The sequence below is a fragment of the Eschrichtius robustus genome, chromosome 12 (genome assembly GCF_028021215.1).
Source record: "Eschrichtius robustus isolate mEscRob2 chromosome 12, mEscRob2.pri, whole genome shotgun sequence".
NCBI classification, from domain to species: domain Eukaryota; kingdom Metazoa; phylum Chordata; class Mammalia; order Artiodactyla; family Eschrichtiidae; genus Eschrichtius; species Eschrichtius robustus.
The window spans coordinates 54,347,185-54,635,542 of NC_090835.1; the positions used below are offsets into that span (position 1 = coordinate 54,347,185).

At 41.0% G+C, this 288,358-nt stretch overlaps 2 protein-coding genes, 1 non-coding gene and 1 pseudogene across 3 annotated transcripts in view; 2 read left to right on the plus strand and 2 right to left on the minus strand.

Moving 5' to 3' along the window:
- Window positions 1-2,478: 2,478 nt before the first annotated feature.
- On the minus strand, window positions 2,479-4,177 carry LOC137773934 (ribonucleoside-diphosphate reductase subunit M2 pseudogene; annotated as a pseudogene).
- Window positions 4,178-29,282: 25,105 nt separating this feature from the next.
- Window positions 29,283-174,768, plus strand: GADL1 (glutamate decarboxylase like 1). Its single transcript, XM_068557871.1, has 14 exons — window positions 29,283-29,450; window positions 34,038-34,164; window positions 36,407-36,497; window positions 39,902-40,008; window positions 40,698-40,813; window positions 46,616-46,695; window positions 46,817-46,871; window positions 51,737-51,853; window positions 57,544-57,608; window positions 57,883-57,964; window positions 80,577-80,776; window positions 89,946-89,997; window positions 104,176-104,265; window positions 173,894-174,768. The coding sequence occupies exons 1-14, from the start codon at window positions 29,298-29,300 to the stop codon at window positions 174,065-174,067; spliced, it is 1,509 nt and encodes a 502-aa protein (XP_068413972.1). The 5' UTR covers window positions 29,283-29,297; the 3' UTR covers window positions 174,068-174,768.
- Window positions 96,072-96,178, plus strand: LOC137774285 (U6 spliceosomal RNA). The gene has a single exon (XR_011075814.1). It is a non-coding gene; the product is annotated as a U6 spliceosomal RNA (small nuclear RNA).
- An 18,763-nt stretch (window positions 174,769-193,531) lies between the features above and the next one.
- TGFBR2 (transforming growth factor beta receptor 2) overlaps window positions 193,532-288,358 on the minus strand; it is a 95,562-nt gene continuing 735 nt past the window's right edge. Inside the window, exons 2-7 of the mRNA XM_068559412.1 lie at window positions 253,704-253,872; window positions 249,746-249,936; window positions 218,226-219,025; window positions 216,448-216,589; window positions 198,828-198,955; window positions 193,532-196,158 (exon numbers count right to left, since the gene is read on the minus strand). Of these exons, the coding sequence (XP_068415513.1) occupies window positions 195,979-196,158; window positions 198,828-198,955; window positions 216,448-216,589; window positions 218,226-219,025; window positions 249,746-249,936; window positions 253,704-253,872 (1,610 nt within the window). The 3' untranslated portion in view covers window positions 193,532-195,978. The remainder of the gene's footprint in view (window positions 196,159-198,827; window positions 198,956-216,447; window positions 216,590-218,225; window positions 219,026-249,745; window positions 249,937-253,703; window positions 253,873-288,358) is intronic.

Sequence of the window (288,358 nt, forward strand, 5' to 3'; positions counted from 1 at the left end):
ACACTCTTATAACCTTGCTGAGTATGGGGGACCTCATCCCTTCCCTGTTATCCAGCTCTGCTACACCCCTTCTCTAGAGGTCCTGACCTCTTCATTTGAAGATGGTACCCCTATTCCACCCCATTGTGGTAGAAGGGATATGGAAAGGGAAAAATACCTGGAAGGAAATAATGTCTCAGACACAGAATCCCTCCCATTAAATTTGCTCCAACACTCATGGATCCATCTCAGTCCTTCTGGCCCCTCCCACTTTCTTTTCACCTTGAGCTTCTGATGGTCCCTGAGAGACTGGAACTCCACGATGATTGTTCTCCAGACTGTGTTCATTAGACTTCCTTTTGGATTATGAGGGACTGATTATATAGAACACCTAGCTGTCATTTTGTACACTTGGAACCACCACCCAGATGAAGAAGTATAATTTTACCAGTGTCCTGAGGTCACACGTACTAAGACATAGCCCTTTCCCTCCCCTGTAAGGAACCATTACCCTGATTTTTACATTTTTCATAGTGTAACCAACCAAATATGCATTTCTAGACCTAACAATTTAGTCCTACCCATTTAAAAAATTGTGATAGATCTTTTAATTTATAGATGTACTGTCCTTTTCTATTCAAATAATTTATCTGTTGAAGAACGTGGGCCATTTGGTCTATAGAATCCCCCACAATCTGAATTTTGCTGCTTTTGTGCTTATGGTTTAACATTTTCCTTGAAGATTGCCTTCTTTTGAAGTCTGGTTTATACCACCCTAGCCCTTCCTCTTTCTCAGTCCTTTTGGCTAAATTACATTTATTAGTCTGATCCTTAAATTCTAGAAACAACCATGAAATCATTTTATCTCTTAGGCTTTTTATTATTAGGCAATAAAACATTTTATTAAGTTTCTCCTATTCAACTCCTCCATTCTTGCGTTAACTTCATTAGGCATTATAATGAATTGGTTGAAAGTTGGTGCTGTCATTTACTAATTATTTCAAGTATTAGTAATTTGGGAGCATTATGGGGCAGTTTTTTATAAACTCTTTTTTTTTTTTTGACATGAGAACGGTTTTATTTAAATCATTGACACTTGTGCAGTGCTCGATATTAGGACTTTGAAATGCTTTAGACAAAATCTGCTTCCCTTGAAACAGATTAAAAAACCGAATCCTAGTTGGCAGAAGTTAGTGCTTGTATCACACAGCTAATGGGAGGTAGAATCCTAAAATCTGCTTCCAAGTGCCACCTGCACCTGACAACGCCAGGCAAAGTGTTTATTTTTGTGTCGCACAAGTGTAAGGACCATAAAATCTAGATTAACTTTATAACAATAATTTAAAAGGTAGAAAAGGGTCCCATACTACAGGAATTTTTAAATTGACTATTTTACCATTTATATTAATACAATAAATGAAGAAAACTGACAGTAGAACAGGCCAGTGGTCAGCCAACACACAACACAATGTGTTAACAAACATGGCCAAAGGATCGGTGTGTGTCATGCACTACCTTCCACGTAACATCTTTTTTGGAGGGGTCAGGGAACATAAAGGCAGATTGATTCAAACTAGCCTTATTAAATATATCTATTAAGTTTATACTTTCTTCTGAAATTAATATTTGAGTGGAACATGTGTTAATTATTCACATAACACTAGCTTTCTACTGAAGTTTAAGAATCCAGTAGCTGATGTTCACATTTAGGCAAATTCTAGGAGCAATTGCACTAAACAATATCCACTCAATCAATTATGAACTGCAAAATAATACTGGGTAATTATTTCAAAGTATGAACTACAGATATGATATAAAAAAAATATAGTAGAACAACTTTCTAACTTAAAAGTAAAGTACAAATGGTTAAGTCAACAGTACCTACTTACACACTAATTAAACAAAACCAGAATAAACACTCAACTTTTAGGAGAAGCAGTTTCAGTCCTGATTTTACCACTTAATAGGAGAAAGATCTTACGTGGGTCCTTTCATTCAAGGATGATTTGAAAACCAATTTACAAAGTTAATATCTTGGATCCCAGCTAGGAAGACTCTTCAAGGATCTTTCATACTAACTTGAAGTTGGGGGACATACAATTTGAGAAATTAAATGATACCGCCCCTCATGCACTCCCAGGTTACCCACAGTGAGTCCGGATCACACTTCAGTTCCTAATGACCTAAGTTAAGAGTCTCCTTTCTCCACATCTCTTATCCCGCAATACTCAACATGGGCTACAGAACCCAAAACCAACCTGTGTTCTATGTGGCACCACCTGGCTGATACTGATACCTAAGTGTGCACAGGATTGAGTTAAAAAGCTCTTCAATTCATCAAAGAAAAGAAAGAATAAAAATAACACCCTTAGTTTACACAGGCTTAACCTACTTTGATCACCTAGTAAATCTTGAATTGGCTCCCGTTAGTGGTAAACAGAATACTTTTTGTATTTGGTGTAGAAACCAACAAATTTAGGTTAAATCAAGCCTTCACCCTGACAGTACAAACTATGTTTATTTGTGTGTAAAGTGCCAGTTTTATATACAAATCATAAGTAAACTTTAAAATCTGCTTTAAAATCTGAAGCAGTGAGTCTGATGTCTTCCTACTGCCTTGTGGTAGTAACTGTTTAATCCTGCTGGATCAAACTTGCTTGACTCCCCACACTTTGAGGCCAAGGAAGGTGCTGTTAAGAGCCAGGGTGAAGTCATGCACAGCCAGGCTGCTTGCAAACGCCAAACATGGACAAGATCTTTCGTAAGAATCCCAGTAGCTTCTGTCTACGCTTTCAATCTAGGTGACCCCACTAGCATTAACAGGATTGATTTTGAGGTAGCTACACAGTTTTAAACATACCATTAATGAACATTATGGGCGATTTATGGTGTAGCTGGTTAATACAGTTCAAGTAGCTGATTTTTTTCTCTTTTGATGAGAAGGAAAAAAAGAAAAATCAGCAAAATAAGAGCACATCTTCAGTTCACTTAGAAGTCAGCATCCAAGGTAAAGGAATTCTCTGTCGGACTGGACATCACTCCCATCCTCTGATACTCGCCTACTCTCTTCTCAAAGAAGTTAGTCTTCCCTTCCAGTGAAATATTCTCCATAAAGTCAAATGGATTTTCTACTCTGAAAACCTTGCTAAAACCCAGCTCCAGCATAAGTCTGTCTGCCACGAATTCGATGTACTGCTTCATCAAAGTGCAATTCATCCCAATGAGCTTCACTGGCAGGGCCTCCGTGAGGAACTCCTGTTCTATCCTAACTGCACTGACGATTATTTCTTTGACTCTCTGCTCCGAAGGTTTGTGTAGCAGGTGTTTGAACATCAGGCAGGCAAAGTCACAGTGTAAACCCTCGTCTCTGCTAATAAGTTCATTGGAAAATGTGAGGCCGGGCATCAGACCTCGTTTTTTGAGCCAGAATATCGATGCAAAAGAACCAGAAAAGAAGATTCCTTCCACTGCGGCAAAGGCTACGACACGTTCTCCATACGTCGCCTCTTTGTCCCCGATCCAGCACAAGGCCCAATCTGCCTTCTTCTTTACACAAGGCATTGTCTCAATAGCGTTGAAGAGAAATTCCCTTTCTTTGGAATCTTTAATGTAAGTGTCAATGAGGAGACTATACATTTCAGAATGGATGTTTTCCATGGCAATTTGGAAGCCCTAGAAACAACGGGCTTCCGTAATCCGAACTTCTTGGCTAAACCGCTCCACCAAGTTTTCATTTACTATGCCATCACTTGCTGCAAAGAAAGCCAGAACATGCGAAATGAAATCTCTCTCCTCGGGCTTCAGGGCCTCCCAGTGCTGAATGTCCTTGGAAAGGTCCACCTCCTCAGCTGTCCAAAAGGAAGCCTCAGCTTTCTTATACATCTGCCAAATATCATGGTATTCGATAGGAAAGATGACAAAGCGGCGGGGGTTTTCTTTCAGAAGTGGTTCCTCCTCCACACTGGGGGCAGATAGCCTAGGGTTCGGCTCGGCGGGCTCCTGGAAGATCCTCCTCGCGGTCTTGCTGGCCAGTACGCGGGTCCCGCTGAGGGACGGGGGAGTGTTCTCCTCGTCCGCCAGGCTGAGCCCCTTCACAGGCGAGAGCTGGAGGGGATGCTGCTGCTGCGGGTCAGCGATGGTGGCGAGCGGGACGCGGACGGAGAGCATGGCTGCGCACGGCTCGGCGAGGTGCGGTTGCGCGCAGGTCCTGGAACAAACTCTTGTACACTGTTGGTTGGATTGTAAAATGGTGTAACTGCTGTGCAAAACAGTAGGGAGGTTTCTCAAAAGATGAAAAATGAAACTACCAGTAATTCCACTTCTGGATAAATATCCCAAATAATTGAAAACAAGGTCTTAAAGAGATGCCCATGTTTATAGCAGCACTATTCACAATAGCCAACAGGTGGAAGCAACCCAAATATCCATCAGTGGATGAATGGATATACAAAATATGCTATATACATTCAAGAGAATATTATTTAGCCTTAAAAATGATAGAAATCGTGTCACATGCTCCAACATGTATGAACCTTAAGGACATTATGCTAAGTGAAAGAAGCCGGGCACGAACAGACAAATACTGTATAATTCCACTTATATCAAATGGAAAGTAGAATGGTGGTTACCAATGGCTGGGGGAATAGAGGGAATGGGAAGTATTTAATGGGCATAGAGTTTCAGTTTTTCAAGATGAAAAATTCTGGAGGTCTGTTTCACAAGAATGTAAATATACTTAACATAGTGAGCTGTATAATTAAAAATGATTAGGATGGTAAATTTTATGCTATGTGTTTTGTTACCGCAACAAAAAAGGAATACCCAATTTAAAAACAAACAAACAAAAATACTTTTAAGGATAGAAAAATTTATAAAATAATTTAAGAATTTAACCTTCTTTGTGTATTTTGGCATTGCCATTGTGAGCACTGAATAATATTATAACATTCTCAGGAGCTGAGATGTGTCCACCTGTTTCTTTGTCCCTTCATTGAACGATGTCAGATTGCTGTTCTTGAATTCTAGCATCTTCTTTTATCCTGCTGCTGTCTTCCTCATCACGGTTTCCCATGAGTGTCTGCTATATTTTCTTTCTCCTAATAAATCTTAGTAGCATTTTTAATCACCATTTGCTGCACTTACTCCAGTTTATTGTTTTTAATAAGTTTGGTAATTATTTCATCTTGGTTTTTTTAGCTTACAAAAGGTTGGAATTGTCCATGATAGAAAGCAGATTGCCTCTGAATGAGGTGTGAAGAGGTCTATGAGAAGAGTTTATAAGTACCTGTCACGTTGACATTGTTCTATTTATTTATCTTGCATTTCTTGTATTCTTGTGTAGTTCTGGATGTTCGATGTTGCCAGATAAGAAGCTTCCATATAGAGTGTTTGTAGATGAAAACATATTTTTATGTAAACATATGCATGAATAATTACAGTTCATGCTTACAATTTGAAGAAACGGATAACATTTTATTGCTCAAGAGATACACATGTAAACATAGTTGGTAAGTCCCAGTTTAAGGGAAAATTATAGCTTTCTACTCACTGAACTGCACTGGGAGTATGACTGGTCTCTAACCCTTATGAAAAGGTCAATTCCTGCATGTTCTTGCCTTACTTGCTTTATTTACACTACTCCCATCAGCTGCCCTACTGATGCTGAAAACTTGGCCTCTGTGCACTGGTGCTGAATTGAATCTCAGAGACAGAGTTTGGGGTGAAGTAGTAGAAAAGAATAACTTTATTGCTTTGCCAGGCAAAAGGGGACACAGTGGGCAAAGTTTTACCCTTGAAAACTGTGTGTCCCAACCTGGGAGGATTTGGTGAGGAGTTTTATAGCAGTAGTTCAAGGGTATGGGGTTGCTGATAAGATTAGGGTGTGTGCAGTGCCTGCACTCCTTTAATCTGGCCTCAGGTGGTCTCTTGATGAGGTTCTCTGGTTCCTTTAATCTGGCCTTAGGTGGTCTTCTCTGGAATGAAGAATGCTACCATCTTCCATTTGTTGGGGGTTTTTGTTCTAAAAAGAGCTCAAAGATACTGTTCTGTGTATCCCTTGAGGTGGAACCAGGACCCTACCCCAAGGCTGCACTACTGTTTCTTGGCTGTTCCTCTCTTATCTCTCCATCCCCTTCCTTCCCTGATTGACAACTTTTCGAATCTGCCCTTTGGAACTCAGGGAAGGTCAAGGAGGCTGGAGTCTCTTCCCTATAAACAAGGAACGTGGGGCACAGAAAGGCTTCCATGCCCAGGAGCACCACAGGGTCCTGCTTGGTTTCACTACTAAGAGGTCTGTAGTACAGCTTACAGGAGGCTGGGCAACTGTTCTTCACTCCTCTTTACAATGCACATGATTTTTTAAGAGCTTTATTGAGGTATGATTTACATAGGTCTTTAGGTCTTTACATATATAATTCACCTGTTTGTGCAATTCAATTTTTAGTAAATGTACAGAGTTGTGCAGCCTTCACCAAAATCCAATTTTAGGGCATTTCCATGTGTATGATATTTCAAAAATATATTACTGTGCTTTTCTTCTGCTGTTTCTGAGTACCTGCTATTCTCTGCAAGTTGATGTCTGCCTGAGAGAGATTGTGACCTTTGCGGGTAGAATGCAAAGAGAAAGACAATTACTGTTTAGATTACTATGGTCAAAATAAGAGTTTCAAAGCAAAACAACAGTTTTGCAGGACAGACTATTGCCTTCAGATAGGACTTTCTATATTCTTTTAATTTTTTCTGGCCACGCTACACAGCATGCGGATCTTAGTTCCCCAACCAGGGATGGAAATTGTGCCCCCTGCAGTGGAAGCACGGAGTCTTAACCCCTGGACCATCAGGGAAGTCCCCTTTAAATTCTTTTATTTCCCCTTGAACATGATCTACTAAACCTAGGAGGCAAAAATCATGGAGTTTTGTCCATAGTACAGAGAAGATCCCCTTGTGCACCTTTAAAGGTTATCCATAAAGCTAGGGTCAAAAAAGAGAATTTTTAATGTAAAAATCTTCAATGAAAAAATCTCCACTTAAGACCTGAAGAGATAATGGGTACAGAAAAAGAGACTGAAGCAAGATAGGTCAGTGCTGAAAGACTTGTCTCTATTTCATGTTACTTGAGATCAAAGCCAAGGGACAGTGAGGGGCAGTAGATCATTTACATGGTAATTTAATGGAAACATTGAACAACAGAGATCTTTACCAACTTCTCTTGGAGGAGACCACCTTGCAACCTCTTCAGAGCAAAAAGTGATGGCTCACTGAGGTGGATAGAGAGAGAGAGGCTGGACTTAGCTCTTCAGGAGCTGGAGGTGACTCAGAAAGACTCTCTTTTCCTCAGAGGAAGGTAGCTGGCTAGAGTACCGTTGATCCTCCCAAGGGTCTCTCTCTGATGAGGATGAAGGTAGGAACAGTAGGATAAACCTGCTCTATTAGGGAGCTGATGAAGAATGTGGCATAAGCCCAGAGGGGTCTGTATCATTACCAACAGCCAAGGTGAGTCCGTCTTAGCCAGGGAGCACCCCCAGTATCTGACCACGATGAGAGAGAAGAGACCACAAGTATGCCTCAGCCATGACTGCCAGGTGGGAGAGAAGTAGAGATGTAGATAAGTGAGATTGCCAGAGACAAAGGTGCCTGGGAGCCTACACGGAGCCAAGGACCCCACCACTCTTACACCATCCTGAAGTTGAGTAACATAATGCTTTCCTCCCCATGTACCTAGAAGCCACCAGAAAGAATATATGGAGACAGGGGAGTGAAAATCTGAGAGATCAAGCATTTTTATTGAGCATTGTAAAACTGAGCATTGCCTAAAGGGACTGTTTAATTTATCATAGCTGACCACATTTTAACCAGATTGGATTAAATAGAGGAAGTTTTGTCAACTCCTTCCATCAGTGGAGACTCATGGGGAAGGTAAGATCAATTAGAGAACAAAATAAAGATACAAGAAGACCTTGTTTTATTATACTTTGCTTTATTGCACTTCCCAGATACTGTGTTTTTTTACAAATTGAAGGTTTGTGGCAACCCTGTGTTGAGCAAGTCTACTGGCGCCATTTTTCCAACAGTATTTTCTCATGTCATGTCTCTATATCACATTTTGGTAACTCTCACAATATTTTTAAATTTTCTATTATTATTATTATATATTTTATGGTGATCTGTGATTAATGGGCCTTGAAGTTACTACTGTAATTGTTTTTCAGCACCAGGAACCATGCCCATATAAAATGGTGAATTTAATTGATGAATGTGTGAGTTCTGGCTGCTCCACTGACTGCTCTTCCCCATCTCTCTCCCTCTCCTTGGGCCTCCCTATTCCCTGAGACACAGCAATGCTGAACTTCTGCCATTAATAACCCTGCAATGGCCTCCAAGTGTTCAAGTGAAAAGAAGAGTCCCAAGTCTTTCACTTTATTTTATTTTTTTTAACATCTTTATTGGAGTATAATTGCTTTACAATGGTGTGTCAGTTTCTGCTTTATAACAAAGCAAATCAGCTATACATATACATATATCCCCATATCCCCTCCCTCTTGCATCTCCCTCCCACCCTCCCTATGGCACCCCTCTAGGTGGTCACAAAGCACTGAGCTGATCTCCCTGTGCTATGCGGCTGCTTCCCACTAGCTATCTATTTTACATTTGGTAGTATATATTAATCCATGCCATTCTCTCACTTCGTCCCAGCTTACCCTTCCCCCGCCCCATGTCCTCAAGTCCATTCTCTCTGTCTGTGTCTTTATTCCTGTCCTGCCAGGAATAGGTTCTTCATAGGTTCTTCATAGGTTCCTAGGTTCTTCATAACCTTTTTTTTTTTTAGATTCCATATATATGTGTTAGCATACGGTATTTGATTTTCTCTTTCTGACTTACTTCACTCTGTATGACAGACTCTAGGTCCATCTACCTCACTACAAATAACTAAATTTTGTTTCTTTTTATGGCTGAGTAATATTCCATTGTATATATGTGCCACATCTTCTTTATCCATTCATCTGTCGATGGACACTTAGGTTGCTTCCATGTCCTGGCTATTGTAAATAGAGGTGCAGTGAACATTGTGGTACATGACTCTTTTTGAATTATGGTTTTCTCAGGGTATATGCCCAGTAGTGGGATTGCTGGGTCATATGGTAGTTCTAATTTTAGTTTTTTAAGGAAACTCCATACTGTTCTCCATGGTGGCTGTATCAATTTACATTCCCACCAACAGTGCAAGAGGGTTCCCTTTTCTCCACACCCGCTCCAGCATTTATTGTTTGTAGATTTGTTGTAGAGCTGGTTTGGTGGCGCTGAATTCTCTTAGCTTTTGCTTGTCTGTAAAGCTTTTGATTTCTCTGTCGAATCTGAATGAGATCTTTGCTGGATAGAGTAATCTTGGTTGTAGGTTCTTCCCTTTCATCACTTTAAGTATATCCTGCTACTGCCTTCTGGCTTGTAGAGCTTCTGCTGAGAAATCAGCTGTTAACCTTATGGGAGTTCCTTTTTATGTTATTTGTTGTTTTTCCCTTGCTGCTTTCAATAATTTTTCTTTGTCTTTAATTTTTGCCAATTTGATTACTATGTGTCTCAGCATGTTTCTCTTTGGGTTTATCCTGTATGGGACTCTCTGCACTTCCTGGACTTGGTTGGCTATTTCCTTTCCCATGTCAGGGAAATTTTCTACTATAATCTCTTCAAATATTTTCTCAGTCCCTTTCTTTTTCTCTTCTCCTTCTGGGACCCCTATAATTCGGATGTTGGTGTGTTTAACGTTGTCCCAGAGGTCTCTTGAGACTGTGCTCAAATCTTTTCATTCTTTTTTCTTTATTCTGCTCTGCAGTAGTTATTTCCGCTATTTTATCTTCCAGGTCACTTATCTGTTCTTCTGCCTCAGTTATTCTGCTATTGATTCCTTCTAGAGTATATTTTAATTTCATTTATTGTGTTGTTCATCATTGTTTGCTTGCTCTTTAGTTCTTCTAGGTCTTTGTTAAACATTTCTTTTATTTTCTCCATTCTATTTCCAAGATGTTGGATCATCTTTACTATCATTACTCTGAATTCTTTTTCAGGTGCACTGCCTATTTCCTCTTCATTTGTTTGGTCTGGTGTGTTTTTACTTTGCTCCTTCATCTGCTGTATGTTTGTCTGTCTTCTCATTTTGCTTAACTTACTGTGTTTGGGTCTCCTTTTTGCAGGCTGCAGGTTCGTAGTTCCCTTTGTTTTTGATGTCTGCCCCCAGTGGCTAAGGTTGGTTTAGTGGGTTGTGTAGGCTTCCTGGTGGAGGGGACTGGTCCCTGTGTTCTGGTGGATGAGGCTGCATCTTGTCATTCTGGTGTGCAGGACCGCATCCGGTGGTGTGTTTGGAGTGTCTGTGACCTTATTAAGATTTTAGGCAGCCTCTCTGCTAATGGGTGGGGTTGTGTTCCTGTCTTGGTAGTTGTTTTGCATAGGGTGTCCTGCAGTGTAGCTTGCTGGTCGTTCAGTGGAGCTGGGTCTTAGCGTTGAGATGGAGATCTTTGGGAGAGCTTTTGCCGTTTGATATTACGTGGAGCCAGGAGATCTCTGGTGGACCAATGTCCTGAACTCGGCTCTCCCACCTCGGAGGCACAGGCCTGACACCTGCCCGGAGCACCAAGCATGGCTCAGAAGAAAAGGGAGAAAAAAAGAAAGAAAAAAATAAAATAAAATAAAGTTCTTAAAATAAAAAATAAATAATTTTTAAAAATAAAAAAATTTAAAAGTAATTTAAAAAGATAGAAAAAAGAGAGCAACCAAACCAAAAAGCAAATCCACCAATGATAACAAGCACTAAAGCTGTACTAAAAACAAAAAACAAAAGAAACAAGAAAAAAACAAAAAGAAAAAAACAGACAAAAAAATGGACAGACAGAACCCTAGGACAAATGGTAAAAGCAAAGCTATACAGACAAAATCACACAAAGAATCATACACATACACACTCACAAAAAGAGAAAAAGGAAAAATATACATATTGTTGCTCCCAAAGTCTACCATCTCAATTTTGGGATGATTCGTTGTCTACTCAGGTATTCCACAGATGCAGGGTACATCAAGTTGATTGTGGAGATTTAATCTGCTGCTCCTGAGGCTGCTGGGAGAGATTTCCCTTTCTCTTCTTTGTTCGCACAGCTCCTGGGGTTCAGCTTTGGATTTGGCCCCGCCGCTGTGTGTAGGTCGCCTGAGGGCGTCTGTTCTTTGCTCAGACATGACGGGGTTAAAGTAGCAGCTGATAAGGGGGCTCTGGCTCGCTCAGGCCAGGGGGAGGGAGAGGTACGGAATACGGGGCGAGCCTGTGGTGGCAGAGGCCGGCATGATATTGCAACAGCCTGAGGCGCACCATGTGTTCTCCCGGGGAAGTTGTCCCTGGATCACAGGACCCTGGCAGTGGCGGGCTGCACAGGCTACCAGGAGGGGAGGTGTGGATAGTGACCTGTGCTCGCACACAGGCTTCTTGGTGGCTGCAGCAGCAGCCTTAGTGTCTCATGCCCGTCTCTGGTGTCCGCGCTGATAGCCACGGCTCGCACCCATCTCTGGAGCTTGTTTAGGTGGTGCTCTGAATCCCCTCTCCTCACGCACTCCGAAACAATGGTCTCTTGCCTCTTAGGCAGGTCCAGGCTTTTTCCCGGACCCCCTCCTGGCTAGCTGTGGTGCACGGCCCCCTTCAGGCTGTGTTCATGCAGCCAACCCCAGTCCTCTCCCTGGGGTCTGACTTCTGAAGCCCGAGCCTCAGCTCCCAGGCCCCACCCGCCCCGGCAGGTGAGCAGACAAGCCTCTCATTCTGGTGAGTGCTGGTAGGCACCGATCCTCTGTGAGGGAATCTCTCTGCTTTGCCCTCTGCAGCCCTATTGCTGCGCTCTCCTCTGTGGCTCTGAAGCTTCCCCCCTGCCCACCCCCCGTCTCCGCCAGTGCAGGGGCTTCCTAGTGTGTGGAAACTTTTCCTCCTTCACAGCTCCCTCCCAGAGGTGCAGGTCATGTCCCTATTCTTTTGTCTGTTTTTTCTCTTTTCTTTTGCCCTACCCAGGTACGTGAGGAGTTTCTTGCCTTTTGGGAAGTCTGAGGTCTTCTGCCAGCATTCAGTAGGTGTTCTGTAGGAGTTGTTCCACATGTATATGTATTTCTGATGTATTTGTGGGGAGGAAGTTGATCTCCAGGACAGGCTGACTCTCTTGTTTGGGGCTAATGCAGCTGGTGACTTTACATTGAAACCAAAATCATTTACCATTTTGAAATTTACCATTTTGAAAAATGGCCCTTAGGAATTATGCTAAATCTACCCTGCCTGTGCTCTATGAATGGAACAGAAAAGCCTGGATGCAGCACATCTGTTGGCAACATGGTTTACTGAATGTTTTAAGCCCATGATTGAGACCTATTGCTCAGAAAAAAAGATTCCTTTCAAAATATTACTGCTCGTTGACAAGGCACCTAGTTACCCAAGAGCTTTGATGGAGATGTACAAAGAGATTAATGATGTTTTCATGCCTGCTAACACGACATCCATTCTGCAGCCCATGGATCAAGGAGTCATTTCAACTTTCAAGTCTTATTATTTAAGAAATACATTTAGTAAGGCTATAGATAGGAATTCCTCTGATGGATCTGGGCAAAGTCAATTAAAAACCTTCTGGAAAGGATTCACCGTTCTAGATTCCATGAAGAACATTCATGATTCATGGGAAGAGGTCAAAATATCAACATTAACAGGAGTTTGAAAGAAGTTGATTCTGACCCTCATGGGTGACTTTGAGGGGTTCAAGACTTCAGTGGAGGAAGTCACTGCAGATGTGGTGGAAACAGCAAGAAAGCTAGACTTAGAAGTGGAGCCTGAAGATGGAACTGAATTATTGCATCTCATGATAAAACTTGAACAGATGAGGAGTTGCTTCTTATGGCTGAGCAAAGAAAGTGGTTTCTTGAGATGGAATCTACTCCTGGTGAAGATGCTTTGAAGCTTGCTGAAATGGCAACAAAGGATTTAGAATAACTTTAGTTGAGGGTTTGAGAGGTTTGACTCCAATTTTGAAAGAAGTTCTGCTGTGGGTCAAATGCTATCAAACAGCACTGCATGCTATAGAGAAATCATTCACGAAAGGAAGAGTCAATTGATGTGGCAAACTTCACTGCTGTCTTGTTTTAAGAAACTGCCGCAGCCTCCCCAACCTTCAGCAGCCACCGCCCTGATCGGCCAGCAGCATCAACATCCAGGCAAGACCCTCCACCAGCAAAAAGATTAGGACTCACTGAAGGCTCAGGTGATGGTTAACATTTTTTAGCAATAAAGTATTTTTAGTTAAGTGGGTTTTTGTTTGTTTGTTTTAGAGATAATGCTATTGCACACTTAACTGTAGCTGTAGCACTGACAGATCTTAAATTTTCACACTTCATTTGTTGCCTCAAATATATTGCTAAATCCTCCCTTTGTTTAGAGTGTAGGGTAAACATGACTTTTATACACACTGGGAAACCAAAAAATTCACATGACTCGCTTTATTTGATATTCGCTTCATTGTGGTTGTCTGGAACTGAACCAGCAATATCTCCAAGGTATGTCAGTACTATATTTTCTCAGTATACCTGAGGGTCATACATGTAATTGTGCTACAAATAGCCTTGAAACAAATGAAATTGGCTGCTTTAGTGACTGCCCTTGACACTGGCACTGTCTTGGGGGAGTGCAGTTGCCAAAGACAAATGTGTGTAAAGCTGGGTCTCAGGTCTGCTGATGAAGTGTCCCATGGCAAGAGGCTTAGTAGATAAGTTCTCCACTTTTTAAAGAAGGGAAAGTAATGGCTGCCAAAAGTCAATCAGTCATATTGTAATTTGAAGCCAAAGTGTTCCTTCATTCATTCATGCCTAGGAGCTCTGTTTAAGCAAAACAGTATAGAGACGCTTTTGAGATAAAACAGGCTCACCTGCTTATCATCTCCATCAGTTCCTCCCCTGAGCCACTACCATGGAGGTCCTGAAACATTATAGGAATTGACAGTTCTGCAGAGCATTGATGAGGATTGCTTTTAGAAATGCTGGAATGTGATTTATGTTAATTACATGAATAGGAATTTAATTGAAAAAAGGGCTTCAGCCATAGAATCACTGACTAGGGTGGCAAGTCATCTTGTAGAGCACCATTTAACTGAGAGCATCATTTAACCAGAGAGGTTAAAGTACTACTTGGCAGCCACAGAACTATATAGAGCCAGACTTGGGGCAAGAACTCTTACCCCATTCCAAATTCCAGAGTGTTCTTTCTGTGCATATTGTCAGAGCAGATAATTAAATGTAAGAAATCAACTCTGCAAAATACTGATTAAATTAGAGTTGGATTTATATTTGTTTCCACCAGCATCTGCCAAGCCTTCGTGCAGTGCTAAGAATTTCAGCATCCAAGAGCTTCTTAGTGGGAAATATTGCAGAGCAACTATCTAAATTACTTGAGGTCAGCAAGCCGTTGTTAAATATTAAAATCTGTTTTGGTGATTTAGCTGTAGCATTGACAAATCTTAAATTCCCACACTCAATTTTTTGCCTCTTAAATGTATTGCTAAATCTTCCCTTTGTTTAAGTTTCCTAGCTGATGAGCCTATTCCGAATTCAGCACTCTGGATGCTGTGTTGTTTGATCTTCTAATACTTTGTATCGACTTACAAAATCAATAGAGACTTAGTTGGTATTTTATGACATATCTGTTCTTTCAGATGCTATGTGGGCCAAAAAATACATCCAGGGAACATATTTTCCTCATATGCATTTTCCTTATGGTATATTCTGCTATGCTATCCGCTCAGTTTTATTTCAGTACCTAATTTGTATGAAGCAGTGATAGAGGAGAAAGAAAATCTATGAAAAATTGAATTTCCTAATATTTGTCCATGGCCTTATTTTTCAAGTTGATGGCACAACAAAAGAGAATTTTAGGAAGTAATTGTGGAACATACATATGATGACACTTTTGCCCAGAAGTGTTCAATACAATATGTCAGCTTAGCAGTTAATTGTTCTTTTATTGTTTCACCTGTGTTAGTCCAACCTCCTTGGCGAGAGTGGCTGCATGGTTTAGTGGAAAGAAAAGAGACATTGCAATCAATCATAGTTTAAATATCAGCTCTGCTATTTGCCCTGCCAGCTATGTGACCTGCATAAAGTTAATTAAACTCTTGGATCCATATTTCCATATTTTTAGAATTGGGTGTTATACTTGCCTCATAAGGTGCTATGAAGATTCATATAAAGACATGTAACGTAAGTACCTAGTACAGTGTTTGTCTGGTCCACAGACGTTCAAAAAACAGTAGTCATTTGTTTTGATTTGGATTTTCCAGAAGCAGGCAAGGATTGGAGCATAAGTAGTACCTTTGGAAGGTGGTCCCAGGGAGGCCAACAGAGAATACCTTATAAAGCAAGTTATCACTGAGGGTAACTACAGCTTACTTCCACTGGGTAGCTAGGAGTGTTAGTGAAGAATACACCTCTCAGAGTTATCCCATATGAAGGACAAGAGAGCTGGATGTTTACACATTAATTTTTATCACTTGTTGATTGAGGGATGCTGATATGGGTATTAATTTTTCAGAGCTTCTGATTTGCTATGTGAGTGGGCAGAATAGAAAGGCCACAGGCAAAGAGATGAAAGTGCTAGCACTTGGAAATCAGGTAGCATGCACATGGATGAGACACCCGAAGAACCACCTTACCCAACTTTTGTTAACTATGATTACATTTCCTTATTGAAGACCTTTTTTGTTTTCCTAGATCCCTATACCATGGTGGGCAGAAGCTACTTCATACCAGCTCATGAGAGTGTCAGCTTTTCAGAAATGTTGTAAGCCAACTTGTAAACTATTGGTACCTTGAAATTAGCTTGATGGGAATACCATACCATTGAAATAGGTCTATCAGGATCCATTTTTCTTCAGAAACAATTTTAGCAGCACACCACTGTTCCCATCCCTTTTCTCCCAGTAGATGGAGAATAGGAATTACATGCATAGGCTTGGGAATCAGATAAATCTGAGGTCAAATCTGAGCTCTGACATATTTTAGCTGTGAAGTCATGGGAAAGTGTCCTAACTTCTCTGAGCCTCAGTGTCCTTGTCTGTAAAATGGGGATGTCTATAACTTGTACAGCTGTGATGAAGATTAAATGCAGTAACAGGTTGTATGTAAGATGCATTGTGGAATAAGGACTTTATTATTGGAATTAAACCTTACACAAATGTAGGAGGAGCTGTGAAAGGAAAATTCTACAAGGGGAAGTTGGAAGTCACAGAAAAGTCACTAACCAGCCTTCCTGAAGCACCATCAAGAATGGACAGGTCAGAGTTTGTGTGGGAATCCATGAATGCTGGCATACACAGTTGCCAAAGAGTGACTGTCAAAGGAGCTGGAGAAAGAAAGTTGTTTCTCTGTGTAGTTGCCATCTCGGGGGAACAAGAACCAAGCGTCCAGATGAGAGAAGAAGAGAGTGAGGCCAAGCTCACTGCTGCATGTCTGCAACTACCCATCATTGTACGCGACCTCGAAGAATATCAGAGAGGCTGGGGTGTTTCTTCGCTTCTGCCAGAGTGCAGAGCCAAGAGCCACAAAGAATAACGGGTTAGGAAACCATCCCGGAGAGCAGAATCAGATCACATTCAATATATGCAATATACGCCTTGCTAGATTTCAGAACTGCTATGGGTCAGTGCCTGGCCCTGGGCCTTTCATTCTTTCCTGGGTGTGTCTGTGGCAGTTATCCTGTTCTTCTCACTATTTGTGCGTGGTGTCTGATAACTTATGTTTTAGTTTATGGGTCCCTGGATCAAGAGCAGCTGCAGTTTAACAGCCTTGTCTGTCTGTAGACTTGATACAACTCATGAGATCCCAGAATTGAAGTCTGTTTCTATAATGAGATAAGATTTGGGTTGGTCCTGGGATGGAAATGAGCGTATTTTGTAGATGGGAGGAATATGAATAATTTGTGGTCAGGGGGTAGACTCTGATGGATTTCAAAGATGGCTTCAAATTCCTTTCTTCCTAGAATGCATACACTTGGCAATGTGATGTTGCCTTCTGTCACCAAGAGGTGAGCTTTTTCCTGTATCTTTGAGTACAATTTTCCTCGTGACTTGCTTTCACCAACAGAGTGTGTCAAAAGTAACAAAAGAAAAAGAAAAGTTGTGTGACATCCAATCTGAGATCTCAAGAAGCTTGTCAGCTTTTTCCTTCACTGTTTTCAGACCTGCCATCACCTTCTGAGGAAGACCCAACAAATCTCTTGGATAATGAAAGCCCACAAGGAGAGAGAGGTCCAGCTAGCTCAGTCTTCCCAGCTCTGAACTCGGCTCCAAGCCAACATACAAGTTGCTGCAGGTGTGTGAGTTAGCACAGGGAAGACCAGAAAAACTACCCAGACCCAGCCAAGCCACAGGATCACAGGAAATAATACATCCTTGTTGACTTAATCCACTAAGTTTTTGGGTCATTTGTTACACAACTATAGATAACTTACACACCCTCCCAATAAATTATTTTTCTGCTTAACTTAACCAGAGTGGGTTTTAGTTGTTCGTATCTTCACAGGGTTGTTGTGTAGGATAAATGTGCTGCTGTTTGTAAAGGACTTATCAAAACCTGGCACATAGAAGGGCTGAATAAATAGTAGCTATTATTATGTGAAATAAGGTCTAAATACTTATGAGAGGTGTAGTGTGGACAGCCCTTAGAGGATCCAATAGACTTATAGAAGGGGATACGTAAACATCAAACAGTCTGTGTGCCACTGAATCACAGTTCTCTCAAATTCAAAATGAGGACATTTCCCAAATTATCTGTAAGTGCTTTTCAAGCTCTAAGATCCCATGATCCTACACAAAATTGGCCAAAAACCCACCTTGGCACATATTCTAGATGGCTCTAAACTCATGCCTCATTGGGTCTCAGCTGTAGACTAGCCCAGGCCAATGCCTTTATGGTCTTTTATGCAGTGTTCTGTGAGTGCCTCACTTATCAACATAAGAGTAGCAGTGAGATGTGTGGGCATCCCCCAGAGCTGCCACGTTTGCCATTTCAGGGGCACCATCTATAATGTAGTTTATGTGACTGTGTTGGCTCCCAGGTAGGTTAAAATTTTGGAATATTTGCTCTGATTTTATATGGAGGTGAGGCTGATTCTGTGTGGCATAAAGGATGAGGAGAAAGATGCTGGTGGTTGCCTCACCCTCTTCTCTACTGAGCAATTAATCTCTGAACCCAAATTTGCATACCCCATTTAGCAATGCATTTGCCCTGCAAGTAAGAGTCCTCCCTCCTTAGAAGGCAGTTTAGACTATCTATTTTCACTTAAAGATGCTTCTTGGAGAGGTCTTATTGCCATCCCAAGCAGCTTCTCAGTATATTCTTTCCAGTCTCATGTAATACACTCCATAAAGAGGTTTTGGTAAGTGATGTTCTCTGCATTTGAGGGTGGCCACGTGTGAATGTCATAGCACGTGTGTTGAAATACTGAGCTGAGAGTAATTGCCCACTACTGACCTAGAAGATGACCTTCCAAAAGCCTAGGCTAGGAGGCAGTACCCTGGGCACAAATGAGCATCACATCAGAGTTAATCAGTGGATCATGCAAATGAGGTACCCATTTATAGCATGTATATAAATTTTCACTTAAATTGCAGATTAAGTGGAATCATTTAAAATCCTGCAGTCAACACTTGAGCAAATTGGTTTTAAAACTATATATTACATTGCAGCACATTGCAATTTAATACATAGTTCCCAGATAATTGCTTATTGCTTTAGGAGTATAAAATATGTGTCCAAATAGTTTAGAGTGGTTGATAAGACATGAGAAACAATATCTCTTTATTCACCTTTTTTTGGAAAAAGGTAGAATATAGTCATTACAAACATGATGTCCGAACTCAGGCTGCCTGGCTTTGAATTCTGGCTCTGTCACTTATAATTCTCTTCATCTCTCTGGCCTCAGTTTTCCTATCTGTAAAATTGAGTTAATGAAGATAATTATTATCAGAATTAAATGAAGTAACACATATAAGGTACCTAGCTCAGTACCTGATCCATTGCAAGTATCCAATAAATGTTAGCTATTGTTATTTTCTAAATGCAATTATATTTTTGTTCCGTTTCTGCCATACTACTACTAGAAAAGCTACTAGAAAAGGTAAAATCACACAGGTGGCTGGAATTGTATTTCTTTTTGGCAGGGCTGTTCTAGACTCTTTTTTGCTAAGACAGTGCTCTACCCACTGGCCACAAACATCCTGACTTGTACATAAGTGGAATATTTTTAAAAAGAGAAAAAATGCAATATTTATTTTTTGACAGTAACTGGATGACCTCTAAGTTTTGGAGAACAATAAAAATAAGTGGGAAACTCTGAAGGTACAGAGAATATACTTATTAAGCTGTGTGTAGTTGGCTTTAACTTTCCTTAGTTGGGAATTTCTACAGAAGTCAAGTTGTTCAGAATATTAGTTACGGTTCTCTGTTTTCACAGAACACAGAATGACTCTTGCTCACTAGAAGGGGGAGGTGACTGGAAGGATTTGGGAGAACTCACAGAATTGGAGAGAGAGCTAAATAATGAGGGCTTGGAAAAGACAGGAGCCAAGGCAACTCTGGAGATCTGGAATACTTGAGACTTGGAGATACCATGAAAGGGGAACACGTTAAATGACAGTGCTTCCAAGACTGTGTCCTGGGGGGAAGACTGGTTCCAGTTGGGATGCCGATTAGGCCAAAAATTCCCCAAGCAAACAAGCAAACTCAAAATGGACATTCTCCCTACTCAGCCTCAAATCTCAGAAAACACAGGAGTCACTGATAAAGCAACAAGTCAAATGTAATGTTTCACAACTATATGTAGGCAAGAAACTAGATGAAGAGTCAGAGAGGGTACAGAGCCAAGATGGCAGAGGGGGAAGTGCCAGCAGAAATGGTGACCCTGGGGGGCAGTGGCCAGTGAAGGAGGGGGCAGACGTGGTGAGAGCAGCTCCTGGGGAGCACGGTGCTGATAAGCCAGATGAAAGGACATCATCCATAGCCACGTTCTCCAGCCCAGGCTGAAATTTACTATATGCGTATGCCAGTCCAGTTTTCTCATAGAGCCTGGCTGCATTCAAGTCCCTGTAAGCTGAAGTAGTACCCATCAGTTCATAAGGTGTAGAGGGGGGATGATGGCTGGGGGTGATTTCACGGGCTGGCCATCAATATGACAAGCTAAGACTTACAATACCAGCATGTAGATCTTGTCAAGTAATGTTTACTCAAGCCATAGGAGTAGATGTCTCGGGGAATCCTACTCTCCTGAAAACATCAGAAGGTTACCCAATTTCTGGCCTGGTGCCCAGTGAAAGGAAAACATTTTTGAAATTAAAAATAAATAAATAGGGTATATGGTGACCATGCACTTATTGGCCATTGGCAGGGCACTGACAACTATATTAAGGAGCTGTTTCAGAGACTCCCTTCTAAGAAGCTTGTCCTCTCAGAGAATGGATGGTGTTGATGGACCCAGCTCTTTTGTTAAAGGGCATGCCTTGGCGTTTCCACAGAATCGGAGTCCTTTGACTGACATCCCAGATGCTAACACAACAGGGTCTCATAAAATAAAACCCAGGGTAATGAGAACATGTCACCAAAATGTTCTGTGTTCATCCATGCTTTGCAAGAGAGGAGCTGACGTATGGATACACAAAATTACCTTTTCCTATCTTATTCTTTCACCTTTCATCCAAAGATCATTTTAGAACATAGACTTACTGGAAGATAGAAAACTATACTATCCATGTACAGTTGCTGGGCTCATTAGAAAGACATGGGATTCCTGACAAGTTTGCAGTAATAATATTGTAGGTGAGACGTCAAAATAAATATAACCCCCCATCATGTCTATTATCTAGTCCATGTCCTCCCTCTCCCTGGCCTGGATTATTGCCATCATGTCTCCCCAACTTGAACTCTTGATTTCCCACCTAAACTCAACACTGGTACCCACTTCATCTTTCTAAAGCACTCTTCTTTTTTATTTATTTATTTATTTATTTATTTATTTACTTATGGCTGTGTTGGGTCTTCGTTTCTGTGCGTGGGCTTTCTCTAGCTGCGGCGAGTGGGGGCCACTCTTCATCGCGGTGCGCGGGCCTCTCACTATCGCGGCCTCTCTTGTTGCGGAGCACAGGCTCCAGACGCGCAGGCTCAGTAGTTGTGGCTCACGGGCCTAGTTGCTCCGCGGCATGTGGGATCTTCCCAGACCAGGGCTCGAACCCGTGTCCCCTGCATTGGCAGGCAGATTCTCAACCACTTCGCCACCAGGGAAGCCCCCTAAAGCACTCTTCTTATCAGAAGTTCTCAATGGCTCCCTATTGCCTAGCAAGTAACATACACATTCCTCAGTCTCCAGTGAGGTTCCTGCAAGATCAGTGCCTATGTCACCTCTCAGCAGTCAGTCACTTCTCCCATTTACAGACCCTGCCCATTGGACAAACAGAAGTACTTAAGGTTTCCTGGACACACACACACGCATTTTTTTGCCTAGTTCAGTTTCCTTTTTGGTTATGAATGTCCTTGCCATAATCTTTGTTTCTACCCCATCATAACCAATTTCTACAAATCAGTCAAAAATCTTGATTCTCCATCCCCACCTTACCACACATTGACCCAACTGCCCTTTTCCAGTGGTCCCTGTATCAGCATAAGGCCCTGTCATCTAAGAGTCTTTTGTTTTCTTGACCCCCTGCACCCACTTCATCAGCAAGTCCTCTAGGCTTTACCACCAAAATTTCCCAGATTGCAATGCTTTTCCTACATCTTCTGGATCAAAGCCACCATTCTCTGTTGCCCGGACTTCTATAGCAGCCTCCTAAGTAATCTCCCTGTTTCCACATCTGCCCGCAGACAGTCTATCCTCTACAAGGTACCAGAGAAATCTGTTAGAAATGTAAACCAGATCATGTTACTCCTTTGTGTAAAACCTTTAAGTGGCTTCCTGTTGCTTTTAGAATAAAACACCTTACCTAACCTGCTCCCCTTCTGTCTTTCCAAAGCTCACTCTATTCCTCCTTCCCCTTGTCCTCACACTGGACTACACTGATGTCTTTCTATTCCTTTAAAAGGACAATTTATAGATTATTTGCATTTTTTGTTCCTTTCTGTACTATTCTCTTTTCATGTCTTTTTACATCTGGAACCTTCTCCTCATTTGCATCTCAATTCAAATGTTTCTTCTTCAGAAATACTTTCCCCTGATCAGATCTGAAATACCTCCTTATCTTCATCCTATCAAGTCATTCAGGTAATTTCCTTTAGAGCATTTATTAGAGTCTGCAGTTATTTTAATTATTTATCTGTTTGCCTTTTTATTAACTATCTCTCCCATCCATCCCAAGTCAATGTAAATTTGTGTCTTCTCGTTCATGGCTCGGCTTCCAATGCCTCACACAGTGTTCTGAACATAACAGGCGCTAAGTAAATATTTGCTGAATGGTTGAATGAAGGACCATCTTAAATATCATCTAAGAGGACTTTCTGCTTCTCACAGTCAGAAGCCCTCCTCTGGAATTTCAGTGTGTGCTTTGTCTGACCTCAAGTATCATGCTTTATACCTTCTGGATGGGATTCTAGGTATTCATAAACGTGTCTAATTTTCCTTATTGGACTTTGAGGTCACTGTCTGTGTGTCTGATCCATCTTTGAGTCTCCCACAGTGCCTACCCCAGTGTCTTATGCATAGCAGGTATTCAGTAAATATTTTGGGAAGTATAAATGAAAGAAGTATTAACTCACTGTGTATTTCAACTAAAGAGAGTTTAACCCCAAAAATGAGACTGAGTGATTTAAATTTTCTTTTTTCTTTTTTTTTTTTTTTGCCTTTGGGTGCCCTTCTCTAGCTGACTAAAGTTGTGAGCATAGTTTTGCCATTTTCTTCTGTGACTTCATATTTGGGGGCTGTACTGTGGACATCGTTTGGTCTCTAAGTCAGGTCTATGATTCTACCAATCACAGAGCTAGATTCAGACACTCAGTCCCTGTACTTGTTGCTACTACCCACACCTTCAGAGCTTCTGTGGCCACTGCTTTGTATTATTGTTATTTCTTAATATTTGTTTATTTCCTATAGTCTTCTTCCTTGGAGACTGTTCGTAGTTACCCTGGCATTGGCGTGTTGTTTCTAAGACAACAAAAATGACTTAAAATGGATGTGAAATTCAAAAGGGATGCAAACAATATATAAGTCTTACAGGACCAGGTACATTGACTAAATTAGGTGTCCACTTTTTTGAGCTTAGAAGAGACACCTGACTTGGAAAACTCCAGAACAGAGGAATGTCTCTTCAACTTTTGTTCAGCTCTATTTTTCTTCTCCCTTGCCCCCTGGATATTGTCTTTCAAGACTTTTAGCAACTTGACAGCAGAGATTCTGTGTTTTTTAATTTCTGTATTCCCAGACACCAGGCTGGTGCTTGGTACACAGTAGGCCCTTATTAATTTATTAATTAATACTATCCTCTTTTCCCAGGTTTTGCTTCTCATTCCTATCTTGGACTGGCCTACTGGGCTCTCCAGGTCCTGACCCTCAGCTCTCCCTGGGGCCCCAATATCTTTGGCACAAGTTTTCTGAAGAGTTCCTTGGCCTCCCCACCAGATGCCTGGATTCACTTTTGATCCATTGTTCCTCTTTCCATCCTTTGGAAGCAAGAGTTATTTTCCTAGTGCTGTTTTGCTCTTAACAATTAAAGAATCTCATATGGGAAGCTTGGCTCTTATTGGCAGACCTTCTGACAAAGACCTAAGGCTATTGATTCTAAACTTTACCTGGGCCAGCAGTGTAACGTGGGTGCTAGAAGAGAGTTCATGTAGACTTAGCCACAGTAAAGGTCCCCATTCACCGTGTCCTGTACTCTACTCCTGGCAGTTGGCTCTGCAGCTTGCACGTATGGCCACATTCAACCCTCCCAATGACTCAGTGCAATAGGCATGGCTATTTTCTCTGTTGGCCAGATAAGAAATCTGGATCACATGGAAGTTAAGTGACATGGGTAAGATCACAGCAACACGGTTAGAATTGGGGCCAGGATCTGCCTGGTTTCAAAGCTTAAGCTTTGGAATCAACTAGGATGCTAATAGAAGCCTTACTAATGGAATCATGATGACCAAAGAAGGGGAAATACCAATTAACTGTATTTTGAGTTGGTGAGACCACACCTGGGATATGCCTCATTTTGTAAGATAGAAATAAACTGACCCAGACTAACAACCATGGTCTCTCAGATCCATGGAAGAAACTGGAACAGTTTTAACTGGCAAAATAAGAGATTTAGATGAGAGTTGATAAAGGTCTTCACGTGTTTGGATTAGAGTCCCGTGGAAGAGAAATTAGACTTGCTTTGTCTACCCATCTAGTGTAAAAGCCTGAAGAAATGACACAAATGCATATTGAGTCACTGTAGGAGAAGCTTTGTGACCACTCCCAGCTGTTTGTCCTGGACTTGCTACTTTAAGATGAGGTTTTAAAATTATAACTTTGTGATGAGGTTTTAAAATTATTATTATTATTTCTTACTGCAGATATTTAAAGAGAAGACAGGTCTTCCAATTCAGAAGTCTTCTCTGATACCTCAACTTCTCCTATAACCCTAAGCCTTAACCCTAACTGTCTACATTGCTTACATTCAAAACATTTTATTGGTATCCTTCTCATGGCACTTGGCACCCTTTATCTTCTATTGCATTATTCAAACTCTGAGGCTCTCAATTACCGAGGACAGGAACTGAGTCTAATTCATCTTGCTGTCATTACTAACTCCCTAACACTGCCTTGCAAACTGTAGATGCCCATAGAGCAGTATCTCATTGCTCCTTTGTAGAACTTCAATATATTATATTATTTACCCCAGTTTCACTACTTACCAGCTCTGTGACCCTGGGCAAGCCAATTAAACCCTCTGTGTCTCAGCTTCCTCAACTATAAAACTGAGTAACTAACTGGAAATTTTGTGACAATTAAATTTGCTAAATCTATAAAATTTTTAGAACAGAGCCTACCCTACATGTCTTTTATTCTTGTAAATTTTCAGCACCTAACTCCCCAAAGAGACTTTGAGATCCTCAAGGAGATGATCCAATTCCTGTCTTTAGCCCCCACCTACTGTGTGGCTCATGGTAGATGAATAACACATGTTTGTTGAAATGAAAACATAATTATTAAAGGATAAGAGGGAAGCCAGGCAAACGAAGATGTTAAGATTCTGGAAGCATCTTAGAGGTCAACCAGAACAGTGGTCCCTAAACCCACCTGCAATGTTAGTATATTTCAGTACTGTTAGTGTAAGTGAGCGTGCAGCCAGCCCAGCACTTTCCTTGGGTTATCTCCTATTTTATAGATGAGGAAACTGAAGCACAGAGAGGATGTATTATTCCAGGATCAAAGAACCTGAGAGGCTAGAACTCAGATCTCCTGTTGTATCAGCCACTGGGTTGGGGAGGGGATTTGGGGGACTGTATGAAAGGGTTAGATAAGATGACCTCCAAGATAACAATACATTCAGCCAGTCAGTCCTCAGAGAGTTGCTGAGTGCCTACGAATGCCAACGGCTGAACGGTTTTCTGGGATGTCCAGAAAATTGAGGCATGGATCCCTTCTGTAGGTGTTTACAATCTGGTGCAAGAAATAAAACATCTACACAGATAACCACGGTGCAAGGTGGAAAGTGACAAGGTGGGAAGTCTGGACAGCTGCCCACCCCATGTGGGCTGAACTGCTTGGCTGTTGCCAGAAGTTCAACTCTCTTCATACGGACAATCCCTTCCCACTGAGCCTTCGTCTTCCCATTCTTCCAGGGGGTAACTCATCAGCCACTTTAGAGTTCATTACCCTGGGCATCTGATTACTCTGAGATCTCCCTTTGTACTGTCATTGCTTACTGTCACATGTAATTTACTCCTGTTTGTTTATGTATTTAATAAATAGTCTTGACTGTCTACTACTATTAACTTACACTTACTGAGTTAGCTAATATTTCTAACATTTATTGAGTGTCCACTACACACCAGGCATTATTTTAGGTCTTCGTCTGTATTAATTCATTTACTCCTATGTCAATGAAAGAGGCCACGACTGAATCTCTGAAACAATATTTGAAGCTGAATTTATTGTTTGTTCAGCAAGGCAGAGCTGTGCATCTCTTTAAGCAAGACAGAAGTTGAGCTTATATAGATAGGGGTTTGGAAAGTATGGAGTTGAGGAATTGGTGGAAATTCAGAAGTCGGAGTGTTTCAGGATTGACTGGCTTCCACGTTTGGAATTGTGGTTCCTGGAATGAGATTTGTTATGGACTGACTTTCAGAAGTCAAATGACTACAAAAAAGGGAAGGAGGGAAAAGAGAGAGTGGCCTTGGTGAAAAGAACGGCTCAGGGAGGAAAGTGAGAGCCTCTCACCAACTGTTTCTTTTGATAACCCAGACTGCAAACTCAGTTTTGCCTTGTTGACCCTGTTCTCCATGTCCTTCTTGTAGCCCCTGCTGCCCCTTCTCTAGCTCATGAATGGAGTTCCATGTCTGCTCTATTCCTACCAAAGGTGTTTCCTCCTCGGTTAGGGCTGGCAACCTGCGATGGCTCCTCAGAGGAAGGGACATGATCACTGGATGGTGGAGGGAACCAGGGTCCCGGGCTTTTTTAATTTAATAGCCAACAAATGTTTATGGAACTCCTACAAACTGCCAGGCACATTCTGGGTGCTGTGGAACAGACACAAGCTCATGTTCCCATAGAGCAAAACCTCTGTTGCAGAGACAATATTTAAACAAGTAAATTAATAAGAATTGTATGTCACTGCTCTTGAGTCAAATAAAGCAGAGAAAGAAGGTGGGGGAGGGGAGTGGTGCAGTGTGAAATGGGGTCGTCGGGGACACCTCGCTGAGAAGCTGGTGTTTAAGGAAAGAGTCGAGGAAGAGTGAAGAGGAGAAAGTGGGTGAAACGTGGTGAGCTTTGAGGGCAGGAATAAGAGATGAGGTTTGAGGTCCAAGAGATAATGGGGGAGGAGTTCATTTAAAGCCTTAGAGGTCATTATTAGGACTTTGACTTTTAATTTGATGAGATAAGGGGTCATTGAATGGTTTGAATAGAGGAGTCATCATGTGATCTGCCATCTTTTCAAAGACACATAGGAGCTACTATGTTGAGAATTGTCTACACGGTACATAGGGCAGGGTGGCAGCTGGGGGTTAGTTGGAAGGCTAACCCAAGTGTTTGATGGTGATAAGGGAGGGGGGAATGAAGAGCAGACAGATTCTGGGTATATTCTTCATGGAACACTCCTCCCATTGAACAATTTCATTATTTACTGCTATCAACTCTAGCAGTTAGATGGGAGGTCCTGGGTGTTCATCCCCAGAAGATCACAGCTTGACTGACTGTTCAATCTCCAGAGGGTCCTTTCCAGTTGGGCAAATGTAGTGGGGAAAGAGGGACATGATCACATCTGGTAACAGAAATAAAACATATCTATCAAGAAAAGACGCATACTCTATACCCAATTCTATTTAGTTTTTTTAAAGTAGTATTTTCTCCTATATAATTGTTTGAATTATGGGGGATTTCTGTAATTGATGGCTGTGGAGAAACAGACAATTTTAATTTCAATTTCTCTGCTATTCTGGTTTCAAGTGGGTGTTTGACATTTTTTAGTGTGTTTGTGTGTGTGTGTGTGTGTGTGAGAGAGAGAGAGAGAGAGAAACTCTGAGAGGCCTACAGAGTGGTTGCTATTCCCTGGGCAATAAAAACCTGAAATCCTACTAATGAGGTTAGAAAAAAATCGAACTTTTTCTGTGTGCTTAATAATAGCACTGCCCACTTACATAACCAGGGTTCCCTGAATAATTGCCCTCTTTTCCAATTTATTTTTAGGACCTAAAATTTGGGGGGAGGAAAGTGCCTTTAGGTGTAGAGCATTTCCATCCAAAAGCTCAACTCCAGGGCTTCACCGTTTGTCCTAAACCATGTTAAATACATCTTTTCAAGTGAAAGATAAGTGAAAGTGAAGGATGGAACTGAAATTCATCGTGGGAGCTCTGGATGGTTTACCCTTGGGTGTGAGAATAAAAAATCGATCCTTTGCTACAGATTCTATATTTCTCAAATTGGGGAATCTTCTTGTGACATTTTTATCTGTCTTTGTGGACACCATTTGAGTTTTCCAGTCATAGAATTAAAGGGTTTAGAAAACCACGGAATTATACCAAACATTTAACTGTGAGAAGAAGATGGACTCCAGGGCATAATAACTGTTAATACTGTTAGAACCCTCAGTAAGTATAAAAATGTTTGAAATACATACAGACCATCAGCATATTTAAGGTGTATTTACAAAGAATAAGTGAGGTGCTGTGCTAGCTGAGGCGCTGAAAAATACTTTTAAAAATTGTTTCTGTAAATTTCCACAACTCAGTGAACATGTACATTATAAGGAGGAAAGAGATAGTGATTAGAAAAAGAGAACACAATCGAGTCAGAGCTTGAGGCAGATATTGGTTGAATATCTGGATTAAGTTGCCAGAATTATTTTGGAGGAGGGCTATTTTGGGTAAGCAGTAACCTTTATTCTCAGATATAGATTTCCATGTTGACTTTTAACCTTTAGTCACTGAGTGGCAACTGTCCAGTCCTGAAAATGTCCTGCTCCATCCTTCTGCCTAAATTGCAAGTTTGAAAAGTTTAAAGGTGTTAAATACGGGTTTACAGGAATTGTGACACTGCTCACGTTCTTTTCTCCTTCTCCCAGTAGGAAATGGCCGAGTGGGTTTAACAAGGGGTTTCATAGACAAAGCAGAGGGGCATTTAATCACAGGCTTAAAATGTAAAATTAAGAGAAAAGGCACGTTGACATTACTTCTTCTTCTTTAGGAATGACTTATGAAAAGGAAGTGTATGGTCATCCTTAAATTACAAGAGAGTGTGTGCCCATGAAATAGACATGGGCTTGTGTTTACAAAGATCTTTTTGTACATGTGTCTGAAAGATGTTTGTATGAGTGAGTAAAATGGGTTGAATTTATGTTGCTTGAGCTCCTCCATGCTCCCTGATGCTAAACAAGATGCTGCAGGAATGGAAAATGGAACTTTCTTTCTTTAACTCTGTCATGCCATTGGGCACCATAAGAAGCTGTCAGCTTCAATGTCTCAAATGTATTAAAAGAAGGTATGCCCTTTGAAGGTAGGACGGTGAGCCATTTCCCCTGTGTTTTGTTCTGTGCTCGAATTAGATTATCTCTCAAACACGGTTTGATTGTGTGCTTCCAGGAGATACCGATCCACAAGAGATGGTTTCCAGCAGGAAGAACACTGTTTTCGTGGATGGAGTCATACTGAATGGCCCCACAACAGATGCAAGAGCAGGAGAAAAATTTGTCGAAGAGGCCTGTAGACTAATAATGGAAGAGGTGGTTTTGAAGGCTACAGACATCAATGAGAAGGTAAATATAAAAACCTATAAGGAACCCTAAGAATGGGAAAGATAGGTTTTAACCAAACCTGGATGGCTAGATGTAAGGGAAATGGGAATCATGCTTTCATTTCCTCTATACCTTTGTTTCAAGGGGATGCCCAGATACCAAAGTTTGTATCTACTCCCCACCCCATCCCCACCTCCAGACCCCCACCCAGTCTCTGTTTTCCTGGGAGGGTTGACTTTTACTTTGCCACCCAGCATGTGTCAGGAAATTGGCTGAGACCCAGAGTTTAACCAGGTAAGGCTGTGAAGCACAGGATGAAGCTTTCTGCCCCAGATAACAATATAGATTATAAACCACCCAATGATCTGATTTCTACACTCTCCAAGGCACACTCTGCTTTCCATTTTCTTGTGCATATTCTTTATGTTACTAGGGAAAACCAAGCAGAAGGTAGAAAAAGTGTGAAAAGTTTAAAAATTTATCTGAGGGTCTTTACCAGAACCTTGTCTGAGCTCAGACTAGAAATCGTGGGTTGTTAAGTCTGACTTCTGACTGGTACCAATGACTGGTTCTAGGTTTCAAATTCAGACTCAAATTCAGATGCAAATTGATATTGGAATTACCACTAATAACATCTATTCTTAACAGTACTTACTACGTGCCAGGTGATATTCTAAGAACTATTCCATACGTATTTGTGTATTTAATCCATGTGTTTGTGTATTTAATCATTAAAGACCCCTAAGATGCAGGTACTATTTATTAACTCCATTTTAGAGACGAGGGAAAAAATGTGGCACAAGAGGTCAAGTACGTTGCCCCAAAGCACATGCTAGCAAGTCTCAGAGCTGGTACTAAACTCCAGGCAGGCTGGCTTCAGAGTTTGTGCTTTTAATGATTCCTCCATACGTTTCTTAAAATCTCAGAATTAACCTCTATCACATTGATCACCTTTCATACTGGAATCAGATTATCAGGAAATGGAGGGAGAGATTTTCATTTCACTTTTATCAGGAGAAATAAATGTCATTTAAAAAAATGATTTTGAATGTGAAGTGGTATTCTGAATTTTTGGTAACATGCATTTGGGAAAACTAATAGGAAAATACATTGAAATGACCCATGATCTTGGAATGGTTAAATTCAAGGCAAAGTCACTAGAGGTGTTTCCTGATATGTACTTATAATTGCATATTTTCCTGTCTTCTTTGTACTTGGGGAATATTTTGGACCTGCTTTACTTTGGAGTAAACTACTCCCCTGGAACTTTTTTTATATCGGCCTTTATTCAGTCATTAAATATTAACTGAGTGTTAGCTAAGGGTAAAGCATTACATTTGGGCCTGGGGGATATAAAGAAAAGTAAGATAAAGGTTCAGCTTTGAACAGAATTTTAATCTCATTGGGAGAACAAGTTTTTGTTGGGATAGAGAACAGGGGGTCCCAATAAGAATGTGATAAATGCTGTGTGATTTGGGCAGACTTTGGGGATTTCACTGAGGAGTGGGCACCTTGAACTTTGATGCAGAGTCTGAAGGTGAAGTAAGGTTTTGATGGACAGAGAGAAGTCAGCACAGGTGTGTTGAGGAAAGCGGGAGGTAAATGATAGAGAGTTGTAATAGGATAAGGTATTTAATACACTAAGAGGACCCTTCACCTAGAAAGAAGGGCTCATACAGGGCACTAATGGGAGGTAGGATGAGAAGGGTATGCTTGAGATCCTAAGTTGTCAATTAAGCAACCCCAAGCCCATTGCAATATAGTAGACGTGCATCCATATGAAGCTGGGTTGAAAGTTATGTTGAGGTTGGGAGAGGGAGGTGAGGATTTTATGCTGCTGACTTAGCCTACTTGGTCAGAGATTCAACAAGTCCCCTTTCAATGGTGACCTGAGGATAGGATGGGTCCCCACACTTAGATGATTATTACTAGTGCCCTCTTTGATAGACACTTTTTCTCAGCCACTTTTTTTGTTTGTTTTTAATTGAGCTGTAATTTACATTCAGTCAAATGTATTCCTTTCGGTGTGCACTTCTATGAGTTTTGACAAGTCATGTAACCATGAACAGAATTAAGATACAGATTAAGATCCATCACCCCCCATATTTCCCCGTGCCCCTCCATAGTCAACCTCTCCCCTCACCTCTAGCCCCTGGCAATCACTGATCTGTGGTTTTTTGTCCTTGTGGTTTTTGCCTTTTCCGAAGGTAAGGTAGATGGAATCATATCCCAAGTAGCCTTTGGAGTCTTGCTATTTTCTCTCAGCGAAATGTGCTGGAGATTCATCCACGTTCCGTGAATCCATAGTCCTTCCTTTTGATGGGCTCAGCCCATTTGATTTACTTCTGCCCATTATGGTTCTAAGCTGAGAGTTTGATTTCATACCTCTCGCACGACTTGGTATTTCCTCCTGCTTTCCGCAGCCTCCCACATCCTGGTCTTTACTCCCTGGAGGCCCCCCTGTCTCTCTCCTCCCCTCCACAGAGAAACTTTTTAAAGATTGTCAACACTGCCCCCCTCCCTCTACTTCCTCACCTCCTACATCCTCACTTCACGCAATCTGGCCTCCACTCCCACCTCCCTCAGTCAAATGCTCTTGCCAAGAACACCTCCTTGTTCATAAATCCCAGGAGCACTTCTCAGGCTTTGTCTAAGTTGGCTTCTCAGCAGGATTTGACAGTGATGGCCATCTTCTCCTTAAAACATTCTTTTTCCTTGTTTTAGTAGCAGCAGGATTTGCCAGTGATGACCGTCTCCTCCTTCTTCCTTGTTTTAGTAGCAGCAGGATTTGACAGTGATGACCGTCTCCTCCTTCAAGCATCCTTCTTCCTTTGTTTAGTAGCACAAAACTCTTCTGGGATTCTCCCTGCCTCCCTGGCTTGTCCTCCACTTCACAACTGAGCTCCTCTCCCTTTGCCCATTTCTTACGTGTTGGCGCCGCCCAGGTGAGACCCTGCGCCTTCCCCTCTTACTGTAGGTTCCCCCTGAACTGTGTCACCTGTCTCATATTATAATGGATGCCTGGAACTCTGTTCCTGATCTTTTACAAGAGCTTCAGACCAACTGCTACACCCCTTTTGGGTGTCCTGAAGGTGCCTTGGACTAAATATGCCCCAAAATCATCATCCCCACCCCACCCCATCCACCATCAACCCGTGTGCAAGCTGGAAACCTCAGAATGGCCTTTGGCTCATTGCTCTCCCTCATCCTTAATGTGCTGCTGCTTTCCGAGTTCTATTGATGGTGCATTTTCAAAATCTCCATATATGCTTCATTCCTAAAGCAGCTAGCCTCATCCAGACTACTACCTTCTCTTGCCTGGTTTATTAGAGTAACCTCTTATTTCCAATTTTATTTGGAATCTCCATATAGCAACCAAAGCTATTGTCTAAAACACAAATATGATCATATAATCCCCCTGTCCAAAACATAACAGTTTTTTTAGAGCCATGTTCAAACTCTGTAACATGCCACACAAAGCCTGTCACAATCTGAGCCTTGTTTATCTCTTCATTCATTCATTCATTCATTCAACACATCTTTGTTGATAACCTCTTGTTATGGCAGGCTCTGTTAGTTACTTGGGGTCGGTGAGCAAACTGACTGACATGTCTGCTCTCATGGAGATTGTGTAGGATATCATAAATGAATTACACAGCACGCTGGAAGGTGACAGGTGCTATGGAAAAAGGAAGAGAAGAAACAGTTGGGGGGAATTGCTAGACATGGGGTAATGTGCAGCCTGGGATTTTAAATAAGGACTCAGGATTGCTGTCACTGAGAAAGTGACATTTGAGAAGGGTTTTGGATGAAGTGAGGAAGTTAGTGATGAGGATATTGGGGGGGGGGCATTCCAGGCTGAGGGCAAAGACCCAAAGGTGGGAATGTGCCTGGTCTTTTAAGAAACAGAAAGGAGGCCAGGTTGCGGGGGCAGAGTCAGCTGGGAGGAAAGCAGTGCCACCAGGGAAGGAGGTTGTACAGGATCGTTTTAGATCATTATAAGGACTTAGGCTTTTACTTTGAAAGAATGAGGAGCCATCAGAGGTGTTAGAGCAGAGGGGTGACCGTGGCTCATATACAAGAGGAGCATTCTGGATTCTGGCTGCCTGGCTGAGAGTAGATTGTACGGGGCCAGGGGACAAGCAGAGAGACAAGTTAGGAGTTATGCCGGGAGCCGAGCTTCACTTCTCCCTCCCTCCCCCAGGCGCTGTGTTCAAGCCACACCCAACGGACTTCACTCTTCAGAAGGGCTGTGGGTGCCCTTATATCTCAGCTTTGCTTGTGCTGTTCCTCCCACCTAGAAGGCCCCTTGCGTGACCCCATCCCTTAATCTTTGCTTGGTTCACCCCTCTCTTATTTTATGTCACAACTTAGATGTCAGTTCCTCCAGGACATCTTCCCAAATGTAAGATGGGGTCCCTCCTTTGTTCCAGCAACATCTGCTTTACCATCATAGCTATGGTCACAGGGAACTATGTTTACAGGTTAAATCTCTCTCTCTCCCACTTGTCTGGAAGCTTCGCAAGGGTAGGGGCCACGCTTCCGACATCCTCTCCACACCTGGCTCTAGCGGGTGCCCAGTTAACCATGCCTTTGCCACATCTCCAGGTCTGTGAGTGGCGGCCCCCTGAACAGCTGAAACAGCTTCTCGACTTGGAGCTAAGGGACACAGGAGAGCCACACCAGCGGCTGTTGGAACTCTGCCAGGACGTCATACGCTACAGCGTCAAGACCAGTAAGGACTTCACTGACTCCCTTGATCCGTGCCTCTAACACGTTCTTCCATTTTCTTAAGCCTGTATTTACCTCATAGTAAAGGCAACTAGGGCGCTGTTTATGGGATGAGAAAGCTGGATCAAAAATAGTGGTTCTGATGTTTTGACAATGGTCCATATGTCTAATCCGTAAAATAGATTTGTCAAGGCCAAAGATAGGTTGATAGAAAAACTGATGGTGTTAGTGGTCATATGTAAATATTATCTGCTCTTCAGCAATCCTCATCCTCCTGATAAGTAGCAGTATCATGACTGCTACTTATCATTTCTTTTGTTGGTCCAAACTGATAAACAGTATTTTGATTTTAGAAGTTGTTAAGGGATTTTAAATCCTGATTGCCCAGAATATGGCCCCCCAAAATGTTCAAGAGGGTGTCTTTACTATAAACAGGGATAGATTTATTTGTAAAGTACTCTTGGCAGTTGGCAAGTACCAAATTATTTGATCAAATCTAGCAGGATCAAAAGATAAAAACCTTTCGGAAGGTATAAGAAAATGAATGCATGGTGAGTTTTTGCTCTGATAGTTTCACAATAATGCTGAACCACTGTGATCTTTTGTAAATGCAGTAACATGATCTTTGTCTTGTGCTTAAGTCCTATTCCAATTGACTGTTAATATCCTATATACCCAGTGAATAAGTTTCAGAAGTAGAAGAATAACTTTCCAAAATATGCATTTCTCAGTGTGATATAAAGGTAATCTAGTGCTTAAGACCATACAGGCATTATGCTTTGTGAGTTCTGACACTGAACTAAATTTAGTGGAAAGAACATAATAAAATCCTGGCTAAAAATAATTGGTTTATATTCCCTTGGGAAAGTCTGGTGTATGTATCAAAAAACCAGTTAACATTTCAAATGCAGAGATACATATCTCATTATTACAGTGCATGTCGGAAGTGTAGAATGACATTTAATGCAGTAGGTTTTTCAGTTTACTGGATACTTTCCATAAAGTTACCATGGAAATCAATCATAAATTAACGTGGAACTAAAAAAAAGTCTTATTAAAATTACTTGTAGCAATGTCTGGTTTCCTTTGCCAGATTAGAGGAAGTTTGCCATGATTTATACGAAAAGGCATTTTCTTCTGAGACTTTTGTTTTTCACTGAACTGGTTTAAAGAGAAAAAAACCCCAAAACCAAATGCTGTGAGTTGCAATGAGAGGTCACTAACGAAAATGATTCCCAAATACCCAAATTTAGAAATAGGCCTCCTACCTCTTTATTCTTTGTCACACTGGACTTCCTATGATTGAGAATGTCAAGCCAGCTGTTAGCCTGGGGTTTGGTGTGAATATTCACACTGTGTAAAGCCAAGAACCTTTATGAGACCTTTTATAGGAGGGAAAAAAATAGAAAGTTGGAACTGAAGTTTTTCGAGCCTTAAAGGCAACTGCCTTTGAAGTGCATTGAATCAGAAAGTTTATGTAAGCTGCATGATGAGTCACATCTTACTCCAACAACACGATGCCAGTTGCACTATAAAAAATGGTCCAATCTGAAAAATTAAAAGGCCACTCACTGCCAGGAGCCTGAAGTGAACCCTGTTGGTGAGTGAAATGTGTTTAAATTAGGGAAATTAACATCGATATTTTTAGAAGGTAAAGGTAGCAGCAGGCTTTGATATGTGGACAAACTGCTCAAATAATCCATTTCTCAAGGTTCTGGTTTGGGTCTGGGTTGTATTTAAAAAGAAACAGGTAAAGCAAAGCTCTCAAAAGAGTGCTCAAGTTTTGCTTAGAAACATATTGTTCAGTAGACAGGGCTATGAAATGGGTCTTCAACATTTGTTTCCCTTGTACATGACAATATTTTAAATGCTTTTTTTAAATTGAGGTATAATTTACATTCAGGAAAGTGGGAAACCTCAGGTGCTCAGCTCAGTGAATTTGTACCTATCTGCATGTAAGTGACCATCACCCAGAGCAAGATATAGACCATTCCTGGGACTCCAGAGGCCCCCTCAAGCCCCTTCCTAATCAGTATCTCCTTGACAAAGGTACCTGGAATTCTAATCTCTGTCTCCACAGATCAGCTTTGCCCCATATTGAACGTCATATAAGTGGAATCATGCATTGTATACTCCTTGTATCCAGCTGCTTACATTGTCTGAAGGATTCACTTATATTATTCTGTGTCGATAGTTTTCTTTCTTTTATACTGCTGTGTAGATTAATATTCTATTTCAATTTACAGACCATCCAAGATTTTTCAACCAGTTATATGCTGGACTTGATTATTACTCCTTGGTGGCCAGATTTATGACAGAAGCATTAAACCCAAGTGTGTGAGTACCTTTAAATGGAATTTTACAAGGAATATGGATTAGAGATTTTGTTAAGTAGGTGAAGTTTTATTTCATTAACTTCTATTTAATGGTTTAATTTGTGCAGTGTCATCATAAATAATGGAATAGTCTTATGACACTTTGCAGTATTCAAAGAACAGTTTGATCTGATAGTGGTACTGTGAGATGGGTAAGGCAGGAATTATCTCCACTTAACAGATGAGAAAATTGATTAAGAACTCATTCCTGCATGAAAAGCCATGTCTGTGCTAAGGTGCTGGAGAGATACTTTGTGTAAAAACAAACCTCCACTTTGCCTCCATGAAGCAAATAATCTAGTGATATAGAGATGCATGCAAATTAATCAAAATGATCTACACAAATTAATGTATTATTTTCAAATGAAGGAGAGGTGCATGATGCTATAAATATAAATGGGACAAGTTTTCCTTGTTGGGCACTGAGGGAAGTCTTCTCTGAGGAAGTGACGGCTAAGTGCTGAAGAATGAATGAAAGTTAACTAGGTGAAAAGAGGAGGGATGGGTTCCAGAGGGAACAGCATGTTCAAAGACTCTATGACAAGAGACAGCATGACATGTGCTATGAACCGAAAAGTCAGGGTGGGTGTAGCTGAGAAAGTTATGGGGGGGTGTCATGGAGGACAAGATTGGAGCCAGACATGCAGGGCCCAGTGGGCCACATTTATGAGTTATTCTAAGTACAATGAAAAGCCATTGAAGGTTTCCATATCACTAGGTGACATTTGCTTAGTAAAAAGATCATTGGAAATATGGAGAGTGGATTGGAGGGGACCCATTAGGATGGCATTACCTTGGTCAGGTAAGAGATGATAGTTGCTTGGATTTAGACAGAAGTGGTAGGAATAGAGGGGGAAAAAATGTGTTTGGAAGATAAAACAGAAAGGACTGGATAATATACTGGATCTTGGAAATGGGAACAAGAGGGAGGTTTATAAGATGATGCCTGGGTTTCTGGCCTTAATAGCTGGGTTGATAGTCATGTCACTCACTGAGATAAGAAACACTGGAAGAGGGGCCAATTTTCAAGTCTATGGTGAAAAAGGCAAGAGCAGTAATTCAGTTTTCCATTGTGAACATTTGCATTTGCAGTAACTTTGAAATATTTAAGCGTACACTCTTGGTGAGTTGAGATATATATGGGCCTGAAATTCTGATACTTATATGGAAGTTATAAATGTAGGTGTCACTGGCGAAGGATGGTAGTTTCAGTAGTGGGCATGGATGAGATTCCTAAAGTCAGGGATTCTCAACCCTTTCTGCTCTTTAGGATCAACCTAGGAACTGGGTTAATATTAAGACCTAGGTCCCAACCCAGACCAATTAAATCTGAATTTCTGTCTATGTGTCCCGGACACTGATATATTTTCATAGCCCAACAAGTGATTTTAATGAGCAGGATGGAGACATTTTAAATAAAAACAAACCAGGAGATGGAGAAGCACTGCCTGCAGGACAGCATAGAGTGAGGAGAGAAGACGGCTCGGGCCTGGGCCTTGAGGGCATCTGATATTTCATGGTTGGGAGGAGGAGAATAAGCCTACAGTAGAGAGAGAAGAAAGAGAAAATCCACTGGGAAGGCCTGGGAGCCATGGAGGAGAGTGTGTCCAGAGTCATATATTGTTGAGTGGAGTGTTTAACTAAGACAAAGACTAAAAATGTCCCCTGGATTAACAACATGGATATCATTGGTGACTTCAGTTACAGAATTTTTCGTGGAATAATTCAAGACAATACCAGATACCAGGTTACAGTGGGTAGAAGAGTTAAGTGGTAGAAAACATAGTGAAATTACACAATTCTGTGAACCTCTCCTTGTAAGTCCTGGGATCTCTCTAACTCCTCATCTGGGTTCTTTTACTGAAATATTTAGAGGCTTTTGAAGTATTAAATTGCTGCTAAGCTGAGTAGTCCACTCAAAATATCACGAAGCCACGAGCGCATTCTGTATTGTCCTCTCCTCCACCTCCAGGCCAATTTCCAGGTTTACGGTTGAGCTAGTTTGCAAAGACAAGTTTAATAGTATTTTTTTCTTACTAAAAAGTGAATGATTATTTCACTTTTATTTGTAGGTACACATACACATATATACTTTTTTTTCACACTTTTGATATGTGTAAAGTGGTTTCCTAGCATGGTTGAAAATAGAAGCTAAATTGTTTGAAAAATGATGTAACTTCTGTAGAGTGCTTGGCAGGTAGGGAGGTGATAACACAGTAGGTGTTCTTTTTTCCTTTTTTTTTTTTTTTTTTGCCTCTTTACCAAAGTTTTTTTCCTTCTGATGTTAACATAATTGCATTAAATTCCGTGACTATGAATTTAAATGTGTCTGCTTAGCTTACATATTTAGAGTACGTATTTATTCAGATTCAATTTAATGTAATCACCTAATTGTTCGAGAAGGAGATTATACATATTAGTCACCCTCCAGTTATCTGGAGAAAGAAAGAAACGTTATAAAATTACATGGTAACTGTTTCAGGCTGGATTCCTGGGCAGCTGCCCTAGATGGAGCTTAGTGAGTAGGATGTTTATTAAGGGAAACCCTTGGGGTCAACATGGGTGAGGGAGGGGAAGGAAGCAGAAGTGGGCAGAGATAGGAGTCAAGCCACTGTGTAGGCTCTAAGACCACCTTGGCTGACCCCACAGACGTCTCTGGAGCTACCCTGGCCCTTCAGTGTGGTCTGGAGCTGGACCCCCAAGGCCAGGCCCAGTTGTACCTCCAGCTGGACCAGTCATCGGGTGTGGACCACCACAGGACATTCCTAAAGGGGCTAACTTAGCAATGCTCTCTAATGACAACATTCCAGCCCAGAGCCTCAAACCTTCATGACAGGGATCCAGGTAGCGCTGTGTAGTAAAATCATCACATCATAAGAGATGTCCACAGTGCTCTTGCTATTTGTACAAACCCAGGAGTGTGGTGGAGGAATCCCAAGTTCTAGAGCTGACTGCTAGGGTACATCATGGTAGTAACCTAATAAACCTGGCTACCATGACAATGGTTTTTCTTTAACCAGCATCCAAAGCAGCATCCAAAGAGCTAAACGGCTGCTGTTCATGGCTAATACAAAGAATCCAGGTGCATTGCTTTTATCTCTTGCAATGGAATTGAAGGTTTCCTCTAAATTAAGACTGCGAAGTAGCTAGTATCCCTAAAGCCACCAGCTGCTGACATTTATCTAACCGTGACCAGTGCTGTCATAGACTGTGTATTTCTCTGTTTCCGATGGATTCATTTCCAAAGACTCTACCCACACTTCAACAGCCACTTGGTTTAATAAAACCCTATGTGCATTTCTTGGGACTCCAAAGGGATGGTTTGACTCTAGCCATAGAAGTGAAGTGTTTTTTATATCTATCTAGTTATACGTATGAGGTGTCCCCAGTGTTTCTGTTAGTGGAAGAAGCGGTTCTGAAGAAAATGATTGAATTTATTGGCTGGAAAGAAGGGGATGGAATATTTAACCCAGGTAAGTACAATTAGTTATTGCCTCCATTAAAGCATCTACAATTTTATTCATGCCTTATTTGAGGAACAACTCCCCGCAGACTTCCACATTACAAAAACTTGGATGTTAATCATGCCACTTGGGGAGAATCGAGCTTGTGCCTTTCTCCAGAGTGATGATATTTTGCCTAAATGCTACAGAAATGACATACATGCTAACAAATGAGATGTCTACAATTTTGGATTTATATCCAACACAAATGAATTTATCTGCTGCTGGGAGTTAGGAAGGGCTATCATACGTTTTTCAAGTTTATCAATTAACTTTACTTGAGAAGTTTCCTGAATCATATTTTGTTTCTCCTACAGTCCTTCTTTGGAGCCAGGGAGGAGCATGTATCGTCATTTTATTGATTAGAGACAGACGGAAAGAATATTATTAACTATGGAGACTTGGGTACTGGCCCTAAGTCCATAGATGGAAACTCTTAGTTTAGAAAAGCTCTGGAATGAGAGAATAGACCATAACTTCTGGAACTGGAGATGAGGAAGTGTGTAAGAGTAATGGGATTGGAGGGGGATGCTCCCTTGATTTTGGCAGTAATTTGTCATTAAGCTGGTGCACCTGCAGCCATCCATGCCTCCCACTGTAGCCGGCACTTGGGGAACAATGACGTCATGCTATACATATTTCTGTTTTCATTTTTGCAGGTGGTTCAGTGTCCAATATGTATGCCATGAATTTAGCCAGATACAAGTACTGTCCTGCTATTAAAGAAAAGGGGCTGTCTGGCTTGCCAAGATTAATCCTTTTCACATCAGCAGAGGTAAGAAACAAATTATTTTTGATATGAGATATAGATTTTCTGAGAATGAATACATCATGAAGGGAGAGGGCTTGTTTGTTTGGGTGCTCCCGATGTGCTTTTATCCCATCCATGAGTAAGTCCCGTGCCTACGTACAACGTTGTATTTCATTCCAAAAGAAATTCTGATGGGTTTGATATTGTAAGCCCTGGCCACCCAATTTTGTACATCACCTTTATTTAAAATTTATAGTCTGTAACGTTTTCTTAAGAAAAGAGAACACTTAATTTGAAAGTGCCATCTCTTTCTATGAATCTCTGAGTGTCTTATTTGTGAGAACTTAGATGATTGCTACTGATATCAGGTATGTCTTCTACTCCCATTTCCTTGTGAAATTGATTGCTTTGAATGGCTAACACAAGGGCTCTTCAAGGGGAAAGGGAGATATTCAGTAACAATGAACATCATGCGCACGCGCGTGCACACACACGCACAGTTGGATGTTGCCACAGTCCCCTATCTCACTGTGCTCCCCACTGACGTAGGAGGTCCAATTGTGGATGAGCGCATTGGCTTTCAGCTAGGCTGCCTGGATTCAATTCCTGTCTCCACTACTTACTATCTGAGTGACTTTGGGTAAGTTGACTAACTCCTCTGTGCCTCAGTTTCCTAATTTATAAAAATGAGTGTATCAGTTAGTTCTAATATCTAACAAATTACTCCAAGACCCAGTGGCATAGAACTATAGCCAGATATTATCACCCTCGAGTTTGGAGATAGCTGGGTAGTGCTGCTGTTCTTGGCTGGGCTTGGCTGGCGAGTGGCTGATCTGGGAGTGGCTGGGCTGGGATGACCCCAGTGACGCTCCACATGTCTCTCATCCTCCAGCAGGCTAGTCCATGTGTGTTGTCAGGACAGTGGTGCAGGTAAAAAACAGCATGGGCACACACTGGGCCTCCTGAGTCCCGGGCTCAGAACTGGCACATTGTCATTTCTCCCTCATTTTCTTGGTAAAATAAGTTGTATATAGGAACCTAGATCCAAGAAGTGGGAAAATAGACTTCACCTCTTAAGGAGACTCTGCAAAGCCACCAGGAAAAGGGACTGGATGCAGGGAGCAGTGAACAGTCTGGGGCCATTAAAGCAGCCCAGTGGCGACATGAGCTTAGTAGGCACTGATTGATTAGTGGGTTATTGCAAAGATTGAATGAGTTAAAGCATGTAAAGTAGCATCTGGCACATGCTAGATAGACAAAAACGTTAGCTATTAGTAGTAATAGGAGGAGGAGAATGACCCAGCAATAATAATGTGGAGCACAGCTCATATGCAGTCTTACTTAGAAGGGATGCTTTTTTTGTTTTTCTTTTTGTGTTTCCAGTGGGGGCCTCTGGGGGTCCATCCCACCACTGCTTCTTCCCCATGTCCCCTCCTGTACCTTCTGCAATAATCCTAGGTCTCCTGTCAAACACGTGAGGTGGGCAAAATCTGAAAATTCTCTGTTAATTCCAGCTGGACTTTCCTGTATCTGTTACTTTCTTTCAAGAGCAAGTTACTTTATTATGGCAAAAGTATAAATGGTGCAGGAACCTGACCACCCCTGCGTGTTCCCCCTGCCCTGCCTGAGTTCTGGTTAGTTCAGTGCTAAGGGCAAAGTGGGCATTGAGTTGGGGGCAGCTGGGAGGAGTCACCTAGTCTGAGATTCTGACCTCAGCTCGCCAGGCCCTTCCTCATGAGATGTTCATTCTGTAGCAAGAGAAGAATGCTTGGGAATGTGGACACCTGGGGAAAATGCTTGGTTATTTAGAATGATTATGGAGTAGAATTTCCCTGCCCTGGGAAACTTTGGTTCCAACCCTCGGGTTCCAATCCTTGGTATTTCAGTTGGAGGAACCCTAGTGTATCAGAAATGCAGAGCCCCTTCTGCGTTAGAATTGCTATTTCCACGCCTTGGAAAGCTGATTAAACAGGGGCCCTGCTATCAGTGCAGTGCTTTTACCTTTGCCTTTTTCGTTCTTCATTTGGTTTAAAATGTACCAGAGTTCTTTTCTGGGATAATTGCTCCAGAAAAAGGGAAGAATTTCTATGGAAGCCTAAAATAAAGATTATGCCTGGGAAAGATCAGTAACAGGTGTAGCTGGCAAGTTGGGAATGAAAAGAAATTGAAAAGTTGTGAACCCAGAACTAAGTATTTTTTAAAATCTCCGGTGGAGATATAGGTGCAAAAAGAGGTAAAATATATGCCTTGGCTAACAGACCAGCAGAGGATGGAGCCAGAAAACCAAGCTAGATGTGTGTCTTAGTTTGCTCAGACTGCTCTAGCAAAATATAGAGTGGGTGGCCTAAACAACAGACGTCTATTTCTCACAGTTCTGGAGGCTGGGATGTCCACGATCAAGGTGCTGGTAGGTCTGGTGTCTGGGGAGAACCTGCTTCCTGGCGAGTGAACCTCTGTGCTCACATGGCCTTGCCTCCGTCCAGGCTCGTGGTCAGAGTGAGGCCTGCCTTCCTCTTCTTACAAGGGCACTCATCCCATCAGAGTCTCGCCCTGGAGACCATCACACTGGGGGCCAGGGATTAAACACACACGAATTTTGAGGGGACTCAAGCATTCAGTCCATAACAAAGTGAACTCCACAGAAAAATTCCATAACTTTGAACACACTGTAGCCTTGAATATATAAATTTTACCCCATCCACCATACTCTTCTTTGTAGCTCCTTTTTTTCCCTGCTCTGCCAAAGAGACCCAAGTCATAGCATTGACACTACTTTAATTCATATTTTAGGGACCTCTGTACCACTATTTACAACAAACCAATTCATTACTTAGTTAAAAAAAAAGAATTAAAGAAAGCTGTGTTTCCTAAAAGATCCTAAACCCTATGCTAATCTTTTTGTTATAGCCCCCTTGTTTTTTTTCAGGCGTTGGCCCATGACCCCCTGGTTATTTTCCCAGATTGTTTTATCAGGTGCCCTTACTTTTCCAGTTTTTATGCAGCCCCAGATGAACCAGGGTAAGTTACTCCATCTCTGCCTTGCACCATCAAATGCAGAGTGTGTGCACTCACCACTAAAGGGGGTTTTGCATACACTTCAGGTGTCCTTGGTAATTCAGCTGTTGGTGGAGACCAGGAAGATCACAGCAGAGACCCCTAGACTGTCAGCATATCTAAGGTAGCCTCTCCAGGCCAAGCGGGAACCAAAGAGAAGGGGACTTTTGGAGAAAAATAATAAAAGGAACAGATTTGTGGCCTGATTAGCAGTTAGATATGAATTCCTTACATTTATAGAAATCTTAGGGTTGTCATTCAAATCATTTTGGGAATTAGCATGAAGTAGTGATTATTGTCCGCCACTAAAAAGTGAGGGAGAAAAGAAACCCTTTTCACTCCCAGGCCAGCGATCAGTTGTCCTAGTTCCTTACTAGCAGGATCGCGGCTGGGATGAGGCAAGTGAGACGTTTAGAGTCCAGGTCTCAAGGTCACACCTCCTTAAATTTTGCACCTGAGGTGCCTGACTCCCTCCATCGTGGCCCTGCTCTCTAGGTGAGGCTGCCCTGAGTTTGGATGGCATTGCAGGCATTCACGGGCCAGCAGGTGCTTTTCAGGATGTTGTGCAGAGTGTAAGGTAGTCCATCTGGATTCCGGCTCTGCCTCTTTAGGAATTGAACCAGCTGCGTGCTCTTGGAAAAGTCCCTGTACATTCCTTTTCTTTATTTCCTAAGGCATAACATTCATAACCCTGCTCTCCCCACCACCTGAAGCTAATTTGAACTTCAAACTAGTCAGCATCTTAGGACTCCAAGTGTCCAGAACACAATCCACAGGAGGGGAAAGCAGCGGTTCACTGAGAAACCCAAGGTCACAGATGAAATCCTTGCTGGAACCAGGAAGGAATACTTCAGTGCAATTCTGTCTTTCCTGTGGGCACTGGCCATCTTACTTTTATAGAAATGAATACCCACTGAGATTTATGTGTCTTCTGTGGACGAGTGAAACTCAGGGGGAGACTGGGTCTTAGAAGGACTAACTTCTCTTCTGCCAGTGAAGGGAGTAGGCACTTCTTGTTTCTAAATGCAGCTGTTACTTCTGAACTCCGGCCTTCTAGGTTTTTCCTTCTCTTGAAACTACTCAGTATGTCTGAAGCATTGCTCTCTCTTTTTTTTCCCCTTCCAGGGCTCTTTTCCTCCTCTGATGCTTTCAGATGTTTAGACTTCAGTTTTTCAGACTTGTAAAAATCTATCTCTATCCATCTGAGATTGACATTGGACTCTACTTTGCCCTGAGATACCCAAAAATAGCTCCACCGAAGCTATTCTTATTCTGATGACAGGTTTTTTATTCAGCAGATCCATTGGTTGGGGGTATTTTGCTATTTCTCAGGGCAAAGCAATGTGATTTTCCTTATTGGCAGATGTCAGTGGGGGTAGGCTACTATTTATCATTATGAAATCAATAGCTGTTTGGTGCCAGAGCCCCAATCTCTGGTAAGAAATAATTCACCTTAGCTGTGTCACCTTAGCTATGGTGGGCTGATGTAGCAAGTAGGGAATTAACTATATTTTCATGTACATTATTACTCTTCACTCTGTTCATGTTCTTGTAACAACCCGAAATGAATGCATCCTACAGGCATTTTGAATGTGTCCTATTTGATATTTGGAAATTAATTATTTAGGATGGTTTCATTTTTCCTGATGGTGTTACTTCTGCATTTATTTTTACAGAGTTAAAAAAGAGCTCCCCATAAAACTGTCTTGACAAAAGAGGAAAAAATTTACCACATTTGAGGGAAATATATCAAGTTAAGTGTGAAGGCTTGATGACTCTTTTAATGTATTCATACCTACAAATTAAATTACTAAGGTGTTTTGGTACAATAATGTCCTTTAGCACCTTCATTTTTTCTGGCATGAAAAAGAATTAATTGACCACCTGTCCACAATAATGTATGAAGAGCGACATCTCCAATGTTTGAATGCTAATTATTTTATAGGATTTACGTAGGGCAAAAAGGCCCAACAATCCAAAGTATATACCACTATTTGCCAATAAGAGATAGACAAGACCTAATTCCAAAGCCAGCTCTTAGCCTCATTCATGCCAGGGCTGCATCAGTAGTGTGTCTATAAATTATTATTACTTCTGTTGTTATGATTTAGCCACATTCCCGTGTGTCTAATTTCAGTCTTATATTCAATATTAAACAAGATTGGTCAAGTGTCTGATCAGCATTTATAACCCACTGTTTGCTCTTGAAAATAGATTCTTCTGTGGCCTGTGACTACAATTTTTGAGACAGTCTTGCTCACTCCTTAGAGGGTTTTTGAGTCAGCAGTGGACTAGATTCTGTTTCCATTAATACTGAGTTTTATTAGTAACATCAAGAGAAACTTTTCTCAATGTTACGTAAAACAACAGCCTCCAGTGACCAAGTTTTTTCCATATGCCAGGCTCTGTGCTAGCTCTTTACATGCATTAACCCATTTAACTCCATGACAAGCAGATGGAGGAGGCATCCACATGCCCGCTTTATAGATTAGCAGATGGAGGCTGGGAGAGTATGTGTTCTTTGCTCAAGGGTCTATAGCTGTAACTGGGAAAACTTGGAATTACATCCTGGTTTCTCTGACCCCAACCAAAATCAGTGTTTTCAACCACTATACTAAAGAGCTCAGTTAAATTACTTTCTTTTTTTTTATGGCAATACTATTCCAAAGGTTGGGCTTAGCCGTATGATGTACACCCATTTAGATAATAAACAGTACTTTTTTCATGCTATGTATTTGTGTCTCTCTCTCCCCCTTGCCTTTTTGAATGTAGTGTCATTACTCTATGAAGAAGGCAGCCTCCTTTCTTGGGATTGGCACTGAGAATGCTTGCTTTGTGGAAACAGATGGAAGGTAATGGGGACAGGATCCGGAAGCCTGGTGGGTGGAGGGGGAAACTGATACTATTTTAAAAAGCAGTACCAAGGTCTGTTCACTGCTGAACATAACAATGTCTCAAACCTGTGTCTCTTAGAGGTAAGATGATACCTGAGGAGCTGGAGAGGCAAGTGTGGCAAGCCAAGAAAGAGGTGAGAGGGGGAAGGAGAGGGAGGGAGAGAAAACGTGTGTGTGTCTGGGCATTAGAGGGAGCATGCAGGGCCAGCAGCCAGGGCCAGGTCTGTATGTGTGGGAGAGAGAAGAGGGCCCCTTAGAATTAAAGGAGGAAGCTCATTTACAGATGTGCTATTTCTGGGTGCTTGCTCTACACGTTCTGAGGAGTTTCTCAGATGTTCTCATTCCCAGGTGGCTGGAGCTTATTAAAACACTGACATCACTGGATTCCGGATTCTTGCCTAGAATTAGCCTCAAAAGATGAGCCCAGCCTCTCTAGCAGGGTCCCAGCATCCACACTCCTACGTAGCTCTCGACTCTGAGGATGCTACAGGCGAAACCAGTTGTCTCTGGGCTGCATTCAGGATGATTTCTGATTTCTTGATCAAACTGTCCTCCTGGGTTGCTTCCACCCAAAGCCCATCCATGACCATCACCCCCTGTTGGGTATGGGTCTAGTATTTCAGCTCTGGCAGACTATCCTCTCTTCCTTAGCTGCCAGGATGTATTAAAGCTGGCATATCCATCGCTGGGGAAGGCAAGGCATGGCCCTGGTCACCTGCTGTACTCCAGCTAAGCCTGGTATCTGCTTTTCGGGTGTGGCGTTGTCTTGGTGCAGCCATCTTGCTTCTTGGACCAAAAGCCTACTGGATTAGGTGCAGCCCCTTCACTGCTTCCCTCCCATCTTCCCGCAGCCCCCACGCCAGTGCAGCTTCAGACTGTTCTCCCACCACTTTCCAACAGACGGCAACAACGTCGGGTGTGACTGCTGAAAAATTAAAAGCCCAGCTTTTGAGCTGGGATATAAGTTTCTCTCTCCTCAGAGGGCTTCACACTTTAGGAAAGATGGGTTCTTTTATTTTTATTTTCTAAGATTTAATATTATATTTCTTTTCTTTCACTCTTCATATTTTTTAAAATTTTTCATGAAATTCAGCTTATCTGGAGCATGCTAGATCACTGTATTTGGTGTGAAATTCTGTACTTAAAAGTTCTGCCTTTATTGCAGATGTGTTGGCTTCTGGTGTGTGTCCTTAGCACTACATTTTTTAAAACATTCCATTGACAAGTGGATTTGATAGTTGTCTGGTGGTACAGGTTATCAGATTTCTTTATCTCTTGGGTAAAATTCTATATTGCAACCTGTTTATTCTGCTGTGAACTACAGATATCACCTTCTAGTTTTATCTATTTTTTAAAATCTAGTTTTATCTTTTTCTACAGAAGTTCCTATCAAAAAGAACTTTATGTTATTAATGCTTGTTGGTGGGGAATATTGACTCTGCTTTTTGTATGGTTCATATGATTCCTTTTTTCCTTCCTTCCTTCCTCCCTTCCTCCTTCCTTCCTTCCCTTCCTCTCTTTCTCTTTCCTTCCTTCCTCCCTCCCTCCCTCCCTCCTTTCTTTCTTTCTTTCTCTTTCTTTCTTTCTTTCTTTCTTTCTTTCTTTCTTTCTTTCTTTCTTTCTTTCTATTTTAAACTTTTCATTATGGAAAATTGTAAATATATGTAAAACTAATATAACGAGATTCCACATACCAGTGATGCAACTTTCACAATCATTAGCTTATGCTCGCCTCCCCTCCCAGTACCTCTAGATCAGTTTGAAGTGTATCCTACACATTATATCATTTGATCTATAAATAGTTAAGTATATCTGTAAAAGATATGTACTCTCTCTTTAAAAAAAAACCCATAATGCAATTATAAGAAAGAATAAATTCTTAATATTATCCAGTATTCACTCTGATTAAATTTTCTCCCATTGCCTTTTTAAAAAAATAGCTGGTGGTCTGAATAAGGAGTCATACAAAGTCCATGTGTGGCATTTGGTTGATTTATCACATAAATCTTTTCTAACCTACAGTCTCCCCTCCTTTTTTCCCCTGCAAATGATCTGTTGGAGAAACCAAGTCCTTTGTCCTGTAGAGTTTTCACATTATGGATTTTGTTGATTCCATCAAGAATTTGAGACTCTAAGCGCTCCCCTCCCCTGTACCTCCCCATCTGTTTTCTATATTTCCTGTAATTTGTCTGTTAGATACTGAGACTTGGGGAGATTCAGGTTGGGTTCAGGTTGGAATTTTTACCAGGAAGACTTCATGGGTGGCATTTTGCCCTTCAATCAGGAGACGTCTTGGGCCTCCTTTTGTTATCGGTCCATCTATCACAGAACTCTGCATCAGCCTCTCACCTCATGGATTTTGCTGCCATTTGTCATCATTGTCTAGATCCGTTATTTCATTAGTGATGTTCTAATTCATTCTCTCATTCCTTCTTCATTTAGTGGCAGGCCTCCTACTCTAAACATTTTTGTTTCTTCATCCATATTTGGTTTCCCTAAGGAAACAGTTTGGACAAGCAAGACAGAATCAATATTTTATTCTTTCCCCTTATTTACCAATTTTCAGAATAGTGAGTGAGCTGCCAGGCATCCTGAAGGATAGCCAAACCTTTTTTTCTTTTTAAAGTGTCATGAAGAACTCATCTTCTAACATATTGGATGGATTTTACTCCACAGCAGTCATTATTATTTTCATTGTTCAAATTTCTGTTTGTTTTGACAACGAAAGTCCATGAAAGTGACATAGCCTGAAGTTGAGAACTTGAAAGGGAAGTTTTTAAAAAGTAAAAATTGCTTTAGGCACATTTGAAAGTAGGGCAACAGGGTTAGAGTTGGCATGCCTCCTCAGTTTTCTCTCAAGTCAGTTAAAACTTGGGCTTGGATTCACTAAGGACAAATCTTGCATCCATTCTGAGATTTTAATACCTGATGACTAGTTTCTTTTTCTCAGTAGCTTCAGACCTACTTTTTGTTGTTGTTTGTTTGTTTCAAGCTTTTAACTCATATTGTTACAGATGTAGGAAATAGTTACCAACTTTTTTTTTTGCTGCTGGGATTCAATTCCCTGGCCAACCACGATCCATTAAAAATCTGTTGAGCAGTGACCTTTACCTTGATGCCATTACAAAGATGGTAAAAACCACAGAAGCATCAGAAGTTCTAAAGTGCTTATAAAAAGATAAAACTAGTGTAAGCACTGAATAATTGGAAGTATTTTTGCGTATGAGTATTTGAAATGACAAACTTTCTTAGAGAATACAACTCATTGGCAACACACAATCAATACTGTTTCCACTGACTTTTCTCATTAATAGTGTGAGATATGAGAAAGGGAAAAAAAAAACCTGGAAGGTTAAATCCAGATTATGAAAGTTGAATTTCTGGGACTTATATTTATAGCTAGATTAAAAAGGTGAGGAAAACTCATTAATGGTCTGTAATAGCTAGCATAGATATTTTCCTCACAATTGTCAGGATGTCATAGACTTTATAAGGAAAGCCCAACCATTAAAGACACCTTCAGTGGTTTTAGTAAATTACTTTTTCTATTGCTTTTACTGATTGATGTAAATCTGGTCCCATTTCATTTAGGTCATGGGCATGATAAAGACATAATCTGTTGGTAGTTGATTACAGGGAAGAAGTCCCAAAGCCTATGGTCCCAGGGGCTCTGTCACCTACTGGCCCTGCTCTAGGAGGCTTGGTGGACTGTATTCCATGTGTCACAGCCGTCTCCCCACATGGCAGCTGGATCCATTGTGTACCATCACTTTGATTCCTGTGCATCTCAGCCTAGAGATGTGGACCAAGCGTCCTTGCTCTGCCCCGCTTTCCATCGAGAAATAACTTCTTTCTGTCAAAGGTCAGCTAAATTGGAATGAATCTGGTTCAAGCCGAACACCCCTGACATTAAATGGGACATAAAAATATGTTACAAGAACAAGTGTATTTCACGATAAAACTGAGGGAAAAATGACTCCATCCTAAAATGACTTTGACTCTTTCTCTGCAAGTAAGTATTCCTGTCACTGACTTCTTGTGCTCTAGAATCAGGATTCTACTTGCTCTCCTGACCCCCACCTTTGTCTGCAAATTTTCCCCTCATGGCACTTCCAAAGGGAGCAACACACCTCTGTCAACACGTTGGGAGGATGGATCTATCTGGAAACAACCTCGTGTACTCTCTTCTACATGGCTGCCATAAAATCCCTCATGAGACCAGGGTGCCTGGCTCGCTCGACTGGAATTACCATTCATCTCTGCACTTGTTCCCACATTCTCCCTTTCCTCCCATTTCTCATGGGTACCTGCTCTCTCCGCAAGATGCGGCCATGGACTGGATGAGGAGGGAAAATTATGGCAGAAAGACGCAGGTCTCTTTTCCAGCACATTCTAATGACTTTCTCTGTGGCAGCAGCCGTTTGGGGGAGTGTATCCCAATGAGGTTACCGTATCCCCTCTGACGCCAAATTCGTACCTGATTACATCCCTTGCCTTGTAGCTGCACTTACTTCACCAGGTGACAAGCAGACAGGCCTGCATGGCCTGCCCCTGCAGCTGGCTGTTTGTCTTCTAGTCCTGTTCCTTCTTATTTTGGAGGTGCTAGGGAGGCCCCGATGAGTCTCCCTGGGAAGGAGTTAGGAGTCACACAGGATGCCAGTTTGCTGTGGAGGTTGAGTTTATTCACTTCTATCCGGAAAAGCTAGAGAACAGAAAAGACTAATAAAGAAAATGAGAGTAAAGAGAATAAGGATGCGTGTGGAGTTGGGACAAAGGATACTATTGCCATGGCATTTTCTGTTTCTTTAACCTATTTATAGTGACTAGAGGCCATGTGATGGAGAAGTGTAAACAACACTCACTCAATGAATGTTTATCTCCAAAGAAACCAGATAAATGTCTGGGTGTATAACCCTTGTGTTTACCAACCTACTGTAGCACAGATTTAATGGTGACGATGATGATTCTTATAATTCTCACATGTGGGTCCTTCTCACAGGGCGCAGCTCCATTCCTTGTCTGTGCCACATCTGGTACCACGGTATTGGGGGCCTTCGATCCTCTGGATGAGATAGCGGACATCTGCGAGAGGCATGGCCTCTGGCTCCACGTGGATGTAAGTTCATCTGGGTGTGCATATCTGTTAAACTTTCTAGCCTTTTTGCAGCTTTGGTGGGAAGTTTTTCGTATTCTCAGTAACTAAATGTGAGGTCCCCAGCTAGTTGTATTTAAATGTATATTTCTAATTAGGGGAAATAAATGTGTTGTTTCCTGTTAGGTAATAAAGAAGAAGATCCCGCATTGATGCGCATTTTGTCTTAGTTTTCCAGATTTCCTCTTCTGTCCTGAATCATTTCTTTGGTCCCTTGGATCTACTGTCACTGAGGCAACACGGTGTGGGGGACACATTTCCTACTGTGCAGTCAAGAGGCTGGTTTTGGATTCGAATCTGCCTCCTCTCCATTGTGACCCCAGCTGTTTGGGTTTTGGTTTCATTTGTAAAGAGGGAAATGACTGACGTGGTCAATAAAGGATCTTCTAGCTCTAACATTCTGTGCTTCCAATCAGCTGGAAAATGCAAAAGGCTGCATGACTTCATTGCATGCCATAATTAAAACAGGTTTTATCTGGATCTATCATAGATAACTGTTGGAGAGGGATTGGGATAACTTATATTCTTCACAATTTTCTAACTTAAAGGGCTAATTTTCTAACTTAAAGGGTTGGCCTTTTTTTTTTTTTTTCTAATTAGTTTTGTAAGTCCTGGGGTTGTTCATAATAATTGTTGTCCTAAATTAACAGTAACTCTTAAAATTCTACTTATTTAGGGTTAGAAAGTTGAATTCAGCCGGTTATGAATGCTTGTTGAGCGTTTTGGTTTTCTTTGTGTGTGTGTGAAAACAGCAGTTAATTAGTTTGATTCAAGCCAGTAGAAAGAACTGTTGAACCTGCAGTTGAGAGGAACTTTCCTCCAGTAAGTGAGTGGTTCGTGTCCTCCTTATCAGAAAAAGAAAGGACAATATTTTTGACTCACTGAACATTAGGTAACTGAGCATTTATTTGGGGGATATGCCTGCACATAATTTTATAGTTTGTATGATTTTATGCTTTCAAGGTAAAGTTTCTATGATATAATATCGAAAGAATTTTTCAGCAACTCAAAGCTTTCAGTAAAAGTATGCTAATATTTGGTAAAAGCAGAAGTAGTAATATAAAGCTCACTAGAGTGATAGGCTTGATTAGTAAGCCAATGGCAATACATCAGGTAGATTATTTGTGACTTCTTTAAATGGGATTATAGTATCTGTATCTGTTCACATTTCAACTTATATCTTATTGATTTTTATAGACTTAGAAGCATAATAATACAGTATGTCCTGAAAGATAATATGAAGTGAGTACTTTTGTGACTGTGGAAATAGGGGCAAAATCAAATATCTGAGCAGTTATACTTAAAAATTCTACTCTCATAAAAGAAACATCAAATATGGATTATATGGTTTATGTAAAACAGAGTAACTACAACAGTTTCCAAATTGGGAATGATATTAAGAGATTTATGGGGCTTAGAAAGAATTGTGATTTATAAGATGTGAATGGAAACCTCTCTAGATTTTCTAAAAATCAAAGGTTGAATTTTTGAAGAAAACCCTTTTATGAGGGAATATTTAAGCCACGCAAATTGTTCTATTTGCATATAATAAGCTTCAAGTTGAGTGTCTGTAGTATTAGATTAAATCTGACAACTGTTTATATGACTTATTAAAGAAATTAGCTCTAACATTGAGACAGTACTCACTCATCCTCTAATATTGCAGACATCATTCTGTTGATAAAATTTTATGCAGGAGCATATAACCTCTCTTGAAGAAACTTCATATACCAAGGGTAGTTTATTAATTTTACAGATAAAAAGTTAGTAAAATTACAGTGATTACTTTGGCCTGTTTGAATTTTTTTTTTTTTTTTTTGGCTGCATTGGGTCTTCATTGCTGCACACCGGCTTTCTCTAGTTGCGGTGGGCAGGGGCTACTCTTCCTTGTGGTGCGTGGGCTTCTCGTTGCGGTGGCTTCTCTTGTCACAGAGCACGGGCTCTAGGCTCATGGGCTTCAGTAGTTGTGGCACGCAGCCTCAGTAGTTGTGGCACGGGGGCTCTAGAGTGCAGGCTCAGTAGTTGTGGAACACGGGCTTAGTTGCTCTGCGGCATGTGGGATCTTCCTGGACCAGGGCTCGAACCCTTCTCCCCTACATTGGCAGGCGGATTCTTAACCACTGTGCCACCAGGGAAGTCCTGAAATTTTCTAAAGGGTATTTTAAAGATCCTTTAAAATATTAAAAACTGGCATTTACTTGCTTTCTTTTTAAAAATGTAATTAGAATTGCTTGGTCTTCTGCGTTTTCCATAAAACCAGGTTGCCTGGCATATATACCATATCTTATTATTTCTAAGATACACATATTTTGTTTACATTTTTAATATACCTAATTGGTATGTTGATGTCATTTTTCTTTTTCTTAGCAATCCACAAAAAAATGGTACTCTTACATCTGATAGTGCCTGCAATTTGGTTAATTACAATGTATTTTTAAACAACAGAATAAGAAAAACTTCAGTTGTGTTAGAATATTTTGCCTCCAGGACTATTCTGTATCTGCGAGAGTCAATGTTATCCCAGCCTCTGCCTGAGACCAGGATTTCAGGGCTGATCCAGCTCTTCTCTGAAGCAGAGGCTGCGGCCACTGCAAAACCTCACCCTCCCAGCAACACTTCCTACGGTGTCTCACCCACACTCCATCCCAAGTCCCGGGGGAGGTGACAAACGCTGTATTTAAAATCATGGGCTTTAGGGGCTGCCATCTCTACATTCCACCCTGCTTCCACTTCCCTTTCAAGATTGGCTGTACAATTAAATTATTAACTAATTACTTGAAGAGAAAAACGTAGTAAAATGGTACTCATGGTGTCTGGCTCATAGCTCAATAATGACATCCATTGGTTCGATGTTGTTGCGAGCTCTGGAGTGAGGGGGTTGTGGAGTGAAGCCAGTACAAGTAGGGCACTGGCATCAGGTGCGTTGTTTTTCCCCTTTCAGCTCTTTTGAGGAATACATTTATGAACGAGCTGCTTCTAACGCTGCCTACCACCCTGTAAACCAGTGAACTAATGCCTTGAAAGAGTTCATGTGATTTTAAAACTTCAGTCCAGCTCACTAAGATTGGCAGAATATTGTCTGCTTTTTGAGGAGGAAGAAGAGGCAGAGGCCAGTGCAGGAGGCACCAGGGAGGGCAGGTGTGTGAGTGGGCAGGTGGAAAGGGTGAGAGTGAATGGGCGTGGCTGAGCTTTACTGATTAATCCTTCCCCTAGTTGCCACTGGTAGGTTCTCAATGCGGTTGGGGGTTAAAAAGATTGAGAAAAGCAGGCAACTTAGAGTTTAGGGATGTAAGAGAAATAAAAGAACCTAATATGTAAGTCACCTTCATGTTCCTGAGGGTCAAGTTCTCAAACCCCAGGTCTGGGGAGCCTCAGTTAGCAGGTTCAGATCACGTTCTCCCAGAGGCTGAGGGCAGCTGCCTCCATAGCTCAGCTTTGGTCACACATGGTCCATCATGAACTCCGGTGGGACAGAGAGGGCAGCAGCAAGGGCACTTGACTGACAATCCTGATCATCAGTCCTTTATCGGGGCATCTTTGGAACTCGCCTGCACACCACCTTCGGCCCACAAACCTTTGGGAACCCTATGGGGTCACTGGAGAGTCTAGTCCCAGGAAACAGGGCTGGAACTAAGGTGAGGCAAGTGAGGTTCCTAGGGTTCATTGGACAGGTAAGTATTATGAGCAAAGGAGAGGAGAGCTGAGAATAAGGAGAGGAAAGGAAATCCCATTGTCAGTAAGTCTGGAAGGGAGGGAGGAAGAATCAATGCGAGAAATAAGAAAGTCAGTTTGGTATTTGAAAATTTAAGGAGGCATTCACTCCCAAGGCCACGCAAGAGCCCAACTCTGCGAGTGAGCTTAAGGGTGCACCCTGGGTGACTCGCTCACTTGCCCCTGGGCCCAGCCCTGAAGTGGAGAGCTGTTCTTAAGGCCACTCTTTATTGTCCACCACTGGGCTCAGCTTTTTAATACTCTGAGGATCGTGGAGACCTCTCACTTACTTCCTCCCTCACATCCATGGTGCACACAATCTTGCCATTTCTTTCTGCATGATATTGGGCTCTTCCTTACCTTTTTTTTGGAGTTATTATTTCAGTGTTTTATTTACTGTTGTGTTTCTGGCACTTATATCAGTGTCAGTCTATTTAGATATGTAATAAATATTTCTTGAATTAAATTATTATACTCACTATAGTCATATTAGAATGCTCAAGGCCAAAGTTTGGGACATAAAGTTTTTAGAAAGATCTTTTTTTAAATTGCAATGTAGTTGATTTACAATGTTGTGTTAGTTTCAGGTGTACAGCAAAGTGATTCAGTTATACATACATATTATATATATATTCTTTTCAGATTCTTTTCCATTATAAGTTATTACAAAATATTGAGTATAGTTTCCTGTGCTATACAATAGGTCCTTGTCACTTACCTGTTTTATATATAGTAGTGTGTATCTGCTAATCTCAACATCCTAATTTATCCTTCCCCTCCTTTCTCCTTTGGTAACAATAAGTTTGTCTTCTATGTCTGTGAGTCTATTTCTGTTTTGATATGTAAGTTCATTTGTATCATTTTTTTTTTGGATTCCACATATTAAGTGGTATCATATGATATTTGCCCTTTTCTGTCTGACTTACTTCACTTAGTATGATCATCTCTAGGTCCATCCATGTTGCTGCAAATGGCATTATTTCATTCTTTTTTATGGCTAATATTCCATTGTATTGTGTTGGCCAAAAAGTTCGAACTTTTTGGCCAACCCAATATATATGAACCGCATCTTCTTTATCCATTCATCTGTCAATGGATATTTAGGTTTCTTCCATGTCTTGGCTATTGTAAATAGTGCTGCAATGAACATTGGGGTACATGTTCATTGGGGTTGCCTTTTAAAATTCTGCTAGGCAACTCCCCTCCTACCTCAATTCTCCATGCTGAGTTCTACCATCGGGCCAGTTGGTCACCTTCCCTAAGATATGATGTTAGTGTAAAGAATGGGCTTTTGTCTCTCAGACCTGATTTTTATTACCTATGAGACCTTGGAAAATTTATAACCTCCAAACCTTAGTTTTTCTATTAAAAAATTGACGTGATGATAACTCTGTTCTCAGTGCAACGTTGTGCAGTTTCAATAAGCGTGGAGAGCTTTCAACATCTCCCATGCTGGTCCCCTCATATTCCCTCACAAGAAGTCCGCTCGATTTCAAGTACCAAACTGACTTTCTTATTTCTCACATTGATTCTTCCTCCCTCTCCTCCAGACTTATTGACTATGGGATTTCCTTTCCTGAACCCATGTCTCATGATCAGCACTTGTACATCGTGTATGGTAGAATGTCAACACTGAAGGGCTATTGTCTGTTTTAGATTCTAAGATTTGAGAGGATATGGACTGTGTCTTTTACACTTCTGTTTGTCCACAGGAAACTCAATGAGTACTATTCCAATTTCTTTATAGTGTGAGAATTTAACTCCTAAGCATCAGTGGGGGACCATCTATTGTGATGAGGTTCTGATCACCTGAGTAGAGCCAGTGATCGAAATTTCCTAGAGTCCACATTGGTTAACATCGACTTAAAGCATCAAATGACAACTGGCTGGCAAACAAGTACCATTGAAATAACATCATTTTGGTTATATAAATATCTCAACAGGCTTCCTGGGGTGGCTCAGCCTTGATGTCAAGGAAGCACCGCAAGCTTCTGCACGGCATCCACAGGTAAATGTAGTTTCCCCAGTCACAGTGCCTTTTATTTAGGCAAGGGACTCTCTTTGGTCATTGCCCAATTAAGTGACATTTTGAAAACAGGCAAAAAACTAAGAAATTGTTTAGGTTTAAAAAAAGTCCCAAACTCCTTAAACCGCTCACACAAGGAATCCTTTGGAGCACTAACTTGGACGTGAATACTGAATGTACCAGCATTCTTCCCACCAGTAGAAACTAATTGAGTCTCCCCTCCCTACCCTGTTTTTTTCTTTGTTTAACGTAACAGGGCTGATTCTGTGGCATGGAATCCACACAAGATGCTGATGGCTGGGATTCAGTGCTGTGCTTTCCTTGTAAAAGACAAATCTGTGAGTTTTCCTCTTATGGCCTTCATCAGGCATGGATGGGGGTAGATTACCATATTTGCAGAGGACCCATTTTTGCTTGTATTTTATACCTTGGGCCAGAGGTAGATGACGGTCTTTGGTAAATGTTGATGGAATCAAAAGGAAAGTTGAATAGACCCAGATAAAAGAAACAAGTGCTTCTGCTCAGGTAATGTTGTGTATTTGATTTAGGTATTATATAATCTCATTACTTACAGCAAAATGGTCTCTCTCGCCCTCATTTGGATTATATTTTTAAACTCAGTTTTAAACATTGCCAAGATATTTTTTCCCCTTAAGTCTGGGGTTTAAATTATCTTGAAACTTCTCCTCCCTGAGAAAGGAGAGCAGATGTGTGCCATACATTAAATTGAATGCTTAATATGCTTAGCTGGGGCTTAACAGCCCCTTTATATGGGAAGATGTTGGTTCAGGGCTGATCATCAAACCCTGATTTATTAGGGGATTGCCTGTCTCACGTGGTCGGTACTTAGCTTCTGTTGGAGCACTGGGGAGAGCTGGAAACTAGTCTGGATTGCTGTGAGGCAAGCAGGCTGAAGTTCCTCTTGGTTAGAGGTAGAAACTCTATGCTTTCTCTGGGTTAAATAAGGATCCTTGTGGGACGTGGCCCAGGCTGGGAAGTGCCACTTCATTCTTAGAAATGCCTCCTCAAGATCTGTGTGCAGCATGTGGGTGATCTTTCTCAGCCATCTGTTTACATTTTTTTCTTAGGGGACTCCCTTTGCCAATGCTGAAGTCATTTTCTCTTTTTAAGGAATTTTATTTCAAATGACAACCGTATTTAAAACCTGAAATCTAGTCTCGTATGTGTGGATGGTTACAACTTTCTTTAAAAAAATTTTGTGATATTTGCATGTTGGTGCCCTTTGTGTTTTGAGATGACCAAACAGGATGTCCGTCAGAAACTATGAACAGATTCTGCATCTGTAGATAGAGAGACTCTTGGGAATGTGAATCTATTCCTTCATGTTTTATTAGGTTGGCTACTATGGACTGCATTCAATGCCACTTAACTTTTATTCATTTAAGTTTTTCAACAGTAGAGTGACTTCATGTTATAACTGAAAGGTGGTTAAAGATTACTGTATCATTTATGAACCAAAGAACATATTCAGCTTGCCCACAGTTACATTTATAGGACATGAAAGAGTTAGGAGTAAACCCAGGTTTTCCTGTGGTCTAGATATAAGAACAAAAACATGCCAAGCATCCTTTATGTGCCAGGCATTTTGCATCTGCTTTCTCCCTAATCGGATGATCTGAATGACATCCTTATCTGTTAGTGTGATGCTCTCAGGAGTGGAAAATTTAGACCCCAAATTTTATGACTATTCTTTTAAATAACTGTCTAGCTTTTATAAATTTTTCTTGTTGAATGATATTTGGAGTGATTGAGCTAAGAATTGATTTTACATTCATGTCCTTGAGGCAATTTAAAATTTTCTGGATCATCTAACGCTATCTAACAGTGGTTAAAATAATTTTTTTGAAGAATTCATTCCTGGATCTCAATGCAAACTATAGCACCCATGTCTACTCACATGGCAGGAAAATTGCATTCATGGTGCAAAGAATGGAGCACTTTCAAAAGCTGCCTTTTTTTGGTGAAAGACTGTTTTCAAATTACCTGGAATGCAGAATTGAACCCTGAGGTATGAGATATGACCATCGGCTTAAGTTCTGTGTCGGCAGTTTTCTGTCCCTTTTGTAGCTATTTTCTGCCTCTGTTGTTCTCTTTCGTACTTTCATTCATTCTACCACTGCCAACTGACTCCTACACAGGCTGGGCGCAGTACTGATGCTGGGCTTAGAAACAGACACGTTCCCCGTAGTCAAAGAGCTTATAATCTCACAGAGGAGACAGTGAACAAAGTGTGCATATTGAATTGTTTGATTACTACTTTGGTAAGTGCTCCGAAGACCGTGTTGGACACTGTTGATTATATATTCACCAGCCGTCCCGACCTCCTTCCTTCTCTCTCCTGATGCTCATCTAACGAGCCCCCCCTTGCAGCTAAGAGTCACCATATGACACAGATATGGCCACTATGATGAGGGAGAAACGTGAAACAAAGCTTTTAGTTTCTGGTAGAGGTGCTATACCCAAGAGGAGAGCTTTCTGCCCCCTTTTCTACCATGAATGCAGAAACTTTGTTGTGTCAGACCATGATATAGGGAGCTCTGACAGCCACTTTGTAGCCATAAGGCAATGACCCTAAATTAAAAAGTGAACATGCACAGAATGGCAGAGCATAGTCTTGGGTAACAGTTTTGAAATATTGCACTTAGTATGGAAGTGCCCACTTCCAGACTTTTTGTGATATGTATGGTAAGTGTCTTTATTGCTAAAACTACTGCTTCTACTGGGTAATCTGTTACTTGAAGCCAAATGCACTCTTATCTGAGACAGAGAACAGTGTGTTACTCAGACTACAAAGCAGGGACACCTGAGAAGTTCCAGATGGAAGGAGCAGCATGTGCAAAGTCTTTAAGAAAGGAGGGTCCTTTTTTAAATTTTAGGAACTGAAAGAGGTTCATCGTTGCTGAAGCACAGAGAGTAATGCTAAGACCAGCATGAGATGAGACTAAAAGATTAGGCAGTGGATGGATCATGCAGGGTCTTAGAAACCATTTTAATGATTCGATGTTCAGAACAATGGAAGAATTTTAAAAGCAAGGAGTAATCAGAAAAGAGTTTCATTTAAGACAATGAATTGAAAGGGGGCAAAAATGGGTACAAGATGAGAAAAAACTTGCAGTATCCAGACAAGATAATGGTAGGGTATGGAAAAAGTGCGATAAAATTCAAGATATATTTTAGCTGTCAACTAGACCGGGCTGAATTCCCAGTTATATATGGGACATGAGGAGGAAGCAGGCATCATGGTTGACTCCCTGAGTAGTGATACAGCAACTGAGTGAATGGTCCTGTGTAGGGAGATGGAGATTGCTGAAGGAAGAGAAGATTCCACAGGGAAATATCTTGATTTAGCATGGGCTATGTTAAATTTGAGACTCCTGTGCGGTATGCAAGTGAAGGTGTCATGTAGGCAGTTGACATATGGATCCAAAGCTAGGAAAAGGGTTCTGGGCTGGAAAAATATATTAGGGGATTGTTGAGTGCAGATGATGCTTGAGGTCATAGAGTGGAATGGCTTGCCTTGGGAGGAACTTTGTAGTGAGAAGAGGATGGAGATCTTAGGCCTGAAAAACTTCAGAGTCTGAGTTTAGAAGAGGAGGAACCAGCAGTGAGAGAGAAAGCTGCGTTGGAATGGCCAGGGAGACAGTAGGAGGACCAGGAAAGGGTGATGCTAATGAAATAGAGAGAAACATATTAGAAGGAGTGTGACTCTGTCTTAGTGTCAAAGCTTGAGTATCACTTCCTTAAGGAAGAGTTTCCTGACTCACCCAAGTAACTGTCATCTCTCCATTATTCCTTCTCAGAGCCCGTTCCCTTCCTCTAAAGTGCTCATCACAATTTGTAATTATGATTTCTCATGTATTAATGTTCCCTCCCTTAGAATGTAAGCTGTATATATAGATAGGGACCATGTCATTATATTCACCACTGTATCCTGCGTGCCTAGCAAGTACTCACTGAACGAGGAAAAAATAAAAATCCACTGGAAAAAATGAATGATTCAGTAAATTTAAAATCCTCAGAAATATCTGCCTTCATATCAGCAATAACTAGGAGTTTCCACTTTCTCCCCTACCCCAAATTATTCCTTCTGAGAGCTCTGAGGTAACAATGATTAAAATGATAGTTGATGAGCTTTATTGCCTTGGTCCTAACACAAGGCTTGAGTGTGCCTCCAGCAGGCAATTGATGAATAGTGATTTTTATTTGGGCTTACTTCTCCAGTTAATGGAAGCGGGTAACTCTAGTTAAAAGAAAGCAAATTACTTAGTGAACATACTTCTGTTAAGGGAAAAACTAATTCCCTAATTGTACCTTCAAAGCCCCAGCATTCACAATGCTGTTTTCCTGTTTGACTAGCTGGTGGCGTTTGTTCACATTTTTAATTTCCTGTATCCGTAAAGAAGACTGCTTCCGAAACAAAGAGCTGTTGCTCTCCAAGTCATACTATCACTAACACTCTGCATGATGGGGATAAAAACAAAATCAGGGATTTAAAAAAAATCTGTGATTATAAATAGGTTGACTTCAGATGTAAATGCTGGGTCTACATGGTTGCTTTGGATCAAAGACAATTTTGATGCTTTGATCTAAAATAAAAGGCAATACAGTCTAAGAATCAGATGCATAGATGGAGAAAAATCTCCGTATTGGCTTTTTGACTTTTAGTGTTTACTGGAAGAACTATTTAGTTAAAAAAAAAAATCTCACAGATATATGAGAACATGAAAAATGCTAATCAGATGACTTTTTGAGAATAAATAATTCCTCTCTATTTCTACTTATCATCATCATCCAATATTAACTCACAAGGACTTCCTGTTTAACCTAGTAGCTATAGATAATTAAAGGGACATTTTTTTTCTTAGAAAAATTATGTAGATACTAAGGATTTTTTTTATTATGTCCATTTTTATATGTTTATTTCAGAAGTAATTCACCTACATCATAGACCAGAATCAGAAAATTCAGATAGGGAGAAGGATGCAGAAACAAGATGCCCTTTACAAATATCTGAAGATGCGTATTTTCTTAGGCATATTTATATATTTAAATGTACACATATGTATTTATCTAACATAAAAACATATTTTGAGTTTAGCATGCTTTTTCTGTTTCACAAAATTGTGAACATTGCTCCATGTCAATATGCATTGTATGCATTTTCCATAGCTGCATGGTGTTCTATCATTTTGATATTTGATAATTAACTAGGCTACCTCCTTACCACTGACCAACTAGATTGTTTTGATTTTGGGCTAATATAGATGTGGCTGCCACCTTTGAGGCTAAATCTTTGGGCATATCCTTTATTTTTCCCTTAGAATAAATTCTTAGAAGTTGAAGAGCCATGATCATCTTTCATGACGCTTTTTTATACTTGTTTCCTAATTTTCCTTCTAAAAAATTGCTTGCCTTCTCACTAGCAGAGTATGCGAGTGTGTGTGTGTGTGTGTGTGTGTGTGTGTGTTAGCTTTTGACGTCAAAATAGCAAGGGTTTTTAGCTTTGTTGATTTGACAGGCAAGACATTTGTACACCCATACTTACAGACACATAACCATTTTCCTTCTCATTTTATCCAGTGATGTACTGTATCTCCTCCTACTCAGGGATCTTCTTTAGCTGGAGGTACTGACGTGCAATTCTGGGCTACTTAGGTTTCAAATGTGAGGCTTTGGAGATAGACTTGCAATTCTTTCCCTTTCATCTTCAGTCTAGAGGAGGCTCAGGATGGTCCCAGTTTTTCTTTAGAAGAGGTAGCAGGAAGAAGAGGAGCAGGGAGTTCATTCAGTATACACTCATTGAAGGTATACTGTGGGCCTGGCACTGCTATGCATGGAGAAAAAATGGAAAAGGAGACTCATACCATCTCCCAGTGTGGTTCCCCAAGAGAAGGCAGGAATTTTTCACTGAGATACCACACCTGAGAAATGTGTTCTCTCTCAGACCCACTTAAATTTTTATCCTGAATGATCATTGATATTGCAAAGGACAACTATTATATGCCATTAAAAAAATGTGCAAGAAAATAAAAAAGGGAGAGAACATGGCTTATCAGAGAAACTAGGACAAACTGTGTCTGCTTTGGTGAGGATTTCTTTTTCAGCTCTCATTTTTCTTCATGGAGTTCCTATGGAAGTGCCATTAGATGGTTTGAAAATACTGAACAATCTGATCATCAAAAACTTCTTTTCTCCCATTCCAGAGAACATTCACACTTCCCCTACACACGTACATTATACATTTCTTTGGAATGACAGCCTCCGAGCTAATGGAACAGAAAAGGGGGAAGGTCAGTGTTTAAAACTGATTAGAAAAAAAGAAACATTTGACTTGAAGGAGAGACATCAGTCTCCTGGGCTTGAGGCTGCTGAAATTATTCTCCAGATCTTGGAGACTCTTGCCTGAGCTCAGAAAATTCTTCAGCTTTTCAGCGAGGTTGAGAATTTCATAACACTGGCAGAGCTCAACAAATTCGTGGTTGGTAAATAGCCCATTTTCTTTTTAATTGCTGTTTTTTTTTAATTATAATGAAAAAAGTTAATTTTTTCATGAGGCTTTTAGAAATTTGTGCATATATATATATATATATATGCATCACATTAAAAAAACTTCACATGGTATAGTGTCTGCTTTCCTTCCCCATGAGGTAAAGAGAGATAATAATTAATGTTAGAATTGCTTGTGTTCAAAACCCAGCATATCTTTCTCCACTGAACAAACCAATAAATTGGGTTTTAGGATTTACTGGGTTCGTATTGCAATTGTCATTAATTTTAACAAGGGGATTTGTACTTTGTTTTAGAACCATGCATCATATAGCCTAGTATATTAATTCCTTGGTGAACTGCAGCTCTGAGGGATGTGTTATTGCATGATCATGATTGTACTATCTGATTCCAGTCGATAGTTGCCATCATGTCATAAATGGGCACAAGTCCCAGCAGAGAACCTACCCCTTGGTTCTTGGAATCATCTATATGGTAGACTGTGAGTAACTGGAGAGCAGAAGGGGTCTATTCATTGCTGTACTCCCACTACTTAGTACAAAGCCTGACACTCCATTCATGCTCAATAAAAATGTTTCCTGGAGTGAACTTACTTTGTATCTTTTTCCAATGCTATCAAATGGTAATATTTTAAATTTGTTACCTGCAGTAGATCCTTTATCACCACAACCTGATCTCTTTCAAGTCTCAGAGCGTCCCTTCTTGCTAGTACATAGAGGTTTTTTTTTGAGGGAGTGTAGAAATTGCTTGTCTTATCCATATGGTTTGAGATGTCCATTATCTCCTTACATCCCATTTCATGTTGGTGATTAGAAAAAGTCTACCCTAAACTGTGCCAACATTTGGCCTTTTATCTACGTGCCTCAGAGACCAATAATAAATCAGTGACTCATGCTTTCCTTTTTGCAGAAACCATATTGTCTTTCCCCTAGAAAGTTATTTTTGTTTCAGTGTCTAATGATGCTGTGCTTTATTGGATACTGGACAAGCGGAAGAGAAGCTTGCTTTTCCAGGGCTCCCGGGTCCTCTCTTGACCCCTTCTAATGAACAGAATGACATTCACAATCTGCCAGGGTGACAGTGGTGGCTGTTTGTAATGCTAGATCAAGCATCTTGGCCAACAGTTTTCCAATTTCATCCTTGAGTTCCTTCAAACCTTTGGGTGGCTGCCACCTGGTCCTACTGATTGAGCTACATTTATTTCATCAGTTTGACTTGAATGAGTTGGGGTGCTGCCCATGGTTGCATTTAATATCATCTGCCTGTCAATTTCTGGAGAACCCGAAGAATATGGGAATTTCTCTGATACCCTTCCAGGTAAAGAATTCGTTCTTCATAACAGCCATCCCATGTCTATGGGACTGCAACATTTGCTTCTCTGCCATTCATCACAGAAAACTTCAGATTTGCTAAGAAATGACCAAGAGGGAAGAAATAGGAAATTCTACCTTTATGTCCTTTTGTCATCTCTGATTCCACAAAAACTAGCAGTTGAGAAATATCCCAAAAAGAGGATTCTACTTACAGATTGAATTTTCTCTATCTTACCTTGTAACAAAACTGATTAGGGTCCCATAATACAGGAAGATTACATAAGTTAAAATCTAAAAAAAAAAAACAAGAAACATAAGGATTAGGGCATAAAAGAAAACCTGGAAAGAAGCTAATGGAAAAATGCATGCCATAAGTAGCAAGCTACACCTGCCTCAGTGGGTAGGCTAAAATTTGATTTTAGCATTTTAAAAATATTCTAAGCATCTGCCTTTTGCCTTTATTTTATTTTTTACTATTAACTCACTACACCAAGGCTTTCTCTTCTATTTCTACTCTCTGGTGTGACGCTTGAGGCCCTTTTGACTTCTTGGCATAAATCGTTCCATTTGTTTTCCTTTGCACATTTCTAGCTGTCATATTTGTTGTTTTCCGAGGAAGATATCTAAAAACATATCTGACACTCCTAATTAGGCTTTCTAGCTTTGTTGTTTCAAGGCCATATAATTTCAGGGAGTCCATTTTTTGGTGGGTTTTTCTTCCATGGCAATTCAAAATGCAGATACAAGTGCATGTGAATAAGAGAAGTATTTTAATTTTATAGATAACTCAGAGGTGGTAAATATAGATTTATCTTATATAGATTTTTAGCTGTTGTACTTAAACACTAATTTGTACAGAAATTGTTACTGGCATATAATAAAGGAATTAATTGTGGACTGAGTAGAAAAACAGAAACTCTGTAAAATAATTGCCACATTTTATATATTGAAGTTACATACAACGCATGCATGCAAGCACACGTGCATCTACTCAGCAAACATACTTGCCTTTAGGTCACTATGATGCTGATGGAAAATTATAATTTAGGAAGTTTTGTTAATTGCAAAAGGAATTAGAATCTTCTCTGGTAGTTCATTCTAAGGGCTATTTGGGAGTTTAGAAGATACTGATATTTTTTCAATTAATTATTATGAAATATAAGGAAAATATAAAATATGCATGAAATGCATTTATTTAATTCATTTTTTTAAAAAGAATAATCAGGTGATTCCCACACAGATTAAAACAAAGAACAGAAACCCAGGAATCCCCTATGTGCTCCTTCCTGTTACTGACTTTTTAACTTTTCTCTTTAGTTTTGCTTTGTAGTTATGCATCCTCAAATAATATAGTTTCCTTTTGCCTTTTGAAATTTATGTAAATGGAATCATGCAGTATGTATTTTTTGGTTTGGCTTTGTTACTGTTGTTACTCAAACTTACCTTACGTCTGTAAGATTCATTCACGAGTTGCACTGTCACAGGGTTATTCATTTTCTGCTTTATACTATTCCACATGAGCAAATCACCATTTGATTATCCATTTTGCTGTTGATGAACATTTGAGTTATTCTAATTCGGGGATTTTACAAAATTTTGCTACAAACATTTTTGTGTACATGTCTTCATTGCTTGCTATGTCCCAGAGGTGCCATCTGGTATAATTTTCCTTTTTCTTGAAGATCATATTTAGGAATTTCTTAATGAATCAAAAGGTGGCATACTCTATTACACTTTGCTTCTTTGAAAACGTCTTTATTTCATTTTTTTCTGGGGATAGAATTCTGTCAGGAATTTTCCTTTAGAACTTTAATTTTTTTTTTTTTTTTTTTGTCTTTTGGCATTGTGTATTAGAAAGTTAACTACTTAACTGTCATTCCTTTGGCGGCAAAATAACTTCTTTCTCTGTCTTCCCTTAAGATTTCCTAGCTTTCTTTAATTTTCTGCCATTTATCTATAATGTTATTATATATATTTTGTTTGGTTTTTCTTGCTTTAGACTCCATTGTGCTTCTTGAATCTGAAGATTGACATGTTTCATAAGTTTTAAAAATTCTCCATTTAATTATCGACCTTGTCTCCTTTCTTTTCTGGCACTCCAATTAAATGCATATTAAACCTTCTTACTGTTTCTTCTCTTACTCTTGTTTGTAAGTTTCATAACTTTGTCTTTCCTTGTCTCCTTGTGGATAATTTTTAGGGCCCATTTGAAATTCACTAATTCTCTCTTCAGCTATGTCTAATCTGCTATTAACACTAACCCTTGGGTTCTTACTTTATTATTGTCTTTCTGGTTTCGTAGGATCAAATTGAATCTTTTTTACATATAGAAGGTCTCTAGGTTCTTGTTGACATTTTTAAGATCAGCTTTTATCTCCATGAACGTTCTGAACGTAGATTCACAGGCTGCCTCTGCTAACTCTAGCTTCTGGATTCCCACAAGTGCTATGCCTATTGTTTCTTAAGTCTGTGAGTCCTGGCTCTCATATTGTCTAGAGAGGTACCTTACAATCCTTGATGGTTTACTGAATATTTTATTTAAAAATTTACCTTCAGGAATAATTTGAAACTAGAAGTGAAGCTCTCTTTCTTTACAGAGGATTTTATTTTCATTCTCTGGGCAACTGGGGGGGATTAGCAGTCCAGGACCAACGCTTAAAGATTCTCTGGATCTTCAGAGTATAATCTTGACCTCTCTTTCCAGTGGAGACCTTTGGGTCCTAAACAAGAGAAAGGATTGCTTTAGTGCTCTTGTTACATTGACCACCTTTGAACTCTGTTTCCTGAAGCCCATGAAATGCCTGCTAGGAGGAAAAGTGATGGTGATACTCCAGGTCCCCACACGTGGAGGCCACACTCCCCCTTCCCTCACCTCTCCCCACTCTAGCTCTTGTTGCAGCTGCCCTTCTGAATCTTAACATGCCCCTGGGGTGGAAGCATCTCTGGCTCACCTCTGAGCTCCACTCCTTTCCTGTACCTCCCAGAAGTTTACTTCTGCCTTGTGTAGGTCTGCTAAGCTTTCTATTAGATGCAGTTTTTATGTTTTTTTCCAGCCTTTCTTGTTATTTTCAGTAGGAGCATTTCAAGTTCATCTAGTCTTTTATTACCAACATTGATATATGTCAGGCTTTGGCCTTTTAATAATCAGCTGCTGTTCAGTGCTGCCAGTGGGGATGAGCATTCGTTAATTTACTCACCCTTTCATTCCACCTGCAAATGTGTGCAGCCTCTTATGTGTTGGTTGAGTAAGACATGCTCCCTATCATAAGTGAACTCAAGGGATAGTAAGAAACAAATTTTAAGCAAATAATTAAAATATAATATCTGTATTTATGTAATAGAGTAAAAAGCAGGTGTTTTGGAAATGTAGATCAAGTGAAAGAACAACTCTGCTGAAGAAGCTGGTCTAGAAAACTTAATTGAAACAGAGGTGACCTTTAAAATATCAGTTATTGGTATTTTCTTTCCATTTTTAAAGCAATATAGGATCAAAATAGCATAGTGTCAGGCATAATTAGGAATATAAAAATTACTCGTACCCACCAGTCAAAGTTAAATCATTTAAAATTTTCTTGATAGATGAATATTAATATGTTACTGTATCTGTGTTGATACAGATTCGTGTATTTTGCTTCTATAACTAGCATCTCCTTTCTTTACCCATTCCTACCCCCTCTCATTATCTAAAAAACAGAGGCACTTGGGCTTATAAAATCTTCATTTAAAATTATTCATTTGTTTAACTATGACCACCATTATCTTACCAGATTTCATATTAGTTCTGAGGGATTTCAAGTTATTCTCTTGCATTTTATAAATATATAATAATATTAGTATATAACTGTAATTTTGTTTGCTGTCTAATATTCTAATATATTCTGTTTGCTTCATATCAGTTGCAATTATAATGCACTGATAAAATTTCCAAAAATATGTTCAGTAATAATAGTAAATAGAAGGCATTTTTATCTTCTTTGTGATTTTATTAAAGTTGCCTTAAGATATACATTCTGTATAAATCCTCTTGAGAAATGATCTAGGAATGAGTATTGAATTTTACCATATCCCTTTTTAATATCTGATAAGGTAGTTCTATCATTTTACTCCTGAACAAAGTTAGATGTGTGTTCATTGATTTTCTACATTACTGATTAACCTCATTTAGTTGCAGTAAATTGCTTTAATGTATTAATGGATTTGTGTACTTAGATTTTGGCCTCTATATACATACAATTAATCTACTCTGTGTGTGTGTATGCACGCGAGTGTGTGTGCATGTTATCTTGGTTGGATTGTATTTTGACTGTCAGCTTTCAACTGTCTTATTTGTTTTAGAATAATTATGAGAGCATAGAGATCATCAGCTTTTAGAAATGGTGAGAAAAGTCAATCATAAAACTCTTGTTCAGAAATTTGGAGGGAGATAATTCTTTATCTTCCCATTTTTATTCAACTGTTAAGAATTTCATGCTCTGCTTGATCCATTTCAAGAACATTTTCTCAAGTATTTAATACATTTTATTGAGATTTTCAAGTATATTAGTAGAATCTATATCATCATTTTCATCTAATTTTTACCTTATATCCTTGCCTGAAGTCTTAATTTTTAAAATATTTTTTCTTAGTTTGCTCACCTTATCTTCTCTCCATAAGAATCACTTCTTGCATTTATTTTTTCAAGTCACATTTTTATTGTTTATTTAATTGTTATTCATTTACTCCTGCTTCTTTATGTTTTTGTTCTGTAAAAATGTTATTTTACATTTGAGGGCAGTTTTGGCTCAGCTCCTTAAATTTTGTTTTAGAGTATTCTCATTTAAATTATTTCCCAATTAATCTATAATCACAGTGTTGATTTACTCTTCGAGCCAACGGTGATTTATAAAAGTAATTTTAACTTCCCAAGTGCTTAAGATGTGTTGTGAAATTCTGGTTTGTTTTATTGTAGTCAGATAATCAAAATGAAAGCAGAGATCAAGAGTGATGAATTTTTACCTTTTAAACTCAAAAGTTGAAAGGACATCTTTTCATCCAGAATCCACTTTTAGTTTGCATTTTCTTTCCCAAGCAGATAAAGAGTCCTCAAGTTTGGGGAGGGGAGAAGAGTGTTTGAAGAAGAACCAAGTATTAAATATGAATAAGCAAACCCAGGGGGTTCAAGAAAAACCAGAACTTCCCTGTAAATAGAATATGTGGGTTCTTTCCTTTCTTGGCCCAAGTTCTAGGTGAGGCTCAGAGATTTGGGAAGTCTCCCTTCTCCCCCACCTCTCATGTCAACTGGAAAGCAGAAATTAAATAGCGATGGGAAGCAGGTATATCCAAGGCATGAGAGTGCCTGAGATACCCCCAGTTCTCCTGTGGCTGGTCGGAAGAGCAACCGAAAGTGACTGAAAATGAACCGGGGTCACAAGGGAGCCTGGAAATAGGGCCAGGAAGCAAGGAGTATGACTCATGTGATCTGACAACCACAGCCCAAGGCAGGTTTTTAGACGTAAGCAGGAAAGAGCATCTGGAAAGAGCTAGAGATGGTCAGGTGGTCAGCGCAAGGACAGCGGTGACCACACTGCAGAAACAGATGTCCCCTCCTTAGCTTCAGTCGGCAGATTTAGCAATTGAAAACATAAGATGCTCAGTGAAATTTGAATTTCAGATAAATGACATGTAATATTTTATTATAAGTATATCCTAAATATTGCATGGCATAATACTTTTACTAAAAATTTTGGGTTTTAGGAATTTATATGAAATTTGTATATAATTCAAATTTAATAGGTGGTTTTGTATTTTATCTGATAACCCTCCTTAGCGGCATTTGTGAATGTCCCAACGATGTTAAACAAAAAGTAAGAGGAAGAAAACTCTCAGAGGAAAAATCTCGATTGCCCATGTTTTATGTCTACATGGTCTGAGAAATCACTCAGTTTGAGCTTTGAGTTTTTCTGGAAGTGACCCGATTAAATAGTTTGCACTGGAAGTAAACATAGCTCCAAATCAGAAATGTTTTCAGTGAAAGAAAAGTGAAGTGTCATTTTTGCATATCCAAAGTGATATCATTTTGAAATTCATAACAATTTTATTTGTTTTTAAGTTCATGTGACAGGTAAAAGTTGGCACTTCACAGTATGATGTTTACATCTTTACCCAAAAGACGAACACAAGCTAAATTAGAATCTCACAGTGTTCATTCCAAATCCCTTGTCTTCTCCACCTCTGGTCCAGTAAGCTGGGACCAGGGGGATGCGGCAGGGGAAAGGTGTGATGTGACCATCTCTGTGGGAGAGAAGGGAAGTAAGGGGTCCCTGGGAACCAGGCAGAGAGCCTAAATTGTGTACTATAAATGTCTTCCATCTCTTGCTGTGACAACTTACTAATGGATTCCTGAGTTTTAAACCTGGTCCAGAAACTGAAATGGAACAAGGTAGATGGATTGCATCTTGCCCGTTTCTAGCTCACAGCAGTTGTCAGAAAGAAGTTCAAGGCTTCTTTTTTATAAGGCTACTCTCTCCCCAGTACATTTCATTATGCCCTTGTCACGGAGTAGCACATGTCACTATTATATGTCCTTTGGATCTTATCTTGGCATATTATTCCTCTGTTTCCTCTGTTTTATTACCAGTTTTAGACAGCACCATAGTGCGGATTAAACCCTCAACACCCAGTCACAGAAATACCAATGCATGCATTTAGAGTATTGTCAGCGTCTTTGTGCCATTTCAATATCCAACTTGCCAGAGATATAGTGAAATTCAATGAAATACATAGCTTTTTTCAGAACTACTGAGAACCAGGAATTTATATATAATAAGAAAAAGATTGTTTTCTACCAGTGAGGTAACAACAGCAAGTGTTAGAGGGTTAGTCACTTTAACAGATTTTATTTTCCCATTATGAGAGTTATAGGATGCCTTTCACTTAAAGGGTTCAGTTGAAATCCAAGAGGAAAACCTCCAGGGGAGTGAAGTTCTTTATATGTCTCTTTAATTTAAAAAGATTGTGCTTTGGGATTGACTCACTCTTGGTGGGTGGTGAGGTTAACTTCATGGAGCCAGCAATCTTCAGTGTACTGTAGAGTCTGATACTGGCTGCAGAGTTTAACAATGAAGTGATGGGAACCCGTGGGGGTTAACTTTCCCTACATGGGGATGTCCCCCAAAGCCGCCATTGCTTTAGGCATCCTTGAGACAGGACATCACTTACATTCAGGGCATTTATCCTAATTATTTAGGACCAAATATGTCATTCATCGGTGCCAGGCTACATGAAATCATAGAGAAGATATGCTGTCCCTCATCACTGTACCAATTTCATGGATTTGGGGAGGCCGGGAGAAGAAAGATAGCTGTGGTTCATTTGCAGTTCCTGTGCCTCTGGGCACTGGACCTGGCAGCGCACAGGGCCTTCCTAGAGGTTCTGAGCAGAGGTCTGCTCGAGGGCTTGAGGATACGGGGTAAGAGTCGGGGTGAAGCCTTCACCCCAGTTACTGCCTGATTTCTGACCTGTTCTAAACAGTCCGAAATGGAGAATGTGTGATCTGGTCATTTAAGGAGCCCATGTGGCTACTTTCATGCTATAATCCCAGAGTTGAATAGCCGTGACAGTGATCACATGGCTTATAAAGCTGAAAATATTTACTCTCTGGCTGTTTACGGAACTCGTTAGCCCATCCCTGATTTAGAACCTCCAGAGGAGAGGACTTTGTCTTCCCCACGCTCTGGGACCACAGTTTGACTAGGAAATTCTGGGCTTAAATACGATTTCTCAGTGCATACCTCCCTCCACCTAGGGCCCTTGATGCCCAGCAAGACTTGTGTTCAAATTCTGCCTCTGCTTCTGCCCTGTGTGACTTTGACAAGTCGCATAATTTCTCTGAAATTCCATTATTTTATCTGTAAAATGGAGACACTTCCCATTTTGAAGAAGTGATATGACCTTGAGTGAGAGAATGTCCAAAAGCGCACAGTATGCTGCCAGCCATGTGCTGGGCACCCTGTGCATGCCATTTCTTGTTTCCTTGTTCTCTCCAGATTGAGGGCACATGTGAATGCACAGATTCTTCTGTGTGGACAAATGTCCAAGTGTACAGTGGGAAAAGCACATTTCTGTATTTTATCACGAGTCTTTGGGAAAAGAATGCTTTTGTTCACTACATCCTAGGTTCTATTCAGAGGTTTTTACCAAGTGCTTCCTAGTTCATTTCAAACTATTATTTAAGCCAGTTTTCTGTGGGATTGCCCATGGTTATGGTAATATCAACAATTTCCAACAACCCTTTCATGGGATTTTTACAAAAATCAGGGAACAGTGTTTCAGAAATGGCCCCCCTGGGTAGCATTTCCCTGTGCAAAATCAATCTCTTACCTGTGCTCCAGGCCTCAGAGGCCAGACCTCTCAAGGATGCTAAAACTCCTAGAAATGTAGGCCGGCAGCCTTGGTGCTGAACGTGCCCCTGTGAACAGCTTTGCAATAAACTGGAGACATAGATTGATTTTGTTAAATATTGTGCTCCTGCTGTAGAATTGCTCTCATAGCTCACGTCCAAAGCAGCACACTTGCTCGGTGTCCGTTTTGTCCAATTTGAAAGACCTCATTTCCATCTATGTCTGTCCACCTATTTTGGAGAGAGGCAACTAAGCCATCTAGACTGAAGAAATATGTCTTGGGTTAATAAATGTTTTCTTCCAGACATTCACTTAAACATTGTGCCATGAATATCCGTCCCCGGGAGGTGGGATGCAACACAATGTCATTATCCTCAAATTACAGATGAATGATGAGTGAGGCGATGGGGCAGCATGACGTACTTGACAGTTCACAGTCAAGACTCAGCGCTCAGAAGCAGCAAGTGACGCCTGGACGCTTTTGCTGTGCCTGTGGGACCGGGTGTGCTGAGACCTTGGCAAATATCTGTCCCCTTTCATTCTCCTGGCGTGCCTTTTGTGCACAGATGTCACTCCACATTTCATCGTGTTTCCACATCACCTTTTCTGTCGGAATGGACCCCGTGTCCTCCCCTCCTTCTCCTCCTCCCCCTCCTCCCCACCTCCTTCATCCTCCTACCGTCCCTGCTCTCTTGCCTCCCCTTCCTCCTTTTCTCTTCTAATCCCACCATATCGTATTTTTGTAAGCTGCCTTAACTCCCTTTTGCAACAAGAAGGGTGACAATAGATATATATCAGGTAGAATTGTAGAAACTCAGAGATGGGAGTAATGCAAGATCTCAGTTGAGTGAGCGAGGTTTACTCGTATCCATGTTGATATGATTAAGCTTCCAAAAACAAGTGAATCTTTGTCCCCCATCACAAACACCTAGCTAATCGAAAAGTGTAATAGATTAAGGTTGTGGGATTTTTTTGCACATCACATCCACACCAAATCCTTGGACATATGTTTCATAGCTCGGAGCATTTTCCCCCCTGATGAAGACTCCAGCATTATTCATATCGAACCTGTATGCTCTTTATTTAGTTGCATGGACTAAAGTCATTCTTCACTTGTATTCACACACAAATAAAACTTTGATGATTGGCACTCACAGCACAAAAAGAAGGCAGATAATCACCCTGGTTTATATGCTTTGGTGAAAACTCAACACTTGAGAGTTTTCTAGATTCAATGTGAATGTAATGCCTTCCAAAACGTCTAGATCAGGATTTTTCAACATAAGGTCAAGACCCATCAGAGCAGTGCTTTGCAGTCATGGCTGCACAATGGGGTCACCTGGGAAGCTTTTTAAATAAATAGCATTGCCCTTACCCCACATCAAAGATTCTGATTTTTTGATCTGGAGTAAGGACCCTGCATTGCTGTTTTTCAAAAAACTCTTCAGATAATTCTAATATCAACTTGGGTTAAGAACCACCATACTAGTTGGTTTTGAGTTATATAGTCAACTGTAAGTCACATCAGGGTTTTATTTTCCCTTTTAATGAACAGTGAGAATAAAATGGAATAGAAAATATCAGTATGCATTTCAGGTAGAAATGATGGATACTCTATCAGGAAACTTTTGTTTCAGTTTCATGTATTTTAGAGTGGATGCTGTCACTATTGAAAAATAATTTCTTACTGTGGGTTGTAGTCAAAGACTGAAAAACACTGTTTTAGATAATCTTTAACAGAGAAGGTATGTTGATAGTTGCCTGGGGAAGATCAGAAAATCTCCATCTGTCCTAAGAGAGAAGCCTGATAGAACTATTTTTAAATGCGTGTAGGGCACGCAGAGGTATTGCCAAGCGTTCTCTGTGCTATCAAATGTTTCTTGCCTATTTATAGAAGCCCTTACACATTCTTTGAGACACTGAGCCTGACTTTACCCTCTCCTGTAGTTACCATCACTGCTTAAAAGTATTAAGTTGCATTTCTTAAAAATGTCTTTTAGTTCAGCCTCCTCATTTCCGAATCTGCTCATTCTAACCCGTGGTTTGGGTGAATTTAAGGAAGATTGACATTTCAGAAGAAAATATGGGAGTGGTGTGTGCTAATGCCTCTAATGCCTCTAAGTTAGTGAAAGATGACCTTCCTTCTTGCTCCTTAGACCTTGCTCTTTCCCCTGGTCTTGCTCTGTACTCTAACTGACTGTTTTTCCGTTCCCATTTCCACCTTAAAGTTCTTAAGAACAGTGACGTTCTCATTTACCACTACAGCCCCAGTGCCTAGCACAGCTTTTGGCATATATTCAGGCTCTCAAAATGTTTCCTCAATAAATAAATAAAGACAACATCAGAAGCTATAATCATGTTAAAAATTCACTTTTGTATTCTAGATTGCAACCAAGCCTTCCTGCTATTCACAGTCTAAATTTAGTTTTGCACATTCGATCAACAAGTATGAGCCTAGATGTGTTGTACCTCCCTGGGGTTATATATCTAAGCTCCTGGCATCATAGTGCTTGTTATAAAAGTTCTCAACACCTAATTTTGGAATGACTTAATTAGTACAAAGATGATTAATATACCCATTTCCTAAGGCATTTAGGCAATTTCTTGCATGTAAATAATGGTGATATGGGACAGATTATGTGAAAAGCCATACGGGAAGAGTTTTTAGGAGATTTTGTTAAGCTGAAAAACATGATTGCAAGAAGTGAGGGCTGTGAGTAGTCACTGACTCCTTGGAAAGAGCCTGCAGAATCTGGTCTGGCCTATGGATATCAAAGATGGCTTAGCTAATTTTGACAATGAAAATACGTAACCTCATAATCCAGGATGTGTTTTTGGTGGTAAATTAAGTATCACCAGTCACAGGTATTTAGAAAAAAATCTCAAAATGCTTTACAGAGAAGATATTACACTAGTAAGACTAGAAGTCGTATTTACAGGAACAAAGTAAGAATCTGAAACAGGATGTGAGTTGCTTTGACCTCTGTTGTGGTATATTCTCTGCTGCCATGTTCAAGAACTCCTCATGAGCTTTTACAGGTCCCTCTCCTCCACAAATATTTAAGCTCCAGTGCAGAGAGAGTAGAGTATAATGGGTAAAGAGTTCACGCCCTGAATCCTAGCAGCCTCGGTTTGAAACCCAGCTCTGCCACTCAGTAGCTACATGATCTTACGTCATTAACTGAACCTCGCCGGGTTGCAGTTTCCACACGTGTGCAATGGCATTGAAAAATAATAGAACTGCCTCTTTGGGTTGTTACGAGATTTATGAGTTCATCCACACACAGTGCCTGACACACAGTAAGGACTCCATAAATGTTAGCTCTGGTCATGACTGTTACATGCTAGGTGAAAAGGAGTGTTGTGGCTTCTGCACTCATGTAGTGTGCTTGTCATTTGTCATTTCTCTTTACTGTATAATTCATTCTCCAGTTTTCCTCAGCTTTGCTCTGCAAGGGACCTTACTGCTGGGAACCACATTTCCTGGGCTCCCTTGCCCACTGGCTTCAGAAGAGATTGAGGCTGGGAGGCCAGTGGTCTCTTGGCTTGGGTAGCGTCACCAGCCGAGGCTACCTCTTTTATGTTTCTCATCACTCTCTAAACAGAGCCTCCCCCTGGGCTCACAGGTCCTACTGGAAGACACTGTTCCAAGGCTTCCTCCCAGCTTTCTGCTTTAGGAGTGAGGCCAATACAGAAGAAAACAGAACAAGAGGAAAAAGACAGATTGCAGATTTAATCCTGGATCCAACTGTGCCTGAAGGTTATATATGACTGGATTGTTAAATATATGCGCCTATAAAAATTCTCCCTTTTGCTTAAGTTACTTTGATTGCATTTCTTTCACTTGTCACTGTGTGTATCCTAACCCAATGTCTCCTAATTCCTGAGAACTGTTTGAGACGCTATCACAATATGGAGCAATTGGCATTCTCATTGAATACTTCTTTCTAGAATTTGGATAACTAGTATTTACTGTCCTGCTAGGATTAAGAATATAAAGATGAGCAAGATGAACATGGTCCTTCTCTTTGATAGCACAGCAGTGACTAATTAAATGTTTTCAAAAATGTTAACTTTTACCACACTTACTCTAAAATGTTTTCTCTGGAGATCTGAACATCTTCTCTTAGTTGATGTCTATCTTAAAACTAAAGACAGTTCATCCATTTTAATACAAAGATAGAAACTAAAATGCAAAGCAGGGACTTTGGGAGGAAAGTTTTCATTTATTTTGATAAAGTAAATATCGAAATATTTTTAGTTGTTCTTTATGAAACCGTCACAAGACAGGAGGATTTTTCAGTGCAGCGAGATCAACAGTATCATGACTACAGGGTAATCACTCATTCTGCGTGCGATATGCTTTCTGGACTCTTCGCTTCTCCATTTGTCTGTGATGATGCCATTTGTCGTCCTCTAACGGATGGGCTTCCTCTCCCTTTCAGTCACTAGCAGAAGGCACTGAAACTTGCCCAAGACATGTCCAAAGTTCATCTGCTTTGGGAATTTTTTGAATCTTTCATGGTTGATGAAAGTAAATTTATAATCATGATGCAAGTACAAGTGTGTGGTGTGTGTGTGTGTGTGCACGCACGCATGTGCGTGCGCACGCGCGTGCTTTGTCCTTAAACTGCAGTGATTTTTTTTAATGTTATAATATATGGTCAGGCTGTAGTTGCTATGGAAGCAGTAACCAAATTTCCTGACCTTTGAGGGTAGGGAGATGCAGTGGTGGCAGCTGTGATCAGAGTTGAGAGATTGATGATAGAATTATAGTAAAGATTAAAGAATAAGGGCTTTTTCTACCTTAATGATCAGGTCGGGGCAATCTCCTCTTCCCCTGTGTCTACCAATATTACCCATCAGAGCCAAGCTGAAGGCCTACTAGTATTCCTTTATTATTTTAAAATCAGTTTACTTTTGGATACTGGATGAGCCAGATTTTGGAGTTCTTGACTATAGTTGGTGTATCATTTTTTACATAGTATAGAATCATACTTTCTGGTATTGGAGCGTATAATACCCAGATTAGTGTCCACGCAAGACAGTATTGTTATTAAGACAACAAATATGTGCTTTTGTTTGGAATGTGATACCTTGAGATTTTCTCCTTATTCTTTAAGTACATGTTGATCACTCAAATGAGGCATGTAATACATTCTTTCTTCAGGAGGGATCATTTTCTAGGACTTCCGCGACTCGTGGGGAGTTTCTCCGTAGCTTCCTGTACAGCACTGATGGTTCTGCATTGTTAAAGTTTGGAAGATGCACCAAATGAGAAGTTCTTGTATCTGTGTTTATTTTGTTCATACTAAATGTCAGGGGGATGTGGGAGAAGTACAGAATATGGGAGGTGGTGTCCTCACCCTAACTGCTTAGTGAGGGTCTTTGTGCCCAGTGGTGTTAAGTTCTGTGGATGTGGACATGGACAGGAAATGATTCCTGCCCTCAAGAAGCTGCTTGGCCTCACGAGGAGAAAATATGTGGGGCTGCTCACTTAGTAGGGGCAGCACAGGAGCAAAGGCAACAAATGCAGTCAAATGTGAAAAGAAGAAGGGAGTCCAACGGGATGGGCAGATAAAGAAGCTGGAGGGGAAGCAGAACTTGAGATGGGACCCAAAGGAAAGGCAGACCTAGAGAAAGAGACGCGACTGTGTTCAGCGTTAGTAAACTTCACAACTTATAAATATGCTGCGTTTATTCTTTCAAGTGTGTCAAATACATTAAAACAGAGACAAAGAGAAGCAAATTGTGTGAACAGAGATACAAATGGGGCATGATCTAGTGATCAAGGGGCGTTGAGCAGTTTGGTTATGCTAGGGAAGCAGAAGGTTCTAATGGGTACTCTCTAGGAGTGAAGATGCTCAGGGGATTGTGGGGCTGTGAAGGATGGGCTAGGATACCTGGGATTTCTTAGATCCCACATGACATTGAAGGAAATAGGGCTTAAACTCTAATAATTTGAGGTCAAAGTAAAGACTCTAGAATGGTAATAAACAGGGTAAATTGTCACCCAGGGTAAATCATAGAGAGAAGTAACCAGTCAGTAAATGCAAATTGAATTTGGTTGCAAATAAAACCAGTGTGAGACCAACCCCCCACCCCCAATTCTATGGAATTGTAGGTGCTGTTTAGCGGTGGTTGAAACGTGTTTGTTCTTGTTTGACTCTTCCATAAGCTCTTTCCTCAGGTTTTTTTTTTTTTAATCTCTGGGTTACTGTCAATTCCGGCCTTTTCAATATGGATATGAATTGAAAAAAGGATTTGGATTTAAAAGCCCAGTTTTTTGCCTATGAAATTGTATAAAGTATGTACAATATGTTGGGTATTTTTTTTCTAATACAGAGCCTTGAGTGAGTTATAGACAAATTTTGTTTTTCATCTTGAGAAATTGGCCCATCTTGATGTCATATGTCATACAGATGATGATATGATCATTTCAAAGCTTCTTAATACTCATCAATACAACTGTGAAGATGGGCTTAGCATTCTCAACTCTGAGGGGTTTTTGGTTTTTTTGAAAACACAACGGGTCATCTGTGTCTCAAAGTTAATACACATCTAGCGTTCCTGACGTAGGGCAGTCACAGAGCGAGACCAAATACTTTGGGCACAAAGTGGTAGAATATTATACAGGTTTTGTTGGTGAGCATGTGTTTTTGAAATCAACTGCATTCTAAAATGGACAGTCTTACAGTTTGTCTTTCTTCCTTTTTCTTTTTTCCCGAAAGGACCTTCTTAAGAAATGCTACTCTGCCAAGGCATCTTACCTCTTCCAACAGGATAAATTCTATGATGTCAGCTATGACACGGGAGACAAGTCTATCCAATGTAGCAGAAGACCAGACGCATTCAAGTTCTGGATGACCTGGAAGGCCCTGGGCACATTAGGCCTTGAAGAAAAAGTTAATCGCGCTCTTGCTTTATCTAGGTACTTGCTCTGCGTGTGTGTGTGTGTGTGTGTGTGTGTGTGTGTGTGTGTCCATGGGTGTCTAATAGAAAGATGTTCTTCCATATATGTATTCCTTCTTTCATCTAATAACCATTTTCTCCGTACCTAGTATGTGTTAGGAACTGCCAACAAAGCAGTTCTACCCTCTGCCCTCCAGCATCCCAACCTAGTGAGAGATACATCCAAGTGACAAAGCAGATAAAATACAGGTGCACCTAGTTTTGGGTAAAGGGAGGTACACGGTGCTCCAGAAGCACTCGGGAGGGTTCCCTAGTATGTTCTTGAGGGATGTTGGCAGAGGTTTCCTGGAGGAAGTGACATTCAACTAAGACCCAATGAAGAAAGGGGAGAAGATTGATTCAGGAGGAGGGAGCACCAGGCCCAAATCTCTGGGTGTGGGAGAGATCCTGGTGACTTCAAGGACCCGAAAAGACGGTCTGTGAGAATGTGGGGCTGGTGGAAAGACGTACAGGTAAAGGTGATGTGGAAGCACCGTCATTGCTGCCTTCTTGTAACGTAAGGACAAAGCTTTTGAAACCACTTTCAACGACACTAGAAAAGCTCTTGAGATACAGGCGCTGGGTGCTTGCCACCAGAGCAGGACTCTGCTGCTAAGCTTGGGCCAGTGTGTGTGGATGGCAGGCCATGGCCAAATGTAGTTTTAAATGTGATTTGTTGGGCCTGAGCTCCATTGGGTTAACCTGGATTGTGTTTTAAAAAATCAAACATTTAAACATTCCAAATATTTTTAAATACGGAGACCGTCAAAAATCTAGATTTGTGGTTTCTCTCAAAAGATCAGAGTGCTCTCAGTCCCACCTGGTGACAAGGCACTGAACATGGTGATGCCTGACTCTGGAGACCCACAGTGCCCTCCACGCCCCCTGGTTTTTGTTGAGCCTATTTTACTGTGGCACAGAATGCTAATAGCTGGGACTCAAAAGTTAGCTCCACCATTTACAAGCTTTGTGACTTGGGCAAGTTGCTAAAACTTTCTTTACCTCCATTGCATCCCAGTAAGATGGAAGTAACAACAGCTTCGAACTCAAACAACTGTTAGTAGAATTAAATGAATTGATATTTGTAAAACACCCAGGATGGTGCCTGGCATATGCCACATGCTCTGTGAGTTTTATTAGTTATTATTTTCTTACTTGCTTGGCCACTAGAAGCATCAGAGTTTGTGATCTCTGGTTTGGATAATTGCTCCTTCTTTACTCCCTGTTCATATTTCAATTGCAAAAACCTGCAGTGTCTCCTGAGAGATTTAAACAATTTCCTCTCTCTATAGGGAAGTGGCATGGGTGCTCTGTGCGCCTCTCTGTGTGACAGTGGTGCTCTGAGCATTACTGAGGACTGTCTAAAAACCCAGTATCTTAAAGCAGCAATCGTTTATTCTAAGAGGTCTGCAAGTTGTCTGGAGTGGCTTCATCTCATCCTGCAGCGGCTGCGGGGTTAGGAGGAGGGTCTGGGTCTCCCGCCTGCATGTCTTGCATCTTCCTTGGACCAACAGGCCAGCCAGAGCCTGGTTTTGTGATGGTGGTAACAGAAGCCCAAGAAGGCAAGCATACTTTAAGCTCCTGACTGCATCATGTCTATTAGCATTCCAGTGACCAAAGGAGATCAGATGGCCTAACTCAATGTCAGATGGCCAAACTCAATGTCAAGAGGCAGAAAGAACTGCAAGATTACATGGCGAAGGGCTTAGATATAAGGACAGGGGAAAAGACGGCTTTGGCACTTTCAGAAGACTATTAGAAGTCAGCAATTCTGGTGATTTTGGTTTAAAAAGTAGTTTGAAAAATCTGTAAATACTGTGTCTGTTGGTAAGCAACAGAAACCTTCATTCAAGGCATTATAAACAAAGAAAGGTAATTTATTTGCTCATGTTACTGATAAGCCAGTGTAATGATGACTATGGAATGGCTTATTCTAGGGGTTTAAACAAGATCACCAGGCCTTAATCTCTGCCCATCAATCAGGTCTGTTCTCCTCCATGTTCAGTTTATTCCTCTGTAGGAAGGTAGCTGCCAGGAGGGTCAGATCTATAGCCTCCCAGGTTCAACTTCAAGGTCAAAAGGAAAGAGTGCTCCTTTCTCAACAATCCCAAGGAAAGTTTTAATTCCTTTTGAATGAGGCAAATGTCCATATCTGAATCAATCACTGTTGTCAGGGAAATGTGATATTGAGTCACATGCTCTCCCTTGGCACTGGGAAGACTGTCGACTCCTCCTACGTATATAGAATATGCTGACACTGGGTGAGGAGTGTACCTCTCTTAGAAGCAGGGATAAAGTGCCTTCGTCAGAAGTGGGGAGATAACTACACAGGGGTGAAAACATGAAACTGTCTACCATAAATATTCACAGTTGCCCATTAAACTAAAAGTTCAGAAAGCTCTGTTCCCTTGTTTGTATTTTTCTCATACTATTTAAGTATGGTAGACTCTGCATTATTTTATCAAAGCTGCTAAGTAATTCGATGACAGGTGTCTTGAAACAAGGCTAGATGTAAATATTTGATGATCGTATTTATTACAAAGTTAACATTCATCTCAGGGTGGAATTTAATTTATAGGCTAAGGTTACTTCCTAATTTTGCAGAGAAATATCACAGGAGGATAAATGTAAACATTTCAATTTAGTTCAACAGCACATTGTTTGTAAATGTTTGTCAAGTTGAATTGAATTAACATTTCAGCGAGCGTCACTGCAGACTCTGTGACCTATATTTAAAATAATCCCTTTTCTGTCATGCCGTTAGTCATAATGGTTTTCTTGTCTTAACTTTCCACGTTCTTGATATCCAACAGTCCATTCCTGGGGTGGGCAAAAGCCATCCTCTTCCCCTATCCCCAGTGACAGGTGCCAAGGAAGAGTCCTTTTAGGCATGTCACTTGGAATGAATGTGAAATTATAAACTTGGAGAACGTTTCTCTGGGATTAAGAATTATTTCACAGTAGCAACACAAGTGCTTTATTTTCATGATTTTATGTCTTTTCAAATTGAATGTGGTTCTGCTTTTTAGGAAAGAGGAAACATTATCTGAATTCTGAGGTCTAGTCTATTAGTTGGAGCCTATGTGCAGTTGTGCACTGGTAAACTGTTTCTCAGGAGGGGAAAAAGGCCCCAATTTGTAATGTCTGCCAATTTCCATGGTGTAAATATTCCCACTGTGGAAAATTGCAAGCTACCAACAGTCGCGGCTGTTAAATTTCTGATTATTTAACAATTGGCTCTCACTAGCTAGTACAAACTAACTCTATACTACCATTGATTATATGAGCCAGCATAATCGGTTCAAACCACTGGCTGGTGGGAGTTAAAATACCATTTCTCATCAAGCCTACTGACCTGCAGCCACTTGTTTTAGAGTTTACCTAATAAAAATGATTCTCATCCACTGTCAAAAGACTCTATTTGGCTTAATTTCTAGGTCAGACCAACACTGTTTTGTTTCCAAGAAGTATGATTTTCTCCAGTAGAGAACAACTCTAGCAAAGTAAAGCTGCAGATGACAATTGTGTTACTATTTGTGGTACACATCTGTCATCAGCAGCCTGAGGTAGATAAGATGTCCATTCCCACAGGCCCTACCTAGGTCAGGTCTCTTAAGCACAGAGAAGGCTGTGCAACTCTTTTCCCCCGGCATATTGAAGTAAGGATTACACTGATTCCATAGAAACAACATTTCCATGTTCCTGAATCTGAATGGAACTTAGTTTTAAAATTTGTATATTGACCTTAAGATTTAAGGACCAGATTTTGATGGACCAATGGACGGCCATCACCCTGATCAGATGTTCCCTCTTCCCTTAGGAAAGCAAGAGCAGACCTTTTCAAGAGGACAATGATTCCTATTTTATGAGTTGTCAGAAATCCAGCAAGAAGGAACTAATTAGTTCCTAGAAGATCTCTAAGGCTTTCCCTAATTTCCATTTGACCCTTGTCATTCCAATGGATGAGAGAACATTTCTCTCAAGAAATATTAATGACAAAAAACTTGCTTTCTCCTTTGGTTGTTGGAAAACCAGTGACTTTGGGAACCTAAAGCAGCATGTGATTATTAAGCATATTTGAAACCCGGAAGGCTGAGGTTTAAAACCACCACTTCTGGCACAAGGTGATTGTGATCTCTGATATCTAGTTAGAAAAGTTGAAAATGTGTTACAATACCCAGGGCTACTGGTTGCTGAGGGCACCTTGTAGGCCTTTGTTACAACACTCAAGTTAAATGGATATTCACTAAGGGGTAAGTTTTAAAGCAAATCTAGAAGAGTCATGTGCGTAAGTCTTTTCAAGAACAACAAAGAGGTCAGGAACTCCCATTCTGCTATGTTGCTAGGTCTCCAGTGTATCATTTATCTATTCCTCTGACACACAATCTCTGTAATCTCTCAGATGGAATTCATTTCACTGACTTGCATGAATACTGAGGGATTTATTGGTACTAGTATGGAAAAGGTAAGCAGAAACACAAGGCAATTTTGTGCTAGTGTATTTCTCTAGGTGAGGAGAGGGAGAGAGTCTAGAAGACTATAGAAGGTCCAACGTTTTCATTTTTTTCTTTATATTTGTAATTTTAAAAACATCACAATGCTGTAAAATGTAGCATGTAGATATCTGTGATGAATCACACATGCATGCCATGCGATATGTTCTCATAAATGCAGAGCATACAGAAAGCATATGGAAAAAAATCCCAGGAGTTCTGGGAGGTCCACTGCATCAGAAGAAATTTCACATGAGATGAGACTGGGAGAGGCACTTGGTCCAGAGCGCTCCAGGGAGACTCCAAGTGGCTAGTGAATTGAGAAAGGGACTGGAAAGGCTATTTCTGGAAAGGAGTGTATGTCCTGCAAAAGGGCAAGTGAAATGCACAACTGTTAAATGGACTCATGGAACTAAGGAGGGAAATGTTTCAGAGCAAGATTTCATTAATGTACATTTCAAAACTAAGCCAGGATCTTAATAAAATGAGTTTTTTACCCAGTAGGATTGGTGAAAACTTACTAATGTGTATTTTTTTCTCTCTTCTCTCTTTTTGCTAAGCTTAGTGGGAAGGACTGTGAATTTTTTGACGCTATTGTTGCTTTTTGAACCCATTTACCTGGATGCCTTTTGGTAGAAGTGTTTTATGGTTCCTGAGTTTTATCAAAAAACTCAATGTATATCTTTTTTTTTTCTGGCTTGTATCAGATAAGAATAGAGTTTTTTTTTTTTAGTGTATTTTATCTTTAGGCTGTTTCCATATACTGAAAAGTTGCGAGGAATAACTCATCCTATGAATGTAGGCAGAAGTGACTTAAACCTTATTTGGATCCCCTCCCCCAAAACTCATTTCATTTAAGCATTTATTTAAGAAGAGGGTAGGTACCCTATAGAAGAGGCACTTTATGCTAGCATTTCTGAACCTACGCTCCGTGGGATAATAGACTGCCAGAAGATCTTAATAGATGCTCTTCCAAAAAATGTTTCCACAGTCAAATATGTTTGGACAATGCTAACCAATACATTGGTCCCCTCTTGGAGGTTCAAAGTGTTCATTAGCACATTAAAGGCTCTGAGGGTCTTGTAATATAGAAACATTTTAAACTTTAGCCAGTAGACAGACATTGTTGACTGTTCATCCAAAAACCATTCTTCCTTTTTCCTTGCCAACAGAACCTCAATTTTATATAGATAGCAATATTCCAGCTGGGAACATTGGCCTAAGCCTATCCCCTTTGCCAATCATTAGCTTAGGGATAGATATATGACTTAGGTTCAGTCAATAAGATACAGGAAGAATTCTATGAAGGCTTCTGAGGAAAATGTTCTTACCTAAATAGAAATTAAGAGAAAATGCATTTTGCTCCAGCTTCCTCTCTTTCTTCCTGTGACACTGTCACATATGGATGTGATGTGTGGAGCTGTGGCTGCCATCTTGTGAACACAAGTGAATTCACTAACACTCTGAACATGGCAGGCTGAAATAATAGAAAATGCCTGGTTCTTGGTGACATTACTGAACTTTCCAACCAGCTCAATAAATGTTCTCATGAATTAAGCCAAGTACACTTCTAATTTTAAGCAAAGCAATCTAATGGATATGCCTAGCATTGCTCAAATTTATTTGAATGGAACCCTTTCATGTGGGAAACCTATTAACACGGTATACCAAGGAACATAGTTTGGGAAGTCTGGTGTAAACCTTTTATTATTGTTATAACTCTTTATCCAAATCACCTCCACCCTCAGTTCAGTTGGGGTGTTTGTTACACTGGGCTTTACAGGTTCTGAGAGTGACTGCATGGGGGCATTGATCAGACACAAAGCCCAGATTCACGTGGTTAGCAAAGAGCAGAGTTTTAACTGAAATGATTCAGCTCTGCCTTAGGATGCCTTTCTCCCAGGAGCAGTGTTAGCTGGTTTGACAGATATTTTAAACTGAGACTGTAGGCAGTGTGTCTAAGTTTCATCTTAACAGTCTTAATCTGTTGGGGAAGGATTTTACAAATCTAGTTCCACATCTGCATTACGTGCATGAGGAAACTGAGGAGGGCTCAGGGAGTCTGAGGAGTTTGCCTGGAATCACAAAGTTGATCAACTGCAGAACTAGAATCTTCTAGAATCATTCCCTGGATTTCATAGCCTGGGGGTATCCAGGATTAGTGCAGGCCCCCTCAGAATGGAATCATGGCACTGAGTTAGCAGATTGCCATTATATTTGTGCCTGAAAAGGTAAGAAAAAATAGGGTTCATGAAGCTTTCCTTGTATAGATAAAGATTGTATATGTCTATTTATTTTGCTTTATGATTTATATTTTTTTCTTTTATGAATTTCCTTTTCAAAAATTATGAGTAACCACACGTATGAAGCTTTGCAGAGATATAAAAAGGGAGTAAATAGTCCCTACCTCCCCACTGCATCCTGTTTCTCACTTCCTCAGGTAGACATCAAGGATGTCTTTAGGATGTGGTCTTCCATACTTCATTCCGAGCTCATATATACATGAGGAGAGGGATCACTTATGCTTTTTCTTTTTTTTACATTTTCTTAAAAAGCAGAATCATATTATCTACATTCCTCAGTCCCTTGCTTTCATCTCTTACTAATACATCATGAGCATCCCTGTGGTTTAATTGAAGTGGATATAATCCATTCTCTTTAATAGCTGCATCGTAGTACATGTGTTGCTATAATACATTTTATTTTACCCTTTGCCAATTTCTGGATATTAATCTTGTTTCTAATTATTCCGTATGGAATACACACACATACGCATGCACATGTAGGTTTAGATGCAGCAACATTTGTGTATGCATCTATCTATCTCTCTCTCTCTCTCTCTCTCTCTCTCTCTCTATCTATCTGTCTTAGTGTTGATGAGGTTTTCCTGGTAGACCAGCATCTCATAAGTGGTTTGCTTTATCAGAAGCTGCGAGTATTAGTAATTTTGAAAGGTTTATAGCAGCTTTCTATCACATTCACTAGCACTGGATGTTGTCCCTCTTTAAATTTGTTTCCAGTGTCCTGTGGGCAACAGGTTTAGTATTGTTATTTTAATTTGCAGTTCTTTGATTACCAGTGATCTTGAGCATCTTTTCTAATGTTTATTGACCATTGGAATTGCTTTTATCGAAAGTTAGGCAGTATGCTAACTGTGTAAAAACTTTACAGCTACATGACATCTGAAAAAACGTTCAGGGAAAGGAGTATGTAGAAAGAACATCAAATACTTTGTGAATCTGTGTGTGTGTGTGTGCGCGCGCATGCACGTGTGTGGTGTCACATTATTGCTCAAAATAAAAGATTCATATTATCCAGTTAATGCCGATAGGATTTTTAAAGATATTTTATAATTTAAAGATGATATAATCTGTATGCTAAGCACCAATACTTAACCTTATGCAAAAAGCTAAAAAAATTGTTTGGGAAAAAAGAACTTCATCCCATTAACTGGTGTATTCCATATCCACATTCTAGAATGTCCTTTAGTAAATAAACATAGTAATAATAATCCCCCATTTCCACAGTTTATATTCTATACAATTTTTTACATATGATTTAATTTATTTTTTTTACAACGTCCTTTTGAGATTGGAAAATCAGAATGTGTTATTCCAGTTTTACAGGTAAGGGAATTGAGGTCCAAAGAGGAGCATTTCTTTGTTGCCCTTAAATATTAATTGAATATATGTAATTTAGTTACACAATCAATTCCATATGATGGTACCATAATTCCATATGACCGGACAGGATTTTCAAAGCCAGTGCTTGCTTGCTTGCCTGCTTTCTTCCTTCCGTCCTTTCTTTTTGGCTGTAACATATAAAATTACAAAATACCCTGGAAAGTACATTTTTGTCAGCACCTCCGATCATTTCCTTACATTTGACCGCCAAATTTGAAATACTAGGTCAAGTGTTATGAACTTTTCAAAGCTCATGAACAAATCACTAGTTTTCAAGGCCAGTTGTTCAGAAGGTTTATCTTTTTATTTAGACAATAACCAAGCCCAGTGGGGCAGAGTCAGTGTTAATTTACTCTACATTCTCAATGTCATTTTAGTCTTTTCTCCATCACATTCCATATCTCATGTAGCTGTGCCCTTTGCTTATGGCATGATAATTCTTTTTTCCCTGACATTCAAGATAACTTCATAGACATTCTATCAATGGCTACAACCTACTTAGTTTTAGCATGATACCAGTGATCAGTCTTTCTTCCCTCTGGCCTGGCCTTGGGAAGGATGATGTTGCACTTCCTTGATCTTAAAAGAACACACAGGCAAGACTACACACCAAAAACTTTTACCCCCAAGCCAGCTAGATAATTTAAGTACCTAAGTTAAATCCCCATCTAGAATATGAATGAGATATATATCCGATCTACTTTGTGTGGCTTTCACACTTGGGTTGAAGTCTGATGCTAACATGTAAGATAGACATCATCTCATCAAAGAGATGTACCTTTTTACTCAGGCCCCAGTGGATTGCAGTAGGCTCAGGTGTGTCTGTCTAAACACAAACCTGTGCCTGTACATGTACCCTTACTTATTTCTAAGCCTTGTCTCTGCATCAGAAATTATAGATTTATTGTATGTCAGCCATGTTCATGGAATTTTTAGATTGCAGATTATAAATATTATTGTGACTTTTTTTTAGGTACCTAGTAGAAGAAATCAAGAAAAGAGAAGGATTCAAATTACTGATGGAAGTAAGTGATTACAGAATTGTGCTTGTGATTTTGTCAGTCAACAGTGATGAAGGTGGTAATTTTCTAATCTATTATATTTCATTGGTTTTTGTGTTGCAGACTTAGAAACAAGTCATTAGCTTAATTCATAGAGTCCATTATGTTAATTTACTCTATTAGTGAGTATTTTTCCTTTGTTGGATTCAGAGAACACACTTGCCTTTAAGTATTGAAAATTACAGTGCTCAATAATAATTACCAGGGATAATACTGAATAAATTATGACCTCTCTCTTGATATATAAATTGCATAATGATTGTACTGCAAATATTCAACTGTGCTATAGTGGTGCTTCTGTGAAAAATCAATTAAGTGAATGTACAATAATGCATATAGTTTTCTCTTTTTATAAAATAATGAGCGCATATTAGCTTTGGAGCAATGGGAAAATAAGTCATTTTGTTGTTGGATTGTTTGCTATATATAAGAAATATGGTGGTTACAGAGATAGAGAATATTGGGGTTTTTTTCTAAAATATATGGTTAGAAAATATGAAGAATATTATTTAATTCTGATTTTTAAGAAATATAAAGTGTGAGGTTTGCTTAGCTCTTCTTATAGCATATACTTTATAGCAATTTTTAACATAATAAAAATCACTTAGAGACTGCAGCCTAGGAATCTATCCTGTATATAAGCAATCTGGCTAAATTTTGGTATTCATTTATTTGGCAAGATTTACTGAGCAATTGCTACGTGCTGGAGATATAAGACAGGGAAGTTCCCCACTCTCATGGTGCTTACATTCAAAGGGAAAGTGACAGGCAATAAACAAGCAAACTATTACATGGGAAACATCAAGGTGGGGGAAGTCTTAAGAAAACAATAAAACAGATTTATGAAAGATAATAAGTAATTACAAATAACTCATTAGACAGTTCCAGATGTGGGAAGTACTATAATGGAAATAAATAGGGTAAAATGCTGAAATTGGGGTGTGAATGGTGGTGGCCTGTTTGGTTGGGGTGCAGGTAGGGCCCTCTGGGGTTGCCTCTGCGCTGAGACCTGCTGAATGATGCTAAGAAGCATGCCGCACGGATGCTTGAGGGAAAGGCATTCTAGATAGAATCAACAAACAACTGCCTAAGGCTTGAAGCTGAAAAGAGTTCTGTGTGTTTGAGGAGCCAAAAGAAGGTGCATTAAGCAAGGGGGAGATATAGTAGGTGATAGTGTGGAGAGGTTGGCGGAGACCAGATCTGCTGGAGCCAGGCAGGTCATGATAAGGACCTTTGGCTTTTATTCCAAGTGTAATCTTTGGAGAAGTTTTCAGCAGAGAGGAGTCTGACTTCCATTTTGAAAGATGGTGCTGGATGTCATGAGAAGAGAGGGAGGGGGTGGTGGTGAGGGGAGGACAAGAAAAGAATAAGCGAGACAAGGTGGGAGACTGTTGCAGTAACTTGGGTGAGATGTGATGATGGTCCTCAGATGACTTTGGGAAACACTGTTCCAGAGACTCCTGGCCGTGGATTCTCCCGCTGTCTGCAAAGGGGGCATCCGATCAGAAGGTTCTAAGAATCCAGACTCCCTGAAGACTAGGGATATAAAGGAACTTGCAAAAAGAGCAGAAGAATCCATATTTAAACGACTTTCTGGTAACACCACGAAAAAGCAAGAAGACCAGTTTAGAATGTGGAACGTTCCACAGGACAGCTGACCTGGTTTCTTCAACAGGTCAGCGGCATGAGGAAAAATAAAGGAGAGTGTGATGATGATCACTTCCGGGGTCAAAGAAACCTAAAAGGCAGAACAACCAAAGGCGACATATTGGAACCCTAGTTGGAACCCTGTTGGAACCCTAGTTTGAGGGAGCCAATTGTAAAAAGTAACTTTTGAAACAGTTGGGGAATTTCTAATATGAACTAGTAGGAGTTATCACTGATTTTGTTAGACATGACAATGGCATTATAACTACAGAAGAACATGTCTGTATTTTCTAGAGATGCATACTTACCATGTAAGGATGAAACAAGAGCTATCCAACTGGATTGAATATGAGTTTGAATCACCTTTTTTATTTTCTTGAGGTTGAATTACCTCTTTATTTTCTCAAGTTTGAAGTGCCTTTTTTATTTCTCTGGCTGTGGGTGCTATAGGTCTTAAGAAAAGTGCTGTACACCTCAGAACTGCACAGTCTTTGATAGAGCTGAGAGAAAAAGTGACAAGAAAAATGATGAACTGATTTAAAAGTTATTTATATACCTTCCTAAAGGCTTAAAAATTGAGGGAGGGACCTCTTGCCATCATCTTTAGGGAAATGCCAACATTCACATCCTTGTAATGAAAGTTAAGGTGGATTTTAAGCATTAGGCAGCCTTCTGCCCTGGATATTTTATCTGTGGGAGCCAGATGGCCCCAAACAAGGGAAGGTGGCTCCTTCGATGGTCCTCCAGAATTCCTACTTATAAGGGATTTTGTATGTGATCTGCATTTGCCTCTTTTCTCTGTATCCATTTAGAGAAATAAAGTAAAGTTAGACCTTGAATCTCACATGTAAGTGTCAAATTGATTAGCCTCTTTTTGTTAACAAATGCCTTCCTTGGACTGATTAAATATAACCCTAATGCATACTTAAGAGAAGAGATACACAGGTTTGATGAGAGCCCAGGTCTGTAAAACTGCAAGGTTTTCAATTTAGGAAAAAACAGAGTCTATAATGATATATACGTGTATTTCGCTGTGAAGCAGATGGCAGTGAGAGTGTCAAGTGGAACATTACAAACAGTAAATGAACACAACCACACAGAGTATCTAGTACTTGAATATCTTTCCCTGAAAAGAACAAAAGTAATGCATATCTTCTTGAAGATGATTGAAACTTATCATTTCAAAGGAATTCTGCATTATTCATAGGCCCCTGAAAATCCTATCTTTTTTTTTCCATGTTGGATCTAAGACCTAATAGATGTTTTCTTAGAGGTATATACTATCATTCACATGTTTTATTTTGATCTCTTGGGAGAGTCCTAATTATTCAACTTTTTGTTTTTCTCTTCCTGAGTTCTGCCTTAGAAAGGGTTATTTAGGTTTCATAGACTTTCTGAGTTACAAAGGATCTTCAAGGACATCTAGTCAACTTCCTGCTCAGTGCAGGAAACCTCTCTTGATAGTTCTTGTAACAGGAAGTCAACTTCTGCCAGGACACTTCCTGTGTAAGAGAATTCACAGTTTATTCCTCTTCCAGGGAGCTCTAAATATTCATATTCTAATACTTACTGAATCCTACTATTAGGATTCAATATGTATCAAGCACGTTGCAACTTATAGTTTTTTAAATATAGTTTTTATATAGTTTTACTAGATCATAACAACCTTCTATTTGCTAAATTCAATGCACATCCTTTAATCTTCTTGTTGGACTTCTGCAGCATTTTGCACCATTATCCACTTCTTTCCTGTCTTGGTTCCTTTAACTTTCTCTCCCAGTTTTTCTCCTTTCCATGTGACTTTTTCTTCTCAGTCTCTGTGTGAAGGTCTCTTCATCTGGGGACTGCTTAAATGTTCTCCATTCTTTTGTCTTGGCCCTTTCCTGTGTCCACATACTGTCCCTGAGATATTTTATCCATGTCTAGAGCTTTGTCATCAATAGTCTCAATAATGTCTCCATCCCTGACTTGTCTCCTCAGCTCCAGTCCTTTGTATATAGGTATGTCCTGGAATTTTCCAGACTCCCACAGTCACCTCAAATTCATCATTTCTAAAGCTGAAGTGTAGCCATTTTCTTTACCAAAATTTTGATAAATTGATTTTCCAGATGAATTTTTGGAACTCTTTTCCATTAGAACTATGATCCATCTTCTTCTTTTTCATTAGAACTATGATTTATCTAAACAAAAGTCTCGATGTTGTCTTCACTATTCCCCTTCTCTACTCCTAAAGCCACCACCTTAGTTCAGGCTCCCCTTACCACTCAGGTTGGTGCTGTCTTCCAACTCATCCCCTGCTTCCAGTCTTAGACCCCTTTATCCCATCTCCACACTGCAGCCACCCTGTGGGCTTTCTAATAGAATGAAATCTGTCCCCTAGACTGAAACTCTCCAGTTGCCTCTGGAATCAAGCCCAGACTCCCCAGCATGGCCAGTGAGGAAGCCCTTTGTGAAAGGATGCCCATCTCTGCTTCCAGCATCACCCCTCTTCAGCACACCCTGCCATCTAATCATTCCAAGTACTTGCCATCACCCTGAATACACCAGCTTCTACCTGTGTACTCTTCGTTTTGCCAGGAATATTTCTTGGATTATGAGAAATTTCTTCTTTTAAAATGCCCATACCATTGCAGCTTGATTGCCTGTACCTAGCTTTATTACTGTTCTCTGAGTCCCTGGAGATAAGCATAAAATGTAAGTCATGTTTCTCATCCCAGTGCCTGGTCCAATATCTAGAACATATACAAATTTTGAGTTATATTCTGTGTTTAAATCATATGAAATTGAACATTCCAGTTGCCCTTCTTTGGACATGCTATAACTTTTTTATGTTCCCCTTCTAATAGGTAGGCAGAAATTAACAGTGATGTGTCTCACCCAGTGAAGATTTTAATGGGACTGTTTATCCACTTGAAAAGCACATTTCTTTCTACCAATATCGTTCCAAATAATAGTCACTACACTAGTAGAGTTCCTTCTGTGTGCCAGATGTGGTGGTAAATGTTGGAAATAATCTCTTTACTCATCAAACCAACTCTGTGGGGTAGACAATATAATCTCCATTTTATAGATTAGGAAGCTGAAGCTTAGAGAGTTTGACACTTGTCCAAGCAAACACCTGGTGAAGCTGGGATTCAAACTGCATCCATGTGACTCCAAAACCCAGGCTTTTTGTGCTAAGTGCTGCCTTCAGAATTTTTCAGTAGTCTAATCAGTTACTTAAAACTTGTGAGCTTGAAGTCAGGTAAAATCCATCATGACCCCCTTCTCCATTCTATATTTGCATGACTGATCATTTCAGTCTATGTGCTAGATTCTACATTTATACTTATTAAAAAGCATACTGCTAGTTGTTATTATTATTATTATTATTAATCATCATCATCATTGTGATCTAATGATATTTCAGCAACAGAGGTGAATTTCTTTTGACAAAACTCAGTTTTAGAGAATACAAGCTACTATCTTGGTGACCATTGACTTTTTTTCCCCCAAGGGTCTCATATTATTTGCTCAATAATCCTTGCTGGAATTGACATCAAAGCACTGGCTTTATTTCTTGGAATATATCTCCATTCTTTCTCTTTGAAAATCAGGATAGAATGAACCCATCTTTTCTTTAGTGACACTTCTCTACTCCTCCATGAATCTTTAAAGATGATGACAATGCCTTTACTGCTACAGGTTTTTTGTACCCTTCTCTGTCATCTATCTGGTCTAGACACTTGGATTCCCTTTTATGCCTTCTCAATGTTGTGGTGTTAGACAGTATGCACTAAATGTGGTCCTAGGACACCCAAGAGGTCAGACTTTTATATATGTAGGGAATTAAGTGGCATGTGAATGGTTCTACTCTGAAAATACACTTTACTGCTTTGAAGCTACTTGAAGAAAGTCTATATGAAATAAAAGCTGCAGAGGCAAAGAGACAGGAAAACTCAAATATGTTCCCTGTGGATATTCAAGGGATGTTTTTTCCAAGTTTTAATAATTTGGGGAATGCCTGTAGTAAAGGTATTCCACCAAATGGAGCATCAAATTTCCTCCAATGACATGAAATGTCAAAAAGGCTTCACCAGTTTTCAAATATCATAGCACTGAAGCCACAGCATTCTAAAAGAGACTGGGTAAAGATATCACAGGTTTGTCGATTCCAAAATATCTAAACCGAAACTTATTGAAGGAAGAAAATATAAAAGGTGGTTCAAAAGGACTAGGTCCTAACTTATATAGAGCAGATCTGGTAGCAGATAGAAACTATTACAAAGTGATTCATAATGTTGCCATACAAATGGAAAAGAATGGCTTATTTAATGATGTATTAGGGTCCAATAAAAAGACAAAAACTGCACAGTAATCTGAAGTGGGAAAGTGCAATGTAAAGAATTATCGTGCTTGCTTTAGCAGCACATATATTAAAATTAGGATAATACGGAAAAGATTAGGATGGTCCCTGTGCAAGGATGACATGCAGATTTGTGAAGAGTTCCGTATTTTAAAAAAAGAATTATTAACAGGGGATTGGAGTCATGGGAGATTGCCTCGCAAGAGAGAAAGAGACCCTAAAAAATACAGAAATAGCAGATACTGTAAAGAAAAATACAGAAATAACAGATACTGTAAAGACGTCACTCCTAGAACTGAGATGGAGCACTGAGCAAGAGGCCACCCCCACCCAGGGCTGAGATCCAGACTTGGTTGGAGAGGGTGCAGTGTGGCTCACAAGATGACAGGGAAGTCCCCCAAGGTGTCACACAGGTGGGGTCTCTAGGAGTCCACCTCCTGGAGTGCTGGAGGACGCTGATTTCAGGGCACTGCCATATTTTGGAACTCACTCAAGCCATCCAAGGCAAGATGCCTCACTGGCAGCCCTCCCTGTGAAATCCCCGGAGGAGAGTGTGCAAGGAAAAACCATTTATGGGCATCCTCCTGTGACCAGGCTGCTGTGAAGCCGCCACAGGGCGTGGTGCTGGGGGAAGCTGTCAGGGGCCACTTGCTGCTGGTCACCAAAACTGCTTAAAAGAGCCCCACCTACTGCAGGAGCCCCATGAGATGAGCACACGTGACCAGGAGGAGACACCTCTTCCTTCTCCGTGTCCCTCCAGCACCCTCTGCTGATAAAGTCTCCGATTGGACCAGATGGAAAGGAGAAATATTTATAGAGTCCACCTCCATTATTGGGGAACATAAAGAAAGGGTGGATTTGGAGCTGAGAGGCAATAAATTGATAACTGACATAAATGGCACCTGGAAAAAAATCTACGTTGATATAAAGACACAGATTCCTAGAATCTAGTGACAGATAATAACTCTGTTTTTTTATACTTTCTAATCAACCATAGTGACTTTATTTATTCACAAAAAGATTTATTCACATTAGATGATTAAATAATTTGAAGGCCAGTACATTCTATCCTAGAGAAACCAAATTAATCATAAATTAGAAAACCAAGTATAAATTGTGTAATCTGTAAAGACTATTGTAGTCTCATGATAAATGTTTATGGAAATTGACTTGAATTACAAAGTACTCCATTTTGTTTTTTTATTTTTTTAATCATTTCTTTATTTTTCCCATGTTCAATATTAGTTATCTATCTTATACACATCAGTGTATACATGTCAATCGCAATCTCCCAATTCATCACACCACCACCACACCCCACCTTCCCCCCTTGGTGTCCATACGTTTGTTCTCTACATCTGTGTCACTATTTCTGCCTTGCAAACCGGTTCATTTGCACCATTTTTCTAGGTTCCACATACATGTGTTAATATACTATATTTGTTTTTCTCCTTCTGACTTACTTCACTCTGTATGACAGTCTCTAGATCCATCCACGTCTCTACAAATGACCCAATTTCATTCCTTTTTATGGCTGAACAATATTCCATTGTATGTTTGTACCACATCTTCTTTATCCATTTGTTTGTCAATGGGCATTTAGGTTGCTTCCATGACCTGGCTATTGTACATAGTGCTGCAGTGAACATTGGGGTGCATGTGTCTTTTTGAATTATGGTTTTCTCAGGGTATATGCCCAGTAGTGGGATTGCTGGGTCATATGGTAGTTCTATTTTTAGTTTTTTAAGGAACCTCCATACTGTTCTCCATAGTGGCTGTTTTTTACATTCCCACCAATAGTGCAACAGGATTCCCTTTTCTCCACACCCTCTCTAGCATTTGTTGTTTGTAGATTTTCTGAAGATGCCATTCTAACCGGTGTGAGGTGATACCTCATTGTAGTTTTGATTTACATTATCTAATAATTAGTGAGGTTGAGCAGCTTTTCATGTGCCTCTTGGCCATCTGTATGTCTTCTTTGGAGAGACGTCTATTTAGGTCTTCTGCCCATTTTTTGATTGGGTTGTTTGTTTTTTTACTATTGAGCTGCTTGGGCTGTTTATATATTTTGGAGATTAAGCCTTTATCCGTTGATTCGTTTGCAAATATTTTCTTCCATTCTGAGGGTTGTCTTTTCATCCTGTTTATGGTTTCCTTTGCTGTGCAAAAGCTTTGAAGTTTCATTAGGTCCCATTGGTTTATTTTTGTTTTTATTTCCATTTCTCTAGGAGGTGAGTCAAAAAGGATCTTGCTGTGATTTATGTCAAAGAGTGTTCTGCCTATGTTTTCCTCTAAGAGTTTTATACTGTCCAGTCTTACATTTAGGTCTCAAATCCATTTTGAGTTTATTTTTGTGTATGGTGTTAGGGAGTGTTCTAATTTCATTCTTTTACATGTAGCTGTCCAGTTTTCCCAGCACCACTTATTTAAGAGGCTGTCTTTTCTCCATTGTCTATCCTTGCCTCCTTTGTCATAGATTAGTTGACCATAGGTGCGTGGGATTATCTCTGGGCTTTCTATCTTGTTCCATTGATCTGTGTTTCTGTTTTTGTGCCATTACCATATTGTCTTGATTACTGTAGCTTTGTAGTATAGTCTGAAGTTAGGGAGTCTCTTTCCTCCCACTCCATTTTTTCCCCTCAAGACTGCTTTGGCTATTCGGGGTCTTTTGTGTGTCCATACAAGTTTTAAGATTTTTTGTTCTAGTTCTGTAAATTGCCATTGGTAATTTGATAGAGATTGCATTGAATCTGTAGATTGCATTGGGTAGTATAGTCATTTTCACAATATTGATTCTTCCAATCCAAGAACATGGTATATCTCTCCATCTGTTGGTATCATCTTTAATTTCTTTCATCAGTGTCTTATAGTTTTCTGCATACAGTTGTTTTGTCTCCCTAGGTAGGTTTATTCCTAGGTACTTTATTCTTTTTGTTGCAGTGGTATATGGGAGTGTTTCCTTAATTTCTCTTTCAGATTTTTCATCATTACTGTGTAGGAATGCAAGAGATTTCTGTGCATTAATTTTGTATCCTGCAACTTTACCAAATTCGTTGATTAGCTCTAGTAGTTTTCTGGTGGCATTTTTAGGATTCTCTATGTATCGTATCATGTCATCTGCAAACAGTGATAGTTTTACTTCTTCTTTTCCAATTTGTATTCCTTTTATTTCTTTTTCTTCTCTGATTGCCGTGGCTAGGACTTCCAAAGCTATGTTGAATAATAGTGGTGAGAATGGACATCCTTGTCTTGTTCCTGATCTTAGAGGAAATGCTATCAGTTTTTCACCATTGAGAATGATGTTTGCTGTGGGTTTGTCATATATGGCCTTTATTATGTTGAGGCAGGTTCCCTCTATGCCCACTTTCTGGGGAGTCTTTATCATAAATTGGTGTTGAATTTTGTCAAAAGCTTTTTCTGCATCTATTGAGATGATAATATGGGTTTTATTCTTCAATTTGTTAATATGGTGTATCAGATTGATTGATTCGCATATATTGAAGAATCCTTGCATCCCTGGGATAAATCCCACTTGATCATGGTGTATGATCCTTTTAATGTGTTGTTGGATTCTGTTTGCTAGTATTTTGTTGAAGATTTTTGCATCTATGTTCATCAGTGATATTGGTCTGTAATTTTCTTTTTTTGTAGTATCTTTGTCTGGTTTTGGTGTGAGGGTGATGGTGGCCTCACAGAATGAGTTTGGGAGTGTTCCTTCCTCTGCAATTTTTTGGAAGAGTTTGGCAAGGATGGGTGTTAGCTCTTCTCTAAATGTTTAATGGAATTCACCTGTGAAGCCATCTGGTCCTGGACTTTTGTTTGTTAGAAGATTTTTAATCACAGTTTCAATTTCATTACTTGTGATTGGTCTGTTCATATTTTCTGTTTCTTCCTGGTTCAGTCTTGGAAGGTTATACCTTTCTATGAATTTGTCCGTTTCTTCCAGGATGTCCATTTTATGGACATATAGTTGCTTGTAGTAGTCTCTTAGGATGCTTTGTATTTCTGCGGTGTCTGTTGTAACTTATTCTTTCTCATTTCTAATTTTATTGAATTGAGTCCTCTCCCTCTTTATCTTGATGAGTCTGGCTAATGGTTTATCAATTGTGTTTATCTTCTCAAAGAACGAGCTTTTAGTTTTATTGATCTTCGCTATTGTTTTCTTTGTTTCTGTTTCATTTATTTCTGCTCTGATCCTGATGATTTCTTTCCTTCTGCTAACTTTGGGTTATGTTTGTTCTTCTTTCTCTAGTTCCTTTAGGTGTAAGGTTAGATTGTTTATTTGAGATTTTTCTTGTTTCTTGAGGTAGGCTTGTATAGCTATAAACTTCCCTCTTAGAACTGCATTTGCTGCATCGCATAGATTGTGGATCCTCATGTTGTCGTTGTCATTTGTCTCTAAGTATTTTTTGATTTCCTCTTTGATTTCTTCAGTGATCTCTTGGTTATTTAATAACGTATTGTTTAACCTCAATGTGTTTGTGTCTTCTATGTTTTTTTCCCTGTAATTCATATCTAATCTCATAGCATTGTGGTCAGGAAAGATGCTTGACATGATTTCAATTTTGTTAAATTTACTGAGGCTTGATTTGTGACCCAAGATGTGATCTATCCTGGAGAATGCTCCATGCACACTAGAGAAGAAAGTGTAATCTGCTGTTTTTGGTTGGAATGTCCTATAAATATCAGTTAAATCTTTCAGGTCTATTGTGTCATTTAAAGCTTCTGTTTCCTTATTTTTTTTCATTTTGGATTATCTGTCCATTGATGTAACTGAGGTGTTAAAGTCCCCCACTATTATTGTGTTACTGTCGATTTCCTCTTTTAGAGCTGTCAGCGTTTGCCTCATGTATTGAGGTGCTCCTATGTTGGGTGCATATATATTTGTAATTGTTATATCTTCTTCTTGGATTGATCCCTTCATCATTATGTAGTGTCCTTCCTTGTCTCTTGTAACATTCTTTATTTTAAAGTCTATTTTATCTGATATGAGTATTGCTACTCCAGCTTTCTTTTGATTTCCATTTGCATGGAATATCTTTTTCCATCCCCTCACTTTCAGTCTGTATGTGTTCCTAGGTCTGAAGTGGGTCTCTTGTAGACAGCATATATATGCATCTTGTTTTTGTATCCATTCAGCAAGCCTGTGTCCTTTGGTTGGAGCATTTAATCCATTCACGTTTAAGGTAATTATCGATATGTATGTTCCTGTGACCATTTTCTTAATTGTTTTGGGTTTGTTTTTGTAGGTCCTTTTCTTCTCTTGTGTTTCCCACTTAGAGAAGTTCCTTTAGCATTTGTTATAGAGCTGGTTTGGTGGTGCTGAATTCTCTTAGCTTTTGCCTGTCTGTAAAGCTTTTGATTTCTCCATCAAATCTGAATGAGATCCTTGCCGGGTAGAGTAATCTTGGTTGTAGGTTCTTCCCTTTCATCACTTTAAGTTTATCATGCCACTCCCTTCTGGCTTGTAGAGTTTCTGCTGAGAAATCCTTGTATTTTATTTGTCGTTTTTCCCTTGCTGCTTTCAATAATTTTTCTTTGTCTTTAATTTTTGCCAATTTGATTACTATGTGTCTTGGTGTGTTTTTCCTTGGATTTATCCTATATGGGACTCGCTGCACTTCCTGCACTTGGTTGGCTCTTTCCTTTCCCATGTTAGGGAAGTTTTCAACTATAATCTCTTCAGATATTTTCTTGGGTCCTTTCTCTCTCTCTTCTCCTTCTGGGACACCTATAATGCGAATGTTGTCGCATTTAATGTTGTCCCAGAGGTCTCTTAGGCTGTCTTCATTTCTTTTCATTCTCTTTTCTTTATTCTGTTCCGCAGCAGTGAATTCCACCATTCTGTCTTCCAGGTCATTTATCCATTTTTCTGCCTCAGTTATTTTGCTATTGATTCCTTCTAGTGTAGTTTTCATTTCAGTTGTGATATTGTTCATCTCTGTTTGTTTGTTCTTTAATTCTGCTAGATCTTTGTTAAACATTTCTTTCATCTTCTCAATCTTTGCCTCCATTCTTTTTCCGAGGTCCTGGATCATCTTCCCTATCATTAATCTGAATTCTTTTCTGGAAGTTTGCCTATCTCCACTTCATTTAGTTGTTTTCTGGGGTTTTATCTTGTTCCTTCATCTGGTACATAGCCCTCTGACTTTTCATCTTGTCTATCTTTCTGTGAATGTGTTTTTTTTCCCACAGGCTGCAGGATTGTAGTTCCTGTAGTCTGCCCTCTGGTGGATGAGGCTATCTAAGAGGTTTGATGGGCGGGACTGGTGGTGGGTAGAGCTGACTGTTGCTCTGGTGGGCAGAGCTCAGTAAAACTTTAATCTGCTTGACTGTTGATTGGTGGGGCTGGGTTCCCTCCCTGTTGGTTGTTTGGCCTGAGGCAATCCAACACTGGAGCCTACCTGGGCTCTTTGGTGGGGCTAATGACAGACTCTGGGAGGGCTCATGCCAAGGAGTACTTCCCAGAACTTCTGCTGCCAGTGTCCTGGTCCCCATGGTGAGTCACATCACCACCCCCTCCCCCGGCTCTGCAGCAGACCCTCCAACACTAGCAGGTAGGTCTGGTTCAGTCTCCCCCGCGGTCACTGCTCCTTCCCCTGGGCCCTGATGAACACACTACTTTGTGTGTGCCCTCCAAAAGTGGAGTCTCTGTTTCCCCCAGTCCTGTTGAAGTCCTGCAATCAAATCCCACTAGCCTTCAAAGTCTGATTCTCTAGGAATTCCTCCTCCCATTGCCGGACCTCCAGGTTGGGAAGCCTGACGTGGGGCTCATAACCTTCACTCCAATGGGTAGACTTCTGTGGTATAAGTGTTCTCCAGTCTGTGAGTCACCCATCCAGCAGTTACGGGATTTGATTTTACTGTGATTGCGCCCCTCCTACCGTCTCATTGTGGCTTCTCCTTTGTCTTTGGATGTGGGGTATCTTTTTCGGTGAGTTCCAGTCTCTTCCTGTCCATGATTGTCCAGCAGCTAGTTGTGATTCTGGTGTTCTCACAAGAGGGAGTGAGAGCACATCCTTCTAGTCCACCATCTTGGTTCCTCTTCTGTTTGTTTGTTCTTTCTGTAGCTCCTTTTTTGTTTTTTGGTCAAATTCAATAAGCCTGTTGCAAACTTCAAAGGTGAAGGGATGATCAGACCAAGAGCTTACCTTGTTGAGCTGGAATGTTTCTGGGCTATCAGTTGTAATTTAAAATCCATTAAAATCAAAACTCTTTATAGTACCAGTTTTGATTTTAAGATGGGGGGTGATAGCTGTTTCTTCTCTCTGAAATACTTTGAAACTTTATAGTGACAATGGAGCATAACTTGGTTATTGAGAACTATTATAACACCGGTTATTACCTACAAACTGTGTTTGTGGTGGGAAAATAGAAGTCATTTCAAAAACTGTCAGCATGAAGAATCAGATGAGGAAGGTGCTGAGTGGGTGGGCATGACCCAGCATGACCCAGTTCTTCAGCCATTTCTATGACGGACGTATTCAGCTCTGGGTGTTCTGAGCCCAGGTGCTGAGAGTCTTCATTTTGTGCAAGCCGTCTAGCAGCCTCACACCCTTCCTGATACTGATACTTGAGGGCCAGTAGTCGAACTGATGGCCTTTATTTTCCTTCTGATGCTGTATTGGCCAGGGTCACAGCAGGGCTGGTTAAGTGGAGCCCAAGTATATCATATATTACCGACTCACAGGTAATTGGGGATTTTGCATTTGTCAAGTGTAGCAGGTAATAGAAGACAACTTTGGCCACCTTAAGTAGAGAAGAAATTATTTGAAGGACATGGTGGTATGAGATATAACTTAAGGATTAGGGTTGAAGAGGGATGAACCAGGGTATCTCTAGATATATGTGTATCAGGTGCTAACTAATGGTTAGTTAGAGCTGGGTTGAGTTAGCTTCAAACTTCATTATGTTTATTTTTGATCTTGTGCACACCCCTTACCCAGAGGGGAGAGCACTCTCTCGGTGCACCCAACTGAGAAGAAAATTACTCAATAAGCTGTTATCAAAAGTAAGGTTGAATGGATGTCTAATCTATCAGATTCTGATGTTATCAATGTAAGACACACATGATGACTGAAAGAAACTAGCTAAGAGTTGAATTGCATTCTAAGATTAATTAAAAACTTTCAAACTTTCTTCATCTTCAGCCTGAATATGCCAATGTTTGCTTTTGGTACATTCCACCAAGCCTCAGAGAGATGGAGGAAGGACCTGAATTCTGGGCAAAACTTCATTTGGTGAGTGATAAGGATATTGCATTTTTTCCTTTGGATGAAATAGATTCAATGCCCATTGTCTATTGATCCTATAGATAATTTGGTACTTGCAAGAACTTCTTGAGGATCTAGAGAGGTTGTTCTTAGTATATTAAAAGTTAATGACATGCCAAACAGTTGTGAGCATTTGTTAAAACAAATCAACATACTTGACACACACAAATTCAAAATAATTGTGCTGTTTGCAAGAGAGTGGTAGAATTTGTCAGAAGTTCTAATTCACAGTGCACTTCAGAGCACATGATCTGGTAATGGTTAATGTCATATGATGAATGGCTTCTTCCTTCAACTCTGCTGGTGCATGTCTGTGACTGCTTGCATCACTTCACTAGCAGATAATGTTAAAGTCTAAATCTGGTACCCTTTGTGAGTGTGAGACTTTCTGTTCTTTCCACCAAGGGGCTTATGTGATAAAAAAGAAAGGAAATGTCAGCAATGAACTTCAACTGATCATTGAACTAAATGTGACTTGCAAACCCCTCCTTACCCTCAGTGTGGAAATCAATGATAGTTTTAACAGCTTTGATAGGTGATAGCCCTTCTCCTTGCTCTCTAGAAGAAAAGGAAAAACTTCCCAGTCATGCAAGGGACAGACATTCAGCGCTCACTCTGCTGGGCACTAGAGATATGAACATCAAAGAGACTTGGTCCCTGCCCTGGGAAGCTCGTATTCTAGGAGACAAATGAGTAAAGAGATCATCACAAGGTAACTAGTAGGTGCGTAGATGAAGAGAAACCCTGTAAAGGCAGAGAGAAAGGATATCTACCCCGAAGTGTGACACTAGGTTGGAGTTTTGGACAATAAGTAGGTGTGAGTCAGTGACAACTGTGAAGAAGTGGGTTCCAGGAAGAATCACAACATCATGGCCCAGAGGCTAAGAGGGGAGGGTGTGATCGAAGACCACAGTGGGGCAGGGGGCAGTGCTAGGAGTAGGACAAGAGCAGCAGGAAGGGGAGCACATGCAGGCCTCATCTTCCATGACAAGGTGCTTGGAATTAGTGCCTAGTTAGGGAGAGGTGGGAAGACCATGGCCTTTAAGTCATAGCCACCTGGATCCTCACCTGCAGCATCTTCTTTAGCCTCAGGCCACTTTCTGTTTCTTTGTGGCTCATTTAGCCTCTTGCAAGGTAGCACAGTACATACTCAATATATAAATATCTTACCTCTTGTTAAACCTGAGGTCAGGCAGCAGAGATGGGGAGAGAGGGACAGAGTTACCTGTGCCTTTGCCTAGACAAGCCCTCCATTGGCCATTTCAGGCAGTTAGCATGGTCCTTGGATCTGGCTTGTGTTTTTGTCACACAATGTAAATGAGAAAGTGCTAAAGAATACATTTCAGATGGTAAGTGACTCAAAAAGAAACAATGTGAGAATTTAATGGTGGTATTTCCAGGGACATTTTGCACTTTGATGGAATGCATCAGGCATTGTTTGGTGACATTGAGAAGGATATGGCTGCCATCCTTCTCACTTTCTGATTGTTAAGAAAAGCAACCGAGAAGGTGATATTCGTGTTTTATGGACTCAATACTGTTGCATGGACACGGATCAGGATAACTAAATAGTCTCTTTATGTTTGGGGATACTATGGACTCACTCTTCCATTGTTTAAAGAAATATTTACATTATCTAGTCTCAGAAAATTTAAAGTTGAGGATGGCTATATAAGCTAAAATCAGATAAATCAGCATATAATACACTTTTAATCTTAACTGGAGATCAAATATGAATCAGGACAGTCTCTTCTCTCCCCAGTATTCTCCAGCATTGGTTCTCTCATGATTGACATACATGGTTCTCCATCCCTTCATTTTGGAAACACTTTTCTGCCATTTAGAACAATGGGGCCCTTGCCCAGTCTAATATCATATTATTTTAATTGTTCTGGTTGCTTCTGATTCCTAAACATGTATGCTGCAGATGAATCATCATTGGTTCTGTCTTAGTTTCCGTTTATCCTCTCTCTTGGCATGGGTGTGTGTGCGTGAATTTGGCAAGGAAGGGAGGCATATATATCTGTTGTTGATCTATGTGGTTTCATGCTTACTGTAGTATGAGAATGCAAGTATATGATTTATAACCTGGAGTGTACTTAAAGCACACTTGAAATTTGTTTCAGGATTTATCTTGGATGGAGAATCACAAACAAATAAATAAACCGAATAAGGCTTCGCCCCGCCAATTCAGACTCATGTCAGGCGGAGCTGTCAGATTTCAGAATCAGTGGTGTGATAAGTCTTCCCTTTGGCAGCAGGAGGGGAGCGGGATTATTTCATAAAGAACCTGGAGTTTGGCGGTGTGCCTGTGTGTGTGTGTGCATGTGCGTGTGTGCGTGTGAGCACACACGTGAGACTGTTTCTGAGAACACAGTCACTCTGCTGTCTACTGATGCTGTGACAGCCCCTCTCTGACACTGTGTTCAACCACTGAGTTCCAGCAACTCCTCTTTTTAAAATGTCCTCCATGAAAGTTCTTCTTTTTGGTTTTTTCAGGCGTTGCAGCATTCTAGGTCTTCATTAGTTCCCTGCCCAGATTGTACTCGCTTCTTTTCTGGTCTCTGCCTCCTGTTTATTTTCCTTCCTCTCCGCACAGTCATACCTGCAGCCCTGTTTTATCTTGTCATTTTCCTGCTGGAAGCCTCCGAATGCTTTACACTCTTTACACTCGCAGCTTTCAACCCGATCGACCAATGACCACTGTTTATAATAAATGCTGTTGATGTTCTCTTTATTCTCCTAAGATGAAACCAATAGAAAATAGGACCTACCTACACGGAATTTTGTAAAAGGCAATAGAAGGCCTTACATGTCATATGATGGAAAAATAATCTTTATAATAAAGATATGTATTTCATTACACAAACGTTTGGCATGACAATATTAGAAGACACAAGGAAGTGATAAGATGCTCACACGTCCTTTTAGAATCACTGTGAATGTGAGCCATCTTCAAACGCAGACTCTTAGAAGTAGGTGATGTTACTGATGCCAGTAGTAGGAATGGGGTGATGTTAGTGACATAATTTTCAAAAAAGGTGCACAATTCTTGGTAAAGCATTGAAGAAAACATTTTCCCCTTGATTTATATGGTAGTAGAAAACTTAATGTTTATTTAAAATGGGCACAGAATAGTTTGCATTTGCATGTAAACCAGAGTTAAGTTCTGGGCTTGGATAATTGTAATCAGGCTCCTGGCCTCCTGCATTTCCAGCAGGACATTTCAAAGTTGTACAGGACATGGGGCAGCTCTTCCTGGCTCAGGACTGCTCTTCACGGTGCAAGGCAGCTGGCATCCCTGTTCCCCACCTTCTAAACACAAGGAGCAACCCCCAACATCATGAAAACCAAAAACATCTGCCCAAATTTTGAAGATATTCCCTGGAGGTGTAATACCATTTCCTTGAGAATGGCTGGTCCACAGTATAAAATCGAGTTCATTCTGCTTCGCATCCAGAGGCCTCCATGTCTGTTCCTCAGGCATTAAAAAAGCAAGAAAATTTTAAAAACTTAAACATTCAACTATAGGGAATTGATTAAAATGTGGTACATAATTTATATGCAAATTTGTAGTGTATAGACAATTAAAATTTTCTTCCAAAATAACATATTCATAATTTATTATTAATTGAAAAAATAAGTTATAGAACAGTCACTATATTGTATATACATAGAGATTTATATACATATACAATATTGTATATGTGGTTAGATAAGGGGCACCAAACTATTTTAGAAATAGAGTTACAGATGACTTTTCCTTTCTTGTGTATTCCTCTGCAATTTCTTAATTTTCTACAATTAATATATATTGCTTTTGTGAAAATAATAATAACAGCAGCAACAATAATAATAATAATAAACCAAAGTATAGAATAATTGACCCAACGAAGCCTTAGAGTTCCTTGAGTGTTTATCCAGGCAAAGGTTATCCAGGTTTTGACCACAATCTCCTAATAGTTAAAAAATGTTTTTTTAATTGAGTATTTACCCCAATATGTGTTTATTGTTTTAAATTATCTACATGTATTCATTTTTAAATGTAGCATGTACATTTAAAAAATGCACAAAATAAGTTTTTTTAAGGATAGATTTAAAATATTTAATTATTCAGAGATACTCTAATCTTTTCTTCTTATACCAAAGGGATTGTCTTGTTTGGAGACCATGATTATACCATAGTCAAATCAATTAGTTTGCAAACTATTTTCTCTCATGACTTGCTCCCAGACGTAGTATATAATTTGTCTTCCCTTCCTACTTCTCTTTTTCTCTCTCCTTATCTCCTTACTGAAACACCTACACTATCTGCACTGATTTCAAGTTCAGAGACGTTGCCCCTGGGGTCCACAGTGAGAGCTTCAGCAGGTTTCCCAGGGCTTCCTGAAAGCTGCCTGCTCTGTGGTCGAGGTAGACTTCACTCGCTAAGGTGACTGCCCCAAATAAGATCATGTATGTTTGTTTCTTCTCACTTGGTGATCAGGTATGGAGGGCGAGGGAGCTGGGGAGAGAGGGCAAAGATAAAACTGAAAGCATAAGACCCAGAGAATGTAATTGAAAATTTCATCAGTCTGTTTTATTTCATCATTACTCAATGTTCTGATGCAGAAGATTTCCTCTTTTGTCGACATTTCATAAACAGTCCTGCATTCCACCAACATAATTTACATTCTTAAAAGTAATTACCAAAAAAAAAAAAAAAAAAAAAAGTAATTACCAAGGTGTCTTTTTGTACTTAAGCATGGTCATTTCAGCTTTTTTTTCATTCACTGACCTGCAGATTTGTGACTAATGTTAGACATTTATAATAGGCTCATTTCTCCTCAACAGTAGGCAAAGAATAAATCTTTTAGAAACTACTAGATGGGTTCGTTGTATTGCTTATTTGGTGATATAACTTGATACGGTATTCCAGATATCTTTGGAGAGAATCTAGTGTTCTCCCTGGTGGGTTTCTGATGAACGGCACTTGAAGATGAGACAGCGTAGACTGGGTAGGGTTGTGTGCTTTCAAGGATGCCCACTTTCTGGGTTTGCATCAGGGAGGGCCTCAGGGCCCCTGGCTGTGCTTCACTTGTTTCCTCTGTGTGTGTGTATGTGTGTGTGCATGTGTGTTCACATGAGTGCATATGAGTCCATACACGTTTTGAGGTCTTCTGTGTATTTTGAGGACTTTGATTCTGATTTTGTTTCCCTCATCATCTGTGACATTTGCTTATCAAGCACTCGTTTTTGGGTTGTGGGAAAAAAAACTCGTTTCTTTAAAGGTGTGACAGTGTTTTGTTTTTTTTTTAATTTTCAAAGATGAGTTTCTTTTTTAACCCTGTGATATAGAAATTATAACATCTTCAAAAATCCTGTTTGCTAGTGGATATCCCTCATTTTAAAGCTCTACTTTAAAAAAATTATATTTAAGGAGAATGTAATATAGAAGTGTCTTAAAATAAAATATTTCTGAGTGTGACTTGAGACTGTCTCCTTCTGATGATGGCTGGGATGTCGATTTTGAAAATGCTTAACGTACTAAATACTTAATATACTGTTTCTTGCAGATACTATATTATTTTTCCCCAAATTATTAAGACCTGAGATAAAATGCTGTTCTTTTAACTATTCTCTCAGGGAGAGATGTTATTTTCTACAATCTGTCAGATATTCTACTAGTTGTAATCAGTTTCTTCTGTGTAATTAAGGGTCAAGGAGCTACTTAGGTAAGTCCTGTGTGTATGGCCTTCTTCAGAAATCAGCTGGGGAAGCTGGGTGTCCCTTCTGTTGAAGGACATGGGATACTCTGTCTTATAGCTTTTATGCCCATCTCTCTTCCCCAGTTGTTTACTCCTAGTCTTTCTAAATAGCTCTACTCCATTGGATCAATAAAATGTCAAGCAGTAAAAGATTCCAACAGCATCCTTGTTGGATATGCGTGTACCATGGGGAAGTTCACATGAGTTGTCCTTTGTATTCAACAACACCTTTCAACATGTAGAATACATTTGCCAAATTGGTGTTGTTAATTTATTTATTTCATATGTTGCTTTTTAGTCTTTTAAACATTATTTTCAGACACATAGAGAAGAATTTCCATGGATAGTTACTTGAATCCCCAGGAAAGCCAGACAAGTCCAGATGTCCTCAACAAAGAATTATTTTTTCTTTCCTTTATTTTTCTCCCCTAAGTTTATTGACTGTGCAAGAAGTTCTAAACTTGGAATGATCTACTGAAAGTTAAAATTGAGCAAAATGAAGCTGGGTGTCTCTGCAGGCTGGGGCTGAACTGTCCTGGACCTGAGGTCAGGACAGGACCGGGTCTGAGAGGAATGTCCATGGGTGTGGCCTCCTGTAGCTCACTCACACCAGCGCACACTCCATGGGGCACTCAAGGTAGCAGTAATGGGAAATGAGGCCAAAGAACATAGCTAAAGCTGCATTTCACAAGTATCTTTTTGTGCCTTGGGTTTACTCTTTAGCACACAAGCAACGAGTCTACTTGATGCCAGGAGTATGGCTGGCCTTGTCTGTAACATTTGCATATGAACCAAGTTAATCACTTAAATACAACAGTTTCTTCAGTCTCTGCTCAAATCTTCAGGCCCATCTGAAATAATTCTGAATTTCCAGATCTATCAGAGTGCGAATTGAAGAAATGCAGAAGCGTAATTAGTTTCATGGAACACTTACCCTGAGTATAATTTTATTTAGTTCACTCAGTCAGTAGTTACAGACTCAAAACCTATAGAAGCTAGGCCAGTAGCATACATGAGGGAAGTAGACGGGGCGTAACACAATAGGGAGTGGTGGGGACTGTGGACAGCTGGAAAGCAGTGGCCCCAGCTAAAGGGAGCAGCCTCTACTCAGCTCCTAATGATGGCTGCCATGTGGAAATGCAGGTCTGGGTTGCCAGGTCTTCTTATTTTTAAAGAGATGCTAGATTTATAGAAACTTATGTAAACCGTCCTTTGCTTTTAGTGTTTTAAATGTTGGCAAGTGAAAAATTACTAAGGTTGGCGGGTTCTGGCCTTCAGGCTTTTAGTTTGCAACTCTTACCTAAATCCATTAGTGCCCTATCACCTGTTTCTCTTTATGTGTCACCAGAAGCTCCTTGAGATGAGGGTGTGCCCATCTTTGTCTTTGTTCCCCCAGGGCAGCTAATCTGATAGCCAGTCCCAGCCCGCCATGAACTTTGAGAGATGTCAGGGTTCTGTGTCATCTACCAGAAAAAGAAAACTCACTGTTGCATGCTGTCAGACTTGTAAACGGGGTTTTAAGAACTGTGGTCTTGTGGTCAATGTGGCAATACAATTAGGATATACGTGTGTTTGCTGTTCTTTTGATGTTCTTGTGTTTTCTCCTTTCCCTGTCCTGAGCACTGGACCTGGCCTCTGGGCTCCATGCTTTTCTTGAGGCTTCTGTAGCCTTGAAGACATCTGTCTTCCTAGATTTTCTGAAAGCCTCAGCTGGCCAGAGATGAAACCCATAGAGGAAGGCGAGGAGTCTGGAGGCGGAGAGGCAGGCACAGGAGAGAGGAGCAGAAAGGGGTGTGCTGGAGACAAGAGCTCTAAAGATAAGGATGAATCCCAGCTTCCCTTCTCTGAGTGCCCTAAGGAGGTGTGTGTGTGTGTGTGTGCACGCGCGCGCGCACGTGCATGCGTGTGTGTGTGTGTGTGTTCCAGGTGATGGAATGTCTGCCCATTCCTAACAAGTCACAGCCTATCAAGGGATCATGTTGGTTCAGACCATAAGCATTGAACCATATTGAACCAATGACCTAAATGTTAGCCCTGGCTGAGACCCCCAAGAACCTCTGCAGGACCCAATGAGGCTGCGGGAGCCATGATAATGACTGAAATTGACTTTTAACCTGACCTAGTAGGATAGCGGCTTGAGGTTGGATTTAATTTTATTTAAAGGATATAAAGTACTGTGACATTTCTTGCACACCTGAGCGAAATTCATATCCATTAAGGAATTACTCTGGACTTGATGCAATATTTATTGTTGCAAAACAAAGAATGGATCCTGTGCTGAAAGAAAAAATATATATATATTTTTGCATGTTGTCTTTGAAGTCCCTTTGCCAGTGCCAAACCTGCCCCCTGGTGGCACTTTTGCTCATTTTTCCTTTCCTTGCTGGGAAGTGACACTAAATGCTGACTGAATAAATGCTGTTATAAAATGTTACAGAATTACAGCGTCACTGGGGTCAGGGCTTCTGGATTCTACCAAACCCAGAGCAGCTCACCTGAGTGAGGAATTCTCAAAGGATAAAATTGACCTGTGTGTCTTCACTTCAAACGTGTTTCTTGTTGCTCTTTCTTCGTTTTCACTCCTCGTTTCCACAGCAAACTTTTCTGTGCTTACCTTTGCGTCTGCTGTCTAGACTTCATCCCACCTGCAATCTTACCACGCACTTCCCTCTCCTTCTCTGCCCTCCCACCCTCTCTTCTCCTTACTTCTCTCTCTCTCTCCTTCTCACATTTTCCTTCTTCTTTTTTCTCTAATATATTGCTCCCCTCCAATGATAAGCACATCCAGGCTCTGACAACCTTAAAGGAAATAATTTTATGATTTTTCTCTTAATACTGTTGCCCCCTCAAGATACATCCCTGTCTCTTTCTCCATCCCTTTGGACTAAACTTATGAAAATAATAGCTTAAAGTGTCTCACCCTGAATAATAGTCTGTGTCATAATTTATAAACCCATTCCCATAATTTGGGGTGTTCAGGTTGTTTCCATCATTTCCCCTTGGTGAGCTGTAACGAATGACCGTCTCCATCCTCAATCCACTTTTGCTTTTATTATTTCCAGAAGATGAAGTGCTCGGTATGTAACTGCTGATTATAGAAATCACTGTGGTTTGGAGCCTGACTCTGACTGTGTATTGTGATACTGATTTTTAAGAAGGTTGCATTCCACCAGTAAGCAACCAGTACAAAGCCTTCCGTCTAACTGCGGCAACACTGGGTGTTGCCTGCTTGGGGGGAAATGTTATTTAGAAAGGGGAAAAATACTATCTTAAGTTTGTTTTGCTTTTATTGTATTAATTGTTGGTGGTTTGAACCATTTTCTATTTTTTTCTTTACTGATGGTGCGTCTCTGTGTATCCATTGTTTTTTCCTATCTTACATGTTTGTATTTTGAGGTCTGATGGTTTCCTTATAAATTTGAATGAGGATATATATAGTTTGAGTTTTAAAGCCCTTTTTGTCAGATGGGATGCAAATAATGCCCTTAGTATAATGTCCTTTTTATTTTAGTCTTGCTGTTTTTTCATTGTACAGAAGTTTTAAATTTTTTATGTATTCAGATGTGTCAGTCCGTTCCTTCATGATTTATTCCACTGCTTCAAAGCTGAAATTATTGTTCTTTCACAAATCTGATAAATATTCTATTCTATCTCCTGCTGGTTTTTCTGTCATTCAATTTTTTTTTTTTTTTGTAATTAACTCAATTCACGTGGAGGCTATTTTTGTGTACAGTGTAAAATATGTATCTAACCCGATCAGTTCCCCAAATTATTATCCAGTTATTCCAATTTGATTTATTTAATAATTCTTCCTAACACTTTTTATTATGGGAAGCTTGTGTTATCATGTGTTACATTTTTTAAAACACTTTAGTCTATTTCTGGATTTTCTAATCTGTTCTATTGATCTGTGTTTCTGTTTTTGTGTCAGGAACAAAAGGTTTTAAACGGTGTTGCTTTATAATGAGTTCTCAAGGCTGCTAAAACATTACCCTTCTGGTTCTTTTTTAAAAGAGCATTCTTTAACATTACATTTAAAATTTTTTGTACGGATTGTAGAACTTTTTTTTAGTTAAAGACATCTTGTTAGGATTTTTATCGGAGTTTAAAGTCATTGAATCTGGAGTTAAATAAATAATACCTTTGCTGCCACTGGCTGTGTAACCATGGACAAGTTACTTAAAGTCCCTTTACCTCCTCTTTTTCCTCAATAGCGTGGGGATAATAAAAAGCACCTATCTTAAAGGGATTTGATAGGGTTGAATGGCATAATCCAGGTACAGTGTCTGGCACAGAGTAAGTGTTCATTAAATATTATCTTGCATTATTATTAATCCTGTTTCCTCATTTTTGAAGGACTGTATGAGCCTTAAATGTCTTCTTCATGCCTTTTTGCTTATCCCCCTTCAAATTACCTTAAATACTATTACAACAGTAAACTTTCTAAAATACAACCCTGGTCATGTCACTCCTTACGTTTCCCTTTGTCCCAAAGGAAAGAGCCCGCAAACATTCAGGGACTGCGGAGATATGATTTAACTCAGCCTCCGTGCCCTGTCTCCTGCTAACCCTCTTCGTGTACAGTCTTCTCCTGGAGGCCCCAGAGATACGTACTTGTTTCCTCCTCTGAAGTAATATGGCTATGACCTAGTCTCCTCGAAGCCTCTTATAGCTTTCAACCTAATATAGTATAGGGAATCTGGGGGTCTGAGTTGACCTTCAATTAGGCTGGCAACACCTCAACTTGCCCAGAAGGCATTTCCTGACACTTGAGTATGAGTACCCTTTCCATATACTCCTGTGACATCTTTGCTACCCTGTCTTGGCTGTTACCGTAAGATAGCAGCATTTGGGGCGGGGAATGGAAAAGATGGTGGCAAGCCAGGGAGGAGGGGAGTAGGCAGTGAGAAGTCACCCATTGCAGGAAATAGCTGATGGATTTTAGCACAAGGAAGATGCATTGATAACCCCCGTTATCAACAAAGATTCACTTATTTGTACTGATGACACTGTTGATGGAGGGGAGATGAAGAAAGTGGGCAGCATGTCCCACTGGGGTTGGCCATATTTGAGCTTCAGTATCCCAAGCCAGGCTAGTATAGAGCCCTTGAAGCTCTATACTAGAGCAAAATGAAAATGCAGAGCCCTTTGTTCCAAAATTATCAAGAATTTCAAGATGGTGACAGCACGGGGCTCTTCCACACCCAGGGCCCTATGCAGCTACACTGGTTGCACACTTATGAGGCCAGGCTGGTTGTATACTCATGTGGTGTGAGTGTTTAATAAGGGGGAAGTTGCTAGTGTTACTATTTCTTTGCATTTTCTCACGCTGCTATCACACGGTAGATGCACAATAAATGTTTGCTAAATGAATGAATCGGTGAGTAAAGACATGGCCTGATGGATTACCCTTTGGATGACTGACTCGCATGCTTATAGTGGTCTCCTAGAGACATTAGTTGTTCTTACCTTTCTTGCCCATCAACTCACCCACAGAAGTTTTAAAAACTATGAGTGCTCATTCTCAGAGTGTGATTGGGTTGGTCTGGAGTGAAGCGCTGGGATCATCTTTTTTATCTGGCTTCTGATATGGAGGAAGGACTGGGAACCATCACATTTTATGAATGATCTGTGTAAGGGATTCTCAGGATGAGGGCAGCTTAATAATGAAGATATTGTGAGGAGATAAATTGGAGGAGGCCACCTCCTCTGTCTCTATGTGAATCTAGCAGGGTTGGTGTTGTAGTTTGCTGTCCAGTTAGTTGTGTTCTGTTCACCAAATCGTCATTAGTTCAGAATGCAAAAAAAAATTTTTTGAAGGTCAAAATTTTTAAAGTCTGACTTCAGATAGCTCTCTCGATTTTAGTTCAGACTTTTCATACTACCTATCTTTGAATCATGCTCCGCTTCTTATGAAAATATCCCCCTATCTAGGAGGTCCTAGAAAGAATAGCACTCCACTGTTTTAGGGGGCAGGGATAATTCAAATGCTAGAAATACAGCGGCAGAGCTTGCTTTAGTTGATTGTAATGCCACCTGTCTGACTCAGAATTGAGACTGTCTTTCAGTCTACAACCTGGGGGGAGCTGCTTTTCCAGGTGGTACTACAATGGGCTAGAACAGTGGTCCCCAACCATTTTGGTACCAGGAACCGGTTTTGTGGAAGACAATTTTTCCATGGACCGGAGGGCGGGTGTGTGGGGTATGGTTCAGGCGGTAATGTGAGCAATGGGGAGTGATGGGAAGCAGCAGAGGAAGCTTCACTCGCTTGTCGGCCGCTCACCTCCTGCTGTGCGGCTTGGTTCCTAACAGGCTGCAGAGCATTACCAGTCCGTGGCCCAGGGTTTGGGGACGCCTGGGTTAGAATCTTGTAGGTAATGAATTGGGTCTTAATCATGTCTTTCATACGGCTTAACAATGCTTCAGGGTAAAAAGACAATCAGGGAGTCAGAATTCTCATTTGAATCTGCCTATTCATTCAAAAAATACATATCTAGTCCCTACCGTGTACCAGACTCTTTTCTAGGTGCTTCGGGTACATCTCTTTTGTTGAGTAGTTTCTCTAATAAAATGTGATCAAAGCTTAGAAAAATTACAATTAGAGACTGAGGTTTTATGAAGGATAACAGGAAAGATTTAAAAAATTAAAACTGAATTACTCCTCAGTTTTTACAAATGAAGGTTCAGCTTGGTTTTTAGTTTATAATGCAGTGGTCCTGCTCTGTTGTTCTTACAGGCATACGTTACATTGTAAGTGTAATCTAACATAAATGTTGCAAAACTGAGTTACGATTTCTGTTATACTCTGAGCACCAGAATCTACCAGGTCATGTCTTGGAAACTAGTTTCTACTGTGTATCTTCTTATAGTCTGAACAGAGAAAATATCTTGGATCTAAAATCTTACACTCTTAACTCCACTGAGATTTTTTCCCCTTTCATATCCTCAGTTATTATTTAAGAGAACTAAATTTTGAAATTTCTTAAAGCAGTTTATTTTATTTTTTGGTATGAAGTTTAAATATAAAATAGCTTCAGTAATTACATTATTAAAGATAAATGTGAATATGTCAAATATAAATATATATATTAAATATCAACTTACATTTTTGTAAAATACTTGTATTAAATTTTTCTATGCTATTATCATAAAATTAATATTGAATAAAGAATTTTATTGCCTGATAGCCTCATTCAGAGATTTAAAGTTAGTTAATAAGAACACCCTATGATATTTTGGTCCTTTTTGTTACAAAGAAAAAAAAAATCAATGGAAAGAATAGTTTCTTTTGTATTATTGAACTTACTTATAAAGCCATATCTTCCAAATACAGACAGCCACCTTCTACCTCATTTCAAAAACGATATTTTCTGATACTTGCACATTTCTTCATTTCATAGGTATATTAACTTTGTTATATAATTTTAAAATTTCCCCAAAAGCTGACTAAAGATTTTATATGTATGTATACATATACATACACACACACACACACAGATATATATGTATGTAATTACATATAATTTGAATGTGCGTATATATACATTTATTTATACACACACACACTTAGATTTTTTTTCCACTTAGTGTATATTTATTATTTTCTAATGAAGAACATCCTTAAGCATGAAGATGACATAATATTTTGAACAAAATCAATTTTCTAAAGCCATTGAGATCTACAGTCCCCTAAGTATTAAGCTGTATTAAATACACTTAATCTTTACAAATGTTCATTTTTCCACAGAATTCAACAACTTTTTCAATAAAGCTGAAAAATCAGAATCACAAGGCAAATTCAGTTGTCAGAAATAATAAGAGCAATTTTATAGTGCTTTCTACATGCCAGGCCCTGTTCTAAGCACTTTACATTTAATCCTCAGTATAGCCTTAATGAGTGGGTACTATGATCTTCATTTTAGAAACGAGAAAACCGAGGTTCAGAGAGGGGCACTCACTTCCCCAACATCACACGCTATTAGGGGATTAAAAAAAATAGTTGATCTTTAATTAGGCAACATATGAGGGTTATCTGAAATGTGAATTTGTGTACCCCAGCAATTCTCATCTGCACCCTAAGTGTCTTATTCACATTGAAAAGTGATCAAATGAAGCAATAATGCCAAGTAAGCCTGCTGGAATCTTCCTACAGAATGTCTGTCTCACACAGAAAAAGCTTGGACCCTTTTAAATTGTCTATGAATGCAAAACAAGAAACAAAGTTCTTTTATGTGATAAATTGCAACCAGATCAGATTTGTTGCTTATTTTGTTATTTAACCAACACTGACATCAGTTAGCTAAGTGCCAGGCATTGTCCTTGGACAGCAGTTCTCAAACTTTTTGGTCCTGAGACCAAAAATCACTTTACACTCTTAAAAATCACTGAGAACATTTAAGAGCTTTAGTTCATGTGGGTTATTTATCAATATTTATAGAATTAAAAATGATGACAGAATATTAACAAAATATTCATTCATTCAAGAATAACAATACTTAATCTATTGTATGTCAACATATGTCTCTGTTTACTCTCAGGTGCTTCTGCCTCAAGTGACTTTTTTTTTTTTAATAGATCTTTATTGGAGTATAATTGCTTCACAATACTGTGTTAGTTTCTGTTGTACACAAAAATGAATCAGCCATATGCATACATATGTCCCCATATCCCCTCCTTCTTGAGCCTCCCTCCAGTCCTCCCTATCCCACCCCTCTAGGTCATCACAAAGCACTGAGCTGATCTCCCTGTGCTATGCTGCTGCTTCGCACTAGCTATGTATTTTACATTCGGTAGTGTATATATGTCCATGCTACTCTCACTTCGCCCCATCTTCCCCCTCCCACCCCGTGTCCTCAAGTCCATTCTCTATGTCTACATCTTTATTCCTGCCCTGCAACTAGGTTCATCAGTACCATTTTTTTTTTTTTTTTTTAGTTTCCATATATATGCATTAGAATACGGTATTTGTTTTTCTCTTTCTGACTTACTTCACTCTGTATGACAGACTCTAGGTCCATCCACCTCACTACAAATAACTCAGTTTTGTTTCTTTTTATAGCTGAGTAATATTCCATTGTATATATGTGCCACATCTTTATCCATTCATCTGTCGATGGACATTTAGGTTGCTTCTATGACCTGGCTATTGTAAATAGTGCTGCAATGAACATTGGGGTGCATGTGTCTTTTTGAATTATGGTTTTCTCAGGATATATACCCAGTAGTGGGATTGCTGGGTCATATGGTAGTTCTATTTTTATTTTTTTAAGGAACCTCCTTACTGTTTTCCATAGTGGTTGTATCAATTTGCATTCCCACCAATAGTGCAGGAGGGTTCCCTTTTCACCACACCCTTTCCAGCATTTATTGTTTCTAGATTTTTTGATAATAGCCATCCTGACCAGCCACACACTTATATTTTTAATGGAAGTCAAAGGGTGGAAAGTATGTTGAATAAAAAACAGTTTACAAGCCAATAAAAATATTTTTTGTTAAATTTCTAATCTCTGATTTTGGAGGTCAGTTTGTTGTACTGGAGAACTCAGATATGTTTTGTGTATTTTTTCAAGTAATGGCAGTTCTGAAAAATCACATGGAAATTTTGACTACAGCCTTCCAAAGGGACATTATATTGAGGTACTGGGTGAATTGGAAGCTATTTTAAACCTGTGTTGTCACTTTTCCTACGTAGATTATTGCCACAGATGTCTCCACCTGACCCACCTGCTTCCGGCACTGCCTCTGCTCCAAGCCCCTGTCCTCACACTGTCAGAGGGCCATGCATAAATGGCCATGAATCACTGTGTTCCACTGCTTAAAGACCTTCCCGCCACCTTCTCTAGAAAATGCGGGGTCCTGAAAAGGGCCGTCGAGGCATTTGGGGGTGTGGCTTTGCCTCCTTCTGCAGCCACACCTCCCACCTGTCCTGGCTGCACGAGTTCCTTTCAGATCCCAGAGCTCCAAGCTCAAGGTCTCATCTCTCTCCCTTCTGTACCTTAGTCCCAGATGCCCCCTTTTCTTAGAAGCTCACTGCACCCATCATCCCATCTTCCTGAAATATCACATACGTATATACGTATGTGTATGTGTACACACATGTAAACATTTCTTATTATATATAAGGCCAAAGACAGCATACTGATGTGCTGTACTATTTCAACACTGTCTTAAAAATATTAACCTTACGTTTGGCCCCAGTTGGTGCATGTCTGCATGCTCAATTGTGGGTATGGTGTAGAATAAGAGTTCCAGTATGATTTTTTGACTTAATGCTGGTCCAGTAAAGTCATTTTCTCTCTGTCTGTTCCTCTCTCCCCTTACACACCTCTGAAAATCTCATCCCAGTCCCCTTTTTGATCACTGCAGTCTGCTAAAAATTGATATTTTCAATGGGACAAAGTTTAATCTAGACTCAAAGACTTTTTTTGGGGTAAAGAACAAGGATCAACTACAGAGTCAGGGAAGGAAGCTTGCCCAATTTCCATCTGCACAAAAACACTTGGCCAGCACAGAAGCTAAAATATACCATGCAATAAAAATAAACATATAAAACCTCAAGTTCTGCAGTTAATGGGATGTGAAAATGTGTTTGCTACAGACACTGGGTGCCTGGGAGAAGACGTAGCCACTTGTTTTGTCAATAAGCCCCCCCCCCCCCAACACACACACACTTAGTAAACAGTTGTCATTCGTTCCTGGAATCCACCAAACAAATATTCTCTGAATCGGTTTTAACTCAGCAACGTGGTAAGGGGCTCTGCCAGACTCTCGTTGTCTCTTCCCTAGAGGCTGTGCCCAGAATTCTCATTACTGTCCCTGCCGGACAGATCTCAGTAACAGACAGTGTGGTAGAAAGCCAGCCAGACTGGAAGAAAAGCTGGAATTATACAAAATGAGTTTAAAAAAAAAAGCATCCAACATGAGATTTACGCCCAGCGTCTCTTCAGAAGTCCTTCGTTAAATGCCTGTCTATAAGCTGAGAGTGTGTTATCCTTTTTGAATGGCAAAAAAAAAATCTAGTTGCAAAATTTTTATGGGCTGTGTTCTGCATGGTAAATTTTAATCCCTGTTTTGCCAGCCTGAATTAATATTGCTTACATTTTTATTAGCCATTGATTTTTGAATAGGACAGTACAGGATATCAGCCTTTAATTTTGATAATTGAAGTGGGCGTGGCCGCAGTTTCCCTATGCCCTTTGTGTCCCACCAAAACCGTTACTGGTTCCAACAGTCTTTTTATACGTGAGGCTCCATCTTCTGTCCCTCACCACCCTGCCCCTAATTCAAGGAAAATGTATACAGTAAAAATCCTGAAATTAGAGACACATTCAGGGCAAAGCTGCATTGCCAAAGTCCCTCTGCTTTACAAAATTATTCCAGAGGGTGCTCCTTTAACTTAAAAGCTCCATGAACCTAAATAACTCCCTCTTAGTGCTTTTGAAAGCCACATCAGTTCACTACAAGGTAGTTGGCAGGTATTTGGTGACAGAAAGAGAACTATTTATTCCTGCAATTTTTGTGTATGGATGACCTGGGAGACGGTCAAAGGAAGAGAAGACAGAAGAGTGAATTAGAAGAAGTTGCTGGCTGTGGTCTGGGAGTTCCGTGTCAGAGATCGCGTGAGGAGTGCCAGCTGGAGACAGGCTCTTGGCAGCTGGAACTCAGTGGCTATGACTTGAGGACAACTTAGGGACTGGGGCTAGAATTTGGGAGTTTTCCACAGAGAGTGATACAAGTCCTCAAAAATGATACTGAGAGGAGAGAAGAGGACTCAATGAAAAGAAGCCAACATCTACTGAAAAGCACAAGGAGGGTGGGGTGGGAAGGGCAGAAAGTAGCTCCAACCCCACAAAGTGTGTTGGGTGGAAATGAAGGAGATGAGTCTCCAGGAGGAAGGGGGATGTGGAGGAAAGTATTAAACTTCATACAAGAGGCACCTTCTCTTTCTAATACATCCGATCTTTTTTGAAAGGGGGAATTTCCCTCTTTGCCTCTCCAGGAGCATGATTTATTGCTACAACAACACTGTGTCGCAAACCTCAGTGATAGAAAACAGTAAGCATGTATTACTCATGCATCTGCAGATGAGAGGGGAAGGAGAGGTGGGGGTGCTAATTTAGGCTGGACTCTTGGAAGGGGCGCTCTGCTCCATGGGTCCCTTATCCTCCTCCTTGAGCCAGTGGACTCTCTGGGGCATGTTGTTATGACAATGACAAGAGACCCACGAGCACAAACCTACTGCGTAAGAGCATTTCAAGAGTCTCTGTCATAGCATGTCTGCTAACAGATGATTGACCAAAGCAAATCACGTAACTGAACCCAACATGAAAAGATGGTGGAGATATACTCTACCCCAGTGTGAGGCCAAATCAAGCCATGTGACCAAAATCAATATAGTACTCCCTTGGAAGTGAGGCAGTGGGAAGAAATGTTTCTGAAGAGCTACCTAGTCTACCGCAAATAAAGATGGCCACTTTGAAAACTTACATTTAGGCTTAATTTAACAAGAGATCAAGCACGGAATAATAAAACCTAGGGCTATTTCAAAATCAGTCTTTTGCCAGCCACGGTGCTGCTGTGGGGAAGTCCCAGTTCCATTCAGCACATGCATTGTGCTGAGTGCTGCGGGGAAAATCAAAGATGAAAATGATGTCTTCTATCAAGCCGCCTTCAATTGGAAAAAGAGACAGTCATATATAAAAGTTACGATAATGAAAAGTCAAATGTCGCAAGAATTATGGGCAGGAACAAAGGACTGTGGGTACAGAAAGGAGGTCAAGAAGAATTCCTCTTCTAAGCGACTGCTTAGAGATCAAGTACAGAAAATAGAACATACTCTGGTTAATTTAAGAAGAAAGGGATTTATAGAAAATTAAAGACTTACATAATCACTGAAGGGCTGAAAAGACACGTTTCAAAGTCCTACTCCAGAACTGGCCCACGCAGGGGGCTGCTGCTCCCTCCCGAGTCTGAAGTGGCCTGTTGAATTGTGAGTCTGCCATAAGAGATGCCAGCACCAGAACCAGCTGCCCCACCATGACCTTCCTGGCAAAAGCGATCCCTGCCATTATGCCCCTTCTCCCAGTCGATTCTGAAACGATGGCTTATACACGTTCCAACAGTTGGCTAACCTTCAATCACATCAGACACCCTAGCTGCAAAAGAGACTTTATTAGAAGGAGGTTGGATGATGCTGAATCAATCCCTAACGTCTTCTACAGGAAGTTCAGGGAAGACGTCATCGAGAGTGTGGCACTGGTACCACGTCTTGGGAAGTGCTGCCTCGTGTCAAGGGTGACATAAGATTCTGTTTATGGAAGTACTTTATAAATTGTAAAGCAGCAAACAAATATAAAGAAGACTTGCTTTATGAACTTCCAATGAAGTCCTCTTGAATGGGGTCACCATGGAGACCTTTTTCTCAGTAACAAGAATCTAGGAATAGTTTTGGCTTTCTCCTTCCACCAAATTTATATGTTCCTGGAAGGCGTATATTTATTTTTCCATAACAATTTTTGAGCTTTTACTATATTACCTTACACTGCGCTAAGCCCAGTACATATATAATCTCATTTAGCCTTTTCTTATTTTGTTCATTTGGGTCCTCTCTCTTTTCTTCGTGGTGAGCCTGACCAGAGGTTTGTCAATTTTGTTTATCCTTTCAAAAAACCAGCTCTTGGTTTTATTGATTTTTTCTAATTTTTTTAAATCTCTATCTTATTTATTTTCTCTCTGATCTTTATTATATCCTTCCTTCTGCTGACTTTAGGTTTTGTTTGTTCCTCTTTTTCTAATTCTTTTAGGTGGCAGTTTAGGTTGTTTATTTGAGATTTTTCTTGTTTTTTAAGGAAGACCTGTATTGCTGTGAACTTCCCTCTTAGGACTGCTTTTGCTGCATCCCCTAGATTTTGTATGGTTGTGTTTTCATTGTCATTTGTCTCAAGTTATCTTTAAATTTCCTCTTTAATTTCATCGGTGACCCATTGGTGTTTTAGTGGCATGTTTTTTAGTCTCCATGTAATCATTTTTGTCTCATTTTTCTTTCCATGGTTAATTTCTAGTTTCATGCCATTATGATCAGAAAAGATGCTTGAAATAACCTCTTAAATTTGTTGAGGCTAGTTTTCTGTCCTACCGATTTAGTCTTTTCTATGAAGTAGGTTCTATTATTACCCTCAGAGAAGGTAAGTTACTTGTCGAACATCTCATGTTAATTAATTAGTTAGTTAATGACAGAGCTAGTCTAACACTAAAGTTCTTAAGGCCAGTCACCATGGCTCTTGGTAAAGGGAAGGGAGCAAAAAGGATGAAAAGCAAAGTGTAGAGAATGGAGCTCGGACAAAAGGCGGAGCTGGGAGAGGCTGCAAAAAGTGGCCCCAAGAAAAATTGTCAGCCAGGAGGGGCTCTGCAGGGAGCTGGACCAAGCTCTGCTAAGGAAAGGTATGCACTCAGGAAGGTGAAACATTTGGTTCAGGCAGCTGACAAAATGCTTGGTAGTTTAGTTTGTAACATGTTGAATAAGCATTATTTTCAAATGCAAAGAATTTTGGCTGGAGTCAAAGCTTGAAGTTCAAGTGGTTGTTGGGAGAGAAGTACTTTGGTCTCATCCAGACTTAGTTTTGCTCTCAGCTCTGCCAGTAAGTAGCTATGAGACTTTTGGGACAAGCCGCTGCATCTTGCCAATTCTCATCTGTAAATGGGCTTAACGATACCTGACTCATGGAATTGTTGAGAGACAAATTTGAGGTAACGGATGAACACCATGGTGCTTAGTACATAGTAAAGTACTCAGTAAATGGTATCTGCAGTCATTGTTTATGGGTACTTGGCCTTCTGATCTTAAGCTCATATGCTTTTCTTAGTTTTTGCTGATTTGTTGGTTGTTTAAACAGCTTTGCTGCTGGTGTATTTTGATAATAAAGGAGAAGGAGGGAAGGCTGGGTATCCAGAAGTTACAGTATAGAAAGAGAACCCTTTAAGCAAGGGTGGGGATATATTTGTAGGAGTTGTAGAATTCCTTCAAGTCCTCATAACTTTGTGAACCTGATCTATTAATCATGAAACATATTTGGATGATTGGAGTCCTGGGCCCTCATCCCATACTTATGCACACTCTGTGGGAGAGTTAAGCCCTAGGAAATAAACAAAACTCCCATCAACAAGGCAGAAATATAGGGAAACATTAATCCATGGGCCTGTGATTATCCTCAGAATATTCACAAAGGGCATCACATTAGCCTTGGCTATGGTGGCCAAAGCTCTGTGAGCAAAGACATAGTTGGTCATAAAGAAGACTTTGGTGGCTTTTACCCTTTCATTTCTTTTTAAATTACCTTTCCACTTGCCACGCAAATCATCCTGAACATTTATGGTTTTTATAGGCTTCTGATGATCTAGCCTCTGATCTATTCCCTTTTCCACTTCTGCTGACTAATCCCTTCCTGCTTTCCTGTATCAGCTGATTTTTAAATGTCAGTCTGGGTAGGTTGATTTCAGAAGCTATATTTAAAAAGAGACCTGCCTGCATCTTTGGCTCTTTGCCGGGACAGCATACTTAAAGAGGGATGAGATCCAGGAGGCCATTTCTTATTTTCTTTTTAGATCGCATCTTGGGAGCAGAAGCACAGCTGTTCACATGGTATCCTGTGAACTCAGGGCAGGCTTTCTGCTGAGATCAGAAGCTCTCAGCCTTAGTCCTGAGGCCAGCCAGAAATTGTGGTTAAAACCACCCTGGAAATGCTGAAGGAAGCTGAAGGGAAAAGCTGTACCATGCAGTTGTCGTTGACTTACACATTTTCCGACCATGTGAGCCCTCTTCTCTGGACATGTCCCCAAGGGCCCTGGTAGGCAGCTATGATGCCAGGTCAGTGAGCCATTGCCACGTAGCGCACCACCCCCAAACCCAGTGGTCTCAAACAATAAGCTGTCATCAGTCCTGATGAATTTACGGATGGTCTGGGCGGTTCTGCTGGTCTTGGCTGGGCTCCCTTTACACCTACAGTCAGCTATGGGGCAGGCAGGCAGCTCTGCTCATCGTAGCTCCGTTTGCTGCTGGATGCTGCACTAGGATGACCTCGGCTGGGACAACCGAGCCGTCCTCCAAATGACTCTAATCCTCACCAGGCTATTCTGGGTGCGTTGTCCTGGCAGGGATAGCGTTCCAAGAGAGAAAATGAAAGTTTGCAGGACTTCTTGGGCTCAGTACTTCCACACCATCACTTCTGCTGTTTTTTGTAGATCAGAGCAAATTGCGAAGCCAGACAGATTGGAGAATAGGTTTGGTGGAGGAATAGACGCCACCACTGCTGATGAGGGGAACTTAAAAGTCACACTGCAAAGCATGGCAGAGGGATAGAAATTAGCATTCTACCACACAGACCCTTTTCTTTATAACTTTGTATATTGCAGAGTGTTCTGTGGCTTGACAAGTGTTTCCACATCCACAATCTCACTTGACTTGCCTAAGAATCCTGTAAGGTCAGTTTCATTCTTATGATCATTCCCATCTTACATATGAAGAAACTGAGGCCCAGATCAGTTCATTAGGTAGTTAATTAGGTAGAGTTGAGGTGGAGCCAAGACTTAAATACAGTTCTTATTGTAACCATGCCCCATGTGGTTTTCATGGCACATGAAAAGATGATTACATCAAAGGATGAAGGGAAAAGAAATGCTCTTGATGTAGCTAGCTCGTGTGTGTCCAAAGAGTGGTGAGTCATTTTGTCTCTGCTGCTGCTGGCTCCATGCTGCTGAGGCATCTTGTGAAGCTCCCTCTGGCTGTGAGTGTCTCCTGAACCATGCTAGGTCTCTGCTGCCAGGCCTGGGCACGGCGCCTTTATGGATGGTCTGGATGGGGGGCTCTTCATATCACATAGGAGAGGGCTGCCGGAGGTCTACCTGTGAGGCAGCGTGGCTCTCCCAGAGGAACCAGCCCCTTAAGGCTGACTTGGGGTTACCTGTGTGAATGTTGGGTATACAGAAGAGTGCCTCGCACTTTCTTTTAGTAGGCAAAGAGAGTGCTTTGGCACATGTTTAAATCATTTTCTATCATAACATATGTTTCTGGACATTCAGACTTTATCTTATTCACTCACTCATTTAATAAATATTTATTGAGTGTTTCCAATATGTCAGGGTCTGTTCTCGGAGGGTTCTCTGTCCTCAATGAGCTTAAGGTCTAATGGAGGATACAGACAAACATATAAATATACTATATATACATATATATTTACATGTGTATATACATGTGTATATACATATATGTACATATGTGCATATATTATATGTGTATAAATATACAGATGAACAGACAAATAAATAACATTACATTAGTGTATATAAATATACACCATATATACATGTATGTGTATATATATGCAATATAAACGTTAATACATATAAATATACAGATAAACATATAAATAACTATAACTTTACCGTCATTCAGAAAGTATATATTCTCTCCAAAGTCACACCCTAACAAAAGCCCCCTGACAATTTCCTGTCTTACCAGTATTGCAGAGGAGGTAACCCCACCCTAGGACAGGCTCAAGAAATGCCCAATGGAGAGGAAGAATCTTCACCAAGACTTTAACTTAATATATTTTTTAATGTGTGACTAATTATCTTTGTATTTACTCCAGTGTTGGCTTAGAGAAATTTTTGACTTATTAAAAGTTTCATTATGTAGAAAACTTTATTTATAGTGGTTCTCTTCTTCCAAGAGCTAGATTGGAGCTGTCCTCTTTTATTGCTGCTATTTAATAACAAGAACAAAACACCCAGGTTCTTTAATAAATCAGGTTTATGGTTTCATAATGTAAACATCTCTGTATGTATACCTTCAAGTCAGTAAATAATTATTATCTCCTATTATATACAAGACATCCAGTTGGAATGTAATTTACATTAAGGGAAAGGTAAGTCCTTGATAGAAATGCAAATTCTCTGGATTTCTTGCTAGCTTAAATAGTATTCTTCATCCAGGAAATCCTCTTCAGAGATGCTATAATGCTTTCTCAATGAAAGTCTCAGTTTTTCAATATTTAACCATCTTATTAGTTTCTAAAGAAAATTTAAAAAAATTTTCCCAAGCACCTGAGATGATTTTTCAGAAAGGAAGAAAAAAAGGAAAAGAAACCAGTGCTCCCATGGCCCAGAGTTAAGGTCCATTGTTAGGAAAACATGCTGGGTAATTACATCTTTTACATGTGCTGGTTTATCTCTGTTAACCATAGTAAACATCTCACTGCTTAATTTGTTCTGTCAACCACAGCTTTTAAAAAACTGGGGCTCTCAGGCAGTTGAGGGTTTGTGTCTGCAGTACAATTTCACAGGCAGTTTTTTTCCTTCTAATTTTGTATTCTTGGCTCATTTACAGTCAAATATCTTCTACTCCATGAAGCTTAAATATTTACCCATTGAGGTAATATACTTTATCATCTGTCAGCTTAGCCGTAGAAGCTGGACTCCATACTCCTGATGCTCCCAGGCTCCTGTAGCTTCAAAAGTTTGTCATCAGCATCCCTGTGGAGCTCTCTCTTTCCCTATCCCTTTAGGATTTAGGCTTTATAATGTTTATCATCGTCACTGCATCATGACTCTCAAAATGCAGTCACAACATACTCCCTTTTTCTTTCCTGAAGGAATCCATAAGGTAATATTACTTGATAACTTTTATTTCATTAGTTGGATAAAATTATAGTTGGTGTCCCAAAAGGCTTGCGTGTAGGACCCTTTTTATATATCTTGATAAAAATAAATGGTGGGCTCCCTGCCCCTTACACTACACTGGACTTATAACCCCTGGAGAAAGTGAAAAGGATTGAGTCACACTTCAAAGGCAAACTAATACACCTTCTTTTCTCTTTTTATTGAAAGGGGTTTTAATCATTTGGAAACCAAATATCAATCAGATACTTTTTTACAGGAGCCTGTGTCAGTAATTGAGTTTATCACTTGAAAGTCGAAGACAGAAAATGAAATTGGTAATGCAAATGGCCCTCATCGCCCCTGGGGAAATTGTGTGCGTCGCCGTGACTTTCAGCGTGCTTCTAGCAGCTAGTGATGTCATTTAAGCAATTGCTTCCTCTTCTCTGATTAGTCAAGGTTCTAGTTACCTATTTTTGCAGAGGCCACTAAAACTTAAGTACTGAGTCGGGAACCTCATAAGTCGGTTAAGGCATCAAAGAAACTTGCCTGTTTTCTTGCAGTTTATGAATTAGCTAAATCTTACCTAGAAACACATGCCTTCCAGGTTTAATAGTTAAGAAGCAAATGAGACTGTCATTGTTTATTTTTCGTGGTACTAAATTCACGTTGGTTTCCTCATATGATTACCCACATGTCAGCGGGACCTCCTGTAGGTCCCGATCCACAGGTAAACATGGGGTTAAGAGGGTGAGTTTAAGTATTGCTCAGGAGGAGGACTAACCAGTTATCCTTTAACGTCTGTGGTCTTTGGTTTTGTTGGATGAGCTCCGTGGTGGTGGATGGGGAAAAGGGTTTCTCATTAATCACCTTCAGTAAGAAACCACGCTTCCTTAACAGAAGTAGTTTGCTTTCTTTTTTTTTTAAATTTTATTGAAGTAGAGTTGATTTTCAATGTTGTGTTTAATTTCTGTTGTTTAATTTCTTTTTAAATTGAAAAAAATGACTACTTGAGAGAGTATTATATTCTGTTTTCCCTAAATATTAAAATTAAGAAAATTTAAAAATTGACAATAAGCAAGAACCCCAATTAACCAAGATAAATAAGCAAAATGCATATTGTATGCAAATCTCTCCCTGGCATCTTTAAAGATGTATCTGGACCTAGGAGAGCTGCTTTTGAGGAAAGACTTCTGAATGGAAGGAATAACTGTTGGAGAAAAAAATGCTGTTATGGACACAGCATGTAATGTCAGCTGGAACCATCCCCACGCACACAATCTGAAGTCAGGTCCCACTGTTTGCGTGCAATCATGGGTGGGGTCTCTGTAGTGTGGTTAATATTTCGCTAGCCTATTAAGCAGATTGACCTCACAGAGGCTGTGAATTGCTGCCTCATCAATAAGAGAAAACATTGCATTTTTTTTGGCAGTGACAGTGTTTTGTTTTAAAGAGAAGCTGGTTTACAAAGATGCCTATTATGACTCTCCTCTATGAATCTGAATACACTTGAAATATAATTTAAGACTTCATCAGGGGAGGGATGGAGTGGGAGTTTGGAATTAGCAGACGCAAACTATTATATATAGGATGGACAAACGACAAGGTCCTACTGTATAACACAGGGGACTATATTCAATATCCTGTGATAAACCATAATGGAAAAGAACATAGAAAAGAATATATATATGTATAAATGAATCACTTTCCTGTACAGCAGAAATTAACACAACATTGTAAAACTATGCTTCCAAACGAAAAATTTTTTAAAAAGACAGACTTCATCTGCACTGATGATGGAGTGTCCTACACTGATTGAAGTTGGTGAGGATGAGAGTCTACATTCTTAGCTGACTTCAAGGGACTTACCTGTTTGCTGTCATCCACTTATACTGGCTTGACTTCCATCCACCTTTTTTAGCATTTATTTTTTGAGACTTTAAGAAATAATTATCCTATTAATTTAAATAAAACAAGCACTAGTCTCCCAACAGTTGGGTTGTTTTAACAGGTGATTGACATCTTTCAAATGTTAACAACCAAATCTTTTCTAGAAACCCACAAGTGAACTAGGAGATGGTGGAAGTTTCTTCTAGAACAATCTATGGTGCCCTTCTGCTCCTGACATCCGCTCTGGAGTGTGTTCCAACCACCATTTTCTTGCAGCTATCAGATGTGTTAAGGGGGAGAGGTGAAGAGACAAGGAACAAGGAAAGAGTCATTTAGAGCTCCTTGAGACTGGGTCTTGGAGTGGTTCTGGTGACTTAAAGAAGCAAACAGAGTTCCATGTGATCCTCATCTCCAGGGCTATGGAGATGCACAGTAAATGCACAGTAACTATGGTAACTGTGAGATGCAGGACATTAGCTAAAGCTGAGGTCAGCATGGCACAGACCCCACTGTTATTCCCATCATCTTGTACCATAAATTTCTTCACCTCCATGCACAGCACACCACTTACATGGATTTTATGCTTAAACTGTACCCTGTGACTGTCAGACAGGAAAGGCAGGCCCTACCGTGTCTGAAACGAGAGAACGGTAGGCTTTGTCTCATGCCAGTCTGGGCTAGTGCTCAGTTTGTGATTCTGCGTCCCTTGGAAATGACCCTGAAATTACCCGAGGAAGCCCGGGGAGCAGGACGACAGCTCAGGTGTGTCAGTGAAGGTCCCTTTGTGTGTGTGTACTGAGAACCCACGCCAGCACTTGGAACTCGGATGAAAGAGGTTTCAGCCGTCAGGTCAGGCAGCCTTTGGAAAATTCTGCCTGCTGGGTTTAATTTCAGAACCTTGGCCTGTTTTATTCAGATGGACAGCCATCACACGTCTTTCTTTCTTTCTTTTTTTTTTTTTTTTTGTCCTTTTCATCCTTGGCCTCATTACCCTTTGCCATTCACTTGTTGGAAAGAGAGGGGAATGAAATTGGCCGGGGGGTGAAGAGGGAAGCTGAATTAAATCCTGCATGTGACAAAAACCTGTGAAAAATTTTCCAAAGGGCTTTCCTCTGAAACTGTGAGATGGTGAGACCAGTGTGGGGCGTCAGTGCAGCAGAAATCTAATTGAGTTTCTCAGTCCCTCTATTGATGTCTCTGGGACACAGCTGTAGTACAAACAGACTGGGGGAGGGGAAGATCATCCTTCAAATCATTTGTCTTTGAAATTGTGTATTAGCCTATTTTCCCCAGATACTGCCATTCAAAACCTGGAGGGCTTTCTTCTGCTCTGCTTGGTATATTCAGTTTGCCTAAGAAATAGCTCTTTACTTCTTTCTCTACCAAATATGCCCTTTCACATTTGCTACAAAAGTTGGCCTTGGGATGCAGATGAGGTCCTGTGTCTTCCAAAACTATGTAAAATATATCATGTTCTATTTATTATATGCTCTACCAGGGCCTGATTTTCATTGTAAATAAAAAATAAGCTAAGTCAGGCAAATGAATTAGCACTTTTATTTTTAATTTGATTTTATTTATTTTTTTATACAGCAGGTTCTTATTAGTCATCCATTTTATACACATCAGTGTATACATGTCAATCCCAATCTCCCAATTCATCACACCACCACCCCCACCCCCCACCGCTTTCCCCCCTTGATGTCCATACGTTTGTTCTCTACATCTGTGTCTCAGTTTCTGCTTTGCAAACCGGTTCATCTGTACCATTTTCTAGGGTCCACATATATGGTTAATATACGATATTTGTTTTTCTCTTTCTGACTTACTTCACTCTGTATGACAGTCTCTAGATGCATCCACGTCTCTACAAATGACCCAATTTTGTCCCTTTTTGTGGCTAATATTCCATTGTATATATGTACCACATCTTTATCCATTCGTATGTCGATGGGCATTTAGGTTGCTTCCATGACCTGGCTATTGTAAATAGACCTGCAGTGAACATTGGGGTGCATATGTCTTTTTGAATTACGGTTTTCTCTGGGTATATGCCCAGTAGTGGGATTGCTGAGTCATATGGGAATTCTATTTTTAGTTTTTTAAGGAACCTCCATACTGTTCTCCATAGTGGCTGTATCAATTTACATTCCCACCAACAGTGCAAGAGGGTTCCCTTTTCTCCACACCCTCTCCAGCATTTGTTATTTGTAGATTTTCTGATGATGCCCATTCTAACCGGTGTGAGGTAATACCTCATTGTAGTTTTGATTTGCATTTCTCTAACAATTAGTGATGTTGAGCAGCTATTCATGTGCTTCGTGGCTATCTGTATGTCTTCTTTGGAGAAATGTCTATTTAGGTCTTCTGCCCATTTTTGGATTAGGTTGTTTGTTTTTTTAATATTGAGCCGAATGAGCAGTTTATATGTTTTGGAGATTAATCCTTTGTCTGTTGATTCGTTTGCAAATATTTTCTCCCATTCTGAGGGTTGTCTTTTCGTCTTGTGTATGGTTTCCTTTGCTGTGCAAAAGCTTTGAAGTTTCATTAGGTCTCATTTGTTTATCTTTGTTTTTATTTCCATTATTCTAGGAGATGGATCAAAAAAGATCTTGTTGTGATTTATGTCAAAGAGTGTTCTTCCTTTGTTTTCCTCTAAGAGTTTTATAGTGCCTGGTCTTACATTTAGGTCTCTAATCCATTTTGAGTTTATTTTTGTGTATGGTGTTAGGGAGTGTTCTACTTTCATTCTTGTACGTGTAGCTGTCCAGTTTTCCCACCACCACTTATTGAAGAGACTGTCTTTTCTCCATTGTATATCTTTGCCTCCTTTGTCATAGATTAGTTGACCATAGGTGTGTGAGTTTACCTCTGGGCTTTCTATCCTGTTCCATTGATCTATATTTCTGTTTTTGTGCCAGTACCATATTGTCTTGATTACTGTAGCTTTGTAGTATAGTCTGAAGTCAGGTAGCCTGATTCCTCCAGCTCCGTTTTTTCCCCTCAAGACTGCTGTGGCAATTCGGGGTCTTTTGTATCTCCATACAAATTTTAAGATTTTCTGTTCTAGTTCTGTAAAAAATGCCATTGGTAATTTGATAGGGATTACATTGAATCTGTAGATTGCTTTGGGTAGTAGAGTCATTTTCACAATATTGATTCTTCCAATCCAAGAACATGGTATATCTCTCCATCTGTTGGTATCATATTTAATTTCTTCCATCAGTGTCTTATAGTTTTCTGCATACAGGTCTTTTGTCTCCTTAGGTAGGTTTATTCCTAGACATTTTATTCTTTTTGTTGCAATGGTAAATGGGAGTGTTTCCTTAATTTCTCTTCCATATTTTTCATCATTGGTGTATAGGAATGCAAGAGATTTCTGTGCATTAACTTTGTATCCTGCTACTTTACCAAATTCATTGATTAGCTCTAGTAGTTTTCTGGTAGCGTCTTTAGGATTCTCTATGTATAGTATCATGTCATCTACAAACAGTGACAGCTTTACTTCTTCTTTTCCAATTTGGATTCCTTTTATTTCTTTTTCTTCTCTGATTGCCATGGCTAGGACTTCCAAAACTATGTTGAATAATAGCGGTGAGAGTGGACATCCTTGTCTCGTTCCTGATCTTAGATGAAATGCTTTCAGTTTTTCACCATTGAGAATGATGTTTGCTGTGGGTATGTCATATATGGCCTTTATTATGTTGAGGTAGGTTCCCTCTATGCCCACCTTATGGAGAGTTTTTATCATAAATGGGTGTTGAATTTTGTGAAAAGCTTTTTCAGCATCTATTGAGATCGTCATATGATTTTTATTCTTCAATTTGTTAATATGGTGTATCACATTCACTGATTTGCATGTATTGAAGAATCCTTGCATCCCTGGGATAAATCCCACTTGATCGTGGTGTATGATCCTTTTAATGTGTTGTTGGATTCTGTTTGCTAGTATTTTGTTGAGGATTTTTGCATGTATATTCATCGGTGATATTGGTCTGTAATTTTCTTTTTTTGTAGTATCTTTGTCTGGTTTTGGTATCAGGGTGATGATGGGGCCTCATAGAATGAGTTTGGGAGTGTTCCTTCCGCTGCAATTTTTTGGAAGAGTTTGAGAAGGATGGGTGTTAGCTCTTCTCTAAATGTTTGATAGAATTCACCCGTGAAGCCATCTGGTCCTGGACTTTTGTTTGTTAGAAGATTTTTAATCACAGTTTCAATATCATTACTTGTGATTGTCTATTCATATTTTCTATTTCTTCCTGCTTCAGTCTTGCAAGGTTATACCTTTCTAAGGATTTGTCCATTTCTTCCAGGTTGTTGATTTTATTGGCATAGAGTTGCTTGTAGCAGTCTCTCAGGATGCTTTGTGTTTCTGCGGTGTCTGTTGTAACCTCTCCTTTTTCATTTCTAATTTTACTGATTTGAGCCCTCCCTCTTTTCCTGATGAGTCTGCCTAATGGCTTATCAATTTTGTTTATCTTTGCAAAGAACCAGCTTTTAGTTTTATTGATCTTTGCTATTGTTTTTTTGTTTCTATTTCATTTATTTCTGCTCTGATCTTGATGATTTCTTTCCTTCTGCTAACTTTGGGTTTTGTTTGTTCTTCTTTCTCTAGTTCCTTTAGGTGTAATGTTAGATTGTTTATTTGAGGTTTTTCTTGTTTCTTGAGGTCGGCTTGTATAGCTATAAACTTCCCTCTTAGAACTGCTTTTGCTGCATCCCATAGGTTTTGGATTGTCGTGTTTTCATTATCCTTTGTCTCTAAGTATTTTTTGATTTCCTCTTTGATTTCTTCAGTGGTCTCTTGGTTATTTAGTAACATATTGTTTAGCTGCCACGTGTTTGTGTTTTTTACGCTTTTTTCCCTGTAATTCATATCTAATCTCATAGCGTTGTGCTCAGGAAAGATGCTTGATATGATTTCAGTTTTATTAAATTTACTGAGGCTTGGTTTGTGACAGAAGATTTGATCTACCCTGGAGAATGTTCCGTGCACACTTGAGAAGAAAGTGTAATCTGCTCTTTTGGGATGGAATGTCCTATAAATATCAATTAAATCTATCTGGTCTATTGTGTCATGTAAAGCTTCTGTCTCCTTATTAATTTTCTGTTTGGATGATCTGTCCATTGGTGTAAGTGAGATGTTAAAGTCCCCCACTATTATCGTGTTACTGTCAATTTCCTCTTTTAGAGCTGTTAAAGTTGCCTTATGTATTGAGGTGCTCCTATGTTTGGTGCATACATATTTGTAATTGTTATATCTTCTTCTTGGATTGATCCCTTGATCATTATGTAGTGTCCTTCCTTGTCTCTTGTAACATTCTTTATTTTAAAGTCTATTTTATCTGATATGAGTATTGTTACTCCAGCTTTCTTTTGATTTCCATTTGCATGGAATATCTTTTTCCATCCCCTCACTTTCAGTGTGTATGTGTCCCTAGGTCTGAGGTGGGTCTCTTGTAGACAGCATATATATGGGTCTTGTTTTTGTATCCATTCAGCAAGCCTGTGTCTTTTGGTTGGAGCATTTAATCCATTCACATTTAAGGTAATTATCGATATGTATGTTCCTATGACCATTTTCTTAATAGTTTTGGGTTTGTTTTTGTAGGTCCTTTTCTTCTCTTGTGTTTCCCACTTAGAGAAGTTCCTTTAGCATTTGTTGTAGAGCTGGTTTGGTGGTGCTGAATTCTCTTAGCTTTTGCTTGTCTGTAAAACTTTTGATTTCTCCATCAAATCTGAATGAGATCCTTGCCAGGTAGAGTTATCTTGGTTTTAGGTTCTTCCCTTTCATCACTTTAAGTATATCATGCCACTCCCTTCTGGCTTGTAGAGTTTCTGCTGAGAAATCAGCTGTTAACCTTATGGGAGTTCCCTTGTATGTTGTCCTTTTTCCCTTGCTGCTTTCAATAATTTTTCTTTGTCTTTAATTTTTGCCAATTTGATTACCATGTGTCTCAGCGTGTTTTTCCTTGGGTTTATCCTGTATGGGACTCTCTGCACTTCCTGGACTTGGGTGGCTATTTCCTTTCCCATGTCAGGGAAATTTTCGACTATAATCTCTTCAAATATTTTCTCTGGTCCTTTCTCTCTCTCTTCTCCTTCTGGGACCCCTATAACTTGAATGTTGTTGCGTTTAATGTTGTCCCAGAGGTCTCTTAGGCTGTCTTCATTTCTTTTCAATCTTTTTTCTTTATTCTGTTCCACAGCAGTGAATTCCACCATTCTGTCTTCCATGTCACTTACCCGTTTTTCTGCCTCAGTTATTCTGCTATTGATTCCTTCTAGTGTATTTTCATTTCAGTTGTTATATTGTTCATCTCTGTTTGTTTGTTCTTTAATGCTGCTAGATCTTTGTTAAACATTTCTTTCAACTTCTCGATCTTTGTCTCCATTCTTTTTCCGAGGTCCTGGATCATCTTCATTATCATTATTCTGAATTCTCTTTCTGGAATATTGCCTATCTCCGTTTCATTTAGTTGTTTTTCTGGGGTTTTATCTTGTTCCTTCATCTGGTACATAAACCTCTGCCTTTTCATCTTGTCTATCTTTCTGTGAATGTGGTTTTTGTTTCACAGGCTGCTAGTGTTGGAGGGTCTCCTGCAGAGGCGGGGGGGGGGGAGGCTGTGGCTCACCATGGGGACAAGGACACTGGCAGCAGAAGTTCCGGGAAGTACTCCTTGGTGTGAGCCCTCCCAGAGTCCGCCATTAGCCCCACCAAAGACAATTAGCACTTATTTTGAGTTGAGCTGAAAATAAATTAGTTTGACAAAGATACTTATTTAAATCAAGCAGTATGAAACCACAGAACAAATTACATATACAGGTGTGTGTGAGAGAGAGAGAGAGAGAGACTGTGTGTATGGGGTATGTGTGTGTGTTGCTAATATTGGCAATTAGTTGTAGCAATTATGGCAAAAGGTTGGCATCCAGGGAAGGAAGGGAGAGATAGGAACTTGTATCCAGTGCCCTTTCAAACATATGAAAGCATAAAATGGTACCCTCTCAATGGACTATGACATTTCTTACAGCCTCACCTTTGGAATGTTGTTTGGATGTCTTGGGAGACCTGGCATTTTGGAAACCTTAGCAGAGGGAGACCAAGAGGCTCCTGGGGCAGTGTGTGCTGCTAATGCATCCCACCCACTTGGGCAGCTCCATCCACTTACATAGCATCCATAAGATAAGACTGTCAGTGTGTGTCTGGTGACCAGAGAATGTATTGCTTAACTCAGGACACTTCTGAAAGTGAAGTGGATCTCAGAGCAAACCAGCATCCTAGTTATAGGCTCTTTTTTTTTAGTTCACAGTTCTTTCTCTGATGAGGTCCAAAAGCAGAAAGCATATTTTTATTCAATTTTGATATATGTGTTTGATGAAACCAGCATCATCTTAGAAGAGACCTTTGTTTTAGTGAAAATGATACACACTCATTGTAAAAACAAATTGGAAAACCCAACAATACAGAAAGTGCAAGACAAGTAAAAATCCATTGTGGTGTCAGAACCAGGAGATAACTAGCGTTAACAGTTTGGTAAACATTCTTCTGGTCTTCTCTACATATGGGCATATGTACACAGATACACGAATATACTTTTACACAAATGGGATCAAATTATATATAATGTTCTACAATTTGCTTTTCTTCAGTAAACACTTAGACATCTTTCCATGGTGTCCGATATAGGTCTGCACCATTTTCAATGGCTACACACACAAGAGAATGCATGTATTATACCATTGTTTTACATAATTCAGTCTTGCATTATTGACATTTGGTTTCTACATTTTTTTGTAGTTTAATTTTTATTTTATATTGTAGTATAGATGATTTACAATGTTGCATTAGTTTCAGGTATATACATATACCTATTCTTTTCCCATATTGGTTATTACAGATTATTTAGTAGAGTTCCCTGTGCTATACAGTAGGTCCTTGTTTATCATCTATTTTATATATTGTTGTGTGTATATGTTAATCCCAACCTCCTAATTTATCCCTCCCCTCTACATTTTTAACATTATAAATAACAGAGGTGAATGCTCTGGTATACACTTTTTTGATTGTAATTTTAACCCCTTCTCTCTCTTTAATGAAAGCATGTCAGAGGAGTGAGAGATGTGTTATATTGGGACAATGTGAAATGCTTATAACTTACTTTGAAGAAGGAGGAGGAAGAGGAAGAGTTACTTGCAAATTCCTATGCTGTAACCTGATTAATAATAAGTTGCCTACACACTGCACGCCTGATTGAGCACCAGCAGTATTTCTGGACCCTTGTCTAAAGTATAAACTCTCCTGCCCTAAGTATTCTTTTCCGTCACCCCTGATCTCTGCCTATAGGACACTGTGTCTTAAATCCCCATCACATTTCATTCTTCAGTTCCGATATTTAATCCATTTCATTTCATGCAATAGTCATTTTCATGTTTTCTCACCCCTCCCCGAGAGATGATGTGTTTTTCCTACTTATTCCTTGTTAGCAGCCTCGGTGGCTCGTTTGTGTGAGGTGCTGAACTAGGGCAAGTGACACAGGCAGTGGGGCTCAAACCACTAACAGCAGCATCTGACCACTTTGCCTGCCTACAGGTGCTCTTCACGGAGTGTCTAGCAGACTGAGAATGTTTTGCCAGGTAACAACCCTCCCTCCTTATTAGTTAAAGGACCACCAATAAATATAAGGAAAGCGTAGTTGAAATGTTTGAAAACTGCTATATTCTCTAAGTTCAAAGTAAGTCCAATTGGTTTAAAGTGTTGACTTCTTGAAGAAATGTCCCGAGAGTCACTTGTTCCTAAAAAATAAGCGTGGGTTAGTCAGGGCAGGGCTGGATTAAGATAATGATCAGTAATATGCCATTTGTCAGTGGAAGAGTTCAAGGAAGAAGTAAAAGAGCCACCCACCATTCTGACTGGCCTTCTTTCCTTCTAATTAGAGAGAGACCAAGGGCCTGATGGAAGGCCACCATCTCCCCAGGGACCTCTGATCGAGGCTGGGAGGCCTGATGGAGGCTTTTTTTCTTCACCTAAAAAGGAAAACTCAGCAACATTAGAAACACAAATACAGCATTTGCTTTCATTTAGAGTAGCTAGAATCAGTTACCCCTAGGAACTGTGATGCTCCAAATGGCAAACGGAGGGTGTAACTTCTGAGCAACAGCTAGAAATGACAAAGCAAGCTTCTGATCAAGAATGTGAAGTGAGGTTTTTTGAAAGTCAGAATAAGATGAATGAAGATTTGTTAGAAACTACTGATAGTTAATTATGGTCAAAGTACCACAAGATTGAGCTTGGGGGGTGGGGGGTTGTTGTTGTTTGCTTTATTTCTTCCCCCTGAAGTTCAGAGGCAGTCACATGACATTTATTCAACGCCAAGAGCACGTAGATCAATGTATGGAGGAGTGTGACATTGAAATGTGGAGCTAAGTTATAGATGAATGAATGAATAAGTAAATAAATAAAGGACACAGCTTTATATAGAAGAATTCAAAATGTATCAGTTGAGTTGTATTCAGCTTTCCTCCCCAGTTAAAAATTCTCTCTCCCACCTCTAGTTATTGAACAATCTTATATTTATTGAGTGCTTTTGGTGCACAGCCCACTGTGAAATAGGTAATGTTGGTACTCATTTTCTGGCGATAAAAGCTATTGAGTTCTAGAAATATAAAAAAAATTTTTCATAGCTAAGGCCTCTGACACATATACTGTTTAACTGAAAAACATGGCAGTTTGTAGATGAGTGTTTGAAAATCTGGTGCCCTCGCATCATACTTCCCAAGCCCTTTGTTGTCATTCCCAGAAGCGACGTTCTGGCAGGTTGGGCTGACTCGTGTGTTGCTTCCATTCCTACTATAGTCCACGAGAAAGTGCTAGGGGAGCAGTGCCCATTCTATCCTAAGAAGCAGGTGGGATAACCAGCTGAATCTGGTCTTTGCTGGAATGCACACGGGTCATCCTGTTTTGCTTTTGCCCTAAATTAAAAAAAAAAAAAAAATCATACCATCATCATTTCAGAACCATTTAAAATAGTCTGAAAGAGTTGAATCAGAATTGGGCTTGGGATTTTCTTTCTCTGTTCATGCACTTCCTCAAATCCTTCGCTAGATGGTGTTCCAAATCAATCCGTGATCTCTACGTGGTTGCTTTGGTCCAGGAAAATAGGGGAAACACACAGCCATCCCTCTGTGACTGACTGTGGTCCCTTCTTCTGCCTTCAAGAATGGCTGGACTTTTCCCCGCTACTCAGTGAGTAGTTCTGCGTATTGTTGAGCTGTGTTGCAGGCCATATGTGTCAGTATCTGGGAGTGGTTCTGACAGGAGACATTTCTGTGTGATTGGCAGGAAGCTTTGCTAGACTCATCATCAGCGGCCCCCATGACTCTCGCTGGTGCTGGGAATCACAAGCAAATTCGTTTTAACCCCCTGGTGAAGATGGTCAATTCAAACCACAAGCCCGACGGGAACTGAAACCTGGGTGTGGCCCCTGAGTGGGACCAACAGATGAGTAATGAATAGAAATATTTACAGAAGGTGATAGACCCGGGAAATGTACAAATCTGTGCCCGCATATGTAAATCTTGGATCTGTGTTTGTTAGACAGGGCTGTGTCTAGGGTCTTCATTTCAAAGGAAATGATGAATTAATGTTGCTTTTCTCAAATACTGAAAAATTCATTTGATTCACAAAAGATATTGGAGACTATCTTTCAAAAACAAACTGGATTTGAGGATGCTATAAAAATGACGGTCCAAGTATGGTACTGGCACAAAAACAGAACTATAGATCAATGGTACAGGATAGAAAGCCCAGAGACAAACCCATGCACATATGGTCACCTTACCTTTGACAAAGGAGGCAAGAATATACAATGGAGAAAAGACAATCTCTTCAATAAGTGGTGCTGGGAAAACTGGACAGCTACATGTGAAAGAATGAAATTAGAACACTTCCTTACACCATACACAAAAATAAACTCAAAATGGATTAAAGACCTAAATATAAGGCCAGACACTATAAAACTCTTAGAGGAAAACATAAGAAGAACACTCTATGACATAATCACAGCAAGATCCTTTTTGACCCACCTCCTAGAGTAATGGAAATAAAAACAAAAATAAGCAAATGGGACCTAATTAAACTTAAACGGTTTTGCACAGCAAAGGAAACCATAAACAAGACAAAAAGACAACCCTCTGAATGAGAGAAAATATTTGCAAATGAAGCAACTGACAAAGGATTAATCTCCAAAATACACAAGCAGCTCATGGAGCTCAATATCAAAAAAACAAACAACCCAAACTATATATAATAACCTGTGATAAACCACAATGGAAAAGAATATAAAAAAGAATGTGTATGTGTGTATAACTGAGTCACTTTGCTGTACAGCAGAGATTGGCACAACATTGTAAATCAACTGCACTTCAATAAAAAAAAATTTAAAAAACCCAATCCAAAAATGGGTGGAATACCTCAATAGACATTTCTCCAAAGTAGCCATACAGATTGCCAACAAACACATGAAAAGATGCTCAACATCACGAATCATTAGAGAAATGCAAATCAAAACCACAATGAGGTATCACCTCACACCCATCAGAATGGCCATCATCAAAAAATCTACAAACAATAAATGCTGGCGAGGGTGTGGAGAAAAGGGAACCCTCCTGCACTGTTGGTGGGAATGTAAACTGATACAGCCACTATGGAGAGCAGTATGGAGGTTCCTTAAAGAACTGAAAATAGAACTACCATATGACCCAGCAATCCCACTACTGGGCATATACCCTGAGAAAACCATAATTCAAAAAGATACATGTACCACAGTGCTCATTGCGACACTATTTACAATAGCCAGGACGTGGAAGCAACCTAAATGTCCATCGACAAATGAATGGATGAAGAAGATGTGGCACATATATACGATGGAATATTACTCAGCCATAAAAAGGAACAGGATGGAGTTCTTTTTAATGAGGTGGATGGACCTAGAGTCTGTCATACTGAGTGAAGTAAGTCAGAAAGAGAAAAACAAATACCGTATGCTAACGCACATATATGGAATCTAAAAAAACAGTACTGATGAACTTAGTGGCAGGGCAGGAATAAAGACGCAGACGTAGAGAACGGACTTGAGGACACAGGGGAAGAGGAAGCTGGGATGAAGTGAGAGAGTAGCACTGACATATATACACTACCGAATGTAAAACAGATGGCTAGTGGGAAGCTGCTGCATAGCACTGGTAGATCAGCTTGATGCTCTGTGACAACCTAGAGGGGTGGGTTAAGGAGGAGGGTGAGAGGGAGGCTCAAGAAGGAGGAGATATAGGGATATATGTATATGTACAGCTGATTCACTTTGTTGTACAGCAGAAACTAACACAACACTGTAAAGCAATTATACTCCAATAAAGATATTTAAAAAATGATGGTCCAATGAGATGTATGAATAGATATGAACTTATCCTACTTAGTTCCACAGTTCCTCATGCTCTCCTCCCCCGCCTGTGCTCCATTATTCAGAGAGCTAAACACACCATCACTTTGACAGCTGTATATGCAGTTGATTCCTTATCGTCAGTAGCCAAGGAAACTGAAATTCTTCATGACATGTTTGTGTCTGGAGGCAGCTCCATGGGAAAAAAGAACTTTTAGACAACCCAGTGGGCTGGGTCTAAAATCCCTGGGAGAGTACAATGGCCTGGTTCCACTTGTGATGATTCTGCTGTTACCATAAACAGAGCAGAGCCCAGTTCTAATGGACTGGTCTGAGGATATGCTTCGTGTGCAAGGCTTAGTCCGGGCCTGTGACGATGAAAATCATCTGAGTGGCAAAGAGAAAAGTGCAGGACCCTGAAAGTTGCTATGTCGTAGAGACATCCCTATATAACTGCTGTGATTTTACAGGGTACCCAAAAGGGCCTGTGAAGATGAAGGACGGATGTTCCTGGCCTCGATTGCATTCTTTCATGGAGGGATCTTTCAGTGGCCTTCTGCCCTTTGATGCTCAAACTCACACTAGTTCATTTTCACTCTCCTCCATGGCCGGCCCTCAAGAACGCTTAAAGACAACAGTGAATTCATAGAAAATGATTTTTGTACATGTGATCGATCTGGTTCATTTTTTCAAACATTTAAATGGCATTTTTTATTGACAATTATTTTAATAATTTTTTTCTTGAGTCCCCACATTATACTTCGTTTTTATTTGTTGATGTTCCTGAGAGTGTGAGATGCCTGATGGCCTAGAGAAAAGTACAAAGTAGAAAGAGAAAGAAGCTTCTCACAGAAATGTTAGCCCACCTGTCACCCTGCTGCCCAGTGGGACGGGCCCCGGTGCCATTTTTCATGCTGATGTGAAAACACTCATGGTGATGTCTGTTTGCGTCTCTCATGATCTTCATAAGGAGGTTTCTGTACTTGACTTAACATTGGAATCACAGGGAAATTTTGGTAAAAATCATATTTCCAGGCTCAACTTCTTAGAGAATGAAGGTTCTGTAGGTCTGCAGTGGGTGGTACCCTAAAATCTGTATTTATAACAAGCATCTCCAGATGATTCCAAGGCAATGTGTCCACATTCTGGAAACACTAGACAGGGTGCTTCAGGGCTCGTGTAAATGATACTGTCTCCACTCACCACTATGCTTGAAGTATGTTAACATCAGGATTAAATGAATATTAACTCATCTCCCTTTCCTGTACTCCCTTCTCCATATGTTTATTTAAACACACAACCATACCATCACCTCAGAGCAATTTCACTTACCTTAAAAATCTCCTCTACCCTGTGAAAAAGTTTCCTTAAGTATATAACCAGTTTTACGGAGAATATTTCTCCCTTCCTTTGTACACTATTCCAGGAGGAACGTGTTCATACCTGCCTTGGTGTCCTGCAAGGCAACAGTGATAGATAAGATGCATGTCAGATCATCCATTTCCTAGACAGAAAAGACACTGTGTGGTTGTTAATGATGTTGGTCATTATTTTGGCAGTAGAAGAAATGGAAAGAATGGAGGAGAGGGGATTTTAAAATTCAGGGACACGGTGAGTCCAAGAGGAGGACTGGAAGATAAATTTAAGATGCTAAATCAGGCCAAAAAAATGTATTGAAAAAATATATATACTTTTCTCTGGTGGCATGTACATATACAGGAAGAAAAAAGTTGGTTCAGTTATCTCAACAATTGTCTCTATGGCCCATGCACCAAAGATGCTGGATATCGGCCATGGGGTCCTAAGCACATCTGACCCTAACGATTTATGTCAGAAGACATTTAACACAACATAGAGCAACACAGTATTGAGATTCATTGTCTTTTAAAAGAAAACTTGAGTTCAGTAAGTCACAAAATTGACTTCTGTGTAATTGAGCAGGTAGCACTAAGATCTTATTTTCTATTCCTGTCCATGCAGAACAAGCTCTAATGCAAGGCTTTGGGAATTACATGACTTTGCTATAGAACACAGAGTTATTATCTATCATTCAAAATACACCCCTGAACTGAAAATAAGGCACTTCCATGTCAGGTCAATATAATTAAGAATCTAATTAATGGTCATGTAAATCATGACAGATATTAATATTTATTCTTAGTTATCCTGTTTGTCATATCAAACCAATTGCTCAGCAAATGTTGACTTAAAGGATTCTCTGCTTCGCCTCATTACTGTTTGACCTCATGTGTTAACTCAGCATGCATTAAATAGGTCTAAAGTGAGAATCCACTCTGAGTCTATAGAGCAGAATGAAGAATGCAAGGAGCTGAAATTCATTGAGTGCTTACTCATTGGCACTTTCTATTTCATCTTAATTAATTCCTCCAAAAGCCTGATGAAGTGGCTTTTATTATCTCTGTGGCAAAACCGAGGAATTATGCATGTCTTTCTGTGGCTGCTGGGTGGGGCTTTTAATGTTAAAACAATAGAAACGTGGTTGTAAAACATTAGTCTGGTTTTAAGATTTTTTTTTGTTTCTTTGTGTGTTTTTTAAGTTTTCTTACGCTATAGCAGGGTCAGCCCCCAGACCAAATCCAGCCCATTGTTCGTTTTTGTAAATAAATTATATTGGAACACAGCCACAGTCTTGTGTTCTGTATTATCTACAGCTGCTTTCACTTACAACCTGAGTAGTTGCAACAGAAATTGTATGGTCTTCAAAGCCTAAAGTTTTTACTACCTGGCCCTTTATAGAAAAAGTTTGCCAACCCCTGTGCTACAGATTGATGCTCTCTCTATATGACTAAACCTCTTTCACGATGGCAGATATTCATCGAATAATAGCTCAGAATCACCAGATTGTTGCCTTGACATTGTGGAAATCTAAGTGTGTGGTGTCATCAGAGCTTGAGGGCTTTAATCTCCCTTGTCTAATGTGGGAAGAATTAGTTAGATCCAAACTTCCAAATAAGCACGAGTTACCTAGTTTCCTCTAAAGTGGGACTCAGCCTAGATCTAACCTTCTATACCTTAGTTTGAGTCACATTCATTAGGGTTCACTCAGTTATACTACAGAACAAGTGAGCTCCCCCTCCCCAATCTCAGGTTTATTTCTTGATCGCATTTCATGTCTGCTGCGGGTCAGTGGCTGCTCTGCTCTGACACAGGGCCCTCATCCTCACATCCAGGCTGAAGGAGGACCCCTATCTGGGACATGCCATCCTCACAACAAAGGGAAAGGAGAAAAGGGCTGACGGAAATACACAAGGGCTCTTATAGTTTCAGCAGGTACTTGGTCACATGCTGATGGAAGGATGATACATACTCCTGCTGTAAGGAGGCCCCACAGGCTGCGAGGCAAGGGCAAGGATGCACGCTCTTACAGTGAGCAGGACATGTGGATAATTGAGGACAGCAATAAAACCTACTGCAGGCCAGAACAATGAGTCCCCCATCTGCCAACTAGAGAACCTCCATCCTCCTAACCATCCCTTAGGTAACCAGGGTGTGTTGTGAAATCTCAGAGTTACTGCTTCCTGTAAACACTTCACGATCCCCCTCCTCTTCCAGGTGGGTTATTGTTCTGTGTTTTTTTCTAACCACCCAGCCCTACCTCACCTTCCATGCACGTGTTTCTATTTTTCTTTCTGGGGCGAGTGCCCATGACTTGATAAACAATCAATGGTGAGGTAAAGCAGGTCCACTCAACAGCTTTTGACTTACTTGCATCAGCAGGTGGGCACCATTCTGAGGCATTTCAGTTATTCCAGATCTCTGTCTTCTGTCTGTCAGGGTTACAACAAAGAAAGTCAAATCGCCTAAGAAGATACCCTATGGTTTAAGTTTCCATTTCCTTTTTAAAGAAAGCTGACCCTTTTGTGAGCCTGAAGATGAAAGTTGTCTGTTAAATGCAGATTTTCTGGCTATTCTGCCTCAAAGTCAGTGAAGTAGAAGAAGATATTAAAGATACTTCTCCAAACTGGGTCAGAACTGTGGTAGAAGATGAGAGGATTATTTCAGGAAGCCACACAATAATCCACTCAGGACTGACAAACTTAATTTATATAGTGTTTTTGGATTCCCCAAAACTGAGGAGATGGATTAGTCAGCCACTTGCCCAAGGTTCCATTTTCTGTGCTCCATCCTGCCAAACTCCATTATTTCCAATGCTCAGCCAAAGCAGGTTTGAAAAAGCAATTTCATCATTTTATACCTATTGCTGAACAAGTAAATCAAGAAAGTAGTCCAAAAGTATTTCTCCCACTTAAAATGAAGCAAGAAAGACAAAATCCTTAGAAATTGAAAAAAAATACACATGTTGAATGACCTTCAAAATTAATATTAAGGGACTTCCCTGGTGGCACAGTGGTTAAGAATCTGCCTGCTAATGCAGGGGACATGGGTTCGATCTCTGGTCGGGGAAGATCCCACATGCCGCGGAGCAACTAAGCCTGTGCGCCACAACTACTGAACCTGCTCTCTAGAACCCATGAGCCACAACTACTGAGCCCGCGCACCACAGCTACTGAAGCCCATGACCCCTAGAGCCCGTGTGCCACAGCTACTGAGCCCGTGTACTGCAACTATTGAAGCCCATGCACCTAGGACCCATGCTCTGCAACAAGAGAAGCCACCGTAATGAGAAGCCCACCCACCACAGTGAAGAGTAGCCCCACGCACCACAACTAGAGAAAGCCCATGCACAGCAATGAAGACCCAAAGCAGTCAAAAAAAAAAAAAAGAAAAAATTAATGTTAAGAGAGATAAATTAGGAGTTTGGGATTAACATATACACACTACTATATATAAAATAGGTAAACAACAAGGACCTACTGTATAGCACAGGGAACAATACTCAATATCTTGTAATAACCTATAATGGAAAAGAATCTGAAAATGTACGTATATGTACATGTATAATTGAATCACTTTGCCGTACACTTGAAACTAACACAACATTGTAAATTAACTATACTTCAACTTAAAAAAATAATGTTAAGGTTTAGCGGTTATCTCATGGTTATATCATTTTGTTTGCTTATATGATATCTTAGATTAAATTATATTAAATGCAAAAAGCCTTCCCATTAAACTCAGGAACAAATTACAAGCATCTGCCCTCCCCGCTGTGCATTAATGTTATTCAAAGAGTGCTACCAGCTTAATAGGCAGAAGAAGACATGGGCTTTAAAATATTTAACAGGAGAAGATCCAAATACATTCATTTTAGATTGTATGATTGTATACCTATAAGACCCAAGGGCATCAAATAAAAAACTTAGAAATTTTCCATAGTAGATGTACAAAGTTGAATACCTAAAAAAGTTTTTTCTTACATACAAAAGGAAAAACTAGGAGCTTGAAAATTGAAATTTATATCAGAAGGCAGATTTTTAGTCAGAATAATTTCATCTCCACGATAGCAAAACATACTTGAAGTAACTGAGTTAAATGAAGTATAGTACCTTCAGAAGAAAACTATAAAATTTTAAGGACCAAAAAAATACCCTTAAGGTTCCAGGAACAGTTTCTGTTTTATAAATTATTTGAAGTATAGCAGCTTTAAACAGCCATTTTATTATACACCCAGATTTTGTGGGTTAGGCATTTGGACAGCACAGAGGGAATGGGATGTCTGGAGCCACATCTGGGAGACTGATGTAGCTGAGGGTGATGCAGTGGCTGGGGCTGGAATATTCTGGAAGCATCTTCAGTCTCATGTCTGATGGTTGGTGCTGGCCCTGGGCAGGAAACTCACTGGGGACTGTCAACCAGAGCACCTGCTGGAGGCCTCTCCAGGTGGCCTGGGATTCAGCAGAGCTGGGGGGCTCAGGATAGTTGGACCTCAAAAGGTGAGTGTCCCTGAGAACTAGCTGGACTCTACCCTACTACCTCTCCTGACCTCATCTCGGGGGCCACGCAGTGTCCATTGCTCTCTGCTGGTAACTAACCGGCCACAAATTGTCTCCAATTCAGGAAATTTCCGAGAGCAGTGCCAAAGAAATTGCAGCCATATTTTAAAAATCACTTCATTAAGAAACTGGAAAACAGAACAAAAACCACATTCACAGAGAGATAGGCAAGATGAAAAGGCAGAGGTCTATGTACCAGATGAAGGAACAATATAAAACCCCAGAAAAACAACTAAATGAAGTGGAGATTGGCAACCTTCCAGAAAGAGAATTCAGAGTAATGATAGTGAAGATGATCCAGGACCTCGGAAAAAGAATGGAGGCAAAGATCGAGAAGATGAAAGAAATGTTTAACAAAGATCTAGAAGAATTAAAGAACAAACAAACAGAGATGAACAATACAATAATTAGAAAGAAAAATACACTAGAAGGAATCTATAGCAGAATAACTGAGGCAGAAAAACGGGTAAGTGACATGGAAGACAGAATGGTGGAATTCACTGCTGCAGAACAGAATAAAGAAAAGAGAATGAAAAGAAATGAAGACAGCTTAAGAAACCTCTGGGACAACATTAAATGCAGCAATATTCACATTACAGGGGTCCCAGAAGGAGAAGAGAGAGAAAAAGGACCAGAGAAAATATTTGAAGAGATTATAGTCGAAAATCTCCCTAACATGGGAAAGGAAATAGCCACCCAAGTCCAGGAAGCGCAGAGAGTCCCATACAGGACAAACCCAAAGAGAAACATGCCGAGACACATAGTAATCAAATTAGCAAAAATTAAAGACAAAGAAAAATTATTGAAAGCAGCAAGGGAAAAAGGACAAATAACATACAAGGGAACTCCCATAAGGTTAACAGCTGATTTCTCAGCAGAAACTCTACAAGCCAGAAGGGAGTGGCATGGTAAACTTAAAGTGATGAAAGGGAAGAACGTACAACCAAGATAACTCTACCTGGCAAGGATCCCATTCAGATTTGATGGAGAAATCAAAAGCTTTACAGACAAGCAAAATCTAAGAGAATTCAGCACCACCAAACCAGCTCTACAACAAATGCTAAAGGAATTTCTCTAAGTGGGAAACACAAGAGAAGAAAAGGACCTACAAAAACAAACCCAAAACAATTAAGAAAATGGTCATAGGAACATACATATCGATAATTACCTTAAACGTGAATGGATTAAATGCTCCAACCAAAAGACACAGGCTTGCTGAATGGATACAAAAACAAGATGCATATATATGCTGTCTACAAGAGACCCACCTCAGACCTACGGACACATACACACTGAAAGTGAGGGGATGGAAAAAGATATTCCATGCAAATGGAAATCAAAAGAAAGCTGGAGTAACAATACTCATATCAGATAAAATAGACTTTAAAATAAAGAATGTTACAAGAGACAAGGAAGGACACTACATAATGATCAAGGGATCAATCCAAGAAGAAGATATAACAATTACAAATATATATGCACCCAACATAGGAGCACCTCAATACATAAGGCAACTTTAACAGCTCTAAAAGAGGAAATTGACAGTAACACAATAATAGTGGGGGACTTTAACATCTCACTTACACCAATGGACAGATCATCCAAACAGAAAATTAATAAGGAAACACAAGCTTTAAATGACACAATAGACCAGATAGTTTTAATTGATATTTATAGAAGATTCCATCCCAAAAGAGCAGATTACACTTTCTTCTCAAGTGCGCACAGAACATTCTCCAGGATAGATCACATCTTGGGTCACAAACCAAGCCTCAGTAAATTTAAGAAAATTGAACTCATATCAAGTATCCTTTCTGACCACAATGCTATGAGATTAGAAATCAATGACAGGGAAAAAAACGTAAAAAACACAAACACATAGAGGCTAAACAATACATTACTAAATAACCAAGAGATCACTGAAGAAATCAAAGAAGAAATAAAAAAATACTTAGAGACAAATGAAAATGAATACACCATGATCCAAAACCTATGGGATGCGGCAAAAGCAGTTCTAAGAGGGAATTTTATAGCTATACAAGCCTACCTCAAGAAACAAGAAAAATCTCAAATAAACAATCTAACCTTACACCTAAAGGAACTAGAGAAAGAAGAACAAACGAAACCCAAAGTTAGCAGAAGGAAAGAAATCATACAGACCAGAGCAGAAATAAATGAAATAGAAACAAAGAAAACAATAGCAAAGATCAGTCAAACTAAAAGCTGGTTCTTTGAGAAGATAAACAAAATTGATAAACCATTAGCCAGACTCATGAAGAAAAAGAGGGAGAGGACTCCAATCAATAAAATCAGAAATGAAAAAGGAGAAGTTACAACAGACACCGCAGAAATACAAAGCATCCTAGGAGACTACTACAAGGAACTCTATGCCAATAAAATGGACAACCTGGAAGAAATGGACAAATTCTTAGCAAGGTATAACCTTGCAGGACTGAAGCAGGAAGAAATAGAAAATATGAACAGACTAATCACAAGTAAAGAAATTGAAACTGTGATTAAAAATCTTCCAACAAACAAAAGTCTAGGACCAGATGGCTTTACAGGTGAATTCTATCAAACATTTAGAGAAGAGCTAACACCCATCCCTCTCAAACTCTTCCAAAAAATTACAGAGGAAGGAACACTCCCAAACTCACTCTATGAGGCCACCATCATCACCCTGATACCAAAACCAGACAAACATACTACAAAAAAAAGAAAATTACAGACCAATAGCACCGATGAACATAGATGCAAAAATCCTCAACAAAATACTAGCAAACAGAATCCAACAACACATTAAAAGGATCATACACCATGATCAAGTGGGATTTATCCCAGGGATGCAAGGATTCTTCAATATATGCAAATCAATCAATGTGATACACCATATTAACAAATTGAAGAATAAAACCCATATTATCATCTCAATAGATGCAGAAAGAGCTTTTGACAAAATTCAACACCCATTTATGATAAAAACTCTCCAGAAAGTGGGCATAGAGTGAACCTACCTCAACATAATAAAGGCCATATATGACAAACCCACAGCAAACTTCATTCTCAATGGTGAAAAACTGAAAGCGTTTCATCTAAGATCAGGAACAAGACAAGGATGTCCACTCTCACCACTATTATTCAACATAGTTTTGGAAGTCCTAGCCATGGCAATCAGAGAAGAAAAAGAAATAAAAGGAATCCAAATTGGAAAAGAAGAAGTAAAACTGTCATTGTTTGCAGATGACATGATACTATACATAGAGAATCCTAAAGATGCTACCAGAAAGCTACTAGACCTAATCAATGAATTTGGTAAAGTAGCAGGATACAAAATTAATGCACAGAAATCTCTAGCATTCCTATACACTAATGATGAAAAATCTGAAAGAGAAATCAAGGAAACACTCCCATTTACCATTGCAACAAAAAGAATAAAATACCTAGGAATAAACCTACCTAGGGAGACAAAAGACCTGTATGCAGAAAACTATAAGACACTGAAGAAAGAAACTAAAGATGATACCAATAAATGGAGAGATATATCATGTTCTTGGATTGGAAGAATCAATATTGTGAAAATGACTCTACTACCCAAAGCAATCTACAGATTCAGTGCAATCCCTATCAAATTACCAATGGCAGTTTTTACAGAACTAGAACAAAATATCTTAACATTTGTGTGGAGACACAAAAGACCCCAAATAGCTAAAGCAGTCTTGGGGAAAAAAACGGAGCTGGAGGAATCAGGCTACCTGACTTCGGACTATACTACAAAGCTACAGTAATCAAAACAATATGGTAATGGCACAAAAACAGAAATATAGATCAATGAAACAAGGTAGAAAGCCCAGAGATAAACCCAGGCACCTATGGTCAACTAATCTTTGACAGAGGAGGCAAGGATATACAATGGAGAAAAGACAGTCTCTTCAATAAGTGGTGCTGGGAAAACTGGATAGCTACATTTAAAAGAATGAAATTTGAACACTTCCTAACACCATAGACAAAAATTAACTCAAAATGGATTAGAGACCTAAGTTTAAGACCGGACACTATAAAACTCTTAGAGGAAAACATAGGAAGAACACTCTTTGACATAAATCACAGTAAGATCTTTTTTGATCCACCTCCTAGAGTAATGAAAATAAAAACAAAGATAAACAAATGGGACCTAATGAAACTTCAAAGCTTTTCCACAGCAACGGAAACCATACACAAGACGAAAAGACAACCCTGAGAATGGAAGAAAATATCTGCAAACAAATCAACGGACAAAGGATTAATCTCCAAAATATATAAACAGCTCATGCAGCTCAATATTAAAAAAACAAACAACCCAATCCAAAAATTGGCAGAAGACCTAAATAGACATTTCTCCAAAGAAGACATACAGATGGCCAAGAAGCACATGAAAAGCTGCTCAACATCACTAATTATTAGAGAAATGCAAATCAAAACTACAATGAGGTATCACCTCACACCAGTTAAAATGGGCATCATCAGAAAATCTACAAAAAACAAATGCAGGAGAGGGTGTAGAGAAAAGGGAACCCTCTTGCACTGTTGGTGGGAATGTAAAGTGATACAGCCACTATGGAGAACAGTATGGAGGTTCCTTAAAAAACTAAAAACAGAATTACCATATGACCCAGCAATCCCACTACTGGGCATGTACCCAGAGGAAACCGCAATTCAGAAAGACACATGCACCCCAATGTTCATTGCAGCACTATTTACAATAGCCAGGTCATGGAAGCAACCTAAATGCCCATCGACAGACGAATGGATAAAGAGGATGTGGTACATATATGCAATGGAATATTACTCAGCCATAAAAAGGAATGAAATTGGGTCATTTGTAAAGATGTGTATTGATCTAGAGACTGTCATACAGAGTGAAGTAAGTCAGAAAGAGAAAAACAAATATCGTATATTAACACATATATGTGGAACCTAGAAAATGTACAGATGAACCGGTTTGCGGGGCAGAAATTGAGACACAGATGTAGAGAACAAACGTACGGACACCAAGGGGGGAAAGCGGCAGGGCGTGAGGGTGGTGGTGGGATGAATGAGGAGATTGGGATTGACATGCATACACTGTTGTGTATAAAATGGATGACTAATAAGAACCTGCTGTATAAAAAAATAAATAAAATAAAATTCAAAAAAATAATTTAAGACTTATGAAGAATGATAAAGTGAAGAAAGAAGAAAACGGGATCCAGAATAGCCCTTGTATACCCTGCTTGTGGACATCTGCGAATTAAGAATTTCTTGTGAAATAGAGATGGATATTATCACTGGGTCATAATATTTTGGATAATCTTTATTTTCTAATTTATAATATTTTAATGGTGGTGATGGTGATGTGTATATGTATGTGTACATGCACATGTATGTGTTTTATGCTGAGTATGTATAATATTCATATAAGATGAAGCAAATAAACCATTTGTATAATAAAAAAAAAAGAAACTGGAAAACACCATAATTCTAGATGAGAAGATTAATTTTCCCTCAGTAATATATAGGTCTAATATAATTCTAATCATATCAATAGAAGTTCTTTTTTTCCTCTTTGTATCCCTTCTTTTTTTTTAATTGAATTATAGTTGATTTACAGTATCATATTAGTTTCAGGTGTACGGCAAAGTGATTCAGATATATATATATGTGTGTGTGTGTGTGTGTGTGTGTATATATATATATAAAAATATATATATATATAAATATATATATATATATATATATATATATATATATATATATATATATATACCTTTTTCAGATTCTCTTCTATTTTGGTTATTACCAGATATTGAATATAATTCCCTGTGCTATCATAGGTCTTTGTTTTTTACCTATTTTATAAATAGTGTATATCTGTTACTCCTAAACTCCTAATTTATCTGTCACTCCCTTTCCCCCTGTCACTCCCTTTCCCCTTTGGCAACCATAAGTTTGTTTTTTATGTTTGTGAGTTTGTTTCTGTTTTGTCAATAAGATGATTTGTATCATTTTTTAGATTCCACATATAAGTGGTATCATGTGATACTTGTCTTTCTCTGTCTGACTTACTTCACTTAGTATGATCCTCGCTAGGTCCATCTGAAACGGAGCAGGACCCTATGGTCCTTGCCCCCACCACGTCCTCAGCCTGCCTTTTGTCTGGGGGAAAACTTTAGCCGAAGAATAAGTTTAATCAGAGAAGTGAGAAAATGCAGAAACAAAGGAAAACAGTCCAACAAGACTAAATAATAATAGTTTAGTCATTAAGCAAAGTCAAGGACCTTTAGTTCCTCCTCAAGGGCTATAGATAATATTCTGAGCCGTGTCCTGTGAGCTGTCTTATAGAGACTGAAACCCCCACCAGGTGGAAGAGGTTAATACATGATGACCAGACTGTAGCCATGACATAAGCTGCCACAATTCTGAGAACTGGCCTCAAAGAAATGGGAACAAACCAACCCTGGAACTGAAGATTAACTGTACTTAAAACAATCAAGATGATGGTGGTCAGACCATTGGTGGATGACCAATTTCAAGATGAGCGTCAGAGCTGACTGTGCTGTTTCTACATGTAGCCCCCTCCCTCCGCCTATAAAAGCTCTTGCCCACTGATTGTCAGTGGGAGGAGTCGGCCTTTGGACAGGAGCCTGCCCCGCAACCTGGTTGCTGGCCTCCGAAATAAAGCAAGCTTTCCCTTCCACGAGGCTTGCCTCTTTATTGGCTTTTGAGCGGCGAGCAGCTGGACCCACTTTAGGTAAGTATTTGGTTCCCAGCGTGAGGCTGGGCTCTCGCGATATCTGGCTCCCAGGTTTCCCTGAGCAGGGCCGCCGCCATGAAGACGTGCTGGGTTGGCTGCGAGGAGTTCTCTGCTTGTGGCTAATTGGCCCTGAGAGGGGGATTTGGGGACACGTTCCTAGCAGCTGCCCAAACCATTTGTTTCGGGGCTCCTCCCTGTTTCTCCCCTGCTCAGCACTGGCTACCAATGTATGCTTTCCCTTGGTGGAACGGAAAGATGCCTCACGACGAGCTGACGAGTTCCAAGACCCAGTAAGTCCACCGGTGTGCACCCGGCAAACTTCTCTTTTGAGCACGAAGCGTCGTTTGGGTGTTTTGCTAGTTGGTTCTGATGTGTGTCTGACGTCGAGGCCTGTTTGTGTTGGGAAGTGTTTGGGACTTTATCAGTCATCTCTCGGAGGATTTGTGACAGTTCTGTTTTCTGGTGTATGCGTGTATATTCCATTTGTGTGATTGGTATCTTTGTTGTCTTTTGTAAAATGGGAAATTCAGGTTCAATTCATTAGAAAAACCTTAGCTATGATATTATGACTAAAGAAGAAGAAAGATGATTTTTTTAACAATATATGACAATGGTATTCTTTAGACTCTGGAAAAAAATGGTTAAGATGAAACTCTTCTGAAACTCCAGAACTGTTTCTGTTTGCATATGCAGTTAGAGAAAGCTAGCTTGATAACATACTGTTTTCAGAATTCTGACCCTGAGAGAACAAAAATATACTTCGGAGAAAACTTGAAGTTAGCTCTCATCATGTCCTTGAAATACAAACACAGCCCACTTTGCCTGAGACTTCAGCCTTTCGTTAATTAGTAGAACTTCAGAAGATGTTTGGGTTTATTAAACACGCATCTTGTACCACATTAAGGAGAAATTATGCTACAAGAAAAATGTAAGTTTTTAGAGGTTATGGAATATGTTCTTAAGTTTGCCAATCAGTAAATACTGGAGTAACAGTTCAATTACTTGTTTCTTGGTTTTGTTAAGGATTTTAAGGGTTAAAAATTGTAATATGTAATTAAAGCTACTAAAAACCAAGTTAAAAGCAGATAAATCACTTGCAACATGTAAAGCCATCAGCTAATGTTCTTACCAACAAAGAGTTCTTCTAAATCAGTAAGAAAAAGATGATTACCCAAAATGGGCAAAGAACATGAACAAGCAGTTCTTAAAAAGAGGACATTCAAGTGGCCAGCAGATGAGTTGAAACCCTGGGGCACTTACAGGAGAGTGAGAGCATGGGAATGGAATGATGATTACCTGCCAGAGGCAACAGAGCCCCTGGAACGTGATACGGCTTTGTTACATAGCTGCGCTTGGGACATACTTAAGTTCAATTATGTGAAATGGTCATTTATTATTGTTGGTTGTTTATTATTACTCTACTTGAACGTAACTTGACAACGTATGGCTTATCCTAACTTTTTTTTTTTTTAATTAATTTATTTATTTATTTTTGGCTGCATTTGGTCTTCGTTGCTGCACGCCGGCTTTCTGTAGTTGCGGTGCGCAGGCTTCTCATTGCAGTGGCTTCTCTTGTTGCAGAGCACAGGCTCTAGGCTCATGGGCTTCAGTAGTTGTGGCATGTGGGCTCAGTAGTTGTGGCTCACGGGCTCTAGAGCACAGGCTCAGTAGTTGTGGCACATGGGCTTAGTTGCTCCACGGCATGTGGGATCTTCCCGGACCAGGGCTCAAACCTGTGTCCCCTGCATTGGCAGGCGGATTCTTAACCACTGAGCCACCAGGGAAGCCCCTTATCCTTAACTCTTAAATAAAAGAAGCTTAGTTTTAGCAAGGAGACATATTTCCCTGTGAATTTTCTTAGCTTCCCCAACCCGGTCAGGAATGTCAGACCCCAGGGTCCACTCTCTGCCCTTAGACTCAGCATCTAGGGAGCATTCCCTTGGCCAACATCTAGAGGGCTATTTTGCAGATATTCCAAAATGATAGCTCTTGAATAAATAATAATACATACATTGCCAATCAAATTCAAAGTTGGTCTTTTTAAGTGGCAGATCCCTTTTTGTCACACAAATTCTTACCTAGAACTCCAACATGTAAGACAGGTAAAGAGGAGCTTGGCTGAGGCCAAGAAGGGCCCTGTCTGCTTTGCCTCCTTTTTGCCTCTTGTGGCAGCCCCTCTCTCCAGGGGCAGCACCCTGCAGCCAACACTTTTTCCATGACTTTAAGGAAAAAGTGTTGCTGACATTCCGCCTGTGTACACCAGCACCGGATTAAATCTTGGAGACAGAGTTTTGGGTGAAGTAGAAAAGAATAGCTTTATTGCTTTGCCAGGCAAAGGGGGCCACAGCGGGCTAATGCCCTCAAAACTGTGTACCCCTGGAGGGGGTAGTGAGGAGTTTTATAGTAATGGTTCAAAGAGGACGTGATCAGCTGATGGACATTCTTCTGATTGGCTGGTGGTGAGGTAATTGGGAGTCAGCATCATCAACCTTCTGGTCTCAACCAGTCTAGGGTCTATGTGCTTGTGGTCAGCAGTTTTCACCTGGAGGGGGTCTGCTTCCTGTACAAACAACTCAGGAGTGTGTCAGGCCTTTATCTGTATCTTTCAGGGAACTGGGAGTTAGGTGATTCTGCTGTGTGATGGATTTATAGTCTAAATTGTCATCATTTCCCCAGCCCAACAGCTGTTCTCTGTTTCTACATCTTCACGATTCCCAGTCATAACTCTTAAGTCAGCATTTTACTTCAAAAGTCAGGGACACAGGGGCTTGTACGTGGCTTCAAAAGCAACTTCTAATTTTAAGTACTGGGTTCAACAGTGTTGAGCAAGCTCCATAAGGAAGAATGTATAATCACTTCTGTTAATTTGCTCAATATGTGCAAACCTAAAGCATTTTGTTACTTAAGTGTATATCAAAACATCACATTGGACACTATAAATATATACCATTCTTTTTTCTCAAACAGACCTCATAAAGCTAGGAAAAAATGAAATTAAAATGAAACATTAAAACAAGAATCTAAGGGCAACAACAGAATACTATTTTTTGCCCTCAAGGGTCCCATTTACTTTGCTGAGCCATCAGTTGAGTCACCTGTTCTGACTCAAAGCAAGGTCAGTAACTTGTGGGAGAAACTGAAAGGGCCCAGAGGTGTCAAGACAAAGTGTAGAAGGTGTTCCTGGAGCCCACAGGCCTCCTGATCAGCGTTTCTCAGCAGGGGCCTCACTGGCATTTGGGGCAACATCATTCTTCCCTGGGCAAGTTGTGTCTAACCATTATGAAGCGTTTGTCACTCTTGACCTCACACATCAAGTGCGAGAAGCACGCCGCTGTCAGTCATTGCAATAACCCAAAATGCCTGGACTCCTTTCCAAACGCCCCTGAGAGGTGGTGCCGGCCTTGGCTGAGCATTACCGAATAACTTGCCATTTTAAGGAACAATATAGGGATCTCGCAGCGTGGGCTAACGTTTGGGGGTTGGCCCACAACAGTTACTGAGGAGCTGTGAGCTCATGTGACACCACTGAGTATTAAGGTTTTACTTTATAGAGTGTGTAAAACATTTATTGCGTCCATTCTCCAGCTAAAGCTTTCAGTTCAGTTTGGTTTCTTTTTATGACTGTTCATTCTGGCTGCCTTGAATATATGACTGACATTAGGTTTACTGGAATTGCCGTCATTGTCATTTCTACGTTACAAACACCGCATGTGAAGCTGTGTTCTTCATTCTTCCTGGAGGTCTGACCTCTTTGTTTCTGTGGCTTTGCTCATCTGTACTGGGAAGCGTATAGACAGGGCAGTGCTTTTAAAGTGAAGCACTTTTTAGTGTTTTGCTGATTTTGAGATATACTCCAGAGGAAAATAAGGGTAAGACTCCATATTTGAAAAAAGGTATGCCCCGAGTGTGGCCTGTTTCTCCGTGTCTGCCAAGCTGAAATGATCTCTTAGATGCAAATGATTTCATGGGCTCTGGACCACCGATTTTACATAATGTAAGCTTGGGAGGCACACCAGGGCAGCTCACCTCTAAATTGTAGAGTGGAGACATCAGGGGAAAAGAGTGAGGGCAAAGGAGTAGGAGAAGAATTGAGCAGGTAAGGAATGGCAGGAAATATATCGAGAGAGGAAAACTGATTCTTTAAGCATTCAGTACGAAGAGTTTCATTGTTTCCTGGTCCATAATTAAGTGTTTTGAATACTTTTTCGTGTTTTATGATTAACAGAAAAGTTGGCTAACAGCTTCTTTGAAGGTCACTCGTTTATTATGAAATCAACATAAGCAATTCAGGAAGGGGAGATTCCCAATCTCACCTCCTTCCTCTCTCAAAATTGTTTTTTCCTGTCCAACACCTCTCACCTCCTACTGTACCATATGTCTCCCACATCCTAGTTAAAGGACTGCCATTGTCCAGGTTCCCAAACTTGCATCATGATAGCAAGAACTTGAGCGCCTGGTCAGTAAACATACAGACCAATGGCCTGTCCCATCAAAATTCAGATTCAGCTGCTGTGGATTGGGGTCTGGATCCAGGTGCCGTGTATCGTCAGGCACATTTGGGAAGCACCTAACACAGCTCTTTGATCTTCCTTTGATAAAAATGTACATGGCAGGACAACACAAAGACTAAAGTTTTGGATACAAGCTCATGAATATGGGGACAAATGACCTTTTCATTATATGTGAACTTTTCACATGTCCAACGGAGAAGTAACTTCATTACTTAGAAAATATTTCTGTGTGCTGCAAAATTACACAACACATAGAAATTTCTAGAATACAATAGAAACTCGTCCCTGCCCACAGTACATTTCAATGGAAACTTCTCTCCCCACCATCAAACGGCCAAGATAATCAACAACTGTTTTACTTTTTAGAGAAAAAAAAAGTTTGCCTTGTTAATTTTTGTCTGATTTGGAAAAAACCTGGAACATAAATAGAAGATTAATATAGAAGCAGCATACATGAGGTGTAAGATTTAATTTCTAAAACTGGTAACTCACAACCTCTCAGAATTATTTAATACAGTTTAGATGCTTTGGGGAGAAAGAATAAGTTACAAGTCATGTTTTCACAACACTTTCAAATGCTCATGTCTCAAGAGATAATGAAATAAGAGTAATAAAAGACCAGGTGTGAATGTAAATTGATTAAAAGCAAATTCATTTTAAGAAATTAATAATACTAGTTCATATTATTGAGTGCCTAGCAGATGCGAACTCTATGCTTGTTGTTTTTTTTTTTTAAATAAATTTAGTTATCTAATTTAGTTATTTTTGGCTGCATTGGGTCTTCGTTGCTGCGCGCGGGCTTTCTCTAGTTGCGGCGAGCAGGGGCTACTCTTCATTGCGCCGTGTGGACTTCTCATTGCGGTGGCTTCTCATTGCAGAGCATGGGCTCTAGGCGTGCAGGCTTCAGTAGTTGTGGCACGTGGGCTCAGTAGTTGTGGCTCGTGGGCTCTAGAGCCACAACTTGCGGGCTTACTTTCTCTGCAGCATGTGGGATCTTCCCGGACCAAGGCTCGAACCCGTGTCCCCTTCATTGGCAGGCAGATTCTTAACCACTGTGCCACCAGGGAAGCCCCTGTGCTTGGTGTTTTTATCTATATTATTTCATTTAGTCCACATGACAATCCTACAAGGGATTATCAGTTTTTCATAAGAGAGGACTATGAGTCCCACAGGAGTCATAGTCTTAAGTCCAAAGTTCTTGTCCAGAGTCACACAGAATTTCAGGAATTGGGTCCCTAGTCAGTAAACTAGTCTCTTGGTCTATTTATGGTTAATCTAAACCATAGAACTTAGCCTCTAAATTGGGACACTTATAACAGTGAAAAGGAGTGCTGTGATAATTACAGGTATAAGTTGAGTCTGTCCTGAGGACAGTGGATGTTTGGCCACTCATATGTGCATAGAGCTAGTTTATTTAGTCATCAGGCAAAATAAGCATGGGGTGGGGTATAAGAATTGAATTGGGGCATATAAAAATACTTGCTAACTTTTAAAGATGGCTCCGAAATACAAAAGAAAAACTGCAAAATCACAGATAATGAACATTATGTTAACTTAGTCAATCACAACTCAACTGAAATCTTCTATAATTATGTGTGAATTCTATTTAATAAGTACAGTGCTATTCTTACTGAATGCAAGTTCGTGTGCCCAACACACAGTGAGTCCAAACAACCAAAACGTCGGAGTTTGGAGCAGAGAAAAGGCTTATTGCAGGGCCATGCGAGGCGATGGGTGGGCCATGCCCAAAAAACCCCAAACTCCCCAAAGGGTTTCAGCAAAGCACTTTTAAAGGCAAACTGGAGGGAGGGGGGCATGGTTAGTTACAAACTTCTTGGTGCCAGAATCCTTCATTCTTGCAGCTGTCCCCATAGGTCATAATGCTCCTGTAAACCTCCAACAAAACACATGTTATTCTCTGTTCTGCAACTTTTTACCTTTATATGAATGGACTCTTAAAGGTCAGAGACTTGAGAATGGGCTATCCTGCATATTTCAGGCTATACGCAACATTCTTTTACAAAAGGTGCAGAGCCAGCATGACTAAGCACAGGCAACAGAGCACAAAGGTTAAAGCAAAAGGAACAGATCTAATATAAAGTCAGATTTGTTTTTCCCTATTACAGTATATATGATCTTTTTTTTTTGATATAAGTTTATTTATTTATTTATTTTTGGCTGCATTGGGTCTTAGCTGCCGCGCACAGGCTTTCTCTAGTTGCGGCGAGTGGGGGCTACTCTTAATTGCGGTGCCCAGGCTTCTCATTGCAGTGGCTTCTCTTGTTGCGGAGCACGGGCTCTAGGCACGTGGGATTCAGTAGTTGTGGCTCGCGGGCTGTAGAGCTCAGGCTCAGTAGTTGTGGTGCATGGGCTTAGTTGCTCTGCAACATGTGGGATCTTCCCGGCCCAGGGATCGAACCCGTGTCCCTGCATTGGCAGGCGGATTCTTAACACTGTGCCACCAGGGAAGCCCCAGTATATTTGATCTTATGTGCTTCAGAGCCTCCAAAAAACCTCAGACCATACAGTTTCCATTAGTCTCCACTGCCCACCGTGAAGAAAAGCTTCAAGTGCCACCGTGTCCAAAATACCTTTATCCTTTGCATCTAAGAGTGGTCAACATGACCCTTGTCATTTTCAGACCTACAGAGAACTCAAGTGATTTGCTAAAGGACATGCAGTGAGTGGTAGAACTAGAAGGAAACATCCCAATTCATGCTCCATTTCCTTTCCAGATTTTGTTCTCTAGACTCTTCTTTTTTTTTCAGTTTTAATATTTTTTATTGAAGTATAGTTGATTTACAATGCTGTGTTAATTTCTGCTGTACAGCAAAGTGATTCAGTTATACATATGTATACATATATATATATATATACACATTATTTTTTTATACTTTTCCATTATGGTTTATCATAAAAGCTTACATCTGCTAACCCTAACCTCCCACTCCATCCCTCCTCCAACCCTCTCCCCATTGGCAACGACCAGTCTGTTCTCCATGTCCGTGATTCTGTTTCTGTTTCATAGATAGGTTCATTTGTGTCATATTTTAGATTCCACATATAAGTGATATCATATGATATTTGTCTTTCTCTGTCTGACTTACTTCACTTAGTATGATAATCTCTAGTTGCGTCCATTGTTGCTGCAAATAGCATTATTTTGTTCTTTTTTTATGTCTGAGTAGTATTCCATCGTATATATGTACCACATCTTCTTTATCCATTCACCTGTCGATGGACATTTAGGTTGCTTCCATGTCTTGGCTATTGTGAATAGTGCTGCTATGAACATAGGGGTGCATATATCTTTTTGAATTACAGTTTTATCTGGATATATGCCCAGGAGTGGGATTGCTGGATCAAATGGTAGCTCTATTTTTCGTTTTTTAAGGAACCTCCATACTGTTCTCCATAATGGCTGTACCAATTTATATTCCCACCAACTGTGTAGGAGGGTTCCCTTTTCTCCACACCGTCTCCAGCATTTGTTATTTGTAGACTTTTTGATGATGGCCATTCTGACTGGTGTGAGGTGGTACCTCATTGTAGTTTTGATTTGTATTTCTAGATTCTTCTTGAGTAAGAATATTAATCTCCATCATGGACTGTCTGTTCACAGCATTACACACTTCACCCACAATATCACATTCCATATTTTATCAATCTTAGGAAGAGATCTGTACTATTATTACTATCTCTTGCCTAGAGATAAGGAAACTGGGGCACTAGGAGCTGAAGATACTTGCATGATCTCACATATCTCCATGGCCCTCTCAGAATCTCTGTTGTTTTTTAAGTTAATTAATTTATTCACTTCTTAATTTACACACACGTAAAGTTTACCTTTTAAGGTGCACAGTTCTATGAGTTTTGACAAGTGCATAGCATTATCTCCTAGCAAGGCTTTACATTAGGTTCTGAGGGATATAAAGAAAAATAAGGTGAAGACCTAGCTTTGAACAGAGTTTATAGTCCAATGGTCATGTATCCACACTATAGTAGCAGTTTTCCTTCTTTGAGTCAGAAATGCTCTTAGAAATGTGGAAGTGCTTTAATGTTGTTCTGGCAGGTAATGGTTTCTTCCTTGATGGGGGGTGGAGACTGCCTGTGTGATCAGCCATAAGCAAAATTTCTGCTGTTTAGGGCTGTGAGCTCAGAACAATTTTAGACAAAAGCAAACTGTGTTAGGAGGGCAAATGCCTATTCTATATAGAATGTCACGTTTGGGGCAAATTACTCTCAAGTGTTTGGAAATACAAAGGAATGGTTTCTGTATTGTGAGGTAGCAACTGTTTCTTTTGTATCGGGTGAGAGATTCCATTTACTACATTTTAAGGATGTAAAGGTAACCATTACCACAAAGAACTTTTTTTATAAGACTAAAAACTCACTTTCTCCTTTGGACTATATCATGTTTATACCATAAGGAAATGTTTTCTTTCAATAGCTGTTCATTTAGCAACAACCTCCCTGTGTAACACAGAGGTTACAAATGGGAGGATATATATTTAGCTGAATTCAAAACCCATTTCTGTATGTTCTGAATTGCATGTGTAAAGGAAAAGCCAATTCTTTTTTTTTCTTTGATGGGAAGTTTCACTGTTATAATAGTGTTCATTTTTCCTTAATTTATAATTTCACATATATCCAAACAGCAGAAATATGTTAAACCCGTGAAAATGAAAATATCTTTTTTTTAAAAAATTTTATTGGAGTATAGTCAATTTACAATGTTGTATTAGTTTTCAGGTGTACAGCAAATTGATTCAGTTATACACACAAATACACACACACACACACACACACATACATATTCTTTTTCAGATTCTTTACCCATATAGGTTATTACAGAATATTGAGTAGAGTTCTACAGTAGTAGTCACAGTTGGTTATCTATTTTATATATAGTAGTGTGTGTATGTTAATCCCAAGCTCCTAATTTATCCCTCCCCTCCATACATTTGTTTCCCCTTTGGTAACCATAAATTTGTTTTCAAGATTTGTGAGTCTGTTTCTGTTTTGTAAATAAGTTCATTTGTACCATTTTTTTTAGATTCCACATAGAAGTGATATCATATGATATTTATCTTTCTCTGTCTGACTTCAGTTAGTAAGATAATATCTAGGTCCATCCATGTTGCTACAAGTGGCATTATTTCATTCTTTTTTTGGCTGAGTAATATTCCATTGTATATATGTACTACATCTTCTTTATCCATTCCTCTGTTGATGGTCATTTAGGTTGCTTCCATGTTTTGACTATTGTAAATAGTGCTGTTATGAACATAGGGATGCATGTATCTTTTTGAATTGGAGTTTTCTCCAGATAAATGCCCAGGAGTGGGATTACTGGATCATATGGTAGTTCTATTTTTAGGTTTTTAAGGAATCTCCATACTGTTCTCCATAGTGGTTGTACCAATTTACACTCTCACCAACAGTGTAGGAGGGTTCTCTTTTTCTCCACAACCTCTCCAGCATTTATTGTTAGTAGACTTTTGATGATGGCCATTCTGACTAGTGTGAGGTGATACCTCATTGTAGTTTTGATTTTCATTTCTCTGATAATTATTGATGTTGAGCATCTTTTCATATGCTTTTTGGACATCTGTATGTCTTCTTTGGAGCAATGTCTATTTAGATCTTCTGCCCGTTTTTTGATTGGGTGGTTTGTTTTCTTGACATGGAACTGCATGAGGTGTTTTTATATTTTGGAAATTAATCCCTTGTAGGTCGCTTCATTTGCAAATATTTTCTTCCATTCTGTAGGATGTCTCTTCTCTTGGTTTATGGTTTCCTTTGCTGTGCAAAAGTTTTTAAGTTTAATTAGGTCCCATTTGTTTGTTTTTATTTTCATTACTCTAGGAGGTGGATCGAAAAAGATATTGTTGCGATTTATGTCAAAGAGTGTTCTGCCTATGTTTTCCTCTAAGAGTTTTATAATGTCCAGCCTTACATTTAGGTCTTTTATCCATTTTGAGTTTATTTTTGCGTATCATATTAGAGAATGTTCTAATTTCATTCTTTTACATGTAGCTGTCCAGTTTTCCCAGTACCACTTATTGAAGAGACTGTTTTTGCTCCATTGTGTATTCTTGCCTTTTTTGTCATAAATTAATTGATCATAGGTCTGTGGGTTTATTTCTGGTCTTTCTATCCCATCCATTGAGCTATATTTCTGTTTTTGCACTAGTACCTTGCTGTTTTGATTACTGTAGCTTTGTAGTATAGTCTGAATTCAGGGAGCCTGGTTCCTCCAGCTCTGTTTTTCTTTCTCAGGATTGCTTTGGCTATTTGGGGTCTTTTGTGTTTCCATACAGATTTTAAAATTTGGAAAAGCCAGTTCTTACGTACAGTCAGAAGAAATCAAGGTATCTGGTTCTTATGTACAGTTAGAAGAAATCAAGATAAAAATGTTCATTTAAGTTTTGGGAAGTTCTTATATGTTTGAGCTCTTTCATGATCAGAAATTGATGGAATGCACTTATCCACTGGAGAGTATATCTTTTTTTAATCGAAGCTAAAAGGAAAATAAGAGATGCAAATCTATGTTTAGACTGTGATCCAGTATCAGTGTTATGATGGCCTTCCATTCACTGGCTCATGCAAGGACCATCATGATGCTTTAGTTATGGAGATAAATACCAGAGAAAGTAATGAACAAATAAAGGATTTACAGGCTTTCTCACATCTTATTTTCTATAACTGCAAAACTGGGCATTCAGGAATGCCTGGGGAATCTCTCCAGGGTAGCTTTTCTCTGATGATTGATTGGCCTTCAGCTTATATGCACTGGGAAAGCCCCGTTTGCTTCCTAGATTGTCACTGTGCTGGTCTGCACTTTTCTCAGAAGAAGGAAGGCCCCTGGAAAGCCCACTTAAGTTCTCTGACTGGTTTAGTCTTGCTAAGTCTTCTCTTGGACTGGAATTCCTCCATTTAAATTCTGGCCGTTGCTGCTATTCATGCCCTGAATTCTGGCCCTCACCTTGATCAGCATTGCATCTCTATCTGGGCTCAGAAAATCTGAGATGTCCCCAAACTATACAAAAAAAAATTACTTAAATGGGGAAAGGAGTTACATACCTTGTTATAAGTCTTGGAAAGAGTTTTGTGTTGGGTGCCAGGTACCAAGTGTGGACATTTCCTGCCAACTCTTTTCATGAGCTAGATTTTAATATCCTACTCGGAAGAACACACCTCAAGTTTAACATGGAAGATGGGGCTTATTTGGAACCCAGATTATTTGGGAAGACAATATAAAGCAAGCTACTTGTTGTGCTGGTTCAAGAATAATTGTTCTGGAAGAAATCCACTGTGGCAACCCTGCCCACCCATCTGTGGCTCTGGTTTCATGCTCTCCTGGAGAAGAAGAGACAGGAAGAACTTTTTCATTTCCTGGCTCAATTCAGAGTTTCTGAAAGAAGCCCAGCGAACCTAATATTCATGCACTTTTTCCTTCTAAGGGGTAGATTTTATACATTGTAATGTATTTTTTTCCATTTTGACCAGGGAGTTAGTAAATTATGTCCAAAGCCAAATCTAGCTTATCACCTATTTGTGTACAGCCTAGGAGCTACAAATGTGCTTAATATTTTTAAGAGGTTGAAAAATAATGAAAAGCAGTTAATATTTTGTGACATGTGAAAATCATATGATATTGAATATTAAATTTCATTGTCCCTAAATAAAGTCCCTAAATAGCCGTGCTCATTTATTTATATATTGTCTAGGGCTGCTTTCATGCTACAGTAGCATAGTTGAGTATTTGCAGCAGAGCTTGTATGACTTACAAAGCCTAAAATATTTACTGTCTGGTGTTTTACAGAAAAAAAAAGCTTACCAAACTAGAGCTAGAGCAACTAACATTCAACATAGCAGCTGAATCAGCCCCCACTATATTGCTTTCTCAGTGTTTATTTGCTTAACCATGTATTGCAATGAGTAGCTTTGGTATGGCTATAAACTCTGTTCTGGGAAATACAGAAGGTGCCAAAGATGTATGAAGTTTAGTGTAAATATAAGGAAATTAAAAACTCTTCCAAGTGACTTTTATAGAGAGAAAAAATATTGTAGATAATTTTCTGCATTTGATACAACTAACTCTCCTTTAGGCAAAATAATCTTAGAAAAAGTTTTATTAATTACAATAAAACTCTAATAATTTATTCTTCAGTTTATTAGTCTGCCTGCCCACTCCATGTTCTACCCACAAGATGTGCAAATTATTATGAGTTTAGCCTCCTACTCCTTAAAAAATCTTTGCTTCCTTAGAGATTACAGAATGAAGATTTAATTAAATTGAAATTGAGAAAACAACTGTAAAATCTGGAGTTTGAAGAACATCAATTTAGGGGAGAATTTAGCAAAGCACAAATCTTGCTGGGTTTATTAGAAGCTCCGAATGATTCTGCTATCTAGAGTCACAGTAGAAGTGTATGTAGTCTTTGTCCCTCATATTTGCTTAAAGGATCACTTCCTTTAATTACAGGCCTATCTTCTCAGTCATGCTGGGTGTTGTGCTGCCCCATATTTTGCAGGTGAAAATGTGACTATTTCACCCTTATAGCATCTGATGGGAAAAGTTGTATAAAGATCCTAATGTCTAGGAGATTTTGAGACATTTATAATCTCTGAACTAGACTTCGAAGAACTGATTTAGAGTTTTCATGATTGGGTTCATGGTTTCACTGAAGTGCCATTGGAAGCAGTTCCAAGACTTAACAAGTGGGACATGTTTAGGTAAACTATGGCACAGTGGTTTAGTGAAAAACAGAAACACAATTCAAAATGGTATGGAGATTATGCCAATATGCAGAAGTAAGTATGAAAAATAACACCAACATTCATAACTAAAATTATATACACCCCTAAGGAGACAAGGGAGTTAGAACAGAGCAGCAATCCTCAAAATGTGGTCTCCAGCACCCTGCAGATCCATGAACTGGGTGTCTGCCATAAGAAAAACATGGGAACCCAGAGTTACTGTTTAGAAACTTTTATAACAACAGTAAGTTTACTGTTGATTTTTTTTAAAAAAACACTAATTTAGCTTGTACTTATTATGTCTTCTTTTTACCTTCTTTCTTTTTGTGTCTTTTTAAAAAATTTTTTAAATTAATTTTATTGAAGTATAGTTGATTTACAATGTTTTTTAAATTTCTGCTGTACAGCAAAGTGACTCAGTTATATACACATACACATACATTCTTTTCCATTATGGTTTATCACAGGATATTGAATATAGTTCCTGTGCCATACAGTAGGATCTTGTTTTTATGTCTCTTTTATTTCATTTTTATTTAGTAATTAATTTTCATTTAGCTATTCACTTTTATTGTATTTCACAAAAGAATGTAATGGACTGGAAAAAATAAACTTCCTTACAGAGAGTTTGAGAAACACTTTGTATATTGAAAAAAAATGTGTTGTTTAACATTAAATAAGTTACACATTTTTAAGAAGAAATGTCACTTTATAGACCTGAGGATTTTATTTTAATAAAAGGCTCTGGTGACACCTGGTCAGTTATCTGTTACCAAGTTACTGTACTTGGCCTGAATGAGAGAGTTGTTTTTTTCTTTTCCTTGGGTTTAAGCAACTTTTAAATACCAAATGCTGTTGACGCAGCAGGGGTGTGGCAACAAAATTCTGTTTAAATGGCTAAATCATTGCTGAAACATAATTTAAGGGGGGGAAACAGCAACCCTACAGAAATGTGTCGATTAAGTTCCTGTGCAACCAAATAGAAATGTCAGGATCTTCCTCCACTTAAGATGCAGGGACCAGAGCACTGAGACAGGAGAAAAGAACTTGATTTACAATTTGGGGGAAAAACCAGCAGTAAAATAATTGAGAGCTGGAAAGCAATCTCACTCCTGCTAAATTGCTTTCCTCCTTGCGTGCTCCATTTAGGGGCGATATTCGGATACTTACATTTAGTTTGGGCATATTTTCTTTCCCTTGTGAATATTCCATCTTGTCGGATTAGGACTGTTTCTCTGCTGTGATCAGCAAAATAGAATATCCTAGTTGCCAAGAATTGGATTATGCCTGAAGCTTTATAAATAGGAAGTGGTTGATTTTTTTTTTTTTTTTTATGTACAAAGGTGACAAGCTGGCTAGTCACGAGAATATTCTGGTCCCTAAATTGCAAAAATGTGGATTCTTTTCAAATAAGCTTTAATTTGCGTTCATGAGAATCAGAGACATGAAAAGCACATTGCAAATTTTAAAGAGTTGGTAAAATATTAACAATAACAACAACCGCTACTACTACAATTATAATTTGTGGCAGATTTAATGAATGATGTTGGTGTTGCTTACAGCTTGCTTTCCCCATGAAGTATTTAAACAAAGGAGGTTTTCCCCTCTTGGCCAGGAGTAATTACCTCTAGGAATTAAGCTTATATTCATGGGTACGAAAATAAGATGTGTGTTGTACTGCCAAACCCTTATTTAGCTGGTTCTCTGAATCACACAGATATTTAGTCATTTCTTTATAATTTTTGAAAGTCAGTGACAAAATTTGGCTTAGAAGTTTGGTTCTGATGCCAAGTGTTCTGCCCATGGAAGCAAATTTTTATGCCTTACAAAGAGCAAGAATTTAAAGATCAAAAATATCTTTATATTAACACATCTGAGTGCCTCTTAGTTTTATCTTTCTTGCTCACATTAGGAGATGTTTTTGGTTTGCTAACAAGAAATGCAAACCTGACATTCATTTTGATAAGCGCCTCCTGTGAGCCGCATTAGGAGCTGGAATCAAAATTCTACTGCTCTCCAAAGGTAAGGCATAAATTATCATTTGGGAAAGAAAAATAGAGGAAAAATAAATAGGAATAAATAATGCAAATTAGGTTTGAGCCAAGAACATGCCTGTTTTAAATTTAAAATTTGCTCTAAGCCAGAGCGGATTATATCCTGGGTACCACCTAGAGGAGGATGGAGATAAATAGGAAGGGAATTTTTATTTTAAGAAAAGTCTACAGAACCACAAGCTGTAAGCCCTAAAATTGGTAGTCTGTGACTCTCCTGGGCAGACATTTGCCCCACATGGACCAGATCTTCCTGGCATTGATTAGCACGGGCACTGTGGGCCATGCCTTCTCATACCTACTCTCACACCTACAGGTTACATGCAAGAGCCCACTCGCTTTTGGAATTAAAAATAAATGTACCTTTGTCATGAGCCTAAGTCAGCCCACAGTTCTGCATTGCCCTGTGACTAGGAGGATTTTAAGAGCGGTAAATGACAAATGGGGGGTTAGAAGTTTAAATTACATGTGATTGTGCACACACATGCACACATACACCCACACATGCACATACATACACACCACACAAACACACATATGCACATACATACACATCCACACATGCTTGCATACACATATACACACATGCACAAACACACGCATTCATACCCACATATGCACTAGAAGCCCACCTACCTAAGGGGATGAGGATTGGTCAAGTTAAAGCAAATAATCCTAGAAAAATATGTGATGCATACGTAACTTAAATATTTTAACTTAAAACACATCTATGTGCATTTTAATATCCCCATCTTTCGATGGAAAGGTTTTTTGTTTTTTTTTTCCATCAAGTGAGGATCTCCAAGAGCAAATGAGGCTTTTCTTGAGCAGAGTTCTGATGCTCTGAGGGTGTCTATGGTTCTTACATAAACTATACTCTTCAGGAATCATCTGTCCTTTCCAGCTCAGGTTGCTTTAAATGGAAAGCGTGCTCAGCACCTAGGCAGCCACCTGTGGGCAGATTTGGTCTGGACTCTCAAGACTTTGTTTTAAAGCTTTTACAGCTCTCCCATCACACCTAAATTGATGGCAGTAAATTCTGGCAGCCCCTCGCCTCCTTTATCTGGTCTTTCCAAAGGATTCAACTTAGTTTTTATGGAAAACACTCTCCTTTTCACTTTTCCTTTGCTTAGTACTATTTCACTAGATTTTATAATTCTAATAAGAAATGGTACTTGCATAGACAGCTTTGGAAGAAAACTGATGGTAAGAGCATACAAATTGAAGGGTTTCAAATGGGCATGCGTAAGCATACACAGAGTTACCTACCAGCTTCCAGCTTCAGTATCCACTGGACTTTGCCACTAAGTTTTGCAAAGAGAATGGAGGTGATGTTGGTTTAACCCTGTTTTCCTAATCTAAAAAGCTCAGAATAAAATTTGTGACACATTCCCAGACATTTATAGAACCTGATGGTCTGTATTTTTTCAGTAACTTGACCTCCGACTTCATCTTCTTCTTCTACATTTATTTTTCATTAAAGCTTTTATATTTTCTTTTTATGTTCCTTTTACTGTGAGAGACGTCCACTCCTTCGCTAGAATGACTGTGACTGTGCTTAGTAAGTCTTCGTTTTTGCTGTTGTAAGCACAGTAATAGTTCATGTTTTACAAGATTTAAGTTCTAAAATGAGCACATGATGAAAAAAGTATTTAGCTAAAATGACCCTTGGACATCGCTTCGGAAGGCTTTGGTTGAGTCCAACTATATCTCCAGAGGTCTGAAGCATTGATTCTCCCATAAGCTTGGATCATTTTGTTGAGAGCTGGATGAAGTACTTTGGCTTGTGTTTAGGGAAGTATCTGACAAATCATAGATGTGTTTCAAACCAGAGTGGTGTGGGGTGGTCACACTCTGAGAAGGGCTCCCGGGAACCGAGATTTATGCCCCTCATCTAGGGCATCTTATACCACGTTGCGCCTGGTTTTATTTAAGTATGCGTTTCTCCCTTCTGGACTAGCTAAGTCTCCTCTTCCTGACAGGAGAGGACAGACGCTCATTCTATTCTCTTTGCCCATATTCACTGAGGACATGCTCAGCAACTGTGAAAGAGTTAAAATGAAAATGGAAGTGGAAAATTAGAAAAATGTGTGCACTTGGACTCTCAGGGCCCATTCTTCCCGTGTTCACCAGAAATCCTTAAAATATGGACTTACTAATTTTATTACCAACTGTACACCTCTTAATAAGTGACAGTGGTTATATTTCCTGTTAACAAACAATTATGTTCTATTAATAAACTAATAAACTGGTAGTCTTCAAAATATAACCTCACATAGTACCTGTTTTAGTGTTTTCTTTAGTAGACTGTCAAGGCATGGCTGTTTTGTGTGCTTTTTATCCATTTCTGACTAATCTTTATTTGAGTTGCCTGAACTGGAGTATTTTTTAGTTCCAACAAATTTGGGAACATAACATTTGACACTTTTGAGACTGTGACCCCTGAGAACACCTGGTTTGATTTTAATGCGGCATCATTGCATTGTGATTTAAGTTTCTGAGCGTGGGCTTAGGTGAGACTGCCTGCTTTTAAATCTCAGCTCTCCCACTTACAAATGCAGGACCTCAGGCTATTTATCTAATCTCTGTGCACCTCAATTTCCTCATCTGGAAAGGGTATATTAATAATATCTCCCTTGTGGAGTTATTGTGAAGATTAAGTGAATTCATCTATCTAAGGCGCTTGAATCAGTACTTATATGTCATAAGTTCTCAGCAGATGATTATTATTAATGTCAACTTTGTGTGTGTGAGAATGGCGTCCACACCAGTGGCTGCCCTGTGAGTAGCCAATGACTGGGTACAATGCAATCATGATGCCTCGGTGTTCTGGTCTTTCACCGCCTCCCTCCTCTCCCATGCAGGTGGCCCCGGCCATTAAGGAGCGGATGATGAAGAAGGGGAGCCTCATGCTGGGCTACCAGCCCCACCGGGGGAAGGTCAACTTCTTCCGGCAGGTGCTGATCAGCCCTCAAGTCAGACGGGAGGACATGGACTTCCTCCTGGATGAGATAGACCTTCTGGGTAGGGACATGTAGCTGTGGTTTTTGATCCCCCAGAGGCAAAGGTCCTGCCCTGGAGGGTTACAGATCCAGGGCATCTGGGGACACATAGGAGATTGCAGCCCTTGTGGTGAGAAATAGGAAACATGCCCCATCCTTGCCCAGCAAAACCAAAATGCTAAGCAAGTAGTGTTAAGGACTCTTTAGCTGCCTGGGTGCTACTGCTGCAATAAAGGATTTTCTCACGGCTGATCCCTGGGGCAGAGCCTGGGAGAGAGTTTAGTGAGTACTATGTGGGCTCTGGGTTTTAAGCTTACATTTCTCTTAAAAGAACATCGAAATTAGTGGGTTAAAGCAGTGGTTCTCACAGTATGATCCCTACACCAGCAGCACCTGGAAACATGTTAGAAATGCAGGTTCTCAGCCCCGCGCCAGACCTACTGAATCAGAAACTCTGGGGGTGGGCTGGGTATTCTGAATTTTAAGGAGCCTTCTACGTGATTCTGAGGCAAGGTAAAATCTGAGAACCAGTAGTTTAGCACAACTTTGAATTGACTGAATAAGCACTGTGATGTGTTGCCAGCAAAAGGATATCTAATATTTCAGTGGTTCCTGAGTCGGTCTCTGAAAATGCAGCTGTGGCATCTGTAGCACAAATGTTTAGGGTCATCAGAAGTATATCAATGCTGTTTTTTAAAAGAGAAACTATATAAGATGGTTACTTTATAAAAAGTATCTTTTATGCAGACTAAATGTTTATTCTCAAAAGTTAAAATTAGCCATTATCTATTATAAATTATTTAAATTAGAGATAAGGATAAAAGACAAACACTTTGTAGTGTAGTCCTTTTAATCAAAGCAATAGTCCTAATTCACTTCCCCAAATCATTCATGTCATTAATTGGGAGTAGACGTTAGGTATATATATCTCTAATAAGGTACCTCTTTAAGCTTGAGGGGCCCTTTTTTTATCCTGTTCTCTGCTTGTAGGAAATAACCAGAATGAAGTCCAGGGTTATACAACATTCCCTTTCTCAAGCTTTGAAATGTCAGTGTAGACTATTAAGTGATTTATATTGGGCAGAGAATCTGGGAATTAGAGGTCTTTCAGGGCAAACACCTCCTCCATTTCTCCTGAGAATGGATAATTGTAATTCTATCTAATCCTGGTCCTAGATTTCTAGCAGAATTTTCTTTGACTAAGAAATAAACAGAATTCAGAGGTGTGGGTGCAGAGGTCAACAAAGTATAATTATGAATCTAGTTAGAGCTGTGATTTGGAAGGCACGTGATCGAAGATTGTTCAAGTATTAGACGTAGCATATTCAATAACCATTTTGTATGCCTTCCCTAACTTATTTAAATTGTGAAGACTTAAAAAGCAGATGTGTACTATTTGCTTTTATTCCATATTCTCATTTTAGGGTGTGTCATTTCTCAATATCTCCATCAGTCAAAGAATAATCTTTCTCTGAATTACTTCAGTCTCTGGTGATAGGTATTTGTGTGTGTGTATTGAATTTCTTGTTGCCTTTTTGTTTTAAAGTCTTCCTAAAATGTTCTGAAATTGATGTTTGCAGTAATTTGGGTTTAATGAAATAAAAAGCGATGTGAGCACACCGTGTTTGGCTTTTCTTTTCCTGTCACCCCCTCTTTACTGGATTGTACCAATACATTTTATTTATTTATTTTGTAAGTAACACATAGTCATTTTATTTTATTTTTTATATTCTAAAGTGTTAAAATCTTTTTTTTAATTTTTATTTTATATTGGAGTATAGTTGATTTACAATGTTGTGTTTGTTGTCAGTGTACAGCAGCTTGATTCAGTTGTACATATACATATATCTTTTCTTTTTCGTATTCTTTTCCCATATAGGTTATTAGAGTGTTGAGTAGAGTTCCTGTGCTGTACAGCAGGTCCTTGTTGATTATCTATTTTATATATATTAATGTGTACTTGTTAATCTCAACCTCCTAATTTATCCCTTCTACTACATTTCCCCTTTGTTAACCTTAAGTTTGTTTTCTAAGTCTGTGAGTCTGTTTCTGTTTTGTAAATTAGTTCATTTGGTACCAATACATTTTAGAAGTAATTTGGGCTCTGTTGGCATTTTAGTTAACTAATTGAGAGAGTAGGTTGGAAGTGGTCTGTTTTTTAGTTAACACCTTGAATAAAGTGGAAAAAACAGTTATAGCCAAGTATGGATTTGCCCCTTGTTCAGTCTTCCTTCATCTACAAGGCAGGCCATGGGAGACTCAATAGCCCGAGCTCAGCTCCTGTTGGGCCTTTTTTTTTGAAAGATGACAGTTCCTTGCTCAATGGCAAAAAAAAAAAAAAAACAACTGCTACCAGTACTTTGAACATCCCACTCCTTTCTCCTTAAAATGTTCAGATATACCACCCCCAATCAGGTATTTGACTGAATGGTCAAGAAAAATTTTTTGATGAAAGGTTAATTGTAATTCATTCACCCTTTAAATATATTGCTAATGGGTCTACTGTGTTCCAGACTGTTATCTAGGTGCAGGCAATACCCAGTGACTGAAATAGACAAAATCTCTGCTCCTGTGAAGCTCTCTATATCCTTGGGGCTGACAATCAAGTCACTATGTAACAAGTCAGGTGGCAATGTGTATTTTGAAGAAAAAGAGAGTAAAGGGATGGAGTGTGGTAGCAATGAGGATGGACTTGGCTGTCGGAGAGAAGTTGGTTAGGCAGGGCCTCCCTGACAGGGGAACCTCTGCATGGAGATCAAGGAAGTGGAGAGAGAGCCCTGTGGGTATCTGGGGAAAGGGTGTTCCACGAGGAGGGCTTGGTAAGCTAAAGGCTGAGGAGCTGCACTTGTGATCCATCCAAGGACCAACGTGGAGGTAAGTTTGGCTGGAGTGGAGGGAATGATTGGGGTGAGTGGTAGTCAGGATAGGGTGATGGAATCAGGGACGTATCTGGGAGTCAGGACACTGGACCATGTAGATGGAGACTTAGATGGAAACACACTGGAGCACCTGAACAGGGTATTGACATGATTCAGCTTATATTTTCGGAGGATCTCTCTGATTACTGTTTGGAGAATAGGGCGTGCATGGGCAAGGGTGGAGATCAAATGGGGGCAATTGCAATAGTGCAAACAAGAAACCATGGTGGTTTATGCTGGAGAAGTAGTGAAGGAAGCGGTGAAAACGGGTCTGATCCCAGAGGCACTGAAAGGTGGAATCTTGGCTAATGGTGTAGAGTATTTAAAAAGAAATGAGAAATGAAGGATAGTTTCATTTACCTTTGGTTTGGGCAACCATAAGAAAGGAATTGCCATTACTGGGATGAGGGCTGCAAGAGTAGCTTTACCTGGTTTTGGTCATGTAAAATGTGAGCTGTAAGTCAGCCAACCAGATATGATACAAGAAATTCCTTATGAGTCTCAACTTCTGGGGGGCCGTTAGGCTGAACCAATGAAGCATTGGACACCCAGACCATTAAAGTAAATGCCCCTGGGGCAGGGGGAGTATGTGGAGTGCTATAGCCAAAAGGAGAAAGATAATATAGGTTTCCTGTTTCTTTAGCCTGTTAGTCCTGCAGGTGTGGTGTTTCTCATGGCAAATTCCACAAGTTTGAGCCTCCTCTAATGCAGAAAACCAAGGATGATGGTGACAATAGCTAACATTTACTGAGTCCATACGACATGCCAAGGACTGTGCCAGCTAGTACATTTACATGGTCTTACACACACCTCACAAAACTCGATCAAGGTGGGAGTTTTATTATCCGCATTTTACAATCAAGGAACCTGGTACACAAATAGTGTAAGAAAATTCTCCAAGATTATCAAACTACTGAGTGGTAGACCCAAGGGTCAAATCTAAATCCATCTCACCCCAGAGCCCAGGCTCTAAACTTCTTCACTTTGCTACTGTAGATGTATAGAGAGAAAAGGGTCAGCTTGAACCAATCCTAGCAATCTGACTGTGTCTGACATCCCACAGTTACTTGGCAAACAGAAACATCAAGAACTAGGTTGGTCTAGGAGGACAATAATTATATCATACTGTCATGGCCCCTTTCTCAAACCAGAAGATAGGAATATTCCTGTCTGCTTTTTGCCATTGAAGTTGGAGGGCAATAGCCTAGAGGGCATTTTGATTTGAAATAGTAAGAAATTTTAATAGGGACCCCAGTGGAGGTGAGAATAAATATTTTCTTAGTATTTGGCCATTGCTTTCTCAGACCTTTGTGAGCTCCATGCCCACATGGGCAAATGCTTACTTGACAACTCCACTCAGGTCCCACTCAAACTCAGCGTGCCCAAAACTGACTCAGGATTTTCTACACCCCTGTTCAAACAAGTTCCTTTGTCCATGCTTCCATCTCAGCGAATGACATCATTTTCTATCTAGTTCAGCAAACCAGAATTTATAATTGATGCTTAATGTCTCTGTCTCCATCTCTCCCCCACTGTCCAGCCTACGAGCAGACCTTCCTTGTTGGATTTACCTCCAAAACATGTCTCCAATCCATCCATTTATCCCAGCTCCATTGTCATGTCCAAATTCCAAACTCCTTTCACCTCTCCTCTGGACTATAGCTATAGCCTTCTTACTGCATCCACACATTGATTCTGGACTTTGTCCCATCTGCTCACCAAACTGCAACCATATTGAAACACAGACTGATCCTATCTCTCACTTTCTGTTTTACAAACTCTGCAGAAGATCTTCAGAAAAGCTGTTGGTCAAGCAAAGCTAATTAAAACTTTATTAGCCCTACCGAGTATGGAGCAAAACTGCCTTGAAAGAGTTTCAGTGGGGTTTCAGAAGGGGGAGTTGAAGAAGCCTATTTACAGGCTTCAGGTGTGTGCTCAAGTGGCTTAAGGCGGGTCTTTTAAGGCAAACTGGTTGGGACACAGTCCACCATGTAATGGTGTCGGGTTGGTGGGCACAGCAAGGGGAGTGTCTTGGCACAAGTCTCCATAAATAAATTGTGTGATAAGTGAGCTGTTTCTACAGCTGAGCCCTCTTTTGTCCTGATGGGAGAGATGGGTCAAGTGTTTCTCTGGATAAGCTGGTTGGCAGGAATTTCCTAAAGCAAACAGTAAAGTTACTCACTGATTTACAACATGAACTTTCTGAGCGAAAATCTCCTGGAACAAAATTAAATCATGTTGGCGTAGGTGATCGCGGTCCTGATAGTTAAGCTGTACGAAAGCAGGTGATTTTAATTCCCGGGATAAAGATCAAATTCTGGAAGTGGCTGCCAAGGCACTGTGTCCTTCCAGCCCCATACAGGTTGTGTTGTGCTGTCCCCCACCTGATGGGAGCCGGAAGTTGGGCTTTTTTCAGATCCCACCCCTCCTTTTTACCCCAGCTGTCAAAAGCTTTGGCTGTAGCCCTGCCTCTTCCCACAATGCTGTTTCCCCCTCCACCTAGCTAAACTTCTGCTTACACTTCTGATCTCAGCTTGATTCTTTGTTTCTTAGGGATGTTCTCTGCCTGCCTTCCACCCACCCAAAAGGGGATCCGCCCCAATATAAGCTCTCTATAATTTTCTTAAAATATTTGTATCACTGTTTGTAATTATATATCTCTATGCATTTAAAAATTAGACTATAATATCCATAGGGGGCTTAGCACATAGTAATTAATAAATAATCGTGGCTGTGAGGAAGGTTGGCAGGTAGGTGCATTTAGTTTGCCTTTGGAGATGATAACTTCTTTATTTAGGGAACACCTGGATACATGAATGTAAAATAACTAACTCATGTCTTAGAAAAAGCTCTTAAATCGCCTTTAATCTTTTTTTTTTAATTTTTGAATTTTATTTTATTTATTTTTTAATACAGCAGGTTCTTATTAGTCATCAATTTTATACACATCAGTGTGTACATGTCAGTTCCAATCGCCCAATTCATCACACCACCACCACCCCTCTGCCGCTTTCCCCCCTTGGTGTCCATATGTTCTCTACATCTGTGTCTCAGTTTCTGCTGTGAAAACCGGTTCATCTGTACCATTTTTCTAGGTTCCACATATATGTGTTAATATACGATATTTGTTTTTCTGACTTACTTCACTCTGTCTGACAGTCTCTGGATCCATCCACATCTCTACAAATGACCCAATTTCATTCCTTTTTATGGCTGAGTAATATTCCATTGTATATATGTACCACATCTTCTTTATCCATTCATCTGTCGATGGGCATTTAGGTTGCTTCCATGACCTGGCTATTGTAAATAGTGCTGCAATGAACATTGGGGTGCATGCGTCTTTTTGAGTTCTGGTTTTCTCTGGGTATATGCCCAGTAGTGGGATTGCTGGATTGTATGGTAATTCTATTTTTAGTTTTTTAAGGAACCTCCATACTGTTCTCCATAGTAGCTGTATCAATTTACATTCCCACCAACAGAAGTCACCTTTAATCTTAAAACACATGCTACAAACTGAAATGTCAAGTGTTCTGGTTAGTATATGCATCCCTGCAGGAAAAGAGAAAAGTTTCCCCCTAAAAATGAATTTAGATTGACTTATACGAGAAAACTTTTCTTCTTGGGAGAAGCATGATTTTGATTTCTAAATATTTTCTCACAAGAGAATGTCAGGCTAAAGCCACATTCATTTTAAGAATCACAAGTTACAGGTTGGTTAACATTTTATGAACACTGCCTGGGACCCACTCATATTTGACATATTCTGCAATTCTGACTGATAGCTGATAACAATGTAGAATACAAATAGCCACAAAATGTAACCCAGGTGAATAGTGAGTCCTAAACAATTCTTTTCTGTTATTTGAAGGCTCTTCTATGGGCAGGTCATGTTCTGCTGCAGACCAAGGGATGAGAAGGTTGTTACACCGTAATGGAAACACAGTTGTTCTCTCTGCAGGGGGAGGCCTTTCTGTGGTGGGCTGGGTGGGGCAGGGGGTGAGCATCGATGCTGGAGGGACTTCACTACCTCTTCACCTCCCTGCCCGTGGAAGAGGACCCTACTGTCACATTGGAGAACCTGTGCTAAGCCTAAAAATATGTCTTCCAATCCTACTTAAGTCAACACGTGAGCTGAATTTTTAGTTGAATGATTATTAGGTTGTGTTCTAAAACGCAAGTGCCGTGTTTTTCTAAGGCCTCTCACATTTGGGTCTCCAGAGAGGACTTTTCTAGAGGATAAATTTTGGTATTTCTCACATCCTTGGGGCAGAACCACATACCTCAATCTGCATGGCTTCTGGGGAGGTCTTATATTCATATTAGAGGGATTTGCTGGTCTGCCAGGCAGGAGCACACACATTCCTTCGAATCTGGTGTGCAAATGATAAGGATCTGTTTGAGATTCTCCGCTTCCTGCAAGCGCTGGATGTGCGTTATAGTTGCAGCCACATAATCAAGTCTAGGTGGGAATTTCTGCATCATGTCTCCTAATGTGAACAATCCAGGGTGAAGTGCCAATCCTGGAGATTACTCATAAGCAGATTATATGACATTTGGGCCTGTTCCATCCGTCCTGGGGCTAAATCTAAACCACTGGAAAAACACTCATGTGCCTAATCCTGTGTGATTTCTTTCTGTCTTTACCATCTCTTTAGCATATTACCTGACCTGCACATAACCTCTGGTTTAATGCTTAGTCAACAATAAAACTGTCACCTTTGTGACTAGATTTTATTCATTAGCAGAAGATTTTATTTATAATATTAGACTTCCCCATCAATTATTAAAAATCAGTTGCCTATATTTGCAGAGTCTATTTCTGGGCTCTTTATTATTTTATTTTATTTTATTGAAGTATAGTTGATTTACAATGTTGTATTCTATACAGCAAAGTGACTATATATATAGTTATATATATATGTATATATATATATATACTTTTATATATATATTAAAAATATATTTATATACTTTTTTATGTTCTTTTCCATTATGGTTTCTAACAGGATATTGAATATAGTTCCCTGTGTTATACAGTAGGAGCTCGTCGTTCATCCATTCTATATATAATAGTTTGCATCTGCTAATCCCAAACTCCCATTCTTTCCCTCCCCTACCCCTCCTCCCCTTGGCAACCATAAGTCTGTTCTCTATGGCTGTGAGTCTATTTCTGTTTTGTAGATAGGTTCATTTGTGTCATATTTTAGATTCCACATATAAGTGATATCATATGGTATTTGTCTTTTCTTTCTGACTTACTTCGCTTAGTATGATCATCTCTAGGTCCACCATGTTGCTGCAAATGACATTATTTCGTTCTTTTCGATGGCTCAGTAATATTCTATTGTATGTATGTACCACATCTTCTTTATCCATTCATCTATTGATGGACATTTAAGTTGCTTCCATGTCTTGCCTATTTTAAATAGTTCTGCTATGAACATAGGGATGCATGTATCTTTTTGACTTATAGTCTTCTCTGGATATATGCCCAGGAGTGCGACTGCTGGATCATATGGCATCTCTTATTTTTAGTTTTTTGAGGAAACTCCATACTGTTTTCCACAGTGGCTGCACCAATTTACATTCCCATCAACAGTGTAAGAGGGTTCCCCTTTCTCCACACATCTCTAAATGTTTGTTGTTTGTAGAGATTTTAATGATGGGCATTCTGACTGGTGTGAGGTGGTACCTCACTGTAGTTTTAATTTGCAGTTCTCTAATAATTAGCAATGTTGAGCATCATTTCATGTGCCTATTGGCTAACTGTCTCCTTTGGAGAAATGTCTGTTTAGGTCTTCTGCCCATTTTTCGATTGGGTTGTTTGTTTTTTTGTTGTTGAGTTGTATGAGCTGTTTGTATATTTTGGAAATTACGCCCTTGTCGGTTGCATCGTTTGCAAATATTTTCTCCCATTCCATAGGTTGTCTTTTCATTTTGTTTATGGTTCCTTTGCTGTGCAAAAGATTGTAAGTTTGATTAGGTCCAATCTGTTTATTTTTGTTTTTATTTCTATTGCCTTGGGAGACTGACCTAAGAAAACATTGGTACAATTGATGTCAGAGAATGTTTTGCCTATGATCTCTTCTAGGAGTTTTATGGTGTCATATCTTATGTTTAGGTCTTTAAGCCATTTTGAGTTTATTTTTGTACATGGTGTGAGCGTGTGTTCTAACTTAATTGATTTATATGCAGCTGTCCAACTTTCCCAGCACTACTTGCTGAAGAGACTTTTTCCCATTGTTTATTCTTGCCTCCTTTGTTGAAAATTAATTGACCGTAGGTGTGTGGGGTTTTTTCTGGACTCTCTATTCTGGTCCATTGATCTGTATGTGTGTTTTTGTGCCAACACCACCCTGTTTTGAATACTGTAGCTTTGTAGTATTGTCTGAAGTCTGGTAGGGTTATGCCTCCTAGTTTGTTGTTTTTCCTCAGGATTGCTTTGGCACTTCTGGGTCTTTTATGGTTCCATATAAATTTTAGGATTATTTGTTCTAGTTCTGTGGAAAATGGCATGGGTAATTTGATGGAGATTGCATTAAATCTGTAGATTGCTTTGGGTAGTATTGCCATTTTAACAATATTAATTCTTTCAATTCAAGAGCATGGGTTATCTTTCCATTTTTTTGAATCATCTTTAACTTCCTTTATTAATGTTTTGTAGTTCTCAGCATGTAAGTCTTTCACCTCCTTGGTGAGGTTTATTTCTAAGTATTTTTTGATGCGATTTTTAAGGGATTATTTGTTTACATTCCCTTTCTGATATTTCATTGGTAGTGTAAAGAAATGCAACCGACTTCTGTAGTTAATCTTGTATCCTGTTATCTTGCTGAATTTATTTATCAGTTCTAGTAGTTTTTGTGTGGAATCTTCAGGGTTTTCTATATATGGTATCATGTCATTTGTGTATAATAACACTTTTACTTCTTCCCTTCCAATTTGGATACATTTTCTTTCTTTCTCTTGTCTGACTGCTGTGGCTAGGACTTCCAATACTATGTTGAAGAGAAGTGGTGAGAGTGGGCATCCTTGTCTTGTTCCAGATTTTAGGGGGAAGGCTTTCAGCTTTTCACCGTTGAGTATTATATTGGCTGTAGGTTTGTCATAAATAGCTTTTATTATGTTGAGATATGTTCCCACTATACTCATTTTCATAAGGGTTTTTATCATGAATCGATGTTGAATTTAATCAAATGTTTTTTCTGCATCTATTGAGTTGATCATGTGGGTTTTGTCCTTTCTTTATTTGATGTGGTGTATCACATTGATTTGTGTATGTTGAACCATCCTTGTGACCCTAGGATGAATCCAACTTGGTCATGGTGTATGACCTTTTTTATGTGTTGTTGGATTGTTCCTAGTATTTTGTTGAGAATTTTTGCGTCTATATTCATCAAAGATATTGGCCTGTAATTTTCTTTTTTTGGTAGTGTCTTTGTCTGGCTTTGGTATCAGAGTGATGGTGGCTTCATAGAATGTCTTTGAGAGTGTTCCTTCCTCTTCAGTCTTTTGGAAGAGTTTGAGAAGGATTGGTATACGTTCTTCTTTGTATGTTTGGTAGAATTCCCCAGTGAAGCCATCTGGTCCTGGACTTTTGTTTGTAGGGAGGTTTTTTTTTTTTTTTTTCTTTTTAATTACAGATTCTATTTCATTTCTAGTGATTGGTCGTTCAAGTTATCTATTTCTTCTAGATTCAGTTTTGGTGGGCTTGTATGTTTCTAGAAAGCTGTCCATTTCTTCTAGGTTGTCAAATTTGTTGGCATATAATTGTTCATAGTATTCTTTTATGTTTTTTGTATTTCTCTGGTAACAGTTGTGATTTCTTCTCTTTCATTTCTGATTTTGTTTATTTGTGTCTTCTCTCTTTTCTTCTTGGTGAGCCTGGACAGAGGTTTGTCAATTTTGTTTACCCTTTCAAAGAACCAGCTCTTGGTTTTATTGATTTTTTAAATTGTTTTTTTATCTGTATTTTATTTATTTCCTCTCTGATCTTTATTATCTCCTTCCTTCTGCTGACTTTAGGTTTTGTTTGTTCTCCTTTTTCTAATTCTTTTAGGTGGTAGGTTAGGTTATTTATTTGAGATTTTGCTTGTTTCTTAAAGAAGGCCTGTATCACTATGAACTTTCCTCTAAGAACTGCTTTTGCTGCATCCCATAGATTTTGAATGGTTGCATTTTTATTGTCATTTGCCTCAAGGTATTTTAAAATTTCTTCTTTGATTTCATTGTTGACCCATTGGTTTTTTAGTAGCGTGTAGTTTAGTCTCCATATAATTGTTTTTTTCTCGTTTCTTTTTCTGTGGTTGATTTCTCATTTCATGCCATTGTGGTCATAAAAGATGCTTGAAATAATTTCTGTACTCTTAAATTTGTTGAGGCTTGTTTTTGTGCCCTAGTACATGGTCAGTCCTAGAGAATGTTCCATGTGCACTTGAAAAGAATGTATATTCTTCATTTTTTGGATGTAATGTCCTAAGATATCAATTAAGTCTAACTATTCTATTGTATCATTTAGGATCTCTGTTGCCTTATTGATTTTCTGTCTCGAATCTAGGCTGTTTATTCTGATGACTGTAGCCGTAAACCGAAACCTCAATTAAAATAAAGTCAGGATACTAGAAGGGGAAACTCTCACATCTTATGACCATAGCAGAGTCCAAAAGGAAGAAGAAAGACGTTCTCTTTATGTCTGGCAAGGGCTCAACCAATGAGAGACTGTCACAACTCAGCCAATGAAAAGCTACTATTCTTCAAAATCTTAATTCCTCCAGCCGACTCTTTGTTTACTATAGCCCTTTTAACTTCTCTTCTCCCTCTTTATTTATTTTTTAATTTTTAAAAAAGTTTTATACACTTTTTAAAGGTTACTTTCCATTTACAGTTATTACAAAATGTTGGCAGTATCCCCCATGTTGTATAATACATCACTGAGCCTATCTTTCACTCCATAGATTGTACCTCCCACTCCTCCTTCACCTCTCTTTAAAAGAGTTCTCCTCTCCTTGCTGTGCAGGGGACTTGCATGTGACTTGCCATGGTTGCAGACTCCAAATTGCAATCTCTTGAGGATCCAGAATAAACCCATTTTTGCTGGAGAAATAAATGGCAGTCTATTTGTTTTAGGTCAACATAGTTTTATAGTGTGTCTTCAAAGTAGATAGAACTTAGTTCGCTTTCAGAATTGTTTGTGCTATCCTAGTTTCTTTGCACTCCTACATAAATTTTAGAATTTTCTTGCTGATATCTACCCAAAAAAGTGCTAGGGTTTAGATTTAATTGTCTTGACTCTACAGTCTACAGATCAAATTGGAGAGAATCGATGTCTTAACAATATTGAGTCTTCCAATTCATGATCACAGAATAGCACTCCATTTATTTTGGTCTTTTATATTCCTTTTATCAGTTTACTGTAGTTTTCAGCATACAGATCCTGCATACAATTTGTTAGCATTTAAACTGGTAGAGCTTTTCTCACTTTGGGGAGGCAGGTGTCACAATTATGCCGTCTTCTGCTCCTTATCCTGTTTTTTCACTAGTCAGGCTCAATCTGTATATTTTTCAATGAATTTTATAATCTAAATCATCTTACTTCTTTTAATTAATTTTGATATCATTTTCTTTTTCTAATAAAATAGATCCGTACTGTCTACTCAACACTTTGTAATTATAAAAAAAAACCCAGTGTCTTTGAGTAAGGTGAATGAAGACATTGTGGTATATTCATGTGTATTAAAAGGTAAACTGAAACATATTAAAAAACCAAAAGTAGTTAGGAGTGCTCCACAGACCAGAGCTAGGGGCAAGGTTTTTATACAGAAGACATGGCTCATCTTCCTCAAGAGTCCATTTTACCCAATGATTTGTGGAACACTATGTCTTTTTTAAAAATTTTATTGGGGTATAGTTGATTTACAATGTTGTGTTAGTTTCAGGTGTACAGCAAAGTGATTCAGTTATACATATATGTACATTCATTCTTTTTCAGATTCTTTTCCATATAGGTTATTACAGAATACTGAGTAGAGTTCCCTGTGCTATACAGTAGGTCCTTGTTGATTATCTATTTTATACATAGTAGTGTGTGTATGTTAATCCCAAGATCCTAACTTATCCCCCTTGCCACGTTTCCCCTTTGGTAACCATAGGTTAGTTTTTGAAATCTGTGAATCTGTTTGTTTTATAATAAGTTCATTTTTTTCAAAATTAGATTCCACATGAGTGATATCATATGATATTTGTCTTTCTCTGTCTGACTTACATCACTTAGTATGATAATCTCTAGGTCCATCCATGTTACCGCAAATGGCATTAGTTCATTCTTATTTATGGCTGAGTAATATTCCATTGTCTCTATGTACCAGTTCTTTATCCATTCATCTGTCAATATACATTTAGGTTGCTTCCATGTCCTGGCTATTGTGACTAATGCTGCCATGAACATTGGAGTGCATGTATCTTTTTGAATTATGGTTTTCTCCTAATATACACCCAGGAGTGGGATTGCCAGATCTTTTTTTTTTGGATTGCCAGATCTTATGGTAGCTCTGTTTTTCATTTTTTAAGGAACTTCCCTACTGTTCCCCATAGTGGCTGTTACAATTTACCTTCCCACCAACAGTGTAGTTGGGTTCCATTTTCTCCATGCCCTCTCCAGCATTTATTGTTCACAGACTTTTTGATGACTGGTGTCAGGGGATACCTCATTGTAGTTTTGATTTGCACATCTCTAATCATTAGCGATGCTGAGCATCTTTTCATGTGCTTTTTTTTTTTTTTTTAAACAGTGTGAGTAAAATTTACCTCTTGCAATTGGCTTCTTGAAAGTTGGCCCTGTTTTGAATTCCTTTTTGGTTACCTACTGCAGGACATTTCTTGAGGGCAGGTATATTTATAGCCCTGCAGGTCTTGTTAAGACGAAGTACCCATAAGCACCAGTTTTAAAGTTTTTGTTATGAGAAATGCCTACAAGGCAGCAGCATTTCTATATGCCCCACTCTGGCAACTTGGGCAACCAGAGCCTTAGGAAATTCGCATTCCTGGGTTATCAGAGTGGAATGTGCTAGAAGAAACTCCTGAGGGCTTGTGTCTCATTACTTCTTCCCCCTTACCCTTCACCCACCAGACAAACCCCAACCCTGCAAAACCACTACATTGAGGGTGCTGTCATCTGTAGGTGGGGCAACTGTAAGGAAGGAGGATAGAGGTGGGAACCCCACCACCAGGAGATGTGGAGACCAGGTGACTTTTCAAAGCTCTTCCAGACCAGAGGGTCCACCCTTCTTTGGGTGCAATTGGCTTGGTTTAGCTTTTGAAGGGCCTGCCTGGATCTGGAGCTTGTGGTCCCATCCAGAGGGGACCAGGCACTACAGGTCCAAGGGAGGCTCATTTGCTGGTACATCCTCCCCAGCTCCCTCAGCCCCATGAGAGTCCAGCCTTGGGACCCAAGCCTGCTCAGGCTCCAGGGGATGTGACACCAGCCCAGGTCACCAAGGCCTGAGGAGAATAGAGTAGGCATTTCTTTCCTTTTTTTTTAAATTTTTATTTTCTGTTGGAGTATGGTTGATTTACAATGTTGTGTTTTTATGAGGTGTACAGTAACGATTCAGTTATACATATACATGTACCTATTCTTTTTCAGATTCTTTTACCACATAGGTTATTATAGACTGTTGAATAAAGTTCCCTGTGCTATACAGTAGGTCCTCATTGATTATCTATTTTATATATAGTAGTGTATATGTGTTAATGCCAACCTCCTAATTTATCTCTCCCCCCTCCTCAACTTCCCCCTTCGGTAACTCTAAGTTTCTTTCCTAAGTCTGTGAGTCTGTTTTTGTTTTGTCAATTCGTTCATTTGTATCAGTTTTTAGATTCCACACGTAAGCAATCTCATATGATATTTGTCTTTCTCTGTCTGACTTCCCTTAGTGTGATCATTTCTAGGTCCATCCATGTTGCTGTAAATGGCATGATTTCATTGTTTTTTATGGCTGAGTAATATTCCATTGTATGTATATACCACATCTTCTTTATCCATTCATCCGTCCATGGGCATTTAGGTTGCTTCCATGTCTTGGCTGTTGTAAATAATGCTGCAGTGAATGTTGGGGTCCATGTATCTTTTCGAACCATGGTTTTCTCTGGACATACGCCCAGAAGTGGGATTGCCAGATCATATGGTAGCTTTGTTCTTAGTTTTTGTTAAGGAACCTCCACACAGTTCTCCATAGTGGCTGTATCAATTTACGTTCCCACCAGCGGTGCAAGAGGGTTCCCTTTTCTCTACACCCTTTCCAGCATTTATTGTTTGTAGACTTTTTAATGATGGCCATTTTGACTGGTGCTAGGTGATACCTCATTGTACTTTTGATTTGCATTTCTCTGATAATTAGGGATGTTGAGACATTATGTCTTTGAAATTTGACAACATCACAACTTCATTTTGGAGTAGATAATAATAATTAATGCTTACGTGCACCAGTCTCTGTTCTAATGACTTTGAAAACAGTAACTCTATTTTTATAGTAATTCTTACTACTCTCTCAGGTAGGTCCTGTCATTACCCATTTTACATGGTAAGAAACCAAAGTAATAAAATGATTAAAAGGCTCATGCCATGTCAGTCATTGTGGAGCTGACAATAATTTGAACCAAACCAAGGAAATCTGACTCCAGAGGTCCCAATTTTAATGATTTTGTTATGAATATTTAGACAAAATATGACATTTCAAAGGCATTTCATCTTTCTGGTGACACACCAGCACCAGGGCTATCATTATTCTATTGTCTACACAGCAGGCATGGAGGGGGGAAGATTCGAGGACAGTTTCAGCAGCACCGATTGCACGGGCTGCACGCAGAGTGAGTTTTTAGGATCAGGGGTGTGTGTGTGTGTGTGTGTGTGTGTGTGTGTGTGGAGAAAGAGTGAGAGAGAACACACATTTCACACCATGTGCAGTTTTAGCTTAATTAGAATAGGAAGACTATTAACAAGCTATTTTTAAATGCACCAAAGATCAGGAGGTGTATTAGAATTAAATTACACCGTGTGAGGCTGATTGGCAGGCCATGTAATGGGGGAAGGTTCACAATCTTGTCTTTATCTGCAGTTTGCAAAGTAGGCCCGAAAGCCATAGCCCCATACCCATAGTCTGGAGCTATAATTATCCAAGTAAAAAAAGAAATACTAATTGGAAATGTGATAAGCAACGATTAGGCAGCCTATTTCAGAAGGAAAATGAACAGAATTGCGGATGCCAACTGTGGTGACTTTTGTGAAAAAGGATGGACACGCTTGCATAGATGAAAACTTCTCTGTCACCCTGGGAAGGGTTTTCCCTCAGGACTAGACTATTAGTGTACACTCTGTCATTTGCATAGCGAGCTTAAAACAAAAACCACCACTGCAAACTAGAAACTGCCAGGCACAGAGAGCGCCTGCATTCCAAAGCTGCTGACGGGTGCAAGGACCAGGACCCCGCTGAGGGCACTTGGAGACTTACTGCCAACCGGGAATGCTCCCGACTTTGCAGTAGCCAGGACTGAAATAACCCGGGTAAAACGGAGCCTGTAAGGGGGGGCGTCAGAGGACCTTGGCTCCTGTTTTGGCTGGAGCACTTGGGCTGGAGCCCAGAGTCCATGTGCCTTTGAGGAATGGCTTTTGCTCCCTGATGGCCACCCTGGCCCCTCCAGTGTGCACTGCATCTTCCTCCTGTGGATTTGACCCTAAAGAATCATACCTCGAGCATTCCAGGACTCCACCTTGCCCTTCAACTCCAGCTTCATCTTGTGTTCAAGGTCTACATGCGGGCTCTGGAGTCTGACTGCTTCAGTTCCAATCCTGGCCTTAAGACTGCTCACTGTGGGACTCTTAGTAATACCTTGCTCCCTGCCTGTTTCCTCACCTCTCATATGGAAGTAAGACTACCTCATAGGTTGGTGGTGAAGATTAAAGCAGATAAAGATGGTAAAACACAGCGAATGATGTTTGGTGCTTCCCCAGTGCTCCATGAATGTTAGCAATTCATACGGATTTGCTTCCTTGTGGGGAGCATGCCAACCTCATCATTCATATTCCCAGCCCCTGCAGTTGCCAAAAATAAGGACCGTTATCTACTTAATGCATTTTAAAAAGTCAATTCAAGTTTTTAAACCCAGCTATATTTCAAGCAATAATATTTGTGAAAGCCCAGGGTAAATGTGTTTATTTTTTCTAGTACATGTTAAAGTAAAAACAGACCCACTAAAATAATGTTTTTAAAGGTTGGCACAATCTGAAACCGTCTGAAGGAGTGGGCACACTCCACACATTAGGCAACACTATTCACTCGTCCTCCAGTTGTGCTCTAGGCAAGAATTTAGACCGCACTTCTCATGTGAGTGGAAGCAAGTGGAGCAATAGAGATAAGAGCACACCTTCCTTGTTCCCACTGTGCAGACAGACCCCCGGGGGGTGGCGGTGGATGAGAACAATGATGGTGCTATGGGGATGTTTCATGGTGGTGCAGCCCTCTCATCCTGCTGGGCAGGCCAGGTCCCTCAGGAGACAATACGAGAAAAGAACCAAGCATTATTCCAAATTATTATTTCAAATTTGAGGTCCAGGACAACTTGGCTTTGCAAGCGGACCTACCTCTGTGAGACCCTAGGCTTCTTACTGGAGTCCTCCGAGTGTGATTTCTCATCTGTAAAATGGGCACAGTACCTACCTCACGGACCTAGCCTCAGCAGGTGCTCAGTGAATGGGCGTCCTCCCCAGATGACCAGTACTCACCCAGGACAGGAGCTTCCCTGTGCTCCAGGCCTGCAGTGTGTGTCCACTTCTCTGTGTTGTTAACGCCCTCTAGGATGTATCTCAGTATCGGCCTCTTTGGAAAGCAGCCCTGGCACACTAAACCAACCGAATACTGGCCAGTATGCACTGAAGGCTTTCCAAGTTCAAGACGCAACACCAAAAGCCTTGCCAGTATTCCTTACCACAGTGGTCACTGGTATGGGATGAAGCCTGTAAAATCCCATTGTACATATAATTAAACTGAGGCATGGAGAGCTTAAGTAATTTGCCCAGGTCACACAGGTGGTAAATGGAGGAGCAGGAAACTGCTAAAATTAGTAACCTCTAAAACTGCCAAGCTACTAGTTAAGACAGCACTACAACTAATGCCCACAGTAGTACAGGACCCCGTCATCCAGCTAAGTGATTCTCAGCTGAGAGTAACGATTTTTGTCCCCCAGAGGACATGTGGCAGTGTTTGGTGACATTTCTAGTTGTTGCAGCTGTGGGACGGGTGCACTGCTGGTGGGAATGCACATACTGGCGCAGCCACTATGGAGACCGAGCAGTGTGGACAGTCCTCAAGAAGTTAAAGATAGAGCTACCACACAATCCAGCAATTCCACCTCTCGGTATTTATCTGAAGAAAATGAAGACATTAACTTGAAAACATATCTGCGCCCCACGTTCACTGCAGCATTATTTACGAAAGCCAAGATAACCATGCAACTTAAGTGTCCATTGATGGATGAATGGATTAAAAAAAAGCAGTGTATGTATACAATGGAATGTTTTTCAGCCATAAAAACATAAAATCTTGCCATTTGTGACAACATGGCCAGAACTTGAGGGCATCACGCTTAGTGAAATAAGTCAGAAAAAGGCTAATACCATATGATCTCACTTATATGTGGAATTGGAAAAAACAAAACAAAACAAAACAAGATTCAGAGAACAGGCTGGTGGTGGCCAGAGGCAGGGGTGGGGAGTGGATGAAATGGGTGAAGGGGGTCAGAAGGTACAAACTTACAGTTTATAACATAAATAAGTCCTGGGGATGTAATGTGTGACAGCATGGTGACGATAGTTAATAATACTGTGCTGCATATTTGAAAGTTGCTGAGAAAGTCAATTTGAAAGTTGCTGAGAAAGTCAATCTTAAACGTTCTCATCACAAGAAAAAAAAAATCCTGTAACTGTATGATGACGGATGTTAACCAGACTTACTGTGATCATTTCTCAGTACATACAAATATTGCATCATTATGTTGTATACCTGAAACGTACAATGTCGTATGTCAATTATACCTCAATGAAAAAGCTCCAAGTGGGATGGGGTGGCTGGGTAGAAAGGAAGAGGGAGGAAGCGTGACACATGGCCGGGGCTGGGGGCTGGGGGCGGGGGCGTGGCGGGGGGGGAGGTGGGGAGATAGCGGCAGCCTGTTACTGTGAGGAGTGGGGAGGGAGAAGTGGGCATGCGCGGAGCCGGCTACGCACCCCACGAGAAGCCATGTGTGGATACGGGCCGCTCCCGGGACCCGGGGACAGGGGAGATGGTGGTCGGGGATGTAGAGGGACACTGTGCCGGACCTGGGATAAGGGGCAAGCCACCACCAGCATCTGTGACATCTCACAATACTGAAGTGACTGCTTTTTTAAAAACAGGGACCTGACACTGTCAGTTGAAGAAGACAATGAATATGGAAAAGTTGGAGAGGATTTGTCTTGTGGCTTTTTGTGCACAAACTGCAAAATAACCAAATGAGGCTCGTGGGCCTCTATGAATAGGAACAGGAGGCAGGAAGCTGACCTGAGTATTTTTGTTTTATTCAATCGAATAAACATTTTATTTATATAAAAGACAAACAATGCATAGAATGAAAATAAGTGCTTGACACAGTTGATATAAAAAGAGTATATAGCATTCACATTCCTATTTTAATAAATGAGTACTGGTGAAGTGTTCCATAAAAGAATAAAACTTTCCCTTTATGTAGAGTAGTGAAAAAAGTCAATATTTTTAGGAACTACAGAATGATATTCCTTGGTCTTTTTCTTGAATAAGGGAAACAAACATAAAACAAGCCACAGTATCATCTGACACTACATTCCAGTTTATGCTGATGGCCACCCAGAAGTGATAAAGCTCTTTTGACTCTTGGAAGATCCCATAATGGACCAGTATTCTAGAAATTCACCACTAGAGGTCAATGAGCAACAGCTATTGGGACGGCCTCATCAGCCCTAAAGTGCAGGGGATTTCTGGGCACTTCCGCGGCATTGCGGGTCAAACTACCTTAACTCTCTCAGCCCACCCCACCGAGCAGGGTTCCTAAAAGTTCCACCTAATCCCAAACTTCAGCATATCTGCTAAAACCCCAATGAGATGAGACCTTCCAAAACCCAAGTAGAGCTGGTCACTGCCAGTCCCTCTCCAATATTCCTATTTGGCTGAAAATAAGCTTCAAAATAAGCTTCAAAAACATTTTTAAAAAATTGTTATTTGCAGCATCAACACTTGTCTGTGGATTAACGAGTTTCCTATGGAGTAGTAAAGCACATTCTTTGTTCTTGTCCTTGTGGACACAGATTTCCTAACTGTACATGGGACTCCTGTGTCCCACATTCAAATTCTGCAAAGGTTGGGAAGGCAGGTGTGACTGAGACCAGTAACTATGACGACAGCTTCTTGGAGTAAAGGGCTCCCTCTGAAAGCAGAGGGGGAAGCTCTTAAAATACAAGCAAACGAGATTTGGGTTAACAGGGACCACCCAGAGGAGGTCCCCGGTAGTCCAAAAGAAGGCCAGCTTCAAATCTTAACCCCAGGAAGGGAATCAGAATTATACTCTATAGCCAGAGAAGGAGTGCGTGGACGCACATTTCTCACAGGGGCCCTTGGTTGGAAGCAGGTTTAATTCCCAGACTGGGGTGGGGGTGGGTGGAAAACACAAACGTTCATGGCGGAAGTGAGCAGCTTTCTAAGAGTGTCCACACCTGCGTCTGTGAATGATGTGGCCCAGAGAGAACTGGAAACCATTTGCTCTCTAGTCTTACTTGAGGATCCAAATTTTTTTTTTTTTTTGCAAAATCTCCAAGTATTTAAAAAGTGCCTCGATTTTGTTAAACACTGTGCTGGCCAAGCAAAACACATGTTCAGAGTGCCTGAGGAGACTCCTGACTGTGGCAGTGCTGTGCTGCTCAAATACTTTCCCCTTGGCCAAAATGTGCTCGAGTCCCCTGAAGCCCAGAGCATAGAACCTACTAGTGTTGCATAGAAAGCTGGAGACTGAAACCAAGAGTGGTAAAAAAACTAAACATAAAGAACCTGGAAGGGAGACCTGTTCCCTTTTAGGAAACAGGGAACAGTAACATAGGTATGAGGGGAATTTTTTAAAAAATAACAATTTCTCATTAGTAGAAGGCGTGGCAATTTCATGGGTGGGGAAATGTGTCCTGATTTTTCTGTAGCCTGTGAAGGTAAAACATGGGGCTTAAAACATTTAAGCAATTAGAAATGGGGCAAAGTTTCTGAACTAGCTGAGGAAGGAGCTTTACAAACCAGAGGTGGGTCGTGAAGCTCCGGTGACAAGTCCAGGAGAGATGATGGCACACGGGGACCCCAGGGTCTGGTCCCCAAACAGTGCGACTCCAATCAGCTCCATGGCCAGAACAGGACCCAGTACAGGGAATTATTACTTTGCAAAAGCAAGTGCAACTTGGCCACAGCAGGCTCTGAGACCTGGAGCCTCTCTCTGAAGGCAAAGACCGTGCCCCCCCACCCCCACCCCCAACCCCTGTGTGCTCAGAGGCCTAGCACATGAGTGACTGCCAAGTGCTGAGACTGCCCCAGAGCCCTTCCTTCTGTGCTCAGTGCCAAGCTCGCCCATCCAACCCATTTCTTGGGCATATTTGATCTTTTTCCTCACCTCTTTCTAGAGTATGGCTGTATAGATAGATATAGACATATATAGATAGATATATATAAAACATAGCTATTCCATATTTATATACAGGCATTAATAAAGTGCAAATGTTATTGGCTATTGTAAAAATCAATCTCATTTCCTGAGGAAGTGCTAACACAGCTTATCCTATGACAAAGTCAAAGACATAGGACGCTTCCTGTCACCCCCTCCCCAGCTCGGGGGGAGGGAGCGGCCCCGGGGCTCCAGGAAGCACCGTCCAGGGGCAGCTTCCTGCTGCCTCTGCTCTTTGGCCACAGGGCCAGCCACACTGGCCGGCCGCCGGAAGAGCTACTTGGTAGTGTTCAGGGAGCCGTCTTCGGGAATCTTCTCCTCCGAACTGCTCCTGCCCGAGAGTCTGTCCAGATGCTCCAGCTCACTGAAGCGCTCGGCCACACACTGCGCCGTGAGCCGGGCCTCGGGGTCGTGGTCCCAGCACTCGGCCAGCGTCTCGCACACCATCTGGATGCCCTGCAGGGGGAGAGGGTCCACAGGCCTCTGAGAGGGGATGGCGGCTCCTGGGGGCAAGGCAGCCCCTGCCCTGTCTCTGCCGCCGTCGCTCTGTCCCCGCCTGCAGGCCAGTCCCCAGCACCATCTGACTGCAGCTGCAGGCGGCCAGCGTTCCGGGGCCATCTGATCATAGGAAGTGGGGAAATGAAGACACAGCACAAGGCCCCCCAGTAGGCTTCTGGGGCACAGCAGCATCCCCAATCCTGAAAATTCCCGTGAAGTGGGCTTCTAATGCCATCTCACACCTTTCTGTTTGGTGGGGAGGGGCACAGCTTTAGGCTTTACTGTTGAGGGCAGTTTTAGGTTCATAGCAAAATCAAGCAGAAATTACAGAGAGTTTCCATATACGCCCTCCACCCTCGCGGACAACCTCCCCCGCCATCAACACCTTGCGTCTGTGTGGTGCATTTGTTAAAATCGGTGAACCAACACTGACACGTCACTATCAACCAAAGTCAACCAGAACACGGTTCATGGTAATGTACCGGACGTGGGTTCTGACAAATGTGTCCATCATCACAGTATCCACAGAAGGCCACTGCCCTAAACATCCTCTGTGCTCCACCTCGTCACCCCTCCTTCCTTCCCCCTCAGCCCCTGACCACCACTGATCTGCTTATTGCCTTAATGGTTTTGCCTTTTCCAGAGAGTCTTAAGAGCTGGAATCGTATACACATTCCTACGTAAACAGGACTGAATATCTGAGTGAAGTCCAGGCATTGGTCTGGTTGCATTTTCTGGGTTCAAGTCCCATCTTCCAGCAGCTGCTCAGGAGACCCTCTGCTAGGCCCCTCCTCTCCTGCATCAGGCTGGACCCTGTCTGTCTTTGTAGGTCCTGCAGGCTGTTTCAGAGAGTTCAACCTAACCCCATAAAGGCCCCATTCAAAAGGCCCATCCAGAAAATGCTGCCCATAATTCGTGACAAGGGTCTTCTTTCATGGCTTTAATTTTTATTTTGCATTGCAAATATTTTTGTTATTTCCAGTCATTTTCTGGAAATAAAGCAGGCACGGATTAACTAGATAGCCCAATAGGTGGAAACAGACTGTGCTCTTGCCAATCAGAGGCCCAACCCTGTCACTGGTGTCCCCTCACACGAGTGGCCAGGTGGGATGGATCAATCCCAACTCTGCCCTGAGAATGGCACTTTCCTGTTTGCAGTCTAACCAACAACTTTCCCCACTCACCTAGGAACCTGACCCTCCCTTCCCGCCCTGTGAGTGAGTTCATGATGTTGAATTAATTGTGTAATTCACCTAATTGGTGGTATTGATTGATGGCCTTGTTAAGAGTGGAGTGTTATTGTTGGTACACAAGTAACATTTATTTTATTCTGGCCCTGTAATTACAGGCAGTAAATTAAATTAAATAGTAAGCATTAACTTGAAATAAACAGGGCAACAAATCTCATTAAGAGAAAAAATGTATTATGCAAATTCTTTCCAGAATTTTATCATCATGAATAATGGCTTCATTAGAAGAACTGTACAGCAGAGGAGGCAACAAGAGTTTGAAAGAAACAATACTAGTGCCTTCTGATTTCAGAGTTAACACAAAATAGTCTTGCATTTTCAAAGTCAAAGAGGCTTTCCTGGAACCCAGGGAGAAGCCCTGGTCCACGGCCTGGTCCACGCTCTCCCCCGGCTTTATCAGGGTCTGTCCGCTGAAGTGGCTCTTGGCCAGGGCTGGCACTGCTCCATCTGTCTCCTAGATTGCACCTGACTTGTGGTTTCTGTTTCTTATCTGAATTATTTGCCTTGCCCTTAGGAAACCTACGACTTAACCCCAGCCTTCCCTGGGTAAGGGAATTCAGCCAAAGGCGGCCATAAAAGCTTTACGTCAATGGAAAGGACAGTCTTGTCAGTGAGCTATGGGCACAAGGCCCCTCTCCCTCATTCACGGCTCTTCCCTGCTGTGTCTGACAGTCCCCCTCTCTCACAACCTATGCCTCCTTCTTCTCCTCTGATTGGGGGCATTTTGATGAGGGGAATTTGGATAGGTCTCCCTGTATGTCAGAACCACTGCGCTGCTATGGATGGACGGTCTTATCTACCATTGCTTAAAAAGAAAAAAAAAAAAAAGAAGCCATTAGGAAGTTCTGGAAAGACAGATTTCCTATTTGTTCCCTTGCCCTTTGCTCTTCTGTGCTTTCCTTTATCCCAGCCTCCTCCTTCTCGACACACCTGCCGCAGCCTGAGCGCACAGCAGCCCCTTGCGGGCCAGCTGGCTGACAAACACCCCTTCTTTCTCACTAAGTATTTCCTGCCAGAGCTGAAGATTCCCAGAAGAAAACATTTGGAACCCAGAAGGGAACAAAACATAAACTCCCTATAAGAGGTGAGTGGCACAGGCTGCAAACAAAGTATTTTAACTCAGAAGCAAGACGGCTTGGACAATATGACAAATGCCCGTCAAATGATTCTGTGTGAGCCCTTTCTGAATGGTGGGTAGAACATGCAATAACAAGGTCATCCCACTTTACTGAAACTTCTTTATAAAGAAAAGTGAACAGGCTCATGGAAAACAAAGGGACCTGCCTCAGACTGATGCCCAATAGCCAGGCATTCTCTCCTGCCTAAGATATTACTCTGGATGAACTTTACTTGCCCTTCGCAACAGTCACTCCTTACCTGGTGGTTGAGCCAGGAGCTGGGGATTTCGGGTCGTCCTCGATCTCTCAACACGTTGTCCTTCATGCTTTCGACACAGGGATGCTCTCGCACCTTGGAACCGAATGGAGGCTCATAATCCTTCACTTCTGTTGGAGAGAGCAGGCAAACACAGGGCCCTTGAGAAGGGTGTGCACAGCTGAGACACTGAGTGTGATGCACCTGTGATTACACTAAGGGCAATTTTTAATTCTTGTGGGTTCAAATATAAGGAGGGGTTGTGGAAGGAGCTTGAGAAGTATTCAACACATGACTGTTGAGTGCCCACGATGTCCTAACAGCTGGGGACAGAGCGGAGAACAAGACCAACAAGGTCAGGGGATTCAGGTTTCAATGCAGACATCTCAATGGGGGCAATCCTGGTTCCTGGGAGGTAGAAAAATCTTACATATCACAATGGTTTGTAGCCCTACAAAGGTCGACAGTACGTAAATAGATTTAATATGTGGTATTAAATTTCTCGGGGAGATTCAGCCATAAAAAAAGGAATGAAATTCTGATAGATGCTACAATACAGATTATGCTCAGTGAAATAAGCCAGACACGAAAGGACAAATATTGTATGATTCCCCTTATATGAGGTACCTGGGACAGGCTAATTCACAGAGACAGAGAGCAGAATAGTGGTTGCCAGGGGATGGGGGGGGAGAAGAGGTAGAGAGATATTGTTTAATAGGTACAGGGTTTCAGTTGGGGAGGATGAAAAAGTTCTGGAAATGGATAATGGTGATAATTACACGACACTGTGAATGTACTTAATGCTACCGAACTGTACCACTGAAGTTGTGAATTGTAACCACTTAAAAATGGCTAAACTGGTGAACTTTATATCATGTATAATTTTCCCACAGGGAAAAAAATCATGGGGAGTAGTGATTAAGAAAAAAAATGTCTACAAAGGCTCCTTGCAATAGTAATAATGAAAAAGAGGTTCAGAAATGCTGTTTTAGATGACAGAGGAGAGAGACTGATAACACCAACAAACAAAATTTAAAAAGGTAACTTTCCTTCAGTGATACTTGCTAAAAAGAAAATAATGAAGGATGATGTAAACACTTCATTAGGACTTCAGGTTTCAACTAAGGACAAAATCTTTTCTTCTTTTTTTTAAGGGAAATTCAGTTTGCTGATTTTCTTCTAATTTTTCTTATTGAAGTATAGTTAGTTGACTTACCATGTTATATCAGTTTCAGGTATACGACATAGTAACTCAATATTTTTATGGATTATATTCCATGTAAAGTTATTATAAAAAACTGGCTATATTTCCTGTGCTGTACATTATACCCTTGTAATTTATCTATTTTATACCTAGTAGTTTGTACCTCTTAATCCCCCTCACCCCTAACCCTCTGGCAACAAACCATAGTTTGTTCTCTGTATCTGTGAGTCTGTTTCTGTTTTGCTTGTTTTATTTTGTAGATCCCACATGTAAGTGAAATCAAGCAGTATTTGTCTTTCTCTGTCTGTCTGACTTATTTTACTAAGCATAATACCCTCCAGGACCATCCATGTTGTTACAAGTGGCAAAATTTCATTCTTTTTTATGGCTAATATTCCATTTTGTGTGTGTGTTGTGTGTACACACATATACATTTTACTTTTGTATGTAGTATGAGAAAGTGTTCTAATTTCATTCTTTCACATTTAACTGTCCAGTTTTCTCAGTACCACTTATTGAAGGGACTGTCTTTTCCCCATTGTATATTCTTGCCTTCTTTGTTGTAGATTAATTGACCGAAAGTGTGTGGGTTTATTTCTGGGCTCACTATTCTGTTCCATTGAGCTGTGTTATATGTCTGTTTTTTGTGCCAGTACCATACTGTTTTGATTACTGCTGCTTTGTAGTATAATCTGAAGTCAGGGAGTGTGATCCCTCCAATTTTGTTCTTTTTTCTCAAGATTGCTTTGGCTATTCAGGGTCTTCTGTGGTTCCATACACATGTTAGGATTATTTGTTCTAGTTCTGTGAAAAATGCTATGGGTATTTTGATAGGGATTGCATTAAACCTGTAGATTGCTTTGAAGAGAATGGACATTTTAACAATATTAATTCTTTTATTCCATGAATATGGGATATCTTTCTATTAATCTGCATCATCTTCAATTTCCTTGTTCAATGTCTTATAGTATTTAGAGTACAGGTCTTTTACCTCCTTGGTTAAATTTATCCCTAGGTATTTTAATCCTTTTGATTTGATTATAAATGGGATTGTTTCTTCTCTTGCTGATAGTTCATCATTAGTGTACAGAAATGCAACAGATTTCTGTATATTAATCTTGTATCCTGCAACTTAACTGAATTCATTTATTACTCCGAATAGTTTTGTGATGGTGTCTTTAGGGTTTTCTAAATATAGTTTCGTGTCATCTGCAAACAGTGACAGTTTTACTTCTTCCCTTCTAACTTGTATGCCTTTTTATATCTTTTTCTTGTTTGACTGCTGTGCCTAAGACTTCCAATAATATGTTAAACAGAAGTGACAGTCGTGGGCATACTTGTCTTGTTCCTAATCTTAGACAAAAACCTTTCAGCTTTTCACCATTGAGTATAACGTTATTTAGCTGTGGCTTTATCATAATGGTCTTTATTAAGTTGAAGTGTGTTTTCTCTACACCATCTTGTTGAGAGTTGTTTTTTTTTTTTTTTTTAATATAAATGTGATCATATTGTCTATGGCGCTTTTTTTTTTTTTAAAGATTTATTTTTTTATTGATTAATTGATTGATTGATTGATTGCTATGTTGGGTCTTCGTTTCTGTGCTAGGGCTTTCTCTAGTTGCGGCAAGCGGGGGCCACTCTTCATCACGGCGCGTGGGCCTCTCACTATCGCGGCCTCTCTTGTTGCGGAGCACAGGCTCCAGACGCGCAGGCTCAGTAATTGTGGCTCACGGGCCTAGCTGCTCTGCGGCATGTGGGATCTTCCCAGACCAGGGCTCGAACCCTTGTCCCCTGCATTAGCAGGCAGATCCCCAACCACTGCGCCACCAGGGAAGCCCGAGAGTTTTTATCATGAATGGATGTTGAATGTTGTCAAATGCTTTTTCTACATCTATTGAGATGATCATATGACTATTCTTTCATTTTGTTAATGTACTGTAAAACATTGATTGATTGGCAGATACTGAACATCCATAACCCCTGGAATAAATCCCACACGATCACGATGTATGAGACTTTTTATGTACTATTGAATTCAGTTTGCTGATATTTTGTTGAAGATCTATGTTCATCAGGGATAACGGCCTGTAATTTTCTTTTTTTTTATAATGCCTTTGTCTGGTTTTTGTGTCAGGGTAATGCTGACCTCTTAGAATTTGTAAATTGTAAATCTGACCTCATAGTTTAGAAGTGTTCCCTCCACTTCAATTTTTTTGCAATAGTTTTTGAAATAAAGGTATTAACTCTTCTTTATATGTTTGGTAGAATTCACCTGTGAAGCCATCCAGCCCTGGACTTTTGTTTGCTGGGAGTTTTTTAATTACAAATTCAATTTCACTTCCAGTGATTGGTCTGTTCAAATTTTCTGTTTCTTCTTGATTTAATCTTGGCAGGTTGTATGTTTCTAGAAATTTGTCCATTTATTCCATGTTGTCCAATTTGTTGGCATAACTGTTAGTAGTATTATCTTACGATTTTTTTGTATCTCTGTGGTATCAGTTGTTACTTCTCCACCTTAATAGCTTGTTTATTTGGGTCCTCTCTCTTTTCTTCTTGGTGAGCCTGGCTGAAGGTTTATCCATTTTGTTTCTCTTTTCAAAAAGCCAGTTCTTGGTTTCATTAATCTTTTCTATTGTTTTCTTGATCTCTATTTTGTTTCCTCTCTGATCTTTATTATTTCCTTCCTTCTGCTGACTTTGGGCTTTGTTTGTTCTTCTTTTTCTAAGTCTTTTAGGTAGAAAGGTAGGGTGTTTGAGATTTTTGTTTCTTGAAGTAGGCCTGTATCACTATGAACTTTCCTCTTAGAACTGCTTTTGCTATGTCCCATAGATTTCTGAAAAGTTGTGTTTTTATTTTCATTTGTATCAAGGTATTTTTATTACTATTGCTTTGAATTCTTTATATCAGGTAAATTATTTATCTGTGTTTCATTAGGGTTTTATCTTGTTTCTTCATTTGAAATAGAGTCCTCTGTCTTCTCACTTTGACTATTTCTGTTTGTCTCTCTTAAATTAAGTGAAAAAGTTATCTACCCTGATCTTGAAGGCATATCCTTGTGTGCATCCCTATGCAGTCTGCATGTGCCCTTTGTGGCTTTGGTGGGAGAGCTGGATCTGAAGTGAGCATGGACCGTGTCTTTTCCTGGGATGCTGCCTCTGCTCTGGGGCCGGGAGCAAGCAAATCTGTCTGTGTGCTCTTCAAGAGTGGGGTCTCGGTTTCTTACAGTCCTCTGGTAAGCCCCACTGGTTTTCCAACCAGCCAAGGGGACTCATCTTCCAGTGCCAGACCCCAGGGCTGGGGTGCTTAATATGGGGCTCGAACCTCTTGCTTCCCAGGGAGGATCCTTGAGCTTGTGATACTCCCTCCTCTTCTGGGTCATGCAGTAGGGGTGTGGGTCTGGACGAGATCACCTGTCCTCGCCTCCTACCTGACTTTGTGTGGTTCTTTCTTTATAGCCTTTGTTGTAGAAGAGCTGATCTGCTGATCTTCAGGTCATTCTCAGAGAGATCTGCTCTATATGTAGTGGTAGTTTTGACATGTTCACGGGGGGAGGTTAGCTCAGGGTCTTCCTACTCTGCCATCTTGATCCTCCCTCATGTTCTAGGGTCGATATCGTTATAGAAGCTTCCTTGAATATCCCCAGAGCCATTCTTTATTAGACGTCTGGGGGCAGAGCTCTATTTTAGGGTGTACAGCCACTGCTTATCTGTCTCACTCGACCAGACGGTGAGCGTCTGCAGGCAGGTTCAGAGTCCCTTTCTCATGCTTGTATTCCTGGCACCCACGGCAGGGCCTCCCATACAACAGGCTCTCAGTAAATGCTTTGTTGAGCGAATGAATGAATTAATCTGAGATCCTGTCCAAAGTGGCCAATGCATAAACTCTGGGTGGATATTAGAACATCTACTAATTTAAGTGGGTGGGACAATACCCATGTCAGTGCATCACAGGACAATTTAGAAAATAAAATCACTCCAGTACTGAAACATGCCTGAGCCAAAAGGGAAGAGTGGGCTGGATTCGCCATTTTCCTCCAAAATAAATAGTACCTTTGGCCTTTACTTCAAAATAACCCTGTTTAATGAGTGAAACTTTCAATAATTTGCCCTTCCAGGCTGAGAATTGAAGAGACATTTAAGGCGAAATGACATTTTGAAAAGAGATGGCTTGTTCTTGTTTATTTGCTCTTCCCCCTTTCCCAGAACCTTACTTGCATATTTATCTTTTTCCGCCTCACCCAACTAGAAGAGCTGGCAGGGTATTTTCTCTTTCCTTAGTTGGGATGAAGGCCTCCCCTCCCCCACCACTTTGAGACAAGCACAAACCATCCTTCTGTGTGTCTGCATTTGCCTTCAAGTGCCCATAGCACTTAATCTGTACTGCTCTTGGGGTGAGATCTGAACTTTGATTTGCATAGTATTTATACACCTTCTTTCTTTCTTCTAGTCCCTTATCTTTTACTGGACTGTAAACTCCTAAGGCCTAAGGCAGAGGCTGAGTTTTGTGTCTGCTGAAATTGTGCCTTATACACAGCAGGCTTTCAATAAATATGAGCTGGCTTGAATTCCAGCAAGAGCTAAGCTCCCAGTAAGGGTTTACTCTGACCTAAATCTTCTCTTCTATAAAATGAATGGGCTGAACTAGATGACCTCCATGTCCCCCTCCAGAGCTATCCTGTAATTCAATCTAATCAAATAATGATGCTCTCTTAGTGCCATGCCCTGAGGTATGTATAATATAATATAATATAATATAATATAATATAATATAATATAATATAATAATATAATATAATGTAATATTAGTGTACTATGATTTGCATATGACATAAACTGCTCCTTAGACAATGTATCAGTCCACTGACGCTCCATTTCCAACTCTTTTGGCTGCCATAGCAGATGTGGTTGGCAGCCTGCCTAGACCCCCTTTACCAAGCCAAGAACACCAGCCCCGAGCTGCTGCAAACGCTGAGTTGTAAGGGGTCACAATTTCTCCCTTCTATGTAGAATTACCCTTGGTTGATGGGAGCTTCCTGGCCTGGAGGGCAGTCTGTAGCCAATGACGAATTAACATGGGAGTTTTTTTTTTTTTAATTGGTATAACTGCTTTACAATGTTGTGTTAGTTTCTACTGTACAGCAAAGTGAATCAGCTATACATATATATATATCCCCTCTTTTTGGATTTCCTTCCCATTTAGGTCACCACAGAGCACTAAGTAGAGTTCCCTGTGCTATACAGCAGGTTCTCATTAGTTATCTGTTTTATACATAGTGGTGTATATATGTCAATCCCAATCTCCCAATTCATCCCCCCCACTTCCCCCTTGGTATCCATACATTTGTTCTCTACATCTGTGTCTCCATTTCTGCTTTGTAAATAAGATCGTATAGACCAATTTGTTCAGATTCCACGTATATGTGTTAATATACGGTATTTGTTTTTCTCTTTCTGACTTACTTCACTCTGTATGACAGTCTCTAGGTCCATCCACATCTCTACAAATGACCCAATTTTACTCTTTTTTACGGCTGAGTAGTATTCCATTGTACATAGGTACCACATCTTCTTTATCTATTTCTCTGTTGATGGACATTTAGGTTGTTTCCATGTCCTGACTATTGTAAATAGTGCTGCAATGAATATTGGGGGTGCATGTGTCCTTTTGAATTATGGTTTTCTCTGGGTATATGCCTGGTAGTGGGATTGCTGGGTCAACACAGGAGTTCTAACAGTCTGTCTTGCCTCTAGAGGAGATGACTACTGTGCAATTCATGCTCCAGAGCTCCCCCTGGGATAAGGCTGATGGTGGTGGAGATGGAGAAAAATGAGACTGTTGCATTTTTCTTTTTGTGCCTTTGATCAAATAATGTGAAGAACTGCAGAGAAAGCAAGTCAAAAGGTGAGTGGGGTTAGTCCAGAGAGTGCCATCTTTTAAAATAAATACCATCTTTTAAAAATTTTGGAAATGCCTCTAAGAAAAAAAGCAAACAGCTAAGAGAGTAAGATTGAGTTTAGCACTTTTAAAAAGAAGTGCTAACGGTATGCATCATAAGTAGGGGTATTATTCGTTGTGTTTACCCCAGACCCATCATAAACTAGAGATGAGGACTTGGAAAAGAGACATCAACTCTTTGTGCCTCAGTTTCTGTATCCACAAAACAAGAGAAAGCGCAAGTGCTGGCCATCATTAACACAGTCCTCCTTCGGTACTCGTGGGGCATTGGTTCCAGGACCAGAGGCAGATACCAGTATCTGCAGGTGCACAAGCCCCATATTTGCCCTTCTGTATATGAGAGCTTTGCATCCACGATTCAAGCAACCACGGACTGTAAACACAGTACAAGATCCGTGAGTGGCTGGATCCGCAGATGCCGAACCGCGGATGCCAGCCAAGGGCACGCTCACTGCCCTAGGACGCTGGCCACAGCACTCAGCACTCACCCTGTGCACCCACACTGGCTCAAATCCAAGAGGGTCAGGCCGGCGACTAGGGTTCATCCTCCCAACGTGCCCCAAGGGCAGCCCTCAATCAGCAGCAGATGGGGGCTGGAAGATAAACCGGGCTTCCTTGAGCCGGGGGTGTGATGCTGAGGCGCACGTGGGCTCTGTGCACTGCCAGGTCCCCAGTGGGATCATGCTCTGGTTGTCCCCGTGGTGACCTGCCTGGTAGCACAGGGCTCATCAGCTCCCTCCCCTTCCTGACTCACTGCCTGTTCCTTCTCTCTGTGGCTTTTCCTGCCCTCTTTTTCCTACAGAATGCTCAGCTCGGGCTCCTGTTCCAGGGCCCGAGGCACCCAACCCAAGGCAGACGCCCTGCTCGCAACGGCAGGACCACCTGCTGGGACCAGGCTCCCTCTCGCGCCTCAGCTGGCTGCCTCCCTACAGGCGCAACGGGGACCTTGGGATTTCCTTGAGGGCCTCACACAGCCTCTGTTCTAAGAAACCTTTAGATCTCTCTGCTTTTCTTCCCACCCCCATTCCGTCCTCCCCGCAGTCCTTTCACTGAGGGCCACCGCCCCATCCCGGCCCCACAGCATCTCTTTGTCTGGCTGGAGGCTCTCAGGAGAAAGTCTGCCGTCTCCAGCTCTGGAGCTCAGAGGGGACCCAGGCAGCGGAGATGCTCACTCCCTGAAAGTCAGCATCTGGTCTGCAGCTGCTGTTTTGATCGTGGTTCCAACTTCATAGAGCCGTGAAGTTGTTGGCAGTTTTCCCCTGAGCACAACCCTGACTTTTATATCTGCCTTCCTTCCAAATTATCCTGCCTGGAAATGCAGGAAGATGAAGGCTGCGATCCCGGGCTCTCCTCACTCCTCTCCCACCCCTCTTTTTTTTCTTCCCTCCTTTCCTTTTGATTCTTTTGCACGTTTTGTCTGCCTTACAGGCTGCAGCAAGCTGGGGTTGTGTTTCTCCTCTTGTGAAAATACTTGCTCAGCTGGCTGCTGTGTGTCAGCTGCTATTCAAAGGCCGACATGGCCAGGGATTTGGAAGTCAGCCAGCCTGGGGGCCCGGTTGGCTGGGGTGACGTGACTATTGTGCCTGCTGTGCTCCCAGAGAGGGCCCTGAAGGACCCACCTTCCTCCGCTTCCCACACACCACACACGGTGCAAACACTTGCATGGACACCAGACAAGCCGAAAGCCAGGACAGAGACTTCTTTGTAGAAGAGAACAACTCTCCTGATTTGTCCTCGAGGGATGGTGAGTTCATGGCTTTCCTCCTTCTTTATAAAACAGTAACACACTGGCCACCTCCTTCCATTTGTTCCCTCCTCAAGCAACTCTGAAAAACCTATTTTCTTGGTTTCTCTTTTCTATACTTTCAGATGACCCAAGTGCCTGAAATAACAACCCCTGTTATTAGCTATCCCCTAACTCTATTTTGTTTTTCTTTCTGCAATCATCATACACACCCCCAGCCCTTAAGTTATGATTTCGTATCTATTCATGCAGTACTTGTCTTTCTAGCATAGTAGTTCTTCATTAGACATCCAGTCCCTTGAGGACAGGGACTCTTTTTTTTTCACTACTGCATCCTTAGCATTTTCTTTTAATTTTTATTTTAAATTGGACTATAGTTGATTTACAGTTTGTGTTAGTTTCAGGTGTACAGCAAAGTGATTCAGTTATACATATACATATATCTATTCTTTTTCAGATTCTTTTCCTTAATAGGTTATTACAGAATACTAAGCAGAGTTCCCTGTGCTTAGTATTTTTTTTCCCTTTGAGGTCATACTGTACATTTCACAGGTATTATTATTATTTTTTAATTAATTAATTAATTAATTTTTGGCTGCATTGGGTCTTTGTTGCTGCACGCGGGCTTTCTCTAGTTGCAGCGAGCGGGGACTACACTTCATTGCGGTGCGCAGCCTTCTCATTGCTGTGCCTTCTCTTGTTGCGGAGCATGGGCTCTAGGTGTGCGGGCTTCAGTACTTGTGGCACGCGGGCTCAGTAGTTGTGGCACGCGGGCTCAGTAGTTGTGGCTCGCGGGCTCTAGAGCGCAGGCTCAGTAGTTGTGGCGCACAGGCTTAGTTGCTCCGCAGCATGTGGGATCTTCCCGGACCAGGGCTCGAACCCGTGTCTCCTGCATTGGCAGATTCTTAACCATTGAGCCACCAGCAGGTCCTTGTTGATTATCTATTTAAAATATAGTAGTGTGTATATGTCAATCCCAAACTCCCAATTTATCCCCCCCTGCCGGCCAACCTTGCTCCTTTGGTAACTATAAGTGTGTTTTCTAAGTCTGTTTCTGTTTTGTAAATAAGTTCATTTGTATCATTTTTCTTAGAATCCACATATAAGCAATATCATATGATATTTGTCTTTCTCTGTCTTACTTCATTTACTATGATAAGCTCCAGGTCCACCCATGTTGCTGCAAATGGCATTATTTCATTCTTTTTAATAGCTGAGTAATATTCCATTGTATATACGTACCACATCTTCTTTATCCATTCACCTGTTGATGGTCATTTAGGTTACTTCTGTGTCTTGGCTATTATAAACAGCGCTACAATGAACATTGGGGTACAATGTATCCTTTTGACCCATGGTTTTCTCTGGATATTGCTCAGGAATGGGATTGCTGGATCATACGATAGCTCTATTTTTAGTTTTGTAAGGAACCTCCATACTGGTCTCCACAGTGGCTGCACCAATTTACATTCCCACCAGCAGTGCAAGAGGGTTCCCTTTTCTCCACACCCTCTCCAACAGTTATCGTTTGTAGACTTTTTGGTGATGGCCATTCTGACTGGTGTGAAGTTATATCTCATTGTAGTTTTGATTTGCACTTCTCTAATAATTAGTAATGCTGAATATCTTTTCATGTGCCTCTTCACCATCTGTATGCCTTCTTTGGAGAAATGTCTATTTAGGATCTTTTGCCCATTTTTTGATTGGGTTTTTTTTTTTTTTTTTGATAGTGAGCTGCATGAGCTGCTTGTATATTTTGGAGATTAATCCCTTGTCGGTCGCATCATTTGCAAATAATATTTTCTCCCATTCTGTGGGTTGTCTTCGTTTTGTTTATGTCTTCCTCTGCTGTGCAAAAGCTTTTGAGTTTAATTAGGTCCCATTTGTTTATTTTTGTTTTTATTTCCATTACTCTAGGAGACGGATCAAAAAAGATATTGCTGCAATTTATGTCAGAGACTGTTCTTCCTATGTTTTCCTCTAAGAGTTTTATAGTGTACAGTCTTACATTTAGGCTTTTAATCCATTTTGAGTTTATTTTTGGTGTTAAAGAATGTTCTAATTTCATTCTTTTACATGTAGCGTTCCAGTTTACCCAGCACCACTTATTGAAGAGACTGTCTTTTCTCCACTGTACAGTCTTGCCTCCTTTGTTGTACATTAATTGACCACAGGTGCGTGGTTTCATTTCTGGGCTTTCTATCCTGTTCCATTGACCTATATTTCTGGTTTTGTGCTAGTGCCATACTGTTTTGATGACTGTAGCTTTATAGTATAGTCTGAAGTCAGGGAGCCTGATTCCTCTGGCTCTGTTTTTCTTTTTCAAGATTGCTTTGGCTATTCAGGGCCTTTGTGTCTCCACACAAATTTTAAGATTTTTTTGTTCCAGTTCTGTGAAAAATGCCATTGGTAATTTGATAGGGACTGCATTGAATCTGTAGATTGCCTTGGGTAGTACAGTCATTTTGACAATATTGATTCTTCCAGTCCAAGAACATGGTATATCTTTCCATCTGTATGTATCATCTTTGATTTATTTCATCACCGTCTTATAGTTTCTTGAGTACAGGTCTTTTGCCTCCTTAGGTAAGTTTACTCCTAGGTATTTTATTATTTTTGATGCGATGGTAAATGGGATTGTTTCCTTAATTTCTCTTTCTGACCTTTTGTTGTTAGTGTATAGGAATGCAACAGATTTCTGTGTATTAATTTTGTATCCTGCAACTTTACCAAATACATTGATGAGCTCTAGTAGTCTTCTGGTAACATCTTGAGGATTTTCTATGTATAGTATCATGTTATTTGCAAACAGTGATAGTTTTCCTTCTTTTCTAATGTGGATTCTTTTTATTTCTTTTTCAGCTCTGATTGCCATGGCTAGAACTTCCAAAACTATGGTGAATAAAAGTGGTGAGTGGACATCCTTGTCTTGCTCCTGATCTTAACAGTGAAAAGCTGAAAGCATTTCCTCAGAGCATGATATTAGCTGTAGGTTTGTCATATACGGCCTTAATTATGTTGACGTATGTCTCCTCTATGCCCACCTTCTGGAGAGTTTTCATCATAAATTGGTGTTGAATTTTGTCAAAAGCTTTTCTACATCTATTGAGATGATCATATGGTTTTTATTCTTTAAATTATTATTGTGGTGTACCATACTGATTGATTTGCAGATATTGAAAAATCCTTGCATCCCTGAGATAAATCCCACTTGATTGTGGTGTATGAAAATTCTTTTTCAGGTAGATTGCCTATCTTCGCTTCACTTAGTTGTTCTCCTGGGGTATCTTGTTCCTTCATCTGGGACATATTCATCTGCCATCTCTTTGTGTAACTTTCTGTGATTGCGGTTTCTGTTCCACAGGCTGCAGGGTTTTATTTCTTCTTGCTTCTGCTGTCTGCCCCCTGGTGGATAAGGCTGGTTCAATGGGCTTGTGCCAGCTTCCTGGTGGGAGGGACTGGTACCTGCCCTCTGGTGGCTGGAGCTGGGTCTTGTCCCGCTGGTGGGCAGGGCTGTGTCAAGGGGTGTGTTTAGCAGGAAGCCATGGGCTCAGGAAGATTTTAGACAGCTTTTCTGCTGATGGGTGGGGCTGTGTCCCCACCCTGTTGTTTGTTTGACCTGAGGCGGACGCCCAGGTCCCAGCATTGGAGCCTACAAGCTGTTGGGTGGGGCCAGGTCGTGGTGAGAAAATGGCGGCCTCCAGGAGGGCTCACGCCAATGAGTACTCACCAGGACTACCGCCACCAGTGTCTTTGTCCCCGCAGTGAGCCAGAGCCACACCCTACCTCCACAGGAGACCCTCTAATAACAGCAGGTAGGTCTGGCCCAGGCTCTTATGAGGTCACTGCTTTTTCCCCTGGGTCCTGGTGTGCATGAAACCTTGTGTGCACCCTCCAAGAGTGGAGTTTCTGTTTTCCCCAGTCCTGTGAAATTCCTGCAATCAAACCCCACTGGCCTTCAGAGCCAGATGCTTTGGGGGCTCCTGATGCCAGACCCCCAGGCTGGGGAGCCTGATGTGGTGCTCAGAACTTTCACTCGTGTGGGAGAACTTCTGCCATGTAATTATTTTCTAGTTTGTGTGTTGCCCACCCGATGGGTATGGGATTTGATTTTATCACGATTGCATCCCTCCTACCATCTTGTTGTGGCTTCTTCTTTGTCTTTGGGTGTAGTATATCTTTTTTGGTAGCTTCCAGCATTTTTTTATCGATGGTTGTTCAGCAGTTAGTTGTGATTTTGGTGTTATTGTGAGGGGGGTGAGCTCACATCCTTCTACTCTGCCATCATCTCCTGAGAGTCTCTGTACCCTCAGCACTTTGAGTAATGCCTTCCATGCAGTAGGTACGCAATAAATATTGGTTTAGTGAATGAAAGAACGAATAGATATATCTTCAGAGAAATAAGGATAAGGAAGTTATCTCAGACTTTAAGGCGCTGAGGCTGTAACACACTACAGCATTTAATAGCCTTGGGATTCTTTTAACGGAGACTCACCCAGAGGTGAGAGGAAAGTCAACCACTGGAAATGTTCAGAAGTGAGGCCATCACTGAATGTTCCCCAAGTGTGTGACTGTCTTGCCAGATGCTTCCAGAAAGGCTTTGAGTCAAAGGCCACAATACACAGGAGTAGCACTGACTACCCCCTTCTGTAAAAATAATAATGGTAGTCCTAGCTGCCATGGGCTATACATGCTCTCCATTGGTCAGGCCAACACTGTACTAGGAAGGTTAGGGCCTGGGGGCCAGAGCCAGACAACAGGGCTCTGATGCCTGTCTCCACAACTTTCCCACCTCCTAAAACCTCAGTTTTCCCATCTGTAAAATGGGGCTAGTAACAGCACACCCTTCAAAGAGTCCTTGGTAGATGGAATGAGTTGTTCCATGAAGCAATTGCTTATGTAACGGTAGTTATCGTTTCTCGGTGGCCTTCTTCATCTGGACCAAACCTACTTCTACCGGAAAGTCTTTCCCTTTTGACGACTCTCTTCAATTATGACAACCCATCTCTTGAGCTCCTAGGTGGAATCTTGTGGTAAGGGAGCTGGACCAGCTGGCTTCCAAAGGGTGCTATTACCACCTCTGCATTTTCTCACCTGAGAAGAGTGCGGCTTCTCCAGTGTTGTGTTGTCTCTTGTTTGTGTTTCCTCTGTACTTCTTGCACAGAGAGGACACTTCTTAGCCTCATTGTTCCTTTGAAAGCTGACCTAACCCTCCTTGCCTGACCCTACTGTTGAACTCCCTTTAGCCAATCTGGGCACTCAGTCCCTTGTCCCCTGCCTCGCCTGTAAAAAAGTCTCCTTCAGTGTTCCAGGCCCAGTAAATAGTACGAGACAAAGCCTAGCACTAAGACCTGTGATAAACGCAGAGAGAAGCAGGCGAGGCCTGCTGGGCATCCACGCCAAGAGCTTGGGCTCAGCCCTGAGAGCAGAACAGAGTCACTCGAGTCAGGAAAGCTGGGATTTCACCTTCTCCTCCTGCAAGACCGTCCTTTGATGCCTAGTCTCCTGCTTCATTCAGTTAGATGTCCTGCTACTCAGAATAAATGGGAGAGAATATCAGTGGATCTATATTGTGAAATAAAATATCAATCTATAACTCATCACACTGAGGTAAGCATTTTCCACATTTCCTTTTCTGAAATGAGACTGTCCATGAAAAATAGTAATTACATACGCTGTATTTCAAGTCACAGAAAGAAGTTTAAGCTTCAGGAAAGCCCTTTTATATCCTGCCCTCTCTCTGTAAAAATTAAAGCGTAATATCAACTAGAGGGATATTGTCTATTTTATGTGTAAGGTAAGAAATGTGTCTGAATGTGCAAAGTTTTTAAAAGTAAAGGAGAAAAAAGAAGTCTGTTTCATCAGTAGACAGCAAGCTTCTTCATGGAAATACTTGTCCTTCCATCTGTGTTTGTACAGCAGGTTAGAGGGAACACCCCTAACTTCCCTTAGAAGGTACTAACTTTAATGTACCCTCTAAGGGGCTCTTTAAATATAAAAGAAAAGTCTCTGTAATTAAGACTAGGCTGAAAATCTGCCTTCACGGTTTTTGAAGCACAGACACAAAAAAACAGAAAACAAAACAAAACAGAAAAAAACAGTACTTTTAAAAGAAGGCAAAAGAAAGGGTTTAATACATGAGTTCACGCACTTAATCAAGTGAAGGGCTGTCTGCTGGACAAAAGTGAGGATAGACAAAGAACTTTGATTTTTGCAGCCTGAGCGGAGATGGGAGGAACAGTACTGTGGGCTTAAGATCAAACAAAATGAAAACCGGGATGGCCTCTTTCCGGTTCCCTAAAGCTGTCTGTTCTTATCCTAAAGGTTATGAAAGGTTTTTTGAGGCTTGCTGAACAAATGGGACCCTGTTCCTTCCTTGGGAAAACTTATTTATACTGTATCCGTTTTTAGACCTTGTAAAAGCTGGTGAACTCGGTTCTTCCCCATTAGCCTGAATTCTTCCACACTCAGCAAATATCAACAGGAAAGGGCGTCAGTCATTGATAACCGTGGAAGCAGGGAGCTCACATCAGGCCTTAAGAAGCTGGCGGCACTGCCAGAGGGGAAGACACAGTCTTCCAGCTCACGTTTATAGAATGACGGGCTTGAAAGGATAAGAGAGATACCGAAGACGAGGTAAATTTATTGAGACGATGACAACAGCATCGTTGTCTCTTCTGACACAACTCACACTGGTCTGGTCTAAGGATTCAATTTCGAGCTGTCAAAGCTTTCAAGCAGAAAATGATTCTCAGTGGCTGAAACTTGATTAAACAAATTTCACTGTGCAAGAAAAAACTGTTACTTTTGGAAGTGCTACGGGGGAAGATATCTCAGCCAGGAAACCAGAAAATAACAGGGTCAGCCGGACAGGAAGTGCCATCTCCATGCAGGGACCCAGGGAAACAGGTGATGGGACAGCAAGGCTCCCAACAGGACCCATCCTAGAGAGTCAGCTAAGAAAGTTCTCAAAAGGAGGAATTATCAGAGCAGGAAATGGTGCCAACCAGATCCACCTGGAGCAAAATGCTAGGTAGTTTAGCCCATTGACCAAAGCTGTTATAATCTAAGCAACAAAATAAATATTGATAATATTAAATACCCATAGAATAAGATAAATATCCACAACTTCACACTCATATAAATACATAGTAAAATGGACAAATAAAAGGGGCTGGTGAGAGAAAGGACAGATATTTCGTAAGCAGAATATCTATGAATAAATGTAGAAGGGATAAGAAAAACAGAAAATCACCATTAGGCAAACATTACAGTAATAACTGTAGCTGGCAAGAGCTACTGATGGACCCTAGAATTAGCAAGTAAAATTATGGTAAAAAAACAGGTTTAGTCTCCGTACTAAACAGGTGTTTAGTAGAAACAGGTCAAAGTGCCTTCCCACAAGATTTGTATTAATTACAAATGGAAAAGGTAGTATCTTTACAGGGAGAAATGTGGAGACACCTTCACCACGTGATGAGATTGGACAGCACACTGGCATCTCCACCCGCATGTGACACCCTGAGTAGGGCTCAACATCATTTCTGTGGTATTCTTGCCTAAAAATGCACATTCTCAATCTAATCATGAGAAAACATCAGAGGAACCCAAAGTGAGAGACAGTCTATAAAATACCCGGTCTCAATTCTTCCCAAGTGTCAAGGTCACGAAAGAAACACAGACTGAGCAACCATCACACATCAAAGGAGACTGAGGTGGCCTGGTGGCTAAGGTAACGTGGACTCCTGGAGTGGATCCTGTTCCCCATTACTAGGGGCTTGGAAATATAAGTTAGTCCTATAGATTAATTAAAGACATGGTACCAATGTCAATGTCCAATCTTCCACAGCTGTGCTTGGTTTAGGTAAGGTGTTTGTTAGCACAAGGGGAAGCTGGGTGAAGAGCATATGGGAACTCCCTGTGCTACTCACGCAGTGATTCTGTGTGTCTAACATTATTACAAAACAAAGGGTTAAAATTGGAGTTAGCTTGGCTTGACTTAGCATCTAGCCAGGACCAGGTTGGGATATATCAATTTTCTAAGGTGAGACCTAAGACCCTGACGGAAACCACTGAGAGAAGGGTCAGAAAAGGATAAAGTGATGTAGACATCAGCCAATCCCATGTCCAAGAAGATCAGGGGACAATGCTCTCTAAAACGATGACAGCCCCCTGTACCCCTGAAGAATACTGCATTCCTCAATAACCTCTCTTCACTAGATTTTTCAAAACCTAAACAAATATGTCAAACCATTTTGCTTGTTTTGTTCAACAAAGGAAAGTTATGTCCATAAAAGTAAATTTTGAGTCAAATCCAGTTCCTGGACCATGTAATTCTGAAAAACCTTAAAATACAAAATGAAACAAAAGTCAGATACTTTTCTGAATCATGGTACCCATTTGATAAGCAGAAATAATTCTTATGAATATTACTAGTGTTCATCTCTTGCCAGATATGTAAATATCTGTGGCACGATGGGTCAAGAGAAAAGTAATTATAAACTTCAGGAAAGGAGATAAAATGCTTTATGCTCCAAACCTGGCTTTCAGCTATAAAACCTAGGCTTTTTAGCACCATTCCGGATCGTTCTGGAATAGCTGTGTCCTACCAGATCTCAATGAGCGCTCTGTATCCCTGGAACCATGTTGAAGCAAAGAGCGCGACATCACGCTCGAAGGCGCGTGAGGCACCACTGCACCACGACGGTGTCCATGCCTACCTCCCACTGCGCTGCAGCGAGATGTCATTTCCCAGAGCACCAGGGCCATGGAGTAGACATCCGTCTGCTTGAAGGACTCGACATTCTCCAGATTCATCCTGGACTCTAGGACCTCTGGAGCCATGTATCTCGCCGTTCCCACCTAAAGCAAAAACAGACATTGAGGCCCATCACTGAATTCCAGCTGCATACCTATTTTCAAAATATAGCTGATGTTTGTCCCCTACACGGGTAGTTGACCTTTAAAAAGCACAATGCTTTTAAAAGTAACGAGACCTGCACAGAAAGGTACAGCTTATGTAATTATTTTTTAAAAAATAGGTGTTCTCTCCCTGAAAACCCTTTAATGAATATAAAGAAAAAAATGCCACAATACGGAAATGCCAAACCCCAGAGCTGCTTTGTTTAGCCCCGTGACATATGTCATCGTATCACGTATACAATAACATCCTTGCAGAGAACCTGAGTGACCACATCAGTGATATTTTTGATGCTGATTTTTGTTTTTGCAAATTAAATATTTTTTCACCCTTGTAACTCCAAGATTTGTGGTGAAATAATAATTGCCATTAATTTTTTGTCACTTGAGAATTGTCTTAATCTTCTTTGTTTACCCCATGGCACATTCTAGTGTGCCGAGGATGTCGTATAATTACATAAAATCTCTGCTAAATTGAATTGTATGAAAGTATTTCCATTAAGAGCCCAAACCTGGTCATTTTATAATTTTGATGGGCATGCTATGTAGTTTTATTTGAACGATGACTGGTAGTATGAAAACACTGTGATACATAGGAACATAGAAGAAATGCTTCTGGGGAAAAAAAATCGCTTGAATGTTTGATAATGTAGCTGTATAGATTGACTAAATAACAGTGAAGTCCTATCTTCCCAAGGATCCAGGGAACGTCAAGTGAGTTGATAATGTCACCCCAAATAACGCTTCTTATTGGCATAAATTAGAAGAAATTTTTCTTTTTAATAGGTCATTGCATGACTTGTTACCCTGGCACAGTAATCTGTCCGTGTTTCAACATGTTTATCTCTACACTTGGATGTGTGGCCATGGACCCGGAGAGCTGCCTGAGCAGTGACTAGATGCTTCAAAAGCACTCCCCTCAGCCTGGTTAGAGGAAACAACAGCGCTCTCAACACTTCACTCTAATCCACAGCCAAGCTTCCGGCGTGTGAAACATAAAGAATGACGGTAATGTTAGTATCTGATAGCTCCTTAACCAAAAAGGTTTCAATTTTAATCTGTGAGATGCTTCAAAAGAGGAACTTTTCCTTCACCCAGTCTGTCACTCACTCTACAAATACTTATTGGTCACTTTCCCTGTTCAAGGCCTTGTGATGGATGTGACCAAATAGATGTGGATTTGGACTTCAAGGAGACTGCCTTCTAAAATGGTAAAAAAAAAAAAAACAACCAATATAAGGACCAAGATTACAGAGTAGCAAGGGCTGAGTACAACCCTAAGACAGGAAAAAGATAGAGATACAGTACTAGCAGTGTTTGAAGCAAAGGAAAATAATGTCCAAAAGGAAGAGAAATGAGGACTGACTCAAGGAGAAATGCCTGTCCTAAGCTGGTAAGGATCTGGAGAACCAGGGAGAGAAATGCTGCTTGTTGGCAGAGGTACCCTGGCACGAGAGCGGGGTGCAGTCAGGATTAACTGGATTCCCTGGACCAGTGTCAGAGTGCAGGGCTGATGGAGATGAGAGGGAGGGGTGCCAGTAGCAAGGGGAGGGGCCCAAGGGGGCCGGGGCTGCCCTACCTGCCCACTGTTGGCCAGGTCATCCACAGACAGAGTGGGGTCCAGCCGCAGGGAGAGGCCGAAGTCACAGAGGCAGCAGGTGAGGTCTCCCTTGACCAGGATGTTGGAGCTCTTGAGGTCCCTGTGCACGATGGGCATCTTGGGTCGGCCGCACAGCGTGTGGTCGCTGTGCAGGTGCGCGATGCCACGGGCCAGCGAGCTGCCCAGCCTGCGCAGGTCCTCCCAGCTGATGACGTGGCGCGTCAGGTACTCCTGCAGGTTGCCCTTGGCGTGGAAGGCAGTGATCAGCCAGTACTGCTTGCCCAGCTCCGTCTTGCGCTCCTCAGCTGTCAGGAACTGCAGGATGTTCTCGTGCTTGAGGTTGATGTCCGAGAAGATGTCCTTCTCCGTCTTCCAGGAGGCATATTCTTCATAGGGGAAGATCTTGACGGCCACGGTCTCAAACTGCTCAGACGTGTTCTGCCTCAGCTTGGCCTTGTAGACCTCAGCGAAGCGCCCTTTGCCCACCAGGGTGTCCAGCTCAATGGGCAGCAACTCCGTGTTGTGATTGATGTTGTTGGCGCAGGTGGAGCTGATGTCAGAGCGGTCATCCTCCAGGATGATGGCCAGGTGCTCACTGAACTCCATCAGCTTGCGCGGCTTGCCCGAGTCCCAGGCCGGGCTCAGCTTCTGCTGCCGGTGGACGCGGTAGCAGTAGAAGGTGACGATGACAGCAATGGCGATGCCCAGTGGCGGCAGGAGGCTGACACCTGTCACTTGGAAGATGACCAACAGCAAGTCGGGGTTGTTGGTGGCGTATTCTGAGGTGGAAACAAAGGAGAGAAGGAGCTGGGTCAGCAGGTGTGCACTGGAAGGAAGTGGTCCACACCCCAAGCATCGTAGGTTTTACCTTCAGCATAGTTTTTGTGGACAACGTATGGTGAGTTTTTATTACAGGCATGGATGCTATTGTGCACTTGTCCAGCCTTGCCTGCCTCTGGCCATCTAGTCAATATCTCCTACTCTTCCCTCAAAACTCATCTTAGAAATCAAAACTCAACATCAACCAATCAGAGAATTGTGCACGAGCTAATCACATACCCTGGGATGCCCCTCCCATGCCTGGTCTTTAAAAATGGTTTGCTGGCACTATTCACAATAGCCAGGACATAAAAACAACCTAAATGTCCATCGGCAGAGGAATGGATAAAGAAGATGTGGTACATATATACAATGGAATATTACTCAGCCATAAAAAAGAATGAAATAATGCCATTTGCAGCAACATGGATGGCCCTAGAGATGATCATACTAAGTGAAGTAAATCAGAAAGATAAAGACAAAAGCCATATGATATCATTTACATGTGGAATCTAAAATATGGCACAAATGAACCTATCGATAAAACAGAAACAGACTCACAGACACAGAGAACAGGCTTATGGTTGCCAAGGGGTAGGGAAGGTGGGAGAGGGATGGATTGGGAGTTTGGGGTTGGCAGATGCAAACCATTACATATAAAATAGATAAACAACAAGTTCCTACTGTATAGCACAGGGAATTACATTCAATCTCCTGGGATAAACCATAATGGAAAAGAATATTAAAAAAAAAGGATGTACCTATATGTATAACTGAATCACTTTGCTGGACAGCAGAAATTAGCACAACATTGTAAATCAACTATACTTCAATTTAAAAAATGCTTTGCTGAAACCCTTCGGGAGATTCGGGGTTTTTGGGGGGGCAGTGGTGGGCATGAGCTACCTGTTCCCCTTGCATGGCCCTGCAATAAATCTTTCTCTGCTAAAAAAACAAACAAACAAAAAACAACCCACAAAAAACCCCCGCAAAACTCAGCTTAAAACGTCACTCCCTAAAGGAAATCTAGGAAAACATTCTATTTTATATATTCTCATAGCATGCCACATTTTTCCTGTGCAACAAGTGAGCACAATTTGAGTTAAATAACTATGACTCCATTTAGTGGTTTCATATCTGCCTTTCCTTACTTTCCCCACCCCAGCAGACTGAGAGCTCCATGCTGCCAGGGACCATGCCTTTCTTCTCCATGACTGTAACCAGCACTTAGCACACATGAGGGCCTTAATAAGTGTTGAATAAATGGATGAAGCATTTACTGAGTGTTCACTAAGCTCCAAGCACTGCAGCAGGTTTTGGGAATATAGAAAATGACAACTCCTGCCTCCAAAGTGCTCATGTATATGGTATCTGGTGAAAACAAAGAGACAGCCACAGTCCTGCTGCAGTCTGTGCTCTTTTGTAAACTCTGACTTGTCCTGTTCTGCTCAACACCCAGGCTACCATGAAACATCAGCTCTGGGCCTACTGGTCTGTGGCAAGGGTCTCTTTGGAAGTCAGTTACCTTATATCCCCCTAATGTTTCTCTTTTCAGTGTCATGTGATTTATAGCTTCATAGGACAGGGATATTTAGTAGCAATAATGGAAACATTAGTGAAAGAAGTTATAGAAGGAAGTGCAGGCCAGTTTCCTGACTGGGACCACTGAGGCAGGCTCTGTGGGGGATGGAGAAGAGCCCTTATCACCAGCTAAGTAACTACAATGTCTTGTTCCTCAAACTCTGATTCATGAGCTGGCCTTGGTTGGCTCTGGTTAAATAGTTTTTTTCTTGGGAAGAAGAATGTGGATGGAGATGCTCAGTGGGCAAGAGTCAGGGAAACATAGTTACAGTTCAGGGAGAGCTTTGTGCTAGCCTGTCTCCACTGGGAACGGATGCCAGAATTCTATTACTTTATCAGCCATTCATTTTCTCTCAGAGGTGCCCACTAAGGAGCAGTCCTCATGCTCAGAAGCTAGATTCATTCATTAAACACAGCACTACTGAGGTCCTACTAGAGGATGGGACAGCCCTCAAAGCGGGGATGACCCAGCAGAGAAGTTAGGATGTGTCTACACCTGCCTGGCAACATCCAGCCGTCTGGGATGGAAGCTAATGCATGCCCCCATCTATGCTGGAGTGTGGGAAAGACAGAGAGACAGGGATGGCACAGTGGTAAGGACTGTGAGCTGGCCAGTGAAGGATGGGAAGCAGTCAGCGATGGCAGAAGGAATGTTATGTGAAGAAGTAAGAATACAGGATCTAAGGAAGAGCAGGAGTCCCAAACTGACAACTGTGCACAAAGGAATAGAGAGGAAAGTTTGGGTAGGTGGTTTGGGACCAGACATCATGTCCAAGGATGGATTCATAATTATATAACTGGCAGTATTCACCTACTGGCGGTGTATTTTAAAAAGTGATGAGAATACAGTCCAGGTGGAACAGAGATAATCTCTCAAAGGGAACCCATTACCTAAATGGTATTTGATGCCTTCACTTAATGAAGCACAGAGAGAAATGAAAGTAACACGATGTCAAGTGGCCCTATGATTAACTACCTATTCTTAAGGGATGTTCTAAGTGGAAATGCCAACTTCCACTGACTATTCTAGATGAAAGCCTTAGGTCTTACATCTATTTGATGCCAGTAAAAACATGAAAAGTACCCCCAAACATCAGAATTTCAGCAGCCAAAAGAAAAAAAAAAAATCACTATTTTGGAGGAAGATACATGAATGTATTAAAAAGAATAGACAAATTCAACAAGGTAGCAGGATACAAGATTAACATACAGAAATTGTTTGCATTTCTTTACACTAACAATGAAATATCAGAAGGTGAATGTAAATAAACTATCCCTTTTAAAAGCACATCAAAAAAAAAAAAAAAAAAAAACAACTTAGCGATAAACTTCACCAAGGAGGTGAAAGACTTAATATGCTGAGAACTACAAAACATTAATAAAAGAAATTAAAGATGATTCAAAGAAATGGAAGATATCCCATGCTCTTGGATTGGAAGAATTAATACTATTAAAATGGCAATACTACCCAAAACAATCTACAGATTTAATGTGATCCCCATCAAATTACCCCTGACATTTTCACAGAACTAGAACAAAAAATCCTAAAATTTATATGGAATCATAAAAGACCCAGCCAAAGCAAACCTGAGGAAAACAAAGCAGGAGACATAACCTTCCCAGACCTCAGACAATACTACAAAGCTACGGTAATCAAAACAGCATGGTATTGGCACAAAAAGAGACATACAGATTAATGGAACAGAATAGAGTGCCCGGAAAAAAACTCACACACCTACAGTCAATTAATCTTCAACAAAGGAGGCAAGAATATAAAATGGGAAAAAGATAGTCTCTTCAGCAAGTGGTGCTGAGAATGTTAGGCAGCTGCATGTAAATCAATGAAGTTAGAACACACCCTCACACCATACACAAAAAATAAACTCAAAATGGCTTAAAGACTGAAACATAAGACGTGACACCATAAAACTCCTAGGAGAGATCATAGGCAAAAAATTCTTTGACATAAATTGTACCAATGTTTTCTTAGGTCAGTCTCCCAAGGCAATAGAAATAAAAACAAAAGTAAACAAATGGGACCTAATCAAACTTACAAGCTTTTGCACAGCAAAGGAAACCATAAACAAAATGAAAAGAAAACCTACAGAATGGGAGAAAATATCTGCAAAGATGTGACTGACAAGGGCTTAATTCCCAAAATATACAAACAGCTCATACAACTCAACAACAACAACAAAAACAACCCAATCAAAAAATGGGCAGAAGACCTAAGTAGACATTTCTCCAAAGAAGACATACAGATGGCCAACTGGCACATGAAAAGATGCTCAACACTGCTAATTTTTAGAGAAATGCAAATTAAAACTACAGTGAGGCACCACCTCGTAGCAGTCAGAAGGCCCATCATTAAAAAGTCTACAATTAACAAATGCTGGAGAGGGTACAGAAAAAAGGGAACCCTGTTACACTGTTGGTGGGAATGTAAATTGGTGCAGCCACTATGGAAAACATTTATGGAGGTTCCTCAAAAAACTAAAACTAGAGTCACCGTATGATCCAGCAATCCCACTCCTGAGCATATACTCTAACAAAACTATAATTCAAAAAGATACATGCACCCCTATGTACATAGCAGCACTATTTACAATAGCCAAGACATGGAAACAACCTAAATGTCCATCAACAGATGAATGGATAAAGAAGATGTGGTGTGTGTGTGTATGTGTGTGTGTGTGTGTATACACACACACACACACAATGGAATATTAGCCATCAAAAAGAATAATGCCATTTTTCAGCAACATGGATGGACCTAGAGATTATCACACTAAGTGAAGTAAGTCAGACAGAGAAAGACAAATACCATATGATATCACTTATATGTGGAATCTAAAATACGATACAAATCAACATATCTACGAAACAAAAACAGACTCACAGATATAGACAACAGACTTGCCAAGGGGGGGGGGGGAGGGGCAGGAAGGAATGGGAGTTTGGGATTAGCAGAGGCAAACTACTGTATATAGGATGGATAAACAACAAGGTCCTACTATATAGCACAAGGAACTATATTCAATATCCTGTGTCAAACCATAATGGAAAAGAATATGAAAAAAGAATATATATGTATGTATAACTGAGTCACTTTGCTGTACAGAAGAAATTAGCACAACATTGTAAATCAACTATACTTCAATAAAATTTTAAAGAATAGGAAGAAGGAAACAATTTGGTGATTGAATCTTGAAAACCTAAGTTCTTACACTGTCAGGCTTGAGTGGGACCCAGGGCAGGTGGGACTAGAGGCTTCAGTGTGGTGGGACAAAGCGATTACAAGAAAGATTGGAACTACAAGTGAAACAGAAGATCTGGTGCAGAAGTATGGATGGTCTCTCTTGTCCAGCAAAGAATGAACCTGGAGATCAAGACTGAGGGGACAGATGAAATGATATTGAGATGCAGCAGAAAATAAGGTTCCCCTCCTATAACTCCACCTCTACTATCTGGACTATCCAATGGGCATGTCTTCTTCAGGTGGCCACTTGTCTTTAACAACATAAAATGTCTTATAAATAAATGGGTTTGATTCTCTGATTGCTTGTTCCTCCCATGAAAAAGTAAGCTCTGTAAGGGTAAATCCACACGTATTGATCACCACGCTCTACCCAGCAGCTGACTCAGGGCGGGGCACTTAGGTACTCAGCAAATGTTTCCTGTAGAAGCTGAATGAATGATTACTTATGTGGGACAATATCCCTCCCATTCTTGGATAAAGAAGATGTGGTACATATATACAATGATGGAATACTACTCAGCCATAAAAAGAATGAAATAATGCCATTTGCAGAAACATGGATGGACCTAGAGATTATCATACTAACTAAGTCAGAAAGAGAAAGGCAAATACCATGTGATATCACTTACATGTGGTATCTAAAATATGACACAAATGAACCCATCTATGAAACAGAAACAGAATCACGGACATAGAGAACATTGCCAAGGGGGAGGGAGGTGGAAGAGGGATGGAGTGGGAGGCTGGGGTTAACAGACGTAAGCTTTTACATACAGAATGGATAAACAACAGGGTCTTATAGCACAGAGAACTATATTCAATATCTTGTGATAAACCATAATGGAAAAGAATATGAAAAAAAGAATGTATATATATATATATATATATATATATATATATGTATAACTGAATCACTTTTCTGTATAGCAGAAATTAACACAACATTGTAAATCAACTATACTTCAATTAAAAAAAAAAACCCTCCCATTCTTTATGCCCTACAGCAGGGTTGGCAAACTATGGCCCCTGGCCCCGGGGCTTACAGGCTGCTCTTGTACAGCCTCAAGAGCTGTGAATTTTTCATTTTTAAAGGGTTGTTTAAATACAAAAAGAAACTAAGTAGTTCATACAACAGAGATCATATCTGTCCCAGAAAGCCTAAAATATTTACTACCTGGCCCTTTACAGAAAAAGTTTACTAGCCCCTCTTCTATTGGTGTTATTTTAACAACCTGCAATGCATTGGCAGAATTTGGAGAGACTTCATTCTGGTCCAGTGTGAATATTCTTTTACGTATGAGAAAACAACACAACGAAAAAATTTTAAATATTAACTGCATAATTACTTAGCTATGTCTCCAATTCATTAAAGGGTGTAAAACATCCAAATGAACTCTTCATGTATCACTGATAATTTTATTTTCTAATTCCTGTCCATATATGTAAAAGGGTCTTCCTTGCTGATTTCTAGTCTTCTTCAGGCTAAGGGAAACACAAAAACAGAAATCTCCTTTAATTTATTAATTGAAGAAGACTCTAGAAATCCCCCTTTCAATGTCAGAAACCAAAGTGTTACTTTCCCCTCAAATTTCCTTTGATTTCTTTTTGAAAACCTACAGGTAAAAATGTGGTGGGGAAGGAATTATCTATTAACATCTGTCAATCTTGAAACTTCAAAGAGGTGGTGAAAAACCCGAACAATAGCAAATCAGGCTGAAAGGAAGCTTTGGGATGTGGCTTTATCTAAACAGAAGCCACCCACACCCTCTCAGAGTTAACCGTTGAGCTGCTCCTAGAAAACCCAACAGCTATAGCTATAGTAGGTACAAGCTAGCTTCTCCTTTACTCAGAGACCAGCAGGAAATAGTTCTTTTTGCCAGCCCCCAGTTACACAGAAACTCGTAATTATCGAATACAAATTATGTACTTCTCTGTGTGCCAATAGTTTTATATAATATTTATATTTAATTGAAAGAAAAACCCTATGAGGTAGATACTGCTATTATTATAAACCCAATTTTTCAGATAGGGAAGCTAAGGGTCAGACAGTTTAAATAATTTCTCAAGCTCTGTTTGATTAGAGACCCCCGCTCTTAACCCCATGCCATACTGTCTCTAATCACATCAGTGGGAGCTGATTAAGAATGACTTTATATAAGCTCTCAATTTGATAAAGTGGTTTTCTTCACTGGGGGCTGGACTAAGTGATTTCATGGCCGTCCACTAAGGTTTAACTCTGAACTATGGGCAGTTCTCAGACAACGTGTTGGGTGTGCAGACTGTTCCCCTTGGCTCTTAACTAAGAACCAGAGTAGACTAGTGTTCTTGCAAATATGCATCTTTTCCCTGCCTGGGAAGGAAAAGTCTTACACAAGGAAGAACCCTAAAATCTTTCGTAGGACCTAGAATGTAGGGCACTCAAGATATGGAACCCTCCATGAATTGTTTCTTGGGCACACAGGTAACCAGTGCTCAAAAGGTGATGTTCACATGACACTCCCTTGTTATGTAACACTGAGCCACACAGAGTTCTGGGGGGCATTACAAACGAGGGGAACTTTTCCAGGGTTCATACACATGCAGCTCTCCACTGTTAACAGCAGACTTTCTTAGCCTGGGCTCCAGAGATGATAGACTTCTGGGAGTATGTAAATTTAAACGGGCAAAATGACATCTTTTTACTTTCTCTAACCTTTAACTAAAATTTCACATTTCCCAGCATTAGCCACACCTATGACTTTGTCACCAAGAGAAACCACAGATATTTTCATGCCGCTTTACGTGTGTTGCAGAGGCCTCGGTGAATCCTTTATATTCATCACTTAGCCATTTCAATTTGTTCGATCTGATGCTAGATCTTGTTATTTAAACCATTACTATAGAAGTAAATATTACTACATCACAAATTTATTTTATAAAATATTTGATAATTGTATTACACTATGTTTGATCTTCTTTGAACTCCTGTGTATTCTATTTTATGCATTTGAAGACATCACTGTGAAGAGATCCACAGGCTTCGCCAGACATCCCAGAAGTACAGGGCACACACATAAAACCAGAGAGCCCTGGGCAGAGTGAAGGCATCAAGCCCTAGCCTCTCTGCCAGGATTTCCTAGAGCAGAGATTTCCAGACTCATCTGTTTCTCTGGGAAGTTAGTAAGGAAGGAAACGGGTGCCAATGACGGACCCTCCTGGGGTGATATGTTGTGTGCCCCACGGACAAGGGTGGATTCTGTCATGTGTGAGGGGAGCTCTGCAGTGGAAAAGGATGGGAAATTCTCTGAACTCTCTTAAGGACAACAGAGATAACTCCCCTATCATGGGCTTTATCGAACTGGGCACAGATCATTCACTTTATCAGCAGCATCTCACTTTATTTCTTCAACAGCCAAGTCAGGTTCTGTTCATTGCCCTGGTTTATAGAGGAAACTACTGAGGAAGGGAGGGAGGGATGAAGGGAGGCAGGGAGGGAAGGAGAGGGGTGAGGAGGGAGGGAGAGAGGGAGGGAGGGAGGGAGAAAGGGAAAGGGAGAGAGAGAGAAAGGCAAAGTGGGGGGGGAATGAGCGGCAGAAGGGGGAGTGAGAGAGAGAGAGAGAGGGAGGGAAGGGAAGGAAAGAAAGAGGGGAAAAAAGAAAGAAAGAAACTGAGAAGAGCCTGTTTCCCGCAGGTCTGAGTGGCTCCAGAGCCCTTGTTCTTTCCACGCCACCAAGATGTCTCCCTAGCAATGAACCAAAGGCCCGTTTAATAATTCCAAAATTTTCCAACCAAATGTGTCCCATATAGAGGAGCCAAACTGACTTGCAAATAAGGAGCCATTTGCAAATGTCAGAATCTTGATAAATAAATAGTTTTTAAGGACAAATGTCAAAGATAAATGTTAGTACGCCATTAAAAAAAAAACAAAACACAAACTGGCAGAAAACCTCACGGGGAAATTCCTTGGTATAGGTTCCTCCAGAGTGACTTAAAAGTAAATAAGTTGCCCAATCACACACACACAGGCATGCACACACAGGCGCGCACACAACATGCAACACAATGGAAACATGTTGCTCCCAGGCTCTTTCAAGTCCTCTGTGAGGCCCAAATCCAACACTGATTACTAAAAGGAGCTTAAAACTGAATCTCTATAATTCCTCTTTTTTTTTTCAAAAAATCACATAGTAAAAAGGACATTAAATTAAGACCAAGAGTAAAAATGCCTATGTGGGTTGGTTAATGCATCTTGATAAAAACCAAATTAACAGAGCTGAATTTGACAGATGGGCTCCTACTTTAATATTTGAATTAGTTCTGCAATTCCTCCACTCAATGAAGAGTTTGGGCAAAAATTTACCAAGATAGTAATTTATCCAAGACACAGAAAGGGATACAGATGCTCATTTTCTGTACACCTCAGTGCGTTGGTGAACACTGCAAGACAACCACAGAGATGCTTGAAGTTGGCAGTGACACACTAACCACAGAGATTTTCACACGCCAACATGTTCATCTAAAGCAACAGGATATATATGCAACCGGCTGAGATCCAAAGAAGGAAACTGCGCTCGAGAGAGATACGCTGGTGGGAAAGGAGAATTTCCTGTCTCAAGTCATTAATTAAGTCAAGTTAATTGTAATATTTAAAAGCACAGCATTCATTTATTGAGAACCTACTAAATGCCAAACACTGGGTTTCATGTGGATTATTCTGAACCCCTGCAGCCACACTGCTAGATCTGAATCAGTTCCCATTACCTAGACGTGCCGATGGAAGCCTGTGTGTACAGTGAGCTGCGGTCCTTGCAGAGCAGGCTGCTGTGCCAGTTAGTGGCGAGCTGGAGGGGCAGTGTCATTCAAGAGGGATGCTGACAGCCGCTCCCCGGATCTCTGGCCAACAGAGGCTTCAATACGAGCATTTAGAAAAAGGACAAGATTACACAACCAAAGAAAAGAGAAGGAAGGAGAGAGTAAAGATAAAAGTTGAAATCAGTGGAATAGAAAACAAAGTTACAAGAGGGAGAATCAACAACACCCTGAATGGGTTGTATCATGATCAACACAACACGTAAACCTCGGTGAGACTGATAAACATAGCCAAGGGCAAAGGCCCGGACGAGACAGAATCACGGGCACAGCCAAGACTCAAGGGATCTGAAAAACTTTTCCAGTAAGTTTGAAAACTTAAAACAATATTGGTCAAAGTCCTAAAAGTTTATATGTGTAACTTACTAAAACTGACCCAAGAAAAACCTGAATAATCTTACAAACATTAAAGAAATTGAGTAGTTAAAAATCTTCCACAGTATAACCCTAATTTTTTTATCTTTAAGCCTTTTACTGTCAAATTTCTTAGTATCAATGACTGAATACACGTCAGAATTTGATTTTTGTGGAATTGCCAACCCCCTAAAAAAACTTCCTACAATAAAAATGCCAGTGGAAATCTTAGAAAAATGTTTAATCGTAGTCTAAACAAGTGGGAACCATCAGATAAATCCAGAATGTGCCTCTATAAAATCAATGGCCCACCTGTTTCTAGTCAGAGTCACAAAAAACAAGAAACACACCGAAGAGGCAAAATAACCAAATGCCACGCGTGGTCCTTGACTGGAACAGCAGCAACCCCACTGCTTTGGGGAAACTTGAATGTGGACTGTAATACACCCACACACCCACCCCCAGTGCCTCCCCACACACGTAGAAATGAGGAGGTGGTAAAATGTTAACAAATGGTAAATAGAGAGAAAGGGAAAGGGTATACAGGGGCTCATTGTTCCATTCTTTCAAGTTTTCAGAAAGTTTAATTTTTTTCCAGTAAAAATTGGGGGAAAAAGTATCCGAAAACATTTGAGCAACAGTGTTCCCCTCGAAGCCCCAGACACACACCTGTCCTAGATGAAGCTGAGAGCCACCGAACTTTCAAGAAGTAGGTTATTTCAGTGTCACACAAACTCAGTGAATAGGAAAAGCGTTCTCTGAAAATAGGACAACCAAAAGCAGACAAGAAGAATACAAGAAAATTACAGAACAATCTCACTCGTGGTACCATGATTTAAAAAAACGAATTCTCAATAAAAATGGCAGCAACCCAAATCCAGTCGAGGGTATAAAACAAAAAGTATTATTTTAAATCAAAAACAAATATGCAAAGAAAACAACTCCTATCGCTGACCACATTGATAATTTAAATGAGAAAAAACTGTATGATCAATTCAGTAGATACAGAGAAAGTATATGACAAAGCTAAAGGCCTCCGTAAGGAATATACATACCAACAATCCTCAGCAAACCTTATTGTAATGGGGACACTTTAAATGCATTCCTTTGAAAAACAGTTCAGGCACTGAGGCCAACTGTAGCTATTTCTAGTCAACATGAATTACAGATCCCAACCAACCAGCACAGTAAGGCAAAAGGGAGGCCGTACCAGGTAAAAAAGGTCTATACATCGACAGCCTCATCTCGCCTGGTCCTTTACACCTGGGCAGTGTTTCTTAGTCTCCAGATGTCACTGTGCTCGCTCATCTACTGTACACACAGATCCACTGACAGGTGGCCGCTTTTCTGATGAGATAATTTATATTTAAAGGATGATTTGATATCGGGAAGACAGGAAGTTCACAATATTAAAAGCACTCTTACATTCAGTCCCAAAACCCTATATTTCCAAAGAGACTAACACAAAGTACATTTTTTTAAATAAATAAATTTATTTATTTATTTATTTTTGGCTGCGTTGGGTCTTTGTTGCTGCATGCAGGCTTTCTCTAGTTGCGGCGAGCGGGGGCTACTCTTCGCTGTGGTGCACGGGCTTCTCATTGCAGTGGCTTCTCTTGTTGCGGAACACGGGCTCTAGGCATGTGGGCTTCAGTGGCTGAGGCATGCGGGTTTCAGTAGCTGTGGCACGCAGGCTCAGTAGTTGTGTCTCGTGGGCTCTAGAGTGCAGGTTTAGTAGTTATGGCGCACGGGCTTAGTTGCTCCGCACCATGTGGAATCTTCCCAGACCAGAGATCGAACCCGTGTCCCCTGCATTGGCAGGTGGATTCTTAACCACTGTGCCACCAGGGAAGCCCACAGAGTACATTTTGTTAAAAGAGCTTATTTGGGCTTCCCTGGTGGTGCAGTGGTTGAGAATCTGCCTGCTGATGCAGGGGACACGGGTTCGAGCCCTCGTCTGGGAAGATCCCACATGCCACGGAGCAACTAGGCCCGTGAGCTACAACTACTGAGCCTGCGCGTCTGGAGCCTGTGCTCCGCAACAAGAGAGGCCACGATAGTGAGAGGCCCGCGCACCGCGATGAAGAGTGGCCCCCGCTTGCCGCAACTAGAGGAAGCCCTCTCACAGAAACGAAGACCCAACACAGCCAAAGAAATAAAGAAATAAAGAAATGAATAAAGAAAAAAAAGAAAAGCTTCTCAAAAAAAAAAAAAAAAAAAAAGAGCTTATTTGAGGATTTTTATCCCAAGTCTCCTGTATATCCCCAAATCATCTCTCTTTGCCACGCTGTGTTTGCTGCCGGGGGTTTAAGGTCACATTTTGTGCAGGATATTACACAACAGAGACTGCACTTCAAATCCTGAAGTCCCCGCAGCTCTTGGAAGAGGACTTCTCTTGAGCTTTCCAAGTCTACAATCTAAGTGATATACTTTCACATTACTCCTTTGCCTCTAAACCATGATCTGTCCAGACACCACACTGAGCTGAGATTCGATTTCATGATTTTCTCAATGCACACAGAGAAGTTGCCTTTTTTGACAATCTGAAGAAAAAAAAAAATAGTTCTAGGCTCAAACAAGTAATATTTTATCAGGCAATGGAAAGCCCTAAGAATAATCAAAGCAGATTCTGCAATTCAAACATTGACTGATACCGGGAATTCCCTGGTGGTCCAATGGTTAGGACTCTGTGCTTTTACTGCCGAGGGCCTGGGTTCCATCCCTGGTTAGGGAACTAAGATCCCACAAGCCATGTGGTGTGGCCGGAAAAAAAAAAAAAAAGAAAAAATTTACAGACACTATTCTGTATACTTAGAGGTAGTAAAAGTTGGTTTTTAAGAACCTGGGACTCTGAAGCTTTTGCACAGCAAAGGAAACCATAAACAAAACGAAAAGACAACCCACAGAATGGGAGAAAACATCTGCAAACGAAGCGACTGACAAGGGATTAATCACCAAAACATGCAAACAGCTCATGCAGCTCAATATCAAAAAAATAAACAACCCAATTAAAAAAGGGGTGGAAGATCTAAATAGACATTTCTCCAAAGAAGACATACAGATGGCCCAAAAGCACATGAAAAGATGCTCGACATTGCTAATTATTAGAGAAATGCAAATCAAAACTACAATGAGGTATCGCCTCACACTGGTCAGAATGGCCATCATCAAAAAGTCTACAAACAATAAATGCTGGAGAGGGTGTGGAGAAAAGGGAACCCTGCTACACTGTTGGTGGGAATGTAAATTGGTACAACCATTATGGAGAACAGTATGAAGGTTCCTTACAAAACTAAAAATAGAGCTACCGTATGATCCAGCAATCCCACTCCTGGGCATATATCCAGAGAAAACCATACTTTGAAAAGACGTATGCACCCCAATGTTCACTGCAGCAACTATTTCCAATACCTAGGACATGGAAGGAAACTAAATGTCCATTGACAGAAGAATGGGTAAAGAAGATGTGGTACATTTATAACAGAAGATTACTCAGCCATAAAAAAGAATGGAATAATGCCATTTGCAGCAACATGGATGGACCTGGAGATTATCATACTACATGAAGTAAGCCAGGTAGAGAAAGACAAATATCGTATGACATCACTTACATGTTGAATCTAAAAAAATGATACAAATGAACTTATTTACAAAACAGAAACAGACTCGCAGACTTTGAAAATAAACTTATGGTTACCGAAGGGGAAAGTGCGGGAGAGGGGATAAATTAGGAGTATGGGATTAACAGATGCAAACTACTGTATATAACATAGATAGACAACAAGGACCTACTGTAGAGCACAGGGAACTATATTCAATATCTTCTGGTAACCTATAATGGAAAAGAATCTGAAGAAGAATATATATGTATATATGTATAACTGAATCACTTTGCTGTACACCTTAAAGTAAATCAACCATACTTCAATTTTTTTAGAAAAACAGGTAGAAGGCTTTGGAGGGAGTCAGTCTGGCTGCGCTGAGAGAAGGGAAGGCAGATGCTTTTTGGCTGTCTGGTTTGGTTTCTGTTTTCCCAGAGACAAAATTCAGTTTTATCACATCTAGTGAAGTTGGACCCAGTTATAATAAAGAAAATGATGAAAGTGAACAAAGGGTACTGATATCCGCTAGACGTTTACTGGCTATGTTCCAAGTATGTTCATTTGACAGACAAAGGGAGCATTACTGAGTCACAGCCCTAGCCGGGCACAGACACATGGGGATCCCTAGAGGGAGAGATACAGGAGTTCTTAAGGAGCAAAGCAAATTGCCTCCTTATTCTGTGACACTCCACATCCTATCAGCTTTCCTCTGTTACTGCCCCATCTCTCACTCACACACACACACCCCAATCCATCATACTGTATACATACTTTCTAACTCGGGAGTTCCAATATTTTGCATATTTTCTGGTGGCACGGTACAAGAGGGATCTCTTGGTGCCTCCAGGCCAGCAGTATCAGCAGGCAGCATCTGGGAACTTACTGGAAACGCAGAATCTCAGCCCTGTCTTACACTGCTGACTGCAGAATCTGCATTTTATAAAGTTTTCTAGGAGATTCATTTACACAGTAAAGTTTGAGAAGCACTGCTTTAGCAAACATCCCTTGGGATTCTGCCACAGAGTTGTTTCCCTCTTACAGAGAAAATTCACAGTGGACTTGCTTGCAAAGCCCTAGGGCAATTGTATTCAGGGCTAGCCAATGAGAAAATGGTCCGTAAGAATGTTCTAGTCAAATGAACTTCAAGAGGAGTGTAGAATGAGATATAATTCCCCATCCATCATCTCAAGAAAAAGTAACAATTAAATTCAGGCAAACAATAAAAAATCATTTTAATTAAACAACAGGACAGTAGCTCACCGGGCATGCAGGGCTTAATTTAACTTCCAGCATATGGACAGCACTGTTTGACATTCTAGACAGACTTTGAGAATACATTTTCCCCAAATGATGGAAGAATTCTTTCCAGTCCATTTGATTGTTTTATTCCCATTGTACATATTTCAAAACTAAGCTATTGCCTCACCTCACATCCCATTGCAGAGTCTCCTTTAGGTTATTTCCTCCCTACCTCTCTCCCCAATAAAAGGGTCTTACGTGTAGTCTAATCCAGTATGACAACCTCTTCCAGAATATTCCTGAAAGGTACAGAGGAAACCTCTGCCATAAGTGTTATGGCAGAGGGACTCCGCTCCTCTATAAATCATACCATAATCGAACTCCAATAGACCTATTAGGAGAAAGTCTCAACATCGGGATATTTTAAAATATATTCTTTATAATCAAATATGGCCTTCCCGGAAGTCCACTTACTGGCTTTCGTGCTATTCTCTAAAGCAAAAGACAATGCAATGACTCCTTCTTCTATGGGATGGCAGCTCTCAAACTGCTGTTTGGCATTTAACCCATTTCCCATTAAATGCTGTTTGGCATTTAACCCATTTCCCTAAATCATCTCATTTTCGGGCTGAACATCTCTGTCTTCTTCAGTCACTCCTAAAAAGGCCTATTGATCAGACCCTAAAGTCTGGCACGTTTATCAGACTCCCGCCTGCCAGCATGGAGCAGGCACCCCATACGTGCCGGGTCTAAGTATAAAGTGATCTGGTCTCTGAAATCATTCTTGCTTCTCAAGATTCTCTGTGACGTTTCACCAGACCCAGCTCCAACACGTGGGACGTAATCCGTGTAGACAGGTAACAGTAGGACTCTCACAGTTCTTACCAATGAGCGCAGACTACTGCTGGTTTGTGTGCTCTCGTTTCCTTTTGATTCTCTCCACCAGGTCACCCCAATTTCAGAATGACCTTAACTCACCTCTAACCCCCCGGGTCTTATCGCCTGAGCAGATGCCAAGCCAGCTTTCTGACAAGCTGCTCTTTTGCCACCAACTGTGTGAACAGACAGGCCTGGCTTGACGTGTATCTGTTCAGTTTCATATCTCGGTCATTTCAGGCAGTTAGAACCCTGATCCTGTCCCTGCCGTTAGGCATTCCTTCCCCTGTGCTGATCGTCCTTCCCACATGAAGAGAGAGCCTGAAACGTGCCAGGCTTTGCCCACAACACAATGACACGTCCTATGAATATCTATCCTCCACGGGCTGACCTGTGCTCTCTGGAGCAGGATTTTTTCCTTTCCTTCTCTGTGTTAGAGTCCTCTGACCACTAACTTAGCTTGGGCTTTGTTAAGATCCCCCAGCTGCCCCGATTCTCTCATTCTTGTCCTGGCTGCCTGTCTGGATCATATCTTCCACCCCGTCTAGGGGCCCTTCATGTTTTCAGGAAACCTGAAAACAGAGAGAGAGGGCTTGAGTTACCCCACTATCCTCTCCAACAGGGAGACCCGCCGGCTTTAGAAAAGCACATCAGTTATGCACATTATCAATACCTGTCACGTCACCGAAACACCTCCTGCCTTCTCTCTGGCTCCCCCTGAACCACACTGTGGTTGGGTTTTGGCACCCAGACCCTGCCATCCACACCTTCAGGTTGTAAGTGTGCCTGCCCTGAATGTATCATTTCACCAGTTCTAAAACCTCAGATGCCTACCCAGCGAGGCCCGTGGCCTCGTTCTGAGGTACTTGCTTGTAAAGTGTGGCAAGCACAGTGACATCCTGTATTAAGGAATCCTATTATTCCCCAGGGAGGGGGGGACCCAGGTGTGAGTTTGCTTGTTTTTCTTCTCCTCTAACCTCGAGGGCTGAATTTAGCTACTTCCTGTGGTGGTTACTGCTCTCTAACTATTACCATCCTCTTTCAAGTTATATGGGGAACATGATGAAAAATACAAAAAGATGTGGCAGAACAAACTGTCTTGAACTCAGTGGTTCCCAACATTGGCTGCATATTAGAATACCTTGGCGGGTTGTTTTTTTAACCCTGACACCAGGCCCCAGACCAATTAAATCTGAAACTGCAGGGCTAAGACCCAGTTAATGAGTCATTTTTAAAGCTTCTCAGGTGGTTCCAATGTGCAGCCAAGGCCGAGAACAACGACTTCGGCCTGACGGGAGACTGGGATGGGACCTGGGAAAAAAGAGAAGGCATGGAAGGAATTTTAATCACTAAATTTAGGATCCATTGTTCCTGACACTGGAGCCAGTGGCATGAGGTGTATGTATTTTTTTAAAGTAAAGAAGCAAATATGAATTGTTTCTTTAAAAGTTAATATTAGTTTTTACAAGGCATAATTATTGCTGGGAACACTGAGATTTTACATAATTAGCAAGGTGTAAGAGTTATTTGAGGATCAGAAAAGGTTTTCCAAGAGCCAGTCAGCCGGATGTCCAACTGGAGGTAAATACAGCCTCTGGAGTTCAGGACGGGAGGAAATGAGGGTCAGTTTCCCAGTGGTTAGCTAGCTCCAGTGTTTTTCCACTGGTGGGACACTGAGGTACTTGGAAAGTAGCAAACAATCTCCTGGACCCTTTTTGCCATCACCCATCTGTGTGTTGTTTACAGAACACGAGAAGGCCACTATGAGGGCAGAGACTGCAGACGTTTCACCACAGCTTCACAGCAACGCCAGCCTTGCTGGCTCAACTGATTAATTGGTCACTCACATCTAGGGGATGGGATTCGAGACAGACTGTGTCCTTAATGGATTCCACTCGGCTGTGATTCACGTCAGGATGAGGTTCCAGGGTAGAAATATTCACAGCTGGCAACCACATCTGGCCTCAGAGCATCTTTGTTTACTTTGCTGCTTAGGGGAAAAAGAAAAAAAAAAACCTACAGAAGCCAGTTGCTTTGCCTGAAGACACTTCAAATACACGTTAAGCCTCACTGGACTGAGTCACAGTGCCCTCTGGCATGCACAATCTTTATGATTTCCTTGGCCAGACATGGGGCTGTATTCAGGGATTCAGAGGATGCTTCTAACTCATTCACGACCCAAGTCTCCCTCAGCACTGAGTCATCCCCTCAAATAACTGATTTCTCTTCCCCGGAATGAGACGAGTGACTTTAATGCATAATTTTCTTCCTCTTCTAACAACTTTTCTCCACCAAATTTCCACACTTAGGTTTCTTTTCCTTTTGCATTGAGACCAGAAAGTAAATCTGGTTTGTTTCTCTTGACACAAAAAAGCACAGCTGGCGAGCCAGCTATTTTGAGTCGTGAGGGCACAGTTCAAAGGCAGCAGCACACCCAGAGCCCAGAGCTGCCAGAGCACCATCGTTCTGCTGGTTTCTCACACGCAGGAACTCAGAGCTTCCCCCAAGGAGCCAGCTGCCGCATGCTGGAGCAGAACGAACACAAAATGCGACTGGAGAGAAAGGAGGCAGCACGTCCAAGCCCTCCCCGACTCAGAAGCCAAGAGGAGTCCGTAGAGTACGCAAGGCGCGTGATGCACCCCCGGAGTGGGTCTGCTGGATGGCGGGAAGCAACGTTATTAAGGTCACAACAGGTCCAGGGGGACCCAGCTGGCTGAGATGATCTGCTAGCAAGTTAAACAGAGACAGGAAACCGCGTGTCTGATATTGTAAAAAAAAAAAAAATCATTTGTCTTCCTGCCAGCTTTAGGCCTGCAAACCAAAGAGGCTGTTTTCGTTTAAAAGAAACTCGACAACAATGAGAAAGGAAAGATGGAGACTTTGTGGCTACCAGGAGTCCCTGTCTCCTCGTCTCCTCGCTCTCAGCCTCTCCGGGTCCTGCAGGGCCTGCAGGCAGCTTGTGGGTCAGCCAGGAGCATTTAACCACAGCAGGTGAGCTCTGAGTCAGAGTGGTTTCTAGAGTCCTGGTTCCTAAGTTAACTAGATATAACTGACGTATTTACTGATAGTTCCATCCTGTAAAAAAAAGAAAAATCTCATGCAACCTAGAGATAGACACAGTAGTGGGGGGAAGACCAAAAAAAAGTAAAAATGGGAGCTGGGATCGAGACAAATGGAAGGTAAATGTAGGAAAACAGGCAAGCAGGGGTGATGTCAGTATGCGAAGTACACGCCCACATATTTGCTAGAAGCATGACTCGAGCTTTTCTGGTAGGGAGAAATACAACAAAACATGGTCATGTATATCAGGGGTTGGCCTGAAGCCTTGTTTTGTAAATAAAGTTTTACTGGAACATGGTCCGTCCATTTGTTTACATACTGTCTGTGGCTGCAACAGAGGCTCTCTGGCCTGCAAAGCCCAAAATATTCATGAACTGGTCCTTTACCAAAGAAGCTTGCTGATCCCTGCTCTACTTGAAGCTCTATATGCTTCAAAGTGTCCTTAAGGTAGGAAGCAAGTATGTCCTCATGAGGGGAATAATCTTTCCAAAGCAGAGAGCTGAGAGAAATTTCTCCTGGCTTCCTCAGCAAGGTGACAATACAATGGAGAGAACAGCTTCCTTAACAGCGTTCTTTACCGTGAACCTGTCCCTCTGATTCACAGGACTGTTGCTGATGATGGATGGTACTTACAGACGAGTCAGCAGAAGGAATTTTCAGGAAGGAGAATGCAACACGACATTGGTACAAAGTGCCTCACTCATCTGGCTAAATCCAAAGACAAGACATTTGAATCTAGGGGAATAATAGTAACTCTTTACAGCCAAAATTTATTGCATAGGTGCTCTGTGCCAGGTACTATTCTAAGCTCCCTACATGAATAAACACATTTATCCTCACAAAAATCCTATTCAAAGTGAGCACTATTTCTATCCCCACTTTTCAGAGGGGAAAACTGAGGTAAATTGGTTCACCCGAGGACAAACAACTCATAAATGGCTTAGCTGAGATCTGAACCCAGAAAATCTCACTGGGGAGAGCACGGTCTTCTCAAAAGATGAGCATCCTGCTGAGCGTCATTTATAAAGCTCGTTCCTAACAAGCCCATGAATGGTACAGCCTCTGGTTGCGCTGCTTGCCCAGGACTGGCTGAATGGGGAGTCTGGGCACAGATTAGCACCCAGGCTTGTGTCCACAGCCTCACATGGGGGTAAGACTGTTGTTAACAGGCACCCCCCACACACCTGAATGTGGAGGGTTGATGGTACTCCCTGAAAAAAGAGACAAGATTCTCCAACTCTCCTGTGGACAAATGGTGGAGAACCAACTGCGAAATCTTGGGAAATTCACACCACTCTCTAGAAATCCATTTCTTTGTCAGTAAAATGAAGAGTTTGGACGAGCTAATTGCATGGGCTTCATTTCAGCATAAAAAAAGTTACGACTCCAAAAAGACTAAGATGACAAGTCTTGGCAAGGATGTGGAGAAAAGGGAACCCCTTTGCACTGTTGGTGGGAATGTAAATTGATACAGCTCCTATGGAGAACAGTATGGAGATTCCTTAAAAAACTAAAAATAGAACTACCATATGACCCAGCAATCTCACTCCTGGGTATTTATCCAAAGAAATGAAAACAGGATCTCAAAGAGCTATCTGTACTCCTATGTTCACTGCAGCATCATTCATAACTGGCAAGACATGGAAGCAACCTAAATGTCCACCAAGGGATGAATGGATAAAGAAGATGTGGTGTATATACAATGGAATAGTATTCAGCCATGAGGAAGAGGGAAATCCTGCCATTTGTAACATCATGGATAGACTTTGAGGACATTATGCTAAATGAAATAAGACAGAGACAGACAAATACCTCATGGTATAATTCACATGTGGAATCTAAAAAAAAAAAAGCAAACTCACAGAAACAGAGAGTAAAACGGTGGTTGCCATGGGCTGGGGGCGGTGGGGGAAAGAAGGGGAGGTTGGTAAAAAGGTAAAACTTTCAGCTCTAAGATGAATGAGTGATGAGAATCTAGTGTAAAACATGGTGACTACAGTTGATAACACTGTCTTGTACAATTGAAATCTGCTAAGAGAGTAGAACTTAAATGTTCTCACACACACAAAAAGGAAGATATGTGAGGTGATGGATGTGTGAACTGCCTAGATGGAGGGAATCCTTTCACAAAGTATGTGTATATCAAGTCACCGATGTACACTTTAAATATCTACAACTTTATTTGTTAATTATACCTCAATAAATTTGAAAAAATGCTAGAACGTGACGTCAAAAAAAAGTTATGGGGGCTTCCCTGGTGGCGCAGTGGTTGAGAGTCTGCCTGCCAATGCAAGGGACACGGGTTCGAGCCCTGGTCTGGGAGAATCCCACATGCCGCAGAGCAACTAGGCCCGTGAGCCACAACTACTGAGCCTGCGCGTCTGGAGCCTGTGCCCTGCAACAAGAGAAGCCGCAACAGTGAAAGGCCCGCGCACCGCGATGAAGAGTGGCCCCCGCTTGCCGCAACTAGAGAATGCCCTCGCACAGAAACGAAGACCCAACACAGCCAAAAATAAAAATAATTAATTAATTAATTAATTAATAAAGAAAACAAAGCCAAGAGAATTACCCAAAATTGAGAAACATTAAAAAAACAACAAAAAAAGTTATGACTCTAGGAAACAAGGCAACACACCTGAAAGCAGTTAGCACAGGTGGACCAACCACAGCAGGCTCTCACCCCAGGGCAGAGACCATCGCTACTATTGCCCTAGGGATTTCCATGGTCTGGGCCTTGGGCATGCTGCCAGCTCCCCCCGCACTTCAGCTAAGGAAGGGGGTGGGACTCTGGCCTTGAAACCAAACTTTTCAGAGTCCAGGCTTGAGTTTAATGCTGATTGCCTTTCCCTCATGGCCATGGAGACTTGCCATTTCCAGAAGAAGCAGTTCAGCTGTAAGTCAGGAGGAAAGGTGGGATGGCCAGGGATCCAGCCATCTGGGAGCTGGGAGCAGTCCAGAAGCACACCTCCTTCAATCTGCCAAGTTACCATCCTAACCCAGCAGATGATAACAAACAACTGAAGAGCAAACCGATTCAGGCGAACTCCTTTTAATGCCTCCCTATTCCTTGTCCGGGGCTGCCCCGGGCTACCAAACAACTCCCTTGTATCAACAGATCCAGTTCAGAACAACATCTTGTGAAATGCTTCTTGAAGGTATTCCTACATGTCTTCTTGCTTTGGGAAATAGTAGAGTATGATCCCATAGATAAAGTATGTGAACATTATCACGGAAACCAAAGAAATGTTCCTGAAGAGGCACCTCATCTTCTCTACGCGGAGCTCCATGCCGGCACAAAGTTTGTAACGCATACAAAAAATGACTTCACTATTGCTATGGAAAAACACCCCCATTTCAGTGGGGAGTTCTGTTACACGAAAGGACGGAGTAAAGCATATTTAGCTCATTTCCAAATGACCAGGTTTAAGACCAAATGTATTCCTCTTGGGCTGACTGATCAGCTGGGCAAGTTACCAGCATGAAGCTAACAAGACCCATCTTTGGTTCTCCGGTTCCATTCCTAGCTGGGTGAGTTCACACCAGCGCTTTCACACTTCAGTGTGAGAACAGATCACCAAGGACACTGTTACAACACTGATACTGATGCAGTGGGTCCAGGAGGGCCCTGAGGTTCTGCTTTTCTACCAAGCTGCCCAGCAATGCTGCGCCTGGTCTGTGGACACTTGGAGTAGCGAGGGTTCCCCATTCAGAGGAGGGGTTCTCCCCAGCAAAGAGTGCACTCCTTATCCGGAGGAATGAGGGAGAATGGAGGCACCTACTGTGTACCAGCTGCCACGCTGGCCCTCCCAAGCTTCACCTCCTTCAATCCCCACGGCATCCCGAGGCCACAGGTATCACTATCCGCACTAAGTGGTCCACAGCGGCACAGCCATCCAATGAGGCGGCCACGCGGCCCAAAGCAGCTTTCTGCTGAGAAGAGGAAGAGGGAGTGAAGCCCTTTGGCAAGAACAGAACTGCGATCGCCCCGAGCACTGACCTGAACGGCGCTGTGAGTCCTCCCACTCGAATTTAGCCACCTCCTACTGTGATTCTGCGTCAAAATAGGAACAACGCGCCTAATGTGTCATATTATCCGACGATGGAGGGATGTGGTTAGCTTTGATTACACACTGTGGACTCGGTATGCTCCCCTTACCTCTGTGAAGGCACGTGGAGAAGACAGAAGCTGCTCGAGGCACAAGTTATAGCAACACAAGCCCCTCCCAAACTCTTGCAGCGCGGTACCGACCCTTGCAGCGCCATACACAGGAGGTCTGAGTGGCCTGCTGCACACTGTGGTCAAGTCTCCACCACAGACCTCAGTGCTGGCACACACCAGAGGGCCAGACAGCCCTGGCTTCACATCTCAGGGTGAGCTAAAGTCCCCATCGGATATAAACCCCCAAATAATGCCAGCAGCTAACAGATGGGGTGCTGTCGTAAGCACTGCATGTAACAATCTAGCCGCACCACACCCACCCCCCGTTTTAGCTCCATTTTACAGACGAGGAGACGTCAGGTAACTGGCCCAATGTGGCAAAGCGAACAAGTGGTAGAATGGGCCTTAAAATTCCAGAAACCCACCACAGACCCATCTTAACCATTACACTAGACTGTTTATTTCGTACCTAAAACAAGCAGAAATCATCTCCTTGCCCGGCACTCTGCAAATGAAGCATCTTTACTGCACTTGGAAACCATTTATGAAATGAATAAAACTGAGTGGTTTTTTGCATTCTTCAAGGCTTTAATGAGCGATCCTACCCACATCATGACTTTGCGAAGTGGACATGTCATCTGCAAGTGCACAGGGAGCCGTTAGCTTGGGGTCCCCACCCCCATCCTGGGCTCACTTTGGTCCAGGAGCCTGACAGGGCTTGTTTGACTGACAGCTGTCACCAGGACATCAATAAGGACCCAGACAAATGCCTTCTCTTCTAACCAGAATTGTAGGGCTTGGTCAGCTCAGGGGGAGATAATGACTTCCTCAGAGTTCTACACATCTTTCACCAAGCAGGAATCATCAGACAGGACAGGGAGACCTGACTTTTGGAGAGCAGCTGGAAGAGCGGACCCCGGCCTCATTCTAATTGATCTACTTTAGGGAAGCAGGGAGCCACCGGGCATAGCACAAGGCACCACTGGGGGGTTTTGGGGGAAAAGATAGGTACCTGGTTCAAAAAGAAAGACAGCAAGGTCTCTTTAATTCCTTTGTTTTGGAACATTGGTTTCAAACTCATGAAAGCTGGCAACACCTTTCTGTGATTCATATCTTCTGCTGAAGCTTGGTACACATGGCAGGTAAAGGAGAGCTGATTCACTCCCTTCTCCCTCAGTTCCTCAGAGCAGCCCCTGATGGCCCTCGGAATACAGACTTCAAACCCTGTACTAGGGACACAGACCTTGGTGAGAGTCTGGAGACCAAACCTGTAGCCCAGCTCTGCCACTAACTAGCTGAGTAACTGCAGGCAAGTCACCTAACTTCCGTGTTCCTGGCTCTCTGCCATCATCTCCTGGGGACAGTAATCTAATCATCTTTCTGGGCCTTAAGACGATTATCTCAACGAATCTTCAGTATCTTCAATATATTCTCTGCACATTTCTCAGGTATAGAACATAAAGGTGCTTCGACAAGGTGAACAAGACCAGAGGCAAACAAGCCATCACTACACACCAACCTCCGGGAACCTGAAAGGAGTGAAGATGGGAGGACTGGTGGCTTGTGTAGAGGCCCATCCTCCCCCAAACCATCTGCCAGGCTTCAGGCTTTATGCCAGGCGTACAGACAAGCAACATGGAGCAGGAGAGAAAATAGGTGCTAAATAATGCAAAGAGTTGGCATTTGTCCCTTTTTTTTTTTTTTTTTTTTTTGGTAGACGAGGCCTGGGTGCCTATAGAGGCAAAGGAACACAGTGGTATCTTGTTGTCCGAGGCTGGGCTGTCCCACCTGTCCATTCTTCGGAGGACTGAGGTCACGGCCTCGGTTAAGTAAATGGAAATCACCAAATACAGGAAGAAAGCAACCAGATTTCTAAAATGAGGATAAAAATCCCAATGATGAGGGAAAAAGGGAATAAGGGAATTTACTGGGAGTCACAAAAATGTCCTGTATCTTGATTGTAGTAGTAGTTACACAGCTATATACATTAGTCACAATTCAGTGAAAATACTATCTTCAAACGGTGGATTTTATTTTATGTAAATTATACATCAATGAATCCGACTTTTAAAAAAAATCTCAATGATATGATTTACCAAGTTTAGGATTTCCATGCAGAGTTCCATGCAGAAAAATCTCTCTGGATGAATGGATGATCACAGACCAAGAGGAGGCTTTCTTTTCACTGTATCCAGTTTGTCGAATTTGAATTTTTTAATATGTACATATATTGTCTGTTTAGAAAGACAGAGATAGAGAGAGTGCAAGAAAGAAGGAAATAAAAAGAGAAGGAAGGGGGAAAAACCCTCACAGAAGTTTTATTTTATACACAGCCCATTATGAATCCTAGCTATGCCACCCACTAGTCATGGGATCCTGGACAAGGTGTTACAGTTCTCTGAGCTTGGTTTTCTCATCCATAAGATGGGGATACTAGCAGTGCCTACCTCATGGGGTGGCTATGAGATTAAATGAGGCCAGGCCATCAAAGGGGCTTAGCAACAAACACAGCAACTACATTCCCTCTGAATGTCAGCTATCATTCATAGTAGCACTGAAAATAAAGATCTACATTTAAAGAGTAAATCTTGTGGCTCAACTTTTTTTCCCTCACATATTTAAGAAAAATGTAAGATGTAAGTAATCATTATCCGTTGTTTGTAGATCAGAAATCGACAAGAACAGAGTGCTGTCCTGATAAAAATACCACACAGAACACTCCAGAGAGCTTTTGTGTTCACCATCTTATTTGACTTGGAGTAGAAAAATAAAAATTGCTTCAAGAGTTTTCCCACATTATAAACCTGATCAAGGAGGTGAAAGACTTATATGCTGAGAACTATAAAACATTAATAAAGGAAACTGAAGGTGATTCAAAGAAATGGAAAGATAACCCATGCTCTTGGATTGGAAAAATTAATATTGTTAAAATGGCAATACTACTCAAAGCAATCGACAGATTTAATGCAATCCCTATAAAATTACCCATGACATTTTTCACAGAACTAAAACAAATAATCCTAAAATCCATATGGAACCATAAAATACCCAGGATCGCCTAAGCAATCCTGAAGAAAAAGAACAAAGCAGAAGGCATAACCCTCCCAGACTTCAGACAATGCTACAAAGCTACAGTAATCAAAACAGCATGGTATTGGCACAGAAAGAGACATACAGATCAATGGAACAGAATAGAGAGCCTAGAAAAAAAAACCCACACACCTACAGTCAATTAATCTTTGACAAAGAAGGCCAGAAAACGGGAAAAAGTCTCTTCAGCAAGTGGTGCTGAGAAAGTTAGACAGTTGCATGTAAATCAATGAAGTTAGAACGCACACTCTCACCGTACACAAAAATAAAATCAAAATGGTTTAAAGACTGAAACATAAGACGTGACACCATAAAACTCCTAGAAGAGATCACAGGCAAAAAATTCTTTGACATAAATTGTACCAACGTTTTCTTAGGTCAGTCTCCCAAGGCAATAGAAATAAAAACAAAAATAAACAAATGGGACCTAATCAAACTTACAAGCTTTTGCACAGCAAAGGAAACCATAAACAAAACGAAAAAACCTACAGAATGGGAGAAAACATTTGCAAATTATGCGACTGACAAGGGCTTAATTGCCAAAATATACCACCAGCTCATACAACTCAACAACAAAAAAACAACCCAATCGAAAAATGGGCAGAAGACCTAAATAGACATTTCTCCAAAGAAGACATACAGATGGCCAACAGGCACACGAAAAGATGCTCAACATCGCTAATTATTAGAGAACTGCAAATCAAAACTACAATGAGGTACTACCTCACACCAGTCAGAATGCCCATCATTAAAAAGTCTACAAATAACAAATGCTGGAGAGAGTGTGGAGAAAAGGGAACCCTCCCACACCGTTGGTGGGAATGTAAATTGGTGCAGTGTAGAAAACAGTATGGAACTTCCTCAGAAAACTAAAAATAGAATTACCATGTGATATAGCAATCCCACTCCTGGGCATATATCCAGATAAAACCATAATTCAAAAAAGATACATGCACCCTTATGTTCACAGCAGCACTATTCACAATAGCCAAGACATGGAAACAACCTAAATGTCCATCAACAGATGACTGGATAAAGAAGATGTGGTACGTATATACAATGGAATACTACTCAGCCAGAAAAAAGAACGAAATAACGCCATTTGCAGCAACATGGATTGAACCAGAGATTATCATACTAAGTGAAGTAAGTCAGAAAAAGAAAGACAAATACCATATGATATCACTTATATGTGGAATCTAAAATATGACACAAATGAACCTATCTATGCAACAGAAACAGAGTCACAGACATAGAGAACAGACTGGTGGTTGCCAAGAGGGAGGGAGTTGGGGGAGGGATTGACTGGGAGGCTGGAATTAGCAGATGTAAACTTTTATATATAGAATGCATAAACAACAAGGTCCTACTATATAGCACAGAGAACTATATTCAATATCCTACGAGACCCAGCAATCCCACTACTGGGCATATACCCAGAGAAAATTATAACTCAAAAAGACACATGCACTCCAATGTTCATTGCAGCACTATTTACAACAGCCAGGTCATAGAAGCAACCTAAATGCCCAACAACAGATGAATGGATAAAGAAGATGTGGTACATATATACAATGGAATATTAGTCATAAAAAGGAATGAAATTGGGTCACTTGTAGAGATGTGGATGGACCTAGGGACTGTCATACAGAGTCAAGTAAGTCAGAAAGAGAAAAACAAATATCGTATATTAACACATATATGTGGAATCTAGAAAAATGGTACAGATGAACCTGTTTGCAAGGCAGAAACAGAGACACAGAAGTAGAGAACAAACATATGGACACCAAGGGGGGAAAGTGGGGGTGGGATGAATTGGGAGATTGGGATTGACATATATATACTAACTAATATGTATAAAATAGATAACTAATGAGAACCTGCTGTATAGCACAGGGAACTCCACTTCGCTGTACAGTAGAAACTAACACAACATTGTAAAACAACTATACCCCAATTTTAAAAAAAATCCCATGATAAACCACAATGGAAAAGAATATATTAAAAAATGTGTGTATATATATATATATATATACATACACACACACACATATGTTCATAACTGAGTCACTTTACTGTACATCAGTAATTAACACAACATTGTGAGTCAATTATACTTCAATTAAAAAAAAAGTTTTCATTCCTTAATGTAAAGAAGAGATGGTGGCAATAAGAGAAATGGACCCCAAAGTGTTCTTCCTAATACCTGATGTTGTAGGGGAGGAAAATATCCCCCTACAACAAATAGAGAGAAGAGAGATGGTTATTTTTAAGCATACTCCCTGGAGTATTTTAGAAGACTCTGAAATCACTCAAATATCTGAGTCATCAGCTGTGCTGGATTTCTTGAGTTGTACAATGAGAAACCACCTTTATGCTGATTATCTCACCTCATAAAGAAACAAACAGTCTGATAATGAATAAGAGGGAAAACATGAATGTGGGCCCATGATTATCACATGAGTTGAAAATACACTGAAAACTGAAGTCATAAATACCTTAAGAGCTTATAGTAATATACATATATATAAAATATATCCAACTTGCAAGCCATTTATCAACTTTTGTCCCCTTTGAATGAAATAAATTTTTCCAGTGTGGATAAGCCAGTATGCAAAAGGAGAGAAAAATTTCATAGATGGTGATAAACATGTCTGGATATTCCACTATTAGGGATTAATTCCTTTGGCTTAGCCTGGGCCTTGTTTTTAAAGGTGAAGTACTTGGGGAAGGTTAACGTGGTAAACCAGGATATCAAGGTTACCATGTTTTAGTGTGATTTAATCTAGTTACAATGTCCCTCCTAACTCAAATTACATAAGGAAAATGAGAGACATGGAGTGCTTGTAGGACGAAAATACAGAAGAGGGGAGTGATTTTGGAAAGTGTTGCGCTGACAAGATGTACATGCCTGCCTTTGTACACTGAGAACCTGGCACAGGTGGGGAGTGGAACAGGAAGGGAGGGAAACTGGCTGAAGGACACACGGAGAGAAAGAGGTGGGTTTGCACTGCCCATGAGCACCGTACACAAAGCATGAGACTCATCACTTTCCATAGTCGGGACGCACACAGTAGCAGGGATAGTGTGTCGACCCAGCACTTGTGTTCCAAAAGGATTTTTTATTGAATTGGACCTATTTGGGGCTAAAATAACCTTTCCCCATGCTGAATTTATATTCCTAAAACCAAGAGAATATTATTTGCATCATCAGCCTGGAAAAATTAAAAGGCTTATAATCTCCAGTGCTGGAGAAAGTAGATGGAAATTCATATGCTTATATTATCTTCTGGGGGAGGAGAACAATTTCACAGTGGCTATCCAAATTTAAAATGTGCATACCTCTGATCTGGAAATTTCATTTCTAGAAATCTGTCTTGCAGAAATACTAGCACAAATGTATAAGATGTTTTAACAAAGACAGTCAATGTAGCATTAAGTGGAAAACTGGAGACACCTAAAATAAGCTACCAACTTATTTGGGAATAAGTTAAGAATGGTTAAGTCACTCATAGAAGATATGCCATATTATGCAATTCTGGACAACAATTAAAAGGTGTACAATATATCTACCTATATTGCTTGTTTAGAAGAGAAGTAAAAGAGGGTAGGTGAAAAAAACATATTGCCAGGTAATATTTATAGTATGATCAACTATTTGTATGGAAAGATGGATGAGTGGGTGCAATGAATGGTTGGACAGATGGACAGATAGATGGACAGACAGATATACAGATGGATGGTGGATGGATGGACAGATGGACTGGTGTTTGAGTGGATGGGCAGATGGACAGATACATGGATAGATGAACAGAGAGATGGATGGACAGATGGACAGATAGATGAATGGATGCATAGACAGATGGAGAGATGGATGGGCAGATGGAGAGATGGAAAAGTGGGTGGATGGATGGATGGGCAGATGGATGATGGATGGGCAGATGGATGGATGGGCAGATAGAAGATGGGAGGGAAGGTAGGAGGGAGAGAGGGAGGGATAATATTGGGTTGGCCAAAAAGTTCGTTTGGCTTTTTGTGGAAGATGTTACAGAACCCGAACGAACTTTTTGGCCAACACAATATGCATGATGGATAGAGACAAGTGTGCATCCAACAGGCTATCATTACTGAGGTTAATGTACTTTCCCCTTCAGACAAATCCTAGGAGTATGTACACACAACAACCTGAGTTAAAGCAAGTCTCCCTCCTGAATCATACAGCCTCCTCCCAACTCTGGACCAGTCGTTCTCCAACTTGAGCTGCCTCAGAATCACCCTGGGCCTGCACCCAGAGTTCCTGGTTCCACAGTCAGGGGTGGCACCCCGGAGTCTGCATTTCTAACAAGTTCTCAGGTGATGCCACTGCTGCTGTTCCAGGCACTGCGCTTTGAGAACCACTGCTCTGGGTGACACAAACTATTTCTCAGTGACAAATCATCATGTGGGCCCCGGGAGCCAGATTTGATACAGACCAGAGCCAACCCTGCTACCCCTTAAGCCCCTCTTTCCAGCAGGTGAAGGGGGCCTGGTCCCCAGTGTGAGCCCACCCTCCAGCACCCGCCAGGAAGGGATGTGCCCTGAGCCTGCAGACCATCCCGAGAGGAACACTCACCTTCGGAGAAGATGATGTGGTCGTTGCACTCTTCGGAGCTGCAGGAACACATGAAGAAAGTCTCTCCAGACCCCTTTTTTTCCTTCATAATACACTCTGGAGAAGCAGCGTCGTCAAGGACAAATCCATGGTAGGCGATCTTGGGGTCATGGCAGACCGTCTCCAGCGTGATGTTCTCATCATTCTTTCTCCTGGGGTACAGAGAAGGAGGGGGTGAGTGTGGTCCCACAGGGAAGCAGTCTGGGCTGTATCTCCATCAGGACATTGTTTCTAACAGCAGCGCTGCCTCCTGTTCTCCATCACTTACAGGTTGTCCCGTCATGTCCTGTGCTTTTCCACGCACTTCAGTTTTTCCTTTGCTTATCTCAGAACCCACTTAGGATCATAACGTGAGGGCTTTCCTTGGAGACAAACCTGTGAGAGAACTTTACACGTTATGCCTTAATTAAATCATTAAAGGGAGGGCGTGGGGAAACAGGAGATCGCTAGGTCCCCGGGGTGACTCCAAACCTTCCATCCTGACCGCACTGTGAAGCTAGCATTGCATCTCTAGTTTGTTGGACAGAACCTAGCTAAATATTACTCAGTCATAAAAAGAACAAAATTTTGCCACTTGCAGCAACATGGATGGACTTGGGGGGCATTATGCTAAGTTAAATAAGTCAGACAGAGAAAGACAAATAGTATATGATATCACTTATATGTGGGATCTAAAAGATACAACTAGTGAATGTAACAAAACAGAAGGAGACTCACAGAGAACAAACTAGTGGTTACCAGTGGGGAGGTGGGGAGAGTGGGAGGTACCAACTGTTGGGTATAAGACAAGCTCAAGGATGGGAATATAGGCAATATTTTGTAATAACTACAAATGGAACATTATCTTTAAAGATTGTATAAAAAATTAAAAAGTAATAAATTTTGAAAACAAAACCTAAAAAAAAAAACCCAAAACCCCTACCTATCCTTAACCCCAAGCTATTGGAAGGTCTTGGCAAAAACAGTGGCCATGAAACAAAAGGACCTCCCTCCCTGCCCCCATAGCTGTGTGCCCGCCTGTGTAGGTGGGGGTTTGTGTTTGGTTTTGGTAACAAAATGAAGCCATGCTGAGTCCTCCGGGATCCCAGGGAAAAGCACGGTGTCCCTGCCTTGTGAAGCCTCCAGAGGTCCCGGGATGGGACAAGGAAGAAACTGTGAGCCACGAAGGAAAGCTGCTCTGCAGCCCTGGGGCAGCTCTTTCAGAGCCCCCTGCCTTCCACCCACCGCTGCCTATAGAACTGGAATCAGAGGGAGGAAACCCAACCACAGTACTTGAGGCTCCATAAGGCCCTCAACTGCTTCCTCCACTCAGTGCTGTAACGGGGTCTCCCAGACAGGCAGGGCCCACTGTGCAAAACATCTGTGGGTACACTGGAGCACAGAAAGGGAGGATACAGTGAAATAAATACAGACTTCTTCGTCCTGCTACTGAAGAGGCTGTCCATATCTGCGACAAAAGAACCCCAGTTATGAAAATTAATTTTGGTTCCAAAATATTTCTATCCTTGAAAAGGACTTAAGCATTTCACGTGGTAAGAGTACACAACTGGCATTAGTTCAGTGAATGAATGAATCAGCGAGTGAATGAAAAGAACACTACAACCGATCATGGGAGAGTACCACCACAGAGAGCAGAGTCTTTTATTCCCCCACTGGGCTATTCCCAGGATAGCCTGGTGTCCGAGTGTGCGTGCCCCGGTCGCAGACTCTGAGGCTGTGAGATCTCTTGGATCCCTGTGCAGGAGCTCTAGGGAGATTCCCCTGCGGGGACCAAAGGCAGCAATGCTGCACGGAGCGGGGAGGGGGTCGCGATGAGGCTTCTGCTGACCTGTGGGCAGCTGGGGGCTGGGATGGCCCATCAGAGCTGTCCCAAGCTGAGGCAAAGCGGTCAGGCGTTTGGGCCGCTGCAGCAACCAGTCCTGGGATGCTGGCTGCTGGTACAGAGAGGCTGAACCTGCCGGACTCCAGTGAAGCAGCTCGGGGAGCGGAGGGGAGGAGCACCCCTGGAGGGCTTGGGGTGACCCCTCAGCCCAGGGTGAGCGCCTCAGCGCTGCCTGGGCGGGGGTGCAGGACAACATCCCTGGCGCCTCCCTCTCTCCACATCCAAATGTGTCGTTGCCCAGAAAGGTAAAAATAACGTTCACTGTATTTAATCTTCAGGGCTGAGACACAGAGGGCACGGAGAGGCTTCCCCACATGCCCGCATCTTCTGAGACAGCAAAGCTTCAGTGCCAGGGACGCGTGATTCACACTCCACCCCTTGGACTTGTACTGGGGTAGGGAAACTACCTTTAATGAAAAGAGCCTGTTTGGGTGCAGAAGTATGTTCTCACCTCCAGTGGATATTTAAGTAAAGACAGTCAGCAGAAAACAGAAAGGAAGAGGAGCCTGGGGTCACCTGGTCTGGGGTCTGAGGCTTCCTGCCCCAAACCTGACAAGTGGTCCTCCGTCCTCTCTTGAACTTGGTCTGACTCTTCCAGAGAAGGAAGCCTGTCCCACTGGCAGGAAACCACGACTGAGAAAATGTTTCAGCTGATCCTGAGTACAAGTCTGTCTGTCCCCTTGTAAATGCTGCGGGTCTCCTTCTGTCCTGCAGAGTTCTGCACAACAAGTTTACTGTATTTTCCACTTGAGAGCCCTTCAGATCTCTCAACAGAGCCCACATCCTCTTTACTGGACTAGCCGTGGCCAACTGCCCCCACCCGCCCTCAGATGGCACGCTTCTGAACCTCTGATCACACTCGTGCCTCTGCTCCGAACACCATCTCTGTCAAAATCCCTGTTTCAAAAGCACCGCTCAGAGCTGGACACAAGTGCAGCTGGCAGGTATGGCAAGCTGCCGTGACAGATCTTTGCTGTTAACATTCCTTTAGTTCTTAAGAACCTAATTCATGTCCTGGTACGTAGGGAAATGTGCCAGGGTTTCAGATTTATCATCAAGGCTGAGTATAAACGGTCTGGAGAAAGTCTCAAAAGACGCCTTCCAAAAGGAGCGGGCAAGATATCTGGGTTTACATTCTCATTTGCAAATGGCCAGGAGACACAGAGGTTACTTTAAAAAAATAGCTGATAAATTGAAACCATCAGAATAAGGCTTCAAAATGTTATATTTCATTAATGAATGTGTAGTTTTTTATAAAATAAGGACTCTCTTAATGATCTCTATTTTTTTTTTTTTTAATCTCTGGCTCATACTCCCAATTCATAACTATGAGTTAATCAAATGATTCATGAGCACCCACTGTGTATGTGTATGTGTATGTGTGTGTGTGTGTGTCTGTGTGTGTGCATGCCTGGCAAGACGGGAGGATGAGGGTGGGAGGGAGGGAGGGAGGGAGAGGGACAGGGAGGGGAAAAGGGAGGGGGGAAGGAGGGGAAGGGGGGGGAGGGAGGGGAGGGAGGGGTGGAGAGAGGGAGGGAGAGAAGGGAATCTGCTCCCAGAGGAAGACGCCGTGTTTGGCCCAGCAGTGGTGTGAGGCACTGGCCAAGGCTTCTGACTAAGGAATAGGTTGTCTCCTGATGCCGAGTCGCTTCCCCCATTTTTGACAAGTGCGTCCCTCTTGCAACAGCCCACCTTTCATCTCCACGAAACAGGACTGAGTTTGCGTCAGAAGAACAAAGCTCCTGGCGTCACTACGGGGATCCCAAGGGGTCTCAATTAAATGACTAGTAAGTGGCAAATCCCTCTCCTGGACACAAGGAATGGTTTCCAGACTTATAAATAGTAAAGGTGCATGTGTGTATTTGAAAATGTACAGAGTATCTCTAGAAATTACACTGAACGACTGAAAAGGAGATGGTCCAAAGGGAAGGGAACGGGACAGATGTCGAAGTTTCGGGCATGGAGACACGTGACTACGTACCACGAACGCACACTGCGTATAAAAGGGGAAAGAAAGGTGTTACAGGGCAGCCTTACCAGACAGCCACGCAGACCTCTTGCGGCTTCTCACAGATGGCCGTGATGCTGCAGTTGCTCCAGCAGGACTTCTGGTTGTCACAGGTGGACAATCTCACATCACAGAATTTACACAACTGCGGCAACTTGACGGCACCATTGTCGTCAGTGACCATCATGTCACTGTTAACTGGGAGGGAAAAGAGATGCATTACGTGATTAACCAACATAATCAGCTGCCAGTGGATTCCTGATACGATGCAATTTCAAATGAACCTGGTGTCAGAAGCATGAATGCGGAGAAAGGCCACATAATGCCTCCACATCAGGTTAGAATTTTGTAATGAAAGCCAGGGCAGGGTGGAGATGGTTGGGGTGGAGGAGGTTTGGTAACTTCTTGCCTTTGTCAGTGATCGTCATAAGGCACTCTTTCTACAAAAGCCTCCCCATTCAATCCAGAGACAGAGGTTGCGTCGCCCCACTGCATGGCGCTGGGTGCTGGGGAACGTACCCTTAAGGAAATTATAGTTTAGCTGGTGGATGGGCACGAAAACAGACCGGGGCAGGGCAACCCAAAATAAAGAGAGGCACGGAAGACATGGGAGCCAGACGAGAGTCACCGCCTCATGGGCAGAGAGGGGTCACGAGGAGCAGAGCTGTGACGGGGGGGAAAGGGGGTCGGCCAGCTCGGAGGAGACCCTGGGGGTGAGGGGGGACTTTGCCATCGCTTTCCTGACCTACACCCGACAGAGCTATCGGGGCCTTCTTTGCAAGAGCCTGGCTCTGCTTCCTGTTGCCTTGAGCCAACTCAGTTGATAAAGTGTGTCTCCTTGACACACACACACAGGTGAGGCCTGGAGTCCCACAGGTGAGTGCCAGCAAGCTCCACCTCAAGGGTCTGCTGTCGGCAACCTCTCTGACCTCATCCCTCCCACCGCCACCAGCCACCCTCTTATTCTTCACTCACTACCTTTTAAGACACACGGGCCTTTCCTGGAAGAAGCCAAGCTCCTGCCTTCCTCAGGCCTTTCCCTTGCTGTACCCTTTGCCTGCCTTCTTGTCACCTTCCTGATCTCTGGTTACATGTCACCTCTTCATCCTAAAGCAGCCCACAAGGAACCAACATAGGGTTTTGTTTAATCTTCTGCACAATCTCCATCACTCACTGGCTTCTGCTCCAACCACCAAAATGCAAGCTCCATGAGGCCTTCTCTGCCTTGTTTCCACACTGCTTCTCCAGGGCCAAGAAGAGGGGCTGTCACATAGAAGACATCCAAACAAACGTACTGAATCAATGGTGACTAGCTAATACACGAAGGAATGAACACAAGAAATTCACATCTGGCCTTGGCGCCAGGTGGGAAGGGACAGAGAGTTTCCTCCCTCCCCTTGCGGGAGTGTGATGGTACACGCAATATTCACTCACATTCACCAGTAACACACTGAAGACAAACTGTCCTTGGCAACACATGTCTGCATGCTGAGACGCGCTAAAAAGGTGTAACACCCCTTCCCTCTTTTTTTCCTCAATGAGATCCTTTTCCATTGGCAATGGTGGTAACTAAAGGCATGAGTTTGGAGAGTGAGACCAGGCTATTGTCAACAAACGTGAACTCAAAGACACTTCTTTGCTAGACTAGGAAAGATTAAGCACCCAGACAGCAGGGGGCACTAGACCAGACTCCATCAGGAGTGCGGGAGGGTGCTTCTCCCAGGGTCACCATTGGAAAGGCCTGAGCAAATCCTCCTCGTCCTCTTCTGTGTTAAGGACGCTCCAGCCTAAGTCCGGATGCACAGCTTCCAAGACCTCCCATGGCCGCTCCCTGCCCATGAATTCTAGTTTCTGTCACCGACACTTTGCCACGCAGACGTCTTTGTCGCTTGGGCATAGCACCTGTTTCCTGGGTCTCTAAAAATATAAACCTATATAAATTTAAGATTTGCTTTCTTGTGGTACATTAAATATAGAAGCAAAAAAATAAACCCATTCATCCCTCTCAGGCCTCAAGTTCATTTCAGGAAGTGTATTTTTAGGTAACAAACTATTTTGAAATTCTCAATGTCTCCCAAACCAAGAGCTCTAACTAAGCTTAGCTAAAAATACAGGCCACAATGCTCTCTGAATCTTGTGTTCCATTTGGGACCAAAACAACAATGAATATATATATATTTTCTACAATGGTTAGATTTGGATCCATTTGTGAAACAGCTAATTTAACCCTTCAGGCTTCCCTACAAGACATGGGCAAGGCAAAACAAAACAAAAAAAAAGCTAGGCCATGTTCTGTTTATTTGATTTTTTTAATAGAGTAGTTTCAGACAAACATCTATTTGCTGGTTAGAAAGCTTTGTTTTTAAATATAAAATCAAGCCTCCAAGACGTGGAATTCAGCCTTCCAGCATTTTAGGATTTTAGCCTCTATTAGTGGTTATCAACTTTGGGGCCGTGTTGGAGTCCATCACTTAGGGCGCTTTAAAAACTCATGAAGCAGCCCCACCCCCCGGACATGCTGATTTAATTATTCTGGAGGGTGGCCTGGGCACCAGGTCTTTTAGAAGCTGCTCAGACAATTCTCGATTCTCACGTGCAACCAAGGCTGAGACCCTGACCTGGAATTAGTTGGAAACGACATAACTGGCACAAAACAAATCAGCACAAAAATACCCTCCCTGCCCCCAACACACAAACACATATATAATGTATGTGACAGTGGTGGGGTAGCCCCTCAATAAAGCTGGAAGATGTTTCCTTGTGAAAAACACACACCTAAAGCCACGTGATTAGCACTTTGACACACTGCTGATGGAAAGGAGTCCTTCCCTGGGCTGGCGGATCCTTTTCTAACAAAAGCTAAGAAGTGTGACAAAAGTGGCAGAGTCAGGAGTGATGGGAGAGAAAAAAACCAGATGTGACTGGTGCTGGGAGCTGCAGCGGCAACCACAGAGGTGTTGACAAGTGCAAGTGCTTCAGATCTGATGCCTGCAAAACACAATCCACAGAGAAGAGACAAAAAAAAAGGGTCATCAAAAAAAAGAAAGAAGAGAGAAAGAAGAAGAAAGAGGGTCCAGTAGGCTGCAGGGCTCAGAGGGCCGGGAGACAGGCAGATGTACAGCCCTCCTGCCAGATGGAGAGGCCAAAAAAGAGAAATCTCACGGCTGAATTCTGGGGGAAAGGCAAAAGGACAACTTGACTCCACACTTGGAGGCACAGGCATGTGGAGGGAGGGGGACGCATACAACAGAACTTGTCCATATTAAGCACCTACTATGTGCTAGTCAAGGTGCTAAGTTATCACATAGAGCCTCCTGAGTACCCAGTGAGGGGGCCCCATTTTTCCCTTTGTTACAGTAACAGCTACCGGTGCTAAGGTGAGCAGACTTTGTAGCTTGACCAGCTTTTTTTTTAATTGGAAAAGTTCGAAAGCCCTGACACAGGGCATAGTCACTGCCATGCCCCCACCCCCACCAGGCACTCCCTACTAGCGGACCCAGGAGGCTCCTGATCTGGATGATTCCACCAGCAAATAGCATCCAGGCTCCGCTTAAGGCCAGTGTTGTCCTTTGTGAAAGGTGCAGTGGTGGGATAGAGAGGTAAGTGCAGGAGCATGGCTCCCTTCACCTTTACTGGGGGTCACCTAATCTTGATAAAGGCTTTAAGTGCTCACTTTGGGGCAAGGGGACAGAGAGAAATGCATACAAGCTTTTGCTCTTGGCTTCAGAGGCTGGTTCACAGATTCCCTGAAAGCCCATAGCCCCAGGTGAAGAATCTGAGGCCCACCCCGGAGTCCTCGCAGGTCACTGAGAACATGCTGGATAGTTCAAGGCTAATCAGAGTGGGGGGCAGGGCCAGTGGGGCAGAATGTGGGGGGGATGGTGATTCACTCCACTTAGAACTGCCTCTTGTGCATTCCAGTCCACAGAAAAAGCTACTGTCATAGCAAACAACATCGTATGCTTAATACACAATTTTTGTGAAGCCAAAGGAATGAAGAGTTAATGCATGCACGTAAGTAGCCAGGGACAAAGATATTCCTCTAAACAACAGCATAACAAACACCACCTAATGAACCCTATAGCCAACCCCAAACAACTTCAAAATTCCTTCCAACGCAGGTTGGAAAATTACTCTCCTAAGTGTCTTCAGTTAAGATGATCTCATATTAAGGTGTATTTTCCTACCTAGGGACGCTCTGTGAGCAACTGACCATCGTCAGGGAATTTTCTACCTATAACAGGTAAATGAGCTCTTCATAACATTCTCCAGAATGAGAAGATCTCTCACCTGGAAAGCCATCCAGTAAAGGAAGTGAATGAGGGCGGCCTCCGCCAGCATATGACAGTATCACATGGCCCATCACATGTCACTTCTCTTCAAACAGACCCATGAGTAATAGCAAGACCTTCAGTCTAGATCACACTGCCTTCCTCATTTTAGGGCACATTTTCCCCAAACTCATTACCTAGAGACAGAGGTTCCGAGTCTTGAGAATAAGAACTAAGTAAATGCTTAGCTATGTCTATTTCTGGAATAGTACTACTGTCTTTGAAGGTCATAGATGAGCAGCCTAATAAAGGTTAGATTATTCCAGATAAATATTAGGAATTTTGCATACAAATTGTTACTCCATAACTTTGGAATGGTGTCTACTATTAGCTGAACTATTAGGTCAAGTCTCAAAATTCCAGACATAATCCCAAACACTTTGGCAGAAATGCATTCACGTATCTTTGCGTTCCTGCATCTATCTACTGTTGTTTTATGGCATGTTTTGGGGGCATTTAGGAATTCATTTTTCCACAAACACCTGTGGATGTCTTGCTTTGTGCTATAAATTTCATAGCAGGATCATTAAAGTTGATATAACCAAGTGGAGCATCTCAAGGAACAATCCACGGCAACTGGCAAACGAAACTATGACTCAGAGCAGTGCTCCTCAGATATTAACAAGCACACAGATCCCGTGGGAATATGTTAAACCCGCTGGGGTATGTGTATGGAGTGTACTGGCTCATGCAGTGGTGGGGCTGGCAAGTCTGGAATTTCCAGTGCAGGCCGGCAAGCTGGAAACTCAGGCGGGAATCAGTGCTGCAGTTTTAAGGCAGAATCCCTTCTCCAGGAAACCTCAGTTCTTGCCTGTAAGGCCTTCCAACTGATTGGAGGAGGCCCATTCACATGACTGAGGGTAATCTACTTTCCAGAAAGGCAACTGATTGTAGCTGTCAATCATCTACCTTCCCAGCAACCCCCAGATTCGTGTGTGATGAAAGACCAGGGCACTAGAGCCTCGCCAGGCGCTCGCAGGTACCATCCAGGGTAGGACAGCGACTCTGTCCTCAGCTGACACTCGTGCCTGTCCATACTTTGGGCAGGAAGTCGGCGGAGAACCCAGTTTGCGGCTGGCCATGACTTCCCTTTCTCCACTCATTCTGGATCTAGCAAAATCGAATACCGATTCCGCCTCACCATTTTTCCAGGCATGGTCTCCTCTTACAGTTCTTTCCATCTGCTCCTCTCTTGCTCCTGGCCTTGGAAACGATCGTGGACCCAGAGGCTCTGATCACCACGTGGGCCACAATGGAAAGACTTGTTCTCGGCAAGAAGGTTTTTAATCGCAGTTGGCATTCAGAGTCAGACACAGAGGCAACCATCTGGCAGCCAGCCGCCATGGTCTGCGATGCTGGCAACAGACACCCATGGCCCCCGAGACCCGGTGGGACCAGTCTACTGGCCTGTCACACGCGCCATCCCCTCCAGAACAAAGCAGCCACTCAAACAACTCACAGGACCCTTCATGATTCGTCATGAAAGAAAGCCATTCCCCAGCGAGTCAAATAAGTTGGCCAACTGCTAAATACAAACAAATAAAACAAAAAAAAACCCTCGTAATTAAGTCAAAGATAGTTTAGGAAGATTTCCCTTCTCTGAACTTCTATTGCATACTTGGAACTTCTAATACAAGGCGATATCTTATTAGTTTTTAAATTGTATTTTAACCCTCATCCCTTAAATAATTATAAGTATACTGAAAGCAGGAAAGGAGGGGCGTTTCTCCAATGAAAGTCCCCCAAAGTCTCTGGGAACCAGGATCAGTACTGGAGAAACCACCACTAAGGTAACTGGGAGGCCAGAGTCTGGTTTTGAGAGGCGTAAGAGGACAGAAAGGCATTTGATTGGGAACAGAGCATAGACCAGGAGAGGTTGAGCAGAACGGGGGATCTAAACAATCTAGGGGCAGGATCTCTGAAGACAGCAAATTATTCAACAAACACGCATCCTCTGTTTTACAGATGGACAGAAGGTGAGGTACACGATGTCTGAGGTGTGTATGCAGGTCATAGCATGGCTTGGCCAAAACTGGATTTAGAACAGGCAAGAAGATAGACGAGGCATAAAAAATGTCCCAGCAGGAGCACAACAGGCAAGAACAGAATCCAATTTTGTCCATCTAGTCTCGTAACAGGACTATTCCCTTCTAAAAATGAACTGAAGAAACGCAATGCCTGGTTTAAAAACTTAAAAGTCAAGGGCTGGTGAATAAACCACTGAATCTGGACAGTTGGAGACCCTCTTAATAAAACTCCAGCCTAAATTCACTGTTATATAGGTAACTGTGAATGACCTGGAAAGGAGGCAGAGGTGTGTGTGTGAGTGTGAGAGTGTGTGTGTGTATTTACGTGTATAATTCCCCACCCTCTTTGACTTGTTCAACTGAGGGAACTTAGCTTTGAGGGTTTCTTTTTTTTAGCCTTTTTGGCTCATAAGTTTAACAGTTCACTATGGATGGTTTTAAGAAGAACTGTATAAACATAAATTTGTAGCAAATTAAGGAATTAAGGGATGTTTCAAAGGGATTAATTCAATACGGTACTTTAAATGGAAAACTTGATTGTTCCTTTTTTTAAAAATTATTTATTTATTTTTATTTTTGACTGTGTTGGGTCTTCGTTGCTGCACACGGGCTTTTCTCTAGTTGCGGCCAGCGGGGGCTACTCTTCATTGCGGTGTGCGGGCTTCTCATTGCAGCGGCTTCTCTTGTTGCGGAGCACGGGCTCTAGGCACGCGGGCTTCAGCGTGTTGTGGCATGCGGGCTCAGTAGTTGTGGCTTGCGGGCTCTTGAGTACAGGCTCAGTAGTTGTGGCACACGGGCTTAGTTGCTCCGCGGCATGTGGGATCTTCCCGGACCAGGGCTCGAACCCGTGTTCCCTGCATTGGCAGGCGGATTCTTAAGCACTGCGCCACCAGGGAAGTCCCTTGATTGTGCCTTTGAACTAGGATTTTTAAATTTTGATTTACAAGGAAATATTAAAGGAATTATATATCGTATAAAACAAGCTGTAACTGAATGGAAAAATAACTGCTTTTTCCAGTGACAAACGTAAAATAACTGAGCAGGAGTTTCACCTGCATCTTCCCTATTTAACACTCCCCAGCCCCTCTAATTCCAAATAGCTCCCAAATAGGCATGCTCTGTTTTCTTACTTACCCCTGAATTTCTTGGATCACTAAGCAATGAAATGCAGTTTGAGCTCTCAAACAAGTTGTTGAATTTGCTTTTTTTTTTTTCGATATATGTCCCAGAATCGGGTCACATATCAGGTGACAAAACCCAAACATTTAAAATGATTCTTGCAGATGGAAAAATCTATATTGTTGCCAGAGGCAGTATTTCAGAATACAGGCACTTGTGCCCTGTTCAAAGAGTTGAAACACTTTTAGCACTCTCAACTTTAATAGAGATCCTTCATCTTTAACAGGGATCTCATGCATGAAACACCCTTCTGAGAGCTGGACAGAGGTGAGCAGTCTGCAACAAATACCACCATCCATACTTGCCAATTTTAGTTTATCATTGAGAAAGCTGATTTTAACAGTGCATTTATCTGGCAAATCCTAACTGTATAGTTTTTGAAATGAGCCCAAACCCAAGAGCAGGCAGGGCTGGGGCTGAGGAAAAGAGGAAACAAGTTGGGAAAAAGGAAGCCATATCAATGCACATGGGATAGTTCATCAAGTGAAGATTAGACTGCGGCGCTAATTCATAGTCTGTCAAAATCATAACTTTCCCGCTAGGAAGGGCTTTAAAGTTGGCCCTTTACGTAAAGTAATAGTAACTGAGAAAACAATTCTCCCTCAGTTGATATGACTTGGATGGGGGGGCTGTAGCAACAAGGAAAATCACCCAGAGATCACTGAAAATAAAAGATGATTAACTAACTCTCTTAGTGACAGTCAAAACAACATTGGTAAATAGTCCGATAGAGGCAAGATAATGAGCACAAGATTTATGGAGCATTACTGGATTCCAATTCAGCTAAAATCACTTGTTACTTACCAGAAATATTAGCCAACATAAACAAACATGCATTATTTGTCTGCTCTGGAAGAGCCTTCAAATTAACCCTTTATGGAAAGGTTGGACAGAATAGGGCATGGTTCTTTTTTCAAGATGCTTATGATCCTACAGGAAATAAAAAAACTTGCACAAAAATGACTTTTAGCAAAAAGAACTTTGGAAACGGTCTACCCAAAGATATGCTTTTCCATTAAGTTATTTATTTAGGAATTAAACAACACTTTAACTCAAAATGCTGAGGCCACTGAATGCAAAATGCCAGAACTAATACAAAATCCGATAAGGGATTTTTTTAAAAGGTAGCAGCTATTTGAGAATCAGAAAAATAGGCATCTGGGTTGAGCCGTTTGTTTCAACTGAGCAAGGAATTTGGTCGGAATATCAATCTCCTGTGAGATCCAGCTTTACATTTCTAAATTTCTGTGGTGGTTTTTCCCTACCTCGCTTCCAAAATGGGCTGCAGTGTCCTGATGCAGGCCCGGTGCCGGAAAGGTTTTTCAATCACAGTTTTATGAAGTATGTGAAAATATCAGTCAAAGCAGATGATTCCCATATTTGTGATCTGGAAAAGGGCCGAAACACTACTGCACTCGGGAGAGATACTCCTTCAGATGGTGAGTCTCAGAGGCTTGGTTTCTGGCAGCGAAGGAGCCTGGGGCTGGACCAGGCTGGGAGATGCTGCAGCCCAGCCAAGATCGCTACACGGGGGTGGTGGGCGCGGACAGCCCCCAGATGTATCGTTTGGCTTAACTTCTCTTCTTTTTCAAATGTGAACCAAGTTTGAAAATGAGGCAATGTCACATGAAAAGCTGGATTTCCAACTCCACTTAAGAAAATAAAAAGACTGGGCAACAGTGGGCAACATCATTCCGTGACAACCATATCTGGCGGGGAGGGGCGGCGCCCCCTCCTTAAGTCGGCCTCATCCCCGCCGCTCCTCTGTGTCTCCTACCCCCTGCCCCTTTGGCCACCTGAATGTACCATTAGTGAGTATTTAACATGCCCATTCAATTCTCTCTTCCCATATTAGAGGTTTCACAGGAATGTAAAAATTCATGATTAACTCTCTAATATGGATATTTTCCAATATGCATTTTATTCTCTAATGTGGATACTCACATTTCAGTTCAAGGAAAAGGAAAATTTTCTACTTTAGAAATCAGATCTGTGTGGGATAAATGATGATAACAACAACGATAATAATTTCTATTATCACCATTTCCTGGATGCAGACCAAATGCTTAGTCCAGTGCTAAGTGCTGTAATGATTAGTTCATTTACTCATCACAAATGCCATGTAATTTTGTCATCATCATTTTATAGATGATTAAGGGTCAGAGAGGTGAAGTAACTTATGGAACGGCAACGAGAGACAGCCAAGGAGAGACAAAGCCACAGGTCATATGCAAGCCCTCATCCCTCCTGATATGAACAAGAAAACAGAGATTCCCCTAGAGGTTTAAGAGCAGAGCTGTACACTCATTCCAGCTGAAGGCAAAGACTGAGTGTGGCCAGCTGGAGTTGAGGGGAGCAGGTAGGGGTGGGAGAGCAGTACGTTTCTTGGAAGACAGCTCTGGTTCTCTGCAATTACTTCACTTATTTTATTTTAGGATACATCTGTAATAAGGGCAGGTTAGTAAAGTCCAAGAGTTCTCAAGTCAAAGACTTGAGTGTGAGTTCAGGTTTGGGGGCCAGCCACTTAACTTCTTGGAACCTCCATTTCTTGATCTATGAAATGGTACTTTTTAGGGTCAAGACAAAGAGAAAACATGCTTGACGTACATGTGAAAACTGTCTAGACGGTAAAAAGTGCCACACAAGCACTCCCTGGCGAGAAAAGGAACAGGGCAGGCAATGCTCTCTCTCCCAAAAGGAAATTACAGGAAAGGCATGCCAATGACAAGACAGTTAAGAGTCTGGTAAATCTATTCCCACTTATCAGTAGAATGCAGCAGTTTGATGACTTCTAAGAAATCTTTCAGGACATCTGAGTAAACAAACTGAAATATAATAACTTTTGTTACTGCGATGATCCAAAGCTTTCAAAGAGATAGAATGAAATCAGTCATTGTTACTGTAAAGTTCCCAGGAGTGCTTAGGGTCTTTAAACAACCCTTCTAGAACCAAATAACCTGGTTTTAAAATATTGGTCATAACCAGCTTAGGTCTCGCAAATAGGCAGTAAGTTGAAGATCAAGTTCAGTTTTCCAATCCTCTGCTGACCCTTGCACAACATGCAACAGGCCAGAGCTGATCTGCTTTGGCTTTGCGACACCTAGTATGTTACCTGACAATGTGCTGATAAAATTAGTGAGTTTTGACACTCAGAGACGGGGAGGCAAGGAGGCGTCTTAAGATTCTGGAACTCTAACATGTTGAAATAAGCTTATGTTTGGCTTTCTTTGAGAATGAAAGAAAGGAAACAAAACCAAGACACTTAGATTCACAGCTGACCAGAAAACTGGAGGACACCGGCAGCAACTTTACTAGATTTTTAAGTGTCTAGTTATGAAGGAATGCCATTCAGATGTATGGAAAGCAACAGTCCTTAATCTCTTCTCCTTGAGGCCATTTAGTCTCGTAAAAATTAATGAGGGGCTACTGCTCTCAGAGTCATACTGGAGAACTGTCCAGGCTGGGAGTGGAGAAAGCTCTAGATGACGGTGAGCTGGCTCCAAGCTCCAGGGCAGTTAGCCCCTCCTCTGCCAGTCAAATACTGGGTTGAACACGATGATTTTTAAGGTCCTTTTCATTTTGGAAAACATTCACAATTCCACCCCCGAAGTCATGAAAGCTGAGTAATTCAAACATGTCCCAGCACTGACCTGGCACCCCTACTTAAATAGCACGAGATGCCATGATTCCGTTTATATAAGAAAAATGGCTTCAAGACTATCATTTTGTTTTGTTTTCTCTGCTAATGAAGAAGTCCACTCTGTGCCACTTCTCGGCACGCTGATGAAGGACCACATCCCCCCTTCATGTGCATAGACTTAAACCTGATCAGGGCAGCTGACCAGTCTTCCAAGAACAAAAGTACAGTGTCATTCGTGCATCATAAGGTTGGAAGGAAGGAAAGTGCTGTCAGGTGACAGAGGATCACTTTCCATTCAGCCCCTGTAGGCATTTCCTCTGACTTTACAGGGGATGTAGAGGAAATTCTGATTTAGAACAGACACTTTAACTGTAAAGTTTCAAACAACAACCTTCAGCATTTGAAACATCTGTGGTTACCCTGGATCCATTCTCTGGGATCAGCTTGAATGATAACTACTAATAACAGGTATGGTTATATAAAAACAGCCTTTTGCTTGCTCAATGCCTTGATTACGTGTGGCAAACAGTTAATGAAACATTGGTATGACTGTTCCCATTTACAGAACAGGGAAGTGTTTAAATAACTAGCTGAGGCTGGCAGGCAGAGGCTGGCAGCTTCATGAGGGCAGGACTGTCACCTGTCTTGTTCCAGGACAGACAGCCTCAGCCCAGGTCGGCCACATACTAGGGGGTCCATAAATGTTGGCTGAGTTAAAGGCCAAAATTCAAAAATCAAGCTCCAACCACAATGCCATCTATTTAAGGCTGATTCTCCCCAAAATGCAAATGAAGGAAAAGAAATACAGCCACTTTTAAGGAAATGAAAGTAAAAAGCACTCCTAGTCTCAGCATTATGTTAACAGGGACCCAGTTTTAGAACTCGTGTGCAGGGGGTACTTTTGATGGATTAGCAGCAGCCAAACGACCCTTGACTCACTGGCGTAAGAAGAGCAAAAAGCACGCTCAGATTCAGTTTGGTTTCTAAGATAACACCAACCACTTTTAAACCTCCCCCTGCATGTTGTTCAAGCAGAGGAAGTGAAACGAAAAAGAAACAAGTTTCAAGCGTCGTTAAGCCTTCAAGAAAGGACAACAAAGTGTAGGAAATCTGAAACAAAATCTCAGAATCTGCCCTTAAACTGGGCAACTTGGCTTGTTTTCTCACAGTGCAGCTGGATGAGAAAGTGAGGTGGTCTCTGCCCTTCCTGGGCAGCACTCGTGGCTGTCATGACCTTACTGTTATTTGCAGTAAACAGTGTGAAGGGCTCTGGGGAGGTACGTAGCTGCGATCTGTGCGATGCTATCTTCCAATGAGTGAGAAGTCAATAGCCCTCCCAGCCCCGACAGTCCCACTCACGCTGTTGAGAAGAGAAAGCAGCATTTACATGATGATGTTGGATTGTCAACAGGCTGCAGTAGGGTCAAGATAGATCCCAGCACTCATTTTATTTTATTTTACTTTTTTTTTTTAATTAATTAATTAATTTTATTTTTGGCTGTGTTGGGTCTTCGTTTCTGTGCGAGGGCTTTCTCTAGTTGTGGCAAGCAGGGGCCACTCTTCATCGCGGTGCGCGGGCCTCTCACTATCGCGGCCTCTCTTGTTGCGGAGCACAGGCTCCAGACGCGCAGGCTCAGTAGCTGTGGCTCACGGGCCTAGTTGCTCCGCGGCATGTGGGATCTTCCCAGACCAGGGCTCGAACCCGTGTCCCCTGCATTAGCAGGCAGATTCTCAACCACTGCGCCACCAGGGAAGCCCTATTTTACTTTTTAAATTTATTTTAACCAAGTCTAGTTGATTTACAATGTTGCATTAATTTCTGCTGTACAGCAAAGTGATTCAGTTATATATATATAAATTTTTTAAAATATTCTTTTCCATGATGGTTTATCACAGGATACTGAATATAGTTCCCTGTGCTATACAGTGGGACCTTGTTGTTTATCCATATTATATATAATAGTTTGCATCTGCTCATTCTCAACTCCCACCCCTGCATCCCTCTTGGCAACCAAAGTCTATTCTCTATGTCTGTGAGTCTGTTTCTGTTTTGTAGATAAGTTCATCTGTGCCATATTTTAGATTCTACATATAAATGATATCATATGGTATTTGTCTTTCTCTTTCTGACTTACTTCACTTAGTATAATAATCTCTAGTTGCATCCTTGTTGCTGCAAATGGCATTATTTCATTCTGTTTATGGCTGAGTAGTATTCCACTGTATATATGTACCACATCTTCTTTATTCATCCAGCAGTCATTTTAATATGGAAAAATGAGAACCACAAAGCCCTGGAAGTGCGTCTTCTCACTTGGTACTGGAATCCAATGGGCTGCTCCCAGCTATGGGCGATGGCCACCTTTACATACTGAAATACCATTCAGTACGAGGGCTAAGGGTGGAGTACGCAACTTCAACTTTGAAATGTTGTGAATTACCTTTGATCAGGAAGTCAAACTACAATACTTTCTAGTTCTTCAGAAGACTTTTTAAGCAAGCTCTTGTATGCAGCTAACTTTGGCGTCTTTGATTTGCAGTCAAATAATCTCATTCATTAAACCTACCCAGTGCTGGAGTGAAGGCCAAGATGTGTAAAAAGCTACATGGCCCCGGGGGTGACCGAGAAAGTACCTTCTGACTCCATTTCACAGTCTCTTACCCGTCTTAGTCCTATCTTTTTACCAACACCAATGGAGTTGTAGTCTGGCTCCATTTCTTGTGGAGTCCAATATAAAAATGTGTGTCTATAAATGTAAAAAGAGAGAAGTAAAGATGAGAGATGGTGGGCGTGGGGAGGTGACAGGCAGCCTCTAGTTTTAGGGCATTTGAACTTGCTGTTCCCTCCAACCAGAACGTTCTTGCCCCAGACATCTGCCTTTTTCCGACAGGGGTATGACAACCATCACTCTCTACTCACTTGTACACACGGACTTCATGCTCCAGAATCGTGAACACTGCCTGGCACGTGGTAGTTGGTCCTCCATAAACACTTACTGTTTCCAGTTTTCTGTTTCCCTTAGTCTTCTAAAGTCAAGTTTCATATCCCTTCCTTAGGTTCCAAGAGAAACCTTCTACCCTCCTGATAAATTCCTCTCATTTGTAAAAAATTAATACATATTTGCTGGAACAGGAATAAAAATATGCTCACAGAGGAAATAGGGGAAAAAGATGTATTGGACCCAGGCATGGAGGGTATAAGTAGTCATGGCAGAGTTTAAAGAAAATGAAAACCTCGAGGATTGGTTAATCAACATTAGCTGTATAAAGAAGTCAGTTCAGAAGTCAGAGCGATAAACAACAAGGTCCTACTGTACAGAATGGGGAACTATATTCAACATCCTGTGATAAACCATAATGGAAAAGAATATGAAAAAGAACGTATATATATATGTATAACTGAATCACTGCTGCACAGAAATAACACAACATTGTAAATCAACTATACTTGAGTAACTTTTTTTTTTTTAAATTATTTTTGGCTGCATTGGGTCTTCGTTGCTGTGCGTGGGCTTTCTCTAGTAGTGGAGAGCAAGGGCTACTCTTCATTGCGGTGCGTGGGCTTTCTCTAGTAGTGGAGAGCAAGGGCTACTCTTCATTGCGGTGCGTGGGCTTCTCATTGCGGCGGCTTCTCTTGTTGTGGAGCACGGGCTCTAGGTACGCGGGCTTCAGTAGCTGTGGCACGTGGGCTCAGTAATTGTGGCTTACGGGCTCTAGAGCACAGGCTCAGTAGTTGTGGCACGTGGGTTTAGTTGCTCCACAGCACGTGGGATCTTCCCAGACCGGGGCTCAAACCTGTGTCCCCTGCATTGGCAGGCAGATTCTTGACCACTGTGCCACAGGGAAGTCCCTTCAATAACATTTTTTAAAAAGAAGTCAAAGGGAGTTTCTTTCCCAGGAAGAGCTGGCTCACAAAGGTGGAGGACCAGGGGCAGCCATGAGAAGGTGCTTCTTTCCGACGCACTGTTCTGAAGTTCAAGGACATTATACGGGGCTGCGCTGTGTAACCTGGTGCCAGGAGCACACACGGCTGCTGACATTTTGATTTAAATTAACTAAAGTTAAATAAAATCACACCTCCAGTTTTAAGCAGCACTAGCCATTTTCAAAGGCTTAGTAGTCGCATGTGGCCAGGCTAGATTTAGAACATTTTTCATCACAGCAGCAAGGTCAACTGGACAACACTGATCTAAAGAAATCCAAAAAAACCTAGGTTCCTCAGCTTCCAAGGAGCTCTGAAATCAAAGGCTCCAAGGGATATGGAAGGAGAAGCAGGGCAGAAGCAGAAAAGAAGTCCCCCAGGAGAGATGTGCATCTGGCTAAGATGTCCTTGGAAATTAAAGCTCCATCCTGACTATCCTGACTTCATAAGGAATGTGTTTTATATTAAACGATTGGCCATCTGCAGTATTACACGTGAGGGAGGGACAGAAGACAGTCAGGGATAGGGACTAGAGTTCCAGAGCAAACCCATAAGCTGTGAGCAGCAGCGCAGAAGGTTCCAGAAGTGAGAAAAAATGGACCAAACTAGGTTTGCAACAAGCTGGCACCTGGGAGGGCTCAAGTCAGCTGGCGCCACCTCTCAAGATGCAAACCCCTCTACCCAAGACAATACACTGCTCACGAAATAAGGCCCGTCTGACTCCTAAGGTACCAAACAGTTCTTTTTTTTTTTTTTTTTTCAAACAGTTCTTATTAAACCCCATTTCAACGGCTGGAACCAAATCCAGAGCGAGGCACACAGATCATGTTTCCATTCAGAGCCCACATAAGCCTACAGCAAGGAAATGAACGTTTCAGGAAAAATACTGGCCTTTTTTTTTTTTTTTTTTTCAAGGTTTTTGGGAGGGTGTAAGTCACAGCATGCCAAAGAAGGGTGAGTTCCCAGAAGAACACAGCAGAGAGGTGACCAAGGGGGGAGAATTTATTCACAGGGGAAAAATCTCAGTGCCCTCCGGGAAGCCACTTCCACTGGACACTTTTGAAGGAAGCTGATCCCAATGAAAAGCATTCCTTCAGAGCAAGTTTTCTCCCTGAGATTTCTACCTGCTTCTTTAACTTCTCTACCTGGTTTTCCAGCAGGAATGGTTTATGATCCCTAGCTCTCCATGGGCAGAGACCTTAAGCATATTTTTCTCCTGCAAGACAACACTACTTGTCCAGCCCTTTAAAGATTAAAACTAAAAACACAGATAATAAAAGAGGGTATTATAATCAGTGTGTATTGAAAAGAGGGTATTATAATTAGAGTGTATTGCTATTGAGTATTTCCATAAACATTAGGATATCATGGATCCAGGACAGAGACAGTCTCTAATTCCAAAGGAGAGGAATGGAAAGGTGCAAATAATTCAATCTGTTCCCCTAAGAAATGACCTGATTATCCTCACTGGAAGACTTGAGGAGAATGGGAATTTCAAGGATATGACTGTCCTGTCCATTATGGTAGCCAATAGCCCCATGTGGCTATTTACGTTTAAGTTAATTGAAATAAAATAACATAATTCAGTTCCTTAGTTGCACCTGCCACATTTCAAGCCATATGTGGCTAATGGTTACCACGGTGGACAGTGCTGATATAAGATATGGTCACCACTGCAGAAAGTTCTACTAAACAGGGCTGCTCACCAAGACAGCTACATAATTTGTCCCAATAACATCATGGAGATTATGAAGTAAAAAGCTCCCTGAATACCACGTTTCTGGGCTATTGGCATTCTTCTCCACCCTAGTGAATTCCTTGCAGAGGGTTATGTATGTTGTACAATCAAACCAACCTCCCAGGGCTCAGGCCCATTCAAATGGCATCAGATATAATAAAATGATTCCATTGAGGCGCTCCTCAATTGAAACTCTAAACTCTTTAGATTTCTAAAAGTATGAAGTGTATGTTTGAGTTACCCGTGGTGCAGACATGCCAGGAAAATATCTATGAGTGAGACTTGGTAAAAGAAAGTGCTCCCTTGGACGTAATGAATCTGTGCCCTTGTTTGTTTTTTTTGTTTGTTTTTTTGTTTTGTTTTTTTTTTTCCTTGTTTGTTTTTTCACACCATATTTCAGAGGAGTCAGCAGGCTGTGCGTGGAGTGAGGTCTAGATGGAACCTGAGGATAGGTGGGGGTACCAAAGGTTCTGGGACTCTTCAGAGCTTCCCTATATATCTTCCGAGGTGCAATGAAGGAACTATTGTTTTAAAAAAATCATGCAGTGTTTGGGGAAGGGAAGGATTGGGAGTTTGGAGTTAGCAGAGGCAAACCATTACATATAGAATGGATGGCACAGGGAACTATATTCAATATCCTGTGATAAACCATAATGAAAAAGAATATAAAAAATAATATGTATATGATAACTGAATTGCTTTGCTGTGTAGCAGAAATTACATAACATTATAAATCAACTATACTCCAATACAATTTTTAAAAATATATTTTTAAAAAAATCATGAAATGCTACTGCTGGTGGAACCCTAGCCCCACCATGGGATCAGAAATAAGGGTCCAGGGGCTGACTTGATGCGTAGGGAGGTTGTGACGGGCCCCCCTGCCTTCTGCTCATTGCAGAAGCATGATGGGAAAAGAAGAAAGGGGTCCACTGCCTGAACATCACACACTCCTGGCCTTGCAATGGTTTTAGGATGACATGCCCCTACTTATGATTTGCTAGTGACTGGAGAATTAAGCCTAAACAACATGGCCTGGCATTGAAGGCCCCCATAATCTGATTATCTTTCTGCTAAAAAAAACCATTATCAGAAACCCTTTGATATGTTAACGCCTTCTGCCTTCCTCACCCCTGGCATTTCTACCTTCTCCCAAGATCTACTTGTGCAAGGCCAAGGCCCCAGAAAGAGTTCAGTGCCTCTGCCAGCAGCCGTGAGCTTGACTGTGACCAGGAGAATGGCTTCTCCAAGGAGGCCTGGTGTCCACAGCAGGCTGATGCCCACTTTGGCTGCGGTCTGGGAGCTGGAGGTCGGCCTCTGTGTGTTCGGTGGGCACACATCACAGGCAGGCGTCTTCCCAGCTTCCCCTGTTTCCTTGTAGCAAACGCAGAAGCGTGACCCTGGCTAACAAGTGGACAGTGGTGCCACTGACTGGTACTCAGCCCTTCAGATGCAGGTCAACCATTTCCCCCTTTGGAAGGTCATCAATCTCCAACCCAACCCAGAGAGTTCTGCCTCCTTTGGCCTTGACTTTTAACCACCTTTATGGTGAGGTAGGCCTGTATTTACCCCACTCTGCAGGTGAGTTTCCAGAATTAAAGGGATTTTGATTCTCCTACAGCTCTATAACAAAACCTTGCTCTTGTTATACAGGATTTAAAGTCAGAAGATGTGAGCTTTTGAACCTAAAAAATGGTACTTCTTTGCTAGGAGACATCAAGTAAGTCCCTTGGTCAAATTCTCCATTTGTAACCTAGCTGAGTGGGATCCACATGAGAATCATCTGGGGATCTTTTGAAACAATACTGATGCCAGGGCCCGATCCCAGGGCAAATGAATCGGAACTTTTAGGGGTTTGGCTCAGGCATCTAAAAGCTCCTTAGATGATTCTCATGTGCAGCCAGAATTAAAAAAATAAATACTGTTCAGGGAGGATTTATTCTATATGGAGTGAAGAACTCACTGGGGACAAACTTAGGGCATAGAGACGGAGGCATGGCAGTACCGGACAGAGGTGCCAGGCCTACCAGCCATGTTTCCCCACTCGGCCTGCTGTTAGGAAAATCACAGACTGCATTAATACTGTACCTTATTATAAATGTATACAGGTAGGGTCAAGTCCAACCCAAGCAATCTTATGTGACTCATAAAAAATCTTTTTGGGATGAGGCAGGGATCATAAACACAATGGCCCCAAGGCATTCGTTTGCTATTGTACAAATTCCTTCCAGGAAGATCATTTTTAGATTAATTTTTAAGCACAGATTTTACAAGTTACTATCATTTAAAGGGTGGAAATCCTCTGCCAATCACCAAGGGGACAATAAGCTTAAAGGAAGGTCTGTTTGAAAGATCTGAGGAGCAGGCTTCCTGAGAAAGCTGAATTTCTCAAGTGTTCTGACCCCATGAGGCAAAATGAATAGCGAGTTCAAGGAGACGAACGTGAGAAAGTGTATCTCCCTTTAGAGAAACTAGCAAAGAAGTTAATAAGATACACAGTTCCTTAGATCAGAGTTAACAGTTGTAGATAAGCTTTTCCTTCAGAAAATCACAAAGCTAAGTAGATAAAACACACACAAAAGATAAGTTTTAAGTCAACATGTTCCTGCAATGTAATTTCTCTTCCTAGTCTTTGGGATGTTTTTCTTTTTCATTCTATTTAAACAAACATATATTGAGCACCATCTATATGATAGGTCTAAAAAAGGATCATTTCTGAAATGTTCAAAATGTGAGTATTTTCCTTCGTACAATTACATTTGCATTAACAGCAATCAGTATGTAAAAACAATAATTTTTAAAAGGATTATATAAAAGGTATTATTCCAAAGGATTTACTACAAAATCCCTTTAAAAAAGAAAGTGCATAAAAGGTAACACTGAAATGTATTATAGTTTGAAGAAAATCTCTCCAATTATAATACAAATTCATGAACCCAGTCATTATGTAAAGAAGCTCATCTGTTCTAGGAAACAGTCACTGAGGAGGAAGGATCAGAATGATCTGTGGTCCTGAGTCCAGGAAGTCATCCTGACGGATCTGGTGGGGGAGAAAAAGAGGTCCATGTGACAGACAGGGCTGCTTTAATGCGTTTCCTTAACCGACATTAATTAAAACAACAACACAACCCAACTTCTTTTTTTATGTTGTGGGGAAAATAACATTTATATAGAGCACGGTGCAGGAAGCAGGAATCTAAGTTAGCTTTGCGTGCTGGCAGCCTGAATAATGCTTCTGCCAAGAGGTCATTTTTTTACCAAATCCTTTCAAAATGTCACAGTCACAGGCACAGTCTTCGCTACTCCTCAAGGTATAACTTCTTTAATATCAAAGTAATTTGACCAAACATTACATGTCTAATGTCACTCGTGTTCTGCCAGTCTAAACAATTCTGTTCTTCCCTCCATCTTTTTCAGACATCCATCTTTAAGAAGATCTGTGAAGGAACCCCAGACAGTCCTTGACCTCTGGGCCTTCCTACATAAAGACCCCCATATCCCTGACCATGTCATGCACCTCGAAGCTCTGGGGAAGAGCAAACCTACAGGACTGGGGCAATGGCCACAGGTTTTTATAAATGGCAACATCTGCCTCCTGACAATGGTGACATAACCCTCAGAAAGCAGACCGCATGGTGTTTAAAAGAGAAACTGTCCCCACAAGAAAAGGGGAAAAAGAAAATGACTCACGACATAGTCTGAACTCCAGTAAGACGGGTGGACAAAACCCTCAAAGAAATGTCTGGCAGAAGGTAATGCTCCAGTCCTAAATGCGGCTTCTCAGGTTCAAGGCAAAACAACGAGGCTTCTGATGCCAACCCTTCCATCCCCTCTTTTGTTACGGAAACATAAAAACACAATGGGACCAGAGTTTTGATCTTATATTTACTTAGAAATTAAGCGGCGAGGGAATACAATGACTAAAAACAGTAAAATGATGAAAAGACAAATGACACTTTATGATGCCTCGGGTGGTTTCACCTTTCTGGGCCTCCGTTTCCACGTATGTCAAATGGGATAACTAGACTCATCTCAGAGGGTTGTTTCCAAGGTTACAGGTGACAGGCAAGGGAAAGTGTTTTACAGATAACAAAGCACTCTATGAACGTATGGGATTATTAAAAAACTATCATAATCAGACATGGTCAATATGTTTTCTTCAAAGTTATCTGACTAGATTTTTTCCACTGGTGTTCTTTCCCCCATCAGTCTCAATGATAGTAAAGTTATTCAAATCACTTCTCTTTTCTGTTTCCCTGGCACTAGTTTTCCATCTTCCTGGACAAGTAAGTAAATGACTAGTTTTACAACGTTTGTTGTGCTTTTCATTTTCATTTAACAGCTATTTTAACAATGAAAGACACAGTATATGTTCCCAAGAGATATGCACCAGAAGGCGGTTGGCAGAAATGTTCGCTGAGATGGGGTCCTTCCATTGCAGCCCTGGTCGCTGCTGATAAAAGGCACACAAGCCCGTAGTGTCCTGAGGTTTATGCGGCTGCTTCCAACCAGCACAATCCTCAACTATCCACCCTCATCTCTTGGTTTTCTTATAACTTCAAGACTCTTCAACTGAGAAAGCATGATGGCCATGTCTGCTTCCATGGGCTTCTTGTGTAACCCGGGAAGATGCTTTAAGAAAAGTGCCATGACTTTTCAGGGGCTTTGCTCCAAAAACTCTCCTGAACATAAATTATTTTAGAGTATAGGTCATCATCAAAACAGACCATTGTATCAGAGGTCAAGTATTGTCTGGGGCTTCATTTTCCAGAACTTAAAGCTAAATGTATAAATAAAGACATACAGAGAAGAACAGAACCGCCTTGACTGGCAGAACACAAGTAACATAGACACCTAACATTCAGTCCATTGCTTTTACACAAAAGAAAAGCAAAGCCAATAGGCTTAGAGCAGAGGGGGTTCAAGTTTGTTGGAGCTCCAACAGTTACTCAAGAAGTAACCACTGAACTGTTAAGAAACCAGATTCCCTCCTGGGCCCTGAAGACATGAGAAGCATCTCATTCACAAACTGGTAACAGGAAACACTCTGAGTTTGACAAGCTGCTTTGCAAAGTGCTGAATAAATATAAGTGATTCTATAATTGCCACAAACATCCCCACCAACACCACCATCAAAATCTTGGAAGATTCATGTTTTCAACAGTTTTGAGAGCTCACCAACAGTACATCAAACTAAAAGTATCCTCTGCCGACACAGATGTAGAGAACAAACGTATAGACACGAAGGGGGCAAAGTGGCGGGGTGGGAGGTGGTGGTGGGATGAATTGGGAGATTGGGACTGACATGTATACACTGATGTGTGTAAAATAGATAACTAATAAGAACCTGCTGTATAAAAAAATAAATTAAATTAAATTTTTAAAAAAAAGTATTTTCTGCCTAGTCAGTGCCACAGAAACATTAAGACACAAACTTCTTATTTCGCCTCCTTTTCCCCCATGCATAAAGCAGAGAGGGCATTGCTAATGCATGTCTACATAATTTTATGAAGTCCACCCCAGAATTTCCACAGAGGAGGGTTCAGGGGTGATGACTCAGCTGGAAAGGAGGGGAGACGTGTCTGGAAGCCGTGCTGACCCAGGAAGCACACTAGCGATGGAGTCTAGACAGCAGGGGGCTGTGGAGACCACAGTGATGGAGGTGCTGAGACCTTCCAGGCCTTCTTTGGAGACCCATCCATATTAAGCGCCCATCTAAGGCAGCCTTTCTGCCTAAGTCTCCTGAGCATGTGCTGTTTTACCAGGGCTTTCCCAAAAGTGCAACCAGGAGTCCCCTTGTATGTGGGATGTTTTGCATCAGGCAGGTGGAAGGATGTCTTCAGCCGCTCTCCACTGCCCCAATACCCCTCTATTCAACGGCCCCTTCTCCAGCCATCCCAACACAGGAAATAACCTACGAGTCAGAAAATGAAAGGCAGGACTGGCAAAAAAAAAAAAAACCCAAAAAACAAAACAAAAAAAAACCATCCTAAGTCAGGTGGTACGATTTGCTTTCTGACTTTTCCTGGCCTCTGTGGTCATAACACGTTGAGCCCTCTAAGAGATGCACACAAGAAGATAAATGAATCAAAGGCAGGCTGTGATGGATGGAAAAACAACAGCCCTCCCCACCCACAGACTGCAGCTCCCCTGAACTCACAGAAAATAAAGGCTGAACACACAGAAAACCTCCACTGTAGAGGGCAACTTACACAAATCAGAACGTTCGAGATTTCCCACAAGCCCATGGTTCTCTCACACACCACCACACGTGGCTATAAATAACAAAGCCCTTGACAACACACTTGGGGGAAAGGCAGGCAGTCTAGCAAAAAAAAAAAAAAAAAAAAAAAAAATCTTGTCACCCCCATGTTGCATTTATAAGCACTGTCCCTGGCCTTTAAAAGCAACGAATTCCGAACAGCAACAATCTTTCAGTGACAATGCATGCTGAGTGCCAGGGAAGAATCAGACAGACTGTTCTCCCTCAAAGAGCTTTCCTCCTAGGAAGGGAGTTAAAACACACACACGTCCAGCCACAGGGAGCTTCCCACCAGGGCCGCCCGAGAGGAAGCCAGGCCTGATGGAGAGGCTGTGAAGGGGAGAAATAGGACAAATCCAACTGCAGACCTGAGAGAAGAAGTGGGGTTCGGCCAAGCATTGGCTCAAAGGAACAGAGGTGCTGTAGGGCATGAAGAGAGAATGGGAAAATCGTGGGGAGCAGAGGAGTCACAGGTTAGAAAAGCTGAGTAAAACCAGGGCCTGAGGATGCACGAGGGCAGAAAGGGGGCTGGGGGAGAGGCTGGCACCGTCCAGGCCTCCGGTGATCTAACTTATTCTGGGGCCCTCCTCTGTGTCCTAGGAGCCAGGGATGCAGCCCTGACCTCAAAAAGGAAGCAAGGGTCACGCAATCACCTAGGATCCATGGAGAGGATCCCCAGAAGGCTTCCAGCAGGTCACCTATTCAACGTGACATCTGAGGGGCAGAGTTAACTGATGGCGACGTATTGTGTATTGAAGAGATGAAGGGTGTCCACGGGCAGAAACCAACGAGGAGATCCTTACAGATGACAGAAAACAGGAGTTCAGACTTGCATTGTGGTAGCATAATATAAGAGCAAAAATGCATTTCCTGTAACTATGTTCCTGTTGTAAATAATGTCTGATTAAGAGACTCTAGGTATTAAAATCTGAAAGTTATTCTGATAAGTTGAAGTTGAGATCTGATGAAACAGGAAGCAACATGAGACCAGGTTGCAATGGGAAGTATTTTCTGTCTTTGTTTTTGCCAAGTAAGATGTCAAAAGAAAAAAAAAAAAGTCAGAAAATAAAATTATTTGGAAAAATCAGAAAGTAGTTGTGAGAACCGGTTGTTGCAACTGACAGGGACCCATAATTCTTGAAGACAAAAGTAACTGAGGTGCAAACATGGCCTTATGTTGAGTAAAATACAGAAGCTCATCAGTGAGAAAGCCAGTCATGGGGCTCTCAGAACAGTCTAAAATTAATGTTGAAAGATTCAAGAAAAATTGAGTCCTCACTGAGCACTGACCAAATAACATTCTCAAGACAAAAGAAGAAGATTTTTTTTTTTTTAAATGTTGAAAAGTAGAACCACTTCCTGAAAATCCTGACATTAATTCAGTAATTTATTGGAGACATACTTTGCATACAAGGGAGTGCGACAGATTTTAAGAAATGCCGAGGTGTAATAGCTCCAAACTGATTTAAGGCCTACAGATGTCAAGGTGGTCTGTGATTAAACACCTAAGGAGCAAACATGATGAATGGTGTGAGTTCAGCAGAGAACAGGATTCCTGGGAGCTACACTTGGTGGTCAAGGGACATCGAGCGGAGGAAGCAGCCAAGAAGGATGCTTTGGGAAAAGAGATGGGTTAAAACCCACTCATTAACTGGCTCGCCCTCAGCAAATCTCTCTCCTGCTAGCCTTAGAGCATTACTTACCCCCAGTTAAAATGGGCCCTGTAGCTGAGGAGGAGTCGAAGCACCATCATGAAATGGGCAGCTACCCTTCCTTGAATCCTTCTCTTTCTCAGTGACAGAAACAAGTCTGACCTGACACACTGAAATCTCTGCACTTGACACCCCTGTGGAAAGGTTTTCATGCTGTTACAACAGTGCTTCTCAAACTTCAATGCACACACGAATCACTTGGGGGTCTTGTTAAAATGCAGATTCAATGCCACAGGTCTGGGGAGGGGCCCGACACTCTGCATTTCCCATAACCCTCAGTGACGCTGATCCTGCTGGCGGCTGGACCACCCTTTGAGTAGTAAAGTGCTGGAGCATCTTTAGTGGCTGTTATCAGGGGATGGTAGAAAGGCATCATTTCTGAGCTCAAGATTCGGGCCTCAAGGCATACTCTAAGTCATAAAAAGTAGATGTGAAAAGGAGAATGAGGCTCCTGGAGAGTGAGAAAGGAGAGCCAGCAGGGCTGCAGGAGGAGGGGATGGAAAACAGAAGAGGGCAACAGAGGAAAAGGCTGGCTGGCCCGCTGCTCATTAGAATAAATAGGAGGTGACAAGAAAGAAATTACAAGAAAAAAAGTAAGAGTGCCCAGGGTGTGTTGAGAGTGTTAGAAAGTATTTTAGGAACAATGAACTTCAAGGGATTCCAGAATAGTGAATACAAAATGTTACTCTTGGGTGTTTCTGTCCCTTCTCACATATGGTCTTTCTCTTTTTTTTTTTTTTTTGCCTAATACTCTGGGTTTTAGAGAATAAAACATAAACGTGAGCTGTAGCAACAAGACCGTCATTCAAAGCAATAGTTAGAAGATTCCTCCACTGCTGACTATACAAATGCGATTATAGGACTCACAGTTACTCCCCTGCCTAAAACAGCAGTCTGAAAACTGCCAATGTGGAGCAAATTCTGTCTTTTCTGAGAATATTTTAAGAAAAGAGGTGGAGAAATTTTTGAAAGGCAAGACAAGACTATATTCAGACAAGTTTCCTTTTTTTCCCAAAAAAACACAGACGCTCCTTTAGGGCTTTCTTTCTTTTCCTAGACATAGCGAAGCATTTCATAATTCTCTAACTTAGGAAAACCCTTCACAGACATTCTCACCAGCTCAAAGAAAGGAGAGGATGCAAACACCGTAATTAACCAGAGGGAAATGGTATTCCCACCCAAACCAAGACAGCCTTTCTTCAGCAAGGAGAAAGTGGGAGCTGCAGTAAACATGCCCTTTAGTTAGGATGTCTGCTCAGGCACCTGCACTAGGAACATTCCAAAATAAACGTGGCTTCTTTCTTTTTTAAACAGCAGTTGTCTCCAACAAACTCCAATTGGATGTTTGTGGTATTTGTTAGTTCCAACCTGTGATGACTTTCGATAGTTTTCTATTTTGATTAGCTAAGGATTATGTTTTCTAAGTCAACAACAATGATTTCCTTTACTAACATCCAGAATTAAACATTTTGGAACATAAAAAGGTAACAATCTCATCTAGTTCAATGCTTGTCACTATACACAGAAGAAAAATGAGACCAAAGGAGGTAACCAGGTCCCCCAGACACCTTGATTGCTAGTATGACAGGGTTTAATCTTCACCAGCTGTCTCCGAGGCAGATTCTTAATCTCAAACTAAGGGTCAGAGCTGGATTAGAGCATTCAAGATCAAGGTTTTGTGATCATTACACATTTGCAACTTCTCTTCTGTTTGGTATGGGGCCTCTAAACTAGGAAAATGATGAAGAGGTTAGGGAAAAAAAAACGTTTTGGTTTGGTGATGTAACAATGCAGACCCCAGAGTATTTGGATGGGGTTGGGGGTGAGGAGCACTTTGAATTTATTTTCTAAGCCAACCAGCAAATCCTGCCATTAGGCATGTAGTCAGGTATTGTGGAAGTCGAAGCTTATACATTTCAGGGGCACTCGTTAAGAAAAAGAATATAAAAATTAAGAATAGAAATGTAGGTATGAAAGAGAATAGTTGGAATTTAGAGTGGCAGCTTACACATTACAAATTTTAAGAGGCTGCAGATACCACAAATATAAAAGTTAAAAGAAAACAAATATTTTTATTAATTAACTGCCTGATACACCTCTGAAATATTATTGCTACATTTTTTGGTTACATTCTCTTTGATCACCTCTTCCAATGATATTTCACGATATTCTCTTTAGGGAAAATTTAAAATAATTCAATCTTTCCTCTAGAACTGTTGATCAGAATTTGTAATTTATTCTTGAGATAACTTGGAAGTTTTTTCCAGCTTCATAACTCATTATAAGGAATGTCATATAAATGTTTTGGGAAAACCTCTATGAAGTTGCTTTTCCAGGTGAGCTGTAATATTCAGGGCATCGCAAGATGTCTTAAATATTCTCTACCTTGATAACACTCGTTAACCACATTGCCAGGGCCCCTCCCAGAGCCAGGAGGGGGCCTGCACCAGGGAGAAGCCTTGAGGTTCCAACCACATCATGGTAAATCCACCTTGGCACACCATATATATCCCCCACCTACTTATGCATCCTTGAATTCCCCCAATTCTTCCAAATAAAGTGCCTGTTCTATTCAGAATACCTACTAAATTCCTTGATGGCATAACTATGCCATGATTCAGGCAGGACTGCATCACCTGATGTGTATATTTCATTTTTCCCATCAAGGTCACAAGACAGGCCTAACATTTGACTACCTGGTGTACGGATCAAACGTTATTTTATTTACCTAAACAAATTACATGGGATAACGTATGAAGAACACCAAAGCATTAGAAAAATGTTGGATCTTACCATTATTTCTCTTAACCCCTAGAGTCTCCCAGCACCCACGCTATAATGGAGAAGTGGTTTGTATCAATCGAGGCAGCCTGGTGCAGTAGAGCCTAGCACTTAGGGTCTAGGTCCCCAAACCAGACCATCTCAGGTTCAACCCCAGCCTGATCATTTGCTAATTGAGTGGCTTTAATTTCCCTGATCTCTAGAGGACTTACAATGAGCATTATGAAGTCGACCTTGCAGAGCTGTTTGGAGGTTAAATAACACACGTGAAGTGCTCAGCATGGTCCAGGCAGCAGCAGTTAGTGCAGCTACAATCATTACTATGCATTATCAGGAAACCTGCCCACAAAATCTCTCGAGTGAAGCTTCCTCAAGATAGTAACACCATTCAGAGGGGCATGAGCCACTGTCATCTCCTTCCATAGGAAAGTTCTGCAGAGTTTTAGGATCACCAGCGGTCATCCACAAAGCAGCAGAGTGAATTTCCTGCCACAGCAAATGAATCCTCCATGACGATTTACAACTTTAACAGATAAAGTGGCAAATATTGAAAATACGAACCTGACTCTGTATTTTCCTTCAAAGACACTCATGGTTGTTCTGCCAAGCCCCCAGCTCCCTGCGATGCACAGTTTCCACAATCCTATACCTTGTATAGTATCCTAACAGCTTTTTACTTCTTTATCTGTTCTGATATTCTTGTTTCCTTAAAAAGGCTTGAGAAGGCCATGGATCACTCAAATAAAACATTTACAATAGGAGAAGAAGACGTCCAGATAAGCTGCACCTTGCCTCATGTTCCCAATACCCAGAGAAAATGCAACCAAGGCACTGGGAAATCTTAAAGAAACTGTGTAAGTGAAATCCTGGATAGAACAAGTCAAATGAATACAGCTGAAGTTTCCTGCAGGAAAAGACAAGCCATGAAAAACTGAATTTCCCCAAGGGAATACGACACTATGATTACAGCCAAACTCTTAGCTTTTTCATTAATGAGCAATCTCTCTACTCCGGGGAAAATATGATATAATCAACAATAACTAATTTTGTACCTAACACCTCTGCAAAGGCGTGTTGTTGGTGCAGATCAATCCCCAGTGTTGGAAGACCCAGGGCGGGCGGACAAATGGTGGCCCACAGACCACAGGTCAGAATATTGAAAGTTACAAATCACACTGACAAACTGTTCAATAAAATAGGTTTTATCCTTCTACCTTGATTGACAAATGCACCTCCATAACGTCTTAGAAAAGACCAAGTTCAACTTCAAACTCTTGACCTGCTCAGAGACCAGCCCTGGAACTGGGGAAACACTGTCCCAGACCCGGCCAACAACCTACCTTCCTTTTTCCACTGGCTGCCCCATCCGGCACCAAGAGGGACCTTGTAACATGTAAAACACCCAAGTTTTAACACTCACACACCCCCACACCCCACACATACACAGCTGTCCCTTCACCACCCCTCAGGCCCAAAGACCAGTGGCTACAATGGCCCTCAGGAAGATGGGTCCAAAGGTCCATGTAGGCTGTAAAAGTTGGTCCACGGCCATCCGAGCAGCATATTTTGGGTTTCCAGGTACCTGAAACTGATCTATAAAGGGGAGACTTTGGACTCAGAGGCCCAGGAGTCTCCTCACCCCATAGACAGAGGCTGACCAGAGAACAATAAAAGTAGTGCCCTCTAAATCTCAGAGCAGAGGCTCCTTTTGCCTGTATACTAGGCCTATATTTTAACTGAGCAGAAAAATTGGGGGGGGGGGGGGAATATCTCATCAGAAAGGAGCAAAAATAAAAACGAGCCGCTTATCTTGAGAGCAGGCAGCCTTCCCCAGATACAATCTCACCCATCACATGCAATTGCCCTGAGCTAAGTCCATTCTAATGATCTATAGCTTCAGCCCCGTGAACAAAACACAGACGCTAGGAAACCCTAAAGAGGCCAAGCCGGAGATCCTAAATTGACCACAGGCACGGAGGCAGTTGCTCCATGTTGAGTGCCAAGACCTAAAAAGCTGATTATGGCAAATAAAAGACAGATCCTTTTGGGAGGAGAAGAGTATTAACCACCTACAAGTTTTCTAAAAGTCAAATCATCCCCCTTTGTGATACTGGATAAATTCTACTCTTCAAAATCATCCCCCTTTGTGATACTGGATAAATTCTACTCTTCCCACCCTCCCCAGCAGCTCTTCGAGGACTGTACACAGATGCTGGTCCTACATGCCTGGAATCTGGGGTTGCCAGTATATATCTCTGAAAACAGCGCATGTCCAGCTGCTGTCAGTGGTCAAGGCACAGGTCACCCGCAGTGGGTCCCACCACCATGACGCCATTATCAGACTAGGAACAGCAGAGTTTTCTTGGGCAAAGAGACTCTACCCTATCCTGATTTTCTGCAGGACAATGACAATCAGGTGACAATCAGGAAGGAGGCAGATCATGCAAGCAAAGCAAATCATGATCTCAGGGGCACTGAATGGATATTAGATGGTAAGTTCCCCTTTCTTGAATATGATATCCCTTTACTCACTCCCTAACTTCCATCCCAACACACATACACACAGATACACCAAGGAAAAGGGCCGAGCAGAACACAAGGAAGACAAGGTTAGAAAACACACACACACACACACACAGAGGCAAACGTCAAGTTGCCTTGTGCAGACTCTTATCTTCTCCATTTATAAAATAAAGGTAATGAAAATTATCTTGTCGGTTTCTTCTGAGGATTAAATTAGATAATAATGTCAGGCAGCTGGCTCAGAACAGGTTCTCAAATGTTACTTTTCCCTTCTCCCCACTTGTCCTTGAGATGAGCCAATTTACCTGCTTGGCTTCCCAACCCTCATGACACGCCAGGCAAGAAGGAGAATCATCGTTATCCTGCCTTGGTCAGAAGCCACAAGTAGGTAGGAAGCAACATATTACAAGGGAAAGAAGGAGTGCAAAACAAATGGTGAGCGTTCTTGCTGCTAATACCTATCTGCTAAATCATTTCTACTGAAAATCATGAGTTAATCTGCTGAAGCTGTACAGAAGGCCCCCGAGGGCAGAAGCCAACAAGGTGACAGAGTTATGCTTTTCTGTGGAAATTGGCTAAATAATGCCATGCTGTAGCCAGGAAGGACTTTTCCTCCACACCCTATTTTAAACCGTTTCGGTGGTTTGCATCAGACCTAAATAATAGCCACACTGCTCTTCTGCAGATAGCAGCTGCCCCAGGTCTGCACTTCCCTTAGACCAACTCACTTCACTGCTTATAAACCAAAACAGAAGACCCTGATGAAAAAAGAAACTTCAAAGCTAAGTTTAGATTTCGGCACTTCATTTTTAATGAAAGTCTCCTTTCAACAACCTTCTAGAAAAAAAAAAAAAAGAGAGAAGATTCAGTATTCACTGGCAAATGTCTTTGGTAAGACTTTGAAAAAGTTTTGCAATGGCTTTGACTGCCCTACATGAATTCAAATGTACAGCTAAAGAGGTTGGATGAAAACTTCTAGCAGCTTTCCATCATGTTTGTCAGAAGCTGACATGTTTGTCATCTTTTTCCATAGGTCATCAGAATAAAAGAACCAATAACACAGTATAAAACAGCCAAATTGCCTATTGAGATCAAAGCCAAACTATTCTCAGTTAAGATTTTACCATTCAGACCAAACACCCAACAAATAGTGACTGCCTGGTTGTGGAAATGCTCGACTGACTTGCAGTGCCTCTAGGAGGATGAACGGAGGCTCAGCTCAGCATTTCCTGGGTGCTAAGTGATATGCCAGGCACTGCCAGAGACCCTGGAGACAGAGAAATGAGTGGGACAAACCCAGTGCCTCTGAGAGAATGGGTAAGGGAGTCTCATCAAGAGCTAATTCTGCCTTACTATTGTTAGCAGCGAAAAGAGAGGCCTGTCCCCGGGAGGAGGGAACCTTTAGCTCCACCCAGGGCGTTGAAAGCAGGTTTGCTTAAGAATGACACTTAAGTCAAGTCTTAAAAGATGAATCTAAATTATCCAGGGTAGCAGGAGTTCCAGACAGACAGCAGCTTGAACAAAAGTGAGGTGGCCCAACTGGGGGCCCGGAATTAGGCAGGCACAGAACAGAATAGATCAATGAAAAACACGTTCAGAGGGACAGTGGAGGGAATGGAAGGAAACACTCAACACCCAACAGAGTGGGCTTTTGACAAAGGGGTCTAGAGTCAATAATGCTTCCAAGTACACAGGGTTAAAATATACATCCTTCTCTGGGCCTCAACACCCCCCCCCCCAATATGTTAGACTCAATGGAGGCAAAGACCAGACCTGTCTTATTCACTCAGAATACTGTTTCCAGGTCTGAGCCTCCTGCCTGGCAACAAGTGACATTCTATAGATACTGTTGAGAAGAAAGAAATGGGTAATGGCCACTTTCTGCAATGGCACCAATGAAGTGTCATTCTTAATTGGAAAAATATGGTTAAAAAAAAAGAAAATTTTTAAAGTTGTGTTGATAACTGAAATGGAGACCATGTAGCAGGTATGCCGGCTCCACAGACAGCAATGAGGACTCATCATTTCAAGGTGGGGTGTTACCTTGAAAAAAAGGCAAGGAGGGACTTCCCTGGTGGCGCAGTGGTTAAGAATCTGCCTGCCAATGCAGGGGACACGGGTTTGAGCCCTGGTCCAGGAGGATCTCACATGCCACGGAGCAACTAAGCCCGTGCGCCACAAATACTGAGCCCGTGTGCCACAAATACTGAAGCCCATGCACCTAGAGCCCGTGCTCCACAAGAGAAGCCACCGCAGTGAGAAGCCCGCGCACCGCAACAAAGAGTAGCCCCCGCACTCGCCGCAACTAGAGGAAGCCCGGGCGCAGCAACTAAGACCCAACGTGGTCAAAAATACATACATAAATAAATAAATAAATAAATAAATAAATAAATAAATAAATAAAGGCAAGGAATCCAAAATTTGATGAGTATCTTATAGAAACCATAACTGGTTAAAAATAAATGGCCTAGAGGTAAAAAATGTGCTTTCTGGGAACAAAAGCAAACAGACCAAAGATCAAATTCTGGACCTAGCAGTTTCCAGAACCCTGACAAAATCAGCAGTGATTTGGGGGAAGAAATTTATCCGTACAACACTTTTACCAACATTGAGTCCTCAACAAGGATCTCCTGTTAGGTATTCGAAAAGTAAAAGTTATATTTTTCAGATCTGAAGAGTTGTCAAACATTTAAAGTTTTCCCCCAAAGAGCAATTACTTAATTTTGGGCATTTAGGAAGAGTGAATCTACTCAGTCAAAAACAAAAACTAAAATATCTTTAAGTATGTATCTTAGTGAAGTTTGCTCTTATACTGAAGTCCTTGGCTCACTTGTCAATATACTAAATATAAGATGGATTTTTTAAGTAACCTAAGAGAAGGCTGTGAACAATCTCATGTCCTCTTATCTTACCATGCATTAATATATTTTGAAAAATGTAGTGACAGATTACCAATTACGTTAGGAAAATCCTGAAACCATTTACTTCCATAGAAAATGAAATGCAAGTGGAATTAGGTTTCCCACCTCCATTATAGCTACCTTTGACCTTCAACTATCTTCAAAATGTAATTTCACATGAATACCAATCCAAAATGATTCCTTAGTTCAACCATTTTGTGGCTTTAATTCCATAAAAATATGAAATCTGTGGCTTTTGTAACACTGTTTAAAAGCCCAAATAAAAAGCCAGTTGGCTTTTAAGCTAATTGTTTAAAAGTGTGTATATAGATGAACTGAGATTGACTCATGAACTACTGAGTCTGGAATTTGCAAATCATAAATCTTATCCTCCTAAGCAAAGACTAACAGAATCAGGGCCCGCTAATTTCCTTCTTTCGTAATCTAAAACCAAAGTTTTAACGATTTTTAAGGTACACTGAAAATTAAGGGTGCCGTTTAAAATATTAACAAAATATAACTCAGTTCTTAAGAGTTTGGTATATAATCAGAGAGTCGAACATTCTGGTACTGCAAAGTAAGAAAGCTTCCAAGGATGAAACAATGGAACTTTATTAGACTGTAGAACTCAAATTTGTGTTAGGATTTTTTTGTTTACAATAGTCCTTCCTCATTATCTTGAAAACTCCCATCTCCATGCCACCTTCAGTAAAAAAATATAACTTTTAAAAATTCTCAATCCACTTCAAGAACTGTGAAATGTCCCATGTAGAAACTGGTCCATATTTCTTTTAGACAAGACCAAAGGTAAGTCTGCCTCTGGCCCTTGGTAAACAGAATGTGTGCCTCAGAGTGACGGAGGCTGTCAGATCCTCCACATTTCATCCCAAATCCACACAGGGCATCTCCAAGTTACCAAACAGGAGTAGAGAGACAAAAGATGTTAAAGATGAAGGGAACGTAAAATGATCCAAATCTAACCATGTCCTTTCACAGATGAGGAGACTGAGGCCCAGAAAGGTCCCAAAACTCCAAAGACTCCATTACCAGACCCCAGATGCAGGTTCTCAGTTCTGTAGCAAAGAGCTACAAAATTTCTAACTTCTAAGGTCTCAGGGGTTCGGTACTTTACATAACAAATACTTCAGAGTTCAATTCCTGCATTTTTCTCCCCTCAAAACCTCCTAGACACCAAGATCAGGTGGGCAGGGGGATTTATGATTTTAACCCTTCCGTTTCATTTACACCAAACAATTGCACAGAACCTTCAAGACCGCAAGACGGGGTTGTCCTGCTCCAGGCAACATCTCCAGCACCTAGCACCTAGCAGGCACTCAGTAAATACTCCGCCTTCCACCTGACAAGCCCCACTCCCTGCCGCATCCACGCCAGCCCGCAGTGGAGCGAGACAAGTTTCCTTTGGCAATCGCCCTTCTCCTTGAAACTTTGCTACAGCAACTCCGGGCCAAAAAGCCGGTCCGGGGGCATGTGGCCCTGGGCAAGAGCTGAGGATGGGGGCCCTGCCCTTTAGGGGCACTGGGCGATCCCGGGCCGGGGACCAGGTGTGCCCGCCGCTCGCTCGGAGGCCGCCCGGGCCGCGTCCTGCCTCCGCCGATCACCAACTTCTCAAACTTCCCTTTCCGGGGGTGGGGGTGGCCCGGGACGCAGC

Bases quoted from the DNA above. Each gene is read 5' to 3' on its own strand.
- GADL1 (XM_068557871.1), top strand. From the start codon at position 29,298: ATGGTTTCCAGCAGGAAGAACACTGTTTTCGTGGATGGAGTCATACTG. The intron at 57,965-80,576 runs GTGAGTTTTCCT...TTTTCCCGAAAG, and splicing joins TCCTTGTAAAAGACAAATCT to GACCTTCTTAAGAAATGCTA. The intron at 104,266-173,893 runs GTGAGTGATAAG...TCTCCCATGCAG, and splicing joins TCTGGGCAAAACTTCATTTG to GTGGCCCCGGCCATTAAGGA.